This window comes from Dendropsophus ebraccatus, chromosome 4 (assembly GCF_027789765.1).
Source record: "Dendropsophus ebraccatus isolate aDenEbr1 chromosome 4, aDenEbr1.pat, whole genome shotgun sequence".
Classification (NCBI taxonomy): domain Eukaryota; kingdom Metazoa; phylum Chordata; class Amphibia; order Anura; family Hylidae; genus Dendropsophus; species Dendropsophus ebraccatus.
The window spans coordinates 28898202-29130754 of NC_091457.1; the positions used below are offsets into that span (position 1 = coordinate 28898202).

The 232553-nt window shown below is 44.7% G+C and overlaps 4 protein-coding genes, 3 long non-coding RNA genes and 9 other non-coding genes across 19 annotated transcripts; 4 read left to right on the forward strand and 12 right to left on the reverse strand.

The window, feature by feature from the left end:
• Window positions 1–17043: 17043 nt before the first annotated feature.
• On the forward strand, window positions 17044–38962 carry STX5 (syntaxin 5). The gene is made up of 11 exons (XM_069968223.1): window positions 17044–17153; window positions 26799–27013; window positions 28603–28673; window positions 30549–30604; window positions 33071–33141; window positions 33621–33737; window positions 35864–35920; window positions 36000–36081; window positions 36319–36419; window positions 38163–38284; window positions 38407–38962. The coding sequence occupies exons 2-11, from the start codon at window positions 26813–26815 to the stop codon at window positions 38564–38566; spliced, it is 1038 nt and encodes a 345-aa protein (XP_069824324.1). The 5' UTR covers window positions 17044–17153; window positions 26799–26812; the 3' UTR covers window positions 38567–38962.
• A 6639-nt stretch (window positions 38963–45601) lies between these two features.
• Window positions 45602–62947, reverse strand: LOC138787985 (protein RD3-like). 2 transcript variants are annotated; one of them, XM_069965378.1, is made up of 3 exons: window positions 62834–62947; window positions 48136–48449; window positions 45602–46697 (listed from the first exon to the last, which is right to left on the reverse strand). In XM_069965378.1, the coding sequence occupies exons 1-3, from the start codon at window positions 62834–62836 to the stop codon at window positions 46391–46393; spliced, it is 624 nt and encodes a 207-aa protein (XP_069821479.1). In that variant the 5' UTR covers window positions 62837–62947; the 3' UTR covers window positions 45602–46390. The 2 variants fall into 2 exon arrangements, with proteins under 2 accessions (XP_069821479.1, XP_069821480.1); XM_069965379.1 differs by lacking the exon at window positions 62834–62947 and adding an exon at window positions 52093–52535.
• On the forward strand, window positions 62886–117458 carry NXF1 (nuclear RNA export factor 1). Its single transcript, XM_069965376.1, has 21 exons — window positions 62886–63043; window positions 86163–86361; window positions 86529–86670; window positions 87290–87373; window positions 87467–87571; window positions 94107–94184; window positions 95513–95582; window positions 95825–95913; window positions 98602–98709; window positions 99112–99221; window positions 101693–101729; window positions 101906–101974; window positions 102054–102109; window positions 106137–106247; window positions 106333–106391; window positions 106499–106614; window positions 106952–106991; window positions 108321–108393; window positions 115158–115340; window positions 115868–115928; window positions 116527–117458. The coding sequence occupies exons 1-21, from the start codon at window positions 63016–63018 to the stop codon at window positions 116563–116565; spliced, it is 1857 nt and encodes a 618-aa protein (XP_069821477.1). The 5' UTR covers window positions 62886–63015; the 3' UTR covers window positions 116566–117458.
• A 15201-nt stretch (window positions 117459–132659) lies between these two features.
• Window positions 132660–143132, reverse strand: LOC138789532 (uncharacterized). Of its 2 annotated transcripts, none has more exons than XR_011362730.1 (9): window positions 142633–143132; window positions 135840–135908; window positions 135021–135054; window positions 134725–134755; window positions 134512–134548; window positions 134292–134353; window positions 133633–133673; window positions 133008–133028; window positions 132660–132832 (listed from the first exon to the last, which is right to left on the reverse strand). It is a non-coding gene; the product is annotated as an uncharacterized lncRNA (long non-coding RNA). The 2 variants fall into 2 exon arrangements; XR_011362731.1 differs by having other exon boundaries at window positions 143021–143059.
• LOC138790413 (small nucleolar RNA SNORD31) lies at window positions 132900–132968 on the reverse strand. Its single transcript, XR_011363070.1, has one exon. It is a non-coding gene; the product is annotated as a small nucleolar RNA SNORD31 (small nucleolar RNA).
• LOC138790411 (small nucleolar RNA SNORD29) lies at window positions 134413–134478 on the reverse strand. The gene has a single exon (XR_011363068.1). It is a non-coding gene; the product is annotated as a small nucleolar RNA SNORD29 (small nucleolar RNA).
• On the reverse strand, window positions 134612–134683 carry LOC138790415 (small nucleolar RNA SNORD31). Its single transcript, XR_011363072.1, has one exon. It is a non-coding gene; the product is annotated as a small nucleolar RNA SNORD31 (small nucleolar RNA).
• Window positions 134848–134974, reverse strand: LOC138790418 (small nucleolar RNA SNORD22). The gene has a single exon (XR_011363075.1). It is a non-coding gene; the product is annotated as a small nucleolar RNA SNORD22 (small nucleolar RNA).
• LOC138789533 (uncharacterized) lies at window positions 143053–151151 on the forward strand. The gene is made up of 3 exons (XR_011362732.1): window positions 143053–143428; window positions 148409–148565; window positions 150975–151151. It is a non-coding gene; the product is annotated as an uncharacterized lncRNA (long non-coding RNA).
• A 2108-nt stretch (window positions 151152–153259) lies between these two features.
• LOC138787986 (uncharacterized) lies at window positions 153260–159700 on the reverse strand. Its single transcript, XR_011362538.1, has 11 exons — window positions 159661–159700; window positions 159308–159332; window positions 157662–157705; window positions 157405–157470; window positions 156347–156380; window positions 156051–156081; window positions 155838–155874; window positions 155600–155679; window positions 154533–154573; window positions 153642–153661; window positions 153260–153466 (listed from the first exon to the last, which is right to left on the reverse strand). It is a non-coding gene; the product is annotated as an uncharacterized lncRNA (long non-coding RNA).
• LOC138790414 (small nucleolar RNA SNORD31) lies at window positions 153534–153602 on the reverse strand. The gene has a single exon (XR_011363071.1). It is a non-coding gene; the product is annotated as a small nucleolar RNA SNORD31 (small nucleolar RNA).
• On the reverse strand, window positions 155739–155804 carry LOC138790410 (small nucleolar RNA SNORD29). Its single transcript, XR_011363067.1, has one exon. It is a non-coding gene; the product is annotated as a small nucleolar RNA SNORD29 (small nucleolar RNA).
• LOC138790416 (small nucleolar RNA SNORD31) lies at window positions 155938–156009 on the reverse strand. The gene has a single exon (XR_011363073.1). It is a non-coding gene; the product is annotated as a small nucleolar RNA SNORD31 (small nucleolar RNA).
• LOC138790419 (small nucleolar RNA SNORD22) lies at window positions 156174–156300 on the reverse strand. The gene has a single exon (XR_011363076.1). It is a non-coding gene; the product is annotated as a small nucleolar RNA SNORD22 (small nucleolar RNA).
• LOC138790412 (small nucleolar RNA SNORD26) lies at window positions 158730–158801 on the reverse strand. The gene has a single exon (XR_011363069.1). It is a non-coding gene; the product is annotated as a small nucleolar RNA SNORD26 (small nucleolar RNA).
• A 42243-nt stretch (window positions 159701–201943) lies between the features above and the next one.
• On the forward strand, window positions 201944–218713 carry SLC3A2 (solute carrier family 3 member 2). Of its 2 annotated transcripts, none has more exons than XM_069965381.1 (10): window positions 201944–202183; window positions 211591–212025; window positions 213399–213572; window positions 213727–213830; window positions 215275–215346; window positions 215434–215498; window positions 215841–216018; window positions 216124–216264; window positions 216419–216523; window positions 217958–218713. In XM_069965381.1, the coding sequence occupies exons 2-10, from the start codon at window positions 211593–211595 to the stop codon at window positions 218303–218305; spliced, it is 1620 nt and encodes a 539-aa protein (XP_069821482.1). In that variant the 5' UTR covers window positions 201944–202183; window positions 211591–211592; the 3' UTR covers window positions 218306–218713. The 2 variants fall into 2 exon arrangements, with proteins under 2 accessions (XP_069821482.1, XP_069821481.1); XM_069965380.1 differs by lacking the exon at window positions 201944–202183 and adding an exon at window positions 210867–211507.
• The last annotated feature ends 13840 nt before the right edge of the window (window positions 218714–232553 follow it).

The window sequence follows — 232553 nt, forward strand, 5'->3', positions numbered from 1 at the left end:
AGATGCAGCACAAGCTGGAGCTCAACGCGGTAAAGATACGGCCATAGGACATAGCTTGGGCCGCCAAGGCAGATGTCTGGAGGAGGGGGCGCTGGTACTTGCTGTCATCTGATTAGGTAAGAGGCCCAATCAGATGACAGCATGAGCCAGCGGGCGCAGCGGGACAGATTAGCGCAGTGCTTCCCAACCTTTTCCACCTCGGGGCACCCCTACTAAATGATGTTCTACAAAATAAGAAAACCGTCATACAGTGACTCACCGGTGACGTCTTCTTTGATCTGAGGCGTCACTTTCCCTTTTCCTCTTCATCCGGCCCAGTCCTCCAAGATGATTCCTTCCAGATACGTTTCATCCCCTTAGAACCTGCGAGACAAACAATTTAGGCTCCGCACATTTCTAGCAACTTCCTTCCCTTCCTCCCTCCTGTAGGCTCCCATAGTAACTGCACTGTTTGGTGTAATGTGCAGTAAAGTGAGTAAGAATGTGGGATGCCCCCTGTATGTAGGATTCCCTGCTGTGCCCCCATGAGCTAATAATGCCCCCAGAGGTGCCCCCATACAATAATAATGCCCCCAGAGGTGCCCTCATGAGCTAATTATGCCCCCAGAGGTGCCCCCATGAACAAATAATGGCCCCAGAGGTGCCCTCATGAGCTAATAATGCCCCCAGAGGTGCCCTCATGAGCTAATAATGCCCCCAGAGGTGCCCCCATGGACTAATAATGCCCCCAGAGGTGCCCCCATGAACTAATAATGCCCCCAGAGGTGCCCCCATCAACTAATAATGCCCCCAGAGGTGCCCCCATGAGCTAATAATGCCCCCAGAGGTGCCCCCATGAGCTAATAATGCCCCCAGAGGTGGCCCCCATGAGCTAAAAATGCCCCCAGAGGTGCCCCCATGAACTAATAATGCCTCCAGAGGTGCCCCCATGAACTAATAACGCCCACAGAGTTGCCCCCTATGAACTAATAACGCCCCCAGAGGTGCCCCCATGAGCTAAAAGTGCCCCCAGAGGTGCCCCCATGAACTAATAATACCCCCAGAGGTGCCCCCATGAACTAATAATGCCTCCAGAGGTGCCCCCATGAACTAATAATGCCCCCAGAGTTGCCCCCTATGAACTAATAACGCCCCCAGAGGTGCCCCCATGAACTAATAATGCCCCCAGAGGTGCCCCCATGAGCTAATAGTGCCCCCAGAGGTGCCCCTATGAACTATTAATGCCCCCAGAGGTGCCCCCATATACTAATAATGCCCCCAGAGGTGCCCCCATGAGCTAATAATGCCCCCAGAGTTGCCCCCATCAACTAATAATGCCCCCAGAGGTGCCCCCATGAGCTAATAATGCCCCCAGAGGTGCCCCCATGAGCTAATAATGCCCCCAGAGTTGCCCCCATCAACTAATAATGCCCCCAGAGGTGCCCCCATGAGCTAATACTGCCCCCAGAGGTGCCCCCATGAGCTAATAATGCCCCCAGAGGTGCCCCCATGAACTAATAACACCCACAGAGTTGCCCCCATGAACTAATAATGCCCCCAGAGGTGCCCCCATACAATAATAATGCCCCCAGAGGTGCCCCCATGTACTAATAATGCCCCCAGAGGTGCCCACATGAGCTAATAATTCCCCCAGAGTTGCCCCCATACACTAATAATGCCCCCAGAGGTGCCCCCAAGAACTAATAATGCCCCCAGAGGTGCCCCCATACAATAATAATGCCCCCAGAGGTGCCCCCAAGAACTAATAATGCCCCCAGAGGTGCCCCCATACAATAATAATGCCCCCAGAGGTGCCCCCAAGAACTAATAATTCCCCCAGAGGTGCCCCCATACACTAATAATGCCCCCAGAGGTGCCCCCAAGAACTAATAATGCCCTCAGAGGTGCCCCCATATACTAATAATGCCCTCAGAGGTGCCTCCATATACTAATAATGCCCCCAGAGGTGCCACTAAAAAAACAAACATCCTACTCACCTAATCGGCGCTGTGTAGCTGCAGGCAGCAGTCTCCTCCTCCTCTTCGGGCTCCATCTTGCGAGCCGCAGGGACGGGACTTCCGGCAGGCGTGATGACGTCAAATCCTCACGCCTGCCGGAGAGGTCACGGCCCGGCCTCCCATAGGCTGCTGGTATGAAGTGCCGGCAGCCTATGGGAGGGAATACAGGAGGAGGACGCTGACAGGTCCTTCTCCTGTATTCTGATCGCTTTGATGTTCCGCCCGCTCACTGTGCGGGCGGAACATCAAAGCGATCTGTGCATCCCGAGAAGCTGCGCGGCCGCAGCTTCTCGGGATGCTTAAAGTGACACTGTCACAAGTGGCAAAGGGGGGCCGTGCGGGCCCCCCTAGCGTAGGGGCCCGGTCGCCATGGCGACCTCGGCGACCCCTATAGCTACGCCACTGGCCACAAGGAATTCTCTTTGCCTTGCAATACTCTGTGAGAGTTGTCAGATGTAACTCCATGGAGGTAAGATGTCTTTGTTCACTCTACCATTTACGTCTTAGGATCTCCACAGTGGGGGTTTTCAGGAAAGAACAGGTTTCCGTCCGTCCAGGATACGTCTTGCGTCCTCATCTGTATAAAAGAACGTACCAGAAGAACTGGACCCGCCTAAGTCCGGAGGATTCATCATAAATAGATCAAAAAAATTATAGGGTGCACCTTGGCTTGGATTACAAAAAGTCCAAAAAAGTTATGCAAAAACCAAAGCATTCCTGTTTGTCAAAAAAAGACTTTCAAAATATTAAGATATAACTAATAATAAGGTGAAGCAAAGTTACATGTTCCGTAATCCAAAAAGAACCAAAAGTCCATAAAAAGAAAAAAAGTAACAGCTTCCAGGCGGATTCATAGTGCAAATAGCAAAAAAGTGCTTTTTATTACCTCATGGTACATACAATTCAGCAACGTTTCGACCTACATGGTCTTCCTCAAGCTGACATAACATGGTATACAATAAAGTATATATATCATATATCATCCAATGCGGATTTGATGCTTCTGATTTAATCAGTTGAAATGAATGCATAATAATGCCGCATCAAATCCACAGCAGATTATGTTATATCATTATTTTTGTGTGCTGGTGGTGGGTTCACATGTAGTGGGGACACGGCTAAATGAAGCAGAATTTGCTACAGTGCGTATTTTACAAGGATATCCATGATATGGTATGTGGGCTGCTGGGGTCTGACTGCCAGGGCTCACTTTAAGTCCCAGTCCGGCCCTGTCATGGAGGTCTGGGCCGAATGGAGAGGAAAAGGGAAAGTGACCCACAGATCAAAGAAGACGTCACCTGTGAGTCCCTGTATGACACTTCTCTTATTTTGCAGAACATCATTTAGTAGGGGTGCCCCAAGGTCACAGCTACTACATTATCTGTACTCAGAGATATCACTGTGTTATCTGTGCTGTTACATAGGACTGCAGGTGAAAATCTACATTATCTGTGCTCAGAGATGTTATGCAAAAACCAAAAAGAACCAAAAAGTAATCCAAAAAGAACCAAAAGTCCATAAAAAGAAAAAAAGTAACAGCTTCCAGGCGGATTCATAGTGCAAACAGGGCCGTCTTAACCATTGGGCATGGTAGGCGGCTGCCCGGGGGCCCATGCGTCCTAGGGGGCCCCTGCCCTGTGTCATATTCCCTGGCCCTTTAACTGGGAGTGCTCCTGATCAGCACTGGTAGATAGGGGCTGTGCACAGCTCGCTCTTGTGGCCGGAAGCTGCATTCTGCTTCCGGTCACTAGAGGTCTCTCTCACCCCCTGCATTCCCGTGCGGAGCAGGAGAGTGACGTCACCAGCAGAGCCCTGAGAGGAAGGAGAAGCTGGATGCCTGATAAACTATTAAAGAAACAAAGCTGGACACTATAATACAGCGCACACCACTGAATCCAAATAATATATACAAAGTTTATTGGGACAAACACAAAAGAAACACCACAAAGAGCAACAGTAAAATCAATTAAAAAACCACAAAGGTATATGAAAAACTGAGCAGGAGGACAGTATCCACTCCTACTTTACCAAGGAACCAAACATATTAGTAATACTCCACATGATTAAATATGAAATTCATAAAGTGCTTAAAACTGGCCGGCAGTGTAAAATGAAGACACATCTATACATCCAATTCAATATACCATATAAAGGATCCAAAGTGCTATAGTGTAAATAAATGAATAAATAGTAGATAAATATATTATATAATAAATACAAACACCAATATGAACCTCTAATGTAACAAAAAATGCCCAACCATATAAGCCACAAAAAATGGACTACATAGGAGCAGAGACCCTGGTACAGACCCAACGCGTGTCGTCACACCCAGTGACTGACGAAGTCACTGGGTGTGACGACACGCGTTGGGTCTGTACCAGGGTCTCTGCTCCTATGTAGTCCATTTTTTGTGGCTTATATGGTTGGGCATTTTTTGTTACATTAGAGGTTCATATTGGTGTTTGTATTTATTATATAATATATTTATCTACTATTTATTCATTTATTTACACTATAGCACTTTGGATCCTTTATATGGTATATTGAATTGGATGTATAGATGTGTCTTCATTTTACACTGCCGGCCAGTTTTAAGCACTTTATGAATTTCATATTTAATCATGTGGAGTATTACTAATATGTTTGGTTCCTTGGTAAAGTAGGAGTGGATACTGTCCTCCTGCTCAGTTTTTCATATACCTTTGTGGTTTTTTAATTGATTTTACTGTTGCTCTTTGTGGTGTTTCTTTTGTGTTTGTCCCAATAAACTTTGTATATATTATTTGGATTCAGTGGTGTGCGCTGTATTATAGTGTCCAGCTTTGTTTCTTTAATAGTTTATCAAGCTGTCTTTTTGGACACTTAGCTGCACCCCTTTGTTACATAATATTATGGTGAGCTCCTCCATATTCTAGTTTGAAGCTGGATGCCTGAAGCACAAAGCCTGAGTGAGTATGTGCTGATAGGAGGGGGGGAGGCTAGCTGGCAGGGAAGGTGTTAATCATGGGAGTGCTCTCTGCAGGGATGCCGACAGGGCCGTGGGTGAACTGGTAAACAGGGAGGGGGAGGGATCGGGGGTGTAACTGCTCTGAGTGTGTATATATCTCCATTCAGTGTATACAGCAGTGTATTATATACTTATCCTCCTCCTGAGTGTGTATATATATATCTCCATTCAGTGTATACAGCAATGTATTATATACTTATCCTCCTCCTGAGTGTGTATATATATCTCCATTCAGTGTATACAGCAATGTATTATATACTTATCCTCCTCCTGAGTGTGTATATATATCTCCATTCAGTGTATACAGTAGTGTATTATATACTTATCCTCCTCCTGAGTGTGTATATATATCTCCATTCAGTGTATACAGCAATGTATTATATACTTATCCTCCTCCTGAGTGTGTATATATATCTCCATTCAGTGTATACAGCAATGTATTATATACTTATCCTCCTCCTGAGTGTGTATATATATCTCCATTCAGTGTATACAGTAGTGTATTATATACTTATCCTCCTCCTGAGTGTGTATATATATCTCCATTCAGTGTATACAGCAGTGTATTATATACTTATCCTCCTCCTGAGTGTGTATATATATCTCCATTCAGTGTATACAGCAGTGTATTATATACTTATCCTCCTCCTGAGTGTGTATATATATCTCCATTCAGTGTATACAGCAGTGTATTATATACTTATCCTCCTCCTGAGTGTGTATATAATCTCCATTCAGTGTATACAGCAGTGTATTATATACTTATCCTCCTCCTGAGTGTGTATATATATCCCATTCAGTGTATACAGCAGTGTATTATATACTTATCCTTCACCTATCACTCCATTGTTGTCTCCCTGTATGTATACTGTATAATACAATATACAGGGAAACAACATGGTTCATATATAGAGAAGGGCAAAACAACATGGTTCTCATATATAATAGTCATGTTGTTGCCCCTCTGTATATATAAGCCGTGTTGTTTCCCTGTATACTGTATAATACAGTATACACAGACTCCCTGTATTATACAGTATACAGGGAGACAACATGGCTTATATGCAGAGGGACAGCAACATGTCTCATATATAGAGAGGGGCACCAATATATATTAATTAGGCTTTTACCCACCACCTGTATACCCCACATATACCTGTACCCCCCATATATATATTTGTACACATATATCACTATTATAGGCTATATAACCACCTACCTACTGCTCCACCCTTATACCTGTATCTATATGGTAGATAAATAGGTGGTAAGGTATATTGCCTGTAATAGTGATATACTGTATGTGTGCAACATATATGACAATCACTATTATAGGCAATATACAGTGGTGCCTTGGATTACGAGCATAATTCGTTCCAGGACCGTGCTTGTAATCCAAATCACTCTTAAACCAAAGCAAATTTTCCCATAAGAAATTATAGAAATGCAGACAATTGGTTCCACACCCAAAAAATAATGATTTATTATTCTGAATAACATGTAAAACAGATGAAACAAACATATTGTGATATTATAAGTTACTGTACAGTAATGGAGCGGATGGGAAACACAAGGGCTGATAGAGACTGCAGGAAGCAGGAAGGAATGAGCAGGGCAGATGTGGGCACATACATGCAGCGCTCTCTGTCCGGGGAGAGAGGGGTTACAGCTATGGAGAGATTACCCTCACAGTCCTGTCCCCTGATGTAGGCCCCAGCCTGAAGTGGATCTGCTATGATTTGGCAGGTGAGGGAGACTTCCTGGGTCAGAGTACAGAGCTGTAGACCCCGCTATTCAGACCATGTCCCTCCTCCACCCGCCCTCCCATCCAATACAGGGAGCTCTTAAACCAAAACAATGCTCTTAAACCAAGTCACAGTTTTGAAAAACTGTGAGCTCTTAAACCAAGTTACTCTTAAACCAAGGTACCACTGTACCTTACCAGATAACAGGGGCGGCGGCCGCTAGGGGGGGGGGTTAATTCGCACCTCTGCCCAGGGGCCCATAATGCTGTTAAGACGGCCCTGAGTGCAAATAGCAAAAAAGTGCTTTTTATTACCTCATGGTACATACAATTCAGCAACGTTTCGACCTACATGGTCTTCCTCAAGCTGACATAACATGGTATACAACAAAGTATATATATCATTAGTAACCAATCATAATGGTATGCCCAATTACAAGGTATCCACCCCTTAATTCTTTATTAACCCTCTTTCCACCAACATAGTGAAACATACATCACATAGTCTATACATAGAATTGTGATCCATTACCAGACATTGCGTCCTCTCGGCTCGGTACGAGACATTCGCGCCACCACATCGGCGTCTTCCCGATGTCAGTGCGCAAGCGCAAGGTCCAACCAATCATCTAGCAATCAGCTGACACGGCGGCGGTCATGTGACCGCCGTCATGGCAACCAAAATGCCAACACACGGCAAAGGAGGAGGCGGGAGCAATACAAAACGAAAATAGGAAAAAAACGGAAAAAACTTTGTAAATAATAAAAAATAAAGTCATAAGGACCAAAATACATGGTTGAAGTCCAAATCCTATGAAAAAATGATATAATAATAACAGTCCAATTCATTTGCCAGTGAGATGTATCCCAATCCAATGTACATAGGAGATTTTTTTTAAAGCATAAAGGTGTCGCTCGCAAGTTTCATCACAGTTCTTGCAGACCTATCATATACGGGCTTCTAACGCTGCATTGTCCAACATCCACTGTTGGTCATATAGGTGGCGTCCACTTTAACGGTGTTACATTGCTATAACATATCACATCTGCAGCTCCATCCAAATAGGAGAGATAGCATCTTGGTCCCGAACCGAACCCCGATCCCTTCCGGGCCTTCGTCAGTCATCACAGTTCTAGGGACTTCCCATTATAGCATAGTAGAAGTATAGCTGCGTACATACCGCGTCATAGATCGCCTGATCGATCAGCATAGTCAGACGACAGTCCACTTGTGCAGCCATGAAGCCCCAATGTCACATCATAGTACAGGTCTGTCCATGGAGCGCTGGCAAGACTCCAAACTTAATCCAAATCTCCTGTAGATGTTAACACAGTATGCCTGTACGATTATCATGCAGTCCAAGCATCTCCATAGTTTGTAAAATATTCAAGTCAAATTCATCTTCCAATTTATATATCACCTAACTGTACATATAGACTGTATCCACAGACAACTGTCCTGTACACCAACAAACGAATGAATCAAAAATCAAAAATATATTTCATTGATCCAAAAAAATATGCAAAAAGTGTAAAAAATAAAAATGAAATAAAAATAAAAAAGTATTACTACCAAGTCTCCTTCATTGCCGTTGACCAATCACTGTCTCAGAGGGAGCCATAGAGTGCACACATCCAGAGGATCTAGAAAAATAATAATATGTGATGTATGTTTCACTATGTTGGTGGAAAGAGGGTTAATAAAGAATTAAGGGGTGGATACCTTGTAATTGGGCATACCATTATGATTGGTTACTAATGATATATATACTTTGTTGTATACCATGTTATGTCAGCTTGAGGAAGACCATGTAGGTCGAAACGTTGCTGAATTGTATGTACCATGAGGTAATAAAAAGCACTTTTTTGCTATTTGCACTATGAATCCGCCTGGAAGCTGTTACTTTTTTTCTTTTTATGTGCTCAGAGATATCACTGTGTTATGTGGTGTTACATAGGACTGCAGGTGACTACTACATTATCTGTACTCAGAGATACCACTGTGTTATGTGGTGTTACATAGGACTGCAGGTGACTACTACATTATCTGTACTCAGAGGGATATCACTGTTATCTGTGGTGTTACATAGGACTGCAGGTGATATCAGGTGACTTCTCCAGGTTGCAGAAGTTCAAATTTCATCGTGCCCTGCTGACAGTTTATTATGGGAGTTGTAGTTTTGCAGCCTGTGGCTCTTTAGGTTGCAGCACTACAACCCCCATCATTTCCAACTGGCAGTTCATGATGAGAGTTGTAGTTTTTCAGCTAGAGAGTCAAAGATTGGAATACAATGATTAGACAAGTACAGTCCATTAATTATAGGGGGTAGTAGTGCAGTACATGAGGTGGAGGCAGTGACAGTGCATTAGAACATGGTGGCACATTAGAGTAATTGGATATAACGTTAGATAGCACTTTGCCTGATCGGGTGAGATGGGGGGCCCCAAGCTAACATTTTGCACCAGGGCCCATCAGCCTTTAGCTACGCCCCTGCTTGCAGTCATCTATTGGTAACAACTTCTAGACCATCACAAAGCACAAAGCCAGAAAGATCAGAATTCTCATTGCCATAAAACATAGATGCTGACAGAGCATTACACAAAACACATATACATTTTATAAATAAAAAATGGAAAAGCACAGATAAAATGGACTCTCCTCTCCGCATGCATCAACAGATCAGATCTTGTATTAAAATACAAAAAGCAAGACAGCACTTCTCGTGCCACAAAATTCGGTGTTTTAAATCACCCAAGCTTCAACGTTTCAGCTATAGAAGAAGCCTTTTCCAAGGAAGTTTTGGATTACTAAATAGAGATGCGGAAATCGTGAAGCTTTTTGTTTGATCTGTGCTCTGCTTCATCAAGTCGCCGGCCTTTTAGCCTTGCTCTGCTCCCTGTCGCTCCACCCCAGGTGCCGAGGAAAAGCTGTTTCCAATCCTAGGAAACTGATCCAAATCCTAGGAACAGCTTTCCCCGCCATCCTGGGCGGAGCGGCAGGCAGTGGAGCATCGATGAAAGGCTTGTAGAATGAAGCGCAGATCAAATGAAGCGTTTTGCTTTGTTAATATGAGCAATTCAGTCATCTCTATTACTGATCAAAGTGTCAAATGCAGGGATCGGGATCATACTACACTGCAGCTGAATGTAAATTCCAATCAGATTCCACCTTTCATTTTCCAAAGAATCTGTGAGGAATGAAAGGTGGAATCTGATTGGTTGCTAGGGGCAACTGAGCCAGTTTCACTTTACACCATGTTTGATAAACAGGGGCGGTCTTGGCATTTCTGGGGCCCCAAGCGAAGTTATGTCTGCCCCCCCCCTCGACTTGCGTTCCAAAACAATAGACCGCTGTGTGTTGCCCCAGTAGTATATACCCCTTGTGCGCTACCGCCAGTAATATATATTCCTTGTGTGCTGGCCCCAATAGTATATACCCCATGTGTCCTGCCCCCAGTAGTATATACCCCTTGTTTGCTTCCCCCAGTAGTATATAGACCCCTGTCTGTTCCCCCAGTGGTATATAGCCCCCCTGTGTGCTCTCCCACTTGGATATAGACCTCCTGTGTGCTCTCCAAGTTGTATATAGACCCCATTCTGCTTCCCCAAGTAGTATATAGACCCCGTGTGCTGCCCCAGTAGTATATAGACCCCTCTGTGAAGCCCCAGTAGTCTATAGCCCCCCTGTGTGCTCCCCCCATTTATATAGACCCCCGATGTGTGCTCCCCTAGTTAAACAGACCCCTGTGTGCTCCCCCTCCCATATAGTATATAACACAATAAAACAAACACTTATACTCACCTGGGTCCGGGCATCTCCTCTTCTCTTCACTCTTGTGGCCGCAGGAAGGGTTTTCCCTGCGATCACAAGAGGCCGCACTCCCCTTGTCCTGGCGCCGATGCTCCAGTGATGTCACCGCAGGGAAAACCCTTCCTGCGGCCACAAGAGTGACTGACAGGAGGGGAGCCAATGTCTCCCGCCCTGTCAGTGCTGCTGCATGTAACTATGAGCGCTCATTTTGAGTGCTCATAGTTACAGTTCAGATGGCAGCAGCGAGCGGGGCAGTGGCCCTGTCCAGCGGTCTTGAGCACAAGAGCGGGGTGTGGGTGAGCCACTGTTGATAAATCTCCCCCATAATGTGCTTACAGTCCCATAAACTATATTGAGGATGTGTCACTTGTTGTTCCCAACACTATCCCATTTACATCAGCTGCAATGCTGCATGGTCCCTGCAGTAAAATGGCAAGCTTCATCCATGTTACCCAGCCTGCATCCTGATCTAAAAGCTGAATGCAGAGGACCCATCAGCTCCCATGGTACTATTTTTTAGAATAGTTCCCACAATGTACCCTATGAAAAGACTGGGATGCTTTAAAGTAGGGGGAGGGAACCTTGGCCCTCCAGCTGTTGCAAAACTACAACTCCAATCATGCCTAGACAGCCAAAGCTTTATGCTTTGTCCAGGCATGATGGGAGTTGTAGTTTTGCAACAGCTGGACAGCCAATGTTCCCTACCCCTGCCTACAAATAACAACTGCAGTCACGCTATCAGCACTTCACTGAAATGGAGTCACACTATCAGCACTAGGAATTACAGTGCTCCTATATACCATGTTTTACGGTAATAGCCAGGACTAGTTAGTTCCAGGCTTCAGAATGTGCCAGGAAGATCATAGGGTGACACCTACATGTAAGACTAACTAAAGAATGTCAACTCTTAACCCCTTCAGGTCCATTCACCCACTGTTAACCCCTTCAGATCCACAACTGTTCAATGCCCCCACTGTTAACCCCTTCACATCCACTACAATCTAATTCATCCACTGTTAACCCCTTTAGATCCACAACACTTCAATGCATCCACTTTTAACCCCTACACATCCACCACAGTTTAATTCATATACTGTTAACCCCTTCAGCTCGAGGAATATTTTATTTTTTTCTAACTATATGTAATTTTTAACACCTGAAAACCAGACTCATTTTAATTTATTTCTGTTATTTCTCTTAGCTATAGAAGAATAATTTTAACTGTAGGGATTTGGATTAATGTGATGGTAAAGTGTCTATTTGGGGCTATATGTCGCACTATTTGAAGTCCAATAAAACCAAAGAATCAAATTGTTATCCAATCTCGTTACCATATCCTAGAAGAGCGCTTACTCTCGTACAGGTTCTGTGATTTTCAGACATTTTTACTGTAGAGATTCGGAGTAATGTGATGGAAAAATGTCTATTTGGGGCTATATGTCGCACATTTTAAAGTGCAATAAAATAGAAATCAAATTGTTATCCAATCACTTTACCATATCCTAGAAGAGCGCTTACTCTTGTACAGATTCTGTGATTTTCAGACATTTTTACTGTAGGGATTCAGAGTAATATGATGGTAAAGTGTCTATTTGGGGCTATATGTCGCACTATTTGAAATCCAATAAAATCACGAAATCAAATTGTTATCCAATCACACTACCATATTAGAAGAGCGCTTACTCTCTTACAGGTTTTGTGATTCTCAGACATTTTTACTGTAGGGATTTGGAGTAATGTGATGGTAAAGTGTCTATTTGGGGCTATATGTCGCACTATTTGAAGTCCAATAAAATCACGAAATTGAATTGTTATCCAATCACGCTACCATATCCTAGAAGAGCGCTTACTCTCGTACAGTTTCTGTGATTTTCAGACATTTTTACTGTAGGGATTCGGAGTAATGTGATGGGAAAATGTCTATTTGGGGCTATATGTCGCACACTTTGAAGTCCAATAAAATCACGAAATCAAGTTGTTATCCAATCAGACTACCATATCCTAGAAGAGCGCTTACTCTCGTACAGGTTCTGTGATTTTCAGACATTTTTACTGTAGGGATTTGGAGTAATGTGATGGTAAAGTGTGTATTTGGGGCTATATGTTACACTATTTGAAGTCCAATAAAATCACGAAATCAAATTGTTATCCAATCTCGTTACCATATCCTACAAGAGCGCTTACTCATGTACAGGTTCTGTGATTTTCAGACATTTTTACTGTAGGGATTTGGAGTAATGTGATGGTAAAGTGTCTATTTGGGGCTATACACCTGATAATTTGAAGTCCAATAAAATTACGAAATCAAATAGTTCTCCATCTTGTTCTTGTTGTTAGACGCTCTTGGTAGACTACTTCCAATCCCAGGAGGGACCAGTTTCATGGCTGATGGAGGATAACCATTAAGAGACTTTTTTCAGGACTGTTCTTCTATTCCAGTTTTTAATAAGTCTATGTTCCTTTTAAGTTTATGTTAGGGACTCGCAGGAGAATAAGGACCCTTGATGTGGCTTGCGAGCTTACGATATTTCTTGCCTATTTTTTTCTTCTAGTTTTCAAAAGTAAAAGATATCTACTAATACCTCATTGAAGATTGGACATCGAGCCATCAAGGAGCCCCACTAGACTAAAGCTGCTTTCACATGCTGCAGATTTTCTGTTGCCAAACCAAAGTCAACCTGAAGTTTCAAATCTGCTGTAGAAAATCTGCATCAAATCCGCAGTGTGTGAAAGCACCTTTACTATTCTGCAAGTCTTACCCAGTGCATTATAGGGCCATGCAGCTGCCACTGACTGACAGCTACTTACCGCCCTAGCGGTCTTGTCTCTGCCACCTAATAAAGAGTGCTGAGGGGCCTGTGTGAGCTGCTGTTGCCTGCTGATGCCCCTCCCCCGTGCCGACTTCTATGCTTTTATAGAAGAAGTCTGGCTAAAACATTTTTGTATTGTTGTTGTATTGTCACCCAAAAGTTATACAAATCCCCAATATACACCTATTGCAGGAAATGCTTAGAAAGTGCTTTTTTCTCTGCACTTACTACTGCATCAAGGCTTCACTTCCTGAATAACAAGGTGATGTCACTTCCTGAATAACAAGGTGAGGTCACTTCCTGGATAACATGGTGATGTCACTTCCTTGATAATATGGTGATGTCACTTCCTGGATAACACAATGATGTCACTTCCTATATAACATGGTGATGTCACGACCCGACTCCCAGAGCTGTGCGGGCTGTGGCTGCCGGAGAGGATGATGGCAGGGGGATGCTCAGTGTTCCCCCAGTGCCCTGTATCCCTCAGTGTCCCCCTGCCATCATCCTCTCCAGCAGCCACAGCCCGCACAGCTCTGGGAGTCGGGTCGTGACATTACCATTTTATCCAGGAAGTGACATCACCATGTTATCCAGGAAGTGACATCACCATGTTATCCAGGAAAAGACATCATCGTGTTATCCAGGAAGTGACATCACCATATTGTCGAGGTGCCTTCCCAAAGAAGGCCTACTGTTGTTGGCTGTTTCCTAATTGAGTTGGAGAATGGGTCCGGATCCCCTCTCCCACACCATGCACTTAGAATGAGGACACAGATTACGTATCTTGCAAACAAGTCTGGTGTGTTCTGCTATCTCTGAGAACCCACCTTTATTTATACAGGAAAAAACCAATGGATATGAATGTAAAATGCAAAGTCATACACTATGCAAGTCATCAACTTCAAAAGAACGGATAACTACAGATATGTTTTGATAGATATGGACATACAATAAGATTAAATGTTCAATTAAAAATTGTTTACATAAGGATGTTGATATTAAAAAATTGTTTACATAAGGATGTTGATATTAAAAAATTGTTTACATAAGGATGTTGATACATGAACATTTTGTTATCTGCTTACAAAAATGTGAATAATAAAATAACATTTATTATCTGCTAAAAACAGGTGGTAAACCAGCTGTGTGTCCTTGAGGTTCAGTCATATAGGAAAGTTCATTTAGAAAAGATTTTATTTTTCTTCTTATTTCTTTGGATGGATTAACTCATTCCTCTCAATATTATCAAGGAAGTGACATCACCATGTTACCCAGGAAGCGACATCACCATGTTATCCAGGAAGTGACCTCACTTTGTTATTCAGGAAGTGAAGCCTTGATGCAGTAGTAAGTGCAGAGAAAAAAGCGCTTTCTAAGCATTTCCCGTAATAGGTGTATATTGGGGATTTGTATAACTTTTGGGTGACAATACAATAACAATACAAAAATGTCTTAGCCAGACTTCTTCTATAAAAGCATAGAAGTCGGCACGGGGAGGGGCATTAGCACCTGCCAGCAGCTCACACAGGCCTTTCAGCACTCTTTATTAGGTGGCAGAGACAAGACCGCTACGGCGGTAAGTAGCTGTCAGTCAGTGGCAGCTGCATGGCCCTATAATGCACTGGGGAAGACTTGCAAAATAGTAAGGGTGCTTTCACACACTGCGGATTTGATGAAGATTTTCTACAGCAGATTTGAAACTTCAGGTTGACTTTGGTTTGGCAACAGACAATCTGCTGCAGAAAATCTGCCTAAAATCTGCAGCATGTGAAAGCAGCTTTAGTCTAGTGGGGCTCCTTGATGGCTCGATGTCCAATCTTCAATGAGGTATTAGTAGATATCTTTTACCGTGGAAAACTAGAAGAAAAAAATAGGCAAGAAATATCGTAAGCTCGCAAGCCACATCAAGGGTCCTCATTCTCTTGCGAGTCCCTAACATAAACTTAAAAGGAACATAGACTTATTAAACTAGAATAGAAGAACAGTCCTGAAAAAAGTCTCTTAATGGTTATCCTCCATCAGTCATGAAACTGGTCCCTCCTAGGATTGGAAGTAGTCTACCAAGAGCACTCCAACAACAAAAACAATATGGAGAACTATTTGATTTCGTAATTTTATTGGACTTCAAATTATCAGGTGTATAGCCCCAAATAGACACTTTACCATCACAATACTCGTGATTTTATTGGACTTCAAAATGTGCGACATATAGCCCCAAATAGACACATTACTCCAAATCTCTACAGTAAAAATGTCTGAAAATCACAGAACCTGTAACAGAGTAAGCGCTCTTCTAATATGGTAGTGTGATTGGATAACAATTTGATTTTGTGATTTCATTGGACTTCAAATAGTGGGACATATAGCCCCAAATACACACTTTCCCATCACATTACTCCGAATCCCTACCCTAAAAATGTCTGAAAATCACAGAACCTGTATGAGAGTAAGCGCTCTTGTAGGATATGGTAGCGAGATTGGATAACAATTTGATTTCGTGATTTTATTAGACTTTGAAATGTGCGACATATAGCCCCAAATAGACACTTTACCATCACATTACTCCAAATCCCTACAGTAAAAATGTCTGAAAATCACAGAACCTGTATGAGAGTAAGCGCTCTTCTATGATATGGTAGTGTGATTGGATAACAACTTGATTTTGTGATTTTATTAGACTTCAAATAGTGCGACATATAGCCCCAAATAGACACTTTACCATCACATTACTCCAAATCCCTACAGTAAAAATGTCCGAAAATCACAGAAACTGTAAGAGTAAGCGCTTTTCTAGGATATGGTAAAGTGATTGGATAACAACTTGATTTCGTGATTTTATTGGACTTCAAAGTGTGCGACATATAGCCCCAAATAGACATTTTCCCATCACATTACTCCGAATCCCTACAGTAAAAATGTCTGAAAATCACAGAACTTGTAAGAGAGTAAGCGCTCTTCTAGGATATGGTAAAGTGATTGGATAACAATTTGATTTCGTGATTTTATTGGACTTCAAATAGGCGACATATAGCCCCAAATAGAAAATTTACCATCACATTAATCCAAATCCCTACAGTAAAAATTATTCTTCTATATCTAAGACAGGTGTTAAAAATTACTTATAGTTAGAAAAAAATAAAATATTCCTGGAGCTGAAGGGGTTAACAGTATATGAATTAAACTGTGGTGGATGTGTAGAGGTTAAAAGTGGATGCATTGAAGTGTTGTGGATCTTAAGGGGTTAACAGTGGATGAATTAGATTGTAGTGGATGTGAAGGGGTTAACAGTGGGGGAATTGAACAGTTGTGGATCTGAAGGGGTTAACAGTGGGTGAATGGACCTAAAGGGGTTAAGAGTTGGCATTCTTTAGTTAGTCTTACATGTAGGTGTCACCCTATGATCTTCCTGGCACATTCTGAAGCCTGAAACTAACTAGTCCTGGCTATTACCGTAAAACATGGTATATAGGAGCACTGTAATTCCTAGTGCTGATAGTGTGACTCCATTTCAGTGAAGTGCTGATAGCGTGACTGCAGTAAATAAGTAAATAACAGTCGTCCGTGAAACTAGTATCTAGGTAGCCCACAGTGCGACAGTACCGTCCGCCACTTCCGGGTTTATTTAACCCCGCCTATTTTCTTTACGTCAATGACCTGAGACGCGAGCTGCACAGGAACCAGTGACGCGTGAGTACGTGGCGCTGACGTCAGTGAAACCCCCGGCATAGACTAAGCTAGTCAGCAGCGGTGACCAGCGAAACAGACGGGAAAAAGAAACGTAAGTGCGGTTTGCCGGACACTCAGTAGTGTTATATGCCGAGGAGGATGGCGTGTTACTCGGGAGGCATCTCTTTACTTTCAGCCGGGGGGTAGGGGCGGGTTATCGTAGTTTATATCGATGACGTCATAACAAGGGGTCGCAGGGTAGGGGGGCTCTAGTTACTAGGGTGTGTGGGTGATGTCATATGTGGTCTTAGTCCCCAGTAGATACAGGGGCGCCACTTGTTGCCTAGTTACGTCAGTGATGCATTCCCTGTGTTTTCTTATGCTTCTGAACCACCTGAGTTAGGGATGGGGAACCTCAGGCCCTCCAACTGTTGCAAAACTACATCTCCCATCATGCCTGGACAGCCGAAGCTTTAACTGTCCAGGCATGATGGGAATTGTAGTTTTTCAACATCTGAAGAGCCAGAGTATCCCTGACCTAAGTTCTTGTGCCTCTAAATCAGTGATGGAGAACCTTGGCTCTCCAGTTGGTGCAAAACTACATCTCCCATCATGCCTGGACAGCCAAAGCTTTAGCTATGATGGGAATTGTAGTTTTAAAGAAACCCAAAGCTTTCTTATTGCCATGAATTGTGACACAAAATTTCATTTATAAATACATTATAGCACCAAGTCTGTGCGGAAACCGTAGTGGGCAGACTCCTTGTGGGCTAATGTACATATGGTTTCATTACATGTAAAAATGTACAATGTGGTCTAACAGGACTGGCAGAGGGCACTGCCACATGTGGTGAAAATCTGCAGCAAAGTAGATGAGGTTCTGTAAATTATAATCAGTGGATTTAGGGTCCATTCACATGTACAGGATCGCAGCAGATTTGACTGTGTGTGAATGAACTCTTAGGGTGCCTGCACACACCTAATCCGTAGTGGATTTCACGCTGCTGATGCGGATCCAGTGTCAGTTCATCCCTATGATAATACTCGCAGCGGGATTGACATCACCTCCTCCCCGCTCCGGCTTGCTTCAGGGGGGTTTTTGGCAGAGCGGGACGTCCAGCCGATCAGTGGCTGTGGCGAAGCAAGCAAACTGATTGGCTGAGTGGGACAAGTAGACGCCGGGAACCCCCGAAGCGAGCCAGAGCGGGGAGGAGGTGATGTCAATCCCGCTGCGAGTATGTATTTCTCATAGGGATGAACTGACGCTGGATCCGCAGCAGATTTCAATGCAAATCCGCAGCATGAAATCCGCTGCGGATCTGGTACGTGTGAAGATACCCTTAGGGTATATGCACACAGAGCAATTCTTGTGGAATTTTCAGCGAATTCCATGTCAAAATGCAAGCGGAATCCACTCGAAATTCCATCCGTAAAAAATGAGCAGTCATGGCTTCTATAGTATTTCCACACATTAGTGCAAGCGGCGGGAATTTCTGTTTGGATTCCGCGTTCCACCCATAAAATTGACATGTCAGTTCTTTGGGCGGATTCCCCTAGAGGAATCCTTTAGAAGTCATTGGGGTTTAAAGTGACTGTACCACCAGGCCCAGGCTGAAGCACTGGAGGCGGGGAGGTGGAAGGAAACCCTCGCCCCTCTATGATAGGGTTCCATTGATTCTAATGGAGTCACGTCATGGAGGGGCTGGGGTTTCTTCCCACTGGGGGTGGGTCGCCCTGCCTCCAGTGCATTAGCCTGGGCCTGGTGGTACAGTCCCTTTAAAGGGGTAGTGCGGCGGTAAAAAATTATTCACAGAATAACACACATTACAAAGTTATACAACTTTGTAATGTATGTTATGTCTGTGAATGGCCCCCTTCCCCGTGTCCCACTACCCCCACCCTTGTACCCAGAAGTGTAGTGCATTATACATACCTGATCCGTGCCGACACACGTCCGCCATCTTGTGCCAAACGTCATCTTCGGCCGGCCGGCCCGAACACCTCCGATCTTCCCGAGTGCCGGCCGCGTCATCAGCTGCTCAGCCGCGATTGGCTGAGCATAACTGTGCCCGGCCAATCGCGGCTCAGCGGCTGATGACGCGGCCGAGGGGCGGGGACAGCTCAGCCGCGGCTCTGTGGAGAGGCTGGAGCCGCCGGTACCACATCTCTCCTGACTGCCGGCCCTGCACCTCACAGCGCTGACCTGACACTCTCTGGACCCGACACTTTACCGCGCCGCCCGTCCCTTCACCGCTCTGCCTGCAATAATTTTTTATGAAAACCCAGTTTACAATTTTCACAAAAAATTAAATCGATTCTAACTTTCTGGACGAATTAATCGAATAATCGCCCAGCCCTAATTACAGGTGTGTAAAAGTGCTTCCCCCGCTGCCCTATCAAGGCTTTTAACGGCTACTTTAGGATAGTGTTGAAAGATTGATAGGTAGACATGTCTCTATAACACACTGAAGGACATTTTACCCAACTTTTTACTTAGAAAGGGAGCGCATTACTGGACTGAGTGAAACCTGATGGTCATTTTAATGACCATCTTCTAGGCTGTTTTGACCAATCTAGAAGCGCCCAGACAAACTGGTGGAGAGAATTGTTTAACCCTTTAAGGACCGTGCTAACTTTCGTTTTTGCGTTTTCGTTTTTTACTCCATGTGCTTTAAAAGGCCATAGAACTTGCATTTTACACCTACAGACCCACATGAGCCCTTATTTTTTGCATCACTAATTGTACTTCGCAATGACAGGCTGAATTTTTCCATTAAATATGCTGCGAAACCAGAAAAAAATTATATGCGCAGTGAAATTGAAAAAAAACGCAATTATTTTTCTTTGGGGGGGCTTCATTTTTACGCCGTGTGTCCTATGGAAAAACTTAGTAGTTATATATGTTCCTCAAGTCATTACGATTAAAACAATATATAACATGTATAACTTTTATTGTATCTGATGGCCTGTAAAAAATTAAAACCATTGTTAACAAATATACGTTCCTTAAAATCGCTCTATTCCCAGGCTTATAGCGCTTTTATCCTTTGGTCTATGGGGCTGTGTCAGGTGTCATTTTTTTGCGCCATGATGTGTTCTTTCTATCGGTACCTTGATTGGGCATATGCAACTTTTTGATCGCTTTATATTACATTTTTTCTGGATTTGATGCGACCAAAAATACGCAATTTTGCACTTTGGGATTTTTTTGCGCTTACACCGTTTACCGTGCGAGATCAGGAATGTGATTAATTAATGGTTCGGGCAATTACGCACTCGGTGATAAAAAAACATGTTTATTTATTATTTATTTTTATTTGTAAAATGGGAAAAGGGGGGTGATTCAGACTTTTATTAGTGGAGAGGATTTTTTATTAATAAAAACACTTTTTTTTTACTTTCCCCTGGGGGACTTCTATATACACAGAACTGATCTCCCATTGAGATCAATCCTGTGTATATAATAGAGCAGGGGTGGGGAACCTTTTCCATGTCGAGGGCCGGTCGGGCATTAATAAAATCATTCGAGGGCCGCATACCGTGTGCGGCAGTTAGTAGCGTGGGTTTGCAGCACCCAGGGCAAGGCAAAGTATTGTTCCCCTAGTTCCCCTGCTATTGTAGTTAACCCCCCCCCCCCCCCAGTGATGCCCCCTGTAGTCTAGTTAACCCCCAAGTCATGTCCCTGGTAGCCTAGTTAACCCCCCCCCAGTGATGCCTCTGGTAGGCCTAGTTAACCCCCATCAGGCATGTCCCTGGTGGCCTAGTTAACCCCCATCAGGCATGTCCCTGGTAGCCTAGTTAACCCCCATCAGGCAGGTCCCAGGTGGCCTAGTTAACCCCCATCAGGCATGTCCCTGGTGGCCTAGTTAACCCCCATCAGGCATGTCCCTGGTGGCCTAGTTAACCCCCATCAGGCATGTCCCTGGTGGCCTAGTTAACCCCCATCAGGCATGTCCCTGGTGGCCTAGTTAACCCCCATCAGGCATGTCCCTGGTGGCCTAGTTAACCCCCATCAGGCATATCCCTGGTGGCCTAGTTAACCCCCATCAGGCATGTCCCTGGTGGCCTAGTTAACCCCCATCAGGCATGTCCCTGGTGGCCTAGTTAACCCCCATCAGGCATGTCCCTGGTGGCCTAGTTAACCCCCATCAGGCATGTCCCTGGTGGCCTAGTTAACCCCCAAATAAACAAATAAACATCCCACTCACCTTACCTCCGTTCCCACGCTGCCCATGTCCTCTTCTGTCCCAGGTCCTCTGTGCCGGTCTTTCTCCTGCAGGCGGAGGAGACTGAAGACACGCGCCGCTCTGCTGGGGAAGAAGCCGGCATAGACAGCATCCTCCTGTGTCCGGCAGCTGTCACAGATACCGGAGGATGCTGTGTATGCCGGCTCCTTCCTCCTCCAGAGCGGCGCGCATCACAGGGGAGCTGTGGGCCGCATCGGGAGGTCTCAGGGGCCGGATGCGGCCCGCGGGCCGGAGGTTCCCCACCCCTGTAATAGAGCAATGATCCATCAGATCGGTGCTCTATTATAATTTTCTGCTGCAGACCATCTGAATAGATTGCCGAGCCGGGATCAGCGTCATTCCGACGCTGAGCCCCGGCCAGCTCATTAGAACGGATCTCCCCTCCGCGATCGCATCGCGGGGGGGAGATCCCCCACTGGCCACCAGGGAGAGGGGACACAGCTGCTATTCAAATGCAGCTGTCAGCTTTGACAGCGGCATTTGAATAGTTAATTAGCCGGCCGCGGCGATCGGCCGCGCCGGCTAATACACGCGGTCCCTGGCTGCACTTAGCAACCGGGGGCCGCGCGCTGCAGAGAGGGCTCACGCCGGGAGCCCTCTCTGTTTACTCTTAACGGCCGCATGACGGGTATACCCGTCATGCGTCGTTAAGAGGTTAATATGCTGACAAGCCTAAGCATATTCAACACAAAGCGACCAAATTATAAACGAAGATATACTCTTGATAAGGCGAGATTTGCTTTTTATCTGCCTCATTCCCAAGTGACTATCCCTGTTCAAATTAAGTAAGCTGAGCGCTAGCGACGAGGACATGACACCAGGCAAAAAGACGGTATAACCTCCTCTCTCAGCCGAGTCAGGAGTGCGCACTCATGCTTTATTTAGTTTTATTTGAAATTTATAAACTTTCAGTACAGGCGGGGTTTCACATCACAAGACACATACATATCACACTCTGATAGGTCAATCCATAGATGGTCAGCAGTTTCCTGTCCTGCGCAGTCAAGCTGGTACAACGTATTGTTTATATAAATAGACTCTCAACTCCACATATAACAGTGTCTCTTTCTTGTGTCTTTATTATGGCTGCGATGTAAGTTCAATGTGCTCATTGGTGTGCTGCCAGCATTCCTTTCCTTCTTCCAGAAGCAGTTACAAGGCTGAAGCCATTTTAGGGATTACAATGTTTTTACACAAAGTATCATCACCTTTATGGTCACTTTCACACTCTCATGTATCCAAAACAATCTAATCTATCTGCACAGAAAGAGAGCACCAACTGACAGCTCCCAGCTTGATGCTTTCCCAAGTTTGATGGGATACTTCCTGCAGACATGGGATCAGTTGTTGCTTTCCCTCAATATTTCTTATCCTTCTAGGGTATTTGGCTAGACAGGAGCAATGAGTTTATGTAAGGGTCCATTTACACAGAAAGATTATCTGACACATTATCTGCCAAAGATTTGAAGCCAAAGCCAGGAATGGATTTGAAAAGAGGAGAAATCTCAGCCTTTCTTTTATGACCTGTTCCCTGTTTATAGTCTGTTTCTGGCTTCAAATCTTTGGCACATAATGTGTCAGATAATCTTTCTGTGTAAATAGACCCTAAGTTGGATATTGACTGAAAGGGCCACACCTTGCCTTGGTGCTTTTTTGGAGGTATATCTGGCTAGTCTATGTTTCAGGACTCTTAAAGGGCACCTATCATTTAAACACACTTCTGACGTGTCATAGTGACATGTCAGAGGTTTGTATTGGTTGGTGTCTGGATGCTGAAACCCCTGCTGATCATTCGCTTTGCCTCTTCATCTCCATTTCCCTGCTAAAGTAGCTGTGGTTGGAATTATAATGGAGCCATATGAAACTTTCAGTAATTGCTGTACCAGAATTTCCATAGGGCTCCATTATAATTCCGTCCACCGCTACACACGCCTGCCCCTTCATTCAGTTGGTGGGTGTCTCGCCACCCAGACCCCTACCGATCCGATACAAACCTCTGACATGTCGCTATGACATGTCAGAAGTTTTCTTGACCCTTTGGTCAGGCCAGTTTTCTTTTTTGCGCTTTGGTTTTTCCTCCCCCTGTTTAAAAGGCCATAGTGCTTGCATTTTTTCACCTATAGACCCACATGAACCCTATTTTTCACAACACCAATTGTACTTTGCAATAACACACTTTGTTCCATAAAACGTGCAGCAAAACTGGAAAAAAAATATTTGCACGGTGAAATTGGAGAAAAAAAAAAACACAAAACAGACATGTTTTCTATGTTCCTCAAGTCAGTACAATTACAACAATAAGCAACTTATATAAATTTTATTTTAAAGAAACTAAATGTTCTTAAAATTCCTTCATTACCATCCTTTGGTCTTTGGAGCTATTTGAGGTGTCATTTTTTTGTGCTATGACCTGTACTTTCTGTCGGTACCTTGCTTATATGCGACTTTTTATTACACTTTTATGGATTTGATGTGACCAAAAATCAGCAATTTAGAGCTCTGGCATTTTTTGTGCTTGCGCCATTTACCGTGTTATATAGGGAATGCCATAATTTAATAGTTCTGGCAATTACGAACACCGCGATACCAAATATATATTTTTTTTAATTTTGTATTTATGAAATGAGAAAAGGGGGTGATTTAAACTTTTATTGGTGCAGATTTTTTAAATGAAAAAACATATTTCTTTTATTTACACTGTAAACTCCTGGGGCGGCAAGACGGGGATGAGATGTGGCCTCTTCACGGGTCTCATTTATCATGATTTACGCCTGCTCACAGGCATAAATCGTGATCCAAATCTATGCCAGGTCGGGCAGCTGGACAACAGGATTCATTAAGAGGCGTGCGCCTCTTAGTGAATCCGGTGGGGGTAAAGGGGCGTGGCCTAATTTAAGATGAACCCCCCCTCCAATGTGTTCTGAGAAGTTTTCAATATAAATCCTCATGATTCGTTCAATACATTGGTGAAATAAGAACTTGAAATTAGACTGGGGACATACAGCAATATTTGGTTGCGCACACAGTTAAAAATGTCAGGCTGCTATCTGGCAGAGTGTTGCTGTGTAGCTGTAGCCTAAAAGCAACAATTATATATGATCATATTGAGTAGGGACAGTAGGGTATAGTGATCATACTGGATTGGATGGTTCCCATAGTCAACATAGCTGAAGATACCATCACCCAGCGAAAGGTCTGCCTGACACTCCAGAAGCTGGATGTTTTTTATTTCTTTACTTTTATGTGATTAAATATTCTAATATCTCCACCAATAAACCTTTAAGTCAATCCTTAGTGTATAGTAGCAACTTGCATTGTCAGCAAACTCTTCCTTTGCAACAATTGAATGTTCCCTTCTTGAGGAAATCGGCATCTGTGAGAAACAACCCTTCTACTTTTTGTGCTAGAGCTGAAAGCATGTGGGCAAGGTTTACTATAGTGAGAAACTATAACATATAAGCCAGTGCTGGTTTTTCTTGCCTTAGGGCCTATTCACACTGAGCAAAACAGGTGGAAATTCTAAGCGGAACCAGTGCCGTGGACTCCTGCCTGCCCCACTGTCTCACGCGACTCAGCTCAAAGAAATGACATGTCAATTCTTTTAGTGGAGAGCAGCGATGCGCAAGACTTCACAGGCAGGCATGGGGCAGGTGGGATTTCGAGTGGAGTCTGCGGCAAGGGTTCCACTCGTAATTTCCACCTGTTTTGCTCAGTGTGAACAGGCCCTTATGCTTAAAGAGGTAGGAGATGGCAGGGGTCTGATCTCTGTAACCCCACAATCTCGGTATCAGGCCCCCAGCTTCTGTATTATGAATAGAGCTGTGGGTATGGCGCGTGGCTCTATTCATTCCTTTGGAGCTGACAGAGCAGAGTATAGCACCGTTCCAGCTTTCTCAGCTTTTTCCGTCGCTCCATAGCGTACCCGCCGCTCTATTCATAATACAGAAGCTGAGGGCCAATAGAGAGATCAGCGGGGCGTGCAGATTTCGCCCCCCCCCCCCCCCCCCCTATTATGTGGATAGGGGAAAAGTTGATTTTCTTGGAATACCCCCTTATGATAACCACTGGAATTTGCTTGGGTTGCTTGCAGTACACACGCAGATAACAGACCCATGCTTTTTCTTGTGCCTGTAGATTGACTATAGCATTATCCATGCATGTCTGGTATCCACTGTGCAGAGGGATACTTTCCTGTTTGAGTGGCCTTGCAAGTATCTTCCTGCTAGAGGTGGATAGACAGTCACAGGAAAACACACAACCCTCCATACTCCTTTCTCAGTGCTTACTGTGTGCGATGACTGGCATTGTTATGAAGGGACTGTGGGTGTTTTATCTCACATTCCCCTATAGCAGGATGGGCGGACAAGGTGAAGACATTAAAGGAGAAGTCCATTGTCCCGGAAAAGCGATCTACACATCTTACCCCGTCCGGGGTCAGCGCCATAATGGTTCGGCTCATCGACTTATGCTGCATATCAATGCTGCATAGGTCTCAATGAGAGATCAGTGCTCTTATATTAAAAGTCCCCCAGGGGGGCTTCTAGTATAAATGTAAAAGTAAAAATAAAAGTGTTATTATTAATAAAAAGCCTCCTCCCCTAATAAAAGTCAGAACCACCCCCCTTTTCTCATGTTATAAATAAAAATAAACAAACATGTTTCGTATCGCCGCGTGCGTAATCACCCAAACTATTAATTTATCCCATTCCCGATCTCGCACGGTAAATGGCGTAAGCGCAAAAAAATCCCAAAGTGCAAAATTGCGCATTTTTGGTCACATCAAATCCTGAAAAATTGTAATATAAAGCGATCAAAAAGTCGCATATGCGCAATCAAGGTACCGATAGAAAGTAAACATTATGGCGCAAAAAATTACACCTGACACAGCCCCATTATAGCCTGGGAATGGAGCGATTTTTAGGAACATATATTTGTTAACAATGGTTTGAATTTTTTACAGGCCATCAGATACAATGAAAGTTATACATGTTACATATCGTTGTAATCGTAACGACTTGAAGAACATGCATAACAAGTCAGTTTTACCCCAGGGCGAATGGTGTAAAAACAAATGCCCCCCAAATAAACAAAATACGTTCTGTTTTTTTTTAGTTTTGTTTTTTTTTTTCTATTTCACCACACTTTGAATTTTTTTCTGGTTTTGCAGTGTACTTTATGAAAAAAAAGGGCTCATGTGGGTTTCTAGGTGAAAAAATTTAAATTGGCTGGGTCCTCTAAGGGTTAATGTTTAAACAACTTGAGCTGTTTTGGTGGTTGCAGAACATTGCATTTAATTAAAAGGGTGATGGGCTAGGCATTGTTTTGGTGTGTTTGGTATTTCCCTTACAAACTCTTGAAAACTCTGTGTAATTTATTTGCTTGGAGAAGATAACAAAATACTGTCTATTTCTTTCTAAACCATGAGAAGTTAATATTACTCAAAATGTCCAAATTTGTCTTGTTCCAAACCATATCATATGGAATGTAATAATTTAAGTATTTTTCCGCAGCTGGCCCAGGACCCATGAACACTCGTAAACGTCACGGTTCCCGAAACACTGAGAACGGAGTTTACGTAGGACCCCCACAGACTCAGGTCCTGCCCTCCCAAGCCAGCCAAGAAGTTTTATCTCCTCCTACTCTCGTTCCGCCAGCTGAAAATATGTCTTGCCGCGACCGCACTGCTGAATTCATGTCTGCATGCAAGTCCTTGCGTGGACGCCAGGTTAGTGGTGTTGTAAAAGGGGAAGAGAGCAATGTCTGAGATATATAGAGATAAATGCAAGACTTTTTTTACACACAATTTTATCGTGCCCTGCGCACTCGGGGAAGGCAAACTCCCCATGAAGCCTCTGATTTTGTAGTTAACCCCCATCACCATGATGCTCCCTGTATTTTAGTTGACAGTGACCCCAGTCTGTACCTCTCTTTCTTCTCCTGCAGTCTGTACCAGAGGAGCCTCCCTTTATCAGTGTGGAAACATAATAAAGAAGTCATACTTACCCATACCCATGCCACTGCAGCACAGTGTCACCATTCATGGTTCCCCACCAATCTCCTAATTCAACAAACTACCTAGCATATATGAAAGCACAGAGACTGCAGATATCAGGAAAAAGAACCTGCAACATAGGTTCTATACTACTGACGTTAGTGAAAATCATGTATAGGAACTTCGAGGAGCTAGGCCAGGAGCATCCAGGCATTTATTCCAAACAAGTCGTACAATGAATAGGATGTGGGCGACTGTTCTTTGCTCACAGACATTAAAATATAAACCAGTAGGAATTGCTGTAGTTTTACTGAGTTATCTCATCGTATGGCCAAGGTTACTATCATCCCGAAACAGTTGGGGGCAGCCCCAAAACGTATGGAGAATGCCCACTTGTATATATCACATCATGACATTTGTTGCAAATAGACACGTCTCGTGCATTGGTTTGAAATATGAATTTAGGATTAGGATACACAGGGTACAGTAGGTACAGATGTCTCTCCTGTTGGTCAATTATCAGCCTCCCACTTTTCCCGTAATGTCATCGGAAATTTCCCCTTAGCTGTTGCATTTGTGCAGCTGAAAAAATACATGGCCGCAAGACTCTCATCATCCTTTGCCTGTTGCAGCGACTCCAGTTTAAAACACGGGTGTTGAGATGCCCATATGATAGATCAAAATAGGGAGTGAACCTTATGAAATACCTAGAAGGAAGCCAAATGGGAGATGTGTGCAAGATGTATAACAATTGTGGCATCCAGATCATTTTCACAGTGTTCGCCTTCCCCACCACCGATAATGGGAGCTTAAGCCAGATTGCGAGTTTTGGCTGAAACCTTAGAGCTGAGGTTTACTGACTCCACAGCCCTGATCAACACCCATTCTACAGAGCTACTGACAGCCAGGCTCTCTTAGTGTACTGTATGTACTAATGTATAAGAATATTCAGTATATGGGGTAAGGCTTTGTATTTGTAGTTCTCTGTTAGGAGAAGTGTTTGATCAGAGCAGGGACCAGAGCTTGGGCAGCCCTGCAGTTCCCGACTAGAAAGTTGTTGACGCCTGAGAGGCCCATGCTATGTTTTTTGCTGCCACTCAAAGTATGATAGTAATATATGATGATGGTTGTCAGCCACGTCTTTGTATGTTTAAAAAAAAAGTTTGAATCTAGCCTAACCGGACAACACCTGTAACTGAACTGGCATAAGAACTTATATTTTGTATTTTTAAAACTGTAGCACAGTTCACTGATCATGACTATTATCCAGTTATATTTTTCTCTGCCCTCCTATATGAGAATTGTTTTTCTTTGCTTTACAGAATGGTGTACAGCTGTCCAATCCATCTCTTAATGCTGTAAAACAGAGAAGTGAATTCACACTTATGGCCAAGTAAGAAGCTCAGCAACAAATATATTTTAAAATAAACCCGGTGAATTTATAATTAATTGTACCTCATAAAAATACTAAAATCTGTGCATATTGGTTATCTAGAAGGAAGAAAATGGTCTCTCCAGTGCCACCTGTATTAGGGCTGGGCAATATACCGTGAAAATACTAATACAGTCTCTGGCGTTGTTTAACAAACCTTAACTTTGCCAGGACGTTATTTGCGTTATTTCTATGTCCCCGTTCGAGGTCTGAGCTGTGAGCGCTGCATGTGCAGTGACGCTTGTGTGTGAGAGTCTCCCCCAGCATGGCCCAGTCCAGTGTGGACAGTGCCCCCAGTATGAAAGCGCTCCCCTCCCCCAGCACAGCCCGGTCCGGAGAAACACCCCCCCCCCCCCCCCCCCCCCCCCGCCAGCAGAATGGTCTGGTCAAGTTTGTGAGAGCGCCCCCCTCCTTCTCATTATAGAAAGAGACATTGCTGTAAGGCAGTTCTGCCTACTGCAGCCCTGTATTGTTACTGAGGGGACTACAGGTCCCAGCATGCAGTCTGTCTGTGTCCTAGTCCATAGTCCAGTGCCCCCTATATACATGTCCTGTAGTGTGTACATAGTCCAGTGCCCCCTGCATACACGACCTGTAGTGTGTACATAGCTGTATACCTGCGTATACACGTCCTGTAGTGGCTGTATTCATGTCCAGTTCTTTACTAAGACCCCCTAATAATGACAAATAATAATAATGACTGTAGACTAAAGGGAACAGCCTTGGGTTGCTGCTTAGTGAGTTACTTATTTTTATTTTTATTTTTTTTTAAACAAAACCTCCCCGCTGTGGCTTACAAAAGGGGCGTGTCATAATTGTTCAATTATCGTTACTGCGGCTACATGTACAATTAACTGTGATACTGATTTAGGCCAATATCGCCCACCCCTAACGTGTATGTATAAGAGTTAAAACCTCCCCAGAACTGCATCAAAGGCTTCACGCCCTGCCAAACAGGACCCGGAAACTGTCTTTGGCTTGGTTGAAAGCCGTTATTATGTTTCAAGGCTTTTTAATGCGCCAAACATTGATTTACTGGTTAGCTATGATCTTTTTTTGGACAACTAATTTGCATATATTTTTCCCAGGAAACATTGCCCATATGACTTCCTATGCCAGCAGGATCTCTTAATGTGGAACAGCCCACATGTAATGGGAAGTGAATGGGAGCAGAGCTGCAGTAGCCCAGCGCAGCCATGTTTGCATATTTCATAACCCTGATGGGCATTGGATCTCCCACCAATCAGTTATAGATCCTGAGGGTAGGCCATCGAAAAGAAAAAAAAATAATAAGTCAGAGAAACCCCTTTAAGCTTCTGGCTGTGTTTCTTTTACATCTTTCCATTGAAATTGTTCCCGGTGTCACTATATGCTGAATACAATTTCTTAGTAATCATGTTCTGTTTCAGAATTTTGCATGTGATATGTTTACTAATGAATGGGCAATAATATGTCCTCTTCCTGAGTCTATTCTATTGGGAAGAGTGAGTAGGATTTAGTGACATTGGTCCATTGTCTGATGGAGTGTCAGTCTTCTCTCCAGTGTAGCAGGCCTATGTCCTATTGATGTATATGATGCAGGCTTAAAGCCAAAGCCTGTTATACCTGGTATTGTTCTAATCTTACTTTTTCAGCATGTTGAGATCCAGCATACCTGCCTTTTCGACTGACATATGCTAGATTATCTACATGTTCATCTATGAACAGCTAGTTAATAATGAAACATTGGCGTCATACCTCTGTCATAAGCATAGGTAGAGCTTATTTTTTTTTAAATGTGCTGCCACTTAAATCTGTATGCAACCGAGTCACCTTGGAACTCTTTTTGCTCTGCAGACGTATTGGAAAGGACCTTAGCAACACATTTACCAAATTGGAAAAGTTAACGATATGTAAGTATAGAAAATAACTTTTTATCTTACTGGTTTTAATAAATTTATAGTGGTCATAGATATCATCATACTACAAGCATAATGTATTTTTAAGAATGTGACTATTCAAGACTAATAGGTATCTTTTCGGTTTGGTAGTATACAGCCTAGTAATTGAGTTGCAGTTTCCTAATAAATCTTTGCTAGCAGAATTTCTTCTGCTTCTAGTTAGATTTAGTAGCCATTTTATATCAGAATATATTCGCGGAGCGGGGTAGCGTGGGTGCGCAGCACTCGGGGCAAGGAAAAGTATTGTGCCCCTGCTATTGTAGTTAACCCTGTTTGATGCACTTGTACCTAGTATGAATCCTTAGTGATGCCCGGTAGCCAGAGTTAACCCCCAGTGATGCCCCTGGTAGCTGTAGTTAACCCCTTATTGATGTCCCTGGTAGTCTAGTTAACCCCCCAGTGATGCCCCTGCTAGTTATAGTTAACCCCCTGTGATGCCCCTGGCAGTCTAGCTAACCCCCCCAGTCATGTCCCTAGTAGTGTACTTAGCCCCCAGTGTCTGTCTCAAATAAAAAAAAAATAAACATCCCACTCACCTTTCCTCCGCTCCCACGCTGCCCAGGTCCTCGTCTCTCCCCTCTAGCCTGTGCCCGTCTTCTCCTGCAGGCGGCGCACAATGAAATGACGTCATCGCGCGTAGCCCGCAGGAGACGGAAGACGTACTCCGCTCTGGTGGGGAAGGAGCCGGCACAGACTGCATCCTCCTGTGTCTGGCAGCTGTCACAGAGACAGGAGGATGCTGTGTATGCCGGCTCCTTCCCCCACCAGAGTGGCGCACATCACAGGAGAGCCGTGGGCCGCATCTGGAGGTCTCAGTGGCCGGATGCTGGCGGTTCCCCACTGCTGGTCTAGAGAGTAATGGGGGCTCATCAGTCATCAGGGGACCCTGGAGAGGACACAGCAGGGCACCTAAGGAGCACAGACAGGTAAGCGTAACATTTTTGTTACATTCTCCACCAGGGCAGCATTACATAAAAAAACACTGAATATCTCCTTTAACCTTACACAGGTTTAGCAAAACAGTACTCCATTATCATGAGCTTAGATGCACGCACATCCAGCAGTTATACTATAAATACAGTGGCCCAATAGGCCACATCAGATGTTCTAGGCATAGATACAATAGCTCAATAGAAAGTATCACAAATAGGCCTAGATATACTGGAGAAACTATACAGCCCAAAATATTGCCCCTGCTACTGATAAAAGGCTCTGACTGCTGTAAGTGCCAGTGTCAGGTGCAGTTTGCAACTAAGCTCCATTCACTTTAGAACTGAGTTGCAAAAACTGCACCCAAACTGGAGACATAAGTTGTGCTTTCTCTAGAGCAGTGCTTCTCATTTCCAGTCCTCAGGCCTCACCAACAGGTCATGTTTTGAGGATTTCCTTAGTATTGCACAGGTGATATAATTATACTCAGTGCATCAGGTATTCTCACAGGTGTTATTTGTATAAGAAATCCTCAAAACATGACCTGTTGGTGAGGCCTGAGGACTGGAATTGAGAAGCACTGCTCTAGGGAAAACAAAGTGGCGGTGTTTTTTTATGCTAGATAACCCCTTTAAGCCTGCAGGCTGCACTACCAACCTCAAGATGGCCGTTGCAATGGTAGTTTTTTCATGACATAATGACTAAATGTACATTCCCAGTGTTTCTATTCTCTTCCTCCTCCCCACTGTAATGTAACATAGTTTGCTCGATGGCAATAGGTCGCCTTAAAGGGGTATTCCCATCTCAACTCATATAGTTAAACTTGTTGGGTTTGTCAAGTAAAATACATTTATTTAGCTAATTTGCCTCCTCCTTATCCTGATATGCTCTTCCCTCCCATTGTTGATAGCTCATTGTCTAGGTTACCCACCACCTCTCTACTCTAAAAGCAGTGGAACTCAATGATGCTGAGAATGAGGATGATATTGCCTTTCCTTGAATGTAGTATGCCACACCATTCATGTGCTATCGAGCTGCCAAAAACTTCAGAGTTAAGCGGCCCTGTAGAGAATTAATGGAGCAGTGGCTGCACAGAAGTGCTCTATTTACAGTCTGCCACCCAGTTTAGAGATCAGGGGTGGCCTCTGGCAGTCTGACCCGTTTTTTTCCAGAAACATTACCTCTTTTGTCTTCAGCTTAGGTGTGGCTTTGCAGCTCAGTTCCATTGAAGTCAATGGACCTGAACTGTAACACCACACACATCCTGAAGACAGGTGTGGTGCTCGAAAGTAATTTCTTTTTTTTTCTTGTACACTTTATACTTGTCTACTTGCATTCTGTACAGCCACGGCTATCCATCTTGTTTCAAAATGTCATACGTGTTCCCAAGGTTGCTGTCAAGATCATCATCTCTGATTTCTCGTGTTGTTGTCTACAGTAACTTCTTATCTGGTTGCAGTTAATGAAAATATTTTATTTTTCCTTTAGTGGCTAAAAGGAAGTCTCTCTTTGATGACAAAGCTGTGGAAATTGAGGAACTGACATATATTATTAAACAAGTGGGTGGCTATACAGATAACATATGTTTAAAGGGAACCTGTAACCCGTATTTTGGCACAGAGCCTGCCTGACCCCCCCCAGGTGGAGCTCCGAAGACTTAGCCTTTGCTGGAAGTCCCACTCCTGGACCCGGTCCCCAGACGGAGGTATCTGCGCCTGAAGCTGAGCTCGCTGTATGCTAATTACCAGAGATGAGTCAGATGCCCATAGAGACTGGAGCCGTCATTCTCTATGGGCATCGGACTAATCTCTGGTGCATGTGCCGACGGCGAGATGTCCGTCCCGGGACTAGGTCCAGCAGCAGGACTTCCAGCAAAGGCTAAGTATCTGGGGCTCCACTGGGGGGAGGGGGGGGGTTCGGGCGGGATCTGCCCCGGAATGCCGGGTGACAGGTTCCCTTTAAGTATACTGCATTATACACTCTTTTATGTTACTGTATGATGGCCTCCTAATGCATGGATTATTTCTGTATTTCACAGGACATTAATAGTTTGAATCAGCAGATTGCCCAGTTACAGTCCTTTGTGAGAGCCAGAGGCAGCCAGAGTGGACGCCATCTCCAGACCCATTCTAATACTGTGGTGGTCTCCCTTCAGGTGAGGTGGATATATACTGAAATTGACCAATTGTTAGTTTAATAACTTTAGTACTCATGCTGCTTGCCCTAAGGACAATAAAAGTTAAATCTAAATAGAAATACAAAAGGTCAGGGGTTGGCAAGGTCCCCTGTTCCTTTGTCTGTTGCCCCAGTTAACAGGTATGCCATGCTTCATGTTCTATATCTGTCCAATGCAGAAGATGTTTCCTATACAAATTTGCTACTGCTCTGGACAGTTCCTGTCAGACAGAGGTGACAGCAGAGAGCACAGTGTCAGACTGGAAAGAGTACACCACTTCCTGCAGGGCATACAGCAACTGATAAGTACTGGAAGGCTTGAGACTTTTATATAAAAAAAAACAAAAAACTTTATGCATTGTATTACTTTATGACACTAGTAGATTTGTGCCCCTTTATGGAAATACAAGCAATTTAAGTCTTTATTATAGACTACCTGCATTTTTTTGCAGATCTTTTTATTTTTGGTGGGGTGGGGGGGGGATTCATTTTGTGCCCTGATGTGTAGATGTTATCTTTATCATTTTTGTATAGACTGGAGTTTTTGATCACTTCTTATTCAATTTTATCTGAGATGTGATATTACTAGAGATAGCCGACCATGTTCTTTCAGGTACAGTATGTGTTTGAGTATCTGGGTACTTGTCCTTGGTATTTGAACTAATATCACTGGGTACTCGAGTAAAACAGTCAGTCTCCATAACAGGATGTGCACACGGGGAAGGGGCTGGTACATCCTGCTATACTACAGCCATGTTGGCTGCTTGCTTAAAGGGGTAGTGCGGCGGTAAGCAATTATTCACTAAATAACACACATTACAAAGTTATACAACTTTGTAATGTATGTTATGTTAGTGAATGGCCCCCTTCCCTGTGTTTCCCCCACCCACGCCACCCCCGGAAGTGTAGTGCTCTATACTCACCTGATTCGTGTCGACCCCCGTCCGCCATCTTGTGACAATGATGTAATCTTCAGGCAGCCGGCCGAACCGCTCCGACCGTCCCTAGTGCAGACAGGGATCGACACGAATCAGGTGAGTATAGAGCACTACACTTCCGGGGGTGGCGTGGGTGGGGGAAACACAGGGAAGGGGGCCATTCACTAACATAACATACATTACAAAGTTGTATAACTTTGTAACTTGTAATGTAACTTTGTAACTTGTAATGTAACTTTGTAACTTGTAATGTGTGTTATTTAGTGAATAATTGCTTACTGCCGCACTACCCCTTTTAACAGTTTTTTTTCTGTTCGTATCACGTGACCTGGGTGTTTATAGACCCAAGTCATCTGATGCTTGGCTCGCTTACGGTCTGGGAGCTGATAGGGAGAGCTGCTGGAGCAGGAACAGAGCATGTGTGGGACCTAGTGTGTTAGGCAGGTAGGCAGTCTCTTTTGTGACAGAACAAGTAACTATGTTCCAGACATTATACAAGTATTATATTAAATACTAATACTGATATACAGCTAGTATACACAGAACGCCACAACTACCCAAAAGTTCTTTTTAGGACTAGTGTTATGCTTTTGTGGGGGAAAAAATGATTATCTGACATACAGTATAATACCACCATGCGGGGGGGTTGGGTTGGTCTGGTGTTTGTTTGTTTTTTTTTTTTGTTTTTTTTGTTTTTTAAAGAAGACTTTGATAGACACATGGTTCAGTGCAACCTGTTATGTGAAAATATCAGAAGGGGAGCCACCACTGGCAACCTGACCACCACCAGCACCTCCAGCTTCCTCTCCTGTCTGGCACTGATCTCACCAACTGGTGCCTGGCAGGAGAAGGGAGAAGACTGTGCAGCTATCAGTAGATGCACAGATCACTCGGCGCTTGGGCACAGCGTTGAATCAGCACTGTGCCTGAACATTAGGGAAGCAGTCAGGGCGATGTCGGGATGCCCTGTTTGTGGAATATAGGTACAGGAAAGCTGTGTGACTGAAAGTGAGGAAGAAAAATTACAAATTCTAAGATAAAAATTGGCATTGTCCATAAGGGGCTAATGGGGGGGATATATGGCTCTGAAAATGCATTTTTTTTTATGAAATAAAAGAAGCAACGTTTTATTTATTTATTTATTTTTTTTTTTCCTTTTTTTTTCTAGTCAAAACTGGCATCGATGTCTAATGATTTCAAGTCTGTACTAGAAGTAAGAACAGAGGTGAGTAATATTTTTTTCTCACAAGAAATTGTATAGAAGAACGTTTTTGTTTGTTTAACACTAGTTTTTTACATGGCAGAATCTAAAGCAGCAGCGAAGCCGCAGAGAACAGTTTTCTCAGGGCCAGGTCTCCTCTTTCCCTCTCCATCACAACAGCATGGGTAATTCTTTTTAAAGGATATACGGTAGTCTGCATGCCAGGCTTTTTATATGCCTTTCAGTGATGCAATTCCAATTGTTTTCAACCCCCTCTAATGTGACTTTCAACACTTGTCTTCTGGTATCCCTTTTACATTGACGTCTTTTGTAGTGTAAAGTTGTGGGGTTTTAGGGGTCTTTTTTGGATTTTTTTTTTTTTTTAGTTGTGTTTGTCTCATTACCTATCTTCTTTTTATTAGGCCCATCGGTTCTCTTTCAAGATGATTCCCGCAGACATGGTGATGTGACAATAGAGATGGATTCTAAAGTCAGTCAACAGTTGCAGCTAATAGATGAGCAGGTAGGGGCAAGAAAGCATAGTTCTGGTTAATTCCTTCACTGCCAGGCAGGTTTTACACTTCTAGTATACTCTAAATGACATAGTACCATAACAAAAAATATAAATGTGTGGGTGTGTATATATAATATTATTTTTTTCTGAAAACAGATGGCTTTTATGTGGAAAAAATCAAGAAATTTTGGTCTGTTCCAGGTCCAGAGCTGTAGACACGGGCAGATAGGTCATAGCGAGATAAAACAAGTGATTCCTTTGTCTTTGCTTTGCCATTTGCAGTGTTTTAAAATTGCATTATAAAAGTGCCCAGGAAGTGATGCTCAGCCACTGCATGCACGGCTCTTTCCACACACCCTCCCTGTCTTTACTTTAATGTACAGGAGTGAGCCTCTAGCTTTGTACATCCATTAGTCAAAGAAAGGAGGTTGTGGGAGAGAAGTAGCATGCATGCTGTGGCTCAGCATCACTTCTGTGGCAATTCAGCTTCCAAGGAAAAATGTGATTTTATAACTTTGCAAATGGCCTTCAGCAAAGAAAAAGAAAGGCATTATATGTTTCATCTCTGTCTTCCGGTGTCTTCAGCTCTGTACCTGACATTCCCTTTATAAACATTCCCAGTAAATGTTTCTCTTGCATCTTCCCTCTCCATGTTCTTCATTACCCATTGACAGAACACAGGAAGTAAATCTTTTCATCCCACTCCCAGACTAGTACACCCTGGATATTGCACTTAGAACTTTGATCCAAGTATCATTTGATACCTTAGATTCTAGGCTAAAAGGGGTGTTCCACCCAAAAGCTTACCCATAGGTCAACATATTGCAAAAAGCAAGTAATTACCTATTTTGAGCTGTTTTCTGGCTATTTCCTCTAATTCATCCCCTCTGGACATAAAAAAAGAGCTAAACTGCTCCCTGCTTCTGGCCCCCACCTTTTTAGGCAGAGAACACGTGTTTTTCCTCTCTTCAATGGGTCAGGTTAGCAATTTATAACCCTGCCCACTGAAGAGAGGGAGGAAACGTTACCCACTGACATCGGGTGTAGTGCGCCGTGCCTCCAGTAACAGCATGCGCCCTCTGCCTGCACACACACACACACACACACACACACGAGGCGGACCAATCTATTATGTCCCACTCATTCTGTACTTCTTACGGTTCTCCGTCTCCTCAGTGTTCCAGGTTGTAAATGTAAGACATGAGAAACGTGAAGAACGGGAATCCACCGCTTGTATCTCGCATCCCCCTCTCTCTCCTCATCCCCAATTCCCCCGCGACCACAGCTCACATAATGGCCAGGGCTGTGGGACTACTCAGCCCAGCTATCTGTGACAGGATCCCACTTCACAGCCCTGCCCACCCGGACCTCAGCCCCGGTCGCAGCAGAGATCCCACTTCTCCATCGCCCTTCCCACCTTGACTTCAGCCACAGGCCAGCGCAGGGATTCCCCTTCTCTTTAACCTAACCCCTATCTTGGATATAGAACAGCTTTTAGAAAAACTTGTAACTAAGGAACGTCAGCAGCTAGAAAGATGGGAGACAGGCGAGTGAGGAATTGGCAAGAAAGATAAGCTTAGTTTGGGAGCATTTCATTTTTCACATCTTGGTGGAATACCCCTTTAAATGTGTACTGTAATATTCTGTAAATGTAAATCATGAAGAATGAAAAGATGGACTATGTTACTGAGAATTTGTTTTACCTGCGGAAAAAAAAAACAAAAACACAGATTATACTTCATTTTTATTCAGGATTCGTATATACAGAGCAGAGCAGACACCATGCAGAACATAGAATCCACTATAGTTGAACTGGGCTCCATCTTCCAACAGTTAGCTCACATGGTGAAGGAGCAGGAGGAAACTATACAAAGGTGAGGGTTAGCAGAATCAGCCATGACTAAATACGCCACCTGTAACTTCAGTAACACGTTCCTGATACCTCTGCCTCTTTAATTCTATTTTCTTTTTATATTTCTCATATTCTAAACTCCAGAATTGATGGAAATGTGGAAGAAACACAGTTGAATGTGGAAGCTGCCCACTCGGAGATCCTGAAATATTTCCAATCAGTCACATCAAACCGCTGGCTCATGATAAAGATCTTTCTTATACTTATTGTTTTCTTTATCATCTTTGTGGTCTTCTTGGCCTAAGACTATTGTGCTAAAATCAAAAGTATCAGCACACTCCATGCTACCTCCAGATAGCCCAGTTCTACAAAAAGGAAGGAATATCAGATATTGTCGCTGCTTGTATGTTTAGGAGAGAACTTGGGTACATGTGTGAGGGATGGCAGAGGTGTGTTGTGACTTCTTGGGGTTGGGCATCCAGTTACAACCATAGTATGCCCTTTCCTGAATAAACTGTGCACATATTTGATAGTGTCATAAAAGAAAGGATGAACGGTTGATGGCTATGTGTGTATGTATGTATAGATTTATTATAAGCATTATATACATATAAATAAGTTTTAGCCTATGTAAATATATATGCACACAGTCATTTAGTGTATTGTATGAATATGAGTAGTGTGTGTGTGTGTGTGTGTGTGTGTGTGTGTGTGTGTGTGTGTGTGTGTGTGTGTGTGTGCGTGCGCGCGCGAAAAAGTGTGCCTGTAAATGTATGCAGATGTGGGTGAACAGTTTATCTATATAGACTGTGACATTTGCCAACATTCTTGAAGTGTTTCGAGAATTGTGTATGAAACATGTAAAGAAAGACTGAGTAACTGACTAATCTGAAGTGTCTTATTGAACTGGAGGCATTTACCAGGATCAGCCAGGTTCACAGGCTCTGTACACAGGCTTTTTTGTTATTTTAATCTCCATCTTGACTTTTTAAATTATTGACAGTCCTTTAACAAAAGAGATACCATATCGATTTACCTTCTTGCAGGGGACGATCCAGCAGACATGGATTGAATGACCTGGAGTGGAGGGTATTTTTAACATTCCATACATAGATGACTATCCCTCTTCCCTGTTGAATCTGTGGTCAATATTATGACCTTCAAACAATGTACAGATTGTATATAGCTTGGAATGCATGGAAAATACAAAACATTTCAGCTCAGAAACTTGTGTTTGGCTTATTTATTGTTAGAGTTATTGTTGTGTGATATATATGTATGTATATATATATAATACATTATATACACACACATACACAGGGGTGTAGCTAATGTCTCCTGGGCCCTGGTGCGAGATGTCAACTTGGGCCCCCCCCTCCTACTTTCACGACCAAGTGATGCTATTGGTGTGTATATAAATATATCTATACTCCAAGACAGATATTACCAATAACATTAGCCTATAGGAAGAGAACATTTTATCACCATACATATTACCGCCATACTGTTATTGACCAAATCCTGTACACTTAGACCAATATTACCAGTATATAGGAAGGAAATATTACTGCTACACCACACCCACTACCATCACCACCATATTGTTACTGACCAAATCCATACTGAGACCAATAAAACACAGTACCAGATAAAAGTAACAATTATTACCACCACATACTGACTAACCCCACCGCTTCTACTGAATAATCCACTGTACACAGATCACTATCACCTGATCCAGTCATTATAGAGGCTGACCCAGCCCTACACAGGCTCTGTACACCATATACATTATAGTGGAGTTATATCAGGTGACTCACAGGGGACGTCTTCTCTGATCAGAGTCGTTTTCATTTTCTTCTCCGTCTGCCCTGGGCCATTATGAGAACTTCTCCGAGCCACGAATCTGCAGAATCTGCCAGACAGACATAAGGCTCCTCACTCCATTAGGCACCATCCTCATCTCTCTACAAACTGCACATCTGTATTGGCCCCTTTATGCCCTCATTTAGTTGGTAAGCTGACACTATGTGATCCCCCTTATAGTATATGCCCCCCTCTATGTAGCCTCCTTATAGGCGCTCTCCCACCCTTACTTATACCCCCTTATAGATGGCCCCCTCTCCCCCTCCCTTATAGATGCCTGCCCTTACTTATACCCCCTTATAGATGGCCCCCTCTCCCCCCCTCCCTTATAGATGCCTGCCCTTACTTATACCCCCTTATAGATGGCCCCCTCTCCCCCTCCCTTATAGATGCCTTCCCTTACTTATACCCCCTTATAGATGGCCTCCTCTCCCTTCCCCTCCCTTATAGATGGCCCCTCACCCCCCCCCCCCCCCCGCATTTTAGACGGTCCCCTCTTCCCCCCTCCCTTATAGATGGCCCCGTCCCCTTATAGATGGCCTCCTCTCCCTTTATAGATGGCTCTCTTTCCCCCCTCTCCCTTATAAATGGCTTCCCTATCCCCCCTGCTTATAGATGGCCCCCCTCCCTTATAGATGGCTTCCCTCTCCCCCCCCTCTCTTATAGTTGGCTTCCCTCTTATAGATTGGCCCCCCTTTCCCCACTTTCTATTGATTGGAACATATCATATGTTGATAGACTATTTTATAGATTGTAGGCCATTTATGTCTTACCTGAGATTGTAGTAAAGTAGCTTTAACCTCTGGCCATGCAGTGAAAGAACACATACCATACTAGTTATGTTTTTGTCGATGAAGTTTGACAAAATCAGTGATAACTTTATCATGGTCGTGTTTATAGTATTGGGGCTGCCCCCTATTTGTCTAAAGAACAGTCTAAAATCCAAACCAAAATTAATTCAGAGTTGAAAAAAAATCCTGAAATCTTGTGGTTCTATTCTCCCATAGATGGTAAAACAAAATAAAACTGGGAAAACATTAAAATATGTGAAAAATTATGTGTAACATAAAAATTCAATTTAAACAATGTCTTTTTGATTACACACTACTGTTAAAGGGGTATTCCAGATAAATGTATGCCTAAATGCAATCATACTGCCATTATATCTAATGCCTACATGTGCTGATTTGACATCCAAACTGTTTTGTGCTGTCCATTGTGCTTCCTCCCCAGAAGTGGTATTAATTATGCCACCTCTAGTCCCCTTTGTCTCCTCCTCCCCACTGCCCTCACCTCCCTTCTGAGACGAGGATCATGTGACTTCCGTCTGAATAAGGGCACCTTGTGAAGATAAAAGGGTGGGCTATGATGGGACTTTGTCAGGGCTGCACTGTCTGTAGCGCTGACACCAAAACCATGCTCCTAACTAGTGATCACAGTAAGGGCCCTATTTCACCGGACGATTATCGTTCAGATTATCATTAAATTGTTCGAATCTAAACGATAATCGTTCGGTTGAAATACAGTTAACGACCGAACGAGAAATCGTTGATCGCTTTATAAGACCTGGACCTATTTTTATCGTTGCTCGTTTGCAAAACGTTCGCAAATCGTTTGCATTGAATAAGATGTAGTTTGCAGTAGATACTAACGCAATAGCGAAGAAAAAACGATCGCAAATACGATCATAAGTAGCGATTATCGTTCCATGGAAATGAGTGAACGTTTTCAGGTCTTTTGCAATAGCGGTCGTTTGAGATAGTTAATTGTTAACGATTATGCGAGCGATAATCGTCCGGTGGAATAGGGCCCTAAGTCAGGCCCCATATGCTAATTTAGAGGAAAAGTGCAGACCTTTTTTTTTCCCGCCAGAAGCTAGTGATATAATTCCTTTAAGTTCAGAGATGCAGGGTCAGGAACTGCAGGGCTGCACAAGCCCTGTCTCAGCTCGGTTACTTATCGCTGCTGTTTCTGCATGCACCAATACTACATCTCCCTAATGTCTCTCAAATATCTAATCCTAACATGTATTTGAATGAACATTAGACTTGGGGAAGCAGGCTGTGTCATTAGCGCTGCAGTCGCACCACAGTGTAGCAGGGCGGGGATAACTCTTAAAGTGACTGTACCACCAGGCCCAGGCTGAAGCACTGGAGGCGGGCCGACCCACCCTTAATGGGAAGAAACTCCAGCCCCTCCATGAAGTGACTCCGTTAGAATCAATGGAACCCTATCATAGAGGGGCTACGGTTTCCTCCCACTAAGGGTGGGTTGGCCCGCCTCCAGTGCTTCAGCCTGGGCCTGGTGGTACAGTCACTTTAAGCACCATCTTAGTCACGCATCACTGCGTTGCCAAGCCCCTGAAACATAAACATTATTGATGGAAAGAGACCACCTGGTCTATCTAGTCTGCCCTTTTAGAATCTCCTATCTTATTATCTCAGGATAAATGCGTTTCTCCCAGGTAGGTTTACATTCAGTTACTGTATATTTAACAACCACATCTTCTGGAAGTTTATTTCAAGTATCTACTACTATTTCAGTAAAGTAATATTGGTGCCCATGCCAGTTGGAGGAAGAAGATTGTGATCACTGTATAGAGCTGTAGTAAAACCACTTGACAGGGATTGTTCCACAGGACTGGCGCATAGCTAATGTAGTAGCAATATTCAAGAAGGGGTCAAAGTGTGATACTGGAAACTACAGGCCCGTAAGTCTAACATCTGTAGTGGGTAAAGCATTTGAAGGGTTTGTAAGAGATGCTATACTGTAGTATCTTAATAATCTAATAACGCAGCACCAGCATGGATTTATGAGGGATCGGTCCTGTCAGACTAATCTGATCGTCTTCTATGAAGAGGTGAGTAATAGACTGGACCTGGGGGAGGCTGCGGACATTGTGTACCTGGACTTTTCAAAGGCGTTTGGTACTGTGCCACATGAAAGGTTAATCTTGGGGTTATTTACACTAGAAAAAAGACGTTTTAGGGGCCATCTGATCACAATGTACAAATATATGAATAGACAGTACAGAGATCTTTGAAGTGGTCTTTTTTCTCCTAGGCCTGTAACCATGACAAGGGGGCATCCTCTACGTCTAGAGAATAGATGATTTCACCATCAGCATGGATGCGGGTTCTTTACTGTACAAGTGGTAAGACTATGGAACGCTCTGCCACATGATGTTGTCATGGCCGATTCATTAAAAAGGATGTACCACCAGGTACAGCCTCTTTAAGCTGAACCCACGGATCGAACGGTGCCGTCACGGCAAAGCCGGTGCCGCCGTCCGTTTTTCGGACCGCGGCCCGGTTCCTGTGCACGGCGCTGTTCTATGCATCGAAACCGGACGGTGCTCAAGCACTGGAGGTAGGCCGGCCCGCCCCCGGTGAATTCCCTCCCCTGTATGACGCGGCTCCATTCATTCCAAGGAAGCCACGTCATACAGGGGAGGGAATTCCCACCCACTGGGGGCGGCCCGGCCGGCCTCCAGTGCTTGAGCATCGGCCAGTTCCGGTGCATAGTACGGTGCCGTGCACAGGAACCGGGCCGTGGGATTAACACAGTAGGGTTTCCCTAGGTTGAACCTGATAGACTCAGTTACATTTGGAATATTGTCCCACATTTTTTTTATAATGTGTAACATAGTAATGGGTGTAAACTGTTCATAGCAACCGATCATAGTTCAGTTTTCAGTTCTGGTATAATGAAAGCTGAGCTGTGATTGGTTGCTATGTGCAGTTTATACCAATTTCTATTTTAGACCCTTTGATAATTCTGGGCCAGTGTTCAGTTCTGGAGACCGCCATCTTGGGTCGACGCCGTCATATCCGGAAGGCCGGCCCGCTCCAGCCACCCCACATGCCGTCCCCCCTCTACTGCGTCATCAGCTGCTCAGCCGCGATTGGCTGAGCATAACTTAGCTCAGCCAATCGCTGCTGAGCAGCTAATGACGCGGCAGATGAGGGACGGCTGGAGCGGTTTGGCCAGCCTCCCGAAGATGATGTCGTCGACCTAAGATGGCGGCCGGGGTCGACAGAAATTCAGTAAGTATAATGCACCACACTTCCGGGGTGGGGGGGACATGGGGAAGAAAGCCATTCACTTAAATAACACACATTACAAAGTTGTTTAACTTGATAATGTGTGTTATTTAGTGAATAAATGTTAAATGCCGCACTACCCCCTTTAAGGTTATTCTGGTACCTATCAGGTCATTTCTTTTGAAATATGATGCCATAAGAGAATTGGTGGACATTACAAATGAACAACTATAGACTACAGCAAAGGATTTTGTTGTAAATATATAAATCATGTTTTATTAGAAAACATTACATTTACAAAATAGTATTATCACGTGAGATTTTTGTTTTGTTTTTCATTTTTTGCATAGAACAATACTATTACCAAAGTTATACTTCTCAGCACTAATAATTATAATATACTGTATATATTTTAATTAATTACACAAGCTTTTCTTTAGTTTCCATATATATATATATATATATAATTTATTTTTCCAGAAAAAGAGATTGTTTCCCACCAAGATGAATTAAAAAGAGGGTCTCGTTACATACAAATTCTTTAAAAATAAAGCCACAGGTTTGGCTCCCAGGACCCCTGACAAACTAATGGAATAGAGAAGACTTGATAGCCTTTGTGGTATCATGCTCAGATGTAGATAAGTATGCTTGTCCCTCTAATAGTACTAGGGGGAAACTGTTGCTCAGAATTTGCATAAGTAAACAATTACATGTTTATATAGCATGTGTTGCAGAGAGACAAAATGGTAGCAACTGTGTTTGCGCTATAGTGGAAAATTCATCTGGTATTACAGTCCTGGAGTGTCATTAAAGGGGTAGTCCACCCAAAAATGTTTTCTTTCAAATCAACTGCTGCCATGAAGTGACAGAGATTTGTAATTTACTTCTATTAAAAAATCTCAAGCCTTCCAGTACTTATCAGCTGCTGTATGCCCAACAGGAAGTTGTATTATTTCCAGTCTGGAGAGCAGGAGGGGTTTTCTATGGGGATTTGCTCCTGCTTTGGACAGTTCCTGACATGGACAAAGGAGGCAACAGAGAGCACTGGGTCAGACAGGAAAGAAAACACTACTTCCTGCTGGACATACAGCAGCTAATAAGTACTGGAAGACTTAAGATTTTTTAATAGAAGTGAATTACAAATCTCTGGCACTTTATGGCACCAGTTGATTTGAAAGAAAACATTTTTGGGTGGACTACCCCTTTAAAGGGGTTATCCAGCGCTACAAAAACATGGCCACTTTTCCCCCTACTGTTGTCTTCAGTTTAGGTGCAGTTTGCAATTAAGCTCCATTTACTTCAATGGAACTGAGTTTCAAAACCCCACCCAAACTGGAGACAACAGTAGGGGGAAAGTGGCCATTTTTTGTAGCGCTGGATAACCCCTTTAAGATGTGGCACTTTGGTGCCCTGAGTTGCAATACCTCTCCCTGCTCACTTTCCCTGCCCTCCCCCTCCTTGAGAGATTGAGCTCTTTGTGTCATTTTTATTTATTTTTTTCATCTTTTTTTTTTTCCCCCAAGAGTAAGAAGTTTCAACAGTAAGAATAAGAAATATTTCCATTCCTCCTGCAGAGCCACCTTACTTTTTGGCAAAACCAAAATGCAGAGTCAGAAGAAGTATACAGTGAAACTTCCCCAAAAGACCATCTCTTTGAGAAGACCAGCCCCTCAATGAGACAGATTTTGTGTGATCATGTTTTTAATCCACCGTACATTTTGCATAGTGGCCATTTATTTTCAAAAAGATCACCCCCATAGAAGACCGATTTTCAGGGCAATTTTAGGTGGTCTTAAAGATGTTTCACTGTACTTAGTGCTCATAAATATGACCGTCTTTGAAATGAATGGAGTATGGAGTTGTAGTACGCTGCCCATAGTTGTCACAAAGTTTTTTTTTCTGCTGGATTCCTGTGGAATGTTCCATTAGATCCCATGCTTTGCTTCTAGGAAAGAGTATCTCAATAGCTGCATGAACTCTACATTTTAGGAAAACACTGGTAAATAAAAGTCATAAAAGGCATTCAGTGCAGCACTGGAAGATGGCCATTGTTTCCAATACTAAAAATATAACCCTTTTTGATCCTGCATTGTCAAAGATTTTGAAGTGAGGGATCTCTAATATGCATCCTACAACAAAAGCAGATTATGTCATGTTGATGTGCCCTAACTATATACATTGGGAACTGTGTGCATTAGACATTTTAGTGTATATAAAGTTTAGTCACAATGCACTTCACTTGGCATGCTAAACTCTGGCATACTTTTGCTTCTTGCTCTTCCAGAAGCCATCTCACTCTCCGTATCCGAACCATGTGCATCCTCCAGTTGGAAGGGATTAACACGTATCCGAGGAGGCTTGAAATTGAATGTGGCCAAGCTTTTGGCTCTTCTGCGCTTTTCCCAGCGATTATCCTGTATCTTCCGTTGTAGCTCTTCCTGAGACACAAAATCCTGAAGCACTGATCGAAAGAGGCGTGGAATCTCCGCACCTTCAGGCTCAAACTCCAACATCAGTCTACGAAACCTGTAGAGGAAGACCAAATGTTATTGGTGGCAAACCGGTCCATGGCTATTGGGGTTCTAAGACAACTGTATGTAGGAATTATTTCAAGTCTCTTTCAACCTTTTCAGCATAGAGAAACAATAGTTCATGTTATTATACTGTCATCAGAAGTTGCGGTTGAGCTGTATCATACTATACATACATATGGGACCTATCACTACCATGCATTCAGGTATTTATATTTCTAGACCTTGCATTATAAGGCCAAATTTACAAATGCCTTATGTATTTCTGTTTTTGGCCGACATAGGACACAAGTACCAGAAGTATCTCCTAAAAGTTTGTGCAAATTTTTTTTGTTACATGCAAACCTTGATTTAAAGCGAACCTGTCATAGCTTTCATGCTGCCTTAAAGGAGAAGTCCAGCGATTGCTAAAATCCTGAAGCCTGCTGGGGGAGGGGGGAAATTGATTACAAATAGGCACTCACTTCTCCCTGTGCCCACGGTGAGCCTCACCGGAATCTCTGGGGTGTCCACGTCAAAACTCGACAGATGGACTGCACGCTCAGCCAGTCGGTGACTGGGACAGGACGCCACTCCAGTCACTGATTGACTGAGTAGCTAGTTTAGCAGCCGCTCAGTCATCACAACTCAGGGGAAAATCCTTTACGGCGGGGTTCCCACGGCCGCTCACCACGGGCACGAGGAAAGTCCCTACATGCAATCAGTTTCCCCTCTCCCCCTCCAGGCTGCAGAGTTTTAAGAATCCCCCGAACTTCTCCTTTAACTAGGAGTCATTAGAGTGATGCCGTGTTTTCTTGCTGCTTCACTGTCCTTGTCTAAGATGACCTACTTTTACCCAAGCTGCTAGGCTTGTGGGGCAGGGACCACCCTGACGACTGGTAGTACAGGCAGCATGAAAGTGATGACAGGTTCCCTTTACTGACTGGTTGCATGGAGAACATGGTGAGTGATGAGGAGTGATGTTTGATATCGTATTATTTGTTGTTATTTAGAAGAAAAGGCTGAACAATGCAGGTAGAGCGTTCTTTGCATACCTCACTCATATCTGCAGATTTTTTATTTTTTTTAAGCTTGTCAATAAAGTCAAATTAAAACTTGTACAAGTGGCACATAGAGTTTCTATGGTTTTGTACAATGGGATGTTAGACACGTGCAAGCTACTATAGTCTGCTGTATTCTCCCCAATAGGCAATGCTTTAAAAGTATCTCTAATTTAGCATGTTATAGATTACATTACAGTTTTATCTGTTCATAAATCAAAAGCATAGAGCGGTAAAATATGGGCTCGTAGCAGCCTATGGGAGATATAATATGGATTTATATTAAAGCCACATAACAACTCATTTATACATGATCCCCAGTAAGATAAATAGGTGCTGTTGGAAAAATAAAGTAATGATGGGAATTACATCTCATTCTGTTTAGTATAATACCTGAGTATGACAGGGCCGCATTGAGAAGGACTTATTTTTGAGCAAATGTCTCTCAGGTCCAGCTGGTCGCCTGGGCTGATCTCATAACCTTGGCGTGGAAAGGATGCTAGCCATGTGTAGTCAACTCCATTCTTTACTCGTCGATATTCAATGAGACGCTCTCGCTGCTGTTTTTCAGCACGTTTTAGGTGGGATCCCAGTTCTAACATTAGAGTCTCTGTAACCAGCTCTGCACTACTCCTGGGAGCTAGCTTTGCTGAAGATCCATCTGAGTCATTCCAGCCAAAGAGTCCTGCAAGGAACATCCTTACTACCTAACAAAAGCACATAAAACAATCTGTTAAAATGAGTACTACATAAATATTGTAAGTGCAGTTGTGCATTACTGCCCAAAAAGAAAAGGTATAAAAAAAGAGAAATGTATCCAAGCCTGGTTTTGGTTTCAGGGTGCCTTTACACACACAGGATTCTCAGCGGATCCAGTGCCCGTTTATCCCAATGAGAATACAGCTGCGTGTATGTAAATTAACCCCCCACTGGCTGGAGCTTACTGTACCTGCTCCGCGCTCCGGCTTGCTTCAGGGGCTCTCGCTGGACGTCCTGCGGCGGGGAAGAGCACTGATTGGCTGAGTGAGACGAGCAGAAGCTTGGAACCCCTGAAGCAAGCCGGAGCGGGGAGCAGGTGATGTATGCTCCGGCCAGCGGGGGGTTAACTTACATAACTGCGTGTATGTAAGTTAACCCTCCGCCGGCCGGAGCATGTATTCTCACTGGGATGAATTTGCTGAGTGAAATCCGCTGCGGATCCGGTGTGTGTGAAGGCACCCTAAACAAAATAATTGCATAAAACACACACACACTTATATGCAAAATATGTGCTAAGAATCTGAGACAGAAATCAAGCAAAAGGTGAAAAGTGTTATATATGGAAGAAGAATTCTCAGCTTTTTTATTAGTCAAATAGTCATCAGACAAAAGTTATTGATTGCAGGAGGTTTCAGTGCTGAGGCTCTCTGAAATCCTGAGATACAGCTGGAAAGATAACACTTTAGTGCTTGTCTCTCCCTGTCTGTCTGTTAATCAAGTCCAAATCTTTCACTTTCATTATTGCAAGAGTCAGATCTTTGGCCAGCCAGGAAATGGAGCCACTGCCGCAATCTTTCTCTCCAGTTGTATCTCCATGAGACCCACTAGGATCAATAACATTTGGCATGTCTGTCTTTAAGTAAAAACTTTATACAATATCTTTCTGACACAATCCTATTAAAGAAGCCTATACTAAAACAGTCTTACACAGAGTGGGGAGAGGATGCGCTGCAGTGTGTCTTCTCCGCACTTGTCTGGGTCTGAACTTGTTATATAAACAATACACTTTGGGCCACTTTTACTAATACTGGTGTACCTCCTACCACGCTGCTCATGCTTGGTAACACTGGGTGATTTTAGCATTGGCTATCATAATGAATTCTTTATTCATCTATTCTATTGTAACGTCTGAGAACCATTTTATACATACTAATGTTATATTACAAGAATAAAAGAATATATATTTTTGCAACTGATTATCTAGCAGCTTTTCTAGCCGATAATTGGCCTGTGTAAAAGGCCCTTTACTTAACCCCACTTGGTAATGTATACAGTATGGCGGCAGTAGCTGACAGCTATTTGTTCCAATCTCTCCACACATGAACAAGCATTTATATGTTTAGAATAGAGAAAGAAGGGGTAGGCTGCTGCAATACTCCTCAAGCAGCAACTTATCTCTACAAAAACATAAGGATCAGGTAGCCAAAATCCAACATGCCCAATCTTTCTCTCCCTAGACCTCATCTGACAGAAGAGGCCCCAATTCACATTAGACAGTTGGCTGATCCCACTGAAATTAGTGGGTTCAGCCAAATTGTTCTGATGTGAATAGGGGCTGGGTAGAGGATGAACAATGTTTATGGTAAAGCTCCGAGAATGTATATCCCCAAAAATTTTTTGTCGAAGAACAATCAATAAGTCAAAGAAATTGAAGTGCCTGGTCCTCAAGATGGGATAGTTGGTTTCTAATGCATACAAACCATGGTCACTTATGTATATAGTTAAAGGGGGAACTATCAGGAGGTTAGACAAATATAGCGCTGACCGGCACTAAGGGGATGCGCAGTGCTCCTAATGGTGTCACCGGACCATAAAGCACACGACCAACTGCACCAGAACGGAACTGTGCAACAGGGACATATCAGCAGGTTAGATTCGTCTAACATGCTGATAGTTCCCATGAATAGGTATTCCCATCTTAGCTTAGTGTAACTAACATAGATACACTTGTAGGGCTTGTAAAGTTAAATATTTTTGAAATGTATTATTAACCTAACTTGCCTCCTTCTGATATGCTACTGATATACTACTCTTTCCCTTCCATTGTTTGTCAACTTGTATTTTCTGAAAAGCAAGCAAGGTCTTGCAGTGATATTGCAAATATTTTTATTTTTTTTATCAATGCTTAGATAATCTGTGATAAACTAAAGGCCCTATTAGATGAAACGATTATCGGACGATATCGGCCGTATCATCTTGTGTAATTAAAGACAACGATCAGCCAACATGAACGTTGTCTGTCGTTGTCTTTCAACATGTTGAGGGACAAACAACTAAGATAGCTACAATCTGCTGCCGTCGCTCCGGGGAACAGCTGCTATATTCTATGAGCTGCCCGGAGAATCTAGCGATCACCCAGGCACCCTCCCCCCCCGAGCAGGGAATGAGGAGCAAGCAAGCGCTGACAGCTCCTATCCCTTGCCCTTTGTAATAGGGGCTTAACTTTGTAAAAAGTACAAACATATTAATAAGGACTTACAATAACCCCACATTCTCAGTATCCTAAAAAGTCAAGTACCAGTACCAATACCTGCATATGAACTGCAACTTGTTTACTCATGAATTATAAAATAGTACATAATTCTGTAGATGCGTGATGGATATCCTATCTCTAAAGTTCTTCTATATGAAATACTTTGTATGATTTTTTTTTTATATAATAAAAATTGTAATATTCTATCTCTTTAATTATATACAGAAGTCACAATGGTTTTTATGCATTAGAACCCAATTATGCCACCTTAAGGACCAGGGTTTTTTCTCTTATAGATTGTATTTTGTGTAAAGGATAAACACAACTCGGTCACATATCAGAACACGGTTAGATTCTATTACCACCTTGCATTTATTGTTCCAACAATTAAAAAGTGTTGTTAAGGATGTCCAACCTCTGGGACCCTCCTACCCCGATCTTGATAATGGGGATCCAAGTTCGTTTCAAACAAATCTGTGAGGAATGCATGTGTGCTGCTTCTCTATTCATTGTGCATTGCTGAAGAAAGCCGAGAACAGTGCTCACCTATCTCCAGCAGCTCCAGAGAAAACGAATGGAGTCCAAACAAAGACTTGGGTCCCTGTTCTCACGATCATTGGGGGTCTCTGACACTTACCATCCACAGGATAGGGGATAAGTAAATTAACTTAGTGTATAAGGTCTTCTGATATATTTGTAATAAAGAAATATATTATATGACTAAGAATATACTAATATACACTAGTCTTCATTTCATGCATATGAGTTCTGCTGTAGAAGTACAATAATTCCATAATGCATGTGTTTTATGGGCATATCTAATGGTGTGTTTACACAGACAGATTTATCTGACAGATTTTTGAAGCCAAAGCCAAGAATGGATTTGAGAAGAGGTGAAATCTCATTGTTTCCTTTATGACCTGTACCCTTTTTCAATCTGTTCCTGGCTTTGGCTTCAAAAATCTGTCAGATAAATCTCTGTGTAAACATATCATAAGGTAACTGTATTTAGATCAATTCAATATTACTGCTTGGAATGCTACACGGAATGTAAACTAACCCAAAAACGCAGTTTTATCAATGCCAATCATACAATCTGGATGTGGACAGATAACTACCTGGAATATGCAGCTGTTAAGGTCTTCTTTGTCAAATGACTTCTCTTCTTCAGTTCTTTAAAAAGTCCTTATCTTTTAGAATAAAGTTTTTCCTGAATTGCTCGTTGAGTCCTTATGGATTTCTGGCCTTGTAGCTTCCCACTTTGTATTTCTCCTGTTTGCAGTCTTGTTTCACCTTTAATCTTCTCTGATTTCTCCTCCTCCTCTTCTATCCCCACACTACTGTCATTTCACCAGCTCTACTTATAAGGCTCCATTTAATACTTTGTAATCTGGGGATTCCATCCAGTCAGCATAATTCTCATTGAGAGACTCTGAACTTGTTACATAAATAATACACGTTGGGGCACTTTTACTAACACTGGTGTACCTCCTACCACACTGCCATGTGTATGTTTGGTAACACTCATTAAGTCATTTTAGCACGGACTATGATGATGAATTCTTTATTCATGTACTCTACTGTAAAGTTTGCGAACCATTTTATACATAAGGATGTTATATTACACAAATAAAAAAATATATATTTTCACGGCTCTGCTGAACGGATGATCAGTAGAGGGTGTGTTGGCACCCAGACAATCAGACATTGATGGACTGTACTGTGGATGAACTATCAATGTAAAATCTTGTAAAACCCCTTTAAGTTTACCTACACCCACTTTCTTGGGGCACCTTTGTACAATTTTTCACAATATCACAGGAATTGTTTTGGGGTTATATTAGACTCAGACCTAACTTTTATAGCCTTTATCCAGTTACTCATTGTCACCAGCACCTTAAAAACGTCTCTAGAATCCATGTTTCCTTACTGCTGAAACCACTAAAATGCTGTGTTTGGCTGGGTTCATACTACGGAACCCGAGCAGAGAATTTCCGCCAGATTACATAGCTCGTACCCGTTCCCGGACACGCGTCTCTCCGCCCAGATTCCGATAGTGTAATAGGGCCGCCCATAGAATGGTGTCTATGGAGCTGGCGGAGAGGCGCGCGGCCGTGAACAGGTACAAGCTATGGAATCCGGCGGAAATTCTCTGCTCAAGTTCCATAGTGTGAACCCAGCCTTGCTTGGATTCATTCCTGTCGTGACTACTGCAGCTCATTACTAATTGGCCTTTCCTTCTCTAAATTCTTCCCTTTATATATCACCCCCCAACATCTCTGTCTACCACTTTACCCATTCTCAATGTTCTGCTAATAATCTAAAACATAAATCCTCCATGATCTGAACCTCTAATCTCCAAGACTTTGGTCATGTTGCACTGGTTCTCTGGAATGCAATACTAACAACACTAACGGTATGTTCACACTGAGTAAATCAGGCAGAATTCTACGGCGGAATTTTCCACCACAGAATCCAGCCTGTCTCAGTGTGCCATAGCCTGTCTATGGGAAAGTGCCAGCTCCTCCCATAGACAGGCTATGGCCCTCTCCGTGGTGCAATTCCGCCTGATTTACCCTTAGGGTGAGATTTATCTGACAGTTTTTTAAGCCAAAGCCAGGAACAGACTATCAACAGGGAACAGGTCATAAAGGAAACACTGAGTTTTCTCCTCTTTTCAAATCCATTCCTGGCTTTGGCTTAAAAAACCTGTGAGATAAATCTCTATGTGTAAAGGCAGCCTTATGGTGCATTTACACAGAGAGAGATATCTGACAGATTTTTGAAGCCAAAGCCAGGAACAGACTATAAACAGGGAACAGGTCACAAAGGAAAGACAGATTTCTCCTCTTTTCAAATCCATTGCTGGCTTTGGCTTCCAAAATCTGTCAGATTAATCTCTCTATAAACGCACCATTAGACTCCCACTGTTTTCCCCTAAAAACACAATTGAGCAGGTTTACACCATTCCACAAATGGCATACCTCCCAACTTTTTGGACGGCCAAAGAGGGATACTTGTGGTTCACACTAAAAAAAATTATGGATCCAAAACGGATCCATAACATCTACAGCTGTGTTTATGGGACCATATGAACTGCATGAGTGAAATGATGTGTGACAGGGACCCAGTGGCGGATTAAATGTACACTGGGCCCCGGGCTGTCCACCCAACCTGCCCCCCCCCCCCCAGTCAATCCGCCCACATTATAATCCGCTACTGCCCCCCGCTGTCCCCAATAAACACTGCCTGCCTCCCCTTGCTGCTACCCCCAGTAAGCATTGTCCACCCCACCTCCGCTGCCCCTAATAAACATATTGCCACTTGTTCACCTGCTGTTGCCCCCAATAAACATATTGTCACCTGGTTTCCTGCTGTTGCCCCCCCCCCCCCCCAAGGTCACAGCTGCACAGAGGTTGTCAGGAGAGGAGGGGGCTGATCTTATAGGGGAGGTCACAGCAGCACAGAGGATGTCAGGAGTGGAGGGGGCTGATCTATAGGGGAGATCACAGCAGCACAGAGGATGTCAGCTGGCCCCCTCTTCCCCCCTTATAGATGGTCCCCCTCTTCCCTATTCCCCCCTTATAGATGGCCCCCTCTTCCCCCCCCTTATAGATGCTCCCCCTCTTCCCCCCTTATAGATGGTCTCCCTTTCCCCCCTTATAGATGGTCCCCCTTATCCCCTCTTATAGATGGTCCCCCTCTGCCCCCCCTTATAGATGGTCCCCTCCGCCCCCCCTCATGGATGGTTCCCCTCTGCCCCCCCTTATAGATGGTCCCCCTCTGCGCCCCCCCCCCCTCCCCCTTATAGATGGTCCCCCTCTCCCCCCCCCCCCCCCCTGTGCAGATAACACAAAAAAACACAACACAACTCCCCTGCCATCCGTTCCCCCGTCGAGCCTGTCGCCTCCTGGTCTGTCCCCGTCTGATGTGCGGCTGCCGGGGGTGTCCTGTCCTATCCCCGGCAGCGCGCGCATCAGAGAGCTCCCCGTGCGCCGAAAGTCACGGCCACAGGCGCACGGGGAGCTCTCTGATGCGCGCGCTGCTGGGGATAGGACGGGACACCCCCGGCAGCCACGCATCAGCCGGGGGACAGCCGGACTCTTGTGACCGCAAGCAAAACAATGCTTGCGGTCACAAGAGAGTCAAGGGCGGATTATAATGTGGGCAGCTTGGCATGGGCCCCCCCCGGAGCCTTGGGCCCCGGGCGGCCGCCCAAACCGCCCATATTATAATCCGCCACTGCAGGGACCATAATGTCACATGATTCATCTGAATATAACAATTTTTAGGATCCAACTTGCACCACATGATGGAATAATATGGTCTATTATACAGTAAGAAACCAGACACTTTCTACAGCACCATACAAAGTTCATTAATGCCAGTCTAATTCATGTCAAAAAGAGGAACATGTAAGGGACAAAGAGGGACAGAGGGACTTAACTCAAAAGTAGGGACTGTCCCTCCAAAAGAGGGACACTTGAGAGGTATGAAATGGTATTCGCTGTCCGCTGCTGCTGCTCTGTACGCTCTGAAGAATGAACATGTTCATTCTTCAGCGCGGACAGGGCAGGAGCGTGCGCCTCCCATAGACTCCCATTATGAGCGGGAGGCTAACGGCATTCTGCGGCGGACAATTCCGTCACGGAATTCCGCTACCTTTGCTCAGTGGGAACGGGGCCTAACCATCTGGCTCATCCACCTAAGTGTACAACCCTATTTATATATATTGGAACATTATACAAATAAAACACCTTGGTGCAGATTTATCAAAGGGTGTAAAAAAAAACCACTGATGTAAACTGCCCTCAGCAACCAATCACAGCTCCTCTTTCATTTTATCAGAGCTGAAAGCTGAGCTGTGATTGGTTTCTGTGGGCAGTTTACACCAGTCTATATTTTACACCTTTTGATAAATCTCCCCCTTATGTCTATTGTCTCAACCCTGTTTTACACAGTATTGCATAGCCCTCACTAATTGTTTGAATAATTGATTAAATAATGATGACATTCCCTCATGCCTGATTTATTAAAGCGACTCTGTGCCCACAATCTGTCCCCCCCAAACCACATGTTCCTTAAGATAGTTGCTTTTATACCAAGATCTGTCCTGGGGTCCATTCGGCAGGGGATGCAGTTGTTGTTCTAAAAAACAACTTTTAAACTTGCAGTGTCAAACTGACGTGGCCTAGAGTACCCGTGCCTTAGGATAGCGACACCCCTCCATACACCCCTCCATCCCTCTTCCCCGCCCTCTTCATCATTAGGGATGCCCCTAGAACAATTTCTCCTATTCATAACCTGTGTGAACACTGTACATGTGCTGGATAGTTAAGGCCCCTGTGCAATGTTCATACAGGTGATGAATAGGACAAATCCTGCCTGGGGCATTCCTAATGATGAGGAGAGCGGGGAGGAGGGATGAAGGGGCGTCGCAGTCCTAGGACATGGGTACTCTAGGCCACGCCAATTTGACACAGGGCTGCATGTTTAAAAGTTGTATTTTAGGACAATAACTGCATCACCTGCCATACGGCCCCCATGACAGAACTTGGGGGGGTTTGGGGGTATCAGATTGTGGGTAGAGAGTAGCTTTACGGTTTGCCTCTGGAAACAGGTGTGAGGCAGGCAAAAATCTACCCCTGCTCTGAGCAGAAAACTCTTGTGGTTTCACTGACCTGCCTAGGCATTTCAGAATAGACCATAAGTTTCTGTATCAGCAAACGCTTACTCTGTATCATGTTGCCTGTGGTTTAGGCAGCATGAAACAGGTCAGGTTCCTGTTAAGATAAGCATGTTAATTACACAAAATAACATTGTAAGCGCAAACTGTTAAAAAGAACTCAGAAGATACTGTATATATAAAATGCAAAATACAAATATCAATAAATAGAAAAGATACATTATGTTTGTTCCATTAGGGAATTCAAAAATATACACAAAGACATAACAATAACATTACAAACATGGTTAACAGGAACTCTGGCTTGTTTACTGAACATGTCCTTAAGGCTCTTGTGAGAACCGCATTAAAATGCTAATGAAGCGATATAAGACGAGGCTTTCCTATTATACTAGGGATTAGGGAGTATAATCCCATCTAGTTAGCCAGCTAGAGTCAAAGGGAGGGCAGTTCTCCATCCAGTTATACACTAAATGAAATGAACGCTACACGTAAAATCCAAGCATCAAGCATATACAGTTAATTGGATTTGACCTTCCAATTATCCTTCTTTTCCTGTTTCTGTTTACATTTACCGTCTGGATTTTGAGCCAATTTGAATTTTACATTAAAGAACTGAATTCACTATTCCATATATATATATATATATATATATATATATATATATATATATATATTCATAGCTAGTTGTCTACAGACTTTCAATAACATAAAAAGTCAAAAATGACAAATGCTTTTAAAGCGACTCTGTACTAGGGATTTGCCGAAGTTCGGGTTCGTTTAAACCTGAACTATCGGCTTCTGATTCCCAATGTCTGCAGCCTCTGTGAACAGCCTATGCCAATGTCTGTATCCCAGTTATCCGGGCGGTCCGTAAGGTTGTATCCGGCCTGTTCACGGAGGCTGCAAACAGCGGGAATCAGAAGCCGATAGTTCAGGTTCATACGAACCCGAACTTCGGCAAATTCGCTCATCTCTACTCTGTACCCACAATCTGACCCCCCAAACCACTTGTACCTTCGGATAGCTGCTTTTAATCCAAGATCTGTCCTGGGGTCTGTTCGGCAGGTGATGCAGTTATTGTTCAAAAAAACAACTTTTAAACTTGCAGCCCTGTGTCAAACAGCTGTGACCTAGAGTATCTGTGCCCTAGGCCTGCACCACCTCTCTGTCCCTCCTCCCCACCCTGTTCATCATAAGGAAAGCCACTGGCAAGATTTTTCCTATTCCTCTGCCGTGAACACTGCACAGGTGCCTTAACGATTCAGCCCATGTGGAGTGTTCACACAGCTGATGAACAGGAGAAAATCTGCCTAGGGGCATTCCTAATGATGAGGAGGGCGGGGAGGAGGGATGGAGAGGTTGTGCCAGCCTAATGCATACACAATCTAGGCCACGGAAGTTTGACATAGGGCTGCGAGTTTAAAAGTTGTTTTTCAGGACAATAACTGCATCACCTGCTGAACGGAGCCCAGGACAGATCTTGGATTAAAAGCAGCTATCTGAAGATACAAGCGGTTTGGGGTGGGCAGATTGTGGGTACAGAGTCACTTTAAAGTATGTAGCCTGGAGGAAAAAGAAACAAATCCTATTGGGCCAGAACTGCTGCAAAATTTTCCTATAAATTTGTAGCTGTGCCATGCTTATTACGTCGTGGATTTGTGCTTCACATTGAAGTTTTGTTTTTGTTTTTTAAATAAATTCTTCATTTAACGATGACTGTGGCAAGTCAACAGAGGGGGTGACCACAAAGCAAAAAAACGTAGCAAAGTCCACTGTGGCATATAAAACAAAGACATAGGCACGTAAATACAATCAGGTGCCAGTGCAGACAATTAGCAGTACTTTCCAAAACTTAATAAAACAAAAGAAAAGGAATAGAAACAAAAACTGAGTAAGGGCCCTGTTACACGAATTGATAATCGGCTGAATTGGCCGATTATCGCTCTGTGTAATAGACAACGATCAGCCGATGATCATGTCATCAGCTAATCATTTATGTAGTTTCAAACCTAAAATCATCGTGCACCGACCGTGCATTGCTGCGTGTAATAGCCATGCGCGGCGGACGACTGACGATTCCACAAGCACCATACTTTACCTAAACCTAAGACGTCCTCCTGAGGAAGCGATACAACGCAAAACGTGCGTGGCAGTCATACTTGTGCGGCAGTTATATGGGTGAGTCTCTGTGATTTTGTTTACATTGCACATGCATCCCTGATTGACCGGACCGTTACATGTATACCCTATGTGGGACTGCGGTTATGTATAGGGAGCTAATCAGGTGTATGCATGTGGATTATTTCTAAATACTCTATCCAGAGCAATGATATGATGGTTTTGTAAAATATTATAAGCTGCTGTGTGCCTGGTCTGTTCTCTTGTTTAATTATTTTGTGTTTTTTTTTTTTTTTTTTTTTTTAAATAAAGTATGGTATTTTAATATGATAACTAGCCTTGTTTCTGCATGTACAACTTTACCTAAACATGTTGCAGGTCTTCTCCTGTGCTTCTTTCTCCCGATCCTGCAGCAGCTTCGGAGCGGCCTGTCTGAGCTAACAGACCGCTCAGCCAATCACTGGCTGAGACCCGGCCGGCACATTGGTAACAATGTCTCTACAGCCCTCGCTAAATGATTATCAGGCCGTGTAATAGGCCCAGTAAACGAGCGGCCATCTAGCAGATCGGCGCTCGTTTAAATTTTTGATCAAGCCGCCACGTGGAATAGGACCCTAAGCCTATTCTAGAGCCAGAAAAGGCTCCAACGCTAGAAGAAAGTATAAACAGTAGTAGAGAGGAAGAGAAGTTAGAGTTGGGGGGGAGGTAACACAAGGTAAGGTGACAAAGGGGAACAAGGACACACCAGGACAAAGAAGACCTGGACGGACCCATCACTCACCAAAAGATGCAGCTTTTCGGAGAAGCTCAATGTAGTCATCAATTTGCTGAAATTCCATCCAGGGAAGCCAGGTTGGATGAAACTGAGCATTGAAGTTTTAGGGGGAGGAAATTAAGTCCTCCATTCTCATTACCTCATTCACTTTTCTAGATGGGGGGCCTCAGGACATTTCCAGTAGAGAGGAAAGCAGGCCCAAGCTGTCATCACGAGAAATCGCAGGACAGAGCGCCAGTATTTTTTAGTGGACATCTCGCTGTGATGGAGAAGGAAAAAGGCCAACGTAAAGTCTACGGTAACGCCAGACACTTTCCTGGCTATCTCTTGGACCTTAGCCCAAAAGGGAGTGAGAGAGTGGCATGACCAGAATATATGGACAAACGTGCCCTCCGCACCATCGCACCACCAGCAGGTAGGATCAGCCTCAGGCCAAATTGCATTCAGCTTAACGGGGACCCTGTACCATCAGGAGACAATCTTGTATCCAGCCTCCTGAAAACGGGAGCTATTGGAACATTTGTGAGAATATCGGTACACTGGGCCGGAGTCAACGTCAGTTGCAAGTCCTCTTCCTATTTGGCCAGGAAAGAGGGTGGGTCGTGATCAGGTGGTAATATCAATTCTGCCTAAATCAGGGATAGGGAATGTCGGGGAGGTCCCTCTCCAGCGCACAGTGCCTACATTCAAGTTAAACATTAATAAACTTAATAAATTAAATACAATACGCAGAAACTAAAGCAGTGTCAGACCGGTTTACTGGAGGACCAGAGAATCCTCTGGTGGGGCCTGATGGGGGTGGAGCTCTGGTGGTGCCAGGAATCCAGGACACCTGTTCATGTAAGTGCACCATTCAATTGTGTGTGTACCTTTAGGCTATGTTCACACTACGTATATGTCCGGCCGCATAATTTCCCGGCCGGACGTATACGTGTTAAACTCCGACCGGGGAGTTACGTAAGTTGCAGCCGGCTACGTACGGTCCGCGAACTTACGCCCGTAGTCTACTTATGCTTCCCGAGCGCCCTACGTAGTGATCTGACAGCGGTCTTTTACTTGGAAATCTTCGGCTAGCCCCGGACACCATACAGAACCTTTTGGATCGGCAAAGAAAAGTGCAACGCGTACGATCCTGGCGTAAGTTCTTACGTAGTGTGAACTGTGCAGCCGTAGATCGTATACTTTCCATTGTACGCAAACTACGTAAATCTCCAGCCACTTCTTCACGGAACGCGCTACGTCCGGAAACTTACGTAGTGTGAACATAGCCCCAAGATGCACATGCAATTGAGCGAAGGCTGGCAGCCAGCCAGGTTTTCTATTATTGCCTGTGCTGGCATGTCGGGAACCCAGCAGCAGCGGTGGAGCATATGTGCTGTGATTGTTTTTTTTCCTCTCTGCAAATGGGGACCATCTACTTTTGGAGACTGCACAAAGGAGGGGTAACTGCTATAGGGGATGTAAAAAGGTGGGCCACCTATTATATGACGACTACACAGAGGGGGCCATGTACTTTAGAAAACTGCACAGAGGGGGGGCCATTTACTATGGGGGGGGGGGCTACACAGAGGGGGCCATCTGCAATAGGGGGAATACACAGAAAGGGGCATGTACTATATGAAGATGACACAGAGCGGGAATCTACTATATGAAGACTCCACAGAGGGGCTACCAACTATATTCGGGCTACAGAGAGGGGGCAACCTACTATATGATGACTGCACAGAGGGGGCTATTTACTATATGGGAGCTGCATAAAGGGGCTATCTCCCATATGGGAAATGCACAGAGGGGGCACTTACTATATAGGGGTTGCACAGAGGTGCCATACACTAAATAGGGGGTTGCACAGAAGGGGCAGTCTGCTATATGGGCTGTTCACAGAGACAGCCATCTACTGTAAAGGGGCTGCCCAAAGCGGGGGGGGGGCATCTACTATATAGAACGGGGGTGTCACTCTAATACACAGTGGGACAAAATAAAAAAATGGGCAAAGTCACAGGCCAACCTTAATCATTACTGAAGCGGAAAGCAGCGGTTCTGGCACTGTCAGTGGTGTGCATCATCCAGTGCTGTGCACTATGATATATGACATGATAAATTGCTATGATATGCCCCAACCCATGAAATAACAGCCAGCCCCCCCAAGTCTCCCATATAGTAGCCAGCTCTCCCTAATAGTCATATATAGTAACCAGCCCTTCCCCCATAGTCTCATATAGTAGCCAGCTCTCCCCCATTGTCTCGTATAGTAGCCAACCCTTCCCCCATTGTCTCTTATATAGTAGCCAGCCCTCCCCCGTAGTCTCATATATCTCATATATACTGCGAACGACTGGACGACGTCTTATTCAATGCGAATGATTTGCGAACGTTTTGCGAACGAGCAACGATAAAAATTAAAAATAGGTCCAGGTCTTATAAAGCGATCAACGATTTCTCGTTCTGTAGTTAATCGTTAACTGCATTTCAACCGAACGATTATCGTTTAGATTCGAACGATTTAACGATAATCTGAACGATAATCGTACGGTGGAATAGGGCCCTTAGTGACGGGTTGCCACTTCTGCACAGCCGCCTGCAATTAACTCTTTCAATGATGCGATCGTGGCATTAAAATGTCAAGCGGCAGGCGCGAGCTCCTATCACTGTCTGATTTAAAGGGGTAGATCCCCCCAACATTTTTTTTATTTCAAATAAATTGGATGCCATAGATTTGTAATTTACTTCTATTAAAAAATCTCAAATCTTCAAGTACTTATCAGCTGCCATTTGTCCTATTATTCTTTCCTGTCTGGAGAGCAGGAGAGGTTTTCTATGGGGATTTGCTAATGCTATGGACAGCTTCTAACATAGACAAAGGTGGCAGCAGAGAGCACTGTGTCAGACTGGAGAGAATACACCACTTCATGCAGGACATACAGCAGCTAATAAGTACTGGAAGAATTTAAGAATTTTAAATAGAAGTAAATTACGAATCTCTGGCACTGTTTGGCGCCAGTTGATATGAAAGGAAAAAGAAGGGAGGGGGGGGAGGACGTCTTGAGGACTAAAACGGCAGTTTTATGTTTTAAAATAGATCAAAACAGCAACCAGGGCAGATCAGGAAATGAAAGCTGAGCTTCTTTTTTGGGGGATAAATAATTGTGCTAAAATTGCCTAAAGTCCTATAATAATATGTAGTGCTGTAAGAAAAGATCACGGAGAAAAAAACCACCCCCCTCCGCAAAAGTCCTATCTACCATGCGCCCTAAGCAGTACAGCTCGTGGGTTATACCATTCTGCCGGAGGGAGGGGGGGGATATTCCACAGAACGCAGTGACCTCGTTTCCAATTCTTTGTGCGTCACGTCCGGTCCGGAGTCGCCTCGTTGCTACGGTGATTCGTGGAGAGGTGTAGGCGGGTTCTTTCTAGGGGGAAGTGACGAGAGGTTGGAGCCTGTATTCCAGCGAGCTAGAGATGGCGGATGGTGGCCGGTCCTATATCGGTAAGTTTGTTTGCTGACCGTTCTGTGCGCTGGAGTGAGGAAATTCCTCCGAATATAATAGTTGTGATAGAGTCCGAGGAGACAACGGGACCTGCTGTGTGCGATGAGGCAGCCGTGGTGGGCTCTCATACATGGCTGGTGGGGGAGGGGGAGTAAAGTAATTGGAGGGGGGGGGGGGCTAGAGTTACATGTGAGGGGACATGTGCACCCACCCAGCATGAGGGAAGCCTTTCTATTCGTTTCAGCCCTTTAAAATGTTACAAATAGATTGGCTTTAGGCTAATTGCCAGTCAAGAGTCCAGGAGGTGGAGCCAGAATGCATGACTCTAGTGTCTTGTCCCTATTGGTTTTGTTGCATCTGAAAACACATACAGGGTCAGATGTGGAACCATAGGGTTGTGTATTACTGCGCGGTGGGGTAGGGGGCTAAAAGGGTCTGATGTTTTTTTTGTTTTAAGGGTTAACTAGGATTAGAAAAATCACTATAATCCAGAAGTGTTGTGACGCCTGTTCACAAGTTTTCTGCTATTGCACCTTGATCCTATTAAATTAAATTTTTTTAAAAAAAAATTCCTATGTTTGGGGGCTAAATGTTTTTGCAGTTTTATGCCAGACCAGTGTGTTTGGTTACATCTTATTCTGTTGCATACGTCGTGTCGTTCTTTAGTCGGATGGTTGCCTTCCAGCTAACATCTGCAGCGACAATACTTTTAATTCTTTTACTTTCTCTTCTACGTGTAAAGACCATGTAAAATGGTCCTAAAGATTCTCTTCCAGTGTCAGGTTTTCCATTACGTTTTGCGCTGCACCTGATGTTTCCTTATCACGGTACCATGAAGTTAGGAATAAGGAGATGTCTTTGAGGTTTTTTTTAGTTCATGGGACAAGGAGTTGAAGAAACATAATAAACAAAGTATACTTACTTATCCTCCTGCCCCGTAGTGCCCCTCCTGGGTCTCGCTGACAGCCTGCAGCTGGAACGTCACGTACCCTGCTGATACCATCCCAGTCGCTGACTGGGCAATCAATCAGCTGAGCTGTTGCAGATGGAGCCGGGTATGTGATGTACCTGGATTCCAGACAAAAATGACAGCTGGCTGCCATCACTGAGACCCGGGAGCTTTGTAACAGCGGCGTGGGGATGGGTAAGTACACTATGGGGGGAGATTTATCAAACTGGTGTAAAGTAGAATAGTCTGTTTCCCCTAGCAACCAATCAGATTCCAACTTTTATTCCTCAAAGATTCTTTAAAAAATGAAAGGTGGAATCTGATTGGTTGCCAGGGGCAACTGAGACAATTCTACTTTACACCAGTTTGATAAATCTCCCCCTTTGTTTATTAAGTTCCCTCACACCACTGCCTTTTTTATTTTTGCTTTTATGAGACTTCTTTTTCAAAGGCTGTCCACTTTTCCTGACAAAGATAATCATTATTTGGCACGCTCTGGAATGATAGTAATAACTAGGTAGATGCAATATTAAAGGGGATATCCGGAGAGCATAATAGACTACGTTTTCTGCTTTCCGACGCTCCACTTTCTTTGTCTGCCTGTCTGTGCTGCTAACTTCCGGGGACAGTTTTCAAAAGCTGCCTGGAGTTACAGTTAGGGCCCTATTCCACCGGACAATTATCGTTCAGATTATCGTTAAATCGTTCGAATCTAAACAATAATTGTTCGGATGGATAGCAGTTAACGACTAACGACCGAACGAGAAATCGTTGATCGTTTAATAAGACCTGGACCTATTTTTATCGTTGCTCATTCGCAAATCATTCGCATTGAATAAGATGTCGTTCGGTTGTTCGCAGTAGTGACGAAAGCAATAGCGACGACAAGACGACCGCAAGAACGATCATAAGTAACGATTATCTTTCCATGTAAATGGGTGAACGATTTCAGGTCTTTTGCAATAGCGGTCGTTTGGACCGTTTATCGTTAACGATTATGCGAACGATAATCGTCCTGTGGAATAGGGCCCTAACATCAAGCAGCTATTGATCACTGCAACATGCTCCCACCCCCTCTTATCTGCAGATGAAGGAAGTGGAGCACCAGAGAGAAGAAACTATAGGACCTTTCCTGCTCTTTGTATATCCCCTTTACTTTATGCATCATATTGAGCCACTGGGTTTGGCACGTCTGCCTTGAAGCCTTCATAAATTGGTTTCCTATGTTACACTTCTATATAAGTAACAATAAAGAGAATTTGCAATACATAGCTTTTTTTTTTTCACCTAGACTGTTGTTCTAGGGGTTATCCCTAGTAATCACACAGGTTATGGGATTAATACTTGATCTTCGGAAGGGGGGGGGGGGCGTGTTTGCAAACCAACAATCATGAGACTGTAGGCTAAATAGGCATCCGATTGACTTATATTGAGGTTGACCAAGGTTTCGGTATGCTTCACAGCAGGAATAGAGCTGCCAACGTTGCTTTTCTTGCCTTCAAAATATTGCCACCTCTCATGAAAATGTGGAACAAATATAAACAAAGTCTATTGATCTTCTAGTGTATCATTTCAGTCTGTGGCCAAGGGTGTGGGTACAGGTTGGAGATGTGAATCATGCCAGTAGAAAGCGATTAGGTAGTATCACATATATATGTAATGATGGAAATGTAATTGCTCACTAGAATACATCATGCATTGTAGTGCAATTATTAGTTACTGCCATAGATTAGCTACCTTGGGAATTTCCACTGGATGTAAAGTACCACTGTGACTGTTTGCTAGTCCATGGGGATGCAGTTGTTTTGTCACAATGCTCTACTAAATATGTAATAATACCGTAATATAAATAAGATGTAAAAGTAAACGGTTGGTACAAAGGTGAAGGGAATCTGTAACCAGGTTATACTGCCCTATCTGAGGGCAACATAAAGTAGTGACTGACTAGTCTCTTGGACCAAGACACCTGATACCACAGATCTTTACTGCTGAATTGGTGTTGAAAGGGCTGTAAACTGTTAGTCAGCTTATTTAACCCCTTCATGTCCACAATCTGTATATTTATACATTCCTACTGCACATGCCCTGTGCAGTAGGAACAAATGTATTCCCTACTGGACCGAAGGGGCTTTAAATGTGTGTGGGACCGCTCTATTGTGAGCAATCCACCACACATTAGTCTCCAGGCATTGGAGCTACTGACCGAAACTGTCTGTCATTAACTCCCCTTAAACGCTGCAATGCATGGCGGTCGCAGTGTTTAAGGTTGTCAGTGTGTAGGATAAAAACTGGTGTAAGCTGCAGATAGCACCAATCCTGTGATCCATCCTATGTACAGTGACACAAAACACAAGAAGCGCTGTCTGATACATACGCCTTTTTACAGCTTATGTATCGGGAGGCTCTGCTGCGTTCCTGCGCTGGCATTGCGGGGGATCAGCAGTTAGTATGACAGCTGATCTCCCTCTGTAACTACTCTGGGTAGTTTATTCCGTTCAATGCCGCTGTCAAATCGTGACAGCGGCATTTAACAGGTAACAGGTTCCGGTGGCCACGCGGGTATACTCATGTGATCATGAAGTCTGGGCTCCCAATCGTCTCCATGGTAATCACAAGGGCCTTTTAAAGGCCCCAGGGATTACCCTGTGTACGCCTTTACACAGCCATGCCCGAGGCATGGCTGAGTAGATTGCCATTCAGCACAGTGCTGACATATGCAATACACTACAGTAGTTGTAGTAGTGCAGTGTATTGTAGTGTATTGTATCAGTGATCAGTAGATCACAGATTAGTATACACTAGTGTACAGTATTGTACACTAGTGTAAAAGTTTAGAAAAAAAAAAAGGGTAAAATAAAACACAAAAAAATCTCTCCCAATCATAAAAATGCATTGTATTCCCCACATATAATAAACTTGTGTAAAACACTTTATAAAAAAAAAAAAGACAAAACCTATGTTTGGTATCGCCATGTCCATAACGACCCAATCTATAAAACTATATTATTCATTATATTGCATTAAAACATAAAAAAAACAGCATCCCAATTGCTGTGTTTTATTGATCCTTTTCAGAAAATACGTCAAGAGATCAAAAAGTCATATATATGTAAAATTTGGTATCAATAAAAACTACACATTTTCCTGCAAAAAATCCAAAACCAGTTCTGTCACGTGAAAGGTAAGGACGCTATAGATCTTTCAATATGGCAACAGTTTTCGATGTCTTTTTTTTTTTTTTTTTGTTAGCAAGGTAGTTTCTATTGTGCAAAAGTGGTTGTAGTTTAAAAAAAAAAAAAAAGCTTCCGAAGCTGCACAGCTTGACGAAATGCCAGAAGGACACGAAATGGACCACCGCTGCTTGATGCGCTCACTAGCACATCTCCTTCCCATGAATCCATGATCTAAGATGTGAATAAAGGATCTTTTTTTAGAGATGAGCGAACCTGGAGCATGCTCGAGTCGATCCGAACCCGAACTTTCGGCATTTGATTAGCGGTGGCTTCTGAACTTGGATAAAGCCCTAAGGCTATGTGGAAAACATGGATATAGTCATTGGTTGTCTCCATGTTTTCCAGACAACGTTAGAGCTTTATCCAAGTTCAGCAGCCCCCGATAATCAAATACCGAACGTTTGGCTTCGGATCGACTTGAACCCGAACCCGGTTTGCTCATCTTTAATCTAATCTTTTTCTCTCCTCACCTTCACGACGGCAGCACAGGAGTTAACTCATTCCTTAAGGGACATGAAAAGCACAAACATGAGATGTTATAAACCCCTGCCCTTCCCACTTTCACCAGTGCTTTTCCTGTCCCTGTAAGGGCAGGCATAAGAGTGGTGGAGTTCCAACATGAAGATGAGGATTCCCTGAAGAAAGATGTTACCTCCCATCCAGTGGGCTATGGTCTCCTTTCTTCCATGGGGCTACTGGTGTAGCTTGTCGGGTAGTAGTGATGGTCCGCGGTGCACACCATCTCCTTAGCTGTGATGGGGCCGTTTGGGAGACTCCTTCATGCGGTGGTAGTGCCAGACTCCAACTTTGCTTTGTGAATACATACAGATAAATCATTTAATCATTTAAAGGGGTTATCAATTGCTACAAAAACATGGCCACTTTTCCACCTTGTCTCCAGATTGGGTGGGGTTTGAAACTCAGTTCCATTGAAGTAAATGGAGCTTAATTGCAAACCACACCTGAACTGGAGACAAGAGAGGGGGAAAGTGGCCATGTTTTTGTAGCGCTTGATAACCCCTTTAAGGGCTGTATTACACAGCCTGTTATTCCTCATAAGCAAACCTGTTAGGCTGGGTTCCCACTGCGTTTTTGCAATCCGTTTTTTGCAAAAAACGGATGAAAACGGATCGTTTTTTTGTTGTTTTTTTTTTGACGCACACAAACACGTAGCTGACACTACTTTTGTGTCCGTCAAAAAAAAAACTGATCCGTTTTGATCCGTTTTTTTTTTTACCATGGAAGTCAATGGAAAAACGGATCAAACGGATGCACACAAATGCATCCTTTTTTTCATCTGTTTTTCATCCATTTTTTTTTTTTTTTAAAACGCAAATTGCAAAACGCAGTGTGAACCCAGCCTTAGGGCAGGTTCACACTACGGAATTCTCGCGGACAATGTCCGTGGAATTCGGTCAGCTGTCTGCCTGCACATCTGGACGCCTTTCCGCCGGCCCCATAGACACCATTCTATGGGCCGGCGTATTCCGCTATATGCTGAAAGAAGTGTCATGCGTGTGCCCGTGCGGGCAGACAGCTGACGGAATTCCGTGGACATTTTCTGCGAGAATTCCTCAGTCTGAACCCGCCCTTACACAGCTCGATCATTGTGCAGTAAGGAGTGACATAGTTAGCAATGTTCATGAAGCCCTTGTAAAATAATAAACTTTATTCATACCTCTCCATGCTTCCTGGTGTACCTCTAGCTTCTGCCAGCTCACTGCAGCAGCTGCTGGAAACGGCAGGTGCTTAGCCAATCGGCCAGTGTTTGGCTGAGTGGCCTGTCACTTCAGAAACCAGCTCTGAAGTTTCAGGAGCGGCTGCAGGCAGAGGGCAAAAGCTAGAACAACACTTGGGAGTGTCGCCATTGTGCTGGAGGAATTGCAGAGAAGAGGGAGCTTTTCTCCACACATTTTAGAGTTGTCCCTTTCTGGAAGGAAGTTTGGCACTTAAAGGGGTATTCCCCCCAAAATTATTTTTGCATTAATACGCTGCCCACCTGTAGCTTTCCATCTTTCCAATATAAAGTTATTACGGATTCTGCACAGTTTTGCTGTTATCTAGCTGCATTCACCTCCACGCATTGCATAGAATCATCAGACCTCAGTCCAACCCGACATGCTCCCTGCTCCTGGCCCCCACCCTCCGTGTCGGCATCACGTGTCCTCAGTCCCAGCACAGTGAAGTGACTGAGAACACTGATGCGGGGGCTGCTGTTACAGAGGGAGACAGTGATCAGCGCAGCTGTGACTGCATCCCTCTCTAACAGCAGCCACCCGGTCACCCCTAGCCCAGAGCTCACCCCCTGTGTCCAGAGCCTCCCGGCACCGTCCAGCACTCACCCGCAGCACCCCGCGCTACCCCCCCCCCCCCCCCCCCCCGCGACAAGCTCCGCCCCTCGCAATCGCCCGCATCACCGCCAACTCAGCTCTGCTACACCGGCGTCCCCGCCAACTCACCTCTAATAAATCGGCGTCCCCGCCAACTCAGCTCTGCTACACCGGCGTCCCCGCCAACTCAGCTCTGCTACACCGGCGTCCCCGCCAACGCAGCTCTGCTACACCGGCGTCCCCGCCAACGCAGCTCTGCTACACCGGCGTCCCCGCCAACGCAGCTCTGCTACACCGGCGTCCCCGCCAACGCAGCTCTGCTACACCGGCGTCCCCCGCCAACGCAGCTCTGCTACACCGGCGTCCCCGCCAACGCAGCTCTGCTACACCGGCGTCCCCGCCAACGCAGCTCTGCTACACCGGCGTCCCCGCCAACGCAGCTCTGCTACACCGGCGTCCCCGCCAACGCAGCTCTGCTACACCGGCGTCCCCGCCAACGCAGCTCTGCTACACCGGCGTCCCCGCCAACGCAGCTCTGCTACACCGGCGTCCCCGCCAACGCAGCTCTGCTACACCGGCGTCCCCGCCAACGCAGCTCTGCTACACCGGCGTCCCCGCCAACGCAGCTCTGCTACACCGGCGTCCCCGCCAACGCAGCTCTGCTACACCGGCGTCCCCGCCAACGCAGCTCTGCTACACCGGCGTCCCCGCCAACGCAGCTCTGCTACACCGGCGTCCCCGCCAACGCAGCTCTGCTACACCGGCGTCCCCGCCAACGCAGCTCTGCTACACCGGCGTCCCCGCCAACGCAGCTCTGCTACACCGGCGTCCCCGCCAACGCAGCTCTGCTACACCGGCGTCCCCGCCAACGCAGCTCTGCTACACCGGCGTCCCCGCCAACGCAGCTCTGCTACACCGGCGTCCCCGCCAACGCAGCTCTGCTACACCGGCGTCCCCGCCAACGCAGCTCTGCTACACCGGCGTCCCCGCCAACGCAGCTCTGCTACACCGGCGTCCCCGCCAACGCAGCTCTGCTACACCGGCGTCCCCGCCAACGCAGCTCTGCTACACCGGCGTCCCCGCCAACGCAGCTCTGCTACACCGGCGTCCCCGCCAACGCAGCTCTGCTACACCGGCGTCCCCGCCAACGCAGCTCTGCTACACCGGCGTCCCCGCCAACGCAGCTCTGCTACACCGGCGTCCCCGCCAACGCAGCTCTGCTACACCGGCGTCCCCGCCAACGCAGCTCTGCTACACCGGCGTCCCCGCCAACGCAGCTCTGCTACACCGGCGTCCCCGCCAACGCAGCTCTGCTACACCGGCGTCCCCGCCAACGCAGCTCTGCTACACCGGCGTCCCCGCCAACGCAGCTCTGCTACACCGGCGTCCCCGCCAACGCAGCTCTGCTACACCGGCGTCCCCGCCAACGCAGCTCTGCTACACCGGCGTCCCCGCCAACGCAGCTCTGCTACACCGGCGTCCCCGCCAACGCAGCTCTGCTACACCGGCGTCCCCGCCAACGCAGCTCTGCTACACCGGCGTCCCCGCCAACGCAGCTCTGCTACACCGGCGTCCCCGCCAACGCAGCTCTGCTACACCGGCGTCCCCGCCAACGCAGCTCTGCTACACCGGCGTCCCCGCCAACGCAGCTCTGCTACACCGGCGTCCCCGCCAACGCAGCTCTGCTACACCGGCGTCCCCGCCAACGCAGCTCTGCTACACCGGCGTCCCCGCCAACGCAGCTCTGCTACACCGGCGTCCCCGCCAACGCAGCTCTGCTACACCGGCGTCCCCGCCAACGCAGCTCTGCTACACCGGCGTCCCCGCCAACGCAGCTCTGCTACACCGGCGTCCCCGCCAACGCAGCTCTGCTACACCGGCGTCCCCGCCAACGCAGCTCTGCTACACCGGCGTCCCCGCCAACGCAGCTCTGCTACACCGGCGTCCCCGCCAACGCAGCTCTGCTACACCGGCGTCCCCGCCAACGCAGCTCTGCTACACCGGCGTCCCCGCCAACGCAGCTCTGCTACACCGGCGTCCCCGCCAACGCAGCTCTGCTACACCGGCGTCCCCGCCAACGCAGCTCTGCTACACCGGCGTCCCCGCCAACGCAGCTCTGCTACACCGGCGTCCCCGCCAACGCAGCTCTGCTACACCGGCGTCCCCGCCAACGCAGCTCTGCTACACCGGCGTCCCCGCCAACGCAGCTCTGCTACACCGGCGTCCCCGCCAACGCAGCTCTGCTACACCGGCGTCCCCGCCAACGCAGCTCTGCTACACCGGCGTCCCCGCCAACGCAGCTCTGCTACACCGGCGTCCCCGCCAACGCAGCTCTGCTACACCGGCGTCCCCGCCAACGCAGCTCTGCTACACCGGCGTCCCCGCCAACGCAGCTCTGCTACACCGGCGTCCCCGCCAACGCAGCTCTGCTACACCGGCGTCCCCGCCAACGCAGCTCTGCTACACCGGCGTCCCCGCCAACGCAGCTCTGCTACACCGGCGTCCCCGCCAACGCAGCTCTGCTACACCGGCGTCCCCGCCAACGCAGCTCTGCTACACCGGCGTCCCCGCCAACGCAGCTCTGCTACACCGGCGTCCCCGCCAACATCTCCGCTCTGCTACACCGGCTTCACCGTCATCATCTCCGCTCTGCTACTTCACCGTCATCATCTCCGCTACACCGGCTTCACCGTCATCATCTCCGCTCTGCTACTTCACCGTCATCATCTCCGCTACACCGGCTTCACCGTCATCATCTCCGCTCTGCTACTTCACCGTCATCATCTCCGCTACACCGGCTTCACCGTTATCATCTCCGCTCTGCTACTTCACCGTCATCATCTCCGCTACACCGGCTTCACCGTTATCATCTCCGCTCTGCTACTTCACCGTCATCATCTCCGCTACACCGGCTTCACCGTCATTATCTCCTTCATTGTCTCAGCTCTGCTACTTCACCATCATCAGTTATACCAAAAAAAGTGGCGGTATAACGGCCGATTGCAATGGACCTAGAATTACTAGTATGAGTATCTTATAGGTATACAACCATTGCATGTAGACAAAACCGTGAATTCACCATCATCAGGCAGAAGCATTGCATGATGGGAAATGTAGTTTCCTATCTTGGATATAGACCATGTTTTAGAAAAAGTTGTAACTCAGGAACGGCAGCAGCTAGAAAGATGGGAGATGGCTCAAACTACTCAGGGGGACTTTGTGAGTAAGACCAGCTAGGTTTGGGAGCATTTAATTTTTTTTAGCTCTTGGGGGGGGAATACCCCTTTAACCTCCTCCTTCACAGATCACCAAATGCCCTTCTCTCTGGCCTTCCTCCTCATGCACATTGCGGACATCCCTGTCAAATTGCATCACCACTCTGTAACCCACCATCTGGTCAACGCCACTGGAGATGCCCGAAACCACCCTCCATATCTTTGTGGCTTCGTATGGTTGAAGACATCCGGCGCATGGGATTTTATTTTTTATTTTTCAACATGTTGAAAGACAAACGACTATAACAATCATTCGACATCGTTTATGTCGGCTGATCGTTGTGTTCTATTACACAGGATGAATATCGGCCGAATATGGACAATAATCGTTCTGTGTAATAGGGCTTTTAACGACCACATTTCTGGATATTATTAAAGGGGTTTTCCACCCAGCCCATTCCAAAATAATCACTTCCCAAGCCCACTTGATTTACTCACCAAGCTGCCCCCCCCCCCCCCCCCCCCCGAGTTTAAGATCATTTCTTCCTGCTCTTCTCTGCGCCTCTGTAGCAGGTTTCAGGAACCCAGTCCCTATTTTCAATATGGCGCTGCCAGGAAACTACGGCTCCCGGCATGCTTCTTAGGGCCCTATTATCTGGGACGATTATCGTGCAAAAAAATAGTTAATTCCTTCGTATTTAAACAATAATCGTTCTGTGTAATTGCAGGCAACGATCGAAAAATCGTTCGTATGTTGATTGTCGATTTAGATCTGAACCTAAAATTAGCGCTAATCGTTCGCTGTAATTCCACATTCATTCGCTCAAGTTCCGCATTTTTTCACTAATCGTTCACTGTAATTGCACATTGTTCATTGTTTTTCTGGGATCAGAAGGAGTAAAGGATCGTAGTAACGATTGTAACTAACGATTATCCTTCTGTATAATATGGTGAACAATTTCAGGTTAACGATATCCAGTCTCGTTTGCGATCATTTATCGTTAATCGTTAAAAATCGCTCCGTGTAATAGGACCCTTAGTATGAATCTGCCCCTCCTCGGTATCTAACACTATGGAAGGCAGAGGACGTGGGGCTATGGGAAAAGACTGCCCACAGACCATGACTGAATAGGGATGTAAGTGGATCACCTGTCCTCCGTCTCTGTAGTGCAAGCGAGGAGGGAGTGGAAGCCCTGAAGACAGAATTTTACAGGAGTAGGTGCCATATAGAAACACAGGAACAGTGCAGAGGCCCTTATTAAAACCTGTTGTAAAAATTAGTGAATAGAATTGAATGGAAAAAATCAGGGAAAGAATTCTCTCAGGTGTAAAGTGAATTTTTCAAATTTTTCTGATGTTTGGGTATCCGGGGCTAGAAACACAGACTAATGCCAGCAACTCCTATTCTGAACCAATGTGGGTCGTGTGCTTTACAGTTTGGCGTGTTTGTAGCCAGGGATACCTGAACTTCCAGACACAGATTCCTTTAAAACTTCTGATTTTTCTTTCTTTTTAAACATTCTCAGTACCCTTAGGGTACAAACACACACCGTATACGCAGCAGATCTGCAGCAGATTTGATGGTGCAGATTTGATGCTGTGTTCAGTTATTATAGTGCTTGAAAAGCACTATATTGTAATCCGTATTCTTCTTCTTCTTCTTCTTCTTCCAGCTATTTTTCTGCATGTAATACAGCCCGAACCGCTTTACGCACAGACTCCGTTCAAACTGCGTTTCAAAGCCCTCGGCGGTGTGAGGTGTGCTATCTATTTTTCGTTTCGATCAGATTTGTCGTTTTTAAGAAATTTACGTTTAAAGACCCCAAATTTCCCATAGAAAATAATGGCCCATTGCAAATAATGGCCACACTCTAACCGCTAACAGCCAATCACAGCACATATGCAAATAGCTGAGATATAGCAGCCAATAGGAACTCTAAGGTCTCGTCAGGCATGTATCACACCATACACAGTCACATGTCCACTATTGGCCAATTAAAGATGTAATATATGGAAGGTCCTTAACGATTTTGTCTCACTGACATGAGTAAGGTTGTCATGGTAACTGAGCAATGATCTTTACCATTATAAGTACCCAGGTCGCTCTTAAAGGGACCCAGGTCGCTCTTAAAGGGACCCAGGTCGCTCTTAAAGGGACGGGACGCATGTTGCTCTTAAAGGGACCAATGTCGCTACAGCGACCTGGGTCCCTTTACGAGCGACCAGGGTCCCTTTACGAGCGACCAGGGTCCCTTTACGAGCGACCAGGGTCCCTTTACGAGCGACCAGGGTCCCTTTACGAGCGACCAGGGTCCCTTTACGAGCGACCAGGGTCCCTTTACGAGCGAAGGGACCCACGTCGCTACTAAAGGGACCCATGTCGCTCTTAAAGGGACGGCACCCAGGATTAAAGTTAAAAGGAAGTCACTGGTAAAGGGGTGCTCTTTTCAAGCACTATGTATTTCCCTGGAAATGCAAATCTAGTTTAGATCTAATCTGTGTATTTGCTGCGTATCGCAGCAGTAAATACGCTGCGTATACACGGTGTGTGTGTTTATACCCTAAATCTCAGCCTAGGCAAGGGTGAAAAGGCAGCTAGTCCAGAAGTGGTTAATGTATGTCGGCATGCCAGTCCTCGTGTGTATAAGCTGATATGCGCATTACAAGTTTCAGTAAAACCTTTTATGTAACGCAGCCTACTTAGCTAAAGCCCGGCTGCTGAGTCTGTGCCCGTGACATGTTCAACTGGTTGAAGCTGGTCTGCGCCATGATGGCAGTAACTTTTATTACAAAATTTTACTCATATTTATTTTAAGGTGAGTAGTGGTATTGCTCATCCCATATGTCTACCGCTGGATCTGGGTTTATAGGTGCTCATTTTATTGACTACTTTCTGAAATTAAGACTTCAGTGATTTTGAAATCATATGACATTGCACTATTTCATTATAAACATTATAAACTGATGCTTTATAGAAAACTAGTAACACTACCAAAGTAAGAAAAATAAAGTTGGCAGGCTGAAAGTAAAGTGATCATATAAGTAGGACAGTAAAGGTTACAGTACAGTTGCTATCTGATTCCCTGTAAACTAGAACAATAACAGAAAAATGTCTATTGTAGCTTCACCTCTAAACTAGAAGTGCCCATGCACATTAGACAATAGTTCCCTAAACACTCATTCAGCTGACAGAATATTATTCCCCACACCGCCATTGCACGCATGTTTTTTTTTTTCTATGGTCGTTTCCTGGCTAGCTGATATCGTGCAGTAAGGGTTGCACAAACAGTCACAGATTCATTTGTGCAGCACTTTGTTGCAATCAGCCATTGGCTGACCTATGGCAATTTGTTTTGACTAATCAAAATGGCCCAACCAGCTGACAAACTAGTGTGTTTTTTTTTGTCCATCGGCTGATCGTTCTTTCATCAGGGCCAGTGAAAAGCAGTTGATGATTTTCCCATGTAAAAGGACCTTTAAGGCCCTATTACACAAACCGATAATCGGCCGTATTCGGCTGATAATCATTTTTTGTTATAGAAGGCAACGATCAGCTGACATAAACTATGTTGGCTGATCGTTGCTGTTGTTTGTCTTTCAACATGTTGAAAGACAAACGACTGTGATAGCAACGGCATCTGCTGCCCTCGCCTCGTGGAATACAAGCAGTATATGTATATGTATGTCAAGTGTGTGGAAATGTCAAGCTATTGATTATAGCTTTGTCAGAAATTCTTTAGTTTTCTTTTTCTCTGACAGGAGCTACATTTTTTCTATGTATAGTGGTTGGCCATTTTCTAGCTAATAACAGTGAAAAAAGAATTACAGCTTGTGTTTTAGCTCCAAGATTTGGTACTCAAAGTTTCTGTGCTGCTGTTAGCGAGCTATAGATATGTCAGTGTTTTATCATGTAACATGTTAGAGAGACTCTCCTGGAAGAAGGGTGCTCTGAAAAATATGGCATTAAGTTAATTTGGATGCATAAAAAGTATAGTACAGTTTGGTTGCAGAAAAAAGTACAAGCGATTTTTTTAAGAAACTCTGAAAAGGTTTTATTAGACAATTTTTTTTTTTTTTTGTAATCCAAAAAGCTGTTTTCTGCAGAGTTTTTTTTCTAAATGACAGTTACAGTTTAAGGCTATGTTCACACTATGTATCTGTGCGGCTGTATTGCGAGCCGCGAATATTCGCCCGTAGTTTTGAGGTTGATGCGTACGCTGGAAAGTATACGATATACGGCTGCACAGTGCACACTATGTATGAGCCTACGGCCCGATCGTAAACGGACCCGTAAAAAATGAACAAGACCATTGTTTGCGGCTGGAAATGTGCAAATTCACGGCCGTGGATTGACAGGCGGTCCGTACGAAGTACTTCAAGAATAGCCGGCAATAATGCCGAATGCCGATGCCTCTAATAGTTAATATATTAAATTAATAAAACACATTTTCTTTGTAATAAAGTCCCTTTCGTTGTTCAATAATTTAATTCTAACGAATCCATCATTGTGCAATTAAATATACTGTTAAAATAAATATATATATAAATAAATGTATATTTATTTTTTGACAGTATATTTAATTGCACAATGATGGATTCGTTAGAATTAAATTATTGAACAAAGAAACTGATTTTATTAAAACAAAAATGTTTTATTAATTAAATATTAATTAGTACAGGAAGCTCAATTAAGCCTTTAATTCATATTGCCGGTAAATAGAGCATTCTGTACTAATTAACACTTTACTTTAATTAAAACATCAAATGTTTCTTCTAATTATGCTATCACAATAGCATTATTAGAAGAAACATTTTGAATTATATGTGCGCTCAGCTGATTGGCTGATCGGCTGAGCGCACATATAATTAGCGAGTCCGCAGCACAGTGACTTCATTGTGCTGCGGACCAGCGAAGAGTACACATGGGGACATCGGATGGTGAGTATAAAGCTCTCCCCACCCCCTCCCCAGCACTGCACCCATCCCAGTAAGGAAGGGGGGTCACTTAACCCCTTCCTTGCTGGGATGGGTGCAGTCTGACATCAGTCTGGCCCCCAAGGGGTTAAAGGGGTGTTCCCCCAAGAGCCAAAAAATAATAAAAATCTCCCAAACCTAGCTAGTCTTACTCACCAGGTACCCTGAGAATTTTGAGCCGTCTCCCGTCTTTCTAGCCGCTTCCGTTCCATAGTTACAAGTTTTTTAAAAAGCTGAGCTATATCCAACATGGCGCTGGCCAGAAAACTACATCTCCCATCATGCATTGCACCTCCCTAATTGGTCCATGATATAGCAGAGCTGAGTGACTGACATAATGCAGTTGAGTGAGTTGTATAGCAGAGCTGTAATAATGACATAGCAGAGCTGTAATAGTGACATAGCAGAGCTGTAATAGTGACATAGCAGAGCTGTAATAGTGACATAGCAGAGCTGTAATAGTGACATAGCAGAGCTGTAATAGTGACATAGCAGTGCTGTAATAGTGACATAGCAGTGCTGTAATAGTGACATAGCAGTGCTGTAATAGTGACATAGCAGTGCTGTAATAGTGACATAGCAGTGCTGTAATAGTGACATAGCAGTGCTGTAATAGTGACATAGCAGTGCTGTAATAGTGACATAGCAGTGCTGTAATAGTGACATAGCAGTGCTGTAATAGTGACTCACTATTACAGCACTGCTATGTCACTATTACAACTCTCACTATTTCAGCTCTCCTATGTCACTATTACAGCACTGCTATGTCACTATTACACCTCTGCTATGTCACTATTAGTGACATAGCAGAGCTGTAATAGTGACATAGCAGAGGCGATCAAGCTTAGGGAAGGGGGGGGGGCGCAAGTGGTGGTGGTGGGGTGTGCCGCTGACCGTTATGGTTCGGACCACGAGATGCGAAGTGGGGGGGGCGGACTGCAGGTGAGCTGTGAGTCGCGCGCGGGGGGTGCTTTAATCGGGTGTGATGCGGGGGGCGGGCCGCTAAGTGTGATGCGGGTGCAGGCAGCTGAGTGAAGGGGGAGCCGCAAGTCGCTCTGCGGGGGGTGGCGGTTCTGGCACGGGTGAGATGTGGGGGGCCGCAGGTGAGCAGTGAGGGGGAGCGATTCGCGCGGTTTTTATTATTTATTTATTTTTTTAAAACCGCATAGGGTCCCCCCTATTTTTATAACCAACCGGGTTAAAAATGAAGCGACAGCAGCCTGGTAACACCAGGGTGGGAAGAGCCATTGGTTTAGGCCCTCCCCAGCCTAAATCTTACCAGCCTGCTGCCGCCCCAGTCCAGGAGCGCCAATTTTGACGCTCAGGGACCACTGGCACCCGGCTCTTCCCAGTACCCCTGGTGGCATTGGGTACTAGGGTAATAATGGGGGGGTTAGTGTTAGCCATTTTATACTAGCTAACACTAGGCCCTGACTTAGTAATGGATTCCGTCTATTAAACGGCTTCCACTACTAAGTCTATAAAGTAAAGAAATAAAGACAAGACACAAGTGGAAAAAATTTTTTATTCAAATAAAAACACCCCCACACCCCTCATTGACCATTTTATTAAAAAAAACACCAAACAACCGACGGTCATCGACGTAGTCCATGGAATCTGACGTAATCCACTGGATACCGATATCTGAAAAACAAAAAGGGAGAAACACACAAAAAACACACAAACAGGAGCACAACACCCATCATTGTGAGCGGTGTTGTGCTCCTTACAGTATGCAGCATCTTTACAGATCGCTGCTTACAGTCTGGCCCCCAAGGGGTTAAGGGAGGATGTACTGCATCCCCCTTAACCCCTTGGGGGCCAGACTGATGTCAGACTGCACCCATCCCAGCAAGGAAGGGGTTAAGTGACCCCCCTTCCTTACTGGGATGGGTGCAGTGCTGGGGAGGGGGTGGGGAGAGCTTTATACTCACCCCGATGTGTCCTATTCGCTGGTCCGCAGCACAATGAAGTCACTGCTGCGGACCCGCTAATTATATGTGCGCTCAGCCGATCAGCCAATCAGCTGAGCGCACATATAATTCAAAATGTTTCTTCTAATAATGCTATTGTGATAACATAATTAGAAGAAACATTTGATGTTTTAATAAAGGTAAGGTGTTAATTAGTACAGAATGCTCTATTTACCGGCAATATGAATTAACGGCTTAATGGAGCTTCCTGTACTAATTAATATTTCATTAATAAAACACATTTTTGTTGTAATAAAATCAGTTTCGTTGTTCAATAATTTAATTTAAAGTGACACTGTCACCCCCTTTGTGCATTCTGACATCTCTACACAGGTGTAAAGGGTAAATTTAGCGTTTTTCATACCTTATTTCATATCATACGTCATGGTGTTTGTTCAAGTAAAAAGTGTCATTTTATCAACTGCAGTTTGTATTAAGTGGGCGTGGCCTCGCGGCAGTAGCGCCACTTAGCCCCGTCCACAACGGCACCACTGGCCCCTCCCCCTCGCCGACCATTGGAACAGGCTGGTCGAAAGGTCTAGACCCCACCCCCTTTACGTCAGCCAAGCAATGGGCGTCAAGGGGTGGGACCAACGGTGCTGTTGTGGGCTGGGCTAAGTGGCGCTAAACCCGCGAGGCCACGCCCACTTAATACAATCTGCAGTTGATAAAATGACACTTTTTACTTGAACAAACACCATGACGTAGAATATGAAATAAGGTATGAAAAAATGCTAAATTTACCCTTTACACCTGTGTAGAGATGTCAGAATGCAAAAAGGAGGTGACAGTGTCACTTTAAACTAATCCAATTAAATATACTGTCAAAAAATAAATAAATATATATATATATATACATATATATACATTTATTTATATATATATATATTTATTTTAACAGTATATTTAATTGCACAATGATGCATTCGTTTAAATTTAATTATTGAACAATGAAAGGGACTTTATTACAACGAAAATGTGTTTTATTAATTAAATATATTAACCATGAGAGGCATCGGCATTACTGCAGAGGATCGCAAACCCCGGTAATAGCAATTCATGTAAACTGTTTCCCTGCTTTCCCAGATGCATCCAGAGGTGTTTGCATCACTTTCTTAAGATTTTATTTGTTATTTTTTGTTGAACCAGATTTCCAAGTAAATGACCGTATGTTTTCAGCCGCATGTCTATTTTTTCCCACGGCCGTAGTTTCAGCCGCACATTTCCAGCCGCATAAAAAATACAGCCGCACAGATACATAGTGTGAACATAGCCTAAGGCTGGGTTCACACTACGTATATCTCAGTCAGTATTGTGGTCCTCATATTGCAACCCAAACCAGGAGTGGATTAAAAACACAGAGGCTCTGTTCACACAATGTTGAAATTGAGTGGATGGCCGCCATATAACAGTAAATAACTGCCATTATTTCAATATAACAGCCGTTGTTTTAAAATAACAGCAAATATTTGCCCTTAAATGGCGGCCATCCACTCAATTTCAACATTGTGTGAACAGATCCTTTGTGTTTTCATTCCACTCCTGGTTTGGTTGCAATATGAGGACCACAATACTGGCTGCATTCACACGTTCAGTGTTTTTCCCGGTCCGTGATTGTGGTCCGGCAGCAACCTCCGTGATCCGTGCAAAACAGTCCGTTTTTCATCCGTTTTGTATCCGTGTCCGTTTTTTTCATGGATCTGTGTTAAAGCATTTTAAATTACATTGATTACATCACATCCATGTTTTTCACGGATGAACACGGATGTCACATCCGTGTACATCCGTGAAAAACACTGATCTCATTGATTCCTCTGGGGAATCCTTTCCGTGCATCCGTTCAGAGTAATGACATGTCCTATTTTTTAACGGAACGGATCACGGATCCGTGAAATCACGGAACATCTGAATAGCAATGGGCTGTAAAATTCAGCGCGCACGGATCCGTGAGCACGGACAACTTCGGAGAACGTGTGATTGCAGCCTAAGGGTGTGTTTACACGTACAGGATCCACAGCAGATTTGATGGTGTGTTCAGCTATTCAGATCAAATCTTCTGCGGATGTGCTGCGGATCCACACCATCTAATCTGCTGCGATACGGTACGCGTGATTCTACCCTATGGGTGCATACAAGATCTGCTGCGGATTCTGTACGTGAGAAGGAGTACTCTGGAGAGAGAAGATTGTCATCAGAAAAAGTCCACAGGCAACCTGGATAAATCCTAGCATTAGTACATAATATACACAGCGACCAAATATATCCGTTCTCGCTGCAGTATGTCACAGATATCCTGTGTTTGTTACTATTTAGCTAACCATTCTTCTGGCAAGTGTACAATGGTGTGACAGTAATATAGTGCTTAATTGCTATAGTGATCAAAGGCAGCTATGGGAATATGACAAGCGGCAAAGGATGGTGACGTGGAACTGAGCTAGTTCAGCACTCCTTGTGTTGCAGTTTTCATATCGTGAAAACGGTGAACGGTGTAAACTAGGAAAAAAACACCACCAAGATTGCTTATTTTATATATCAGAAAAAAATTAATAAAAAGCGATCAAAGTTTTTCTGTTACACCAATATGATATTAATAAAAACTAGAGATCATGGCGCAAAAAAATGACACCCCAACCAGCCCTGTAGGTGGGAAAATAAAAGCGCTATGGCTTACAAGACGGGGAGGAACATTGCATTAATTTGACCCGAACATCTATGCATCAAAGAGCTCTGTCTTGAAGGGGTTAAAGGGAATTCCTCACCATGAAAATGCTACCTAAACTATCGACAAGTTATAAAGCCGAAGGAGCTAAGTGAATTTATTTTTTCTCTATGGGAAAGATTCAGTTTAAGGCCTTATTCACACGTCCTGTGAAATTGTTCGTGGTCATTGATCTGTGATCACAGACAATTTTAGGGCTCAGTAAATTCTTTGCATTCATACCATCCGTGCCATGAAAAAATAGAACAGGTCACAGTGCGGAGGTGGATCGCGGCACAGATGCCCCAATAGACCTCTGGACAACACCAGCGCCTCCTAACCCATTGCATCCCCCAAAGCCGGCACATATTGACCTGAACCAGCAGCACATTGGCTTATCCTGGGGTTGAGGCTGGGACAGTGGTTGCAGTGGTAGTCTCCTGGTCCCACAGTGAAGTGTCCTCCTCCCTGTGCATTTCTCTTGCACTGCACAGGTCTGCTCCAGAGAGAGCATAAGGAAAGGTTCTAATGGTAATGAATGGAGCGGAACGGCTGGGGACTGGCCGGATGGTCTTTATGGGAGCAGGGAGGGCTAATAACGGTCTCACCAGACCGTGGAACACCCAACTAACTGCACCGGAACAGCGTAGAGGAGGAAGGTAAGAGGCATACCTTCCTCCTTGGCGTCTTCTCTACAATAGGGACAGGTTAGATTTGTCTTTAATATCTTTGAGCACATCTGTTTGAATATTATAAATGTAGGGCTGGAACAATGATAACGTGCCTTATTGTTTCTTAATGGATGACATTGTGAAGAATTGCACATCGGACTTCCAAAAAACACTATATGATAATAGTTCTTCTTTGTATAGCCTGACCAATGTTGTTGCCTTCCTACAACTATTGTTAAAGTGGGTTTGAGGGAGGGAGGGGGGAGGGGGGGTTGGTACTTTAAGGTGGGTGGGGGGAGGATGGGGGGTTTGTGTTGTTTGTATGTTCAACAAAAAAAGGCACGCTTTTTGTGTGTGGAAAATTGCCAATAAAAATAATCTGATTTAAAAAAAAAATGTAGGGCTGGGCCATTAATTCAATTAATTTGCCTTTAGGGGTCCTCAAAATTTTTATTTTATTTCAAGTTCAGTTATCAAAAAACAGTTCTGTGGTCTGTCCTGCCCCTCTGCAGCCATCATCTGTCTGTTCTTGCAGACCACACAGTGATAGCAGCAGAGTCTCCTCTCCACAGAAATTACCTTCCCTGCTCTACCAACACTGAGGACGGCCGCGGGCCGACTTCATCTGAACCCGAGCATTCAGCATTTGATTAGCTGGGGCTGCTGAAGTTGGATAAAACCCTAAGGCTATGTGGGAAAACATGGATATAGTCATTGGCTGTATCCATGTTTTGTACATAGCCTTAGGGCTTTATCCAACTTCAGCAGCCACCGCTAATCAAATGCCGAGCGCTCGGGTTCGAATGGACACAAGCGCGCTCGAGGTTCGCTCATCTCTACTTATGTCCTTTGTCCGGCTGCTCTGTCCCGTAGTTATATCTGTTCCTGGAAAAGCTGGATGACAGCTAGTACGGCTGCACTGCAGCCTGCCCAGGAGTGGTCCTCCAGCTCTCCAGGTTTTTTGTATGGCAGATCTCCTCAGGGTTATGAGAAATACTTTATCTTATCTGCTAATGACAGCCATATTGTTAGTCACCCAACCAGGGCTGTGGAGTCGGTAAGCCGCAGCTCCGACTCCAACTCCTAAATTTTATCAGGACCAACTCCCGACTCCCTTCATAAATGGCCAGTCATATACCAGGGGAGTTATTTATCACACTGGCTCAGCAGCTTCTCCATAATGTCCTACATGATCCTGGGGCGACTTCTGAGGGAATAAAGGAATACTGTATATAAAGCAGATTCTCCTGTGTGTGCAGTGGATGCAGCCAGTCTCCAGCCTTCATGTCCTGAACTACTCACAACTAGACTAGATGGAGCAGGTGGTCTTTTCCTGCTGACAATCTTCTATGTTTCTAACTAATAATCACCATACACACAGAAACACTGCTAACAATGCCAGATACCTGTAATCTAGAGGTCAGCCATAGTGATATATAGAGGGGTCACACATAGTGATATAGAGGTCACACAGTGATATAAAAGGACACTGGGGGCACGCACACACACCCACACAGATTGCTGCAGCAATAGCATACACACACCCACACAGCCCGCTGCAGCTATAGCACACACACACACACAGCCTGCTGCAGCCATAGTGCACACCACACACACACAGCCTGCTGCAGCCATAGCGCACACCACACACACACACACACACACACACACACAGCCTGCTGCGGCCATGGTGCATATATAGTACATATATTCCATGACCTTCCTTATGTAATAGGGCCAGTGTTCTATTAGAATGTTGCTCATAATATATATACATGAGCAAAACTTGTTAAATTCATATAAAAATTCAATTCTACATTTTTTAAAGCTGGAGTCGGTACATTTTTCTCCAACTCCGACTCTGACTCCAGCCAAAGCTAGCTCTGACTCGAACTCCGACTCCAGCCAAAACTAGCTCCAACTCCGACTCCACAGCCCTGCACCCAACTTTCCTGGGATCAGAACTGAACAAAATGTAACAAAACTTGTCAGTATATAGGGGGGCGTGCTGGGAGTTGTAGTTTTGCAATTGCAGGACATGCTGGGAGTTGAACACAGCACCAGGGCTGGCACAGTATATACACACACTGGCCGCTCTCCTGTCCTCGCTGATGGTGATGGGGGGGTTGCAGATAAGAGTAGCGATAAGAGTAGATTTGGCAAAATAAAAATTGAGATTTAAATTAAGAATCATCCATATTGTTAAAAAAGATGTTATTTTTTTGGTCATATTGCCCAGCCCCAGGTAAGGGACAGCTGAGAGATCTCCTCTGGGTATCTGACATTTATTGGGGCAGATACATCTTGTAGACACACGGTATATGTGTAGCACAGCAAGTTTGTATGTACTGTATGCTGGTGGTTTATTTAGAGAAGTCTGTGATCTTTGTTTTTTTTCCCCTCTTTAGTTCTGGGACATTTTAACTTTCCTATTTCTGTCATGTCTACGCTTATGTTACACTTTGTTTAACCAAACTAGAGCACATTCAGTGTTGACAGCCGGATTATTTTGACTTAATTGCCCGGATTATGTTGGCTTGTTTTGTTACACATGCAAACTTGTTTTCAAATTTTCCAAGCAGTCCCATGTAACGATTGCAGAGAATGAATATTGCACAAAGTAAAGCATCTTTCGGATGCTCCAGGTCAAAGTGGTCTGTGGTTATTCAGGTATTAAAGTTCAATAATGAAAAATCCATTTTTGTGTTTATTTACAGAATTCAGGCTGCCATATTGAATAATTTCTTTTCATATGCAGTCTGGGTATGCATTGACAATTTTCATAATACAAATTTTATTGCCATGTATATTTATATAAGATTATGTTGTGTTAGTTCATAACTGTATGGGAACAGGTTGTCGCGGCGCCTTCACAGCCAGGAAAAGGGGAAATCACATTGTTGGTCTGCACTTTCATCATCGTTAAACCCCCCCCCCCCCCTTGATTGTGATGGCTGTGGGGGATCCTGCAGTCAGACTGGACTGATATGAAAGTGATTGCATATCCTAGCCATGTCCATTCTTGCTATTTGCTCTCCCTTACAAAGTTTTTTTTTTTTGTTTTTCTGTTTCCAGACCACGATGACCGGTTTGGTGGAGGACATTTCATGAAAAAAAGGAAAGGACGTGGCCCCTTCCGGGCCAAAATGTACAGTGAAGGACCTCCTAAATATCGAAATCGTGGCAATTACCAACCAAATCCTCGTTCCAGATTGGATGACGACGATGGAGATATTGCTATGAGTGATGCTCATGAAACTATTCGCTCAAGATTGTAAGGAATTAAGTGCCATAGACCTATTTGCTTGAGATCAGTCCTTATGATTGACATAAGATACTTGCTCTCAGTCGACTGCTGAATCTGTAGTTTGCAGGGAACTGAATACATTTGCAAGATGTGTTCTGTTTTTTTAATGCTTTTTCCTCATATTAAACCTCCAGTAACCCTTACAGTCGTGGAGGGAGAAAAAAAGATGACAGACAAATGAGAGACAGAGGCGGCTTTCACGGGAACACTTCAAGAGACCCTCCGCATCATCCTAGAAATGAAGCAAGAGACGAAAAAAGCTGGTTCAAGATCACGGTATTTTTTATTTATTTATTTATTTATTTATTTTAAAGGTGTCATCTACTTTGGTTTGCATCGATCATCAACACTAACATTTTTCTTAATTGTTTTAGGTGTAATATACCTGCATATTAATATACTGCGTATCAAAGGGGTTTTCTTGACCATGCTAACCACATAACCAGTCACTGATCGGTATCTAGACTTTACAATGAAGAGGGTCTGAAGCTTCTCTGTAGTGGGGGCGACTTGCAACTGCAGCTTAGCTCTTGTTCAAGTGATCAGGAACTGAGTTCCAAGTTACAGGTCACCACCTCTACTCCATATAGAGAGAGACATTGATTCCAGCGTCGTTCACTGTGAAGTGTGGGTGCTGATTAGTCTGTTTTTACTGGAAAACCCCTTTAGGGTGCGTTCACACGTACAGGATCCGTAGCAGATCTGCAGCGGATCCCCAGCAGATTTGATGGTGCAGATTTGATGCTGTGTTCAGTTATTTAGATCTGCTGTGGATCCGGTACGTGTGAACGTACCCTTAAAAGTTTGTGCGCTTTCAAGTACAAAATGCTTATATACGTCCTCCTTATGCATTGTTATAATAATTTTTGTTTGTTTTTATTATTCTCCAAATTAGATTCCTCATGGAAAAAAATATGATAAGGGTTGGTTAATCGGACTCTTACAGAATGCCTGTACGCTCCCTTTCACTCCTGTAAATGTAAGTTTCCACCTGTTTGTTTTCCTACCACTCGGTTTATTGTTTCATTCATTTTTTTTTTTTAACCACTTATTTCACTTTCTTTTTATATAGTATTTTTGTGATCATTCTCGGGCTCACTTCTTTGTAGAAGATTCTGCTGTTGCAAAAGCTTTAAAGCAAATCTCACGGACGTTCACTGACCGAGAAAACTTCAAGGTAAGCAGTGATTTGGAATGAGATAGATCATCTCAATTTAAGATCTTTCAAAACTAGTGCAAAGGAAAAGTAGAGTATTTGCCGTGGCAGCCAATCAGGACACTGTATTGGGCTCAGATTTATGTGCAAAATCCATGTGGAAATTGACATATGGTGCAGGTTTTCCCATTGGCCTCTGTGGGGAAGTCAAAATACACAAAATCTGCAGCCCTTCAGATTTGGCTGCCGAGATGGTGAAAAATGTACAACAAAACTGCAACAAGACCTGCAGAGTTTGTTGTGGGCAGAGGATTCCCCTCATAATGGGAAAATCCCGCTCCTGTAACCTTGGTCTTCCCAAACACCACAGTAACTGTCAGCTGAACAATAGTTTAGCTAACGGTTATCTCCCCTGACTTTGTTCAGATACCAAACACTGTTAGAGTACCGAACAAAACTTCAGGGGTAAATTCTGTTAGAATACGGAAGTGTTCAGAAACTGAGGTATTACTGTACCTGATAAGTATGGGGATTTTGCTCACTGTATGAGCAAGGAGGTATATTTTACTCTAAATCATGTTTGAAGACAAATAAATTGGTCTTTCTAGGTCCCCAGGGATGACCACACGGGGTTTTTCCAGTTTCAGATTAGTTAATCCGATTAAATAAACACGAGCTTTTAATTATATTGTGGTCACCCTTGACTATAGCAAGCAAAAACTGTCAAACAACTGGAACCAGAGTTTCTGCCTTTCCTTACCATCAAAGTAGAAGCCCGACTGCCATTACAGGAGGATTTTGGCACACAGAAAATGGAAAGCATTAGGAGACATTTACCTTATCCTGGTGCTAGGATTCTTTTATACATTTGCTGAAAAAAAAAAGTATATGCATGCTATGCACTAGATGGATATCAGAGGGTCGTTGTTAATGGTGTTGATTCCGAGCAGAGACTGGTTACAAGTCGTGGCCACAAGGGTCTGTGCTGGTCCCTGTTCTCTTTAAAGGGAACCAATCACCTGAAAAATCGATATTAGGCCAATAATATGTGGCCCTCCAACACACTTTTCACACATGTATCTATAGCAGCTGCCCCTGCCCTACACACCCCAAAATCATACTTTGATCTTGTCCCCGCTGTATGCAAATTACAGTAAGGTAGTCATGTGGGCAGTTCATCATTCCACGTAGTCACATTCAGGCCGAGTAGTCACGGCCTCGAGGGCGGGGTTTGGCTGTAATCACGCCTCTATGGGCGTCATACACAGCCCCTGTTACTGCATCATAGGGGGCGGGGCTGTGACTGTGTAACTGAGATACAGCATAGTGGCTGCCTATTCCCCTGCACTGTGTATGTGTAAGCTGTCCTCACACACAGCCAGCACATAAACCAAAGCAGTGTTATTTCTGTGCTGCTGGTTGCTGCTGGCTGCAGAATCATCCAGTGAGGCCCTTATGCCCCCCTCCCCTCCAGCAGTTACTGTGTGTGGCCCCCTCCTCTCTCTCCCGTGTGCTTCTGGTGCCTCTCCGTCTCTTATGCTAGAGAGGGAGATGAGAGATAAGGAGTGCAGCACCAAGGGCAGGAGGAGGAAAGGAGAGGGGAGAGGAGGGAGGGGGGCCTCTGCTGTCACAGGGAGATGGAGTCACACGGAGAACATGAAGAGAGAGGAGGGGGAGGGGGGGGATAACAGCATCCGGTGTATGATTCTGCAGCCAGCAGCCGGTGTAGAACCATCCATTCCAGGAGGCTGTGTAAGGCAGCAGCTGCCTGTGTGAGAGGACAGGTCACACATATATAGTGCAGGGGAATAGGCAGCCACTATGCTGTATCTCAGTTACAAAGTCCCAGCCCCGCCCCCTATGATGATGCAGTAACAGGGGCTTTGTATGACGCCCATAGAGGCGTGATCACAGCCAAACCCCGCCCCCGAGGCCGTGACTACTCGGCCTGAATGTGACTACTTGGAAATGATAAAACGCCCACATGACTACCTTACTGGAATTTGCATACTGCGGGAACAAGATCAAAGTATGATTTTGGGGTGTGTGGGGCAGGGGCAGCTGCTATAGATACATGTGGAAAGTGTTTTAGAGGGGGTATAAGCACATAGTATTGCCTTCATATCGATTTTTTTGATGATTGGTTCCCTTTAATGTGTTTTGTAAGTGACACAGAAGAGGGTTTGGTTTGTCTGTTTACTGATGACACAAAAGTGTGCAATAGGGTTAATATTCCTGGAGCTGTAAGTAATATGGAAAATAACTTAGCTTTACTACAGTGGTTCAAACTATGGAAACTGCAGTTTAATGTTTCCAAATGTAAAATAATTTACTTGGGGTGGAGGAATCCTCTGAGTATCAGCAGTTTTGTGTTAGCAATGACTTGAGTGAGTAGTGAATTCTGACAGCCATTCACCAGCGCAACCAGGCAGCAGGGAAAGCAAATTGTATGCTGGGATGTATAGCTAGAGGTATAACCAGTAGGAAGAGAGAGATTGTGATCCCGCTGTATAGAGCTCTAGTGACACCACATCTGGAATACTGTGTCCAGTTCTGGAGACCTCACCTAAAAAAGGATATTGATAAAATAGAACGGGTCCTAAGACAGGCTACAAAAATGGTGGAGGGTGTGTGATTTGAATCTGTATAGTCTAGGGCAGGCATGTCAAAGTTTGACCCGCGGTGCCATTATTTTTTGCCCACCAAGGAAGTTAAGTGATTTTCTACTGCTGGCCCTCCGATGTATACAGCACGTAGAGGAAGTTATATGTTTCTACAGCTCGCCCAGCCATGTTTACAGTCTGCTGAGGAAGTCAAGTGATTTCCTACAGCTATCCTGACGATGCATCCCAGATCTTCCCATAGGTCCTGTAGGGTGGGAAGCATCTACGTCACTGCCGTATGTACCCATAGGAGGTGAAAGCTTCCCTCAATAAAAGAGCCTGCAACAGGGACTACTCCAGATCCGATATCTGAGAGGATGGGGGTGGTATATAGACCTAAAAGGAGCGGAGGGGTAAATAGCTGTTGTGAGGGAATGAAGGGGGTTAATATCAGACATTGAAGGCACAGTAGGTTTATAGCAGATATAGGGGAAGATGACAGAAGTTGGAGGCAGATGTGGAGGGGGTTAATAGCAGACATGGGTGGCAGGAGGGGTTAATTGCAGACAGGAACACTAAACTGTGTGGGTAAATAGCCAATGTTGGGAAGAATGAGATTAGTGGTGTTCTCTTTTAGGAGAAGTTGGTAAAATAAAAAGATTGAGTACCAGGCAAGGGGTAGGGGAAACCTAATAAAGTATCGTTACCGGACCCTGCCTGTCATTTTCTTACAGATTCTGTGTATGTCACAACCTGCCAGGAAATATAACCTGCTCAGCCAAGTCACTGCAGCGGTGTCCTGTCCCAGTCACTGACTGGCTAAGTGGGGCATCCATCAGCGAGGTCGTGACGTTAAAGGAGAGAGAGATGCAGAATGCCGGTGAAGGTCGTGGAGTGGGACACGGCACTGTACGGGCATGGGGAACAGTGAATATATGTTCTTTATTACCCTGTTTTCCGGAAAATAAGACCTAGTAGAGGTTTTGCTGAATTGCTAAATATAAAGCCTCTTCCAAAAGTAAGACCTAGCAAAGTTTTTCTTTGGAAGCATGCCCTCAAAATAGAACACCAGGGCATGCAGCTGTGATTCTTTTTAGCATGCCCCCTTGTCCCCTACCTTCACCGTCTGTTGCAGAGCAGCTGCATGCAGGACATAAAGACCGTCACCTGCTGCCAATCCCAATATTTCCTTCCCCGGCCTTCACTTGTAAATGTACTGGCAAGGCATCAAGAGGCCCGTTGTTATCTACCGCTACATGTAAAGCTGCACACATTGTGCCATTATCCTGTCGCTTGTCACCATGCCGTATGCTTTCCCTGCTGTGCTGTATGAGTGTGCTATGGTGAGCTCCCCCTGGTGGCCGGAAGCTGCAATACTTCAGTACAAGTGGTCCAGGTTCTGCTGTGGGAAATTGTTACAGTCTCTAGACTGTACAGTATATAATAAATGTAATTTTTCTTCATGAAAAAAATAAGACATCCACTGAAAATAAGACCTGGCACATCTTGGGAGCAATAATTACTATGAGATACTGTTTTATTTTCTGGGAAACATGCTATGTTCCCCCTACCCCCAGGCCAAACTGATTATTTTTATTATTTCCACCCACCATAAATCTCCTTTAAAAATATTTTGTATATGGCGCTGCAATTTTAACCCTTTGAGGACCAGGCCCAAAATGACCCAGTGTACCGCGCAAATTTTGATCTTATTGTTTTCGTTTTTACCTCCTCCCCTTCTAAGAGCTCCAGCACTCTCAGTTTTCTATCTACAGGCCATGTAAGTGCTTGTTTGTTACAGGAATAGTTGTACTGTGTAATGGCGTCATTCATTTTACCATAACATGTAGGATGGAATTCCAAATATATTATTTATGAAGATATAAATAGGTGAAATCGTAAATAAGAATGCAATATGGTAACGTTTGGGGGGTTCCTGTGTCTACGTAATGCATGTATGGTAACAGCGACATGACACTATTATTCTATAGGTCAGCCCGAACACAACCATATGCAGGTTACACAGATTCTCTAATGTTATATATGTATTTTTTTATGAAATCCTTTTTTTTGGCAATTAAATATTAATAAAATGGGCCTATTATGACGCTTATAACGGTTTTATTTTTTCACCTACGGGGCTGTATGGGGTGTAATTTTTTCCGCCATGATCTCTAGTTTTTATTAATACCATATTTGTGAAGATCGGACGTTTTGATCACTTTTTATTGATTTTTTTTAATATATAATGTAACATAAAATCGGTAATCCTCGCACTTTTTCCCTCTTTTCGTGTACGCTGTTTACCGATCACAATGACGCTTGTTATATTTTAATAGATCGGACAATTACGCACGCTATGGTATATTATATGTTTATTTATTTATTTTTATATGTTTTATTTATATAATGGGAAAGGGGGGTGATTTAGACTTTTATTGGGGGAGGGGTTTTGGGGTAGTGTAATAGTGTTTTGAACTTTTTTTTTTTTTTACACTTTTGAAGTCCCTTTGGGGGACTTGTACATACAGTACTTTGATTTATACACTGATCATTGCTATGCCATAGGCACAGCATTGATCAGTGTTATCGGCGCTCTGCTCATTGAGCCTGCCTGTGCAGGCTTAGTGCAACAGATCGCCGATCGGACCGCACGGAGGCAGGTAAGAGACCTCCGGCGGTCCGTTTTACCGATCGGTAAGTGACAGGGGACTCCCCTTGTCACTTACACTTAAACGCAGCGGCCGCGCCGCGATCGCGGCGTTTAAGGGGTTAATGACACGCGGCAGCGCGATCGCTGCAGCGTGTCATTACCGGTGAGGTCCCGGCTGCTGTTTGCAGCCGGCCCCCACCTGCTATGAAGCGCGCTCCGCTCCGGAGCACGCTTCATAGCGGGAGAAACACCCAGGACGTAAGGTTACGTCATGGGTCGTCTGGGGACAGACTTCCATGACGTAACCCTACGTCCAGAGTCGTCTAGGGGTTAAAGAAAATAATAAATAAGCCATCCTTAACTCCTGTGTAGTCTTTAGGTCCTCAGCTGATTCTGCCACATCCGAGACTAACTTGCATCTGCAGTGACAGCGCGTTTAGCTAATCACTGACTGAGATGGGACAGGGGTCAGTGGGAGACCCCAAGATGCTGCGTAGGGACAATGGGGGAGCTTGAATAGGGGAGAATATTTTTTTTTTTTTTTCACTCTCCCTTATAACTGCAGAATTATATCAAAGGTTTTTAAGCGCCAGATAACCCATTTAATTGCTTGCATGGTGGCGGTGGTGGGGGCTCTACCCCCCCCCCCCCCCCCCCCCGACTTCTTATCTGTGCATTATCAGGCAAACACGTCTTCATTATAGAGAAGCCAGTGAAGATGGGCTCTGCTCTCTCCATTGTAAGCCTATGAAGGGGGGAGGGGCTGAGGGAGATGAGGGAGCAGGAAGAGGTGACATGAAGGTCAGCTGTTTGTAGACTCTCTGGGCACCTAAAACGCAGGATTCTGGGGTCAGAAAGGTCAGTGCTTATCTATGAACTTACTGAGAGAAGATTGCAGGGTGTTGTGCTGTGCAAGACTGCTCCGTGCTCAGTCACTCCTAACAGCCCCTCCCCTCTCCATAGCCACATAATGGAGACAGAAATCCTGCTTCATTTGATGTGAGGGGGGAGGCTGGGAGATTGCTTTTTTTCAGTACAGAAGGAAACTCTTTTTTAGTACATAAAACCTATTACAGAGTTTCTTAAAATCGCTTGAACTGTTGATATTTAATGTTTTCAGAAAAATGGCCCTGAAATGACAGTTACGCTTCACTCCTGGGATAAACATATATCTATCCTAAGATAATAAGGAAGTAATAACTAAAAGGGCAGACTAGAGGGACCTGGTGGTCTTTTTCTGACAACAATTTTCTCTATATTGTAATACATAATATTTTATTAGAGTGTCTTTCCATTTTAGGTTACTATTTTGACTCGCCCATGTCCTCCACCAGAGTTGCCAAGGGAATTGACACCTGAAGAAATTGCACATTTTAAGGTATTCATGATGTTTATTATTTTACTATAGCTAACCAAAAACAGGAATATTGAAATAACCTACCCCACAACTTTCCATTGGAGACAGTAAGGGATCTGTTTTTTGAAAGGTAATATTCATTGACCAGTCACTGAACACGCATCTGTGAGATACTTTTTTTTTTTGCAAAAATAGCACCACACCTGTCCCCTTGTTGTGTGTGTTATTGCAATTCAGTCCCATTCACTTCTATAGGAGCTGCAAAACCACATCCAAATTAGAGTTTCTCAAAGCTTGGATAAAGGGGTTATTCCAAGATTATTTAACCTTTTAATAACCCCCGATACTCCTCTTTACGGCAGCTCGGTGGTCATTGCATATAGAGGGGGCTCTGGAGCTGGTATATGAGATTGGTGTCAGCTTTATGTCACAGCTTACACCTGTCTGCTACTACTGGGAGCCGACTTTAGTCCCATCCATGCAGGAAGTGACCTGACAGGTGCCGGACCTGTCTAGGGTCCAATAGGCATCCCATTTTTGTCTTGTGGTGGAGCCAATTGGACCCCTGACAGGTCTGGAACCTGTCAGGTCACTCTCTCTGCAATAACCCCTTTGTCCAGGCTTTGAAAAAACTCGATGCAGCACACTGATTGGCTAAGTAGGAAGTGAAACCGGGAACCCCCGAAGCAAGCCGACATACTGGCAGCGCAATGTCCATCCTGATGCGAGTGTGTCTGCCCACAGACTTTACAGGGCAGGGATCCGCAGCGACAAATCTGCTGTGGATCCGTTATGTGTGAAGGCACCCTAAGGGACGATCGGTATGGTAAAACATTTAAAAACTCTGAAAAAGGAAATGTAAAAATGTATGTGCTTGAAACCTGATCGCAACAGGAAAATGAGCATGGGATCCCCCTCCCCTAAAATAGCAGTATGCAGCTAAATTACAATTCTAGCTAATTGATAAGTGTAGATACACGTAAAAAACGATTGTTATGGTATATGTACTCCCCATATCTACACCAGCACATACAAAGACTTGGATATAAACTATAAGCACACTCAAATATAAAGCAGTGCACGATGGCATAGAAGTCGGGCAATTAGAAAGTATCAGGTACTGGAAGCACTAATACTATCTACTGTAACAGCAGCCAGTAAAGCAGGGTGCTTTTCATGTGTATCTACACCTGTCCACTGTGATTCTAATTTCTGATTTAAGTTGGGGTGCTAGATGAGAAGCAACAAGAGAAAATATTTTACTAAAGTGTTTTTTTTTTTCTAAGTGTTTCTATGCTTATTGGATTTTTATACATTTTGTCATAGTTTATCTGTCTTTTTTTCTGTAGATCTGTATGCAGAAGCGATATGATGGCGCTCAACAAGCTCTTAACTTGAAGTCCCTACGTACAGATCCAGGTAAAAATGGCAGCCAGTTTCTTAATGCAGTCCTCCCTTTTATTCTGTTTCAGTGTTTTTTATTGAGATTTTTTAAATTTAAAAATAAAGATCAATACAGCAGATTGAACAGTGTAGTTGTACAATGAAGCAAAACACTATGTATACATACTATGAGTAAGGCATACAAACAAAACACTCTTCCCTTTTATTCTATGTATTATTTATTCTATTTATTACTTATTCCCTTTCTTTTGGCATAGACCTAGTTGAAAATAAAGTAGACATTATCCTGAACAGGAAGACTTGTATGAATGCCTTGCTACAGATTTTAGAAGAGAATGTACCTGAGGTAAGTTCAAAATTGTTAGATTGTGTCTGGCTAAAAGACCATGTTTTCTACTCTATTCTTAGTTGGGGTTTACAGCTGCTGCTTTAAAGGGGCCTTGTGTTCTAGAAACCCTCTACTATTTGATGTTCTGTTGGATCTACCTGTGTTAAAAATACACTGCTCAAATAAAAATAAATAAAGGGAACACTTAAAGTACCCAAAGTAACTCCAAGCCAGTCACACTTATGTAAAGTCAACCTGTCCACTGAAGCACCACTGATTATGTATCCATTTCTCCTGCTGTTGTGCTAATGGAACAGACAACAGGTAGAAATGATAGGCACTGAGCAAGACAACCCCTATAAAGGAGTGGTTCTGCAGTTGGTGACCACAGACCATTTCTCTCTTCTCATCCTTTTTTTCTGTTGTCACTTTTTTGCATTTTGTCACTGCTCTCACCCCTAGAGCTAGCATGAGGCGGTTACTACAACAGCCAAAAGAATTTTCTGAGGTAGCGTGGCTTATCCAGGATGGCACAAAAAACTGCAAGCTGTGGCAAGACTATTAGCTGTGTCTGTCCGGAGCATGGAGCAGATACCAGGTGACAGGCCAGTACACCAGGAGATGTGGAGGGGGCGTGTAGGAGCGTAACAACCCAGTAGCAAACCCTCCTTTGTGCAGGTAGGAATAGAGGAGCAGTGGTAGACTCCTACAAAATGACCTCCAGCAGGCCATTGTAATCCATAGGGTGCTATGAAGGCCTGACAAGTCATTGCAGGGGTTACAGTCATCCCATACTGTGCAGGGTGATTGGCATTTGCCCTGTTCTCTTCATAGATGAGAGCAGGTTCACACTGAGCACTTGTGACCGATGTGACAAGATGAGTCTGGAGACATTGTGGAGAACATTCTGCTGCCTGCAATATCCTCCAGCATGACTGGTTTGGCAGTGGAACAGTAATTGTGAGAGAAGGCATTTCTTTGGAGGGTCACACAGCCATTCATGTGCTAGCTAGAGGCGCCCTGACAGCCTATAGGTACTGGTATGAGATCCTCAGACACATTGTTAGACCATATGCAGGTGCAGTGGGCCCTTTTTCTTCTGATGCATAACAATCATGGTTGATTGAACTTGATGGATATGTGTCTTTTTTCAACTGTACCAACTATGTAACTATATGTATCAATGCTAGTGTGTGTGTGTGTATATGTGTATGTATATATATATATATATATATATATATATATATATATATATATATATATATATATATATATATATATATATAAAAAATTTTTTTTTTTTTTTTTTTTTGGTCAGACCAGGGGGTGGGGTGGTGGAGGGGTAATTTGGGGAATTTTTTTTGTATGGTGGTTAATTTGTATTACGTGCTTGTATATGTAAAATTATTATGATTAAGTAATGATGTCACTTTTGTATGGGAAAATATTGAAAAATAAATAGATATTAATTAAAAAAAAATATGTATCAATGCTAGTGTGTCAGCAGTTCCAGCATAATGAAGACATTTGATGCTATAGACTGACTTGCCTGTTCCGCAGTCCTGAATCTAATCGAGCACATATAGGACATCATGTCTCGGTCCATGCACCAATGTCATGTTGCCCAATAGACTATCCAGGAGATGACTTATGTTTTAATCCATTCTGTGCAGCGGATTTAGAGAGATCCTCCTGAATAACATGAACATTAGGTAGTCCTCTCCATTATGTGCGTATGCCCGGTAGTCCTCAATATTCATGAGAAGCAGAAAACTCCACCCACCAGCTGCTGATTGGCAGTTAGCTATCTGTGCTGTGTATTGGCAGCAACTGTCAATCAGCAGCTGTAGGGTGGGGGGAGGGGTGTGGCAAGAATCCTATTCTCCTGCATTTTAGGAGAACGGCTGAACAAAATGATGCAAGTAATACACCGATCTGTTCAGCATTTGTCACTAGTTTATGCTGCCCTCATTTAAGGCAGCATAAACCTAATTAGATTTCCTTTAAATACCATTCCAAATTCAGACCTTCATAGGATATTAATTTTGATATATATTGACTATGTTTATGTTTTATTGTTCTCAGCACCTTCCACCATAAAAATTTGCAACAGGAATATTTCACTAGTGGTTTTTTAGTGTTCCTTTTTATTTTATTTTTTTAGCAGTGTACTTTAAACTTTATTATGCAAAGTGTAAAAAAAACCTAGGGTAGCCTCACACGTGCCGTATCGCTGTGTTTTTGGTGCGATTTTTACATGCCAGTTTTGATTTGCACATGAAAATCATATGAAAGTCAAAACGCAGCGTTAAAAACGCAGCGATACGGTACGTGTGAAGGCACCCTTAGCGTTAAAGGGAAAATATCAGCAGGTTAGAAGCATCTAACATGCTAATATGTCCCTATTGTGCACAAGAGGCTGAGGATAAGGTTACCCCGCTCCCAGTGCACCAACATGCCTCATTAGCATATAAAATAAACTACAATCATCCCAAAAACGGTGCTGAGGAAAAAAATTGACCTTTAGCCTCAGCGCCCCATGCGCTATAGGGACATATCGGCAGGTTATATGCATCTAACCTGCTGATAATTTCCCTTTTTAAAGAAGTGTTTTACAATGCATACAATTTTAATAAAAAATAGAAAAGATGTTTTTGTTGATCTGTGCTCTCTGTATCTGACTTTATTCTTTTTACATTCATACAGCTTTTGTCTTTGGATCTTAGCAGTAATAAACTCTATAGGCTTGATCATATGTCCGAAATTCATCTTAAAGTTCCAAATCTAAAGCTGCTCAACCTGTCTGACAACTTGGTAAGTTCCTTAATGTATCCGATTGTCACTTGTTTCCAGAGTCTGAAGATGATGGGATTCCTCTGGCTCCTGTGTGTGACATTGTAAGGCTATCTGTGTGTGTTAATATTGTGTTGTGGTGTAAGATGATGCGATTGGGTGGGTTCACGGCAGAAACTGAAGTGCTGCAGTTTTCTTATGTCAGTAGGGCATGGTTTTGGGTGGAAAAGTCTCTGGCTCGGCATGGACATATACTGTTTTTTGTTTAAAGTTTTGAGCCACAGATATATTAACACAATGTTAAGTGTAGGCCATGTGCTACTTGCCTTTAATTGTCAAAAGAAGAGGGCTTTGTTGTATATGCCTGTGAAAATATTTATTGCATTGGCTCTAAACAACTTTATCATCTTTTTCTATTTACAGCTGAGAACTGAAAAGGATCTAGATAGAATAAAAGGCCTTAAACTGGAAATGCTGTGGCTAGAGGGGAATCCATTCTGCAACAACTTTAAAGACCAAACTGCATACATCAGGTCAGTCTGGGGCTTTGCACCTGTTTGAAGAAGTTAGTTGGACACAATAGTGCCTGGATTTTTGTGAACAGGCCGTCTGTGAAGCTATGCCTTTATGGCAGACTAAGACTGCATTCACACGCTCCGTGTTCCGCTCAGGACACGAACAAAGTGCCTGTAACAGACTTCTCCCCTGCTGGGGCAGCATCTGTGATAAGATGCTGGGAGCGGGGGAACTGTACAAATATGCGCCGCACTGTAATGAATCAGTCGCGCGGCTCTGTCATTACAGCGCAGCGCATATCTGTACAGTTCCCCCGCTCCCAGCATCTAATTACAGATGCTGCCCGGGCAGGGGAGAGTCCGTTAGAGGCATTCCATGTCCGGAACACGCAACGTGTGAATGCAGCCTCAGATATATTAGGGTCTCAATGATCTATGTCGCCCATTACTTTATCTCTCTTATCAGCCCTATTTGCCCAAAAAGGATGTATGAAGACATCATTAAGAAAACATTCTTACCATAAAATGTGTTTAATAATCCTGTTTGATCAGAATTACATGTTGATACGTTACATTTATCCCATGATAAGCACATGACGGAGGAAAGGAGCTGCCTCTTGTATAGACTGCTAAAATGTCAGCTTTCTTAAGGGTATAAAACCTTCTGTGGCTTCATATGCTGAGCCAATAATTTAATGAGACTCCTGCAGAGAGGGCACATTTACTGCCTGGGTTTCCAGTACCCTTGGCATACAGAGCTGCTGTTGTGTAATTTCTCTCTTGAGACATATTGTAGACCCACCTGCAACCTTTTCAGTGATGTTTTAAATTCTGTACTTGGAACTGATCCATTCATGCTTTAATACTACCTACTAGCTATATTTCGTAGCGATTAGGCACATTTAGGGCTGCCTATTTCTTTTAAACAATTGCAACACCCACACATATGATTTATTTATTTATTTTTTTCTTTCTATTAATCATTTTTCTTTTCCATGTTCCTTTTACAGTACAGTTTTCCATTTTATTGTACACGTCTGCCATGTCACATTTCATTCCTCATCCATGCCACATGATACGGCCTTTGTCAGTGTTCACATTAATTCTTGCCTGCTACTCTCCGTATCTTCCTCCACCTCCTCCTGATGCTTGGGTTGGAGGACTCGATTATTGCCTTTTGTCAAGATCACTTGTTACTTGTGTCTTCTATTCCATAAAGAACCTGCACTCTCCGCCTTCTTCTATTTTTTTTGTCACATAGTGGTTGTTTGGTCTATGACGGGTAAGTTTCCCCAGGCGGGAGCAACCTAAGGCAGACCTCATAACGGCCACAAGAAGATGAAGACTGAAGAGGGCGGTTGAAAAGTTAAAACTTAAAGCGTGCCCTCCTGTGTAACCCTTGTGTGTTTGGAACCCTCCCTGCCAGGAGGGTGGGCTGTTTGCCCGTAATGGGGGAAAATATTTACAAATGAGCCTCTTAGCCCAGGCAGTAGTGCTCCCACGCTGAGGAGTAGTAAAATGAAAGAGGAGACACTGTCTGGTACCTATTTTTAAATGTGGAACAATGAGGATTTAGTGTGGAGGAGTTGGAGGTTGATGGGCATCACAAGCGGCATATGGTTTTGCAGCACTGTCATAGGTTGTTTGTGTGGTTGTCACTGCTCAGTATTCTTTTTTGGCCATTCTGCCACCTTGATTTCCCCTCTATCATTCCTCTCCACACGCTGCCATGTGCACATACGTCATCTTCTTTTCACATGTTTTTTTATACTGGTTTTCTTCTAATTCCTTAACACATTTGTTTCGTTTTAATCATTTCTTCCAGTAATGCTTCAGGTGTTTGTTTTTTTTTCTTTTTACTTTTATAATGACACATTTATGTAGTAACCCACTACAATGTCCATAAATGAATAGCAGATGAATTAGAGGATTGATACGTCCAGCGGTACAATAAATACTATTAAGTATACCAAAGGTTGCTGTCCCTGGGGTATGTGTGCCTTCTCTCTGTGTTGTACTCATGATAGCATCCTGCTGTGAGAGAGCCCTGAATATGGGCGTCATGGCTGAGCCTGGTGGAAACTGACCTTCTCAGTATTATAGAAAGCAGCCCTTTCTTTGCAGGTCTATGCTTACTTTATTAAAGAAAAGACTTGTGACTACTTTACATTTCATAGTCATAGCAAATTGCATGGGTTTGTGACAGTATCATGTCATTTAAATAAGAGAACATAAGAATTCAGATCAACTCCTCAGATGGGACAGTATTCATTCCCCAGTGTTTTGAAATCTGTTTACCGGCAGAGATATGGCAGTGCGCAAGGCTGCAATTCCACACTGTTAGCAAAGACCAGTACTTCACAGTATCTGCTATCAGGGTATTGTAGAGGCTCGACCTTGGTGGGTCTTGGCTTAATGTTTTCCGGAACTAATATTCTCTGTGTTCCTGTTTTTGTCCGTCGACCTGCGGATTTTGCCCTGGATGACAGTGCCATGCGAGAACGTTTTCCCAAACTCCTGCGACTGGTGAGATCACTGTATTGTCTGTCTAGGAATTTAAGTAGTCATAGTTGGTGTTTCGGTGGCAGACTGGGTAAAATTTAACATATTTACAATCTTTTATTCTTGGCTCTTCTCCCTTGCTGTTTTCATCTCCCCTATATTTTCTAATCCCCTCCCCTCTTTTACTTTCCTATTTATAGGATGGACATGATCTTCCTCCACCTATCACATTTGATGTAGAAACCCCCACAACACTCCCACCGTGCAAGGTAAGATCAAGATTTCTTTTTTCCACTTTTTTTGTGTCCTTTCAACAGGTGACCAATAATTGTCTGTATCTTCTTTCAGGGTAGTTATCTTGCAACAGATGACATTAAAGTGTTGGTTGTGCCATTCCTTAAACAGTGAGTAGATCTAAAAAATGTTAACATCTTTTTCCCTATCGTCCCATTGGCATCACAACATATGGGTATTATCGCCCCTGCGAGCCCCTGGGACGAAGGAATTTTAATGAAATAAATAAGCAAAGCTTTAATCCCCTCCTCCAGGAAGTATAATAAGCCCCACCTTCCCCACACACCTCAGTCTTTTTTCACTTCGCCTGAAAGCCCGAAGGGACGTTCCCTCCTCCCTATTCTTTCTAGGTACCTGCGGAGTGCCAGGGTGTCCAGGTGTCACCGCAGGATCCCGCATCAGGCCGGTATTTCCGTAGGATGGCGTAATTCAGCTCATCTGGATTCCGGTATGCTTGTTTTAGCTTAATATTGCTGTGGAACGCATATGCGTTCCATATCGGCGCCACGTCACTTCCGGTTCGCCGGCGGTGGAACGCATGACGCGTGCGTGTCAGCGCCGCGTCGGCAATGCGTCACTTCCGGTTCCGGGTCAGCTCGCGGTGCGTGTGTTTCCACCGCAGAGCTGTATGTATATATAGTGGTGAAGTGGCTGTATGAAGACAGGTCTGATCTTCATTGGAGCCATCAGGAAGGTGGAGACCTATTATAGACTTGCGGTTTCTAAACAGGTTCATAGTAAAAAGAAAATTCCGCATGGAAAACATAAAATCGGTGAGAGCAATCCTCCAAGAGGGGGATTTCATGGTATCAGTGGATCTCCAAGACGCCTATCTCCATGTTCCCATTCTAAGAGCGCACAGAAGATATCTGAGGATTGCCATCCACCTCAGGGGCCAGGTAAGACACTATCAATTCAGAGTTCTCCCATTCGGGATAACTTCTGCTCCGTACATTTTCACAAAGATAGTGTCATCCATGATGGTCCTATTCCGACTGGAAGGGATAAAGATCATCCCATACCTCGACGACTGGTTGATTATGGCTCAGACTCAGAATCTCCTGAATCAGCAGCTGAATTATGTCCAGGACATACTGCAGCAGTTGGGTTGGCTTATCAACCTAGAGAAATCAGATCTAGTCCCATCCAGAACCAAGGTGTTCCTGGGATTTCTGATAGATTCTGCACAAATGAAGCTATTCTTATCAACCCCCAGAGTCGAACGAATCCAGGCAGGTGCTCAATTTCTTGTTCCTCCTCGACAGGTCTCCATAAGAACCCTTATGAGATTCCTAGGACTCCTCGCTTCAGCAGCCGATGCAGTGCCTTGGGCGCTGTGGCACATGAGATCCCTACAAGCAGAGGTCCTAGCTGTTTGGAACCGGGAACTGGAGGATCTGGACACAGTGCATACTTTGTCCACACGAACGAGAGAATCCCTGATGTGGTGGAGGCAGGTCAAACATGGAGTTTTGATTTCAGAGCCACATTGGGTCACCATAACGACGGACGCCTCAGGCACAGGATGGGGAGCCCACCTGTTGGACAAAACAATTTCGGGACTTTGGAATCCGCTAGAATCCAGGCTTCCCTCCAATGTAAGAGAGCTGAGAGCAATTTATCTTGCTCTTCTGCATTTTTCATCAATGATATCACACAGGGCTGTAAGGATCAGGACAGACAACGTAGCTTGCGTTGCTTACCTGAACAAACAGGGAGGTACCCGATCCCCCTTACTCCTGAAAGAGGTGGAGAAGATTTTCATCTGGGCAGAGTCCAGGGTATCCAGGCTATCTGCAATACACATCAGAGGGATACACAATACTCTGGCGGATCGACTAAGTCGAGGACTTACGGTCCCAGGGGAGTGGTCTCTCTCGAGGAGAGTGTTCACTCAGATAACACGCAGATGGGGACTTCCCCAAATCGATCTTATGGCATCAGCAAGCAATGCCAAACTGACGACATTTTGTTCCCTATATACAGCGGACAGCCCGACAGCAGTCGATGCGATGACCATACCATGGACATTTCGGCTGGCTTACATCTATCCACCCATCGCCATGATCCCACGAGTTCTGGCGAAGATTCGATTGGATCAGGCGACAATTATAATTGTGACCCCCTTCTGGCCGAAGAGGTCATGGTTCACGCTACTCATGAACATGAGCAGGGGAGAATTCTGGAAACTCCCTCTACAGCCAGATCTGATATCCCAGGGACATCATCTGTGCAAGGACCTAGCCAGCCTCAGCCTAACAGCTTGGAGGCTAGAGGGACCATACTAAATACCGGGTTCTCTGAGAAAGTTTTGCATACTCTTTCTCATGCACGTAGTAGTGCTACGAATAGATCCTACCTCCGAATCTGGAAGATATTTCAGAACTGGTGTTCTACCAAACAGATCGACCCTATAAAACCATCGACTCCACAGTTGCTAGAATTCCTGCAGGAGGGATTCGATAAAGGTTTGAAACCCGGATCCATAAAGGTACAGATCGCAGCCTTATCTGCTCACCTGAACTGCCGTCTATTTCAGATCCTCGAAATAAAGAACTTTGTTAAAGCCGTGACCAGGCTAAGGCCTAGTCTGGTGAGACAGGTAGATACCTGGGATCTATCCTTAGTATTAAGACGTCTATGTCTTCCGCCGTTCGAGCCACTGGAGGAAGCTGACTTCAAGTTTCTTTCATTTAAAGTTGCCTTCCTCTTGGCGATTACTTCTGCCAAGAGGGTGGGGGAGCTCCAGGCTTTGGGTTCTGCGCCCCCTTACATAGTGTTTTCTCAGGATAAGGTCATCTTGAAGTTCCTTCCAGGTTTTCTTCCGAAGGTGGCAACTCACGCCAACATTAACCAGTCGGTGGTCCTTCCGGTTTTTTCTCCTGCATCTTCATCTGAAGAAGTCCTGGATCTCTCGCTATTGGATGTTCCCAGATCTATCAGGTTATACCTGAGTAGAGTGGATACTTTTCGTAAAGAAGAGAATTTTTTCATTCTGTTTGCTGGTAAGAACAGAGGTAAAAAGGCTTCAAAGCCTACAATATCGCGTTGGATCTGCGATTGTATAGGCCTCTGTTATTCTTCAGCTGGAATGTCTCCACCTGAGTTTACTAAGGCTCATTCAACCAGAGCAGTAGCCTCTAGTTGGGCAGAGCGCACTTCGGTGCCCATTGAGGACATATGTCAGGCGGCGACCTGGTCTTCAGTTTCCACCTTTGTCAACCATTATAGGTTGCAGTCTCTATGTGCATCTAGAACGGTATTTGCTAAATCCGTACTTTCTGCTGCCGCGATTAATGACCCACCCAATGAGGATACTTGCTAGTTCCCCATATGTTGTGATGCCAATGGGACGATAGGGAAGTGAAAATTATTGTGTTAAATTGTTTTCCCTGAGACCCATTGGCATCACAAGGCACCCGCCCTGTGTTATTGTATTCGTTATAATTTGACTGAGGTGTGTGGGGAAGGTGGGGCTTATTATACTTCCTGGAGGAGGGGATTAAAGCTTTGCTTATTTATTTCATTAAAATTCCTTCGTCCCAGGGGCTCGCAGGGGCGATAATACCCATATGTTGTGATGCCAATGGGTCTCAGGGAAAACAATTTAACACAATAATTTTCACTTCTCATCTGTAGTGTTTTTTCACTATTAACTAAACTTGTTAGATGATAACCTATTTTCGCCCTTGCAGTAAAGAACCTGCATGCTACTTTGTGATGAATATAATCCTATAAGCCACTGAGCATTAATTACTGCTCCATGACAGTGGATGCACTGTCTGTCATTTTTACACACACAGACGTTGTCCCTTTCTATACCTAAGGGCTTATGTGTAAAAATATCACTAGAAGGGTCTCTTACTGTATATTCTTGTACATTGGAAAAAAGCTGGCTGGAAGATAATTGGTTTATAAACTGAATAGCTTCAAGTTCAATAACCTGTTGGGGAAATGCACTTTTCCCATTTCAAGCTTTACCTTGGTTGCCGTTTTCTTCCTCAGCCCCAGTTCATGTTCATATATACAGGTGCCAAAATGTACACACCTAATTTTTGGCAATAGTATCACTTATTTTGGCAGATTTACCCAGTGTTGCTTGTGTTTTTTCTTTCCATTCTGCTTTACCTTGTGCAGATATTACGCCTGCTATGATAGTGAAGATCGCCAAGGCCTGCTTAATGTATACCACGATGAAGCTTGCTGTTCACTAAGCATTCCTAGTCAGACAGGACAGAATCCTTCCAGGTTAGAAATTCTGCTTCCTCCCTTTCTCGCTAATGTGTTTTTTGTTTTGTTTTTCTTCCTAATATGACTTTTTTTTTCTTAACAGGAGCAGCCTTGGAGAGTATTTCAATGGCAGCAGAAATATAAAAAGATTACGTGATCCAGGCAAGAATACATTTTTTATTTTTTTAATTTTTTTTTAATGTGTGACAAATATTTGAATAATTTTTCTTTTTAAAGCAAGGCTGTTAATTTTCATTCATTCTTTGTAGCACTCCGCTTTAAACTATTGAACCACAGACGCCTTAAAGTTGTTAACTTCCTAAATGAACTCCCTCGGACGCAGCATGATCTCAATTCATTTGTGGTGGACATCACTGCTCAGTCTGTGAGTATAGTTATGCCTCAAATGAAATTACCTGTGTCACCTGTCATCTATATAACATTAGATTTTAGCCCTGTCATATACATTTAATCTATGGTAACTATCAGTTTAATGTGATAAAACTATGTGATTTTTTTACAATATTCTTTATATTTTGTAAATCCAGTATGCCCATTCAGGTATTAAAACGCTGGGGATTTTTACTGTGGATCATTGTATAACAGGTGTTATTTCTTGAAATCCAGAAATTTACAGTGAGATCCACATCAGAGACATTTCGCTATGTATGGACCCATTCTTTGCTATAGCACACTAATAGTATTTATTTTTCTTTTTACAGAATACACTACTATGTTTTGTGGTGAATGGTGTATTTAAAGGTGAGTCAGAAGCTGTTTTATTTTACTGTGTACACTGAACACTGTAGATGTGAATAGATCTGATTAAAAAAGCTTTAAATCTTTAGTAGTAATATAGCGCAAAAAGTGGGTTAAAGGGGTATTTCGGAGAGTATTTTTTATTTGTTATATATTGCACTAATAGTTATGTTACCGTATTTTCTGGAGTATAGGACGACTTTTTAACCCTGAAAAATCTTCTCAGAAGTTGAGGGGGGGGCTCAAAAATGGCTGCATCCCAACCGAATGGGGACACCACTGTAAAAAAAAAACAAAAAAAAAAACAGTTAACTCACCTGGGGCCCGTTCCCGGCCTCAACGCGTCTTCTGTCCCATTCCCGGCGCAGGCAGCGTGACGTACACTGACTGCGTCAGGGATCCCAGAAGCTCTCCCAAGGAGCCGAGCGAGCTTCAGAAGAATGACAGAGGCTTTAGGTACTTCGGGAGCCTCCTGAAGCCTCAGTTCATTCTTCCGAAGCTCTCCCGGCAGCCGAGCGTCTCTGGCGTATAAGGTAAACCCCTGACAATCTTCTTCAAAAGTCAGGGGTCGTCTTATACGCCAGAAAATACGGTACTTATTTATATATCATTTTACATTGGCCCCTCTGCTGCCACCAACGTTGGTGTCTGTAACTACAGAGCTCTTTAAGCCAGTAAGGGCCCTATTACTCCAAAAGATGTGTGACTGTTTATCTGACAGATTTTTTCAGCCAAAGCCAGGAATGTATTATAAACAGAGAACAGTTCGTAGAAGAAAGACTGAGATCTTCCATCTTTTCAAATCCATTCCTGGCTTTGGCTGAGGTAATCTGTCAGACATCTTTTGGTGTAATAGGGCCCTAAATTCCCAGTTACCCGCTCTCGTCACCTCTTTTGCGGGAAGAGGTTAAAAAGGTTTGCATTTTTAAAAGCAGTAAAATAAAATAAAAGTCATAGAAGTTGCCTATCGTTGTACTCGTACTGACTTTAAGAACATGAATAACATGTCAACGACTTAAAGTTAAAACCCTTAAAATGAAAAACGAAATTTGTTTTTTAATATTCTTTTTTTCCCCCTGGTGCAAAAATGAAAATTGGTTCTGTCATGAAAGGGTATTGCAATGTATTGAAAAAAATCTTCAAAATTTACTTCCAGGAGTTCCCCGTTAGCACTATGTTCTTTAACCCTAGTCTGTGGTGATCGATTTTTTGAATTGTTTTGTGATAGAGTTCCAAGTTTCCTGCTTACCTTCACTCATCTGTATGGTTGCATGAAACGTGCATGTCTAAAATAAAAATAGAAGCTGATGTCTGATTTTCTTACTTCTTTAGTTGAAGGACAATCTAATGACCCTGTACGCGCCTTCACACGGGTGTTCATAGCTGTTCCAGGCACGGATGGAGGGTAAGTCCAAATGGTCCAGTGCATTGTACAGCATTGATCTACATGACCAATCAAGTGATACTAAAATGTATTTAAGAAAAAAAGGCCCAGACTTATCAAAGTTTGTCAAACAGAAACTCGAAATCCATGCTAAAAAGTAAGACAAACTGGTGCGCTCTTGCTCGTATGCTACACGCATTTCGGCCACTGTGTAGCCTTCATCAGAGCATCAGTGGCCAAAATGCGTCTAGCATACATGCGACACCGTGCAATGTTTGTCTTCCTTTTTATCATAGACTTTAATTAGATAAAAGTATGCATTTTTAATTGGACTTTGATGCTGGAACACCTTCCCTTTTGGATGACACAGAAGACTGTGGGTATAGGATGGTGAAACTTCTCTCCTTTCTTTCTCTCTCTCTCTCTCTCTCTCTCTCTCTCTCTCTCTCTCTTTCTCTCTCTCTCTATCTCTCTCTCTCTTTCTCTCTCTCTCTCTGTCTTTCTTTCTCTTTCTTTCTCTCTCATATAGAGGTTTATCCTCACCTTATTCTCCATGGGCTGCCCTCCGAGATGTAATACTCCCAAGAGGAGGAATAGGAAACCAGGCAAAAGACTGCCATCTTGTTAAAGTGCACAGATCATTGCTCTGCCCAATGTTTTCAGTGAATTCCAAGACAAAAAGTTCAACCCAGAACTTTTTAAATTATTTAACTTTATAGATTTCAAGTAAAAATAGCAACACAAACTCCTCAGAAATGTGCTCTAACCCAGAATAAAGACTTTCAAGTGCATTTGTGCTCTTTGCCCAGATGCCACCCACTGTGCTTTTAAGGGAACCAATCATACTAAATTTGCCGTAACAGCTCTCCCTTTATGCTCCCCTGCTTTCTTCCCAGACGTATAACTAAATGCTGTGTATGTTGGTTATATGTCCCAAAACACTGCCTTGTAAAAGTCACCCATCTAGTCATGTGAGCATTCCGGAGCTCCTAAGTAATCAAGGCTGGCAGGAAATCTTGCTGGCAATCACATCTCCCTGGCAGTCTCAGGGTAATGGAGCCGGCAGTGTCACAGAGCACCAATGCTGCCAGGGAGGCGTAATTGCCAGGAGGATTTCCCACCAGCCCTACTTTTTTGGGCCATATAAGTAACGTTTATAGTGTTTACTTATATGTCCGAGAACAGTGCTGGGGGGCATATAGGGATGTGTTTTGAACTGTAACAACGTTTTTTTGGGGGTTTTTTTTTTTGTTTTTTTTTTTGTATGGTTCCGTTCCGTTTAAAAATTTAGAGTTAGGCAAGATCCAATACTTTTAACCCCTTAACGACATTGTGCGTAAATTTACGCCCCTGCGCCCTGGTACTTAGCGCAAATGGGCGTAAATTTACGCCCGATGTTTCCCCGATCGCTGTGTGTTCACACACAGCGGTCGGGGAAGATGGCCTGCTATAATGTATAGCAGGCCATCTCTGCTCGTCGGCTTGGGGGGTGATTAACCCCTCCCGTGCCGACGATCGCTGCTATATGCTGATCTATACAGATCAGCATATAGTAGCTAAATTAAGCTTTCCGGGTCATCGGTGACCCGGAAAGCAATGGCGATTGGTGCTGTCCGAGACAGCACCAATCACCATCAGTGTCCGGGGAAAAGATGGCGTCGATGCCACCCCCACGATTGTCGTGATAGGCCGGCCAGTACCGGCCGGGCCATCACGGCGATCAAACCGTTAAAAAACAGTATCCCCGGGTTCTGCACCCCCCCCAGCTAGGTAGCTGAGGGGTGCAGAACAGGTGTGTATAGTTTAGGTGCACTATACTCACCAGATTTGTGCGTCCGGAGCAGCGATCAGGTCCCGCGCGTCCTCGCGTCTTCACTTCCGGGTTCGATCGGGTCCCGTCGGCAATTTCCGGCTCTTCGGGCTTTTCCGTGGCCCCTATCTTCGGCAGCTTCTCTGTACTGCCCCCTAGCGGCTGATTAGTGAATATCATTCACTGATCAGTTGCTTTAGGTCAAAAAAAAAAAGTTTGTTTTTTGTTTTTTTTTCCAAATTATTATTTTTTTTACTTTTTATTCACCCTAATGACGCTGAGTGCTGATCAGCATCGCACGTAAGTGCGCCGCTGATCAGCAACTCCTTCTTTTTGGCGTAGGGGCGTTTTTCCTCCCTATATCCTACCGCCACTGTCTGCTGATAAGTATCGCACACAAGTGCGGCATTTATCAGCAGCTTCTTTCTTGGCGTAGGTATATTTTTTTCTTACTGTCAAAAAAACGTAAAAAACACTACACCACACTACATGAAATAAAGTTTTACACTACACCACTACATACCCCATATACTAGTCCCCGTATAAAGATGGCCCCCAGGGTGTTTTCGGTGTCGGACGCATACGTTATTATTGCCTCCGACACTGAAACAGCCAGTGAGGATGAATCTTTTCTCCATTCATCCTCATCATCCAGTGACGTGTCTGGGGGTAGCGTAGCGTACGCTGCCCCCCAGACACGTCTTTTCCGCCAGTACCGTCCCAATAAGAGATCACGGTATGGCGTGAAATTCTCCAAACTCTGTGAGAGTACCTCAGGGTACACTTACAGATTTAGGGTACGTGCACACTGCGGAATGGCGAAGGATAACCCTTTGTGCATTCCGCAGCTGGCACCCGCTGGCGGACTGATGGAGGCGCGCGTCTCCACCCGTGTCATAGACTCCATTCTATGCACGGGCGGATTCCGTTGTCCATCCAAAGAATGAACACGTTCATTCTTTGGACAGAGGGAATCGGCCCATGCATAGAATGGAGTGTGACATGAGCGGAGACGCGCGCCTCCATCAGTCCGCTGGCGGGTGGCAGCTGCGGAATGCACAAAGGGTTATCCTTCGCCATTCCGCAGTGTGCACGTACTCTTAGAGTGTATGATGGAAGGGACACCCGAATCCAGCCCCCAGATGCCTTCCCCCCCCCCCCCCCAATCCTCCGAGTTAGTGGGGAGATCGTTCGGGAACTGATCTTCCCACTGCTGGATAAAGGTCACCACCTGTACGGGGACAACTTTTATACCAGCACCCCCTCTTCTGGTCCCTCGCTGCCCGAGCTACTGCAGCTTGCGGCACGATCCGAAAATATCAGAAGCAGTAATAGAGCCCTAATATTTAGCAGCCATGGAGCGGACCCAGCGCTTCTGGATATGAGGGACCCCGTATCGCACCAGGGAAACATTTTCCAGGTGACGTCCCCCACACTGGATAACAGGAGACCCCAGAAGAAGTGCAGAGTGTGGTGTAATCAGGTAGGACACCATTTTCCAGTGTGCCCCCTTTCGTGATCACCCCGGCCTCTGCATACTGGATCGCTTCAAGGCGCACCACACGTCACTGGAGTTCTACATTATCTAAATTCTGTCCCTTATTCCTATTTCAGGGGTCACGTTGATCCGGGGATTATTCTGATTGCCATTATGGAGTCGGCAAGGAATTTTTTTCCCAGTGATGAGGCTACTGTCGTCTGCCTCACAAGGGTTTTTTGCCTTCCTCTGGATCAACACAGGTTGAGTTTGATGGACACCTGTCATTTTCAACCTTATAAACTAATAATTGGCCTAATACCCCCAAATAAATTAGAATTGTCCCTTTTCCCCAGCTAAATAGGTATGGCCGCCATTCCCATTAGAGGATGCCATGATGCAATTACAAAGCCTCTGTGCATCCAGGACAGTAGAAACCCCCCACAAGTGACCCCATTCTGGAAACTACACCCCATAAGGAATCTAACGAGGGGGGCAGCGGGTATATGGCCCCCGGGTGACGGCCACATTTGGGCCGTGAAATTGAAAAAAATTGTATTTTTTATTTTCACGGCACATGTTCTACACATGTGCCCATCACCAGTGGGGTCCATATGCTCACTGTACCCCTTGTTAGATTCCTTATGGGGTGTAGTTTCTAGAATGGGGTCACTTGTGGGGGGTTTCTACTGTCCTGGATGCACAGAGGCTTTATAATTGCATCATGGCCTCCATCCTCCATTCCAGCCTCTAAATGGCGCTCTGTCCCTTTGGTGGCTTGCCCTCTGCCCATACAGCACATTATGTCTACATGTGGGGTATTTTCGTACTCGGGGGAAATTACCCTATACGTTTTGCATTCATTTTCTTTTTTAACCCCTTGTGGAAATGGAAAAAATCAAGGCTAGACCAACATTTTAGTGTAAAAAATGTTTAATTTTTACACTAAATCATTGATCTTGTCTTGATTTTTTCATTTTCACAAGGGGTTAAAAGATAAAAAAAACACAATGTGTAGAGCGATTTCCCCTGAGTACGGAAATACCCCACATGTGGACATAAAGCACCATGCGGGTGCAGGGTAAGCCTCCGAAGGGAAGGAGCGCCATTTGGATTTTGGAGGTTGGATTTGGCCAGAATGGATGATGAACGCCATGTCGCATTTACAGAGCCCTCATGCTGCCAAAACACTGGAAACCCCCCACAAGTGACCCGATTCTAAAAACTACACCCCTCAAGGAATCTAACAAGGGGTGCAGTGAGGATATGTACCCCTGGATGACGGGCACATATGTGCCGTGAAAGTGAAAAAAAATGAAAATTTTCACTTTCACGTCACATTTTTCTACATTTGTGCCCGTCACCAGTGGGGTCCATATGCTCACTGCACACCTTATTAGATTCCTTGAGGGGTGTAGTTTCCAGAATGGGGTCACTTGTGGGGGGTTTCCAGTGTCTTGGCAGCACGAGGGCTCTGTAAATGCGACATGGCCCTTGAAATCCATTCCAGTGAAATCCAGCTCCAAAAGCCAATTGGCGCTCCTTCCCTTTGGAGGCTCGTCCTGCGCCCGCTTGGCACTTTATGTCCACATGTGGGGTATTTCCGTACTCGGGAGAAACTGCGCTACACGTTTTGTGTTTTTTTTTTTTTCCTTTCATCTCTTTGTGAAAATGAAAAATTGAAGGCTAGAACAACGTTTTAGTGTAAAAAATAAATTTTTCTTTTTTCACGCTATATTGTTAGGAAAATCTGTGAAGCACCTGTGGGGTCCAGATGCTCACCACACCCCTTGTTATATTCCTTGAGGGGTCTAGTTTTCAAAATGGTGTCTCTTTAAGGGTGTTTTTTAGGTTTTGGCACCCCAGAGCCTCTGCCAACCTGAAGTGGTACAGTCAGAAATGACCAAATATAACGGAGGCATTGAAATTCACTAGGTGCTCCTTTATATCTGAGGCTTGTGGTTGCGTCAAATAGCGCAATAGGGCCACATATGGGGTATTTCTATAAACTGCAGAAACGGGGCAATCAATATTGGGGTGCATTTCTCTGGTAATAAGTTTATAAATATGAAAAATATTGGATTACAATAAAATCTCTGCACAGAAAATTAAAATTTTCAAATTTCTTACACACTTGGCTTTTATTTCTGTGACTCTCCTAAAGGGTTAAAAAACTTTCTGGATGTGCTTTAGCAGAGTTTGGGGGGTGCAGTTTCTGAAATGGGGTGCTTTGTGGGTCTTTCTAACATACAGGCCCCTCAAATACACTTCAAACCTGAACAGGTCCCTAAAAATATCTGATTTTGAAATTTTACAGAAAATTTGGAAATTTGCTGCTTATGTTTTACGCTTTCTATTGTCTAAAAAAAAATGAAATATAGTTTAATAAATGCCGCCAACATAAAGTAGACATGTTGCTAATGCTATTTAATATATAATTTATGTGGCTTAACCACTTTCTGTATAAGCAAAAAAGTTTCAATGTTGGAAAAATGCATTTTTTCAAAATTTTTCACGTTATTTGGGTTTTTTTCATAAAGATTTGTTATAAGTATCGACTCCAATTTACCAGAAATGTAAAGTACAATATGTCACGAGAAAACAATCTCAGAATCAGCCGGATAGGTAAAAGCATCCCGAAGTTATTAATGAATAAAGTGACACTGGTCATATTCATAAAATTTGTCTCTGTCATTAAGGCCATTTCAGGCTCTGTCCTTAAGGGGTTAATGTTTCTCATGTCATGTCATTTCCCCATAATGTTTCTGTAATTCTGTGTCAAGTTTTTATAATTTTGAAAACTGTATTTCTTTCTAACTCTTCATGAAAATATAGTATACCCATACATACAGCTTTGTAACACGCACATTATACAAGTCATAATTACTGCTACTACTATATACACATACACACAGCTCTGCTACATCAACAAGCACACATTAAAAGGGAACTTACAGCAAGTTAGACGAATCTAACCTACTTATAGCTCCCAAATGCGCACTTTCTGTGCACTTGGCAGTTTATGGTAAGGCAGTTTGGAGCACTGGGAGCACCAGTCTGCCCCCAGCCGGCCTGCCCCTTCTAATGATTATCAGTGGAGCAGTGCTCTAGGGGCTCCAAACGGCCTTACCACAAGCCGGATTAGATTTGTCTAACCTGCTGATAGTTTCCCTTTAAAATGTCATTGTCATGTCAACAAACCTTTTAGAGCCAGTTTTTTGCAGCAAGGAGACGTCAGGAACAGTAGTGCTTATCGGAGTACTTTCTCTGCTTATTTTAGTGGTCGTAGGGAGTCTCAGCCCCCAGGCCCCGATTGACTAAAACTTTTGTGTTTTTTGTTTTTAAGGCTCGTTTTTTAGAAATGCAGTTGTATTATATTTCTCTACACAATTTTTTATTTTATTTGTTGATTGTATGCTTTGCTGAATATCTACTGTGTTTTCAGGCTAATTTACTTAAAACGTTGTTGGTTGATGAAAATATGCTTGTAACCCTCAGGCTGCTTTTAGTGAATGATGAGCAGTTCATAAGAAATGCCACCACAGAGGAGATTCGAAAAGCATTTGCCACACCAGCTCCTACCCCCTCCAGCAGCCCGGTACCTGCTGTAGCGCCAGTGCCCCAAGATGTGGTGCAAGCATTCTCACTGTTTTCTCAAATGAATGCAGAATGGTCGCAAAAGTAAGTTTTGTGTGTACACAGGTTTTACTTGCCTTTTTGTATTTGTAATTCTTGGAATTAAAAAAAAATAAAAAAATGTATATATGGTTTCTTACCTTATGCTGGGCTCACACTGTTTTTGCAGTCTAACGTATACAGTGCAATTGTGTGCAATCTGTTTTTCCATTGACTTCTATTAAACAAATGGATCAAAGCGGATGTTTTTTGTGTATGCTAAAAGAAAAAAAAAAGTGGTTGTCCAGATTATTGTGTACAATAAAGCTAACCATTTACGGATATGTTAAACAGACTGTGTGTGAACCAAGCCAAATGCCTGTAATACATTTATGTACTAGAGCTGAATATTGTGGGATGAGAACAGGATTGAGTTCTGCCAAAGTAAGACAGGAACAGTTTTCCCAATCCTTTCTAAGGCAGTCCATGAAATATGCAGCTTCTGTAAGAAACCATTTTACACTTGTCCAGATGTGCCCTAACGTTGTATGACTGTACAGTGTCACTTTATAACCACACATCTTTCCGTATAGGTGTCTCCAGGACAATGGTTGGGACTTTGAACAGGCAGCACAAATTTTTATGAAGCTAAAGGTAAGAACAGATAGAGACTACAACGAGATATGGAACATAAATACTACATGTTCATTCAGAGAGCCCATTATAGTATGTTCTTTGTATGTTAAATATATATTGTTTGTCCCATTGCATAACTCCTTTGTAATATTCACTGCACATACACAGTGGATATACACTGAGGACTTATACTGTGGGTTCAGGAGACTAGCCTCCTAAAAGACTTTACCTGTGCATGCATAACCTGCGAATCTGGCGAACGTCTGTGATGTCTCTATCTTCATTTTGTTAAATGTGCTAGAAATCCCTGTGAGTCAAATGGCAATAGAGGAATATTACAGGAACAACGCAGGCTCTATGCGTTGAAGTGGGACGCTGTGAACCACACATTCAACACATTACCCATACTAAGAGAAATAGCGGTTGCTTTAGGCAGGCCTTACAGATGGATTTATTAGCAGCAGGGGGACAACACATCACAGCTGATTTACACAGCACGGCTGTTAGATTGTGTTTTTGTTGCATAATTTACTAGTTGGTTTATTTGTATATGAAACTTTGTTTATGCTCGTTTATTGCTGTTTTCCACATCTACACTTGTTTTTATCTTTTGCAGGCAGAGGGTAAAATCCCAGAAGTTGCCTTCATGAAGTGACGTCCACTTGAGTCTTACCTTCATGTTTGCTCATTTTTAAATTTCTAAATACCAACTATAAAAAAAAGTGCATACAAGGAACTGTGTATATAATTCCCACTTTGACTATTGATCCCTAGTTTTAATGTTAAAAAACATCAGACTACAGAACAGTCTACATGTGTACATATGTTTTGTAAGAGAAGTGGTCTCTGGTATGTCACCGAACCTAGTATGGTCATTCAATACACGTGTCCAGATTTCTTCCATTTGAGTGATTTCTATATGGTTCACAGATTTTTCCTTTGATCTCCCATGCCGCATAGTTGGTGCATGCATCATGGACATTTGTCAACAGAGTAGTTCTAATTCCAGGGGAACGCCAGGACAGAAGAACATAACTGGGAAAGTCATTTGCAGACTTGAAAACCCTACATTTCTCTCCAGCCTAGAATATCACTTTGGTTATTTGGATGCATGACAAATTGAACCATGCAACTTTTTACTTTCTATATAAAAAAAAAGCTTGTTTCAGATGTTCATGGTGATTGCTTAGATTACATTGAGTCTGTTTTTTGTCGAGTGCCATTATGTATTATTTATAGTCATTTTCACATGTGCAATCTTTGCTGGCCTGGGTAGCAGAACTGGTGTAAAGGAAAATGAAGACGTAGCCCATAGCAACTCATGCAATTCTTGTCTCTTAGAGGCTTTGGAATCTGGTTCTATGGGCAGGTTTTCTTTATGCTAGTTTCAATGTTGTGAGTTACCTGCTGCTCAGTTGTCTCTTCTCGAATACCAGATTGATCCTGGGCCCTATATGAATTTACAGCATTGTTCTTAATGTTAATTTAGATGTTTCAGACTGCTAAGAAAATGCCATGAGTTATTTTATGTTTTTTTTTTTTTTTTTTTTAATTACAATAAATCTGTTTATTTATATCTGCAAATGGAATGAAAAATATATTTAATAACAGTGAACATCAAACTTAAAGCAGATTTGCTGCCCTATCTGAGATTAGAATAGTATAGCTGGACAGAAGGTCAGCTCTGTCGAGTATAAGATTTGGAGCAGGATTTCTAATTTAAAGGCGTTATCCAGGATTAGAAATAATTAGCACCACCCCTGTCCCCAGGTTGTGTGTGATATTAAAATCCAGCTCCATTCACTTAAATGGATCTCAGCTGCAAAACGACTCCCAAACTGAGACAGGAAAGTTGCTGTTTCTGGAGTAAAGCAGCCATGCTTTTATAAACCTGGATAACTCCTTTGAAAATGCAGAGTAAGGCCTTATTCATATGTTTCGTAAATTTTTCATAAATGTCTGCAATGTTGTGCCCAATCCTCAAAAAAAAATTTCCATAGTGCATCCACAATCCATATTTTTTTTTTCCGGATCTAGATGTCACATCCAGATGTCCACAGAAAATAGGATCTTGGACTAATGGCTAATTGTTCTACAATTACAGTCCACACTAGGACATTTCCTATTTATATGTGGAACGGATAGTGTGAATTGCCCAATAAAAATTAACGGGCCCTAAATTTCTCTAATTGCAGATCCGCCTTAATCTAAACTATTACCTTCCCATTTTTTTGTGGATTCACAAAAAATACAGATTGTGCATGCACTACAGGTGTTTTTTGTTTTTGTTTTTTTGTTTTTGGGGGGGGGGGGGGGGGGGGGGAATTGTGGACAACTATTGCAGACCTGAAAAATCACAGAACGTGCGAATGAGGCCTTAATCTTGCCAGAATTCCTAGGAGATAGAGTTTTGCTTACCTCATCCACAGCGTGATAGTGTACTACCACTTTTACAGGGAACATTGTCAATGCGTGGGCAGGGTAATCTGCACTCTGTATCCTTGTAGTATCCATGTAGTCCTGTTAAGATGTTCTCAGATAGGGCAGAATAAATCGCCTGACAGGTTCACTTTAAACCCTGTAGACTCTAAAACCGTGATGCTGTACCTCTAGCCTTACTGATATTCTTTCATCCCAAAGTGATAGTATGTGTCCAACACTTTTATTACATGTAAGCTAGTTTTAATTGGTCAGAATTTTTTTTTAGCTTTTTTCTCTTTATTTCAATTAGTATAGTGAAAGATTTATAGTTCATGTCTCCTGTAACATTTTACATGATCTCTTTTTTTGGCCGGAAAATTTGTGAGGGGTGGGGGTATCTCCTGGCAGTGATGGATGTGTGTGTGTGTGTGTGGGGGGGGGGGTGTTTGGGTGATTGGGGAAAAGTGATAACGGGGTAGCTGGATCAATGTTCTGAGGAGGGCTGTTTGTTTGGTTTGTGTGCATATTGCGCCATTTTTCGTGGCTGGGGGTGTGAGTGGGTTAAGGCACATTTTGGTTGGACCTGTCTACCATAAATATGGAATTCTCCCAACTCCTAAAAAGATGATGCCAAGAAGGAAAAGGATCAAACATGTTAGGTTAACTGCCTGATCCTTTTGTTCTTGGGAGACAAGTCGCTGCCAGAACTGCTTGTCCATTCAGAACACATGAATTGCTCAGCTAAACTCAACATTCGTGTGTTTGGAGAGCTCATGGGAGAGCACAGCTGTTGCCAGCTAACAAGAGTATGGCCAGCTTGAGCAGCCTAAATATAAGTTGTGTACAGTGTAGCTGGCTTTGTTTTTGTGTATATTTATGGCTTTACATGTATCTGGTGTTATAATCTGATACAGCAATTATAGATGTGAGCAAACATTCTATTTTGATGGTCAACATGATCGGATTTCTTATAACTGATCATTAGCATAAACAAATCTAGATCTGTTTCTTGTTCTGTCCGCCATGCCATATACAAATTATTTTTTTTACAAACCAGAACTAAATTTAGCATATGATTAATCGTTTATTTTTCTGTATGTCCTTTGTAGACATGGCCGGGTCAGATTAGTATCCAGGTAATTGTTGGGATATTCATCTGACATTGATTGTGATCTCAGCATGTAAACCCAGACTAAATTGTGAATGCTGTATGATGTAAGGACCTTATAGAGGTTTTAGTATTTTCTCCTGTGTTAGGTCTCCTGCAAATTCTGGGTTGTGTCCATAAAGGAGAATAAGTTAAAGTGATCCTATAGGCTATTCAGACTGGGGTGAGTGGACAGCTACTGGTTGGATTTGGGTTAGGTATAGTATCGTGTATGAATGAGTAGTTAGAAAATGGGGTACCCTGTTATATGGGAGAATGAGGGGTGTTGTGTGATGCATAATAACATAAAAAATAGTGTCAGTGATTTGGTTTGGAAGAAATAGTTGTGTGAATGTGTGTATGTGATAAGGTTGTTGTCTGGGAGGTTAAGGCTGTATTACATGGCACAATAACGAGGTGGGAGTGATGGCCGACCTGTCAGGTCAGCCCTCGCTTCCCCCTCGGTCCCCGCTTGCTACCTGTGATGCAGGGACAGTGAGCGGGGGGCAGTTGGAGGGGCTACCTGGATGATCCTTAGATCATTCAGGCTGCCCATTGAAGTCAACAGTGGTCTGCTGCCACCACTTTTATTGCACGGAGCGACGGACAGCAGACTGTCGCTGACATGATCATGAATTTTAAGATGTTAAAAAACCACTATCAGCCGACATTGTGCATGTCGGATGATGGTGGTCTTTTAACATGTCCTATTTCACCAAACGATTGCCAGCCAAGTTGAGCCAATAATCGTTTGGTGTAGTAGGGCCTTTAGAGGCTTAATCCTTTCCCTGTCTCATTCCAGTAATTTTGGCAGTTAAGGGATTAACCCTATTACGTTGTATAGCGTATATAAACATTTGGTTTACATGGCATAGAGCATGTAATCTGATGAGATCGAGACTGCAGAAAGATATTTTAGAAATCATTCCAGTGATGAGTGGCGTTTACTTTACATAATTTGTATTGTAGACCTTTCACAGTCTCATTTCATATAATACCACACCTTATGTATGGAGGATGTATTGCAATTCCAATGAAACACCTGAGTCGTTGCTTGCCCAACTTTCAGAATGATGAAGGTAAAAACGGCAAAACCAAAAGAGAGACTAACATTGTTGCCCATAGCAATCTGTATTTTTTTTTATTTTTTTTTGCTGTTTCGGATCAGTAATTGAAGCAGTGCTCTGGTTGCTATAGGTAAGAATGTTCGTTTTTGGTTTTTTTTTTTTGTCTTTTGTTTATTGGAGCTGGCTCTTGTTCATCTATTCAGACTACCCACTGATTGTATATCTATCTCAATAATGGAAATGTTCTATATTTTACTATAGAATGACTAACACCATATCTGCCGCCTTGAAACCTGTCAAACACAACAATGTTGATTATTTGTATTTCACCATTCACCTGTATACAGTAAACTAGCTCACTGTGAAATGTTAAATAAATGGTTTTGGTTTTTTTTCTTTGATAAAATTTAGTGTGTGTTTTGTTTTTTTTCTTATGAGTTTTGAACTTTTTAGACATGGAAAATTGTGTTTGAATAGCTCCAGATAAGGCTAGGTTCACATCCCAATTTTGCTATACATTTAATGTATCCAGTTTATGGGGAAATAAAAACTGATGCAAAAACAGACGGTAGAAACACATACAGTGAGACAGATTGCAAAATTGTGATGAGAAACTTGACTTAGATTAGCTTGTGACTTTAATGGTGCGTTTACACAGAGATTTATCTGACAGATTTTTTTAAGCCAAAGCCAGGAATGAATTTGAAAAGAGGAGCAATCTCAGTCTTTCCATTATGACCTGTTCCCTGTTTATAGTCTGTTCCTGGTTTTGGCTTCAAAAAATCTGTCAGATAAATCTCTGTGTAAATGCACCATTAGTCAACCTTCGTGGTAAATGTAATCTAATAATAAAGTCTAAAGACTTTCGCACCAATGACTGTAATTTTAAAGTTGTACCTTAAACACCACCAGCAGGCACTTCCACTGCTAGACTTGTCAGCCACATATAGGGGAACCTAACTTTAGATAGAAAAAAAAAATACAGTTTGCAGTAGTGTTGTCCAGTGTTTACTATAAAAAAAAAAAAACACAAAACAAATTCCTGGGCCACTGAGGCCTGGAGGTAAAGATAAAACCCCTTAAGTAACCTGGCTCTAAAATATAGCATTCGATAACTTAAAATAGTGCATAATAGTTGTGCTTTTAATCACTAACTCTGTAATAAAGTGTATCCTATTAAGATTACAATAAAACTAGTGAGTTTAATAAGCAAACAGAGGTGCAGAAAGGGGTTGCTTTAAAGTTATAGTTATAGCCTCTTCTACATGTTTTGTTGGGAAGTATTATCAACCTCATGTGGGTGTGCGTGTATGCCTCTTATGTGTACCGATACTTTAAACATGCTTCAAACAACCAAGAAATGATAGCCAATCTAGTCCAATATTACTCACTATGAAAAAAAAAACACAGCAACTGGGTTGTGAAAAAATAGACTGCACCTCACCAATGATTTAAAGTGACTGTACCTACAATCTGCCCCCCCCCCCCCCCAAACCACTTGTACCTTCGGATAGCTGCTTTTAATCCAAGATCTGTCCTGGGGTCCGTTCGGCAGGTGATGCAGTCATTGTCCTAAAAAACAACTTTTAAACTTGCAGCCCCATGCCCAACGGGAGTATCTGTGCCCTAACTTTGCACCACCCCTCCGTCCCTCCTCTCCCACCCATCATTAGGAATGCCACTGGAACATTTCCTCCTGTCTGAACATTGCACAGGTGCTTAACGATCCAGCCCATGTTCAGTATTCACACAGCTGACGAATAGGAGACAATCTGCCTGGAGCATTCCTAATAATGAGGAGGGTGGGGAGGAGGGATGGAGAGGGTGTGCCAGACTAATGCATAATGTTTAAAAGTTTTTTTTTTTTAGGGCTATAACTGCATCACCTGTTAAACGGACCCCAGGACAGATCTTGGAATAAAAGCAGCTATCTGAAGGTACAAGTGGTTTGGGTGTCAGATTGTGGGTACAGAGTCGCTTTAAGGGTATAAACCCACACACCGTATATGTAGCGTATTTACTGCTGCGATACGCAGCAAACTCGCAGCAGATTAGATCTAAATAACTGAACACAGCATCAAATCTGTACCAACAAATCTGCTGCGTATACGGTGTGTGGGTTTATACCCTAAAGAACAATCAAACAATATTTATTAACATGAATGCAAAGAGGACAAGCAGCTAAAAACTGTTAAACACCAATACATGTCTGATCACTGGTTCTGATTCAACACAGTGAATCCTGATCAATCCAAACAAATGATGAGAATAGCAGTCATGCAAAAATCACAGAAGTATACAAAAACTTATAATAAATGAAAAAATACATACCATCAAATTGCAACAATATTTAAATATATAACAGACCCAGATAAAGACCTGATAAGTGTATCAAAAAAGTGCAAGTGCAAATATAAATGTGCAATCTACAAAACACAAATGGCTGCAACTCCAGGATCAGACCAGGGCAAAACACCCTACGCGTTCCGTCATTGGGACTTTCTCAAGGGTCTTTTTCACAACCCAGTTGCTATGGTTTTTTTGTGTCTGATGTAGGGGTTGTGTTGACTAAGGGCGGGTTCACACTACGGAATTCTCGCGGACAATGTCCGCGGAATTTCGTCAGCTGTCCGCCCGCACGGGCACGTGCTTTTCCGCCGGCTCCATAGACACCATTCTATGGGCGGGCGTATTCCGCGATCCGCTAAAAGTGACATGACACTTCTTTCAGCGTATAGCGGATTACGCCCGCCCATAGAATGGTGTCTATGGGGCCGGCCAGCTGACGGAATTCCGCGGACATTGTCCACGAGAATTCCGTAGTGTGAACCCGCCCTAACACTCCTGGATTATTGCTTTGTGGTGCCAGCCCGTTTTTGTATATCAATATTACTCACTGACACCAATCCAATATATTGTCGATGGATATCTTGCTGACGTCTTTGATGTACATAAGCGGTGCCTAATTTGGCGCAACAATAGGGTATGTGCATGTCTTTGGACATAGACTCAAGCCAATGATTGGTGTCATGGTGCATGTCCTTTAAAGTCAAGCATGTCAAAGTACTTAGACATACTGCTTTGTAGGGCTGGGCGATATGGCCCAAAAAATAAAGTCTCGGTTTTTAAAAAAATTTTTAGATTATTTTTTTATTTAAAACTTACATTTTTTCCTCTTTTTGCTAAATAAACAGAACATTTTTCTCGCTGCAGCGTCAGATATTTTAAAGACGTTTGAGACAATAACTGTATTGCCTCCCAGTGTAACTGTGCTCCCCCGGTGCTTCCATGTAGTAGACAAGCCCCCCCCCCCTGTGCCCCATATAAGTAGTTTTTCCAAATATGTGCTACTTTGTGCCCCCATATAGTATAGGAGATCTTTTTGCCTCTAGGGGGATTGGGGTAGCTGAGGCACATGCTGAGCGCTCTGTAATCTCTCCACTTGTCTGACAGAAGAACCGAAAACTGCATGATCCTGCCATCGCGGGTATGCACTGAGCCTGCGCAGTGGTCTGCACAGCACCCCGCTCCTGCATAGGGTGGAGATATAGGCATATACTATGCCTACAGTAGCAGAGAATGAGGAGACAGAATACTTGTATAAATTTATGTATGCGCGCTAGCATCTCTACGCCAGTCACACCCGACTCCACCCTGGGTTCTTTCCTCAGCTCGTTCACCGCCCGCTTTACCAGACTGGGTCTCCTGCCCATCTCCACCCACACCACCAGACAGGAAGAGCATAGATGCCTGGGACCTGCCCGAGGACTGCAGGATAAGGAGATAGCGTTGCTACGGGTTTTGGAGCTGTACAGTGGGATTGGGGGGGGTGCAGCAAACCTCTCAATGATCTGGGGAGCACAAGGTCAGATCAGTTGATGAGGGTTTGCAATTATATTTTCAGGTTGATAGAAGGCAAATTAAACACTTGTCAGCCTTCCACCTAAGAAGAACATGAGGGCAGATTATTTAAATTGAGTGTGCCTGAAATGTAAAGGGAGAGCCCTCACTTAGCTATTGACACCTGGAAAACCTAAGTAATTGCTATCTGACTGGCTAATAGAGGAAGTTAAAGTAGATGCAACCACTGCTACTGAATAAAAATCCATTGTACAAACACCAATATCCATATAAAGGTAGATAACCAGCTATACACAGGCTCTGCAGACCATATAAGTGATGAAAGTGCAGTTACATCCATTGACTCATAGGGTATGTCTTCTCTAAATAACAGGGGGTTCACTCGGGTACTCAGTGGTGTAAGTGATGCTTGCCCGGTTGGTTACAGTGCTGAGCCTCATAGCAGTCTCTACGGGTGCTATAGCAGTAGTTACACCCTTGGGGGTGACCAATTTAGGGAACTTGATAAGCCTAGGAGTTTTATGGGCATTAAAGCTTTATGTATTAGGAATAAGTCTAACTTTCAGAGAACTGGTGATGGTCTAGAGAGGTGGGAGGTTTAACATGTATTTTACAGTGGAGTATTTCTTTAGGTACAGACTGGAGAGTTAGGTAAGGCCGAGTGACAGAAAGTCTCCAAGCGCTTCTCTTTTCATCCTACTACCTGCCCTAGTGACCCTATTCCCTCACACCTCATCCAGCTGTTACCACTCACCTCACCAAAATTGTTCATGACACTGTCCAGACTCCAGAGCAATAGAGGTTTCCTCTGGGTATTTGCTGGTCACAGACACAGGTGGCAGCAGAGAGCACTGTGTCAGACTGGAAACAATATACCACTTCCTGGAGGACATACAGCAACTGTATGCAAGACTTTAGTAATGGAAGACTTTCTGAAAGAAAAACATTTTCACTGGAGTTTTCCTTAAAGAAGAGACTGAGAACACTAAATATGATATGTCAATGATATACCAGGCTAAGACTTGTTGCTCTGGGATCTATACATTTTTTTTATATGCCACAGAAGGCCATGGAGAGGCTGCCAAGCTGCGAGGAGTCCAAAAACTGCCCTGAGAGTATTGTGCTGGGCATCTGCAGCAGAGAAATGAAAGCTGCGGAGTGTACGGGCTGCACAGACCATGTGACCGGAGCTGAGTAGTTATCTGCCACCCATTCAATGCAGACTACACACCACATGGGCAGCTACTGCTCAACTTTCCTGTGTATAATAGTGTGTTAGGATTGGCCTGGAGAGAGAGAACGCAGGTGCACCCTACATGAGGTTTAGTATCCCTATAGCTGTGCCGAACATGATGTGTTCACATTTCACAACTGAATGGCATCCTAAAAATAAGGTTAGGGATGCATAGATAGGAGGTGTCTGATGCTGCTGTGAGGCGATGTGAGTGTGGGAAGGTTGGTGGTGAAGCTGGTGCTAATTACACTTAGTCTATTTTTCAAGAAAGCATCCCAGTTTTAGTGCAATTGAAGAGTACCTATCATTTGGAGAGCAGTCAGGATATGCCGCAAAAATCTTACTGGTGGGCTGTCCACTCAGGCAAAGATGGCGTTCTTACGGCTTGGCCTTTGACTGCATTGCACATGTATGCAATCAAAGGCCAAGCCAGAAGATAACCATCTCGTGCCCGATCAGACAGCCCACCGGCAGTATTTTAGCAGCATATCGTGTTGCCTGCTCTAAAATTAAAGGGAGAGGGGGAAGGAAACACAAACATTGTGCAGTTTGGCCTGCACAAATGGGTGTGGTTTATAAATGGGGTGTGTTATAATTATTACCATGGTTACATGTACAGTTCACTGTGGGGCTAGCTTCACACGTACTAGATTCGCAGCCGATTTCACGCTGCGAATCCTGGTACAGTGAACTTCAATTGAGTTACATAACCGCAGTGGAATTTTCATTCAGCTGCGAGTATGTAACCCAGCCCCTTTAACATCCCCCCTCTAGATTATGGAACTGGGGGTGGAGCGGTGGGAGGGGATAGAACAGTCACTAGTGACAGGAGGAAAGGAAATATGGACAAACATATTAAATGTATGTATACAAATGCTTGAAGCCTCACTAATAAAGCTGAGGAATTAGAACTCAATGGTGGAAGAGAAATAGGATATAGTGGGGATAAGTGAGACATGGCTGGATGAGACCTATGACTGGGCCGTTAATATCCAGGGTTATAGTCTATTCAGAAATTACTGTAAAAATAAGAAAGGGGGAGGGGGTCTGTCTATGTTAAATCATGCCTTAAGGCAATAATAAAATTCTTATAGGAGTGAGTTATAAGAAGATTTTCAGATTCTTCCACTATACTTGGAGATTTATAAGACAAATAGACACGGCCACGAAGCGGGGAAGTCATTATTATGGGGGGCTTTACCCTAATATAGAACTGGAAAGCAGAAACCTGCAGCTCCAGCAAGGGAAGCGGGTTTTTGGAAATAGTAAAAGAGAATTACCTTTCTCAACTAGTACAGGAACCAACAAAAGGGGGGGCACTCCTGGACCTGATCTTAACCAATAGGCCAGACAATATCAAAAATAGAGGTGGGGGGGGGGTCACCTAGGTAATAGTGACCATAACATAGTAATTTTTCAATTATCCTGCAATAAAATGATTAGTAGAGGGGCTACAAAAACATTGAATTTTACGAAGGCTAATTTCCAAAAACTAAGAGAGGACCTTTGGGACATAGACTGGGACAATGCCTTCAGAAATAAAAGTACACAAGAGAAATGGGACATATTTAAGGGCATCCTGGGTAAATCGTGTGAACGACATACCATATGGGAATAAAAGTAGTAGAAATCCAATCTGGTTAACTTCAGCTGTAAGGGGTGCAATAAATGATAAGAAACAAGCATTCAGACTACTAAAACAAGAAGGTAGTGGGGCAGCATTAAGAAACTATAGACATTAGAATAGAATGTGTAAAAAACAAATAAAAGAAGCAAAAAATTGCAATAGAAAGAAGGATTGCCACAGAAAGTAAAACGAATCCCAAAATGTTCTTCACCTACAGTATATAAATAACAAAAAGACTTAAAACTGAAAATGTTGGTCCCCTCAAAAATAATCTGGGTGTAGTGGTGGAGGAGGGGGGGGGGGGGGAAGGCCAATCTACTAAATACATTCTTCTCTACTGTATTCACAGAAGAGAATCCCATAACAGACGACATGAATAGGGATAATGTAAATCCTCCCATAAATCTCACCTGCCTAACACAAGAAGTAGGGAGACGCCTTAAAAACATCAAAATACATAAGTCACCGGGCCCAGAAGGTATCCATCCTAGAGTTTTGCAAGAACGACGACAGAAATTGTTCCACAGGACTGGCGCCTAGCTAATGTGGTACCAATATTTAAGAAGGGGTCAAAGGGTGATCCTGGAAACTACAGGCCCGTAAGTCTGACATCTATAGTAGGTAAACTATTTGAGGGGTTTGTAAGAGATGCTATACTGGAGTATCTTAATGGAAATAATCTTATGATGCAGCATCAGCATGGATTTATGAGGGATCGATCCTGCCAGACTAATCTGTTCGGCTTCTATGAAGAGGTAAGTTATAGACTGGACCGGAGGGGGGGGGGGGAAGGCTGTGGATGTTGTGTATCTGGACTTATCAAAGGCATTCGATCAGGGGCGTAGCTAATGTCTCCTGGGCCCTGGTGCGAGAGGCCAACTTGGGCCCCCCCCCCTCCTTTCACGACCAAGTGATGCTATTGTTGTGTGTGTTTGTGTATATATATATATATATATATATATATATATATATATATATATATATATATATATATATACACACACAGTGGTGCCTTGGATTATGAGCATAATTCGTTCCAGGACCGTGCTTGTAATCCAAATCCACTCTTAAACCAAAGCAAATTTTCCTATAAGAAATCATGTAAATGCAGACAATTGGTTCCGCACCCCAAATATATTTATTATTCTGTACTGTACAGTAATGGAGAGGATGGGAAACACAAGGGCTGACAGAGACTGCAGGGAGCATGAAGGAATGAGCAGTACAGATGTGGGCACATACATGCAGCACTCTCTGTCCGGGGAGAGAGGGGTTACAGCTATGGAGAGATTACCCCCCCCCCCACAGTCCTGTCCCCTGATGTAAGCCCCAGCCTGAAGGGGATCTGCTATGATTTGGAAGGTGTTTAGAGTACAGTGCTGTAGACCCCGCTATGCAGGCCATGCCCCTTCTCCACTCCCGCTCCCACCCGATACAGGAAGTTCTTAAACCAAAGCAATGTTCTTAAACCAAGTCACAATTTTGAAAAACTGTGAGCTCTTAAACCAAAACGCTCTTAAACGAAGTTACTCTTAAACCAAGGTACCACTGTATGTATATATATATATATATATATATATATATATATATATATATACACACACACACACCAAGACAGATATTACCTATTACCGCCATACTGTTACCGACCAAATCCTGTATACTGAGACCAATATTACCAGTAATACCAGTATATAGGGAGGAAACATTACCGCCACACCACAACCACTACCATCACCACCATATTGTTACTGACCAAATCCAGTACACTAAATCACCTCATCCAGTCATATAGAGGTGGCCCCAGCTCTACACAGGCTCTATACACCATATACATTACAGTGCAGTTATATCAGGTGACTCACAGGAGACGTCTTTTCTGATCGGAGTTCTTTCCTTTTCATCATCTTCTCCATCCGTCCTGGGCCGTTATGAGAACTTCTCCGAGCCACGAATCCACAGAATCTGCCAGACAGACATATTAGGCTCCACACTCTGACACCATCTCCATCTCTCTACACACTGCACATCTGTACTGTCCCCTTTACACCCTCATTTAGTGGGTAGCCCTGACTCTATGTGACCTCCTAATAATATATGCCCCCCTCTGTGTATTCCCTCTCCCCCTATGTTGCCCCCCCAAATAGATGGCCCCCTCCCTTATAGATGGCCCCCTCTACCCCCTCCCTTATAGATGGCCCCCTCTACCCCCTCCCTTATAGATGGCCCCCTCTACCCCCTCCCTTATAGATGGCCCCCTCTACCCCCTCCCTTATAGATGGCCCCCTCTACCCCCTCCCTTATAGATGGCCCCCTCTCTCCTCACCCTCCCTTATGGATGGTCCCCTCTCCCCCCACCCTCCCTTATAGATGGCCCCCTCTCCCCCCACCCTCCCTTATAGATGGTCCCCTTCCCCCCCCCCTCCCTTATAGATGGTCCCCTTCCCCCCCCCTCCCTTATAGATGGTCCCCTCCCCCCCCCCCCCTCCCTTATAGATGGTCCCCTTCCCCCCCCTCCCTTATAGATGGTCCCCTTCCCCCCCTCCCTTATAGATGGTCCCCTTTCCCCCCCTTTATAGATGGTCCCCTTTCCCCCCCTTTATAGATGGTCCCCTTTCCCCCCCTTTATAGATGGTCCCCTTCCTCCCTCCCTTATAGATGGTCCCCTTCCCCCCCCACATAGATGCCCCCCTCTTTCCCCCCACCCTCATAGATGGCCCCTCTTTCCCCCCACCCTCATAGATGGCCCCTCCTTCCCCCCACCCTCATAGATGGCCCCCTCCTTCCCCCCACCCTCATAGATGGCCCCCTCCTTCCCCCCACCCTCATAGATGGCCCCCTCCTTCCCCCCACCCTCATAGATGGCCCCCTCCTTCCCCCCACCCTCATAGATGGCCCCCCTCTTCCCCCCACCCTCATAGATGCCCCCACCCTTCTCCCCCACCCTCATAGATGGCCCCCCTCTTTCCCCCCACCCTCATAGATGGCCCCCTCCTTTCCCCCCACCCTCATAGATGGCCCCCTCTTTCCCCCCACCCTCATAGATGGCCCCCTCCTTTCCCCCCACCCTTACATGCTGATAAAAAAAACAAAACTTAACTCACCTGACATCGCGCTCCCACGTTGATTCTCACTCCTCCTGGTCTGTCCCCGACTGCTGCGCGGCTGCCGGGGGTGTCGCGTCTTATCCCCGGCAGCGCGCGCATCCCAGAACTCCCTGCGCGCCGGAACCGGAAGTCAGGGCCCAAGGCGCGCAGGGAGTTCTGGGATGCGCGCGCTGCCGGGGGTAAGACGCGACACCCCCGGCAGCCGCGCAGCAGCCGGGGGAAAACGGAGCCGGACTCTTGTGACCGCAAGCAAAACAATGCTTGCGGTCACAAGAGTGATTGATCGGGGGGCCCCGCGGGCCCCCCTTGTGGCGGGCCCGGTCGCGGCGGCGACCCCCGCGACCACGGTGGCTACGCCACTGCATTCGATACAAAATGAGGATGCTGGGATTCGGGGAAAACATATACAAATGGGTAAGTAACTGGCTGTGTGACAGAAAACAGAGGGTGGTCATTGATTAAACATTCAAATTGGGTTTTAGTTAATAGTGGGGTACCACAGGGGTCAGTTTTGGCACCACTTCTTGGGGATGCATCAAAAGAGGTATAGATGCTTAGGATGAGAACATAGTTTTGCCTCTTTATAAATCACTGGTCAGACCACATATGGAATACTGTGTACAGTTTTGGGTACCAGTATATAAGAAGGACACAGCTGAACTGGAGCGGTTGCAGAGGAGGGCAACAAAGGTCATTAAAGGGAATGGGTGGGTTACAGTACCAGGACAGGTTATCACGCTTGGGCTTTACGCTAGAAAAAAAAAAAAAAAGTCTTCGGGGCGATCTGATCACAATGTACAAATATATGGACAGTACAGAGATCTTTGTAGTAAGCTTTTCACTCCTAGGTCTGTAACCATGACAAGGGGGCATCCTCTACGTCTAGAGGAAAGATTTCACCATCGACACGGGTTCCTTTACTGTACGAGTGGTAAGACTGTGAAACTCTGCCACATGATGTTGTCATGGCCGATTCATTAAATAAGTTCAAGGGAGGCATGGATGCTTTTCTTTAAAAATATATTACAAGTTATGGGCATTAGATTTCCCTGTGGTGGGGGTTCTCCCTGTGGTGGGACTGTTGTCGTCTGCCTCGTGGGGGGTTTTGCCTTCCCCTAGATCAACACAGTAGGGTTTTCCTAGGTTGAACCTGATGGACTCTTGTCTTCTTTCAGCCTTATTTACTATGTTACTATGTGATTGAATAAGGACTGTATGGTTCTCAGAATTTTCAAAGTTTTAGAAAGAAAGTAGCTTTTTTTTTTTAATTTATTTTTTTTCTTTTTTTAAAGGGGTTCCTCTGAGTGTCCAAAATGTGATCCGATGCAATCAAAGTCCTTCACTACTTACCATTGGAAACAGAGGGAGCACCCTGCCCACAAGACTTTAACTCTATGTACCATAATAGATTAAAGAGACTCTGTACCCACAATCTGACCCCAGGCCCCCCCCCCCCCCAAACCGCTTCTACCTTCAGATAGCTGCTTTTAATCCACGATATGTAAAAAAAAAAAAAAAAAAAAAAAAAAAAAAAAAAAAAAAAAAATTTAAAAACTGGCAGCCCCGTGCCCAAAGGTCGGGGCTTAGATTGTGTATGCATTAGGCGGCACAACCTCTGTCCCTCCTCATCATTAGGAATGCTCCAGGCAGATTGCCTCCTATTCCTCACCTGTGTCAGCCCGGCACATGGGCTGGATCGTTAAGACACCTGTGCAATGTTCAGACAGGAGAAAATGTTCCAGTGGCATTCCTAAATGATGAAGAGGTTGGGGAGGAGGGACGGAGGGTTGGTGCAAAGTTAGGGCACAGATACTCCCCTTGGGCACAGGGCTGCAAGTTTAAAGGTGTTTTAGGACAATAACTGCATCACCTGCTGAACAGACCCCAGGACAGAACTTGAATTAAAAGCAGCTATCCGAATGTAGGTTTTGGGGGGAGGGGGGGGGGGGTCAGATTGTGGGTACAGTCACTTTAACTTTAATCCTGTTTTCCTATATGTACATCACTCTGGAATCAAGGGCAATTTGTAAAAATGAAAATTGCAAGCGTTTTCACCTCAATTCAATTCAAACACATTCAAAGCACTCTTGCCATTAGTTGCAGTAAGCTCAAGATACAAACCAATGTTAACCCAACTTCCCAGAAAGGTTGCAAGTTTAAGCAAAACTAAACTTACAAAAGTGTAATTTGCCAGAAAACTGGTATGCAGGCCTTTATAAGTTCCCAGTTACTCTGACAGACTGAATCAGAACAGTCTTCCCGCCCAAACTCAATGACTCAACAAGTTATAAGTGTGATTTCAGCTTTATTATGTTACAGACATAAATACATACACATCTCCTGTATACAGTGTCATTTAATATATTCTACATATTTTCCAGGCAAGGTCATTTCACTCTGTCTTGGAGGCTTCTGGTCAATGCACAAAGTTCAGATTTATTCAGCACCACAAAAAAAGCTGTAAGAAATAAGTGGTTACTCCAGAAAAGCCAGAGTGCCATTTAGAACCAAGAAAGTGACAGTGCAGCAGCTCAGAAGTTACCAGTCAGTCACAGACATCAGACTGGGGCGGTATACAAGATCATCATAGTGCAGCAAAATGGAAACAGGTTATACACTGAAGTGATACTTACCAAAAGTGCTGACATAACGACCTACAAAGGAATGAGTACAATTTATTAATCTGTGGAAGACTTATATAAAACCTAAATTCTACAATTCAGGGGATCTCATCAGAATAGCGACGGTCCTTGTCATAGCCAACACTTGTGCCAGCTCAAGGTATAGTGGATTATTCATCACGGTGTCCCCTTTAAAGTCTCCATAATCTACATGTTAGAGAGAAGACCCCAACCTAGTGGAGACAAGTTTTCAAAATGAAACTTGACCTTCCATCAGCAAGACAGCCCTGCTTAAAGCATAGGAAAACTGCCAAAAACATCGATCAAAATCACAGCATCAGTCAAGTGTATGTTCACTTGGCTAGTAAAAGTCACATGTATGAGCCACGATGGAACAGCACTTAACACAGGAGTTTAACAAAGGGTTCAGCACAGCATCTGATCACAAAATAAAAAACTGACTTTCTACCAACACTTTTTAATACTATTTTAGCCGTTCCCATTTAAGTCAACAGGAGCAGAAGACTCACTAGCAGTTCATGTACAAGACTGTAGTATTTGGCAATAAGCCTGTATGTGTGCACCACTTATAAACTATTCAAACGTCTTAACCTTAAACCATATAAAAATTACGTACCAGAAAGCAAATCTTGTCCACTGTTGCAGTCATCCCCAACCCTGAAAAGGAGGAGAGCAGGTATTATAAAAATAACTCCACAGAAACAGCCATTGGAGACATTGTTCTAGCCTCCAGTCTGTCAGAAACCATAGCGCTCATCAGAACTTTTCAGACGAACGAGATTCCATTAGATTGTAATCATCATCTCAGCTGGAGTGGGGCCTTTGGGGTACTGTGAGATGGCACTGGATATATTGCAATGATTTGTCACAATAAAAGTCTATGAAAGCTATAAAAGTCTATGGGGCACATCTCCCTATTCATTCCTCTGATCCATGGCTGAACACTCAGACGATAAAAACTTGACATGTGAAGAGTTTTGCCACAGTAACAGCTACAAATCTGCAGAGCCAAAATAGATCTAGTACTTAGCTGCAGTAATCCACAGGGTTTGGTGGGGGACTTGTAAGAAGATGCATACTTATACATCTTGTACACCTTAAATATTAAGAGTAACTGTCAGATATGGCTTTAAGGGTCATACCTATGGAGGGGCCAGCCAATTCCCAGCAGTTGGACCCCCATAATCATGTTTTACCCTATCCTGTGGATAGTGTAATTTAAGTTGGCACACCACAACTAGTATGCTACCTAAAAGTGAAGGTTGTGAAACTTACCAATAAGATAATCTGAGATTTAACCTTCAACAAAGCCACCCTGTTCTCAGGTCATTGGTGTCCTGCAGGAGATACTGTGATTAGATTTACACATCAGCTATAAAGCAGAGACTGAAGAGAAGCTGCTCAGGAGTTCACACATTTTCATTGTGTTATCAAAGTGAGCTAGTTTGCCTCATCATTGCAGCCTCATGCTCAGTACAGGGTGCTGTATAGTTACCTGATACATAGGGGTCCAGGCTCGTTCTCCAGTAGGCCTGCAATGACAGACACATTTAGCATTGCACTGTACTCTAATAAAGTTTAGTGTGGACTTCTAGAGAAAGTCAGTATTTTACCAGTCAGTCACCAAATATCAGACTGGGGCGGTAATAGAAGTCATCACAGGTTTCAGATTTTGACTCATAGATCAATACACACCATAGTAAATTACCTGGTAGAGAGTCAGGCCAGATTCAGTGTACCTGTAAAATTAGAGCACAGTTAAAACACAGCAGTAGCTTATGTCAGCACAGCTTTTAGTGAACATTGCATAGTAGAGCAGAAAATAAAGGCAACCCCGTCAGACCGTTCCTGCTGGAACATTGCATCCTTCCTCTCCTACTGATGGTACCAGTGGGTTCACCTTTTCAGGCTCTGGCACCATACAGGAGGTCGGACATGTGCAGGTTTCATCATAAAGGGAAGTTGCTCAGACTACAGGCAAGATTCATGCAGCTTCATTCTTACCATGTTCTGGAGGGCATCCAAAGCCATGTTCACCCTGCAGAAGACAGACACCGCATTAGACTGTATAGAAAGATTTTAAAAAAACGACACAGAAATAGCCAAGCGCCATCAGAACTCCACCATGCTATGTGTATTCTTCACAGTGATTCAGACGAACGAGACTTTAAGTCATCATTTGGAGCATGTTACAGTCTGCCTAAGCAACCCATTTCTGCTGAGCGCGCGAGCAAGAAAGTGTGAGACCTGAGCAGCCAGCCTAGATATACTGACAAACAGAAGAGTGGCCAAACCAAAATCCTTGGTATTGAACTCCAATGTCTGGATAAACTGGATGCTGCCCTTGGGGTGCTAGGAAAAACATAGCTACAGCCTAAGGCTGTATCCACGTTTGCCAGGTATCCCTAGGGCAGCGTCTAATTTCCCAAGGTAAAGGGAGTTGACCACCAAAGGGGACATTTACAAAGGGTCCAGAAGGGGCATATGCCAGGGAGAAGGCACAGATTTGCCCCTTCTCCCTGGAATAGGCCTGCTGCATCCCCCCCACTTGCCCAATGGGCAGGCGGGGAGGAGACATGACCTCCCTCCAAGTCCTCATTTATCATGACTTACGCCCGCTCACAGGTTCGGGCACCCAGATTCACCAAGAGGCAAATAGGAAAAGTGGCCATGTTTTTGTAGCGCTGGATACCCCCCCCCCCCCCCCCCCACACACACACACACACACTAGCCAGCTTCACTGCAGATGTGTCCCTTACCCTAGCAACTTCTGTAACAAGTTTAGTTTAAAACTCGTAGATATTGAATTGCGTTACGAGTCACCTTTCATAGCTGATTGGAAATCTAACCTCTTCAAGAAGTGGTGTAGACTTTTGGGATCTGCAGGAAGCCCTAAAGGGAATAAGAAAAAGACAAAGAATGTATAAGGTTTTAATGTTACCACATGCTGCAGCACTTACTCTACTATTGTATTTCTAGTAACTGTAGCCCGATCTCAGAATATAAAGCAGCATCACTAACAAGTCAGACATATGCTTGTCTAGATAATTCTAGAGCGATGAGGCTCAGGATACAAGTTACTGTAGGGACTGACCTGCAATAATATAATATATTACTTACCGGTAATTCACTTTCCACTAATCCTTCATGACAGCACCATGATTGGAGGTTGCTCCACTGGTCTCTGTAGGGATAGGATACAGAAGAGTATAAAAGCCCCTTCCCAAGCACCTCCCCAGTGGTTTCCAAATTATAACTACAGAGTACTATTAGAAATAACCATATCTATAGGGAGGGAATGCCCTGGTGCTGTCATGAAGGATTAGTGGAAAGTGAATTACCAGTAAGTAATTTTATATTTCCACTCCATCCCCCTTCATGACAGCACCATGATTGGAGACATACCAAATTAGTGGCTTCTAGGGTGCGAAGAGAGGCTGTAGGACCTGGTGTCCAAAGGTGCAATCTCTATTAGCCGACTATTGATTGAAGAAAACCTTATACAGGATTTCCTCCCAATGGTCTAAGAGACCTATCTGCACCTATTTGTCCTATTGACATTGAAAAAACAGACAGTCATCTACCCCCAAGAGTTAGAGACTGCTATATAATGAAAAATTATATCATCCAAACAATGAAATCCCCTCTCTGCCTCCTTGCTGAGGATTTATAAGAGGAAGAGGGAATGATCTCCTGATTCTTGTGGAAAACCACCACAATTTAGGATTTAGATGAATGATCATGACATCTAGAACCTTTAGAGTGACACTGTCACCCCATTTTGTCTTTTTTTACATCATTAAAAACGTTTAAATTACTAGTTTAGCTGTCTCCATACCTTATTTCAGATTGTTAATCATTGTGCTTGTTCTTGTAAAAAAAACTAAAACTTTTATCCACTTGTTACTGCAAAGGGGCGTGGCTTAGTCTAATGCGCCACATCACCTGCCCCCATCCGTGACGTCATTGCCTTATAGGTCACACCCCCTTAGGAGCCCATTGGTGTGGGTCAATCTAGGGGGTGGGGCCTAGATCTTTAGGCTGGCCCTTTCAATGGCTGCTGAGGGGGTGGGGCCTATGTGGTGATGATGTCACAGATGGGGGCTGGGCTAAGTGGCTCTAAACCCACGAAGCCCCACTCACATATACCAATAAAAACCACTTTTTACCAGAACAAGCACCATGACTAATATAAAATAATGAAAGCTGAAACATTTACCCTTTCCACCTGTGGAGAGCAGTCAAAATGTAAAAAGGGGGTGACATTGTCACTTTAAGAATTTGTTCTCTGTCTGAAAGATCCAGATATCCCCTATTCTCCTGGCAGATGTAATACCAGAAAAGCTGCCCTGTGATATAGATGTTTTAGTAATATCACTGAGGGGTTCTCAGGGTCTAGAGGTCAGTGCCTGGAGAACTGTATTTAAAGCCAGGAAGAGAAGGTTACTTTATCTGGGCAACTTATATCTAGTTGATTATTCCCACACCAGGAAGTAACTTCCTCCAATATTCTAAGCAGATGGAAGAGGTAGTTTATGTTCCAGCACTGGAATTTTTTTTTTCTTTTCGGCCAGAACAGAGCTATGAGAATCCCCCTGGCTGAAAACCTGCTAACTTCCCTCAACACCTGTGGAAGTAAGGGGAGAAAGAGTAGCATCATCTCCCATTTAGGGAAGACTGAGCCTAAGAAAGTCTGAAAAACAGTGCGAAATTAGCATCTCTCCCAGCAACTGTATGACTATCTTCAGAGCTGGGGATATTCTAAGTAGTATGCACTGAACTGAAAAGGACAGATTTTCCTTCAACCCCCAATACAGATCCGTTATTTTCAGAGTTGATGGAATATGTATGTGATTATAGATTTCCTTCAGGACTACAGAGACTATGAAGGAGATCGGGAAGAATCAGGAAACTGGAGTACGGTCTCCATTTTGCTTTTGCTGTGCAGCATACATTTGTTAAACTACTTAAAGTGTAACCATTATCTTCACAAACCCACAGAAAACAGGACAAGAGATAGAATGGCCAAATATAGTGTAGAATGGCCAAATATAGTGTAGTTCTTTAGAGACATACACAGGACAGTGCATCATAAAACAATCATGATAGTCACACATAATGCTTGTGTTTTCTTAAAGGAGAAGTACAGCCAAAATTAATTTGATATGTTATTACTTATGGAAAGTTATACAAATTTCTAATGTACATTACTTATGGGAAATGCTCATATAGGGCTATTTCACTTAATTTAGTAGATCAGGAAGTGTTAGAATTCTCTCAGATACAGTGACGTCACGACAAAAGGTGTAATTCCTATGGAGTGTCCAGCAGGGGGCGCTCTATATGTAGAAGTCTATGGGACTTTATTGTTTCTATGGATTTCTATGTAAAGTAATGGAATGTAGTGTACAGTGCTTTATTGAATGAAGTAATACTTTGGGGAGCAAGTGTCCTTGCTCCCCAAAGTATTGCATAAATGTATTCAATCAGTACATTAGGATATCACAGTAAGCCCGCCGATCCGGACTATATACACTGAACTACTGCTCCCATCATCTGCTCATAGTATGAGCAGGTGATGGGAGCAGTAGCTGGGTTATGGCTATCACTTGCCTGCCGCAGGGGGGAGCCACTCATCACACAGGAGCGCTCCTCCCTCCTCCTTCCAGGATCCGGGGAACCTCCCCCCTATCCCAGGGCTGACTCCCCGCCTGGCCGCCGCTCTCCCCCCACACATACTGGCTCCCGATGCATCAATGCTGACACCAGGATGTGTGTGTGTGGGGGGGGGGGGGGGGGGGGAGCGGCGGCCAGGCGGGGAGTCAGAATACTTTGCTCCCCAAAGTATTCCATAGATGTATTCATTCAATAAAGCATACTGTACACTACATTCCATTACTTTACATAGAAATCCATAGAAACAATAAAGTCCCATAGACTTCTACATAGGAATTATTTGTCACTGTATCTGAGAGAATTCTAACACCTACTAAATTAAGGGAAATAGCCCTATATGTGCATTTCCCATCATTAATGTACATTAGAAATATGTATAACTTTCCATAAGTAATAACATATCAAAAATTAATTTTGGCCGGACTTCTCCTTTAAAGGGGTTGTCCAGCAAAAATCTCTTTTAAATCAACTGGTGTCAGAAAGTTATATAGATTTTTAATGTACTTCTATTAAAAAAAAAATCTCAAGTCTCCCCATACTTATTAGCTGCTGTATGTCATGCAGGAAATGTTTTATTTTCAGTCTGACAGTGCTCTCTGCTGACATCTCTGGCGGAGACAGGAACTGTCCAGAGCAGGAGAGGTTTTCTACAGGGATTCATAGAGAACAAAGTTCCTGTTTCAGCCAGAGATGTCAGCAGAGAGCACTGTGTCAGACTGAAAATAAAACATTTCCTGCATGACATACAGTAGCTAATAAGTAGTGGAAGACTTGAGATTTTTTAATAGAAGTAAATGACAAATCTATGTAACTTTCTGATATCAGTAGATTTGAAAGAAAAAGATTTTTGCTGGACAACCACTTTAAGGGGATGGGCCATTTCTAGACAAACTGTCCTCCAAAGTTAGAGCCAAAAGGCCTCCCATACAGAATTCGTGTGTACATCAGACTTAAAGGGAATTGTCACTTGAAATTTTGCTTGGTTTAAACCTACTATAGGGAATAAAACTTCAGAGACTCCCTGTTCCGCCTGTGGTGATAGAAGGAAGCTGCAGTGATGTTTTACATTTTTTTTTTTTTTTTTTAAATAAGAGGACAGTCCCTGTCTATTGTTGTCTATGTCAAAAAGGCCTTGCTGCAAAGCAGCTCACTCAAATCCTGTAACACAGGTCACTCAGTGCACATAAAAGCAGGTCATTTAGTGCATGTCACCATGGCATGTAAAAGTATGATGCCAAGTGCCTGACACCAAAGGCATGACATCAAATGGGTGTAAGGCAGGACACTAAATGTGTGTATTAGCATGGCAGCATAAGAACAACATTTAAAAAAACAAAAACAAACAGTATCTAGCTCTACTCAGGGAGACACAATCTAGGCAATACATGCCATTGAACTTCAGCACTGATGGACTCAGCTGAGGCCTCTGCTAGGAACCAAGTGGTTACCTTTAAGGGTGCCTTTAAACGTACCATATGGGTGCCTTCACACGTACCGTATTGCTGCGCTTTTACATTATTTTCATGTGAAAATCAAAACTGAAATGTAAAAATCGCACCAAAAACGCAGCGATACGCACAAAAAAAAAAACACAGCTTGTGAAAACTTGCCTGTGAAAATCAAAAATCGCATGTAAAAATCGCACCGAACACGCAGTGAGAATACACATACATTGACTTGATAGCAATCAGTATCACTGGATTTATGTGCGAGAAACTCGCAGCAATACGGTACGTGTGGAGGCACCCTTAGGGTACAAACACACCGTATACGCAGTAGATCTGCAGCAGATTTGATGCGGTGTTCAGTTCAGATCTAATCTTCTGCGTATCTGCTGCGTATCGCAGCAGTAAATACGCTGCGTATACGGTGTGTGTGTGTTTGTACCTTAAGGGTATAAACCCACACACCGTATACGCAGCTTATTTACTGCTGCGATACGCAGCAAATACGCAACAAATACGCAGCAGATTAGATCTAAATAACTGGACAGCATCAAATCTGCACCACCAAATCTGCTTCAAATCTGCTGCGTTTTTGCTGCGTATCTGCTGTGTATACGGTGTGTGGGTTTGTACCCTAAGGGTACAAACACACACACCGTATACACAGCAGATCTGCAGCAGATTTGATGCTGTGTTCAGTTATTTAGATCTAATCTGCTGCGTATCGCAGAAGTAAATACGCTGCGTATACGGTGTGTGTGTTTGTACCCTTAAGAGGAATAGATTTCTTGAGTTGTTCTCTTGCCAAATATATTGTACCACCAAGCCTGCTATGATGATTTTATGGTAATTGCAACAAGCAGCCTTGCATCTTCTTTCCTACAGCCCTGGTTAAAAGCGTGGCAGGTTTACCCAGTCCTGCTTAGAGTTACTAAGTTCAGCTGTTATTGGATTCAAGCAGGGCGGCTAGGCTGCAGGTTGTCTTACTATCCATCTCAGTAATACACAACCTTTTACCTCTTTTACAGATTTGATAAGATACCCACAATCAGCCAAGTCAAGTAGACGTTACTTTTGCTTAGGGTATGTTCACATATGTTGGAGTTTCATTGCACTAATGGATAAATTACTGCAATTAAGTAACATAGTAATGCAAAAAAAAAAAATGCATGTGTGAACATGGCTCAAAGGTATGTTCGCACGCTTGGAGTTCTTTTTCATCCTTTTTGAAAAAAAAAAAAAAAACGGATGAAAAACGGATGCAGTTGTGTGCATCCGTTTTTCCATTGACTTCCATTATAAAAAAATCGGATCAAAACGGATCCTTTTTTTGACGGACACAAAAGTTGCTGACACTTTTTTTGTCCTTTAAAAAAAAACAAAAAACGGATCCGTTAAACGGATTGCAAAAAGGCAGTGTGAACCCACCCTCACTGTAATGAAATGATGCAGCACTGCAATTAAGTGATGCAGTATGAACACAGCCCAACAGAATTAACATCTGACAAACATTCACCTTCCTCCAGCTTAGAGCTAGAATCAGGTGAGGGGATTTGTACCACATGAGGGTAATTAGAAGGAGGAACCACAGGTGAGGACTCACTGCTGCCTGGCTGGTCATAGGATATTTTATTCTTAATAAGGGTACAAACATACACGGCGTATTCGCAGCGAGTATTCAATGGCAGACAAAATCGCAGAAGGGATGTACATCCCTGCTGCGAGTTTGTCTGCAGCCCGCCCCAGCCGCCGGACATTATACATTACCGGGTCCCCGCTCCTGCTTGCTTCGGGGCTCCCGGTGTCTTCACGGCCCGCACGGGAGCCGCCGAAGCAAGCAGGAGCCAGGATCAGGTAATGTATGCTTGGCCCCCTGCAGCCCCGATCGCCCCCAGCCGCACATCGCCCGCAGCCCCAGGCCGCCCAGATGGCCCCCCGTAGCTCCGATCGCCGGGCAATCGGGGCTGCGGGGGGGGGGGGAATGAGTTCGATTGGTGCAGCTGGCTAATCGGGGCTGCGGGGGGCATCGGGGCAGCTGGAGTTTATACTTTACCTGGTCCCCGCTCCGGCTTGCTGAAGCCCCCGGGACCCCCAGAGCAAGCCGGGGCCGGGATCAGGTAAAGTATATGCTCCGGCGGCTGGGGGGGTTAACGGGGCGGACTGCAGACAAAAATCACAGCAGGGATCTTCATCCCTGCTGCAGTTTTGTCTGCCACTGACTAAACCAGGACAGGATACGCAGAGAGTTTCACTGCGTTTATGCAGCGAGAAACTCGCTGCGTATACGTCCTGTGTGTTTGTACCCTAATGGAACAAATTTTCTTCCCCAATACTAGGTCAACACCTGATTCACACAATTGTTTTATGTATGACACTACTGAGCAGGGATTACAGACCTTTAGAACTTAACCTAGAGTTAGACTTTTGGCCTTACTCTACCATAGAAATATACAAGTTAACATGACCATATATTTGGGCTAAAAAGCCCTACTCACTGCACCAGGCGCTGCAAGGGAACTGTGAGTTCAGACCGCTGGCTTGAGTCTATGCTGGCAGCATACAGAGGAGACACAGAGGCAGAGGAGCTGTAGGAAGCTAATTTTAAAGAGGACCTGCACGCTCTCCATATTGATCAGGAACCATCAGTTCTCAACAACCTCACATCCAGGTTCCCCTGGAACTGAGTCACCTGACATTACTCCAACCTCAGACTGGAGCTGGAATGCCAATGATGCCAGGTTTTCTTATACCCAGGACCAGCCTCGGACTGGGCCACCGGGGAGCCGGGGAAACCCCCGGTGGGCCCCTCCCCCTTACTCCCTATTGGTGGGCCCCTTAACAGGAGGCTTCCCGTTTATTTGCTCAAGGCCCCATATGCCGTACATTTCTCCCTGCAGCTGCAGAGTCCTGTCACCTGGTCACTGCCTCTGTATAGTGAGGTGTATGGGCCGGGCAGTGACCATGGTGACAGGCAGCAGTGTAATGTGGAGCGCGGTGTCTCTCTCCTCTCCCGGCCCCTCCCCCACCTCCTCCTCTCTGGCTGCTCAGTGGGGACACAGCCGGAGGGGAGAGGGCCCCCTGTAGCAGCTATGACAGGTGGCCTGTAACAGAAGGCCTCCTGCTGGGTGATGTCTCTGCATGTGGAGCTCCCCCAGAGCAGACAGGCCTCCAGTATCCAGCTCTCCGGTCGGGACAGAAGGGGAGGGCAGTAGGGATTGTCTGCACACACCATGCAGCTCTCTGATCCCTCCACATACATCTCCTGCACACCTGTCCTGCTCTTCATGAAGGGTGAGTGTGCTTATGTGTGTGCAAATATGTGTGTTATGTCAACATTATGTAGGATGGTGTGTAAATGTGTAAGGGCTGAACTGGGAGGTGAAGGTTCTCTCCACTACAGCTAATACTTTTCCCAATATACTATATTAGTCCTATGTGTCAGCAATACAACTACTACCCCCAATATACTATACTAGTGCTATGTGTCAGCAATACAACTACTACCCTCAATATACTATACTAGTGCTATGTGTCAGCAATACAACTACTACCCTCAATATACTATACAGTGCTATGTGTCAGCAATACAACTACTACCCTCAATATACTATACTAGTGCTATGTGTCAGCAATACAACTACTACCCTCAATATACTATACTAGTGCTATGTGTCAGCAATACAACTACTACCCTCAATATACTATACTAGTCCTATGTGTCAGCAATACAACTACTACCCTCAATATACTATACTAGTGCTATGTGTCAGCAATACAACTACTACCCTCAATATACTATACTAGTGCTATGTGTCAGCAATACAACTACTACCCTCAATATACTATACTAGTGCTATGTGTCAGCAATACAACTACTACCCTCAATATACTATACAGTGCTATGTGTCAGCAATACAACTACTACCCTCAATATACTATACTAGTGCTATGTGTCAGCAATACAACTACTACCCTCAATATACTATACTAGTCCTATGTGTCAGCAATACAACTACTACCCTCAATATACTATACTAGTGCTATGTGTCAGCAATACAACTACTACCCTCAATATACTATACTAGTGCTATGTGTCAGCAATACAACTACTACCCTCAATATACTATACTAGTGCTATGTGTCAGCAATACAACTACTACCCTCAATATACTATACAGTGCTATGTGTCAGCAATACAACTACTACCCTCAATATACTATACTAGTGCTATGTGTCAGCAATACAACTACTACCCTCAATATACTATACAGTGCTATGTGTCAGCAATACAACTACTACCCTCAATATACTATACTAGTGCTATGTGTCAGCAATACAACTACTACCCTCAATATACTATACTAGTCCTATGTGTCAGCAATACAACTACTACCCTCAATATACTATACAGTGCTATGTGTCAGCAATACAACTACTACCCTCAATATACTATACTAGTGCTATGTGTCAGCAATACAACTACTACCCTCAATATACTATACTAGTGCTATGTGTCAGCAATACAACTACTACCCTCAATATACTATACTAGTCCTATGTGTCAGCAATACAACTACTACCCTCAATATACTATACTAGTCCTATGTGTCAGCAATACAACTACTACCCTCAATATACTATACTAGTGCTATGTGTCAGCAATACAACTACTACCCTCAATATACTATACTAGTGCTATGTGTCAGCAATACAACTACTACCCTCAATATACTATACTAGTGCTATGTGTCAGCAATACAACTACTACCCTCAATATACTATACTAGTCCTATGTGTCAGCAATACAACTACTACCCTCAATATACTATACTAGTCCTATGTGTCAGCATGTAGTTGTATAGCTGTGTCAGCACTAGTATAGTATATTGGGGATAGTAGTTGTATGGCTGTGTCAGCACTAGTATAGTATATTGGGGATAGTAGTTGTATGGCTGACATAGCACTAGTATAGTATATTGGGGATAGTAGTTGTATGGCTCACATAGCACTAGTATAGTATATTGGGGATAGTAGTTGTATGGCTGCCATAGGACTAGTATAGCATATTGTGCATAGTAGTTGTATGGCTGACATTGCACTAGTATAGTATATTGGGGATAGTAGTTGTATGGCTGACATTGCACTAGTATAGCATATTGGGGATAGTAGTTGTATAGCTATGTGTCAGCAATACAACTACTATCCTCAATATACAATGCTAGTGCTATGTGTCAGCCATACAACTACAAGTACTACCCCCATAATACTATACTGTGTGTGTGTCAGCTATACTACAGCTACCCCCAACATACTATACTGTGTGTGTCAGCCATACTACTGCTACCCCCAACATACTATACTGTGTGTGTGTGTGTGTGTCCGCCATACTACTGCTACCCCCAACATATTATATTGTGTGTGTCCGCCATACTACTGCTTCCCCCAACATACTATACTGTGTGTCCGCCATACTACTGCTATCCCCAACATACTATACTGTGTGTCCGCCATACTACTGCTACCCCCAACATACTATACTGTGTGTGTCCGCCATACTACTGCTTCCCCCAACATACTATACTGTGTGTCCGCCATACTACTGCTACCCCCAACATACTATACTGTGTGTCCGCCATACAACTACTACCCCCAACATATTATATTGTGTGTGTGAGCTATACTACTGCTACCCCCAACATACTATACTGTGTGAACGCCATACTACTGCTACCCCCAACATACTATACTGTGTGTCAGTCATACTACTGCTACCCCCAACATACTATACTGTGTGTGTGTGTGTGTGTCCGCCATACTACTGCTACCCCCAACATACTATACTGTGTGTCCACCATACTACTGCTACCCCCAACATACTATACTGTGTGTCCACCATACTACTGCTACCCCCAACATACTATACTGTGTGTCAGCCATACTACTGCTACCCCCAACATACTATACTGTGTGTGTCAGCCATACTACTGCTACCCCCAACATACTATACTGTGTGACCGCCATACTACTGCTACCCCCAACATACTATACTGTGTGACCGCCATACTACTGCTACCCCCAACATACTATACTGTGTGTCAGCCATACTACTGCTACCCCCAACATACTATACTGTGTGTGTGAGCCATACTACTGCTACCCCCAACATACTATACTGTGTGTCAGCCATACTACTGCTACCCCCAACATACTATACTGTGTGTGTGAGCCATACTACTGCTACCCCCAACATACTATACTGTGTGTCCACCATACTACTGCTACCCCCAACATACTATACTGTGTGTGTCAGCCATACTACTGCTACCCCCAACATACTATACTGTGTGACCGCCATACTACTGCTACCCCCAACATACTATACTGTGTGACCGCCATACTACTGCTACCCCCAACATACTATACTGTGTGTGTGTGTCCGCCATACTACTGCTACCCCCAACATACTATACTGTGTGTCAGCCTGTGGAGGTAATCTCTTCATAGCTGTAACCCCTCTCTCCCCGGACAGAGAGTGCTGCATGTATTTGCCCACATCTGCCCTGCTCATTCCTTCATGCTCCCTGCAGTCTCTGTCCGCCCTTGTGTTTCCCATCCTCTCCATTACTGTACAGCAGGCATGTCCAAACTTTTTTCGAAGAGTGCCAAATTTGATGAAGTGAACATGTGCAAGGGCCGACCATTTTACATGCTACATGCTATATGCTTTATAACACAGGCAGATAATAGCAAGCTGGATACCTGGGGGGCCGTAAAAGTTCGGAACGCGGGCCGCAAATGGCCCTCCGGACGGACTTTGGACATGCCTGCTGTACAGTAACTTATAATATCACATATTCTGCTGTTTCTGAATGTTTGTTTCATCTGTTTTACATGTTATTCAGAATAATAAATCATTATTTTGGGGGTGTGGAACCAATTGTCTGCATTTCTATGATTTCTTATGGGAAAATTTGCTTTGGTATAAAAGAGTGGATTTGGAATACAAGCGCGGTCCTGGAACGAATTATGCTCGTAATCCAAGGCACCACTGTACATGCAAACACGGTACCGAAAAGCTGCAGACCATGGTGCACAAAAATAACTCTCAGACAGCCCTACAGGTTGAAAGATTAAAAAAGTTATGGCAATCAGAATACAGCAATTTTGAACAGTCTTAAAATTGGGGAGCATTATATCTGCAGTCGGGGGGGGGGGGGGGGCAGCATTATATTGAATTATTATGGGGGTTATATGCTAAGTACCGAAATGGTATCAAGTATCAAAATAAAAAAGTTGGTATTGGTATTAAACTCAAAAATTGGGTTTCGTGACATCACTAATGTATATAATGGCATGCACTGTATGTTATACACATGTGTGATGTGTGTGCGTATATATATATGTGTGTGTGTGTGTTGGGTGGGTGTATATATGATGTCATGCTTTTTGTGCATTAGGTCCTCCTGTTCACATGAAAAAAATGTTCTGAGGGTGCCTTAACACACACTGGATCTGCAGCGGATGATTTGATTTGAAGCCTCTTCATAGAGGGCAGGGAATTCCCACCCACTGGGGGCGGGCCGGTTGACCTCCAGTGCTTCAGCACGGCCTGGTACCGCTGGATAGAATGGCGCCATACACAGGAACCGGGCCGCGGTTCCTCATGACGGCGCCGTTCTATCGGTGTGTTAAATTCAGGAGGATGTACCTGGTGGTACATCCTCTTTAAAGGGGTGTTCTCACCTGCTAACATGCAGCACACAGCAGTGAACTGAATTTCTGCAGACGAGAAATTCCCTTTAAAAAAAAAAAAAAACATTCTAAACATTCTATGCTGTTTGCATATGGTGCCACTAAACGATTGCATATGTGACTGGCAATGTGCATGCATCGTTGGTAACATACACGGGTTTATGCAAAGTCGCTGTACTAATGTTAAAGGTTTGGCGCTGGTTGTGTCTTTGTATGTAGGGTGGGCCCCTAGAATCAGTTTCCCTGGTGGGCCCAAGGTACCCAGTCCGACACTGCCCAGGACCCCCTGGACTGTACCAAAGCCCAGGGGATCACCAGAGGCTGCACTGCCTGCTGCAGCATGGTCAGGAAGGAAAGAGGCCCAGATGACCCTGTTTGATCCACACTTTTCCTGGTAACTGGGCTCAATGGATCCACATGAGTGGATTCTTCAGCATCCTTCCCTCTGTAGGAACAGGAACCACTGGGGAGGTGCTTGGGGGAGGGGTTTTTATACTCTTCTGTATCCTGTCCCTACAGAGACCAGTGGAGCAACCTCCAATCATGGTGCTGTCATGAAGGGGGATGCAGTGGAAAAAGGGATTTGGATGGACCTCTGTGCGAGGAAGAGATCCGGAAAGCAATAAATTCTTTTCCAACTGGATCTGCTCCCGGCTCAGATGGAATCCCGGACGAGGTATATAAAAAGTACGCTGCATTCTTTGTACCCATTTTAGGTGAATTATTTCATGAATCCTGTACTCTGGGGAAAGCTACCTGTATCCATGAGTGAGGTAGGTATTACTCTTATCTTGAAGGGGAAGGATCACCTGGATGTTTGGTCATATAGACCTATATCCCTACTAAATGTAGATGCAAAGATACTCGCAAAAATGATTGCTGCCGGACTAAAAAATGTTTTACTAAATTGAGTAAAGATCAGAATGGATTTATTCCAGGAAGATCAGTGTTTATGAACATTGAAAGGGTGATGGGGAGCCTGCAGGCGGATTTGGGGGCACCTCGCTCCATCCTTTCTATTGACGCCACTAAGGGCCCTTTTACACAGAAAGATTATCTGACATTATCTGCCAAAGATTTGAAGCCAAAGCCAGGACTGGATTTGAAAAGAGGAGAAATCTCAGGCTTTCCTTTATGACATGATTTCTGTTTATAGTCTGTTCCTGGTTTTGGCTTCAAATCTTTGGCAGATAATCTGTCAGATAATCTTTCTGTGATAAGGCCCTATTCCACCAACAGATCTGACGACAGATTATCTGCCAAAGATTTGAAGCCAAACCCAGGAGTGGATTTGAAAAGAGGAGAAATCCAGTCTTTCCTTTATGACCTGTTCTCTGTTTATAGTCTGTTCCTGGTTTTGGCTTCAAATCTTTGGCAGATAATCTGTCGTCAGATCTGTTGGTGGAATAGGGCCCTAAGGGTATGTGCACACTGAGGAAAAAGCGAGGAATTCAGCTTTAAATTCAGCTTGAAATTCCTCCCGTAAAATATGTACAGAGCAAAGTCCCATTGTGTTCAATGGGTTTTCTGCTCTGTTGTTCACACTGCAGAATTTCCGAGCAGAATTTTCTGCTGTAGATCTGCTAGAGGAATCCTATAGAAGTCAATGGGGGGCTTAAATTCTGCTTGAATTCTGCCTGAAAACTTTCAGCTACAATTCCTCGAGAATTGCTCAGTGTGCACATAGCCTAAGGGTGCTTGCACACTGAGCAATTCTCGAGGAATTGTAGCTGAAAGATTTCTGCTTGAAATTCCTTGCCTATTCTGCTCTGGCAGAATTTAAGCGGAATTTGAGCGGAATCCGCGCGGAAATCAAGCGGAATGCAAGCGGAATTACCAGCAGAATTCAAACCTCATTGACTTCTATAGGATTCCTCTAGTGGAATCCGCCCAAAGAATTGACATGTACATTCTTTGGGCGGAATACGGATTCTGCACGGAAATTTACTCTGTGTGCACGGGCAGTCGGAAATCCCATTGTTCTCTATGGAAGGAGCAATGTTGCATTTACACGGGCGGAATTCCACGCGGATTCCGCCCGCTTTTTATGGCGGAATTCAGGCAGAATTCGTCGAGAATTGCTCAGTGTGCACGCACCGTCAAAGGGCCCTTAAGCGTTTGACAGGGTGGAGTATAATCTGGGCCCGGAATTTATTAACCCCTTGCCTCTTCAGCCTGATTTGGCCTTAATGCCCAGGGCCTATTTTTCAAATCTTACCTGTCTCTCTTTATGTTGTGATAACTCTGCAATGCTTTTAACTATCGTGGTTATTCTGAGACTGTTTTTTCGTGACATATTCCTCTTTATGTTTGTGGTATACTTTGGTTGATACACTCAGTAGTTTTTTTGTAAAAAATAAAAAATTGCGCAAAAATTTGAAAAATTTACATTTCTTTATATTCAAAACTCTCTTTTCCTAAGAAAGATAGTCATGCCACATGAACTTATTTCATCTACAACATGTCTGCTTTATGGTGACGTCATTTGGTGAACGTCCTTTTACTTGTTCGGATGTTAGACTGCTTCAAAATTTTGCAGTGATTTTTCTAATTTTCATGAAAATTTCAGCTGATTTTATTAGGGATCAGTTCAGTTCTGAAGTGGATTTGTGGGCCCTGTATGTTAGTTACCCCCATATATCCCTCCACTGTAAAAACTGCACCCTTCAAAGTATTCAAAGTAACATTTTATAAGTATTTTATTATAGATTAGCGAACCGGGTTCGGGTCAGAGTCCATCCGAACCCGAATGTGCGGGGGCTGCTGACCTTGGATAAAGCTCTAAGGTTGTATGGAAAACATGGATACAGCCAATGACTATCCATGATTTCCACATAGCCTTAGGGCTTTATCCAACTTCAGCAGCCACCGCTAATCAAATGCCGAACATTCGGGTTCGGATGGACTCGAACCCGGTTCGCTCATCTCTATTATCCCTTTAGGTGTTTCGCAGAAATTTAAGCAAGTTGGAGGGGAAATTTTAAAATTTTCATTATTTTGGCAGATATTCTATTTAAATTTTTTTTTTCCTCTTACACAGCAAATACTGAGAAATACCACTCACTATTGATTCTCCTTATTCCAGTGTTTCTAGAAACCCCCATATGTGGCTGCAGTGCGTCACCTGATTCAACCGCAGACATGACAGACCTGGTGAATTGTGGGGCCTTTATTTAGCAAAATATTTGTGTAAGATCGGTTGACATTTCCATCGGTACCATTCAGAGGGACACGTGATACTCTTAATTTTTTAATTAAAATTATGTGATATGAATTAAAAAAAACAATTTAGCAGCTGTTTATCACCATTTTTTGTACACCATTTACTATACGTTACATATGACATGTTATCGTCATTAGTCAGGTTGGTACAATTACACTGATATCCATTTTATATAGCTTGTGTTATAGTTTATGGCATTTATGCTATAAAAACTGTTTGAGTCTTTTCACCAATGGAGTTATGTGATGGATTTTTTTCCAGCATAAGGTAACATTTTTAGCTGTACACCTTTTGGGTACAGGTGACGATATATTTAGGGGACAGGATTAACAAAAAAAATTGTCATTTTGATTAGTTTAATTTTTTTGCGACATCAGGCAGGATAATTAATTTAACGAGTTAATAGACGGGGTCATATCAGACACGGCTATGCTAAATATATGCATCTCATTTGTAGGGGAGTGTATATTTATGTATTTGTGTGCTTTTATAGGTACATCTATAATACATTACAGCACATGATCAGTGCTGTAACGTATTATAGTATGAATGAGCTGTCAAGCCGACAGCTCATTCATACGATCAGGTCGCTACCACAGTGCAGGGGCCTGATCATACTAATACATAGCAGCCCAGACACAGGAAGCAGTGTCTGGGTTGCTATGGTAACCCACCCCCCCAGGCAGGAGGCTGTGTGACAGCCTCCTACCGCTGCCGATTGTTGTTAGGGACAGAGAGGGGGGGGGGGGGGGGGGAGGCAGGGAGACACACATTCCGGGAACGCCATTTTGCAAGAGCTACCTGCATTACATAACGTTCGCAGACTTGTCATTTTGCGTCAAGGTGTTAAATGATGCGAATGATATAAGAGCCAGTGGCATGTTTAAGCATAAATTGGGGGGGACTGATAACAATGATCTATTACTATTTGCCAGGAATGCAGGTAGATCCTTACCCACAATGTTCCAGATGGAGGAATTCAGTATTTATGCTCGGTTGGCTATTAAATGGACAAAATCTACCTTACTTGACTCCAATTCCGAGCTTGCTCAGATACCCTGTGGCCTACAAAGGGTGGAAAAGTATAGAATATCTGGGAGTATACCTTAGTGGGGACCAGAAAGAATTCTGCAAGCTTAATATGAAACCATACGTGAAAAACCCCACAATACTAGAAAAGCAAGTGGCAGTTTGAGTCTAGATTAGCCATCTATATGGCAGATCGGGTAGCCTTGATTAAAATGGGTGATCCAACTGCAGGTTTTTTCCTCTGGGCGTCTCCCTCTTGGATCCGTTAAGTATTTCAGGAATCTGGAGAGAATCCTGGGTGTATTGATATGTGGTACTGGTAGGGCAAAAGCAAGGTATGGTAGTTTTTCCCCTCTACTCTTGCTATCCTGGGTGTGGGGGTGGTGTAAAAGGGTTGAAATTATGCTGGCATTAAAATATGGAAAGATTATACTTTTGTATTAAAAAAAAACAAATCTTCCAAATTAGCTGACCACTGTAGTAGGGCCCTTTAGTTTCTAGCACCTACTGTTCTGCTCTCATGTCACTGATCACATGACCAGTCTACCATAGCTGTAGCAGCTGCTTCAACTGTGAGGAAGTTGAGCAGTGAAACTTTTGTCTGGACTCCAGACTTCCCTACTGAAGTCTTGCAGGGGTGGGTAGTGCAGCAGCCCAGTGATCGGGGGACTGGGCACTGAGGTGGCATTTGGTGTAGTTGCTGGCCCCAATACAGGTGGTAAAGTTTTGGCAAGAAAGTAGCTGGGTTTTTTTTTTTTAAGGGGGTTCCTTAAGTGTCCAAAAAGTGATGTGGTGAAAAGCCTCCCCTACTTACATTTGGAAACAGAGGGAGCATCTTGCCCACAAAAAATTGCTCTCTATGTAAAAGACCCATTAACATCCCGTTTACCACCACTCTGGAATCAAGAACAAATGTAAATAATTAATAATGCTAAGTACATGGCAACCCAAGTGTTTTCACCCTGATTCAATTAAAGCACTTTTGCTATTAGTTGCAGTTTAAGCAAAACTTACAAAAGTAATTTGCCAGAAAACTGGTATGCAGGCCTTACAAGTTCCCAGTTACTCTAGGGGAAGAGGATTCTGATTCAGTCTGACAAACTCAGTGACTCAACAAGTTACAAGTGTGGTATCCGCTTTATTAGGTTACAGACATAGATACATAACAGCTCCTGTATAAAGTGTCATATATTCTACATATTTTCCAGGCAAGTTCAGCAGTCCAGTTCCAGGTGTGTGGATGAGCTAGCTTGACATTGAGTCATTTCACTCTGTCTTGGACGCTTCTGGTCAATGCACAAAGTTCAGATTCAGCATCAGGAAAGCTGTAAGAAATAAGTGGTTACTCCAGAAAAGCTAGAGTGCCATTTAGAACCAAGAAAGTGACAGTGCAGCAGCTCAGAAGTTACCAGTCAGTCACAGACATCAGACTGGGGCGGTATACAAGATCATCATAGTGCAGCAAAGTGGAAACAGGTTATACACTGAAGTGATACTTACCAAAGTGCTGACATAATGACCTACAAAGGAATGAGTACAATTTATTAATCTGTGGAAGACTTATATAAAACCTAAATTCTACAATTCAGGGGATCTCATCAGAATAGCGACGGTCCTTGTCATAGCCAACACTTGTGCCAGCTCAAGGTATAGTGGATTATTCATCACGGTGTCCCCTTTAAAGTCTCCATAATCTACATGTTAGAGAGAAGACCCAACCTAGTGGAGACAAGTTTTCAAAATGAAACTTGACCTTCCATCAGCAAGACAGCCCTGCTTAAAGCATAGGAAAACTGCCAAAAACAATCGATCAAAATCACAGCATCAGTCAAGTGTATGTTCACTTGGCTAGTAAAAGTCACATGTATGAGCCACGATGGAACAGCACTTAACACAGGAGTTTAACAAAGGGTCAGCACAGCATCTGCTCAAAAAAAAAAACCTGCTGACTTTCTACCAACACCTTTTAATACCATTTTAGCCGTTCCCATTTAAGTCAACAGGAGCAGAAGACTCACTTGCAGTTCATGTACAAGACTGTAGTATTTGGCAATAAGCCTGTATGTGCACCACTTAAATTGACCACTACAAAGCTATTTAAGCTATGAGCGAACCTGGAGCATGCTAGAGTTCATCTGAACCCGAGCATTCTGCATTTGATTAGCGGTGGCTGCTTAAGTTAGATAAAGCCCTAAAGCTATGAGGAAAACAGATATTCATTGGCTGTAATTCATTGGCTGTAACATGTTTTCCAGACAACCTTCAGAGCTTTATCCAACTTCAGCAGCCACCGCTAATCAAATACCGAATGATCAGGTTCGGATGAACTCAAGCATGCTCCAGGTTTGCTCAACTCAAGTCTTAACTTTTAACCATATAAAAATTACATACCAGAAAGCAGGTCTTGTCCACTGTTGCAGTTATCACTAACCCTGAAAAGGAGGAGAGCAGATATTACTAAAAAACTCCACAGAAACAGCCATTGGAGACATTGTTCTAGCCTCCAGTCTGTCAGAAACCATAGCGCTCATCAAAACTTTTCAGACGAACGAGATTCCATTAGATAGTAATCATCATCTCAGCTGGAGTGGGGCCTTGGTATTGGTGCCTCCAAGTGTGAAATGGCACTGGACATATTAGGATTTGTCACAAAACAACAAAACACACATCAAGTTCTGGTTGATTAGTCTGAACACTAGGACCAATCCAGGAGTTACTCAGCACATTACTCTCCAAACTGACGAGACTGCCATGTTATGAAAGTACTTGACAAAGACTCCACAAGGAGTCGAAACGTATCTTGCCTGGATGAGTCAATAAATCTTATTACTGAACCTGTGTGGATGCTGCTGGACTTTGCATTTTCTGAACTCTATTTACCAGCTACTACTAAGATTTTAGCCATACCAGCGTGCATCCCCTACGCATAAGCATTAGTCTCTGGTGCTGTTGGAACCTCCTCCTGTATTCCGGCCATGTTATGAAAGTCTAGGGGGCCATCTCCCTATTCATTCCTCTAATCATCCATAGCTGAACTTTACATGTTAAAAGTTGTGACAGTAACTACCAGTCTGCAGGGCCAACATAGATCTAGTATTAAGCTTCAGTAATACACAGGATGTGTGTGTGTGTGTGTGTGGGGGGGGGGGGGGGGGGCGTGGGGACACTTGTAAGATGCATACTTATTTGGACAGTTGTACAGCATCTTGTACTAAAGGCTCCTTTCTTAATTAGGAGTAACTGTCTGCAGTTATGGCTTTATTGGTCATACCTTAAAGGGGTATTTAATTTAAACCTAAACTATGGAGGGGCCAGTCAATTCTTGGCAGTTGGACCCCCATAATCATGTTTTTACCCTATCCTGTGGATAGTGTAACTTAAGCAAGTTGGCACACCACAACTAGTATGCTACCTAAAAAGTGAAGGTTGTGAACCAGTATTTGTGTAGTGAAACTTACCAATAAGATAATCTGAGATTTAACCTTCAACAAAGCCACCCTGTTCAACAAAGCCACCCTGTTCTCAGGTCATTGGTGTCCTGCAGGAGATACTGTGATTAGATTTACACATCAGCTATAAAGCAGAGACTGAAGAGAAGCTGCTCAGGAGTTCACACATTTTCATTTTGTTATCAAAGTGAGCTAGTTTGCCTCATCATTGCAGCCTCATGCTCAGTACAGGGCGCTGTATAGTTACCTGATACATAGGGGTCCAGGCTCGTTCTCCAGTAGGCCTGCAATGACAGACACATTTAGCATTGCACTGTACTCTAATAAAGTTTAGTGTGGACTTCTAGAGAAAGTCAGTATTTTACCAGTCAGTCACCAAATATCAGACTGGGGCGGTAATAGAAGTCATCACAGGTTTCAGATTTTGACTCATAGATCAATACACACCATAGTAAATTACCTGGTAGAGAGTCAGGCCAGATTCAGTGTACCTGTAAAATAAGTGCACAGTTAAAACACAGCAGTAGCTTATGTCAGCACAGCTTTTAGTGAACATTGCATAGTAGAGCAGAAAATAAAGGCAACCCCGTCAGACCGTTCTTGCTGGAACATTGCATCCTTCCTCTCCTACTGATGGTACCAGTGGGTTCACCTTTTCAGGCTCTGGCACCATACAGGAGGTCGGACATGTGCAGGTTTCATCATAAAGGGAAGTTGCTCAGACTGCAGGCAAGATTCATGCAGCTTCATTCTTACCATGTTCTGGAGGGCATCCAAAGCCATGTTCACCCTGCAGAAGACAGACACCGCATTAGACTGTATAGAAAGATTAAAAAAAAACGACACAAATAGTCAAGCTCCATCAGAACTCCACCATGCTATGTGTATTCTTCACAGTGATTCAGACGAACGAGACTTTAAGTCATCATTTGGAGCATGTTACAGTCTGCCTAAGCAACCCATTTCTGCTGATCAAGGAAGTTAGAGGCTTGAGCAGCCAGCCTAGATATACTAACAAACTTCAGAAGTGTAGTTCAATGCCAAGGATTTGAGTTTGGCCCAATGTCTGGATGCCACCCTAGGGCTGCCAGAAAACATGGCTGTATAGTTGAACACCAAGGGGTCCATTTACAAAATGGTCCAGCAGGTTTGCCCCTTCTCCTTGCATACCTGCTGTATCCACCCACTTAACCAATGGGCAGGAGACATGGCCTCCACCCAGAACTCATCATGATTTAAGCCCACTCATAGGTGTAAACTTATGGCACCAGGCACAGGTTCGGGCACCCAGATTCACCAAGAGCAATATGGCTGGGAAAGGGGCGGGGCCTTATTTAAGACAGTCTTCAAATGTTCACTCCCCAAGAGTCCAGCCACATTGTCAAACCTAGATACTGTTGCTAAAGATTGTTACTGAGAATTGCAGCATGTGTAAATGAGCTTATCACATGTAACTATAGTGATGGTAGTTTGAGAGAAGAGTTATTAGTTCCATAAATGCTGGTCTTCTCACTAGCTGATATTTACGGGGGGGGGGGGGGGGGAGAATACAGACATGATCAAGTTATCAGCAGTTTATAGGAAACGTTTGTGCGCTTCCCTGAGCACTCCCCGTTGGATGATTACTTCAGCAATGGAAAACATACATCACAATTGCAGATTTAGCAGCAATGCTACTGTAGAGTGGACCCACTATCTTTGCCTTACAATGACCTGAGCACTAGCCAGCTTCACTGCAGATGTGTCCATTACACTAGCAACTTGTAACAAATTTAGTTTAAAACTTAGATATTGAAAATTGCATTACAAGTCACCTTTCATAGCTGATTGGAAATCTAACCTCTTCAAGTGGTGTAGACATTTGTGATCTGCAGGAAGCCCTGGAGGGAATAAAAGACAAAGAATAAATAAGGTTTTAATGTTACCACATGCTGCAGCACTTTATTGTATTTCTAGTAACTGTAGCCTTATCTCAGAATATAAAGCAGCATCACTAACAAGTCAGACATATGCTTGTCTAGATAATTCATCAGCGATGAGGCTCAGGATACAAGTTACTGTAGGGACTGACCTGCAATAATCATCCAGCATCTTCCACAGGAATGTAGTGAAGAGCTACAAAAAATATATATATATGTAAGTATGCTGCAATGTGTTACAAGTAAAGCTGCCACTAGGCCACACTATAGCTTTAGGCAATTCCATTTAAGCCTTCTAATGTTTAACCTAAAGCTAGTCTGGTTAGATCAACAGTGTAGAAATATAATTTTATTCTCCAGTGCAAGTGTCAGGTGTTCCAGAGCACCTTAAAGGGAATGCACCAACCTAAATTCTTTTATTAGTCATAAGTCCTTTACTTTAATCTGCTTTTATTTTCTGACTTTTTGTACATTTATGGCGGCTCCCATATTTCCCAAGCTGGTCTTAACAGCATTTAGTTAAATTCTTTACAGTAAGACTCATGGGCATAGACAAAAGACATAGTCCTACAAAAACATGGTTATTTTCTTTCAGAGAAAGCTCCACTCTTTGTCTGTTTGGGTGCAGGTTTTGTAACCCAGTTCCATGGAAGTGAATGGAGCTTACTTGCAAACTACACCTGAACTGGAGACTAGTGATGCTGTCTCCGGGAGAAAGCGGCCATGGAACACCCCTTTAGTGTTAAAGGGAACCAATCAGCCCAATTGGGCTGATCAGGTTCCCTGGAGCAATGTATAACACTCCTGCAGCAGCCGTGGCACATACCGGCCACAGCAGATTTATACATTGCTCCAGGGAACCATATCAGCCCAATTGGGCTGATTGTTCCCTTAAGTGGCACTAAGCAGACTGACCCACGTCACTGCAATGCTATACAGATTACTTCACAGCAGCCTCCTATCACTAGAGTCTCTGCTTAGTTTAGCTCCAGAACAGCAAGACCTCAGGATTGTATAATAGATACATTGAAAGTAGGGGGGGGGGGGGGGTAGGTTTAACATAACTATTTAGTTTTCTGATTAAACATTCCCTTAAGTGTAGGAAAACACCTCTGCTCCCCATCCCTGCTTGAGATGTGAGGCCAGAAGCCCCTTTATAAGCTGGTTTGACCCAGCTCACCCTAGCTATATGCCCAAATGTTTGATAGTCAAGTACAATTGCCACTCAGTCAGTGAGGTTATCTCCACCATCAGCTCAGAAAGAGAGAGTTCAAGTGGTATCATCTTTGTGGCCATGTACAGGACACCCAGACCACTGCTTTTAGAGAGAATAATGGGAGGGAAAGAGCAGACGGCAGCACGTTTGCTAAATGAATGTATTTGCAGAAATACAACTGTACATAGAAATTCATGGAGACCATTATTAGATACTCCTGCAAACTATAGTACTACTCAGGTTGTGAGTTTGTATAATTTCAAAACATTTCAACCACCCTTGTTCTCATGGTGCCACTATGCAACCATAAGGGACCATCTCAATCTAACCCCAGGGACCCCCTTCCCAACAGTCTCAAAAATGTCAGTTGCCCCCAGGTTCAAAAGCCCTATAAAGAAATGGAGAACCAGCACATGCAAGGGCAGTTCTCCACTTCTGAGACCAGTGGGGGAGGGGGTCAAAGGTCAAACCAAGCTATTCCCTATTCTTAGGGAAAACCTATAATCAGGCTTCTAATGTATAGTGAGCCTTGTCACACCACTAATGTACAAATAACTATTGGGACTAAGTCTGTGCACTTACCATTCCAGCCAGGAGTGATCTGCATCTGAAAGAATAAATAAGAGCAGTCATTGTAGGTGCATATATGTTAGAAAACACACTAGTACAAAGCAATGGGGAATAAAGTAGTCCTAAGGCTGCAGGATACAGTCTATGAAGCAAGCACGTGGCTCAGAGACTTCAGCTCTCCTCACAGGGATCAGAACAGGTCTGTGATTAGTCTCATCCTGGACACGGAGCTCACGGATACTCTGCAGATAACAGAAGACGTATCCACCTAATACATGTAAGGCAGAGGCTGCACTGCGCTCCGGTACTACAGGCCCTAGCAGACCGCATGGCCGCGCCGAGGATGCCGCCAGATGAGCACTCACCTTCCGAGGAAGCACGCCGTCCGAAATGGCCGATTGTAAGCGAACAGGCGCTTTTATAGCAAAGGACATCGCGCGAAGCATGACGGGAAGGCAAGTTTACGCGCAGAATCCCTCACTAACTTTTTGTGCAAACTTTATTAACAAACAAGAACGCACAATACGCCACTCCCTAGGGAAGCTATTTGTAGATTGGGCGCGTATTTTATGGTACAAGCTTCTCAACAGAAGGAAAAGGCTCTAGTTATCCTAGCTAGTCTGACTGACGAAGAAATTATATACCAGTGTCCCCCAATTTTTAGCTCTCCAGCTGCTGCAAAACTGCTAGCAAGCCTTCAGCTCGCCTAACATGCTGGGAGTTGTAGTTTTGCAACTTGTGGAGAGGCACAGGATGGAGCACACTGCTTTATAACAACCAATCAGATAGCTTTTTTTTCTAGGTTCTCAAGAAGCAGCACTAACACTTGTATGCATAGGCTGCCGTGATGGTCACTTTACTTTAAAGGGGTACTCCGGGACGGGGGGTATTTTTGAGGGTTGCCAGGTAGTGGGTGGAAATTGAAGCCGGAGGTCATTTACCTCTCCCGTTCCATCACCTGTGCCCGTACCGCGCCGCACGGCACTCCCGTCCCCTGCCTGCTTCCTGGTCAGAGCTGCCGCATGAGACGTCTCAAGGCAGCTCTGCCATTCAGCGGCCATTCCACCCCCTCCCAGGCGATCCTCAAAAATACCCCCCGGCCTGGAGTAGCCTTTTAAAGTGTCATTGTTGTTTGTAAAACCGTTTGACACGTCATAGAGACATATCAAAAGTTTTGATCGGTCCAAGCGGTCAGAGGGTAAGGGTCTGATGAGTGTTCAGACCTGTTCAGCTCGGGAAAATAGGTTGGGAGAAGACCACTTTAAGCGCAATTCTCTCCTGGCTCTGTGTCACGTGATCAGTCATGCTCTGACTGATTGCCTGTTTTAGGGTCCTTTTACATGGAAAGATTATCTGACAGATTATCTGCCAAAGATTTGAAGCCAAAGCCAGGAATGGGCTATAAACAAGGATCAGGTCATACAGGAAAGCCTGAGATTTCTCCTCTTTTCAAATCCATTCCTGGTTTTGGCTTCAAATCTGTGGCAGATAATCTTTCCATGTAAAAGGGCCCTTAGTCTATGGAGCCTGACTGATCACATGACACATGAAGCGGACAATCAGTACTGGTCTGATATCTGACATGTTGATGTTAAGGTTGTTGGGACTTGCACTCCTCTTTGTATTTTTTGCATGGTGCCAGCCAGGACAATCTACATTGCGATCAAAACTTTAGACATGTCTGTAAGATGGTGACACTTTAAATCTTTGACGCATTTTAGGGGTGCCCTCACACATCCATTTTGTGTGGCCTTTTTCAGCCCCCTAAAAAAACACCAGAAAAACAGCCAATGCATGTTTTCCATGTATTTGCATTTTTTTTTTACTTTATGTGAATGATCTTTTTTGTGGTTTAGGCAGGGCCGGGACAAAGGGTAGGCCAGGGTAGGCCCATCTAGTGGTGAGTTACAGGGGGCGCAATTTCAATCTCCCAAAAAAAAAAAATTACTCCAGGCTCCTGTACTCCTGGTGGCCTCAGAGTGCTACCCCTCCCTGCTCACCTTCAGCATCCTCATGTCCTCCCACTCTCTCCCCTCCTGGGCAGGCAGTGTGAATATCCCCTCACCCCGAGCAGGATCATTGCTCTGCCCTGAAGATGGCCTGCAAGGACCTGCTAGGACCTTTCACTCGGACTAGAGGCTCCGCCCCCTCCTCTCCATGTGACCTCCTCACTATCTGACTGCTGTAGGCCGTGCCGACTGCTGGGGCTGCTGTCTGGTGAGTTCACTGACTGACTCTCATCATCCTGTAGGTGTAGGGAGGCTGGGAGTGCTGGGAGAGGGAGGTCACCTAGGTCACAGGGCTGCCCCATATAACACTGCCCCATATCCCTGCACTGCTCCTCTATACACAGCACTTCCCATATTGTTCCCCAACCTGTGGGTCACCAGCTGCTCCAAAACTACAACAGTCACAGCATGATAGGAGTTGTAGTCCTGCCACAGCTTGGGACCCACAGGTTGGTGAACACATGTGTTTATTATGTACAGGCTAATTCTCCTGACACTGGTGCTTTATATCCTTATTGTATTGGGTCCTTGTACTGGGTCAGGCAGGATCAGTATATAATGTGTATATGGTGCTGTGACTGTGCTGTCATGGTATAGGGGAGGTGTATGTGGCAGGATCAGTATATGATGTGTATATGGCGCTGTGACTGTGCTGTCATGGTATAGGGGAGGTGTATGTGGCAGGATCAGTATATGATGTGTATATGGGCTGTGACTGTGCTGTCATGGTATAGGGGAGGTGTATGTGGCAGGATCAGTATATGATGTGTATATGGCGCTGTGACTGTGCGGTCATGGTATAGGGGAGGTGTATGTGGCAGGATCAGTATATGATGTGTATATGGTGCTGTGACTGTGCTGTCATGGTATAGGGGAGGTGTATGTGGCAGGATCAGTATATGATGTGTATATGGCGCTGTGCTGTCATGGTATAGGGAGGTGTATGTGGCAGGATCAGTATATGATGTGTATATGTGACTGTGCTGTCATGGTATAGGGGAGGTGTATGTGGCAGGATCAGTATATGATGTGTATATGGCGCTGTGCTGTCATGGTATAGGGGAGGTATATGTGGCAGGATCAGTATATGATGTGTATATGGCGCTGTGACTGTGCTGTCATGGTATAGGGGAGGTGTATGTGGCAGGATCAGTATATGATGTGTATATGGCGCTGTGACTGTGCTGTCATGGTATAGGGGAGGTGTATGTGGCAGGATCAGTATATGATGTGTATATGGAGCTGTGACTGTGCTGTTATGGTATAGGGGAGGTGTATGTAGGAGGATCAGTATATGATGTGTATATGGCGCTGTGACTGTGCTGTCATGGTATAGGGGAGGTGTATGGGGCAGGATCAGTATATGATGTGTATATGGCGCTGTGACTGTGCTGTCATGGTATAGGGGAGGTGTATGTGGTAGGATCAGTATATGATGTGTATATGGCGCTGTGACTGTGCGGTCATGGTATAGGGGAGGTGTATGTGGCAGGATCAGTATATGATGTGTATATGGCGCTGTGACTGTGCTGTCATGGTATAGGGGAGGTGTATGTGGTAGGATCAGTATATGATGTGTATATGGCGCTGTGACTGTGCTGTCATGGTATAGGGGAGGTGTATGTGGTAGGATCAGTATATGATGTGTATATGTGACTGTGCTGTCATGGTATAGGGGAGGTGTATGTGGCAGGATCAGTATATGATGTGTATATGGCGCTGTGCTGTCATGGTATAGGGGAGGTGTATGTGGTAGGATCAGTATATGATGTGTATATGGCGCTGTGACTGTGCTGTCATGGTATAGGGGAGGTGTATGTGGTAGGATCAGTATATGATGTGTATATGGCGCTGTGACTGTGCGGTCATGGTATAGGGGAGGTGTATGTGGCAGGATCAGTATATGATGTGTATATGGCGCTGTGACTGTGCTGTCATGGTATAGGGGAGGTGTATGTGGTAGGATCAGTATATGATGTGTATATGGCGCTGTGACTGTGCTGTCATGGTATAGGGGAGGTGTATGTGGTAGGATCAGTATATGATGTGTATATGGCGCTGTGACTGTGCTGTCATGGTATAGGGGGGTGTATGTGGTAGGATCAGTATATGATGTGTATATGTAGCTGTGACTGTGCGGTCATGGTATAGGGGAGGTGTATGTGGCAGGATCAGTATATGATGTGTATATGGCGCTGTGACTGTGCTGTCATGGTATAGGGGAGGTGTATGTGGCAGGATCAGTATATGATGTGTATATGTAGCTGTGACTGTGCGGTCATGGTATAGGGGAGGTGTATGTGGCAGGATCAGTATATGATGTGTATATGGCGCTGTGACTGTGTGGTCATGGTATAGGGGAGGTGTATGTGGCAGGATCAGTATATGATGTGTATATGGCGCTGTGACTGTGCTGTCATGGTATAGGGGAGGTGTATGTGGCAGGATCAGTATATGATGTGTATATGGCGCTGTGACTGTGCTGTCATGGTATAGGGGAGGTGTATGTGGCAGGATCAGTATATGATGTGTATATGGCGCGGTGCTGTCATGGTATAGGGGAGGTGTATGTGGTAGGATCAGTATATGATGTGTATATGGCGCTGTGACTGTGCTGTCATGGTATAGGGGAGGTGTATGTGGCAGGATCAGTATATGATGTGTATATGTGATTGTGCTGTCATGGTATAGGGGAGGTGTATGTGGCAGGATCAGTATATGATGTGTATATGGCGCTGTGCTGTCATGGTATAGGGAGGTGTATGTGGCAGGATCAGTATATGATGTGTATATGGCGCTGTGACTGTGCTGTCATGGTATAGGGGAGGTGTATGTGGTAGGATCAGTATATGATGTGTATATGGCGCTGTGACTGTGCTGTCATGGTATAGGGGAGGTGTATGTGGCAGGATCAGTATATGATGTGTATATGGCGCTGTGACTGTGCTGTCATGGTATAGGGGAGGTGTATGTGGCAGGAACAGTATATGATGTCTATATGGCGCTGTGACTGTGCTGTCATGGTATAGGGGAGGTGTATGTGGCAGGATCAGTATATGATGTGTATATGGCGCTGTGCTGTCATGGTATAGGGGAGGTGTATGTGGCAGGATCAGTATATGATGTGTATATGGTGCTGTGCTGTCATGGTATAGGGGAGGTGTATGTGGCAGGATCAGTATATGATGTGTATATGGCGCTGTGCTGTCATGGTATAGGGGAGGTGTATGTGGCAGGATCAGTATATGATGTGTATATGGCGCTGTGACTGTGCTGTCATGGTATAGGGGAGGTGTATGTGGCAGGATCAGTATATGATGTGTATATGGCGCTGTGACTGTGCTGTCATGGTATAGGGGAGGTGTATGTGGCAGGATCAGTATATGATGTGTATATGGCGCTGTGCTGTCATGGTATAGGGGAGGTGTATGTGGCAGGATCAGTATATGATGTGTATATGGCGCTGTGACTGTGCTGTCATGGTATAGGGGAGGTGTATGTGGCAGGATCAGTATATGATGTGTATATGGCGCTGTGACTGTGCTGTCATGGTATAGGGGAGGTGTATGTGGTAGGATCAGTATATGATGTGTATATGGCGCTGTGATTGTGCTGTCATGGTATAGGGGAGGTGTATGTGGCAGGATCAGTATATGATGTGTATATGGAGCTGTGACTGTGCTGTCATGGTATAGGGGTGGTGTATGTGGCAGGATCAGTATATGATGTGTATATGGCGCTGTGACTATGCTGTCATGGTATAGGGGAGGTGTATGTGGCAGGATCAGTATATGATGTGTATATGTGACTGTGCTGTCATGGTATAGGGGAGGTGTATGTGGCAGGATCAGTATATGATGTGTATATGTGACTGTGCTGTCATGGTATAGGGGAGGTGTATGTGGTAGGATCAGTATATGATGTGTATATGGCGCTGTGACTGTGCTGTCATGGTATAGGGGAGGTGTATGTGGCAGGATCAGTATATGATGTGTATATGGAGCTGTGACTGTGCTGTCATGGTATAGGGGTGGTGTATGTGGCAGGATCAGTATATGATGTGTATATGGCGCTGTGACTGTGCTGTCATGGTATAGGGGAGGTGTATGGGGCAGGATCAGTATATGATGTGTATATGGCGCTGTGACTGTGCGGTCATGGTATAGGGGAGGCTCCTGTGCTGCATCATTTTCTCTGTTCCTGAAGTCTGTAACGCTGTATATTCCTGTTATACCTATAGCACAATGTGCACCATCATTATACCCGAGGGGCCTGGTGTGTGACACCTAAATTCTCAGGATGCCATGTGTGACACTACTACATTCAGGTGGCATGGTGTGTTACAGTCAGGGGGTACAGTATACACGGTCATGTTACAGTCAGGGGGTACAGTATACACGGTCCTGTTACAGTCAGGGGGTACAGTATACATGGTCCTGTTACAGTCAGGGGGTACAGTATACATGGTCCTGTTACAGTCAGGGGGTACAGTATACACGGTCCTGTTACAGTCAGGGGGTACAGTATACATGACAACCACATACAGTATAGCCTCCTGGCTGTCCCCGCATAGCGTACAGTCTATTCTGGGGGGGGGCGCCATTTGTCTTCTCTGCCTAGGGCACCAAAACTCCTTGTCCCGGCCCTGGGTTTAGGCATTTTTGTCTGCTGAACTTTTTTCCTCAGCCATCACATTACCTAGCTGCTAGACCACAAAAGGTGAAAGTAATGCCATACACCTAGAAATGGTATTTTCCAGACAAGCAGAACATTCCTATCGAAGTCCATTGTAGAAAAAAAACGCCAAAAAATAAGGGGACTGCTACTGCAATACCTGAATAGGTCAGTAGATTGGCAGGAACTCTTCACCTGGGTTTGAACAGGGCTAAATCCCTCTTAAACGGGTTGTCCAGCGACAATCTTTTTTTCCAAATCAACTAATATCAGAAAGTTAAAATAAAACATTTCCTGCATGACATACAGCAGCTAACAGCAAGAAGACTTGAGATTTTTTTTAATAGAAGTAAATTATAAATTTATATAACTTTGTCACACCAGTTGATTTGAAAGAAAAAGATTTTCGCTGGTCAACCCCTTTAATTAGAGTTCTCCTTTAAAGGGGTACTCCAGCGGGGGGGCTATTTTGGGACCTCCACTCAAAGACCTCCACTGACCTCCCCGGATCCAGTGGCGGGTCCCGTATCACGGCGCTCCGGTCCCCGGCCGCTTCCTGGTGTCTGACGCGGGCTCGAGATGTGACGTCTCAGTCAGCCAGTCAGTGACAGAGGCGGGATCCAAACGGACTTGAAACGGATCCCGCCTCTGTCACTGACTGGCTGAGCGGACTTGAGACGTCACATCTCGAGCCTGCGTCGGACACCAGGAAGCAGACGGGAATCAGGGCCGGAGCGCCGCGATACGGGACCCGCCGCTGGATCCGGGGAGGTGAGGTCAGGAAGCTGAATGTGCAACTCCACCACTCACTCACAGGCTTGCGTGTGGTTCCCATAGCGTTGCAGCGAGCTCCAATGAAGGTGTAGAGAGTGGTGTAGGCAGGCAACACAAGGTTAACTAGAAATGTAATCTCTCCTTAAGGCCCCGTTCCCACTGAGGAAAGGTAGCGGAATTCCGCGACGGAATTGTGGGCCGCGGAATGCCGTTAGCCTCCCGCTCATAATAGGAGTCTATGGGAGGCGCACTCTCCTGCTCTGTACGCGCTGAAGAATGAACATGTTCATTCTTCAGCGCGGACAGGGCAGGAGTGCGCGCCTCCCATAGACTCCCATTATGAGCAGGAGGCTAACGCAGGGCCGCTTTAACCAGAGGGCACATGGTGAACGTGCACCGGGCCCACTGGTTAAAGGGGCCCCCCCGAGCAGGCCGGCCGTTGCTATGTGCGACCAATGCGGTCGCACAGGGCTCCGGCCACCAGCCTGTCAGGGGGGAGCGCCATGGATGGGTAATCTACTTACCCCTCCATGGCGCCCCCTGCAGGGCCCCCCCGTCCGCTGCTGCCCCCGTCCGCTGCTGCTGCGGCGCTTCAGCGCTGCAGCAACAGCGACACTGACAGAGAGAGAGCCATTGGCTCCCTCCCTGTCAGTCACTCTTGTGGCCGCACTTCCTGCGGTCACAAGAGGCCGCACTCTCCCTCTAGCGCCCGACGTCACTGGAGCGTCGGCACGAGGGTAAGGGGAGTGCAGCCTCTTGTGACCGCAGGAAGTGCGGCCTCAAGAGGGAAGAGAAGAGGAACGCGTGGACCTAGGTGAGTAACAGTGTTTGTTTTTTTCAATGTTATATGGGAGGGGGAGCTATATACTATAGCGGGGGCACAGGGGGCTATATACTATGGGGGGGGCACAGGGGGCTATATACTACTGGGGAGCACAGGGGGCTATATACTATGGGGGAGCACAGGGGAGCTATATACTATGGGGGAGCACAGGGGGCTATATACTACTGGGGAGCACAGGGGAGCTATATACTACTGGGGAGCACAGGGGGCTATATACTATGGGGGATCACAGGGGAGCTATATACTATTGGGGAGCACAGGGGGCTATATACTATTGGGGAACACAGGGGGCTATATACTATGGGGGAGCAAAGGGGAGCTATATACTATTGGGGAGCACAGGGGGCTATATACTGTTGGGGAGCACAGGGGAGCTATATACTATTGGGGAGCACAGGGAGCTATATACTATTGGGGAGCACAGGGAGCTATATACTATTGGGGAGCACAGGGAGCTATATACTATTGGGGAGCACAGGGGTCTACATACTATGGTGGAAAGCACAAGGGGCTATATATTATGGAGAGCACAGGGGGGCTATATACTATTGGGGAGAGCACAGGGGGCTATATACTATTGGGGGGAGCACAGGGGGCTATATACTATTAGGGGAGAGCACAGGGGGGCTATATACTCTTGTGGGAGAGCATAGGGGTCTATATACTATTGGAGAGCACAGGGGGGCTATATACTATTGGGGGAGAGCACAGGGGGGCTATATACTATTGTGGGAGAGCACAGGGGTCTATATACTATGGGGGGGAGCACAGGGGGGCTATATATTATGGAGACCACGGGGGGCTATATACTATTGGGGAGAGCACAGGAGGCTATATACTATTGGGGGGGAGCACAGGGGGGCTATATACTATTGGGGGAGAGCACAGGGGGGCTATATACTATTGTGGGAGAGCATAGGGGTCTATATACTATTGGAGAGCACAGGGGGGGCTAAATACTATTGGGGGAGAGCACAGGGGGGCTATATACTATTGTGGGAGAGCACAGGGGGGCTATATACTATTGTGGGAGAGCACAGGGGGGCTATATACTACTGGGGAGAGTGCACAGGGGGGCTATATACTAATGGGGGAGCGCACAGGAGGTCTGTATATAACTGGAGGAGCACATGAGGGTCTATATACTACAGGGACACCTTAAAACTATGGAGGCACAGAGGGGTGTAACTATGTAGGGGTACAGAGGGGTGTAACTACTGTATAGGGGTACAAGGGACCTAACCACTGTATGTGTTGGAGCCTAAAATATTTGTCTGGCAGATTCTGGAGAGAAGATTCACAGCCAGGAGAAGACTTCAAGGTGGCCCAGGCTGGATGGAGAGAAAAAGAAAAGGTGACAGACTCTGATCGGAGAAGACGCCCCCGGTGAGTCACTGGATGTAACTGCACTCTGTTATAGGGTTGTAGTGTTAGGGGTCATGATGTGGCGGTATTATGTAATGGTATCATTGGTGATATCTTTCTGTTTTGTTCAGTGCAGTTTTTATGTAATATGTAATCACTGTATGGTGGAAATAGTGTTATAAGGTAACTACTGTATGTATTGGGGCTCTTGATACAGTGTGGGGGTAAATTTAGTACATTATACCATGTGCCGAAAGGGAAGAGGGGGGCCCACTCTTGAGGGCTGTGCACTGGGCCCACCAATGTATTAAAACGGCTCTGGGCTAACGGCATTCCGCGGCGGACAATTCCGTTGCGGAATTCCGCTACCTTTCCTCAGTGGGAACGGGGCCTTATTGTTATAGTATTAAGCATTAACAAGCAAATTTCATAGAGACATGTCAAAAGTTTTGATCGGTCCACGGCTGAACACTCTGATTGGGAGAATGAGCAGGGAGAGGACCACAATGCAGCCTCTTTTTGAATCTCCCCGGCTCTGTCATTACAGTGCAGCGGAGATTCAAACATTTTTCCCGCTGGCGGCATGATGTTGATACAATCCAGGACATGCATTGTCCATAGGTGAACGTGTGAATGCAGCCTTAGAGAAAAGAGTCAGGCTTTATAGAGCCACTATAAGTCTGACTTAGAGCGGAAAGTGGACGCACTGTAGCGCGTCTTCTACCCAGGGCCTCTTTAACCAGAAGGCAAATGGTGCATGTGCACCGGGCGCACTGGTTAAAGGGCCGGCCTCTGCTCTGTGCGACCTGTGCAGTCGCACAGGGCTCCGGCCGACAGCCTGTCAGGGGGGCGCCATCGGGATGGGTGAGTAGTTAATCTACTTACCCATCCATGGCGCCCCCTGCAGGCCCCCCCCCCCCGCCTCCTGCTACGCTTTGCACTGTAGCTATAAGCGCTTGTAACAAGCGCTCAGTTACAGTCAGCAGCAGCACTGACAGGGCCGCTCTCCCGTTGTGGTGTCGGTGCTTGAGTGATGACACTGAGCGCCGACACCGCGAGGGGGTAGAGCGGCCTCTTGTGACCGCAGGCAGTGTGGCCACAAGGGTGAAGTGAAGAGAAGAGGAGACGCGTGGACCCAGGTGAGTATAAGTGTTTGTTTTTTTTGTTATATGCTATATGGGAGGAGGAGCACAAAGGAAGGCTATATACCCGGGAGCAGCATACAGCGGGGGTCTATATACTACTATGAGGGCGCACAGGGGGTCTATATACTACTGGGGGAGCTCACGGGGGGGGGGTATATACACTACTGGGGGGTGCAGCGAGGGGGTATATATAACTGTGGGAGCGTACAGGGGGGCTATATACTACTGGGGGCGCACAGGGGATATATATATATATATATATATATATATATATACTACTGGGGGGTGCACAGGATATATATATTCTATGGGGTGGCGCACACAGGGGTCTATATACTACTGGGGCAGCACACAGGGGTCTATATACTACTGGGGCAGCACACAGGGGTCTATATACTACTGGGCGGCGCACAGGGGGATCTATATATAACTTGGCGAGCGCACAGGTTAGCTATATACTACTGGGGGCCGCACAGGGGGGAAATTATATAACTGGGGGAGCACAGAGGGGCCTATATACTACTGGGGGCAGCACAATGGGGTCTATATACTACTGGGGGCAGCGCACAAGGGATCTATATACCACTGGGGGGCAGCACATAGTGGTCTATCGTACTGGGGGCAGCACACAAGGGGTATATACTACTGGGGGCAGCACACAAGGGGTATATATACTACTGGGGGCAGCGCACAAGGGGTCTATATACTACGGGGGGCAGCACCTAGTGGTCTATAGTACTGGGGGCAGCACACAGGGGTCTATATACTGCTGGGGGCAGAACACAGCTGTCTATACTACTGGGGGCAGCACACAGGGGTCTATATGCTACTGGGGGCAGCACACAAGGGGTATATACTACTGGGGGAGCACATAGGGGTCTATAGTATTGGGGCAGCACATAGGGGTCTATACTACAGGGAGCAGCACACGGGTCTATACTACGTTAAAGCTGCACAGAGGTGCCTATATTATATAGGGACCTTACTACTATATTGGGGCACAGAGCATACCTAATTATTAAGTGGGAGCACAGAGGGGTGTAACTACTGTATTGGGGCACAGTGGGGGGGGGGTAACTACTATATAGGGACACAGAGGGGGGTAACTACTGTATGTGTAGGAGCCTAAAATGTTTCTCTACTTCCCCATCCTCTCCTAGGTCTTTTAGGTATTAAATGTACTCTCAGTTTTTCTACTCCTAAGCGGTGGTACAGGCAGCTCTGCAATTGGCTCCTGGTAAATACACCTTAAGGCTACGTTCACACTACGTAAAAGTACGGCCGTTGTTGCCATCGGCAACAACGGACGTACTTTGTACGCCTGTGAACACTGCCTATTGATCTATGGGATCCCGGCCAGAGGGTATACACATGGTATACGCTCCGGCTGGGATCCCGTGCAGCGCCGCAAATAACTGACACGTCAGTTTTCTGCGGCCGCAATTCAGTGAATTGCTGCCGTAGGAAACCCTGTCAGTTTACACAATAAATCGCTTCATTGCGTGCTATGGTAAGTACTGATGCGGGCGCGCGCTGATGCGCCCGCATCAGAACCCTGCGGCCAGAAAGATCATCCGGTCGGTACCGGCCAGGATGATCTTGTTAGAGACCGGCGGTTCCATGACCCGGCCGGGTCACGGAACGGCCGGTCTCTTACAAAGTGTAAACATAGCCTAATCTTGTAGCTCCATGGATGCTGTAAAATTCCCAGCTGTGGGGTGTTAGCAGCCTTCATGGTACGCCACTGACAGCACCCCCCTGGATTGCAGAAGCGCCTAATACCCGCAGCCCTCACCCCAATACACATACATACAGCATTCCTTTGTTCTTTCAGCTGCCCAACGCACAAATGACGTAATTCGTGTGGTGGGGAGCTATGTGAATAACGGGGGACTGCGCCGGGTCAGGTGAGTTTGGGGGTATGTGGTTTCGGTATGCCATTGACATCACACCCCTTCTCCCCAAGCACCAGTATCCCGAGGTCCATACAGGATTCATGGGGCCCTGTTCAGTTTTTTGCTATGGGGCTCCATCAATCCTAGCTATGCCCTTGTCAAGGGGTGGTAGTTTCTTATATGGTACTATTGGTCTTCTTACTGGTAATATTAGTCTTGATATACTGGTGGTGGACCCCAGGGCTGTGGAGTTGGAGTCGGGGCTCGTTTTGGCTGGAGTTGGAGTCGGGGCTAGTTTTGGCTGGAGTCGGAGCTAGTTTTGGCTGGAGTCGGAGTTGGAGTCGGGAAAAAAGTGTACTGACTCAGACTCCAGCTTTAAAAAAATCTTTAAACAATTTAGAATTGAGTATTGATATTAATTTTTATTTTTAAGTTTTGCTCATCAATATATGTTATGAGCAACATTCTAATAGATCACTGGCTCTATTACATAAGGGTGGTCAGGGAAAAGTTGTCAGCCACTATTTGGCAGTTTGTTTCTGAGCTGGAAGAGTCCATTGTGTGGGGGGAGATCTGTGCTGTTCTCTTCCTGGATGCCTGTATATGAGCAGCAGTGTAATATGAAGATATCCTGTGTAATATATAAGAGGAGGAGAAGACATAAGTAGTGCAGCAGTAACCTCTGTCCTCAGTGTGGTGTTTTCTCTCTGGGAGAAGATTGTGTGTTTTTCTTCAGTGTTCTATGGCAGCAGCTGTGTGTGTGTGCGCTATGGCTGCAGCAGGTTGTGTGTGTGTGTGTGTGTGTGTATGTATGTATGTGTGATATGGCTGCAGCAGGCTGTGTGTGTGTTTGTTTGTGTATGTATGTATGTATGTGCGCTATGGCTGCAGCAGGCTGTGTGTGTATGTGTGTGTATGTATGTGTGCTATGGCTGCAGCAAGCTGTGTGTATGCTATGGCTGCAGCAGGCTGTGTGTGTGTATGTATGTGTGCTATGGCTGCAGCATGCTGTGTGTGTATGCTATGGCTGCAGCAGGCTGTGTGTGTGTGTATGTGTGTGTGTGCTATGGCTGCAGCAGGCTGTGTGTGTGCTATGGCTGCAGCAGGCTCTGTGTGTGTGTGCTATGGCTGCAGCAGGCTGTGTGTGTGTGTGTGTATGCTATGGCTGCAGTAGGCTGTGTGTGTGGATGCTATGGCTGCAGCAGGCTGTGTGTGTGTGCGTGTGCTATTGCTTGCCCCCACAGTGACCCTCAACATCACTATGTGTGAGTCTATCAGTATGGCTGACCCCTCTGTGTCACAGGGATTTTGCAGTGTTAGCAGTGTTTCTTTGTGTATGGTGAATATTAGTTAGAAACATCAAAGATTGTCAGCAGGAAAAACCACCTGCTCCATCTAGTCTAGTTCTGAGTTGTTCAGACATGGAGGCTGGAGACTGGCTGAATTCTCTGCACACACAGGAGAAGCTGCTTTATATACAGTATTCCTTTATTCACTCAGAAGTTGTAACAGGATTATGTAGGACATTAGGGGGAAGCTGCTGAACCAGTGTGATAAATAACTCTACTGGTATCTGACCGGCCATTTATGAAGGAGCAGGAGTCGGAGTCGGGAGGTGGAGTCGGTCCTGATAAAATTCAGGAGTCGGAGTCGGTCCTGATAAAATTCAGGAGTTGGAGTTGGAGCTGCGGCTTACCGACTCCACAGGCCTGGTGGACCCCCAGGATTATTTCCTCTGGTGGGCCCTAGGCAGGGGCTTAGCAAGCCTTCATGGGGCCCCATGAATCCTGTACAGCCCCCCCCCCCATACTCACATGACCCAGCGCATTCCTAAGGTGTTCAGTTCTCCCAGATTCTCGTCACACAAGTAACGTTACTGGTGTGCTGGGTAGCTGGGAGAACAAACGCAGAGGGACTATGCCGGGTCATGTGAGTATGTGCATTGAGGGAACAGGTGCCTCTTGTGGCCGTAGGTGCATTGCTGTCTCAAACCTCAAAAGGGGCTGGCACGGCGGGGGGGCCTTCCAGTTGTGGTAGACGTGGGTACTGTGAACCATAGCTACCATAAAGACAGACAATGCTTTACCAGGGGACCCCTGCTTCAGGGTCCCCATACCAGTTGCGTGGTCTGCCTCCATGGTAGCTATGCCACTGCCCCAAGGTACCCCAGTCCAACACTTTGTAAGCATACTGTACATGTATAACCACTCCAGCTTCCCCCAAAGACCTGGCCTGAAGCCCTTAGGATGGGTTCACACTATGGAATCCGCGCAGGTAAGTTCCAGCGGATTCAGTCACTTGTACCCGCTGGGGGCATGGGGGCATATCAGCCCGTGCCATAGACTCCATTTGGCCGATTGCGCTGTTCACTGAAAGGATTGTCATGTCAGTTCTTTCGGCAGAAGGTGGAATCACTTTCACTTTTCTATCTACAGGCCATGTAATTGCTTGTTTGTTACAGGAATAGTTGTACTTTGTAATGGCGTCTTTCATTTTACCATAACATGTATGACGGAATCCCAAATATATTATTTATGAAGATATAAATAGGTGAAATTGTAAAAAAGAATGCAATATAGTAACGTTTGGGGGGTTCCTGTGTCTACATAATGCACTATATGGTAAAAGCGACATGATATTATTATTCTATAGGTCAGTCTGAACACAACCATATGCAGGTTTACACAGATTCTCTAATGTTATATATTTTTTTTTAATTAAATCCTTTTTTTTGGCAAATAAATATTAATAAAATGGGCCTATTGTGACGCTTATAACAGTTTTATTTTATTTTTTTTAAACTCAGTTTTATTAAAAGTGTATAAAAGAGCAGTACAAAACAGAATTAGCACATGTGTCATCAAGAAAGGGATAACATGAACATTTCCATCATGGTCAATAGAATGGTAGGTATGACAAGAGGCACTGCGTAAAGGCAAATTACAACCAAAAACAACTCGTTACAAACTCACATAACAGAGGTGATTCAATGACACACATAACCTAGTCAAGTCCTATCAGTGGGAGATGTTGTCAGGTGTGAGTCTTTCCACGCACCCCATACTTTAGCAAATTTTTGGGGGCATTTACGGTGTAAATAAACAATTTTGTCATACATCATTACAGTGTTAACCTGTTTTTTCCACATGTGAAGATTAGGGGGACGAGGGTCCATCCATCTGATGGCAATGGACTTACGAGCAAGAAACAACGTCTCCCTTAAAAAGGTGCGCTGGTGAGGCGTCCAGACCTCCTCCTCCAACAAGCCAAACAGGCATACTGATGGCGACAGTGGAACCGGCACTGAGAGGACCGAGGACAATAGCTGGATTACTGCACTCCAGAAAGAGGCAATAGATGGGCATTTCTACACCATGTGCCAGAAGTCAGCGTGGCCAGTTTGGCACCTGGGGCATATAGGGTCTGGAATGCGGCCCATGCGGAATAAGCGCTGGGGTGTTAAGTATGCCTGGTGGATAAAATACAGTTGGATTAGTTTATTATTAGGTGCTGGGGATACGTATCTGTGAGACTCTAATAGGGCCTCACAGTCCTCTTCATCTAGAGTAGGGATATATGTTTTCCATTTGTCTAACGCCGGAAGAGGGCTGGACGCCACCACCGCAGTGATCAGGTAGGAGTAGAGAGTGGAGACTAGGCCTCCTGGGCCTTGGGATCTGATTACACCTATCAAGGGGTGCGAGGACAATGAAGTCGCTGGGGTTGGGAACTGCGCGTTCAGGGCATGACGCAGTTGGAGATACCTAAAGAAGGAGGTACGCGGAATGCCAAAAGAATCCCTTAGGGAGTCAAAGGTTCGTATGGCATGGTCTACATACATGTCACTCACATATAGGACCCCTACCTGAGCCCAATAGTTCTGCTCAGGGAGAGATAATAGATGCGAAAGAGAGTGGTTATTCCATAGTGGAGCCTCCACGGGGGTCCCCCGAAACCGCAGTTTGTTCCCGGCCGCCAGCCAGACTTTGCGGCCTACCTTGTGGGCGGGTAGGGCCTGTACTCGGGGGCAGGAAGATGCCTCCAAGTAGGACCACAGGGAAATCGGAGAAATGAAGTCCAACAAGTGCTGGTCAGGAGAGGGACCCGGGTTTACCTGCAGCCATGGGTTTAGGTATTTCAGTTGCCCGGCAAGATAATAGAGGTATATATTGGGGAGAGACACACCCGCACTATCCTTTGGGCGTTGTAGTTTAGCAAACTGGAGTTTTGATAGTGATGGACCCCATATGAAGGGAATCATAGCCGAGTCCAGGTCTCGGAAAAAGGGTTGCGGAATTGGGACAAATATATGTTGCAGGGTATAAAGGCATTTGGGCACAACCACCATCTTGATTAGATTAATTCGGCCCATCACCGACAGCGGTAGTGAGGCCCAGATTCTAAATTTATTGCGGAAATGTCCCAACAATGGAAGGACATTTAGTGCCAGTGACTGTGCGGGGGTCTTGGCGATCATGACGCCTAAATATTTGAAATGGTCCACCACGATCAAACCCTCCAGTACTGAGCCCACACTACCATTTCTAGATGAGCTGAGAAACTGTAGTGAGGATTTGCCCCAGTTGATAGAAAGGCCGGAGTATGACCCAAAAGTATCGATCAGCCGAATGGCCACAGGCAAGGACCTCTCAGGGTCAGATAGGAATAAGATGAGGTCGTCGGCGTAGAGGCCGACTCTGTCCTCCCCGGCAGAGTGGGGGATACCTGATAGTGAGGAGTCATGTCTAAGAAGAGAAGCGAGAGGTTCGATAGAGAGAATGAAAAGGAGGGGGGAGAGGGGACAGCCCTGGCGGGTACCACGCTGTAGGGAAAAGGAGGGGGAGAGTACACCATTCAATGCTATAGAGGCTCTTGGGGCTTCATATAGAATAGAGATCCATCGGACAAAATTCTGTCCAAATCCCATCCGTCTTAAGACCTCCAATAGGAAGGGAATTTCCACTGAATCGAAGGCCTTGGCGGCGTCAAGAGACGCCAAGGCCCAGTCCCTATCATCACACACTCCCCGCTGGACAATCACCTGTACCCTCCTTAGATTGTCAGAAGTGCTACGGCCAGGGACAAAACCAGACTGGTCCGAGTGTATGATAGCAGGGACCAACTTATTAAGGCGATTTGCCAGCAATTTGGTTAGTATCTTATAATCTGAGTTTAAAAGTGATATGGGTCTATAGGAGCCACATATCAGAGGGTCCTTATCTGGCTTCAGTAGCAGTACTATGTTGGCATCATAGAATGAGTCTGGCAGCCTTCCCACCTCAAATGATGCGTTAAGCACCTCCAGCAGTTGAGGGAGAAGGATGTCCTGGTATTGTACATACAGCTCAGCGGGGAAGCCGTCCGGCCCGGAGGCCTTACCTTTAGCTAAAGAAGCCAGCGCATCTCCGAGCTCTTCTAGTGTTATAGGAGCGTCTAGGAAAGATACAAAATCATTAGTAAGGGTAGGAAGGGGGATAGAAGCTAAGAAAGAAGAAATGTCTGCCGGGGAGTGAGTCAGTCTGGTACTATATAGGTCCCTGTAATACTGCACAAAGACCTCTGAGATTTCCTCACTGCCCGTGGCCAGATGGCCTGTGGCGTCTCGCATTTGAATTATAGCTGGGGAGGCAGTGTTTTGGTGGATGAGATAAGCAAGGAGACTGCTGGACTGGTTGCCCTGTTCAAAGTAACGTTGGTTTGTAAAGAACACCTTGCGTTTTGCTTTTTCATGTAACACAGTCATATAGGATCTACCAGCCTGCAGCCATTCCCTCCTAGTATGTTCTGTAGGCTGGGCAATAAACTCTGCCTCTAATCTGGCACATAGGGCAGCCGCCTCATCCTCCACCCGGGTCGCCTCTCGTTTGTGGAAGGAGATTGAGGATTGTACACATCCCCGAAGATAGGCCTTCAGGGTCTCCCAATATAACAGGCTACTGACCTCTGGCCGATTAGCATGTATAAACACGGTTAACTGGTCTGGGATTCTATCCCGGTCCCCAAACAATGACAACCAGAACGGGTGAATTTTCCTCGGCCCTGTTGGGGCAGTAAAGGGGGTAAGATTAAGATCTACTATAATGGCCGAGTGATCGGACACTGCTCGTTGGACATGGAACACATCTACCATGGCCACTCGGGCCCGGGGGTTACCGAATACATAGTCAATGCGGGAGAGGCTATGCCTACCAGCCACATGGCACGTGTATTCCTGCACCCGAGGGTGAGCCATTCTCCAGAGGTCCAGCCACCCCACTTCTATCATGAGTCGCGCCAACGGGGTAGGCCCAGAAGCAGTGTCAGGCCCTAGGGCCATATGTAGTCTGTCTAATACAGGGTCGTACGTCATATTATAATCACCCATGCACAGTATTATGGAGTTTGGGTACGCTGATGCAAATTTAATGGCGTCATGCAAAATACCTATAGGGGCCGGGGGGGGGGGGGGGGGGGGGTAGGTACACACCCACGAGGACCACTGGCACCTGGGCAATCTTCCCCTGAGCAAAAACCGCCCTTCCTTCAGGGTCTACATAAGTATGACCTGGTTCCCAACGCAGGGCCCTGTGGATTAATAAAGATACTCCTCGAGATGCAGAAGAATGCGAGGCATGTAGGGACCACTGCACCCAGGGTCTAGCTAGGAATCTATATGACTCCGGAAGCATGTGTGTCTCCTGAAGACACAATATATGTGGATTGTACCTCCTGACATGTTCAAATACCATTGCCCTCTTACGCGGGGTCCCCAACCCCCTTACATTCAAAGACATTAATCGTGCAGTCATGTCAAACTCGATCACCTCATGTAACTAAGAACTCAACACACAAACAACTGGTAAACAATGAAAAGGGAAATTACAATAGAACGCAAAAGATCTACGTGGCTTCTTATACGGGGGAAGTCTGAGAAACGAGATCTCGGGTACTCAGACTTAGTACTTCAATGGGTAACCGGTGTGACATATGATCTATCAGCTACCAAACGGAATTAACAATTGTGCGCCCTCAGGCAATCATTTCTGTCATTGCTGGTACTCAAGATATGCATGTGGGCAAGGGAGAGGTGACAAGAAGGAGGGAGGAGGGGGGAGAAAGAGAGGAAGAAAGGGGGGAAGGAAGGGGGAAGGAAGGGGGAAGGAGGGGGGAAGGAGGGGGGAAGGAGGGGGGAGGGGGGGAAGGGAGAGGGGAAGATAATGGAGGAAGGGATGGGGGGGAAAGGGGGGTAAGGGAAGGGGAAAGAAGAGGTGAGGGGGGGGAGGAATGTGCATCTAAACCGCAGGATGTCTGCTCTGCAGCGGTGTGGCCACGGTGGCGCAGAAATCGTTGTCTCTGGTATCGGGCCTCAACGGAGACCTGTAGGAGGTATGGTGCAGGAAGAAGTCTCAGTTATGTCACTGTGGAGAATAATCATACTTGCTCAACCGGGGAGCCCCGCAGTCCTCAGCGCGGGGATGGCGGCGACATGCGACCGCGGCCCAGTGATTGAAGCCAGTCATCCGCCTCGGCAGGGGTGTTGAAGAACAGGGCCCGCTCATCGTAGATGACTCGGAGGCGGGCCGGAAAGAACATGGAGTAGATGATGCGCCGTGCTCGCAGCTTGGCCTTCACAGCTGTAAATGAGGCCCTCGTTTTCTGGAGAGCAGCGGAGAAATCCGGGAATAGTTGGATGTTGGCATTCTGGTACGTTACTTGGCCCAGTCTGCGAGCCGCGGATAGCGCCGCGTCCCTGTCCCGGCTGCTGAGTAGGCGCACCAGGAATGGCCTTGGCGGGGCACCGGGTGGTAGCGGCCTGGAAGGTACACGGTGAGCCCTCTCCACTGCGAAGGCCATAGAGAAATGCGCATCAGGAAGGATATCCTTGAGCCAGTGCTCAGCGAATGTGCATGGATCTTTCCCGTCAGCTCGTTCGGGGAGACCCAGGATTCTCAAGTTATTGCGCCTGAGGCGGTTTTCTAGGTCGTCAGCTCTCTGGGCCCAGGCGGCAGCCGACTTGTCTAGGGCCGTGAGCTTAGCTGGCATGGGGGCAGTTATATCCTCAAGATGGGAGATTCGCGTCTCCGTCTCACTCACCCGGGCCCTGAGGTTCTGGAGGTCCTGGCGTAGTAATCCAACGTCAATTTTCACCCCCTCAATCTTCCCTGTCAGAGCAGAGGTGGAGGATTGTATGGCAGCCAGTAGTTGAGCAGTGACTTGGGAGAGTGTTAGTTCGGGGTCCGGATCCTACGAGTCGGCCGCTGTGGTGTTTGGCGCCATTTCAGCATCCCGGGCCGCCCGCTGCTGCTCGGCGCCATGTTGGTCCGTCGGCCGAAAGTACTCTTTCAGCTTTTCTGTGGCGATGGTCTGCCGTGTGCGCTTCATTCTTCTGCTGGGGCGACCCCTGGTCATTCAAGTACAGTCTGGTACAGTTTGGCAGCTTATATCGGCAGGATAAAGGTAGTAAGCCGGTTACCAGCCGGAGCTCACATGCAGCACGTCTGTTCTGCTTGGCGGTTAGCCACGCCCCCCCACAGTTTTATTTTTTCACCTACCGGGCTGTATGGGGTGTCATTTTTTCCGCCATGATCTCTAGTTTTTATTAATACCATATTTGTGAAGATCTGACGTTTTGATCACTTTTTGATCACTTTGCAGGCTCAGTGATCAGAGCGCCGATCGGACCGCACGGAGGCAGGTGAGAGACCTCCGGCGGTCCGTTTTAACGATCGGGACCCCCGCGGTCACACTTACACACTTAGGCCCCCCGCGGCGTTTAAGGAGTTAATGTCACGCTGATTGCAGCCGGCCCCACCTACCTGGTATGCTATGCAATACCCCACCCAAGCTGAGGACAGGAGAGTTGCTGTTTTTGGAAGAACTCAGCCATTTTGTTCTAAGCCTGGACAAGTATTAGGGTATATGCACAGTACGGAAATCGTACGGATAACTTGCTGCAGATTCCATTGCTTGCGCTCCTGCTTCAAGTTCTGCCGGTCCCATAGGCTCCATTGTATAAACAAACAGATTTCGTCGTCCGCCCAAAGATTTGCCATGTCAATTCTTTTGGTGGACGGCAGTATATGCCTGACCATAGAAGGAAGTCTATGGGACGGGCAGAGAGTGAAGAGGGGTGCAGGGGGCCGAGTGGTAGAATCTGCGGCAAGTTATGCATATGATTTCCATAGTGTGCATATACCCTTATAGAGGAAATGCTGGAAAACAGGGTTATAACATAATGCAATAGCAACAAAGTACTATTTTAGGGGACAGCATCAATGGCTGGGTTCGCACCTGCGTTTTATTCTCTGTTGTCCCTCCCTGTCATTGGTTAAAGGGGTTATCCAGCGCTACAAAAACATGGCCACTTTTCCCCCTACTGTTGTCTCCAGTTCAGGTGCAGTTTTCAATTAAGCTCCATTTACTTCAATGGAACTGAGTTTCAAAACCCCATCCAAACTGGAGACAACAATAGGGGGAAAGTGGCCATGTTTTTGTAGCGCTGGATAACCCCTTTAAGTTTGAGCCATGGTGTCTGGAATTTTACTGAACAGAATATTGAAGCATGCAGTGCTATTTTGTCAGAGAACCTGTGACATGAGCCTCCAACATGATGCGTATGAGCCCAGCCTTACACCTGCACTAAGGGGACAGAGTTTACTTGCTCACTGATTAGCAAGTGGAGATGTAATAAAAGACTGTGTATGTCTGTGTATGACCCAACACTGTGTATCTACTCATGGACATATGCTCACTGCCAGTTAAAGGGGTACTCCAGCAAAAAAGAAAATTATTTCAAATTACCAGCACTCTGTGCTTGATCCCAGTCTTAAAGGGGTGCTCCAGCGGGGGGGGGGGCACTTTTTTGGGGGGACCGGGAGGAGGTGGCTGAAATAAAAGACGTCCACTTAACTCCCTGGTTCCAGCGGCGGGTCCCACATCACGGCGCTCTGGTGCCCGGTTCCCGGCTGCTTCCGGGTGTCTGACGCCGCCCGAGACTCTACGTCTCAGGGCCGCTCAGCCACTCAGTGAAGGAGGCGGGATCTGAGCGGACTTCAAACGGATCCCGCCTCCTTCACTGAGTGGCTGAGTAGACCTGAGACGTCACGTCTCGTGCCCACGTCAGACACCCGGAAGCGTCCGGGAACCGGAGCGCCGTGATGCAGGTCCCGCCGCTGGAACTGGGGGGGTAAGTGGACGTCTTTTATTTCAACCACCTTCCCCCCCGGTCCTCCCAAAAAAGTGCCCCCCCACCGGAGCACCCCTTTAAAAGGATTCTCCAGAGGAAAAAAATTCTTTTAAAATCAACTGGTGCCAGAAAAGCCAGAGATTTGTAATTTACTTCAATTTAAAAATGTCCAGTCTTCCAGTGTTTATCAGCTGATGTATGTCCTGCAGAAAGTGGTGTATGGAACTGTCCAGAGCAGTAGATGTTTTTTATGGGGATTTGCTACTGATCTCAACAGTTCCTGTCACAAAGTAGGCAGCAGAGAGCACTGTATCAGACTGGAAAGTATATACCACTTCCTATAGGACATACAGCAGCTGATAAGTACTGGAAGACTGGAGATTTATAAATAGAAGAAAATGACAAATCTCTGGCACTTTCTGACACGTTTATTTGAAATATTTTTTTTTCTCTGTAGTACTGTTTTATGCCTGGGGTCAAGCACAGAGTACTGTGCGGGTCCACAATTATAGACACATTTTTTAAGTATGTGAATGAGGCCTAAATCCACAGTTTAAAGGGAGGTTTTAGAACTAAAATGTACTTATTCATAAACCAGATCACAACCCCCACCATTTACTACACTTTCTTACCACTAGGTGTCAGACAAGGAACAAAGAACCAAAGTGCACAGTAGGCCAGGGCTATTTGGGAGAAGATTGCTAAGGTTTCTAGAGACCTTGTAAAGGATTTTCTCATAAGCTGAGATCATGCGCACACTCTTCATTCACAAGGCTTCAAATCTTATAATGATATAATCTATATCTCATAAAAGTAGAGAGGCTTTGTAGTAGTAATATATGTGACAGAGTATCTGATTATTTGAACTCAATTACATTTAAATCAATATAAAGAAACAAACCTAAAACACAAAAAAAGGCACCTGCTTGGACACGTGAGAAACAAACACACCAAGGAATAAAGGGATGGGAAGAAGCTTTGCTTGTTTTGCCAGACTAAGAGGACTAGATATATATACAGTGGTACCTTGGTTTAGGAGTAACTTGTTTTAAGAGCGTTTTGGAAGAAGAGCTCACAGTTTTTAAAAATTGTGACTTGGTTTAAGAGCATTGCTTTGGTTTAAGAGCTTCCTGTACTGGGTGGGAGGGGGAGTGAGGAGGGGTATGGTCTGCATAGCGGGGTCTACAGCTCTGTACTCTGACCCAGGAAGTCTCCTTCACATTTTAAATCATAGCAGATCCACTTCAAGCTGGGGCTTGCATCAGGGGACAGGACTGTGGAGGTAATCTCTCCATAGCTGTAACCCCTCTCTCCCTGGACAGAGAATGCTGCTATACTGTGCTCACCCCATACCCTGCTCATTCCTTCATGCTCCCTGCAGTCTCTGTCCGCCCCTGTGTTTCCCATCCTTGCCATTACTGTACAGTAACTTATAATATCACATATTCTGCTGTTTCTCAATGTTTGTTTCATTTGTTTTACATGTTATTCAGAATAACAAATCATTATATTTGGGGTGTGGAACCAATTGTCTGCATTACTATGATTTCTTATGGGAAAATGTGCTTTGGCTTAAGAGTTGAATTGGATTACAAGCATGGTCCCGGAACGAATTATGCTCATAATCCAAGGCACCACTGTATATATAATTTTTATTTATATAGCGCCAACAGATTCCGCAGCACTTTACAATTCTGGGGGTACATACATAGACAAAAATCAGACATCACAGATATATACATATAATTATCCATACATGAGGAGTGAGGGCCCTGCTTGCATGCATGAGCTTACTATTAGGAGGGGGTTTGCGACAAAAAGGTAGATGGTCCGCCATCTTTATAAATAAGGCAGTGCAGGTGAACCAGTTACTATCCGATGCCTGCATGTGTAGGTCAGCTTTTCATCACAGTCTTCCACCTTGCCCATAACTGTTGCAGAACATCTAGTCTGTGTAACACAGTTTCATTGTGTTACATAGTTACATAGTTAATACCATTGAAGAAAGACACATGTCCATCAAGTTCAACCAAGGAGGGGATGGATACAGGGAAGGGGGGTATACAAGGAGGGGATGGATACAGGGAAGGAGGGTATACAAGGAGGGGATGGATACAGGGAAGGGGGGTATACAAGGAGGGGATGGATACAGGGGAGGGAACCAGATGATGATAGGTTCTATACATATGCATTTATGTTATTTTGGTCTAAGCCTGTTTGAAGCCCTTCACTGTTTTTGCTGTGACCAGATCCTGTGGTAGACTGTTCCACAGATTCACAGTTCTCATTGTAAAGAAGGCTTGTCGCCTCCTATGTGCACATGTGTCATCCTCAGCATGAAAATCAAGTACAGTGGTGCCTTGGATTACGAGCATAATTCGTTCCGGGACCGTATTTCTAATCCAAATCACTCTTAAACCAAAGCAAATTTTACCATAAGACATCATTGAAATGCTGAGATTTGGTTCCAAACCACAAAGATAACTATTTTGTATTCTGAATAACGGGTAAAACAAATGAAACAAACATTTAGAAACAGCTGAATATGTCATATTATAAGTTACTGTACAGTATAGCAATCAGCATGTGGAGTATAATGTATAGTAATTTCATAAACCTGAAAAAACAGCAGCAGTTTGTAGCTACAGGATGGAACTGCAGATCCCCATAATGCAGTAGCGTAGTACAACAGGATAGAATAGGGAAGCAGGGTTGCTGTCAGAGGTCTGTGTGGTCACATGATGGCAATAAGGAAGGGAGTGTGTTCAGCATGGACCAATCAGGAAGTGAGAATCACAGAGCTGTGCAGGAGGACAGTGACAGAAACTTTTCTATATAGCAGTGTGTATAGCTGAGTGTGAGTGCAGGCACATTATAGCAGCAGTGTGTATAGGTGAGTGCAGGCACATTATAGCAGGAATAAACTCAAGTGCTGACAGAGACTGCAGGGAGCAGGAAGGAATGAGCAGGGCAGATGTGGGCAGGGCCGCCGATAGGGCAGTACAAGTGGTACTGCCGTATGGGGCCCGGACCCTAAGAGACACGGGGGGGGCCCGGCGGGCCCGCCGGCCGCCGCCCCCCACCGCTACGCTAGGGGGGCCCGCACGGCCCCCCTTGCCACCTGTTTCTGAGCATCCTGAGAAGCTGCGGCCGCGCAGCTTCTCCGGATGCATTGATCGCTTTGATGTTCCGCCCGCACATTGAGCGGGCGGAACATTGAAGCGATCAGAATACAGGAGAAGGACCTGTTAGCGTCCTCCTCCTGTATTCTCTCCCATAGGCTGCCGGCACTTCATACCAGCAGCCTATGGGAGGCCGGGACGTGACCTCTCCGGCAGGCGTGATCATGTGACGTCATCACGCCTGCCGGAAGTCCCGTCCCTGCGGCTCGCAAGATGGAGCCAGAAGAGGAGGAGGAGAGCTGCTGCCTGCAGCCACAGCGCGGATTAGGTGAGTAGGATGTTTGTTTTTTTAGGGGCACCTCTGGGGGCATTATTAGTGTATGGGGGGCACCTCTGGGGGCAGTATTAGTATATGGGGGCACCTCTGGGGGCAGTATTAGTATATGGGGGCACCTCTGGGGGCATTATTAGTATATGGGGGCACCTCTGGGGGCAGTATTAGTATATGGGGGCACCTCGGGGGGCATTATTAGTGTATGGGGGCACCTCTGGGGGCATTATTAGTATATGGGGGCACCTCTGGGGGCATTAGTATATGGGGGCACCTCTGGGGGCATTATTAGTGTATGGGGGCACCTCTGGGGGCATTATTAGTATATGGGGGCACCTCTGGGGGCAGTATTAGTATATGGGGGGCACCTCTGGGGGCATTATTAGTGTATGGGGGCACCTCTGGGGGCATTATTAGTGTATGGGGGCACCTCTGGGGGCATTATTAGTGTATGGGGGCACCTCTGGGGGCAGTATTAGTATATGGGGGGCACCTCTGGGGGCATTATTAGTGTATGGGGGCACCTCTGGGGGCATTATTAGTGTATGGGGGCACCTCTGGGGGCATTATTAGTATATGGGGGCACCTCTGGGGACATTATTAGTATATGGGGGCACCTCTGGGGGCATTATTAGTGTATGGGGGCACCTCTGGGGGCATTAGTATATGGGGGCACCTCTGGGGGCATTATTAGTATATGGGGGCACCTCTGGGGGCATTATTAGTATATGGGGGCACCTCTGGGGGCATTATTAGTATATGGGGGCACCTCTGGGGGCATTATTAGTGTATGGGGGGCACCTCTGGGGGCATTATTAGTGTATGGGGGCATTATTAGTTCATGGGGGCACCTCTGGGGGCATTAGTAGTGTATGGGGGCACCTCTGGGGGCATTATTAGCTCATGGGGGGAACCTCTGGGGGCATTATTAGTATATGGGGGTACCTCTGGGGGCATTATTAACTCATGGGGGCATCTCTGGGGGCATTATTAGTATATGGGAGCACCTCTGGGGGCATTATTAGTATATGGGGGCACCTCTGGGGGCATTATTAGTATATGGGGACACCTCTGGGGGCATTATTAGTATATGGGGGCACCTCTGGGGGCATTATTAGTATATTGGGACACCTCTGGGGGCATTATTAGTATATGGGGGCACCTCTGGGGGCATTATTAGTTCATGGGGGCATCTCTGGGGGCATTATTAGTGCATGGGGGTACCTCTGGGGGCATTATTAGTTCATGGGGGCCACCTCTAGGGGCATTATTAGCTCATGGGGGCACCTCTAGGGGCATTATTAGCTCATGGGGGCACCTCTGGGGGCATTATTAGCTCATGGGGGTACCTCTAGGGGCATTATTAGCTCATGGGGGCACAGCAGGGAATCCTACATACAGGGGGCATCCCACACAGCGCAGTTACTATGGGAGCCTACAGGGGGGAGAAAGGAAAGGAAGTTGCTAGAAATGTGCGGAGCCTAAATTGTTTGTCTCGCAGGTTCTAAGGGGATGAAACGTATCTGGAAGGACTCATCATGGAGGTCTGGGCCGGATGGAGAGGAAAAGGGAAAGTGACGCCTCAGATCAAAGAAGACATCACCTGTGAGTCACTGTATGACACTTTTCTTATTTTGTAGAACATCATTTAGTAGGGGCGCCCCGAGGTGACAGCTACTACATTATCTGTACTCAGACATATCACTGTGTTATCTGTTGTGTTACATAGGACTGTAGGTAACTACTACATTATCTGTACTCAGAGATATCGCTGTGTTATCTGTGGTGTTACATAGGACTGCAGGTGACAGCTACTACATTATCTGTACTCAGAGATATCACTGTGTTATCTGTGGTGTTACATAGGACTGCAGGTGACATCTACATTATCTGTACTCAGAGGGATATCACTGTGTTATCTGTGCTGTTACATAGGACTGCAGGTGACATCTACTACATGATCTATACTCTGAGATATCACTGTGTTATATGTGCTGTTACATAGGACTGCAGGTGAAATCTACTACATTATCTGTACTCAGAGATACCACTGTGTTATGTGGTGTTACATAGGACTGCAGGTGATATCAGGTGATTTCTCCAGGTTGCAGAAGTTCAAACTTCATCGTGCCCTGGTGTGCTGGTGTCTGTATGTCTGTATACATGTGTGCTGGTGTCTGTATACATGTGTGCTGGTGTCTGTATACATGTGTGCTGGTGTCTGTGTGTGAGATCAATTCTAGAGAACTGGCTCATATACCCCATTTTCCCCAGTGGCTTAAAATGTAACCTCTGTTATACAGTTATAAAATTGTAGAACCTAAATGTGAACAAGGTGCAATTCAAATAGACACTTACTTGTATAGCTGCCTCTTGTGCTCTGTATGCAGTGCATTATATTCACCCTTGCAACGTACAATTTATAGCGTGTCTACAAGCCCAGCGGGGCTCATTATGATGGAGACTAAAACTTATACAAGAGTGGGGTAGGGGTTCCCCTGTATTCAGAATGCTGTTGAGTGCTAGGCAATGCCCCGTCTGGGATTATTGAATTACGAGGGTCTATGCAGAGCAGGATAAAGACACCTCTGCTGCACAAACAGGATCTCCTAGAAAGCGTTCTCACCTCCATGTATTCGCTATCACTGGCTTGGGTGAGCTAAACTAGTCTGCCTGGGGGGTGTGTGATTTGTATATGCTCACTAACATGGAACAGCCTCATTATATTAGCCTTATCAACATATTCTATGTTAGTGAGCATACCGGGGGGGGGGGGGGGGGGGATATTGGTGAACATATACAAATCAAACAGCCCCCCAGACCCTCGAAATTCAATAACCCCAAACGGGGCATTGCCTAGTACTCACCAGCATTCTGAATACAGGGGAACCCCTACCCCACTCTTGTATAAGTTTTAGTCTCCATCATAATGAGCCCCGCTGGGCTTGTAGACACGCTATAAATTGTACGTTGCAAGGGTGAATATAATGCACTGCATACAGAGCACAAGAGACAGCTATACAAGTAAGTGTCTATTTGAATTGCACCTTGTTCACATTTAGTTTCTACAATTTTATAACTGTATAACAGAGGTTACATTTTAAGCCACTGGGGAAAATGGGGAATATGAGCCAGTTCTCTAGAATTGATCTGAACCAAATTATACCTCCCAGCAAGGCGTGGGTCGAACACACAATTTTTTTTTTTTTATTAATGTGGGGGACCCAGACACTTTGGTTGTATGGGGCCCCGAAATTCCTGATGGCGGCCCTGGATGTGGGCACAGTATAGCAGCACTCTCTGTCCAGGGAGAGAGGGGTTACAGCTATGAAGAGATTACCTCCACAGTCCTATCCCCTGATACAAGCCCCAGCCTGAAGTGGGTCTGCTATGATTTGGAAGATGAGGGAGACTTCCTGCGTCAGAGTACAGTGCTGTAGACCTTCCTGTTCAGGCCATGCCCCACTGCCGCTACCACCCAGTACAGGGAGCTCTTGAGCCAAAGCAATGCTCTTAAAAAAAGTTCGAATTTTGAAAAACTGTGAGCTCTTCTTGCAAAAAACTCTCAATACAGGTTACGTTTAACCCAAGGTATCAGTGTATATGTATTTTGGTTCCATACACTGGCTACCCACAGAGGTGCTAAGAATATGTTCTTCAAACTCATCATGTGGGTAAGTGTGTAGGTGTTTAGTGTTAATGCACCAGGGTTGTATCCTATGTGTCCTTCCCCCTCACAACACCCCTTGAACTTTCACAAATTTCATAGCTGTAAGTAGCTCCTTGCATCAGGAGACCTTTTTTTATCAATGACCTGTCCTCAGGATAGGTCATCTATATCTGATCTAGCACCCCTGCCAATTAGATATTTGCCAGAACCAAGGTGTCTGCATATAGGGCGGGTTCACACCACGGAATTCTCGCGGACAATGTCCGTGGAATTCCGTCAGCTGTCCGCCCGCACATCTGGGCGCCTTTCCGCCGGCCCCATAGACACCATTCTATGGGCCGGCGTATTCCGCTATACTCTGAAAGAAGTGTCATGTCACTTCTTTTAGCGGATCGCGGAATACGCCGGCCCATAGAATGGTGTCTATGGAGCCGGCGGAAAAGCGCGTGCCTGTGCGGGCGGACAGCTGACGGAATTCCGCGGACATTGTCCGCGAGAATTCCGTAGTGTGAACCCGCTCATACCCAGTGAACAGATCTGGTAGAAGACAGCACTCTCTATTGTGTAGTGGCTGTGCTGGGTTACTACAGCTCAACTCCTTCTCACTTCTCTTAGAAATGCAGCCACTATACCCTAAACCAGTGCTTCTCAAACTGTGAAGCGGGCCTCACCAGTGAGGCGCCCCCTAGTTGTTAGTGAGGCCCAGCTGGGGAGCCAATTTTCAGAAAAGTGACTATGATCTGCACAGTCCTCCAAAATCTCCATTTTAGCAACATTATTAATTTATTTTGTACTTGCTTTATTAGTATATAGCGTGTGGGAGATGGGTGAAAGCTAGCCCTAGCATTAAATGGACTTTCACCACAGATGGTGAGGCCCAGACACCCTTTTGACCAGTCTGGTGAGGCCCAGGCATTGCCTTGGTCTGTTGGGTGAGGCTCCAGTAGAAAAAGTTTGAGAAGCGCTGCCCTAGACGACTACACAATGTGCAGAACTGTCTGCTTTCAGATCTGCTCTCTGTATATGTAAGTGCCGCAGCTTTGGGAGAGAGCTAATCGACAGAATGCTATGTATTGAACCCTACTTTTATGATAATCTATCAATAAAAAAAAGTCCTGGAAAACCCTTTTAATAGATGACCTCTACATAGGCAATAAATTATGATGAGATACACTATAAATCAACGGGGATCAAACTCTGCCTCATCTGGGAAAATGGAAGAGGAAAGAGCAAAGTCTGCTCCTAGTGGAGCTATAGTATAGCATATAGTCGTTTATCCATGCAACCAGATCAGGGATCAAAGAGTATAAGACAGGAAAAGAAAGCTATTAATAGCTATTAGGTATATGACTGGTTACACGGTGAATAGGGAATAGGTCTGCCAGCAGTGTTCTACAGTGAAATTTAATGGACCAAGTTCTCATCTGTAAATAGACTTTACATTTCATCCGCATCTCATCTGTATATAGACTTTACATGTGACAGTAGCATATCTGCCTTTTCCTGCTAAAATAACATGTCCCCTCCGCTGATGTGAGTCAGCTAAGTTGTTAGCTGAACCATGAAAAACTGCTGTTTAGGGCTATGTGCATTTTACTTTTTTTTTTTTTACTGCAGTCCTTTGTGTAAGTGCAAAGTCCTTCAAAGTGTAACTGTCATTTAAATGTAACTTTGCAGAAATCAATAGTACAATCAATTTTAAGAACATCTGCAATAGGGTTTATTATGCAAAAGAGTTTCCTTCTATACTAAAAAAGCTGTTTTGCAGCCTCCCCCCCTTACTTCAGATGAAGTAGGTTTTCTGTGTCTATTACCAGACCAGCACTGAGAAGTCTGATATGTGAATCCAGCGTTTTATGTACCAAGATCACCTTCAAACTGCACAGGCTGCTTGTCTGCTCTTCCTGCTTACTAACCCCCCTCAGTTCTTCTCACTCCATAGGTTATAATGGACTCTGCAGAAGCTGTCTTCACTTTGCTTCTCTGTAATGTAGAAGACTTTGCCTGATAATGAACAGAAAAGAAGTGAGGGGGGAGGTAGGAAAACAGCTTTTTGAGTACAGAAAGAAACTGTTTTGCCTAATAAAACCTATTACAGGGTTTCTTAAAAATTGCTTGTACTATTGATTTCGGCAAAAATAAATTAAATGACAATTACACTTTAAGGCTGGGTTCGAACTACGTATTTCAGTCAGTATATGTATATTTTAGTCAGTATATTTCAGTCAGTATTGCAACCAAAACCAGCAGTGGATTAAAAACACAGAAAGGATCTGTTCACACAATGTTGAAATTGAGTGGATGGCCGCCATTTAATGGCAAATATTTGCTGTTATTTTAGAACAACAGCTGTTATATTGAAATAATGGCAGTTATTTACTGTTATATGGCGGCCATCCACTCAATTTCAACATTGTGTGAACAGAGCCTTTCTGTGTTTTTAATCCACTCCTGGTTTTGGTTGCAATACTGACTGAAATATACGTAGTGTGAACGCAGCATAAGGGTGCGTTCACACCTACAGGATCCGCAGCAGATTTGATGGTGCAGATTTGATGCTGTGTTCAGTTATTTAAATGAAATCTGCCGCGGATCCGCTGCGGATGCGCAACAGAAAATCAGCTGCGGATGTGGTAAGTGTGAACGAACCCTAAAGAGGACCTGTCACCCCCTGTGCCGGGGTGACAGGCTTCCGACCCCCCCTAGAGCCCCCTATATTTACCCGCTTCTTGATCCGGTCCGGTGACTGAGATTTCAGCGGCCGAAGCCTGCGCTCCTGAGATGAGTCCGATGTCTATAGAGAATGAATGGTGAGTCCGACCCTCCATTCATTCTCTATGAGCATCGTAATCATCTCAGGAACGCACGCGTTGGGCTTCGGACGCTGAAATCTCAGTCACCGGACCGGATCAAGAAGCAGGACCCGGCGCGATCAGGTACGTATAGGGGGCTCTAGCGGGGGGTTGGGAGCCTGTCACCGAGGCACCGGGCGTGACAGGTTCCCTTTAAGGCTACACAATGAATTTTTTCATTTAATAAAGGGCGTTATCAAAATCAAAAGAAATAAAGTTCATCCAGCCAGGACTGCAGTACCGGCCGGGATGAACTTTACCGAAACTGGCCTTTCTATGACATGGTCGTGTGACAGAACGGCCGGTGTCATACTGTGTATGAACTTGGCCTAAGGTTGCGTTCACATGTTTAGGATCTGCAGCAGATTTGATGGCGCAGATTTGAAGTTGCAGATTCAAAGCGAATCTGCTGCAGATTCAAATCTGTGCCATCAAATCTGCTGCATATCCTGTACGTGTAAACACACCCTAAGGGTTCGTTCACACGTACAGGATCCGCAGCAGATCTGCTTTGAAGCTAATCTTCTGGGCCATCAAATCTGCTGCAGATCCTGTACATATGAACGCACCCTAAGGCCCAGTCTTTCCTTTATGACCTGTTCAAACTTTATTTGGTAGGTGTGCCCCGAGGTGAAAAAGGTGATCAGCAGTGTATTATATACTTATTATCCTCCTGTATGAGTGTGTGTATATATGTGCCCGAGAGATAGATATATACACACTCATACAGGAGGGGGAATAATACGTATATAACTACACTGATCCACTACACAGAATCGAGACCTAGAGACCCTCTAACAAGGATGCCATATAATCTGCTATTTAAAGGGGCCCGTTGAGGCTCTCTTGACCAAGGGCCCACAAAAACCTGGAGCCGGCCCTGCTTAGGGTATATTTACATGTACAGGATCTGTAGCAGATTTGATGGCACAGATTTGAATCTGCAGCAGATCCACTTTAAATCAGCAACTTCAAATCTGCACCATTAGGCTGGGTTCACACTACATATATTTCAGTCAGTATTGTGGTCCTCATATTGCAACCAAAACCAGGAGTGGATTAAAACACAGAAATGATCTGTTCACACAATGTTGAAATTGAGTAGATGGCCGTCATTTAATGGCAAATATTTGCTGTTATTTTAAAACAATGGCTGTTATATTGAAATAATGGCAGTTACTTACTGTTATATGGCGGCCATCCACTCAATTTCAACATTGTGTGAACAGATCCTTTCTGTGTTTTTAATCCACTCCTGGTTTTGCTTGCAATACTGACTGAAATATACTGACTGAAATATACATATACTGACTGAAATATACGTAGTGTGAACCCAGCCTCAAAGCGACTCTGTACCCATAATCTGACCCCCCCAAACCGCTTGTACATTCGGATAGCTGCCTTTAATCCAAGATCTGTCCTGGGGTCCGTTCGGCAGGTGATGCAGTTATTGTCCTAAACTTGCAGCCCGTGCCAAACGGGAGTATCTGTATCTGTGCCCTTAATTTGCACCACCCCTCCGTCCCTCCTCCCCAACCTCTTCATCATTAGGAATGCTCCAGGCAGATTGCCTCATATTCGTCAGCTGTGTGAATGTTGAACATGGGCTGGATCGTTAAGCACCTGTGCAATGTTTAGCATGGAGAAAATGTTCCAGTGGCATTCCTAATGATGAAGAGGGTGGGGAGGAGGGACGGAGGGGTGGTGCAAAGTTAGGGCACAGATACTCCCGTTTGGCACGGGGCTGCAAGTTTAAAAGTATTTTTTTAAGACAATAACTGCATCACCTGCCGAACAGACCACAGGACAGATCTTAGATTTAAAGCAGCTATCGGAAGGTATAAGTGGTTTTGGGGGGGACAGATTGTGGGTACAGAGACGCTTTAAATCTGCTGAAAATCCTGTACATGTGAACCCACGCTAAGGGTAGCTTCACACGTAACTGATTCGCAGCGGATTTAATGCTGCGAGTTTGCGGCGAAATTCGCTGTGAATCCTGCTACTGTGATTTTCAATGGGGTTACATACCCTCGGTGGAATTTTCATTTCGCTGCGAGTATGTAACGCCGGCTCCTTTAACCCCCCCCTCCGGGCGCCGCCCGCAGCATGCATTACCTGCCCAGAACCACAGCTGGATGTGAGGCTCCTGTCGGTCCGGCTCAGCCAATCAGTCACTCCGGCGGGGCTGTGCACTGATTGGCTCAGCAGGACTGAGGGGAGCCTCACATGCAGCCGCGGCGCCAAGCAGGTAATGTATACTGCGGGGGGGGGGCTTAGGTTAAATGAAAATTCCACCGAGGGTATGTAACCCCATTGAAAATCACAGTAGCAGGATTCACATTTTGTTTTTTGTTTTTAAATAGAAGTCATTTACAAATCTGTATGACTTTCTGGCAAACATTGATTAAAAAACATTTGTTTTCTCCAGAGTACCTCTTTTTTTCACTGGGGTGTTGGACACAAACTGCGCCAAACAGGGGTTACTCTCATTACACTTCTGATATGTTAAATTGATATGTCAGATAAAATAGAACTGAGGAAAATAATAACATATTCACCATACCATCAGTACCTCAAAGGTATCCATTAACTGAAATGGGTTTCCGTAGTTGACCCCCATGATTAAACTTTGGCACATCAATTATATGTTCCAATAAATGCTTAGGGTGAAAAGATCCTGTTGGGTTTCACATACAGTTTTGTGACTATTTTATTTGGTTATTTGAAGCAAAAGAAGGATGAAATCCACATGTGTATTTGACTTAAAAAGTGGAAACCTTTCTGAGGCTGCACTTAAAAAAAACAACAAAAGTGCAAAATTGGTGCATGGCATTTTTGGCTCAAAATCTCTGCAGCCACATAGTATCTGAGAGTCAGTGGGGAAATATAAAACGTACCGTAAGGGTACAAACCCACTTGACGTATTTGCTGCGTGAATCAGTCTTAAAAATAAGCAGGCAAAACGCAGGTTGGCTTTATACAATTGTTCTGCGTTAAAATACGCAATTGCGTATTTTTGAAGCGTGAAGCTTGTTGTTAGCAAAGCATCAGTTGTTAACAACCTGTGTAAAAAACGCATGTAGCTTCACGCTTCAAAAATACGCAATTGCGTATTTTAACGCAGAACAATTGTATAAAGCCAACCTGCGTTTTGCCTGCTTATTTTTAAGACTGATTCACGCAGCAAATACGTCAAGTGGGTTTGTACCCTTATGCTGGTTTCACACATAGCAGGTTTTTGGTTTTTTTATGCTACTGCAGTTTTTGTGCCATTACCAGAAATGGATCCACTAAGAATAAAAAGTACAAGTCCTCCCTTTATATTCTCCAATCCATTTGAATCCACTTCTGGCTTTGGCACAAAAAAAGCCTGTTGTGTGTGTGACTGCAGCCTAAAGAGGAAAAATATATCTGCACATTGGGATCTGATTAGTAATGTTTGTATGAAATCAGATGCATACAGATGTACAGCAGGTATACATACCTACATATACTGTCCGGAGTACCGACACATGTTACAAACAGGATTTGCATCTTTTCTATGTTTTCGACCCAATTCTTGATTTGGCTTAAAAAAAAATTATATAAAATACTGACTGAAGTATTGTTGTGTAAAAGTGGCCTCAAGCTATGTCTCTGAACATGGACTGCATGACTCCAGGCAGGTTATATCTTGCCTCTGTGCCTCTGAGCTGAGGCAGGATTAACAAAGCCTCAAACTATGCACATTTCTAAAAGGATTTGGAAAACATTTCTCTCCCGCTACGCCCAGAGTACACTTTCTTTTGATGCCTGCTGTTTCAGGAATATTGCAGTTCCTACAAGAAGATTTTTTTTTTACCAGCTTGCAGGTTATTGTGAAGTTACATATTCCTTATTGTCATTGGAATAACTTTTTTGAATATTTTGTTCCAACTCCAAAAAAACTTGGCTGTTCTTATGCACTAGATGTACCTCTACATAGCGCCTCTGCACACAGCCATGTTCTTGAAACGTTCTCCTCTGCAGCAAGGCATTTAGAGAGTGAGGCCTCCATAATATAGTCTTCAATCCAAATATCATCACAAATAATTTACATCTGAAAAAAATAAGTTCTTGGCAGTAGAGAAAGTAAGGGGGGCGGAGGGGAGCTAAGAAGCTATCTGGCCGTAGTCCAGGAGCGGGGCGCGATGCTGTGCGGGTACCGGGACAGGTTCCCTACCTTAAGCCCAGAATACTTCTCCTTTAAAGTGTCACTGTCATATTTTCTTTTTCTTTTTTTTGCAGAAATCAATAGTCCAGGCCATTTTAAGAAACTTTGTAATTGGGTTTATTAGGCAAACATGCCATTATCTGCATTCAAAAAGACTTTCCCCAGGTGTCTCTCCCCCCCCCCTCTCATTCACTGCTCATTATCAGGAAATCCCGACTCATCTTTACATCAGCGTAACCTATGGAGAGGGGAGGGGGAGGAGGGAGATTAGTCACCAGCAGAGAACAGAGAACAAACACAGCGGGACCCGTGTGAAAGCCAGTAGGTAGAGGTTAAAAAAATGAAACTTCTGCAGAAGCAAAACGCATTGCTTACCTATCCCAGTTTTGAAACTACAAAATATCAATTTTTATTTTTATTTTTTTATTATTTTTTTTTTTGGGGGGGGGAGGGTCATTGTTCAGTATTGTGTTTCTGTACTTCCTGGTTGAGCAGTTCCCAGAATGCAATGCTTTCCCTCAGCTGTTCATTGCAGTCCACAGTCCTTGCAGAAGCTGCTTCTGGCTGGTCAGAGATGGTGAATCACTCTGGGGATTACTCTGTCTGCATCATCAGCCTGTGCTCAGCACAATGTGAGAAAGAGACATGGAATATTTGTCTCCTAAGGTGGGAGAGCAGAGGGAGCAGGAGACAATGTGAATTGGCACAGAGGCCATTTTTCTCCTCTTCCGGGATTTCTGTCAGCTACCAGTGTGGCAGAACCGTACAGATACAGTAATACATTGTATAGACACATCTATATAACTTTTAATGTACTTTTAATAGAAAACAAATTTCCTTATGTGGAGTTCCCCCTTAAGATTGCACAAGTAGTGAGAGTCAAGAATATAGTCATACATTTGCAGCAGTAAAGCCTGCAGAAGGCAATAGTACTTTTGTATTTTCAAACAATAACAGGGATAAACAAGTGGGGTGGGGTGTGTGTGTGTGAAGGGATAAGGTTGTAAGAGGAAGGAGAGGGGGCTAAGAAAAAGTATACAGGTCAGTTTTACTAAATGTAAAATGTAATGTTGGAGAGGACTGACATCTGGAAGTTTCAGAACTTAGCCCAAGTTGATCAGACTTTTATGAAGGTATTATGTCTCCTTTGTTCCCAAAAGGCCAACTTCTTCATGCAGAATAGGTGGTCGACCTTTTGGACCCAAAGTTGCTGCAAGGAGGGAGCCTCCTCCTTCCATGCAGCGACAATAAGGAGTCTGGCAGCAGCTAGTAAGGGAGATAACTTTGATTCTAATACATTTATTTCTTATGTCATTATAAAAGGGCCTTATTGTCTTTATCTGACCATTTGTCTGCCGAGAATCTTAACATGTATGGCTAGAAGGTTTACAATAGGTAAAGCATTGTATTGTTATCATTCCAGATAATACGGATGGGAGAGGCACAAAGGTGTTGTACAGACACCAGCTGCTTGTCCACACTGACTATGTGTCAATAGAAGGGGAAACTCAAAAGTGATCTATATACAATGGCCTGGTTCTAAGTAAACATTCACACTAGGCCCGTATGTAAGTGAGCTCCAATCTGCTAGATCAGTGCCCACTTAGGGTCCTATTACACGGAGCGATTTTTAATGATTAACGACTAACAATAAACGGTCGCAAACGAGATTGTTTATTGTTAACCTGAAATTGTTCACCATATTACACAGAACGATAATCGTTAGTTACGATGGTTACTATGATCGTTTACTCCATCTGATCCAGGCAAAACAATAAACAATGTGCAATTACACTGAACGATTAGTGAACAAATGCAGGAACTTGAGCGAACAAATGTGGAATTACAGCAAACGATTAGCGAACGATTAACGATAATTTTAGGTTCAGATCTAAATCAATAATCAATGACATACGAACGTTTTTTTCGATCGTTGCCTGCAATTACACAGAACAATTATCATTTAAATTCGAACAATTTAACGATTTTTCACACGATAATCGTCCCACGTAATAAGGCCCTTACTGAGCCTATTACAAAGCTCAATGGTTATGCGGCAAGGGCTGCATGAACGTCGTTAGCAAAGTCCATGCAGCCCTTGCTTTAAAGGGGTATTCCGGCTCCACCAGTGTCCTGTTGCAGTGTCTCTGTATTCCCTGCTGACTGCATCTGCCACCACCACCTCTGAACCCGTCTCTGCAGTGATGACCCGCTCAGCCAATCAGCAAGATTGGTCGGCTTGTTTGCTGTGCCTATACATGGCACGAGAAATTGTCAGTTTCCAGATAACAAGCAGCAGTCTATACATACCAGTCACGCTGCTTGTGATTCGGCATCTGACTCTCCTGTCCTCGCGCCAGCTGTATTTTCAGGCCCCGTCTCCTCCAGATGTCAATCATTCTAGAGGAGGCAGGGCCTGAAGTTACAGCATCGGCCAGAGGATCGGGGAAGCTGATGCCAGATCACAAGCAGCGTGGCTAGTATGTGATCTGGATACTGACAGCACAGATATATACATATCCCAGAACCCAATATATACATATCTGTGCTGTCAGTTTCTCTTTATCTTTCTAGGCCGCACAAATAAAGATGTGTAGCTGATATAAATTTTTGAGCAGGCACAAAAGATGCGATCAGCCAAATCGGACGTTTTCCAGGTCTTTGGCTGTTCACTGCCCCTCTTACTAAGGCCAATTATCGGCTGCAGGAGTGTCTCTAGCGATGCACAATGTCAGCTGAAAAATCCTGATGATCGCTTGGGCAGCCCCTCCCGCTGCTTCCTGCCCGCTGTACAGAGGTACATCACTTTTCAGTTTTTTTACCATGAATAGACTGGCACCAGCACTGGAATGCCGATGCCGCTGTAATTATTGTGAACCGCGGCCCTGTTACTGCGCATAGCGCCGGTCTATTACCGAGTACCGTCCCGGCCTGAAGCAGTAAAGGCGCGTCATGGATGGGAGGGGGTTTCCTCCCACTGTGTGGGGGGGGGGCAGTCTGAAGTCTCTAAGGCTACATTCACACGTAGCATAAGTGGTGGAATGCCGCCAGCTTCCAGAATGAGGTAAAATAATACTTTAGAAGAAGAGAATACTTCTGCCTCTGTTTTGACCTTTGGGTCTTTGCACCGCCCTATGCCCACCAGTCGGGTGACCCGTCCAAGGAGGGTGACACAAGCCCCAGATCCTGTTACCTGGGATGAGCGGAATGCTGAGGGTTCCCTGCTGACAACCACGCTGCGAGATAGAGTTTCTAGGTTCTTAGCAACTTTGCTCTATCCGGATCAGACTCAGTTCCTAGCTTTAATGCGTCTGTGGATACTGTCCTGCACCGTGACTCTGCTAGTCCACAGCGTGGGTTGAGATGATCTCTGACTTGTCCTCTCCTGTAAGAGCTTAACACTGCATATGTCGTGTACAGGAGAAACTGTTAGCTATGCCTTGTCTTGCTTCCTACCCATACGGGGAACTGACTAAGACTGACCCTTTAGGGTGAGGGGAACTGGCAGAGGGCCAGGGCCCAAAGGACCACTGTAGGGAGCGTTCTAGTTTTCATCCTTCCCCTACAACGTCCAACACAAAAGACCTTCACACTGCCTCTACCCATGTGACTTTCTATCTCTAGGGGCGCTGTGAGTGGGTGAAGAAGCGTAAGAAGAAGTAAAGTGAGAGATGATAGGACAGAAGAAGAAGAGACTCCTATAGGTTCACAGATCCATGTGACACACAAATAAACAATAACCCTTTCCATACTTTCAGCCGTGCAGCATCTGCGTACATACATCTGTAATAGAGACATCTAGTGGTGAAACTCTATCACTACTTTATCACCACTTTACCTACAATAAGTACAGGCTTTTACGAGGGGTGTAACCAATAGCAACACATGCTTACAACTTAAAATCACAGACACAGACAGCTGATGTACCTATCAGTAATATAAGTTGGGGAAGCACACCCTTTATTGATTTGTGTTAACTCTTATAGGCAAAATATAGGGCGGTATAACTCATGCGCAGTGTACTCAAGTATTGCAAACATAAAATATGAGTTCCTGGAAATCAATCAATGTGAGTTCACAGTGAAATCTGCTGCGATTCTTGGTACTGATTGGCTGAGTGGGACGTCAGGGAGACGGGAGCCCCAGAAGCGGGCTGGAGCGCAGACCGGTAAAGTATTCAATGGGCCACGATGGGTTAAGGGGGGGCGGCGTTTACATACATGTATGTAAACCTATTGAAACTAATGGTCCTTTTACACGGAACGATTTATTGTTCGTTTTTGCACGATAACGATCAAATTCGAACGATAATCGTACGTGTAAATTCAGCAAACGATCAAACGACGAGCGAGAAATTGTTCATTTTGATCTTTCAATATGTTCTCAAATTATTGTTGGTCGTTCGCAAAATATTTGCAGATCGTTCAGTGTAAACAGTCTTTCAACGAGATAGTGTGAGATAGGCTAAAACGATCGCATAACGATTTTTCCGTACGATGTATTGTTCCGTTTAAACGCTGATCGTTATAAAAAAAAAAATCGTTCATTCAAAATCGTTAATCGTGCGATCGGGCAAATTATCGTTCCGTGTAAAAGGACCATAAGGGTACAAACACACACAGCGTATACGCAGCAGATTCGATTCTGTGTTCAGTTATTTAGATCTAATCTGCTGCGTATCGCAGCAGTAAATACGCAGCGTATATGCCGTGTGTGTTTGTACCCTAACAGTACGGGAATTGCAGCGGATTTCGGTGCCAACTTGCAGTGTGAAATCCACTGTGATTCCACTATGTGTGAACACACCCTTTCACAGCCACATTCACACAGTGTATTTGGCCGTTGTTGTTTAACAGCACTGCTTAATTGAATAGCAGTCTATGGAACCACGGGCGTACTACATACACCCTGTATACACTACGGCCGTGGTTCTCTGTGGCTGCACAAAATAATTGACAGGTCTATTTTGTGCGGCCGCTATTCAGTGAACAGCGACCATGCAAGATAGCCTGTGCTCACAGTGTAAAGTACGGCTCCCGGACGTAATGTACACTCGGGTCTATGGCAAATTGGAGCGCAGGAACAACCGAATGTGCCCACATTCCATTTAGAATAAAGGGATGTTCATCACGATACTGCAGTATCAGCCGGGTTAACATCTCAGACATCGGCCGTTGTTTGACCTTGCGGATGTTTTTATACCGTGTGAACATGGCTTTAGGGAATACTCACAGTTGTGGTACATATTAGAGGTGAACATAGTCGCTGTAACAGTAGTCTGTATGGCTTTCCAGTGTAAGACACCACACTGATATATCTTTTATTTAATAGTAAAGGTTATACAGCAGCTCCTGTCATAAACACAGTATACCACTGCTCCACAGGGAAAGATGGGAGTTGTAGTTCAGCTAACGCTAGAGAGCCTGGGCTAGAACCTGCGTCATTACTCTGAGTCATATGTTCACTTCACATTAATCTACTGCAACCGCGTAGCCGCCATTTCACGTTCCCACACGCCGCCATTTTAATCCGCTCTGAGACGGTGGGCGTGGCGTTAACGAGGAGAGGAAAACAAGGGAGGATGAAGACGGGCAGGCTTCCCAACCATGGAGGGGCACGAAGAATGATGCCGTGCCCCTCCCATATGTGACAGTCACTCAGTATTGTTTTCGGGGAAGCTGCAGGCGGGGGGTGTTGTTACATCTGCGCCTCTATGAATTCCTGGATGTGGCTCAGCAGGACGGGTCACATGTATCGTGTAAACATGGCGCCCCCTCCCCCAATGTTATCCCAGCACAACAAGTTCTGACGTGTTGCTGCCTCGGGACGGCGGAGAAGCGCGGAGATCTAGTGAGTGTGGATGCAGCGTTGTGCTCTGTGTCCCTCACTGCTTCCCTGTAGCAGACGTATTAGAAGACTGAGGGAAAACCGTCACTGCAACCAATCACAGAGCAGCTTATATTGTGCTAGGGTAGAATTTGAAATGAAAGCTGCACAGTAATTGGTTGTCTCATGTATCAGTACTGTTTGAAAGCTAAGCTCTGTTGCCTGTAGCAACCAGTTGCAGCAAAGTGATTGGTTAGTAAGGGCAGCAGTGTATTTTTTACACAGTTTCCATAACTGTGCCCCATTGTGTAAGAATAGAGTTAAATGGGTCCACAGAGCCCAAAGTTTGTCATTTCCACCGCTCTTCTAGACATTAACCCCTAGTCTTGCGTAAGCCATTCTGCTTTCCAAATGGTCGGATCAACAGTCGGCACAATAGTCATCCGTTCCCAGTTTCTCTGTTGTGCTCTTGTGTATGGATATCTTTAGGCCATGTTCACACAGCCTTTTTGATTGAAATAACGTCCCTTTTCTGTCTTCAGTGATTTCCATTGGATTATAGAAACAATGGCCTTTAGTTCATACAATAACAGACGTTGTTCGCAGCAGCCATCAAATTAATGTTCAGGATATTTTAAGTTGTTTACACAGATTTTTTTTTTTCTTTGACCGTCCTTTTACCGTAATTTGCACAACATTAAATGGAATTTTAAAAATAGTCGCACCCAAAATGGTGTTAAAAAGCGCCATTTCAAACCTAAACTTGAATAATGTACCAATGACTGTCATTGGAATCAAGAATGCCAAGGTCTGTAAAACAATGGCTCTTATTTGATACTCAAATATGCTCCGGCCGCCCTCGCGGATGTAAATCCTGCTGCGAGTATGTATTCTCATAGGGATGCATTGACACTGGATCCGGTGTGTGTGAAGGCACCCTTAGGGTACAAACACACAGGTCGGATCCGCTGCAGATCCCCTTCTGTTGGTTTCTATGAGAGGACATACTCGCAGTGGGATTGACATCCTGCTGCGAGTATGTAACTGACAGCCCCGTTAACCCCCCGCCAGCTGGAGCATACTGTACCTGCTCCACACTCTGGCTTGCTTCAGGGGGTTCTCGGCTGGACGTCCCGCTCAGCCAATCAGCGCGCCCCGCAGTTAGCGGGGCTGTCAGTTACGTGCTCGCAGTGGGATGTCAAACCTAGCCATAGTCGCTGTTACGCGGCCGCTTACCGAAAAGTATGCGGCCGCATGCAAACTCTAAAGCAGCCCCGCGGCCCTACAGTGCGGCCTGACCCCACCACGTATTCCCCGACCCATGTACCACCCGGACGCAGCTACTGTGACATCACTCGGCACAGTAGCTGCGTATAGCCGGCCACAGCGGTGCCGCCCTCCAGCCCAGTCTTGCTGCTGCTGCCTCCAGCGCGCAGGTGGGAGGCAGATGGGTCAGGTGGGGTAGTGTGTGGGAGGGGAGGGATGGGGCCAGGTGGCGTAGTGTGTGTGTGTGGGGATGGGTCAGGTGAGGTAGTGTGTGTGTGGAAGGGTCAGGTAGGGTAGTGTATGGGGAGGGATGGTCATCAGGTGGGGTAGTTTGTGTGTGGTTTGTAGTTTACTAGGGCGCTCTAACGGGGGGTCGGGAGCCTGTCACCCCGGCACGGGGGGGTTACAGGTATCCTTTAAGTATTTTATATATTCATCATGAATTTGATGTATTTACACTGTATTTTTATCTGTATATACAATTGATTGCTTTGATGCACTGAATTTGGTGCACTGAATTAATTATTATGTACACATGTATATACCCTACTAGAGTGTGGTGTGATCACTAGCTTGAAAATGGTCGGAATTGTATGACCGAAACGTCGCTGCTGTACTGTGTGATGCTTTGAAATAAATTTTTTCACCTATTTTCATCTATATTGAAATGCTGCGGTAATATATTCTTTGACATAGATGATAGTGATCAGTGCTGCAATTGCAGGTTGGTACTTGGACCTGTTATTTTTTTTTTCTTCTGCGGCATGGATCACGTCCCCATACGGACGAGTGAACAGGGCCATTTAAATGTATTGCATACGAATGTGTGAATAGGGTCTATCGTTATCAAGTTACGGCGTTCTCCTCGTGGTATAAATAACACTCCTCACTCTCTACAGATATTTGTTATTTCTTGTAACAGTATCATACAGAACATTAAACATAGGGAATCCTACAAAACAAAATTGTTGCTGACTGAACATTGAGCAGTGGCCCCGGGCTGTTATGTGGCCCTTATTTTCTAGTGTTCTCACGGCTGTTGGAAGTGTTGCCCATACAGAACGTCTGCTGTAAACAGTGTCCTGTGTGCCTCCTTCTTCTCAGTATTAAGTCTTATTATAGATTGTTCTGCAATCTGATTCGAGTTCATCTCAGGAACATGTTTACTATCCTTGCTGCTAGATTCATATGAAAACATGTGGACACATGATCTGTGTTGCTGAATCCTGTACAGGAAAACGTCATATATCTTCCATCCTGTGCTAAACGATACCATTCACAGTGAAAAACAACTAGTGAGATGCCTAGATGTATACAGCTGTGTCACAGCATTACATCTGAAATCCATAGCATCATTTATTATGCTGGTGTAAGTTCTGTATGTATACTTAAAGAGGTACTCCGGGCTGGGATTATTTTTAGGGTATGGCCGGGGAAGGGGTGGAAATAAATCCGCCAGGCACTTACCTCCCCGGTTCCATCGCCGGGGCCGGAATCGCGCCACCCCGCATCCGCTTCCTGGTCTGGGCTGCGGCTTGAGACATGACTTCCCAAGGCAGCTCAGCTATTCAGCAGCTGAGGCAGAACTCCACTACGACCGCGGAATGGCTGAGCTGTCTTGAGACGTCATGTCTCAAGCCGCTGCTCAGACCTGGAAGCAGCTGCAGGACGGAAGACCGCAACGGCGCAATCCAGGACCCGTCACTGGAACCGGGGAGGTAAGTGACTGGCGGCCTCTATTTCCACCCCTTCCCCGGTCATACCCTAAAAAAAATAACCCCAGCCCGGAGTACCCCTTTAATTTACATCAATATCTGCAAGAAATTTGCAGCGTATCCACAACATGTGAATATATCCCTACAGAGGTTCCAAGGGTATATATTAGAGATGAGCAAACCTCGAGCATGCTTGAGTTCATCCGAACCCGAACGTTCGGCATTTGATTAGCGGTGGCTGCTGGAGTTGGATAAAGCTCTAAAGCTATGTGGAAAACATGGATATAGTCATTGGCTGTATCCATGTTTTCCAGACAACCTTAGAGCTTTATCCAAGTTCAGCAGCCCCAGATAATCAAATACCGATCGTTCGGATGGACTCGAACCCGAACCCGGTTTGCTCATCTCTAGTATATATAGCTTTTCTTTTGCTCTCTTAAAGGGTTGATCCAGCATTAGAAAAAGAACCTCTACTTTCTATCAAAAACAGCACCACCACTGTCTTCAGGTTGTGTGTGGTAATTACACATCAGCTTTATTCATTTCAATTGAACTGAGCTGCAAAATCCACACCCAAGCTAAGGACAGGAGAGGTGCTGTTCCTGGAAGAAAGCAGCCATGGTTTTCTAAGCCTGGATAACCCCTTTTTTCTTCAAGAAGAAGAGAGCAGCTCAATTTTCAATTTCTATGAAAGACAGCTCTCCCTCCCAAGGCCCCCGTATTATGTACACAGAGGCTTTCCAGGCAGGGAACGGAGTAGATTTCTACAGTGCTATATGTTTGTTACAGCGGTATTCCAGGGATTAAGGGGAAAAATAAAACTTAAACCCCTCCAGTCACTGCCAGTTATTGCTTCAACAGTCCCATGCACAGTGTGTGGCAATGTTACAGAGCACTGCGAAGTCTGGAAAACCTGTGTTCACTGCCTCCTGACTTTTCTCCAACAGATGACGTCAGGGGAGACAAGGATCAGGCAGTTGAACTTTAAGGGTGCCTTCACACCTACCGACTCGCAGCGTTAATAACGCTGCGAGTCTGGCAGGTCCTGGCAGATCACTGTCATTACATACACGCAGTGGTCTGAACGGCTGCTGTGTGTATGTAAATCTGCTGGCCGCTTAACCCCTTCTGATGCCGGCCGCCTCCTGCTCCCGCTCTGTATACATACCTCCTCGCTCCACAGGGTCCCGGTGTCCAGCTCTTGCGCCTGGCCAATCAGTGTGTTGCCCTGCCGCAGCCACTGATTGGCCGGGAGGGAGAACAGGACGCCGGGACCCCGTGGAGCGAGGACAGGTAATGTATACAGAGCTGGAGCGGGCGGCATCAGAAGGGGTTAAGCGGCCGGCAGATTTACATACACGCAGCGGTCGTTCAGACCACTGCGTGTATGTAATGACAGTAATCTGCCAGGACCTAGCCGACTTGCAGCGTCATGTGAAAATCAAAACTTGCATGTAAAAATCGCACCAAAAACGCAGCGATAAAAACGAAGCGATACGGTACATGTGAAGCTACCCTAAAGGGGTTATCCAGCTCTACAAAAACATGGCCACTTTCCCCCTACTGTTGTCTCTAGTTTGGGTGGGGTTTTGAAACTCAGTTCCATTAGGGTATAAACCCACACACCGTATATGCAGCGTATTTACTACTGCGATACGCAGCAAATACGCAGCAGATTAGATCTTCACCATCACATCTGCTGCGTATTTGCTGCGTATACGGTGTGTGGGTTTATACCCTTAGGGTACAAACACACACACCGTATACGCAGCAGATACGCAGCAGATTTGGTGGTGCAGATTTGATGCTGTGTTCAGTTATTTAGATCTAATCTGCTGCGCATTTGTTGCGTATCGCAGCAGTAAATAGGCTGCGTATACGGTGTGTGTGTTTGTACCCTTAGGGTACAAACCCACTTGGCGGGTCTGCAGCGAGTCTCCTTGCTGCGTTTTTGCAGCGAGACTCGCTGCAGATCCCAGCCCTATACTTTCATTAGCAGAGAAACTCGCAGCAGGGATGTACATCCCTGCTGCGATTTTGACTGCAGCCCTCCCCATTAACCCCCTAGCCGCCGGACATTATACATTACCGGGTCCCCGTTCCTGCTTGCTTTGGGGCTCCCGGTGTCTTCACGGCCCGCCCGGCCAATCAGTGCGCTGCGGTAGGGCAGGGCGATCAGGGCTGCAGGGGGGGCGGGCAGGATATACATTACCAGGTCCCCGCTCCTGCTTGCTTCGGCGGCTCCCGGCACGTTCTGCCCGGCCAATGATTAGCCGGGCGGGCCGTGAAGACACCGGGAGCCCCGAAGCAAGCAGGAACGGGGACCCGGTAATGTATAATGTCCGGCGGCTAGGGGGTTAATGGGGAGGGCTGCAGACAAAATCGCAGCAGGGATGTACATCCCTGCTGCGAGTTTCTCTGCTAATGAAAGTATAGGGCTGGGATCTGCAGCGAGTGTCTCACTGCAAAAACGCAGCAAGGAGACTCGCTGCAGATCCGGCAAGTGGGTTTGTACCCTAAGGGTACAAACACACACAGCAGATACGCAACAGATTTGATACTGTGTTCAGTTATTTAGATCTAATCTGCTGCGTATCGCAGCAGTAAATACGCAGCGTATAAGCCGTGTGTGTTTGTACCCTTAAAGTAAATGGAGCTTAATGGGTGTGATGCCAGAAGGGATGTTCAGCTGACAGCTATTGAATAGGAATGAGCGAACCTGATAAAAGTTTGGGTTTGCATGAACCTGTACAATTGGCAATTGAATCCCGTCAGACTGTATCCATGTTTTTCAAGCAGTCCTCGGGCTGCATCCACTTTCTCCAGGCAGTGGAATACCAATCTTTTGGTACGTTCGCTCATCTCTACCAGTGAAGGTGTATGGCCCCTCGTGTGGATTACGGGAGCATGAGAGGTATTACACGTTCCCTTGCCTTATTGGGGGTTTGTTTGGTACTGTATCAATGCATGTGATATACTTTCTCTGGCACATATTTCCAGGAAAAATCGTAAGCAATTCCAACCTGTGAGAATTTACACTAAGGCTATGTTCACACCGAATATTTTCCTAGGGCGGTCTCAGATTTGTGCAGTGTAATTTCATTTAAAAAAATTACAGTATTTTTTATTAATTTTGTCATGAAAATTCTTTACGAAACACTCATAAACGGCCCTTTGAGTCAATACGGAGCATTGTACAAAAGTGTGCACAATAACATGACAATAGCTGCACTACCAGCATCTACTCAAAGATGTATAGTCAGCACATTTCACAAAAGCAATATGACATCTTACAGTCCCCCGATTCTCTCTCAGGTAAGTAGTACAGAATCAATGCTCTATACCTATATAGTCTAATAAAACGAAATATGACTTACATTATGAGCCTGACCCATCGTGTGACACCGAGCCGAGAGAGGACGCGCTGAGTGCAGACTTCTCTCGGCTTGTTCTTATGATTGGTACGGTTCTGAACACTCAGACCTGGAGCGATCAAAACTTTTTACATGTTAAAATTTATTTGAAGCAACTGTGACACGTTAAAGGGGTTGTCCAGCGAATATCTTTTTCTTTTAAATCAACTGATATCAGAAAGTTATATAGATTTGTAATTTACTTCTATTAAAAAATCTCAAATCTTCCCATACCCATTACCTGCTGTATGTCCTGCAGAAAATGTTGTTTTATTTTCATTTTATGAATCCTCAGAAAAACTCTCTTGCTCTGGACAGTTCCTGTCTTGGCCAGAGATGTCAGCAGAGAGCACTGTGTCAGACTAAAAATAAAACAACATTTCCTGCAGGACATAAAGCAGCTAATAAGTATGAGAAGACTTGAGATTTTTTAATAGAAGTAAATTACAAATCTGTATAACTTTCTGACACCGCTTGATTTGAAAGAAAAAGATTTTCGCTGGACAAACCCTTTACAGTGACTGTACCACCAGGCCCAGGCTGAAGCACTGGAGGCGGCCAACCCACCCTTAGTGGGAGGAAACCCTAGACCCTCTATGATAGGGTTCCATTGATTCTAATAGAGTCAATTCATGGAGGGGCTTCTGCCTGGGCCTGGTGGTACAGTCACTTTAAAGGTACACACATTGCAACTTGACTGCAACATGTATGCACACACTAAGGGTCCTTCCACACTAAGCAGAATTTAAAAGTGGATTCTGCTTGTCATTCTGCCTGTCCTATTGCTTCAATGGGATTTCTCTTGTGCGTCTGCTCCACCCAACATGAACATGTTCATTCTTTGAGCAGAGAACAGAGGCACACCAGAAATCCCATTGAAGCAATAATACAAGTGGAATCCGCTGCACCGACTCCGCTTGTAAATTCCGCCTCTTTTACTCAGTGTGCAAGGGCCCTAAGGGTTCCTGCTCAGAACCGTAATAGAGCTGCCATAAAGGTCTTCAAGCTTTCTACCTTTTGTCTTCCTCATAAAAAGATATACACTGAGTTTTCTGTGGGATGTAGGATCCATATGAATAGGACATAAAACATAGAAGATTGTCAGCAGAAAAAGACCACTGGGTCCATCTAGTCTGCCCTTTTATTATTTCCTTTCTTAGGATAGATATATGTTTATCCCAGGCAGGTTTAAATTCTGTTATTGTAGATTTACCAACTACCTCTGCTGGAAGTTTGTTCCAAGTATCTACTACTCTTTCAGTAAAGTAATATTTTCTCATGTTGCTTCTGATCTTTTCCCCAACTAACCTCTCACTGTGTCCTCTTGTTCTTGAGTTGAGTTTTTTTTTTTTTTTTTTTTTTTTATAAAAGTCTAGATGCCAGGGATTGAACCCGGGGCCTCGCACATACAAGGCTATGCCATGTGCTTAAAGGGGTACTCCAACAAATCAACTTGTGCCAGAATGTTATACAGATTTATAAATTACTTTTTACTTATTCAAAAATCTCAAGTCTTCCAGTAATAATCAGCGGTGTTATGTCCTGCAGGAAGTGGCATTCAGTCACAGTGCTCTCTGCTGCCACCTCTGTTCATGACAGGAACTGTCCAAAGCAGGTGAGGTTTTCTATGGGGATTTACTACTGCTCTAGACCGCTCTTGTCACAGACAGAGGTGGCAGCAGAGAGCACTGTGTCAGACTGGAAAGAATACACCACTTGCAGGACATATAGCAGCTAATAAGTACTGGAAGACTTGAGACTTTTAAATAGAAGTAATTTACAAATCTGTATAATTTTCTGACACTGGTTAATTTGAAAACAAGAAAATAAAAATCAATTCCCTGTGTAGCCTGCAGTACACCAGTGCTGCCACTACACAGGAAACAGAGACATAGAAACCATGGTCTGGAGATGACTTATTAAAGGGGTACACCAGCGGGGGGGAACTTACTTTTTTGCTGAGACCGGGGAGGAGGTGGCCGAGGGAAAAGACGTCTACTCACCTCCCCGGTTCCAGCGGCGGCTCCCGCATTGCGGCGCTCTGACGCGAGGCCCGAGACGTGACGTCAGCCACTCAGTGAAGGAGGCGGGATCTAAACGGACTTGAAACGGATCCCGTCTCCTTCACTGAGTGGCTGAGCGGACCTGTGTACTGAGTATACTGAGACATCATGGAGTATATAGCGTGGTGACACATCATGGAGTATATAGTGTACTGAGACATCATGTGGTATTTAGTGTACTACTGACACATGACTGAGTATGTAGTGTACTGACACATCATGGGGTATGCAGTATAGTGACACATCATGGAGTATGTAGTGTACTTCTGACACATGACGGGGTATGTAGTGTACTGACACATCATGGGGTATGCGGTATAGTGACACATGACGGGGTATGTAGTGTACTGACACATCATGGGGTATGCGGTATAGTGACACATGACTGGGCATGTAGTGTACTGACACATCATGGGGTATGCAGTATAGTGACACATGACGGGGTATGTAGTGTACTGACACATCATGGGGTATGCAGTATAGTGACACATGACGGGGTATGTAGTGTACTGACACATGACGGGGTATGTAGTGTACTTCTGACACATCATGGAGTGAACAGGGCCTGAGATCTGTGTGTCGCCGTCTCTCTATTCCGGGATTCTCCATTATACAATCACTACACCGTCTATAGGGTTTCCGCACGGCTGCTGGCCGGCATAGTAGGTGACTGGTTACATCCTAACCGGTGCGGTGCCGCAGAGAACACCGTCCGGGTCTTGCGTTATTGCATCAGGCGTCCTGCACCATCTCTACTGGTGTGCTGTAAGAATAAGAGGCGGGGCCTGCACGGAGAGGGGCGGGGCGCGGCGTTTATATAGCGGAGCCCCGGCGCCGCCGGTCAGACACTAGGCTATAGCGGAGCGGCAGGACGCGTACAGGTAACAGCAGGTACTGTATAGACACATATGTGTATTTGTGTGTGAACAGGGGCCAGAGCACCGGTCCTTATGTCCGTCTTGTCTCTCCTCCAGACATGACCCAGGACACGGCGCTAGACATGAAGGACGTGGAGCTCAATGAGATCGATCCCGAGAAGCAGCCAATGGCCGCCGGGGCCGGAGAGTCCCCCGTGGGCGGCGAGAAGAACGGGGTGGTGAAGGTGAAGCTGGAGGACGAGGACGAGGAGGGCGGCCGCCGCGCAGTAAAGTTCACCGGACTGTCCAAGGAGGAGCTGCTGAAGGTGGCGGGCACCCCGGGCTGGGTGCGGGCCCGCTGGGCGCTGCTCGTCCTCTTCTGGCTGGGCTGGGCCGGGATGCTGGCCGGGGCCGTGGTCATCATCGTGCAGGCTCCGCGCTGCCGCCCGCTGCCCGCCATGGAGTGGTGGAACAAGGGGCCGCTCTACCAGATCGGGGACCCCGCCACCTTCCAGGACGCCGAGCACCACGACGGCATCGGGGATCTGGCAGGTGAGGACGGAGAGGGACGTGTTCATACAGTGCGGCATTCCCGTGCTGAGCCGGCACAATGACAGGCTGACGTCACCGGAAGCTGCTGCCAGGCTGACGTCACCGGAAGCTGCTGCTGGGCCGCACACTTGGTTGCATCAGCTGAGTCCTTGACACCTGTTGCCTCTACTGACCCTGAGCATAGGTCATGGTGTGAGGCTGGGACCTCTGTGTATCCCACCTGCTGATAGCTCCCTATAGTGTCACAGCGCTGAGGGTGAAGGTGAATTTCTTACCTCCATCTTGGTGCTGTTTCCACCATATTGGGTGTAAAGTGTACCTGTCATTTAAATTTATTTTGCAGAAATCAATCGTACAGGCAATTTATAAGAAACTTTGTAATTGGGTTTATTAGCTGAAAAATGTATTTTTTTTTATAAAAAAGCAGTTTGAAGCTCTCCCCCCGTCTTCATTGTTCTCTATGGAGGGAGATGAGGCACCAAAACAGGACAACAAAGAGTTAATTTACAGCTACATCACCAGGCTATCTCCTCTGAAGTCAGCAATGACCTCTGAATAATCCTCTGTTCTCTGCTGCCGACTGATCTCCCGCCTCCCCCCTCCCCTCTCCATAGGTTACACAGGGCTCGAGATTTCCTGATCAGCAGTGAATGAGAGAGAGGAGGGGGGCGGGGGGCTGGGGAAAGTCTTTTTCAATGCAGATAATGGCATATTTGCCTAATAAACCAAATTACAAAGTTTCTTAAAATCGCCTGGACTATTGATTTCTGCAAAAAAAATAAAAAAAATGAAACACGGTGACACTTTAAGCCATATGCATATATGTTGTTTAGGTGCAGAGGGGGACGGGACTACTGGTGCATCTGATAGAGAGATATTTTACCGCTGCACAAAGGATGCGATCAGCTTTTTCCCACTTGTTGCTGCTTCATTGACTCTGGGAAATTTGAGGTCTGTTCTTTGTGATTCTAGTCCGGACTCTCACCGATCCTGTGTATAGGGATGACTTGGGATAAACTTCTGTTTACCCAGAAAGATACTATAGAAATGGCAACACACAGACTTCAATGAAGATAGGAGATGCCAAGCTGATCCGGGGTCCGGCCCTCCCGATCAATGACTGGGACAGAGGCCGCTTGTCCCCAGAGTGAATGGGATGACCGCACGTGTGCTTGACCTAAGACTGCGATGGTCCCAAAGTCGTCTCCAAGACAAATGACTGATCGATGGTCCCAGTGGTCAGACCCCCACTGAACATATAGAAGAGACTATTAATCCAGGGAGAACCCATTAACCCTGTAGATGCTGTTGTAATATTATTGGGAGTTTTTGTGGACCTCTACCAATAGTTTGCATGTTTTATTAATGTCTAGGAATACAGCAACGCCTGGACTCTCTCAGCACCCTAAAAGTAAAGGGCTTGGTGATAGGACCCCTACACATCAATGAAAAAGACGATCCTTCTGGAACTAGGCTCAAGGAAATTGACCAGAAATACGGCACCATAGAAAGCTTCAAAAACTTGCTGGAAGCAGCTCGGAAGAAAAGTAAGTCAGAGGGTCAAGTGAATGTTCTATATTGATTCCTTAGAGGGGTGGTATCACTGATGTAGCTGCTGGTAGTACCGTCCACATAACCTACTCTATACTGGGGCTAGATCTTGTCTCTGGCCGATTACCTAACAGGGTTTCCATTTTTCAGGCATTCAGATAGTTTTGGACCTTACCCCCAATTTCCGAGGCGAAAACGTCTGGTTCAACGATGAGATTAATAAAACGGGCAGCCTCTTGCTTACAGAAATCCAGGTGAGCGAGACCATTTTTATCACTATTTAGGTTGCGTTCACACATACAGGATCCGCAGCAGATTTGATTTACTTTGAATTACCAACATCAAATCTGCTGTGAATCCTGTACGTGTGGGCCCTATTCCACAGTAACGATGATCGGCCCGATTTGGCCGATTATCGCTCGGAATAGAGAGAACGATCAGCCGATGATCGTGTCATCGTTCCCCCACCGCGCATCGCTGCGGTTCAATAGCGGTGCGCAGCGGGCGACCGACAATTTGAGAAGCAGCAGCAGTAATACATTACCTGTCCAGGCTTCTTCTCCGCGCTGTCTTCATCCCCGGGTCCCGCGCGCTCTATCTTCAGAATGGCCGGTCAGCTGACAGAGCGCTCAGCCAATCACAGGCCGGGGCTGCCGCGGCCTGTGATTGGCTGAGTGTGGCCTGTCAGCTGACCGGCCATTCTGAAGATAGACGAGCGGGACCCGGGGATGAAGACAGCGCGGAGAAGAAGCCTGGACAGGTAAACGAGCGGCGATCTAGCAGATCGCGCTCGTTTACATCGTTGATCAGGCCCTCCTTGGCCCGTGTAGTAGGACCCTAAGGGTAGGTTCAGACTACGGAATCCACGCAGTAAAGTTCCGACTGATACCGTGGCCCATACCCTTTTACGGCGGCACGCATATCTGCCCGTGCCATAGACCCCGTTCTTTGGCCGGGTGGATTCCGCGTTCCGCTAAAAGAACTGACATTGTCTTTTTTTTCGGCCATAGAATTGTCTAAGGAGCCGGAAAATAGGTGCGCTGCTGTTGAGTACAAACCAGAACTTATCCACACAGATTCCGTAGTGTGAACCTACCCTTAAAGGGAAATTGCAGTGTCAAAAAAAAACAAAAAAAAAAACACAAGCATCCTCTATTTTCTTTGTCCTCCTTCCTCTTCTTGCTTCTAAGGCTGGGTTCACACTGCGTTTTTGAATCGTTTTTTTTTTTTCATTTGTTTTTTGCAAAAAACATGAAAAAAAACGGATGCATTTGTGTGCATCCGTTTTGACACTACTTTTGTGTCCGTTAAAAAAAACGGATCCATTCGTTTTTTTTTCATCCGTTTTTTTGCACAAAAAAAATAGAAAAAAACGGATTGCAAAAACACAGTGTGAACCCAGCCTAAGACGACCACTCACTGCAACCAGTCACTGGCCGAGATGAGACATATTTGCATTGATATAGATTGGCCGAGCCAGCAGGTTCTGTAGTGAGTGCTTGTCCTAAAAGCAGGAAGAGGTCTGAAATTGTTCAAATATTCACGCTACAGTGTCAGTACAGTAGTGCAAATATTGAATTTCTGAGCTCCCAGCATCATTATGAACGTTTGAGGTCCGGTCCGCAGTATACTGTCTGTGTACGGACCACATATAGTGGACGTGTATATAGACCCTAACTTTGTTGTTCTTTGCTGCAGGGTGCTATGGATTTCTGGTTTGGACACGGCGTAGGAGGAATTTACTTAAGTGGATTTGAGAAAATCTTGAATGTAAGTCTGGTTGCCTATTTTTTGGGTGCTCGTTATACTACAACCTTCATTCAGTGCTAAAGCTGGTCTGTTCTTCTAACATTACAGCCAGGCGACCTCCTTCTGGAACTGAAGAACATCACCGCTAACCACAGCACAGAAGGCAAAGCAAGGTGAGTGTCTAGGATTTCTAATAGAGACCTGAACATGTCATGTTTTTTGTGTCTGAAAGCCCCTATATACACAGCTAAAAAGAGTTGGCTGAACCTGCTGGTGTCATCATGATGATAAAAATAAGCCCAAGGCACAAGCCTCCAGACTGTTACCTGACCAAAGGATTGGGCATGTTTGAGTTCAAGTGCCTGATCATTTTGGTGTTAGATGAGGAGTCTAGCAGGCTCTATTCAGAACACATGAACACACACCCAAATCCTTTATATGTATGAAAGAGTCCAGAGAGATGACTGCTGTATGGACCTCCTATAGAGAGCTAAAACTGGCTGTTCTTGTTACAGGGTGCTGCTTTTCTCTTCTACGGAGTCCGCCAACAGTGAGATACTGGGGATCCTCAATGACACTACCTCTGGCATTTTAGGCACAAGCTATTTGTTAAGCAGCGACAGTGAGGCTCTTGGAGAACGCATAAGAAAACACCAAGGCTTTGCTGGTGAACAGGACAAGATGCTCTGGGCGGTAAGTACAACCATTGCTCATGAGAGGTCTACAGAATTACTACTGTTTTTTATCAGGTTGCTGTGGTTATGGTATAGCAATATTGTGTATAATTTTTCTCTATAGATCACACCACGTCTCAGTCACGTGGCTTCTGTGGTTAAGGAGAACTTGCTTCGTGTGTATCAGCTCCTGCTCTTCACCCTTCCGGGAACACCTTTAACTTTGTACGGGGATGAGATTGGTCTAAAAGATTTGCCTGGACAGGTAGGTGATCTCATTTTAGTGTCAAGATTACCCAAATGGGGGGAAAAAAAAACGCCCAATGAACAGGCCTCAACATGGTGTCTGTAAAAACTAAAAAGTTATCTTAATCTTCCCCTATCTGCACATGGTTACTTACTCATGCTCTTTTCCTCAGCCGTCACATGGAACATACATGCAGTGGGATGATGGGAAAAATCATGGATTCTCAGAAGGCTCTGTGAGTAGAGCAAATGAGCTCAACATGAACACTACTTTTAAGGTGAGGAGAATAAACCTTGGCTGCATGCTCTCATTTCATAGTTTTATCTGTTTCTTGGAAGGCTGTGTGCCTACCATTACAATTGTTAAAGGGTTTCTCAAAGGTCTGCTTGTTTCCTGTGACAGCTGTAAGGGTGCATGCACACTATGGAATACGCGCATTCAGGCCGCTGCAGATTTCGATGCTGGCCCCTGCTCAAAGGCGCACGCATCTCCGCCTGTGCTGTAGACTCCATTCTAGGCACAGACTGTTTCCGCCGAAAGAATTGACATGTCAATTCTTACAGCGGAATTGTGCCGGCCATAAAATGGTGTTTATGGCACGGGCAAATATGCGTCCTGCCACGAGCAGGGGCCAGCGACTAAATATGCAGCGGCCTTTACGCGCGTATTCCATAGTCTGCATGCACCCTAATAGTTGCCTTGGGTGTTGTGTAGTTTTCTCAGCTGTAAACTGCACTGAAGAATGAATGTTCAGCAACCTGTGAACAAAGCCAGGTGACACTGTGAGTGGGTGTCAAGCAATTGATTATTGGGGGTGCCCTATGAAAGATCCCTGACTATCAGCAGTTGATTCTCTGGATAGGCCATCAGTGTGTTTTGTCTGAAAAACCACTTTAAGGGTATATTCATATGTGGCAGAATTATTATTATTTTTTTTCAATTGAGAGAAATCTGTTCCGTACATTTGAACAATTTTAGATGTGTAGGAAAGTGCCGTTCTTCTCCAGGTGCCTGGAAAAGCTGGATCCAGTTTTTCCTGGCACTTGGAGAGGAGCAACACAGGAGTTCTCAAATCTCAAGTCTTCCAGTGCCTAGGGCTGCTGTATAACATGCAGGATGTAGTATCTTTCAAGATGGACACAGTGCTCTCTTCTGCCACCTCTTGTCTGTGACAGGAACTGTCCATAGTTTTCTATGGGGATTTGTTACTGCTTTGGACACTTCCTGTCACAGACAGAGGTGGCAGCAGGGAGAACTGTCAGACTAGAAAGAATACACCACATACAGCAGCTGATAAGTCCTGGAAGACGATATTTTTAAACAGAAGTAAATAAGTCTGTTAGTGTATGAGTACTCATGCAGGCAGTGCGCCTGGCAACCTTTACTCCCTACAGTAACCTATGTACTTATGTGTTATCTACTATCTTTGCTCTTTGTTCCTCCTTTGAGATCTGCTAACGCTACAGTTTCTGTATAGCTGCGGCCTCACATTCTGTAGAGATTCCCCCCCCCCTCCCTGACTCAGCTGATTCTATTGTGTGCTTGTAATCCTGTCTAGAAATTCTTGGATACAACCTTTGCCCTACTTAGCAACGCAGCTGAAGTCGGGCAAAATAAAGTACAAGGTTAAAATGGCTGCAGTCTTGTATCATGCGCCTATCAATTATGATCTTTTAAATTAATTAAATTTTTTTTATTTGTCTATCTTTAGGCTCAGGAAGAAGATAAAACTTCCTTACTCAACCTTTATAAGCGCCTGAGTGAGCTGCGTGGGAAAGAGAGGTCGCTTCTTCACGGCGACTTCATACTACTTCATCAGACTAACACAGCGCTGGCCTTTGTGCGCAGTTGGGACCAGAATGAGAGATTTGTGACTGTAGTGAACTTTGCTCCTGAAGCGGAGGCAGATGTGTCTATTTCACACGCGAATGTACCAGAGCATTGCTCAGTGGTTCTCAGCTCCGATCCCGAGCGGAAAGAAGGGAGCAGTGTCTCTGTAAGCAAGCTGAAGTTAGCGGCAGGAGAAGCCTTACTGCTGAAATATCCTTACAGTCCGTAACCCCTGCTAGCCGAGCTGTACTCTCACATTCCATATTCTGACCCTAGTTTTCCACTCCAGGAGGCACAGTGTTAGCTCTTGCCAATCCCCTTTCTCTCTTCCTTCCCGTTCATCCTCCCATTGCAGTATATAGAGTTCACCACCACCATAATGTTTAGACTTATTGAGTATGAGGGTCTTTAAACGCGTTAACAGCAATAAGTGTTGTGTGCTTTCTTGTGTTGTGAACCGTAAATGCTCTAGGATGTGTGTGTGCACACACTTGTGGATGAATGGTTGTTTCATACAATAATAACGTTGTGTCAAATTGGCCCCTGGGTGTCTGGGGAGGGAGGAATAAAAGGGGGCAACGAAGACTGGTCAGAAAATGTTTCCTTTTAATAAAAGTAGTTTACAATTGGGCTGATATTGCTGTGTTGTTCTGCATCTGTTCACACTTCTAAGGATGCATTTACATAGAGAGATTTAAAAAAAAAAAAAAGGGAAAGATCAGTCTTTCCTTTATGACATGCTGTCTGTTTTATAGTCTGTTCCTGGCTTTGGCTTCAACGATTCATCAGATAAATCTCTGTGTAAACGCACCATAAGAGTTTACCTGATCTAAAAGTCTGAAATATTATATTCATTGCATGCCATTTTAGGCTTGTGATGTGTAAACCAGGCCCAAGGGCTATGTTGTTCCCACCACAACTATTGCAGAAACCAGGGAGGTGATGGATGAAGGAAAGGAATAAATTCTCTACTTTTACATATACATTAATGTTACTTAGACCTTGTCTAAGCCTGTTTTGAGTCTCGCTACTGTTTTTGCTGTAACTAGATCCTGGACTAGACAGGTTCCCAGTTCTCATGGTAGAGAAGACTTATCTCCACCGTTTGAACTTTTTTTTTTCTTCTCAATCGCCCCCTTGTCTTTCAAGGGGGTTGTACCTAACACATGTTTGCCCCATATTTCTTTCCCCCTGGTCCAAAACCACCAAAAATCCATTAGTTTTGGGTCTGTTAGCTTCTTTTTTTTTTTTTTTTTTTTGTTTTGTGGTTGTACTTCGTGGTGGAGCAGTTACTCAGAACTACAAGTCCCACAAGGCATTGCTTCCCCTCGATCCACCTACCCTTCCTACTTCCCTCTCTAGCACACCTGTCACTCTGTGCAATGAAATTAGATGTTTTAGGCCACCTCAGTGAGGTTGCAGCACCTGCTCCGTCATTCAGCGTTAGGCCATGTTCGCACAGTGTATTCGGTTGTTAGGGCGGGTTCAGACTACGGAATTCTCGCGGATAAATTCCGTCGCCTGTTAGCCCTCACGGCCGTGCGCCTCTCCGCCTGTGCCATAGACACCATTCTATGCACGGGTGGATTCCGCCGAAGGAATTGACACGTCAAATCTTTCGGCAGATGGTGGAATCAGCTGGCCCATAGAAAGGCGTGCGGCTGTGAGCGCGTTCTAGCGACGAAACTTCGTTGGAATTTATCCGCGAGAATTCCGTAGTTGGAACCCGCCCTTAGACTGCAAAGCAGTCTAAAAAACCATGGCTGTAGTGTATTGCTTCAGTCGTACTTCTCTGCGGCCGCACAAAATAATTGACAGGTCTATTTTGTGAGGCTGCTATTCAGTGAACAGCGGCCGTACAAGAGAGCCTGTGCTCACAGTGTAAAGTACAGTTCCTGGCTGTAATAAATGTGCCCACATTCCAGTTAAAATAAAGTGATGTTCATCCAGCTGACACTGCAGTATGGGCCATGTCAAACAACGGCCAATGTTCATACACTTCGGAGTTCCATTGTAATACAGTGTCTTCACAGAAATTATGCAGTACTGTAATGAAACTACAGTGTGTTAGCACAGGCTAAGGGCCCTATTACCGAAAAGCCGATTGCCCCTCTGTGTCAGAAAGACAAAATCAGCTGATGAAAAGGCTTATTGGCTGATTGTGTCGTTTAAAGGGGTTATCCAGCCAAATTCTTTTTTCTTTCAAATCAACTGGAGTCAAAGTTGTAAAGATTTGTAATTTACTTCTATTTAAAAGTCTTCCCATACTTATCAGCTGCTGTACGTCATACAGGAGATGTTTTCTTTTCAGTCTGACAAAGTGCTCTCTGCCCAAGACGGGAACATGTCCAGAGCAGAAGATTTCTATGGGGCATTTGCTGCTGCTCTGCACAGTTCCTGACATGGACAGAGGTAGCAGCAGAGAGCACTGTGTCAGAATGAAAAGAAAACATTTCCTGTGGCACATACAGCAGCTGATAAGTACTGGAAGACTTGAGATTTTTAAATAGAAGTAAAATACAAATCTATATAGCTTTCTGAAACCAGTTGACTTGAAAGAAAAACATTTTTGCAGGATAAACCCCTTTTAATCCTGCCTAAAAATAATTAGGCGCAAATGACTGTGTAATATCAATGCACAGCTGATGACTGAAAAAAATAACTTTATACATACCTGTCCATAACTTTATACATACCTGTCCATGATCCCTTATGTTCTTCTAGCAACTGCCCCAAGCAGATCTTCTGAGCCAGTCTCTGAAGTGACAGGCCGCTCAGCCAATCACTAGGCAAAACAGTGCTGCAGCCAGCGCTTGGCTGAGCGGCCTGTCACGTAAGAGACTGGCTGAGGTGGCAGCAGGGACCCGGCAGAAGAACACTGCGGAGCATGTATAAAGATTATTATTTTACGCTTAAAGGGGTTATCCAGTGCTTCAAAAACATGGCCACTTTCCCCCTACTATTGTCTCCAGTTTGGGCGGGGTTTTGAAACTCTGTTCCATTGAAGTAAATGGAGCTTAATTGCAAATTGCACCTGAACTGGAGACAACAGTTGGGGGAAAAGAGGCCATGTTTTTGTAGCGCTGGATAACCTCTTTAAGGGTGCCTTCACACGTATCGGTCGCTGTTTATTTATTGCTGCATTTTTATCGCGATTCTTAAATGCGAGTTTTGATTTTCACATGAAAATCAAAACTCGCATGTAAAAATCTCACCAAAAACGCAGCGATAAATACGCAGTGTTAAGGTACGTGTGAAGGCACCCTAAATAGGGGCTGCATGGACATAGGTAACAATATATTTATAGCTCTTGCAAGATTATTGAGGTAAGTAATAGGCTCAGTAAGCGAGCACCAATCTAGCAGATTCAGTCACTTACACTACTCATCGGCAATGTAATACGGACCTAATTGTCCGTCTACATGGAGTGATTATCGTTAGAATTTTCGCATTAACAATCATTGAAAAAAAAAACAAAAAAAAAAAACAGCCCTGTGTTTACTGAGCAATGGTAATGACAGCAGTGAGCAGGAAAGAAAGGAGGTGAGTACGCAAACGGACTAATCGGAGAAATGCATAATGGGAAATGTAGTTTCCTATCTTGGTTATAGATTGGCTTTTAGAAAAACTCCGGAATGGCATCGGCTAGAAAGACAGGAAACGGCTCAAAATACTCGGGGACTTGGTGAGTAAGACCTTTTAATTAATTTTTTTTTTCGCTCTTAGGGTATGTTAACGATAAAGAAAGTAACATAATCCCGCCTGCCACAGTGTCTCATTGGGAGGGCTCGCCTGCGTCCCTCGCTCTCCACTCAAAGAATTGACATGAGTCCGATGCCCATAGAGAATGAATGGAGCCGTCATTCTCTTTGGGCATTGGAGTCATCTCTGATGCGCGCGCCGGGCTTCCAATGGTGATATCTCGGCAGCGGGAGCGGCTCCAGGAGCGGGACTTCGTTCTCCGGGGTAAGTATAAGGGTCTCTAGCGGGGGGTCAGCCGGGCTCTGCCCCGGCACGGGGGGTGACAGGTTCCCTTTAAAGGGGTTATCCAGCACTACAAAAACATGGCCACTTTTCCCCCTACTGTTGTCTCCAGTTCAGGTGTGGTTTGCAATTAGGCTCCATTTACTTCAATGGAACTGAGTTTCAAAACCCCACCCAATCTGGAGACAACAGTAGGGGGAAAGTGGCCATGTTTTTGTAGCGCTGGATAACCCCTTTAACCCTACACTGTCCAGTTACATGAAAGCAGCAAAGGAAAATAAAAAAAAAAACACAACAAAAGGAAATAAAATGTTTCTAAAACATTCATATTAATCCTTTAACACTGCTGTTAATATCATTGTCATCTATTATCTATATCATGTATTAAAGCATACCAGACACATTTCATATGCTTCTCAATTCCAGTTCTCATGGCCCACCACAGGTCATATTTTGAGGATTTCTATAGGGTCCCTTTACACACACAGATATCTGGCAGATTTTTGCAGCCAAAACCAGAAATGGATTTGAAAAGAGGAGAAATCTGTCTTTTTCTTTTATGACCTGATCTGTTTATAGTCTGTTCCTGGCTTTGGCTGCAAAAAATCTGTTAGATAATCTGTGTGTAAAGGGACACTTCAGGTGAAATCAATGGGAGACTCAAGCGTTTTACCAGTGGCCTGCTGCTCGAGAGAGAAGGGTGCCTGGTTAACATGGGGAATTTTAACTCTGGAAATTTCAGAGTTAAATTTCCCTTTTTAATTTTCATTTTTGTATATTTCATTCCTTCAGGGGATGTATAAACACAAATTACAGCAATTAGAATTAAATATTTTTTTCCGGAGCTATAACGGATGGCCGAATTTGATCAGCATCCGAGCAGGCTTGCTCATCACTAGTAACTAACTGCTAGCTCAGCACTCCCACACAGAACATGACAAGGTGGAAAGCACTGCTAAGCAATACCGAACTTCCTCAATCGTCCCCAGACATATGTATATGTGTCATCTGAGTCACATGACAAAGTCAAATGGCATCTGAGCTTAGTACCTTTTTCCATAAAGGCTTCTAAGGGCCCTATTACACAGAGGCGATTCAGACAATTTTGGCTGTGTAATATACTGCATTTACACGGAACGATTATCGTGCGAATTTGTATGATAACGATCGAATTCGAACAAAAATCGTACATGTAAACGCAGCGAATGATCAAGGGACGAGCGAGAAATCGTTCATTTTGATCTTACAACATGTTCTAAAATCGTTCGCAAAAAATTCGCTGATCGTTCCATGTAAATAGTCGTTCAGCGATTTTTCCTCTGTGCGAGATAGGCTTAAGCGATCGCAAAACGAATTTTTCGATATATCGTTCCGTCTAAACGCTGATTGTTATAAAACAAAAAAAAATTGTTACTTCGAAATTGTTAATCGTACGATCAGGCGAATTATCGATCCGTGTAAACACAGCAATAGAGAGAACGATCAGCAGATGAAACGATCATCGGCTGTTCGTTTCTTTAGGTCCAGACCTAAAATTGTTGGGCGCGTGTCGTTACGTGTAATAGTGATGCAATGAGGATTATCGTATGTAATAATAAAGTATTTCCTTACCTTACCACAATACCCGGTGTCCTCGGGCCTTCCAGAGTCTCTGCAGCTGCAGCTCTGACTTCTGTTCCCGTCCCTACACTGACAAGCTGCTTAGCCAATCACTGGCTGAGACAGAACCGCAGCCATTGATTGAGTGGCCTATCAGTGCGGGGACCGGAACAGAAGGTAGACCTGCAGCTGCAGAGCCTGGGAAGGCCCGAGGACACGGTGGAACATGGTAAGGTAAGTAAATACTTTATTTTGTTTCACTAAAGGTAAGGGCTGCATGGACATCGCTAACAATGTCCATGCAGCCCTTGCTGCCCGATAGTTGGTCTGAGTAATTGCTCAGTAAACAAGCGCTGATCTAGCAGATCGGCGCTCGTTTACACTTTATCATCAGGTCATATAATAGGACCCTAAGGCTATGTTCACACTTAGTGTTTCACTCAGTAGTTTGATTAGTATTTTTAAAACTAAAACTAGGAGTGGGTTGAAAACACAGAAAAGGTGGAAACCTTATGGTGCGTTTACACAGGCAGATTTCTCTGACAGATTTTTGAAGCCAAAGCCAGGAACAGACCATAAACAGGGGAACGGGTCATAAAGGAAAGACTCAGATTTCTCCTTTTTTCAAACCCATTCCTGGTTTTGGCTTCCAAAATCTGTCAGATAAATCTGCCTGTGTAAACGCACCATTAGAGTTATAATTTTTCTCTTTCTGACTTTAGGTTTTGGTTGGAAATATAGACTAAGGGTATAAACCCACACACCGTATATGCAGCGTATTTACTGCTGCGATACGCAGCAAACTCGCAGCAAACTCGCAGCAAAATCGCAGCAGATTAGATCTAAATAACTGAACACAGCATCAAATCTGTACCAACAAATCTGCTGCGTATTTGTTGCATATCTGCTGCATATACGGTGTGTGGGTTTATACCCTAAATGTGTAAAAGTGACCATGATCAGCCGAGGAGCGAAAAAACACCTGATCCTCGGATGAAAGCAACTTTAGAACAAGCTTCAAAATTTATCGTTGTTGGCTGCATATCTTCCCATGTAAACAGATGATGTGCGGACGATCGCAAAGGGGAAACAGACAGCACCGATATGCATATATCTGCACTGCCCATTTCCACATGCCTAGCACACAAGCTGTGCATACTTACCATCAACCCTTCTTTCTGACAGTGTTAAAGATGTGTCCTGCTTTCCGGTTGCCACTGTATCTTCGGGCAATTCCTGTTCCTCCGGAGTGATTGACAGCTGGAGGAGCACAGATAGAAGGTGCCGGATGCATCTGTGACACGGTCAGAAAGAAGGTGAAGATGCCGGATCACACGGCAGTGCTGTAATTATGCACTGCTGATGTGATCAGCATCTGGAAACTGGTGGCACAGATATATACATATCCGTGCAGTCAGTTTCCCTTCTTAGAATGGCCGCATGGATGACTATTGCACCTGTAAAGGCACTACAAATAAAAAATCTAGTCTAAAAGCAGCTATAAACTGGTAAATTGTGGAGTGGAAAGCCTGACAGCTGGCAGAGGAGTATTTCTAACTTTCTGCCCTCTAGTGGCAAATATGAAAACTGCAACCTCAAATAATAACTGCAAACCAGCAAAATAAAGTACAATTGTTTTTTTTTTTACATGGTTGTAAATGGTTTTAATCATTCACCCACTTTCTAAGTCTTGACGTCACTCTAAAAACCACATAAAATCCCTTACCAAGTTGAGGGAAAACATTGAGCAAGTGAGGCACTGTGTTTACCCACAATGTTGGACCGATATGTCAGCATCCTGTTAAAAAAGGGACGCTGATATATATCACAGTGTATTGGCTGCAAGGCTATTAAGCCTAATGGTGCCAACCATTGACTACATTTGGCAAATTATGTGTATATAAATATATATATAGTGTATATAGCAAGCTGTACTGTTTGCACCAAAAATATATTCCATAATTGTTATTTTCTTTTCAGTCTGTTTCCCCCAATTCTAAGCCTGTTGCTTTCTGCTGAAGACATAGAAAACGGTCTCATATAAACTGTGTCCTGGATCATGTGGTAGATGATGATAACATTGAAAATCAGAACTCAGCATAAATGTCAAATCTCTTTATCTGATATCTATCTGTCTAATGTCTCTTTAGCTCATATCTATCTGTCTAATATCTATTGGGCAGCATGAGGACTACACCATAGCTGACTGTCAATCACCAAATAGGCAACACCCTAAGTGTATATCCACAATACCAATAGAGTAAATGTATAGTACAAATGCTGGGTTATAACCCATGCAGTTTAAGGTAACTATACAAAATAACCTATATACAGAAAAGCCAGACTATTGCAACATAACTAAATGGAATAATTACTTCACTAATTTATAGAAACAATACATTGAAAATGTAGGCGAAATCAGCCCCGATAATCATGGTGTACAGAATATAAGAGAGCAGCCAATTTATGCCTCCAAGTACTATTTAGACCCAATTTTAGCACTCATATAGTTCGCAGAGTCCCTCTATGTTCTCATATAGTAAAACGGTCACCATCTATACCCTAACATAGTAGATTATCCCCCCCTTGTTCCTGCATATAGAAGATAGACCCTCCCTGTGCACCCCCATATAATAGTCAGGCCCTTCTATACCTTCATATTGAAATTCAGCTTTTCTGTGCATCCATATGGTAGTTAGGCCTCTCTATGCAGGCAATCCCCCCAAAAGGTAGTATCTTCCATGTAGGCATCCCCTCCAGCACCATGTCATGTAGGTAATCCCCCTGGTATGTATTCCCCATGCAGCCACCCCATTCCCCAGCAGTTATCTCCCTGGTAATCCTCCTTGTGGTTAGACACCCCCACCACTGTGAGTAGACTGTACCTCCAAATTAGGTACCCCCTTTTCAGTTAGCCAGCACATCCAATACCCTAACCCCCATAGATAACATCCTACCCAGGAGTTAGCCCCACCCACTCACATAGGTCTTCTCCTTTAAAACTAAGGGGAAAAAAAGCCATACTTACCTGCTGTGCGGTTGCAGTACTGTAGTCTTCTAATGTCAACGCACGAGTGATATCACTCATATCCCACAGCTCTAAGGGAAGAAATGGCCTTTTGTGGTCACAGCAATAATTGGCAGGGTGGATCGCCAATGTTCTCCTCGCCTTGTCAATCACCCTGTTCAATTCAATTGTATGTTCTCCTCACATACAGCTAAATGGTCAGACACAACATTCGATAGCCGTGTGGGCCCCCCAGGAGCACTAGTTTCTGGCCAGGGGCCACCTACAGCCAATAAACATTTGTTAAGTCTCTCTGCAATAGCAATAGCTTTTGTGAACAGCATTAACTGGCAAAATCTTCAGTAGGCCCCCTGCCTGTGTGGGCCCGGGAGCAGCCGCCCCCTCTGCCCCCACCAAATTACGCTACTGTATAATAGCACTGACAGCGATCAGGGAACGAGAAGCAAGCAAACACTCATGGGAGGAGGGGAGTCTGAAGGGTCCCCCTAGTGTGATGGGTGGGCCTGGCTATAGTACACACCATCCTTGCTTAGCCACTTTCAGGACAAAGTCCTGAACGGCTAACCAAAGACATTACAGCATATATTATTATATTATAGCAGACCAACGGGCACCCTAGCAGCCAATGCGGCTGCTACGGTGGTAGTTCCACCTCTAATTAGAACCCTATGACCTACTTCAGAAGGTAATTTTAAGTTTTTTTAAATTGATTGTATTTTGTTATGCAAAGTATGTTGAAAGGAAAGTGATTATTTAAAGCGAATGTACTATCAGGTACATCTGTGGTGCGACAGAGAGTTGTGTCATCTTAGCCAAAGATGGTATTGGCGTGACTTGAGTGCTTGTAAAGCACACAGGTATGATGTTGGTACCTGCTTTGTTTATGTGGCTGGCTGTGTTCCCCAATGGTCGGTGACCTGCCGGGTTGTAGTGGGCTCTTGTCACGGTAGTCCTGAGTGGCAGCTATCGGTACCGCCACCCACAGAAAGGGGAAAAATAACCCGAGGTGTATGGTTGGTGTGTATGGGTGCTGGTGCGTACGAAGTATGACAGAGTCCCAGTGATGTAAAAAATAGGACAGCTTTACTATAAAATTCTTCAACAGTACAATATACTTTCACAGGATAGATAAATCTTTGACATGGACTTCAGTGCTTAAACTTGTGCTTTAGGAGGTGCTTGGAGAAGAAGAGTTTGTCGAAGGAGCCCCAACCCAGTGTAGCAAAGTACTCTGGCGGAACTTGGAAGAGATATACTTTATAGTGAGATACTTGTACTTGTAGTTGTGTTTAGACTGTGTCTGACCACCTTCTCCCCTACAGTGTCGAGCTACCCAACCTGTTAGGGTACTACAAGCCCCAGCCATGGTTATCTGAGCTTAGCTATGTGTCCGGGGCTGTCCCAGTTACCTGCACTGCGAGATAGGATATGTAGACCTTCTTTACGGTAGCTTTGTCCTAACCAGGCTAGTCCCTCTTTTGTTAAGGATACTGCCCTGCCCTGTGTTCTTGGCATGGGTTAGGGTGTTCCTGGACTCCTCTCCCTTTAAAGTGCTTAGCACTGCATACTGAATGTAGTGGTAGTACTAAAAGAACTAGTTGTCTCTAGCTGCATCTGTACACACTGGTGTCTGGACTAGACTGACTTTGTCCCTGTCAGGGGTCCTGACAGCAGCCAGGCCCCAGCCCAACCACTGCAGGAACAGCTGGTCTTCAGCCTTCCCTCTCTGAGAATCTGTTTAAGACTGACTGTGCACTTCCCTTCACCAGTGTCTCCTACTACAGGGGCCTTAAGTTAACCTCCCTGTTAGTGGTGGGGATGAGTGTGTGCAAAAGAAAGAAGAGATTGGTTAGAAGTAGAGAGCACCTCCTATTAGTCAAGAATAACACATGGTACACTTAAAACCTTAACCCATGACCTTCCTCAGATATGAAAAACATAGAAATAGAAAATACTGACTACCTCATCACCACCTTTCAACCTAAAAGAGAGTTTTTCAAGATATGCACAGGAAAGACAAAAACACCTGTGGTGGTACACCACATATCGCTTTCAGATTTTTACATAAATGAACCATGTCCTGTTTTCCGCACCGGTCTATTCCCAGGCTCTATCCTGGCCTGAAACACTGGAGGCGGGCTCAGTATTGTATTGCCCCCCAAAAGTTACACAAATCACCAATATACACTTATTACGGGAAATGCTTATAAAGTGCTTTTTTCCCTGCACTTACTACTGCATCAAGGCTTCACTTCCTGAATATAACATGGTGATGTCACGACCCGACTCCCAGAACTTTGCGGGCTGTGGCTGCTGGAGAGAATGATGGCAGGGGACACTGAGGGACACAGGGCAATGGAGGGACACTGAGCATTCCTCTGCCATCATCCTCTCCAGCAACCACAGCCCGAACAGCTCTGGGAGTCCGGTTGTGACATCACCATGTTATCCAGGAAGTGAAGCCTTGATGCAGTAGTAGGTTCTGGGGAAAAAAAGCACTTTATAAGCATTTCCCGTAATAAGTGTATATTGGTGATTTATATAACTTTTGGGGGGCAATACAATACTTTAATAAAAATTTTCACCTGACTTCTCCTTTAAAGTGTCTCTGTGGTTATAACAACTTTTTAGTCTTTAGACAAAAAAAAAAAGTCAGGACACAGGAAGTGCTGTGTTCTCCATAACTAACAAAATAATGAATGCATTTTGCAAACTTGCAGTATATTTCACATATACTGTTGATTTAGGTTTTTAAAGTTATAACCACGACGTATAAGTACACTTTGATGCTCATAAAGAAACTATGTATGCACTTCAATGTACATGATACTTTTTGCCTTTGTCTTCCCAATTACAAACTTTTTAAAACTTTCAATAAACAGATTGAAAAAAAAAGAAAGTCTAGAACACGTCATTTCTGAAAAAAAAAAATCTTTTATTTCATAAAAACAAGACATCATGATAGACAAAATCTTAAATAATACATTCTGGCTCTAGTTATTTGCACAATGCTATGTTCTACTATATTGGCTTGTGTCCATGTTAGATGACCAGGGCTAAGGTCACAACCGGCCAACCTATGACACTATGCTGCTGTCTAACTGGAGACAGACATTGCCAAATACATTCAAGAGATGCCCACCAAAATCAATGACAACATAATAACATTATACTGTAAATAACATCATCCCTTATCTGGTACATTGTTCAGTTTAAAGCTGGCCAAACACATAGACAACACTGTAAATGACACCGTCACTTCCTACAAATGTAAATCGGCCTCACAGGTGGGAATATTTTATATGCCATTTTTGGGGGTACATTATCAATTAATTTTTTTTATTATTTCATCAGAGAAGAAAAGCAAATTTAGGGCAATGCTCACATACCCACAATACAAGTGATAAGAATGTTTATAATCTATTCATGTCTGTACACAGCATTCCCTATGCACTTACAGGGTATGTGCACACTGAGGAATAGGCTTGAAATATGAAGCAGAATCAGCTTTTAATTTCCAGTGAAAATTCCTCCCGTAAAATATGACCAGAGCAATGTACCATTGTGTTTAATAGGGTTTTTGCTCAGTTGTTCATGCAGTAGAATTTTTTTGCTGCGGATCCACTTTGGGCGGATTCCGCTAGAGAAATCCTATAGAAGTCAATAGGGCTTGAATTCTGCTCCTATTCTGCCAGAGCTGACTAAGCAAGAAATTTCAAGCAGAACACTTTCGTCTTCAATTCCCTTGCCTGTTACATAAATTGGGCTGTTTGTCTGCAGCACATCATGACTCACACCCTAAAGCTGCTGAAAATCCTCTACTCCTCTGTCCACCCCTCCCTTCTGAGACAGAGATCACATGATCTGTGTCTTCTGTTGCCAGGCAACAGCTATATGTATCTATATAGGTAGATAGATACTGTGTTTACTGTGCAAGACAGAATCAGATTGAGCAGGGGGCGGGTACCCGACAGTCGGTTTTGAGGTGCAATGCATGTTGGGAGATGTAGCTTCCAGGCCGGTTGCCGGCTGCCATGATGAAAAACAATCAATGGGGGATCGGTAAACACGCCTAAATGCTTTTTGTGCATTTAATTTTTTTTATAGGATGGCTGGCGTTCCCCTTTAAGGATTGAGAAGGAGTTAATACTGTGAACTCTTAATAACATCACGGGCTATATAGGGTCATAAGTATCAAGTGTTTGTGTGCATTGTCACAGAACAGCGGCTCTCTTGTCCATGGGTTGTGTCTGCTGTTGCAACAAAGATCCATTAACTTGGCTCTGGAAATTCTCTGAAGAGAATCCCTAAAAAGCTTAAAGGCGTATACTGCAATAAATGAGGGCAGCATAAACTAGTGACAGAAATGCTGAACAGAACAATTACATAATTTTGTTCAGCCTTCTATTATTATGCAGGAGAATGGGATTGGTGCAGCACCACTCTCTCAGCCTGCTGATTGACAGTTGAATGCCTATACACAGTATGGAGAGATAACTGCCAATCAGCAGCTGGTGGGAGGAGTTTGCTTGAGCTCATGAATATCTTGGATTACTGAGTTCATGAACATAACGGAGAGGACAACTTATTGTCCATGTTATTCAGGAACAAAGACTATTTCACTGCAGTGGGCTGACACTTTGGATATGTTTACGTTGTTGAATTATTCTGTTATTTCACAGCCTAGATAACATTTGATAAAAGATAATTAAAAGAAATAAAAAGCTCACGCTCTGTTAAATATGGTAATATAGCATCCCCTTTACTGACCAAGTGCATACTTCCCATAGGAGAGACCGCTTCCCTGATAGATGCTTCTGCCTGAAAAAGGGCACTAATAGTGGCGACATGACCTGCAAAGTAAACTTCTGCTGTAGAACTAAATGGTGGAATGTTGCAAAATGTTCTGCAAGGCTGTGTTAGGAATTTTAAAGGGAATCTGTCAGCTGAAAATCACATTCAGAACGTTTGAAACTGTTATATAGCTGTCAGGTCACCTTTCATATATGCAGCTGTGCTTCTAGAACATAGAAAAATGCTCTTACTCTATAGTACAAACTGTCAGAGTATTTCCTAAGCTCCTTAAATGCAGCAAGCTGGAACAACTCCTTAGGGCCCTATTACACGGAGCAATAATCAGTAGGATCAGGACAATTCAGCTGATCGTGTCTTTAGGTCCAACACCAAAAGCATCATGCTACATGGCGATGCACGGCCAACGATTGAATAAACTGTAAATACACTGCTTTTTCCACTTTATGTTTAAAAGGCCATAGCAGTTGCATTTTTTCACCTAGAGACCCACGAGTCCTTATTTTTTTCATCAATTGTACTTTGCAATGACAGACTTTATTTTCCCATAAAATATGCTGCGAAACCAGAAAAAAAATCATTTGCGCTGTCAAATTGAAAAAAAAAAAAGGAATTTGTTTTGATTTCGGGGAGTTTTGCATTTACGCCGTTTGCCCTATGGTAAAACTGACTAATTATGCATGTTCCTCACATCAGTACGATTACGATATGTAACATGTATAACTTTTATTTTATTTGATGGCTTTTAAAAAATTCAAACCATTGTTAACAGATATATGTTCCTTAAAATCGCTCTATTCCCATACTTATAGCGCTTTTATCCTTTGGTCTATGGGGCTGTGTGAGGTGTTAATTTTTGTGCCATGACATGAACTTTCAATCAGTACCTTGATTGCGCATATTTGACTTTTTGATCACTTTTCATTACATTTTTTCTGGATTTAATGCGACCAAAAATGCGCAATTTTGCACTTTGAAATTTTTTTGCGCTGACGCCGTTTACCGTGCGAGATTAGGAATGTGATAATTTAATAGTTTGGGCGATTACGCACGC

Excerpts from the sequence above, each read along its gene's own strand:
- LOC138787985 (XM_069965378.1), bottom strand. Across the intron at positions 46,698-48,135 it reads TGCGGCCCTGTCATACTCAG|GTTTCGTAGACTGATGTTGG; the intron begins GTATTATACTAA and ends CTTCCTCTACAG.
- STX5 (XM_069968223.1), top strand. The coding sequence starts at position 26,813 with ATGAACACTCGTAAACGTCACGGTTCCCGAAACACTGAGAACGGAGTT. Across the intron at positions 27,014-28,602 it reads AGTCCTTGCGTGGACGCCAG|AATGGTGTACAGCTGTCCAA; the intron begins GTTAGTGGTGTT and ends TTTGCTTTACAG. Across the intron at positions 36,420-38,162 it reads TGCAGCTAATAGATGAGCAG|GATTCGTATATACAGAGCAG; the intron begins GTAGGGGCAAGA and ends ATTTTTATTCAG.
- SLC3A2 (XM_069965381.1), top strand. The coding sequence starts at position 211,593 with ATGACCCAGGACACGGCGCTAGACATGAAGGACGTGGAGCTCAATGAG. Across the intron at positions 216,019-216,123 it reads AGGACAAGATGCTCTGGGCG|ATCACACCACGTCTCAGTCA; the intron begins GTAAGTACAACC and ends TTTTCTCTATAG. Across the intron at positions 216,265-216,418 it reads TAAAAGATTTGCCTGGACAG|CCGTCACATGGAACATACAT; the intron begins GTAGGTGATCTC and ends TCTTTTCCTCAG.
- NXF1 (XM_069965376.1), top strand. The coding sequence starts at position 63,016 with ATGGCGGATGGTGGCCGGTCCTATATCG. Across the intron at positions 101,975-102,053 it reads CAACACTCCCACCGTGCAAG|GGTAGTTATCTTGCAACAGA; the intron begins GTAAGATCAAGA and ends ATCTTCTTTCAG. Across the intron at positions 115,341-115,867 it reads AATGCAGAATGGTCGCAAAA|GTGTCTCCAGGACAATGGTT; the intron begins GTAAGTTTTGTG and ends CTTTCCGTATAG.